The sequence below is a fragment of the Thalassophryne amazonica genome, chromosome 20 (assembly GCF_902500255.1).
Source record: "Thalassophryne amazonica chromosome 20, fThaAma1.1, whole genome shotgun sequence".
Taxonomy (NCBI): Eukaryota; Metazoa; Chordata; class Actinopteri; order Batrachoidiformes; family Batrachoididae; genus Thalassophryne; species Thalassophryne amazonica.
The window spans coordinates 43200302-43461977 of record NC_047122.1 but is presented as its reverse complement, the minus strand read 5'-3'; the positions used below and the strand labels follow the sequence as shown (position 1 = coordinate 43461977).

The window sequence follows — 261676 nt, the reverse complement described above, 5'->3', positions numbered from 1 at the left end:
AGAACAAGCGCAATCTGCATCACTCTCATGGATAAGCGCTATGTAAATGCAGTCCATTTAGGGAATAACTGTTTTGTCCGATGATTTGCAACTGTAAATTCCAGCATTAACATCCGCAAATCATCAGACACAAGGGGGTTATTCTCATTCTAATCCAATTCCATCGTTTGCATGGTTTATTTTTCTGTAAGTAATTCGGTCGGCGAAGCTTACCATTACAACAGCGTCTTCATGTCAAACTGGAAATTCTGTGAGCAGATCCACAGAATTCTCCATCTCGTCAACTGCATTGAGTAATTCCATATCAGAATCCAGATCAATACTTTCGTATGGTAGTTTAAATCCACTTATTTCGGCATCATCGTCGCTCCACCAGTCTCTTTCGCTCTCAGCTGACAGCTCCATTATTGATACCTGTGCAGCAACGTGGTCAGGGCGAGGAGTAATACATCAAATGTAAAACGGTCGAATATTTTGCCACCGTCTACACGATATTTTACCATTTCAATGTTCTGCAATGTTGAAACCAACTAAACTCATTTGTTTACCCCTTTTACCGCATTGCTAATTTATTTATTGGGCTCTATGGTGAATGTGAACCTCTGTGCTGCCTCTGAAACGGCATACAGCTGTTAGGCCGTTTTAACTGAAGAAAAGCTGCTGAAAATAAGTTTCAAGAACCAACTATTTTAACTTTTTTTTTAGCATTATTTAGAATCTTTTCATTTTGATGGGATATTCACTATCCACCTCTCTATTCTTTTCAAAGCTGACATGTGCAAGTCTGATGCATTTACATCCACAGATGGACTTTACATACATGTCAACCCCTTTAAGGGTCCACCTGTATAACCAAGTGAGAAAATCCATAAAATCAACACAAAATCCTTATAACCTCCAAATCGCACCAAAATCAGTTTTATTACAGTACACACAACCTCATAGCGGTATCACATAACTGGGGTTTTGTACACATATTAATAACTAACACCAGGGATCTCATGGGCTCTTTTATGGTGGAAGTCCTCCACAGTTAAATCCTCTTGCTCCACAGTAAAATTGCTTGCTTTCAATAAAATCAATGTCTACAAGTACACTGTAGGTATTTTGTACAAACTCAATATATTTCCCGTGAATAGTGTCACACAGCTGTTCTATTTTTACAGAAACAAGAACTCACAGAGTAACAGATCACTGCTCCTAACAATCTTTGGCCCTACCATGTCAGACTGCGCTCCCCTACGATTGGATATTGGAAAACCATGTGACATGAACCAATTCAGATTGGACACTCACATTGCACACATCACAAAGGTTCTATGAGGAGTACAAAGATGGTGGATGGCTGGCAGAAAGTCCGCGGAGTTAACTTTTCAACAAAAAAAAGTAATCTCTCTCATATCATTAAAATTTTTTTATAATTTAGTATACGACGGCGTCGGGCCCAGAGCATTAAGAAAAACAACAGTAAAATAAATTTACAACAGAAAACCCTGAATATCCGTAAGACTTTATTTGTATGTCCGTATGACTCTGAAAAATCCGTATAATTTACGGACAATCCGTATAGGTTGACATGTATGACTTTAAAGCATTTGATTGTTGTAACTCAGTGAATGCTAAGCTTATACGGCGCACTGCACTGGTTAGTGACTCCAAGTCAAAGCTGTCCAAGGACATTCTAACCCTAAATTGTCCATTTAAGGTAAGAAAATATACTTTTTTTTTTTTTTTTCTTTTTTTTTTTAAATCAAATGCACTGTTACCAATGGTAGCACTGCTATTTCTTTTCATAATTTCACCGGGATATATTTATGTACTGCTTTGTTGTCAAGTGACTGCTTTTACATTGTTTGCAAGCACTTCTAGCCCCATTTGGTGATGGTGGACGGCTCCCTGTGGTGACACACTAGTGATAAATGCGCAGTATGTGTAGTGTGCCTTCTTGTTCTTATATCTGTCTCTATGGGGGAGACTCATACACACACAGCAAAGTGCTCAGAATCAGAGCTTCCATAACATCATGACTTAATAGGTTCAGAGCTGCGGTCTCACCTCTTCTTTGCAGGACTGTCCTCACAGTACTCACTGCTCCCATGCAGGCTCTGAGAGCGCAAGGAACCATCTTCTTTATGGCTGCCCTTTGACCCAGAGCCGTTCAGCTGCCTATTGGATAGAGAACCTGAAAAAGAAACCACCACGAGTTAGAGACAGTCCTGGAGTTAGTTCCACCTCCAGTCATTTTTGTGTGAAGAACTTCTACCTACACGCTACCTGTTGGGTAAAACAGCACAATCGATGCTACAACCAATTCCAAAAGAAAAACGCCACTATGAAGCAAATGTTCCTGAATGGAAAAGTCATCCTTCGGATGAAGTGCTGCTACATGTACGAGGTCTATTAGAAAAGTATCCGACCTTATTATTTTTTTAAAAAACCATATGGATTTGAATCATGTGTGATTACATCAGCCAAGCTTGAACCCTTGTGGGCATGCGAGAGTTTTTTCACGCCTGTCGGTGACGTCATTCGCCTGTGAGCACGCCTTGTGAGAGGAGTGGTCCAGCCCCCTCGTCGGAATTCCTTTGTCTGAGAAGTTGCTGAGAGACTGGCGCTGTGCTTCATCAAAATTTTTTCCAAAACTGTGAGGCACATCCGAGTGGATACCATTCGGCAAATTAAGCTGGTTTTCGGTGAAAATTTTAACGGCTGATGAGAGATTTTGGATTGTTTCTATCGCTGTAAGGACTTGCCACGGAGCAGGACGTCGCGCAGCACTCCGAGGCAACGTCGTCATCCTGTTTCAAGCTGAAAACCTCCAAATTTAAGCCTCTGTTGACCAAGGACGTCGTGAGAGAACACAGAACTTTCAGAAGAAGTCGGGATCAGCAGTTTATCCGGACATCCCACTGTTAAAGGAGATTTTTTAATGAAAGACGTGCGGACGGATTGGCGCGTCGGCTCGCAGCCGGTGCAGCGCGCCCGCCACAGGAAAAACACCTCCGTTGGAAGCCTTAAGGACAAGTTGGAACATGCCCTGCTGTTAAACAATTTCTCAGATACTCACTCAACTGAAAGCCACCAAAAGCCGCCTGGATTTTACAAATGGTTATCAATACGGAGGTGTATTTCCTGTGGCGGGCACGCTGCGCCGGCTGCGAGCCGACGCGCCAATCCGTCCGCACGTCTCATTAAAAAAATCTCCTTTAACAGTGGAATGTCCGGATAAACTGCTGATCCCGACTTCTTCTGAAAGTTCTCTGTTCTCTCACGACGTCCTGGGTCAACAGAGGCTTAAATTTGGAGGTTTTCAGCTTGAAACAGGATGACGACATCGCCTGGGAGCGCTGCACGACGTCCCGCTCCGTGGGAAGTCCTTACAGCGATAGAAACAATCCAAAATCTCTCATCAGCCGTTAAAATTTTCACCGAAAACCAGCTTAATTTGTCGAATGGTATCCACTCGGATGTGCCTCACAGTTTTGGAAAAAATTATGATGAAGCACAGCGCCAGTCTCTCAGCAACTTCTAAGACAAAGGAATTCCGACAAGGGGGCTGGACCACTCCTCCCACAAGGCGTGCTAACAGGTGAATGATGTCACCGACAGGCGTGGAAAAACTCACGCATGCGCACGAAGGTTCAAGCTTGGCTGATGTAATCACACGTGATTCAAATCCATATAGTTTTTAAAAAAAATAAAAAGGTAGGATACTTTTCTAATAGACCTCGTATATTTAAAATTTTAACATTTAACCAGGTCAGTCCTATTGAGATCGAGACCTCTTTTGCAAGGGAGACCTGGACAATTATAAAGTTTCCAGTTCACCTAACCTGCTTGTCTTATAAATATTGGGAGGAAATCGGAACGACCGGCGGAAACCCGCACAAACACGGGGAAAACATGCAAACTCCACACAGAAAGGCCACAGGCAGGAATCAAACCTATGACGTTCTTGCTGTGAGGCAACAGTGCTAACCACTAAACCATTGTGCTGCTATATTGAAGCTTCCAAGGAGCTACATGTTCCTTTCTCTGCACACATATTCAGTATCCAAGTGTAATTTTGTCCTTTGTAGATGACAGTGATATGCTGTCTTTGACAAAAAACAAGCCCAAGGCAGGGAAACAAAGCGTACAGTTATTGCTGGACTTGACATTTGTAGTGAGCCCAGTTGACTGAGCCCTAATTAAATATTTAGTGAGCAACTTAGACAAACAAAAAAGGCCCCCAGACAGATTTTTAAAATCAAAAGTGGCAAGAAGCACTGAGAATTCAAATTAGGTCAAACAGAAGAGTGGAAGTCAATAGTAATTAAGGAGGACAACAAAATTAAATTGATGTCACAAGACTTGACTGCCTCTTGGGTGGTAGCTCTTACAGTTCTTGGAAAGTCTGATCCATGACTGTCTGATTAAACTCCTGGGTATCTGGGCACCTCTGAACACACACTGCAGCAGGGTGCAGAACAACTAACTGTCCAAATGAATTCAAATGAAGCCGCTGGGCACAATAAAAACAATTTTAAGAAGTGTTTTCCTCAGACTGTGCAAGTCTATCTCACTCTATATACAGGGTGGTCTTCTGACTGGAAGGTCATAGGTTCAATACACGGGCAAGACATGAAAACATTGGTGGAAAAGATGAATGATAGTATGTGTCTCATTTTATTTATCATCATTGACTCCCTTAAGCAAGGTGAAGTGTGTGAACGTATTGAATGATGTGGCAACCACATAGTTGCCAATTTCATCTTCATTTGTAGACTGGTGAGTATATTCACAAAATGGATCCCCAGACTGCGATTTGAGCTTGTCATTTCACTATATTTAGTTTTAGCTCAATGATTTGATCCACAATGAACGTAACCCTGCAGAATAAACTGGTACAAGTGATCTCAACTGTAATAAATCCTGCGGCCTGGTGTTGAGCCAGACTGGGTTATGAACCAGCACCTCATAGCACCTCTCCAGGACATTGAGTGGAGTTACGGACAGCTAGCCACAATGCATCATCATTAGTATTAAAAACGAAAGGTGGCCAAAGAAAAAGTCAGAGTGGTGATAGATATGACAACTTTAAACTGTGTCTCATTTAAGTGTTGTTTGGTATAGAGGTCATGACTCCCAGGCTTCACTAAAAGCTTCATTACTTGAAGTGTCATACTAATGCTGTGTTCAAGACAACTTCAAAAACCCAAGACATAAAATTCTGAATTCAGAAAATTGTGCTTTCACTCGAACTATGAAAATATGAATGCAGAGAGTGACATATTAGAGCTTTGTTGTAGTCTTTACAAGGAACACATAAATGAGTTCTTACAACTGCTTACTGTGGATGAACAATACGGAAAATGTATCAGGAAAGCATATTTCTATTTGTAGTCTGCACTCTGTGACATCAATTGTAATATCAAGTGTAAAAGACATGTTTTGGAATGAATAATGAATATGACTTTTTAAATTTTTATTAATTCTATTTATTTATTGGTCGCTTAGTGGCTTTTCTGCCATGATTGTTTATTACATAAAACCACTAATGATAATCAATTTGAACTCTTCTTCACCCACCCACCGTCCTTTTTGTTGGATCTCTGAATAGGCTCTAAGGATGGTGGGTGTCACATCTAGAAGTACGTGGAGATCCGATAAGTGACAGCAGCTACCACCATACAGAACTGTCCTGGGTCTTGACTAGCGACCACCGACCCATTTTAATCCCATGACAGTGACACGTGGGGGCCTCCTTGGGCTTTTAAAAGTGCTGGGGTCTTCAGCGCTGAGGCATTTGAATGCTGGATCACTACAGCAGTGATGTAGGTGATGTTCCCTCAAAATGGAAGAAGTGCACTGTATCGACAGTCATTCCAATGGAATCCAAGGATTTATTATTAGTTTATTCATTTATCTTTTGAGAGACCAGATACCAAACATTCAATTGTTGCCTAAGCCTCAACATGATACAGTAAGCCTGGAAGCACTAGGATCCTGAAGACGTGGACCTTTATTTCAAGTGACCTCATGGACCATGTGGGGTGGGGCAACAGAATGCATATGAGAACCACTGGATAAAACAGAGCAATGTTTTGCAAACGAGAGCAAATGATCAAATGAGAGCCTTGGGAAAAAACAAGAAGAAAAAAACCCAACATGTGGGTGCCAAGGGGATTCTATCTAGGGATAGTTAAATATTTAAATCTACAGTCCTCACAACTAAAGAAATAATCAGTTTTACAAAAATAAAAGCTGCAATCTTAGTGCAGTAATTGAGGGAGGACTGAGGAATTCATAACATTTGTCCATTTAACCAATTCTTTAGTTCAGCAACGCATTTCAACTGGAATGTACAGTCTTTAATGCCGCCCAACACACCCAGTACAAATTCCATTTAACCGATACTTCAGAGAGATGTGTCACTAACCCTGCCGTGTAAACACCTAGTCATGGATGTGAAAAGGAAATATATTACGATAATGACAGCAGAGCATGAACGAGGATAAGTGGCAACTTGAATGACATTTAACAAGAATGCTACTGTTGAGCAAGTCTAGGCACTGTGTCATCTGGCAAAGATGGAATGGTAGTAAGATCAAACAACGGAAACAACCATGAAGAAGAGCAACTGCGAAGCAGATAAATGTAGCTTTCCAACGTGTGATTTCAGGGAGAAATGTACTCGCGGATGAATAAGCATGTGAACACTTTCTCACAGATCAGTTGATCTTTTCCTCATACCCACAGAGTAGAGCAGGTCAGTACCTGAAAGTAGAGGTAGAGTCATCAAACGCAAGACGTTGCGGTCAAAAAGTTAACAAGCGCTGGCGTGATGAGTAAGATCATTGCACTGTGTACAATGTTTTATGTTGCTGTTGAGGAGTCTTAGTCTACTGGTCAGGAGTGAAACGCAATCTTACAACGTCTCACTTGGCAGGAAAGGCTGAATATCACTCAACAGTTTCACTTAATCTCCTTTGAAGTTTCGAGTAAAAATGCAATTTCATTTAATGAACGTATCACCAAATAAATGCGGTAATCTATAACTCTGAAAGACGCCAGGCACAGTTAACTTTAAATTTTTTATTTATTTATTTTTGTGGTTATGGCTACATTCTTTTTTTTAAAAAAACTTCGATTACGGCAATTTGTGAAACGATGAAAAATGTATTTTGTGGAGTAAAACGATTCAATGACAGCAAACAAATAGAAAAATGTACAAAGACACTTTTTCACTTGCACTGCCGTAAAAAAAGAAAAAAGAAAAAACAACAACAACAACAAAAAGCACTGGTGCAAAAACGAACAAGCTCATTAACTTTAATTGTGCTCTGAAAATGAGTGACGCACAATATCCCCACAGAACTAGAACAAACAGCCAGAAGCCCATTTAACACTCCCTCATCTCCACTCCCTCCCCCACATCTCCCTTTCCCTCCAAAGGGTTGTTTGACATATGCTGGTTGCACATGAGTGCCCATCTGAGAGGTAGAACGGGGAAGCTTGGGAAAGCAGAATGCTGGGAATTAAGTAGTCTGGCAGACAGAAGGGGGCCAGGGGCCAGCGCCTAAACTCGAGCTCTTTGTGGTGTTGGAGGAGAGATGAAGTTAAAGTAGAGGGGATTGGTGGGGGGGTGTGTGGCACTGGAAGACTATGATTGTGTGCCATCCCAATATTTGCTCCTATGGGGGCTTTCTAATCATAGTTATGTGTGCTTAACTAAGCCCATCGCCTTGCTGTGTTCACCTCACAGTCTCTAGAGAGTAAGCAGAGGTATACAGCATAGCACGGCACGTCACAGAGCTCAGAGGAGCATGTCCGTGTGAGGGGCAATAACAACTGAAGAGTCACAGTGTGGCCTTAGGGAAGAGAATAGGATTGCAAGTATTTTACTGGATTTTCAATCTCAGCTTGATGAGAAACTGATCACAACGCCGTACCTAATCATCAAGGAATGCAAAGTCGATAAGGGTGGTGAATGTAAAAAAAAAAAAAGTAAAGCTCATCTCTGTTGCTCCAGGCAGTAAAGCTCAATGTGTAAAGCAACTTTCACACCTGGCTGAGTTTTGCGCTGTTTTGTTCCATAATGGGCAGATTTATAACTTTGCACTCATGGGCAGATTTCCCCAAGCTGATCTCCCATGGTCATTTTCAGCATGGATTCCTCCAAAGCAGGTGCAAAAGTCATTTTTACTTTATGCAGCACAGCTCGAGGTGGCCGGCATGGTTGGGAGTCCTCCTGAGCTCCTGAAAATATTAAAGCATATTAAAAATCGGCATGTTCAACACTCCTTTCATGACGTGCTCATCTGTAGCATGCCAGCCTCCACGGAGACAGACACGACTCTTGTCGAAGCAGTGCTTGGGAGAACATGGCACTGGATTCAGCCAGGTGTGAGAGCTGCTTACGCACATTTTATTGGGAAGCAATTTCAAGACCTGGCATGTTGGCAGCAAATTCTATCACATGTGTGACAAGCACCCAGCCAATTTCCACAATCTGGTTAATATTTCATTAAGATGAATAATGTCTTATCCTCTGAATGTAGAACATTTAGCTACTTCGGTGCTACGGAGTTAACAGTACTAAAATTAAACGCCATGCCCTTTTCCCTCATATTCCACAATGTCTGTTTGCAATTTAAACTGTGGGACTTAAAAAACAACAAAAAAAAAAAAACATGAGAAATTTTATTTTAGGGAAAGTCCCAATACTATCCATTCCCAGGGATATTTGAGAGCATGCTCCAACATAATTTACTGCCTTTTATATGGATTCACAACAGCTCCAAACATATTACTGTTTCTCACTAAAATGACCCCCCACCCACACACACAAAAACTACTCCACAAGTACCACAAAAAAAAAAACAAAAAAAAAACACTCCTACCAAAGGCTGTAAAATTAAAGCATGAAGGAGAAACAATGATTTTCAAAACTGCTCAGGTTGTTTTGATGGAGCGCTTATGAAATAAAATTGCACTTACATTTGCATACTCAAATTCCACTACTACTGGTGACTTAACAGAACATAGCTGATCTGTGATCTATACGGCGCGCCGACCCTACGGTTTGGCACACTTATGAACCACTGATTTAATGCAGAGTTTAATATAAAAGCACATAATATTGATTTATTTGTCAGTGAGTTGTTTTTAAAGTAATAAATGTGTAAATCACAATGCACAGTTGCACAGAAATCAAAGCAGCTGTGTGTTCACTTGGATGGAGTGTGTTAAAAGCAGACAGCCTCTGTCACCTTGGGCTCCGCTGAGGACACCCTGGTGCAAACTCTGCGCACTTTGGGATCCAAACATGGAAAGAATCACTGCTACATATCAGGAGTTGAGGACACAGCGTATGAGGGGCACCTTCCCCATGCAGCGAGGAGAAGGGCACTTGGGAGGACTCTACACGGCCTGGCTGCAAAAATCAGATGAAGTGCGTAGAGTTGTGCCTGGTTCTTCAGTATTTAGCAAGAAATTCTTCTATTCATTCATTTTCTTTACCCCCTTATTCCAACTAAGGGTCACTGTGCACAACACAGTGTAAACCCCTGACAGGCTGCCAGTCTATTACAGAACACAGGATGTTCCATTTTACTTTAAAATATTATTTAAACATTGGACACCTTGTTTTAATTCAGGACAATGGGCAAGAGGTCCTTGTTGTCATTGTTCTCTAATAAATTTAATTTTATATATTATAATAGCCAAGTGGCTTCTGTGTGTTTGGCTTCGATCGCGCAGAAACTGGGGAGAGCTGACATTTGCCGTTTGGTATGCTTTTGTATTTTGAGTCAAGGATGAATGCTGCAAAACTGGAAAGTTGATAGGATGAATATTTTTGGATAAATTAGCGATTTTAGCCAACCAGTAAATACTGGACATTGTACTACAATGGAGTTTGGGGTTTGGAGATTAAAATATTGTTATTGTGGTTCGTGTTAAGCCTGGTTCACACAGCAAGATAATTAGGCCGATATCGGACCCGATCTTCCCCTTCCGACAACCTTAAGGACGCTCTGACAATCGTGATGACGCTAAAGATAATTTTTATCAGACATTCCTGTCATGTGTGGTGTGTTAAGAGCGCTCTGATCTACTTGGAAGGACGTCAGGGGCTCTGATCGCAAATCGGGGGTATTCAACATGTTGGATTGTCTTGGCCCGATATCGCAGCGTGTGTGGTGTCCTCCAACCACAAATGAGCACGCAGCCTGCTGAATGTGACGTGCAGCCAATCAGAAAGCAAGGTGACGGATGCACAGAGCAGAAAATAAAATCAAAACAGCTGTTCTGACTTACCAGAAAGTCCAGTGGTTGCACTGTCCCCACTCCTTTAAAGAACACCTTTTCTTTTTGTATCGTTTTTTTTTTCCCCCTCTGTTTTAAATAGTCCACAAACTATTTCCGTTTGTTTACTCTGAAGTCACATTTAATCTCGAGAGATTTTGCGAGATTTCCTGTCTGACGTGGGAATGTTCATGTGTGAAATCTGTTTGTGTGTGGTGTGTTGACGTCACCGTGTGCCTGAACACCACGCACTGTACGACCAAACCTGTTAGATCTATGTTTTGTTTTTTTTGTTTTTATCTTACGTGTGTGGTGTCTCAGGTTTTGGAAGCCTAAAGACAATTTTAAAATCCTGTCGTGTGAACCAGGCATTAGTTTAATAGTGTTGTTAGTGTTATTGATTTTTTTTGGTAGTTCAATTGGTTTAGTCAGTTGAGTTAAGTATCATGTTGCTGGTACCATAAGTAAGAAGACACACATACACAGAGACAGCCTGCCTTTTTGCTGCTGATCCCAACCCCCCCCCCCAAAAAAAAGTGATCCAACCTGAGCCACTAGTTTCGTTATCCCCTGCACCCTTAGCTGTTGTACCGCTTTTGTCCATCTGCATCCATATTCCTTTTATGCCAGGTTCTACACACTGGTATGCCTTCCTTGGCAAAATGATGCCACTGCCACAGAGGAACTGGAGTGCCTGCATGGTGTTTGAACTGCCACAGCTGTGACTACGGCCACGCTCGAGGCTGGCAGCAGGGGAAATACCCACAGACAGCAAAGCGACAGCAGAGTGAGGGCTGACGGAAAGAAGATGACATGCATATAAAAAAAGAAGAGTAGAGGCAGGTCCCGAGCTGGTGGATAGCATGAAAAAGAGGGGACAGTCAGAGTGTTCTCTTCAGTGCCTCCTACTTTTTGGCCAGCATCCAGCTCCTCCATCAATTGCACTCAGAGAAATAGTGGGGGGGGGGGGGGGGGGGGGTACAGAAAGGATGGAGAGTGGACACAGATGGGGAAAAGAGATAAAGACAAACCGAGAGAGACAGGGAAGCAAGGAGGTATGAAGAAAAAAAATGCCTGAAAAATACAGATGTAACATCAATATGCCGAGTGACGGAGGAAGGGTGGGAAAGAGAACGGACGATAGAGTGGGAAGGATGGGTTTGGGTGACGGATATTGCACATAGCTAATGGTGACGGGGCAGAGGACGGAGGACAAAGCAAAAAAGAAAGATGAGCGAGAGCAGAGAAAGACAAAGGGAGCAAGATGGATGGATGGAGGGGGAAAAAGGTTACAGTAGGGGGTGGAGGTATACGGATATAAAATTGAGGCATTTGAATGAGAGGGGTGCGTGCGGAGAAGGCAGTAACCAGAGTCCTATTGATGTGTAATGAAACCCAGCATTGGGGGAGAGACAACCGGAAGGACAGATGGATGGAGGGAGAGAAAGGAGGAGTGTGGCAGAGAGAGAGTGAGTGTAGCAGCGGAAGCAGGGACGGAGAAGGGCATAATGTCATTAGTGAAATAATGCAGGGAGCAAGCAAGGGTGCAAGAAGCAGGAACCGATGGACATGATGAGACAGAGAAGAGAGAGAGTGAAAGATGGACGGCTGCCAACAGTGAGAGGTAAAGTGGCAGGGGAGATGGCATGATTGCTGGTTACTGGCCAAGAGAAGGCTGAGTGGGTGGGAAAGAAGACTGACACACATACATGGACACACGTACAACTGACAGAGTGCCACGCCCCCCTCTAAATGAGACGGCCACTGACACCACTCAGTGATGAAGTGGGGGGAGGTGGGGGCTGCTTTTGGGATTATATTACTCCAACATCCTCCAGTCACATGGCACTTCCTCCCAAAATGGTGGATACCGACGCTGTGGTAGACGAGACCCACAGCTGGTTTAAAGGTGTAGTGCAGTTTCATTTGGACACACTTTCCCATTCAGCTGAATGACAGTCACAAAATTACAGCCAGTTTTAATGCTGGTAAAGTAAGCAAATATTGCAACTATGCTCTGGGAGATCTTGTGGACACCATGAAGACGGAAGTGCACGTGTGCATCTGCACAAGCTCAAATGTTTGTGCTGCATTCAAAGTTAAGTCTGGGAGAAAGCGCTGGTGGTGCGCTTTGCCACATCCACAACACCACAGAACTGCCCTCGGTCCTGGATGGCAACCACCCAGCCAAACATGTCGTCATCATTCAAAAGGAAACTCAGAATTTCTGACTAAGAAAAACGCACATATGCAGCTAAAAACGTTTGTGTGAAATACGTCCAAATGGTATGCTGAACTGTTCCCAACAGATCTCCTTTCACTTGTGTTTGCTAGCAGCTTCTCTCACTTTCTTTAGCCTTTAATTAACACCATTTATTGGCAGGTTCAGTCACAAGTGAAGGTCTATCACATTTTTTGACCAATGTTGCCAAATCTCATAAGATAAATAAGCAACCGCAGCTTGAACAAGCCAACACTCGGCTGAGGTCCCCCACCTATTTTGCTAATACTGCATGGTAAGAAATCGAAAAATAAGCACAGACGCATGGAGTCCATTTTAATGGTCCCCCTTGACATGGTGGGTGACAGTGAAAAATGAGTGGGAAAAGGCCAAATAAAACAGGAAACAGTAGTTTGCCATTAATTGTCATGCACAACCTTGACCTTAAGGCCAAAGGTTAAGTGTAGTTGGCTCAGGGAGCTGGGAATAAATGATTCGCTATAGGCGTTCAATACAAACGGCAGATCTAGAATTGATATTTGGAGAGAAAAAGTGGTACTCTGGGGTGAGACGGTGGGTGTCTTTGTAGCCATTACCTTAGATGACCTTGGAAATCTGGGTCACGGTCATATGCGTAGACGTCGCCTTTGTGTCCATGTACAATATGATACAGGTAAGTAATGCCTGAGAAAGGGGCAACAGGGAAATCTGGGGCTCTCAAAATGTGACCACACACACACCACACACACACACACACACACACACACACACACACACACACACACACACACACACACACACACACACACACACACACACACACACACACACACACACACACACACACACACACACACACACACACACACACAGAGAGAGAGAAAAAGATGCATGCATGGACACACAGAGTCCATTTAAGTGCGCTCCCTTATTTCATGGCAGGGGACAAAAATAAACCCAAAACAACCTCAATATTATTATAGGCTGTTATACTGTAGACTTACCATTACGCAAAAACCCTCAAACTGACACTTTTTTCAAGCTACTTAAAAAGAAGCCTAGAGATGTAAATTATAAGCAAACATGGCAACTCTGACTATGATCACACATGCTATCCAAGGGTCAGACCACACCCCCACCCCCCACCCCCAGTGCCCCTTTAATCTGTAACATCACCACAAAAAGTATGTTGTGGCGTCTTGTCACTGTAGTTTAACTGTTTCCACACAAGGTGAAGTCTTTGCTTTGGCAAAATAAGACTGCAAATGATTTAGCTGAATATAAAGGAACAAAACTATAGTGGTGGAAAAGAAAATCTTTTTTTAAATGATTTAAATAGTTAAACAAAAGGGACAACGCCTTTAAACACAAAGCAACTTATCTCCATCTATGACCTTTCTATGATCCAGTACATGCATCATCAGACGCTCCAAAATGGCTGACAATTTCAAAACAAAGCCTGTCTGAACCCTGTGGCACATGTCTAGCTGCAATATAAGCCCAGGCTCTCTAACCCACAGTCATCTAAACAGCAGGGGCTACCATTCAGGATGTAAAGCACGCTGAGTGTGAGCCTCCAAAATGGCTGACAGTTTCACCACAACATCCACGTGAGATGAGAAACTGTGCCGCTCGTACGGCCTCCAAAGCCACGCTAACCCACAGTGCTCTAAAACAGCAGGGCCCGCCTATTCATTCTGGCTGCCTTTTGTGTCAGTGCAGGCTGCCGACGTTACCCCCAGTGCGACGGGCCGCCGAAGCTTTTTAATGAGTAATTTTTATTCAGGCGATAAGGTCAGCTACCCGCAGCGGCTTTAAAAGGCCCCGAGGAGCTGTGGAGTGGCAGCTATGAGATGGCAGACAGGCACAGATATGCTCACGTTAAGAAGAGCAGAAACAGGGCAAGGACTGAAGGTGTTCAAAAAAAAAAAAACATTAAATAAATAAATAAATCAAGACAGGAGGATAAAAAAAAAATTAGGTGTTGCAGATAAGCTGGATTTCAGAAGATGCTCCCCTCCTGTCTGCAGTTCTGCCTCGCTGGACGGATTTTGTGGCTAGGCACGAACTTTGACAAGTACTTTTTTCTCTGTTCCTTTCTTTCTATGTCTGGGTTGTGTTAATGTCAGCTGAGAATAGCTTCTGAAGCACTTCTGAAGTTCAAATCTCTGATGGTTGGTTGGCTGAGGGGTTTTGGGTAGGGGGTGGGGGGCACCAGTGTCAAACAAAGATGTGGCAGGTTGGTTCAAAACAAGCTGTGCTCTCACTCATATGTTGAGTCAAATGTATGTACAGGCACACACACAGCAGAACCCTACAGATTTCACCTGGATTTTGCATAACCTGGTATGAATTCATGTTGTCTAAAAAAAACAAAAACAAACTCATTTGCCTCGTGAGCTCTCAGGCTGGGTTTGTTGGGGTTGTAGCCCACTTAACTATAAAAATTGATATTTGCATTCAACAGCCTTTGTCTTTAGTCTCGGTTTCCCCATTCAGCCTGATCTGGTCTTATAATGCCCCCAGTTTCCATAGCACCCATTTTTCCACTCATGCCACTCAAATAATACAATCGGCATGTATTTGTCCTCATCTTTCATTTTGTTTGTAACGCTAGTGTAGTAATTATAAATGGATTGTTTCCTTGTCTAAAAGCTCCTCTAGGAACCCATTCATGGTGAAAATAAGAAATGGGTGTAAGACAGGCCCTCAGTGTGAGAGAGTACAGAATAGTCTCACCTACACAGCCCCAATCCAGACTCTGCCAGTAAACAAAAAAAGAAAAACACACAACTTTCGCTGATCACTCTACTCAGCTTTGACAACTCTACTGTACTTTTCCACAAATGGTCTAACAGGAAATACATGGGTGGCGATAAGACAACAGCAAGAGTGCTGCAAATACACCGAAAGCACATTTTTTCCAAATTTTAAAAATTGTGTAGTGTGATTATTACAGGTCCTTCACATCGAGGGACATAACACCAAGTCTGAGACAAAACTGGAGCTATTTACAAGCTCTCAATTTGAGAAATGACAGACCTCTGATGAGTCTAGTTCTAATCCCATTCTTATAAGAGGTCTTTTGAGCTCTAAATATGGTTTCTTGGGGGAGGAATTTCACAAAACTTGCTACTCTCTGCTATGCACTGTGCAATGTGGGCCGTCAATACCGCAGTCTTCATAAAGGTCGAGAGGGCAAACAGTTTCAGACGGTGGGAATCATATGCACCAAATGTGCATGCTATGACAACAAGAAACAGAAAAACTCAGATTACACAGAGGGAGTGTTACATCATTCTGTGCAGAGGATGCCATTACACCATGACATCTTTGTGTAGAAAATAGATGTTACCGCTATATTAATGTTTAAAATTTCATGTACAAGAACATCAACATATTTTTGCATTTCATGATTAGTTGCAACATATTTCTGGTGACAATATTAAATTAATTTATGCATTATTTACTATGTGCTAGATCTGGGCTAAATAAACTGACTGGTGCTAGTGTCTCACACTGGCTCACCAGATCTCAGAAACTAAACAGAGAGGGTCCCAGGTTAGTACCTGGATGGGAGCTGCAACAGTGCACGGTGACATCAATTGCTAACAAAAAATTAAAGAGACAAAAAAATAAAAGGAAAAACTCTATTGGATACAGTGATATTATTTATATGAAGTACAAATCAAATCCAAAACAGTTCATCAGAAAAACTTTTCTAAAATGTATTCTATTGATTTGAAGTTGAATTACCCCAATACAACAACCCTACATGAGAACATCTTGTGTAGTAATACATTCTCCTGGGATGGAGTGCAACAAGGACAAGAACTCACCATTGGGGTTTGTGGTTCCATCCCCATCCAGCTGCCGTTTCTGTGCACTCTTAAACTCTTTGAGGGAGAGATAAAGCACCTTTCGCACCACCCTCCTCTGACCATGGGATCCCATCACTGTCATCCTGTGAAAAACAAGACAGTCGATATGAATATTATTATGGAAATAATGCTGGTTGTGGTCCCTGTGTGCATGTCAGCAAGGCATCTCAAGATGGCACAAATGGTTAATAATCTTTAAAAAAAAATGGATAGCCTCTGGATTATTAATTCATTAATTCATTATCTTTAATGTGAATCTTGAAATGTTATGCCATTCTCACAACTATTGGATTCTTGTATACGTTACAAACAACAGTATCGCAAGCAAGCAAACAAACAAATCAGTCACTTGTGTCAAAATAAGTCAAATTAAATCACAAGCTACTGTCAGTACAATCTGACCTTCTTTAATGAACACTGCTTGTTTACGGCACATACAGTGTATCTGGAAAGTACCCACAGTGCTTCACTTTTTCCACATTTTGTATGCTACAGCCTTTTTCCAAAATGAAGTAAATTAATTTTTTCCCCTCAAAATTCTACAAAAAATATATCCAAACTAGAATAATTTAATTATGCTCCACTTAAATTATAGAAGATATTAACAGATGGATCTTAATGCCTTATCTAAATATCAATTCTCATATAGATTCTGTAAAAACACTTACCTAGACTTATAGTTATTCCACACTGTACCAAATGCAAAACCAGAACAATATTTTAGGGAGTGGGAGCCAAGAATTAAATAAAACATACAAAAAGGAGAAAGGTGGATTAGACATTCCCTGTTTAGGGATTATTATAGAGCGGCCCAAATCCAGCCATTAGTTGGGTGGTGTACAGCAAATTATAGATCCAAATGGAAAGAGATAGAAATGGCAATGGGAAAAGGACTATCTGAGAATATTTTACTTGGTGACCCATCAATGAAAAAAAATACCTCTCAGGCCAAAACAATGCTTGGTTAATTGGCTCCCTAAAAACCATGGACTGAAATAACTGAAAGGCATCATTTAAAGAAAATAACTCAAATATTTAAAAGGTTTGTTTACTGATTCAAACTTTATGGTGTTAAATTTGTCTCATTATTACCTCCAAATGCACAGAGGATGATCTAAAATATACCTTGATTTGCACTTGTGTTTTGCGATTCACAAACAATTTCGATTTGTAACTTATGTGTTGGTTTTTACAATAAGGGATATTTGTAAATATATCATTTTTTTTCTGAAAATTCTTTTTTTTCTGAAAACTGAAAATTCTGTTTGTGAAGTGTGATTCAGCATTTGTGGATCACCACACATTTGCTGAGTTACATTATTTTGAGACATCAGTACCACAAATCCGCGGTATCCGCACAGATCCACAAACAAATAGCTCACGAGACACACAAAGTAACACTGTCATCCAGTAGATGACATTGTTTGTTCCATGAACTGACGTGGCTTGGTTTTCACTCTACTTAACTTGGATTTTTGCTTTCCTGGTGAAACAAAGGCCAAAGTAGGGTTCTTTTTTGTTTGTTTTGAGAAGAAAAATGAATAAAAAAAAGTACAAAAAACAAAATTCTAAACACCATTCCTCATAATGACAACATTAAAATTATTGATAATTTATTAACAACATAAAACAAAGAATCACATACGTGTACATAAGTAGTCACAGCCTTTGCTCAATACTGCTTCATCAGGTTGGATGGGGGCCGTTGGAATGCTGGAGCACTGACAGAATGACCATCGGGTTCTTGGTCACCTCCCTGACTAAGGCCCTTCTCCCCAATCGCTCAGTTTAGACTGGCAGCCAGCTTTAGGAAGAGTGCTGGTGCATCCAAACTTCTTCCATTTCCGGATGATGGAGGCCACTGTGCTCATCGGGACCTTCAAAGCAGCAGAAATGTTTCTGTACCCTTCCCCAGATTTGTGCCTCAAGACAATCCTGTCTTGGAGGTGTACAGACAATTCCTTTGATTTCGGGCTTGGTTTGTGTTCTGACATGCGGCCAACTGTGAGACCTTATATGTAGACAGGTGTGTGCCTTTCTAAATCATGTCCAATCAACTGAGTTTATCCCAGGTGGACTTCAATTAAGCTGTAGAAACATCTCAAGGATGATCAGTGGTAACACAATGCACCTGCACTCAGTTCTGAACTTCAAGGCAAAGGCTGTGAATACTTATGTACGTGCGAATTTTTGTTTGTTTATTGGTTTTAATAAATTTGCAAAAATTTCAATTTAGCTTTTCACATTGTCATTATGGGGTATTGTGTGTAGAATTTAGAACAAAAAATAAATAAATTTCATCCATTTTGGAATAAGGCTCTAACATAAAATGTGGAAAAGTGAAGCGCTGTGAATATTTTCCAGATGCATTGTATGAAATGAACAAGCTAAGAAAATACCTACTCTTAATATTATGGTTGCAACCTGGTAGCATTTTAGCAGCTAGTTTAATACTTTGCATCTTTCAATATAAATAAGTAAAAACTCCATAAACACTGCAACGCCATTGTTGAAATAGAGTCAGGACAAGTCCAGTAAAGAGAAACTGCCAAATAAGTTTTAGTATAATGAAGAATCCTTACATCATTGTTCCAAAACTCCTTCTCGCTAGTTTCATCATGACATTGGTATGACATGGCATTAGCATAACACAGCATTAGCTAGACATAGGGCCAAACATTAGCATAACAATGCACAAAAGACCCCATCTCCACACAATACCATGATAGAGGGCGCTGCAGTGATGAATAGGTAGGAAGCAAATGAAAAAAGCATCATGGGAATGAGAGATCACGTGTTGCTAATCTCTGCCAGCAAGGCTGAAATTTAAGATGTTATTGTCAAAGAGGTCACCAAGAGTCACACGCTTGCACGTATACACACAGCACCATCATTTTCCCCTCCAACACATTTATCAAGCCCATTTCAATAAACGAGACCGGAGAAACAAACAAGACGTCGGCCTACACAGCTAAGAAAGAGGCAGAACCTCAAAGCCAAGCTTGACTCAAAATGCTCTATTACCAAACAGTGTGTAATGGCTCAATATGAAAAAGAACAAAAAAAAAAAAAATCTGTGCAACAAACACTGTTAAATAGGCCTTTAGTGAATGTCCAACAGCAATAACCATATTCCCTCCCACCCGTCACTCCCCTACACTCACAGCTGTGGTTATGTTTGATGTTGAACAACGCTAATGACTAAAGGAAGTGACATTAGACATGACAAACAACAAAGAGGTATTTATAAATAACAGAAAGCGGAAACAGATTTTTCTCTCATTATGGGGCTGGTGGATTTCAGCAGTAAGACTTAAGAAAACTCTTTGGGATTTATAATGGTCAATATTTATTAGCTTTGTCAGTTTCCAATTTATTTAATCTTTTGGCACTTTCAGTCACATTTGAAAGGTCTGCTGCATTTCATGATACCAACACCAGCGTATGTATTGTGGCAGTGGCCTTTGAATCTCGCGTTGCACAGTGTGTCACGGCACCTTACTGTAGTTTTACCTATGTGGTTTGAAATCCTTTGCACAGTGAGTAGTTCAAATCCCACAAATATGTGAATACTTTATGCTTTGTGCAAATAAAACATACAAAAAATTATCAAGGAATTAAATGAAAAAATTGAATGACCTAATTCACTCACCGAATTCATTTGCAAACTGTTCATGTTTTGTGACAGTACTGACAAAACAAGCTTTTGCTCATTTACCGCGCTTTTGTGTCTCTCCAGCGGATAAAAATAAGCTACTGCAGAATTTCATTTTGATTTCCCAGGTCGGCTGTGGGACCTTGGGGAAGAGACCTCAGCAGAGCTATGGTGGCAGGGAGAGAACAAGATTAAAAGTAGGATGTCGGCAGATGATGGAGCTGATGGGTGACAGCCGCGTCTCTATGCATACAGAACGCACGCTGGCACGTGTGTGCACACATGTACAAACGAGCAGGGTGGTGAGTACGCCGGCGCTTTGCAGCCCTCTGACAGTGGTTGATAGGGTATGTTTTGTGTGGCTCATGCAGTCCCTCATTACACTGTCACATATGAACACGTTAGTGTGTGTGTGTGTATATATATATATATATATATAATATATATATACACACACACACACACACACACACACACACACACACGAGACAGGTAGTGTAAGTATTCAATTATGCCATTTTCTGTCATAGTTAATGCCACCCAATTCATTCCGTGCATGTACATGCATGCGCTCATGCAAGCCAAGTAAGCACCAATTATCTCGGCAGCTCACTGGCACCATTTCTCACGGTGTGGCACAAGGCCAAACACACACACACACACGCATACGTGGTTTGCTCACACACGTGGATTCTGCGGTGAAACTCCACACAGCTGTATGGAGATCCAACAACATTGTGATTTTTTTTTTCCCCTGAAAAGCTCAGCCATGAAGTTTTTCTCTTTTCTCTCACTTTCTCTCTGATTTCCTCACAGTTTTTGGCAGTGTGCCAGTGATATTTCCTGCTCTGTGAACACACAGCAACAAGGTCTGAAGGAAGGGAAAAAAAACTAACAAACCGCTGACTGACTTTATCAGCTGGGGGGGTGAGATTTTAAGCAGTTTTATTACAGTAGCTCTACCCTGCATCCTCTCCATCCAATCCTAATAACACCCCTACATCATTTTTTCAGGTTTTCACAACTGATGCTGAAGTGTAAGTTACATCTGTCTGACTCATGAGGTGCTTTGGCTAAAGGGTTTTCTGTCAGTCAGAAAAGCCAGTTATGGAGGTGTAAAATATCTGAAATAGTAGCACAAAAATAAATAAACAAATGTGTATACAAATAAATAAATGAATAAATTCCCTCTGAATTATTCACACCGGTCCTTTCCCTTTCACAGGATAAATCGCAGCATGGCAGTGAGATGGAACCAGCCATTTAATAAGCAAAAAAAAACAAAAAAAACAGAAAAACCTAATTCTGTTGCACTCAGATTTCTCAGTCAGACACAGATCTGCATGTGTGAGTTTTTCTGAGGGACTGCTGGCACTGACACACACATGCCATCGGGAATAGCTCCCACCAGGTTAGTGGAATCCTACTAATGAGCACAGGGACCCTCTCTGTGCATCTCTCTCTCTGTGCATCTCTCTCTCTGTGCATCTCTCTCTCTGTGCATCTCTCAAGCCTTTTTAAACTAGATATGTAGCAAATCAGTGTGACACCTGTCACGCTGGGCTCCTTCAACCACTTTAGTCCCATAAGACTTGTAGGAGAGATTCAATTCGGGGAGGGGGGGCTAGTGGAGTCCACTCATCCCACACAATTAGCAACCCAGACTTTTCAGAATAGTTTTTCCCATGACTTCCGTAAGGCAACACCAGATTTATATTATTTCAAATATGTTCAAGAACATCATTTGTATGCATCTTCCAAGTATGTTTTAATACGGGTTTTACTATACATTTGATGTGTAAAACCAAAACCAGATGATTTTTACTCTCGGCTCAAAGAGGAAACAGTTATATTTATTACCCACAGACTGCTTTTTGTGTCTGTGGTTTTCCTTGTGGATTCTTTGCTGTGTTTATGTCCGCACTATGGGGAATTCCATTCTTCCTGCGTCTTTGGATGCACAAGGTCACGCAATTAAGAAATGGGCAAAACTGCTCAAAGATAGGTGCGCCAAGCTTGCGGCATCAGATGCAAGAAGACTTGAGGCTGTAATTGCTGCCAAAGGTGTATCAACAAAAGTATTGTGCAAAGGGTGTGAATACTTATGCACAAGTAGTTAATTTTTTAATTTTTAATAAATTTGCAAAAATTTCATGGACATTTTTTCATGTTTTCATTATGGGGTGCTGTGAGTAGAATTTTCAGGAGGAAAAAATTAACTCCATTTTGGAATAAGGCTGCAACATAAAATGTGGAAAAAGTGAAGCGCTGTGAATACTTTCTGGACGCACCGATTGCATGGAACTGATGTTTTCTTTCTCTTTTAGCAAAGATATTTTTTAGTTTGGTGTTTTTTTTTTAAACCTCTGACGATATAGTACAGTTTTTTTGACAGTCAAATGCAACACAAAGAAATGATGCACTTCAACCTTTCATATAAAAGTCCTGAGCATACACTGCTGCTGACCAGTGAAAACTTGCATCAACTCAGAGCATTCTGCCAAGAGGCACCTCAGTGACATTTGTGAAAGCTTGATGTTAAGTTGACATTGGAGATGGGAATCCAGAAATGGTTCCAGTTGACAACCAGTTACAAATTTTGCAATCCAACGGCATCACGTATGCTTCAGACACGATCAATTCCTTTCATCCATGCAGGCATTGCAACAGTTCTACACTGCAAAAACTCCTGCATCATGATGCAAACCCCTGTGTTTGTGAAGGACTACATTTGCCGCCGCCACCCCCCCCCAAAACACACACACACACACAGAAAACTAATCAGGAATTGATAAGGAAAACAGATAAATAATCGGACTGATAGGCAGAATAGATAATGGCACTGAAATTGATAAGTTATCAAGTCCCCTCCATAGCTGATTTGCAGAGCCAACATGCCACGCAACAGCTCCGATCACAGTGTATCCAAGAAGGCTTAAATCAGAGTAAATTATGTTGTCAGACTTCTGCAGGAGCTTATCCGCAGAAAATGAGAACAGTCAGAGTTTGGCTTACTTGACATTGCACATGTTGCGGTGTGACAGCTGTGCATGCGCACCTCATGAAAATGATGCTCAAAAAACATGCAACCTTAAATATCTGCATCACTATCCCATCTCAACAACAACAAAAAAAACAAACAATACTAGTTACTGTATTTATGTAGCATTTTAACACCATCCAAACAAAGTACTTCACAGAATAAAACAGTACATGCAATACTAAATGTTACAAGCACTTAACTAAAAAAAAATAAAAATAACATAAAAACAGAAATAAAACACAAACCACTTTTATAAAAAGCATAAAACGTTTAATGCAAATGACAGCAACAGTTTTTCAAGATTAATTTTGAAATGCAAACATCCCTTTAAATGGGTAATTATAAATGACTGAAATGGCACTGATGTTTAAAATAGAGAAGTGTGCTCATTAGAAGACCTCAGCGCTGTTATACTATTTACCCTTTTTTTGTTGACTATCTATTACAGAACTGATATGCAACTGGCACCTCGCCACACATTTTACTACAAACACTGGACTGTGACAAGAGGGAAAACAAGAAGGAACAAAGAGCATGTACACCAAGCAAGTGCCGGGAAACATTGAAAACCACCTTTACTGTGGATGAAGTTAAAGAAGGCTAGGTAGTGTGTAATGTATGTGGGTAAGCCTGAAGGTTTTGAGTGTGTAACATGGTACACAGAACTGTAAACCAGTTGGTACAACAGCTTCTTAACCTTAAGGAATTCATCAGAACTGGGCCACTCCGCTGACAACATCCCATGTTGAACAACAGCATCAGCACCAGCCTTTTCTTGTGACTGTGTGTGTGTGTGTGTGTGTGTGTGTGTGTGTGTGTGTGTGTGTGTGTGTGTGTGTGTGTGTGTGTGTGTGTGTGGTGGGGGAGGTGGGTGTCAACTAATCACACGACTATGTGCCACCATGGAGGCAGTGCCACCATCACCGAATGGTTCAACTTGCCGCGAGTCAACAGAACAAGCGCAATCTGCATCACTCTCATGGATAAGCGCTATGTAAATGCAGTCCATTTAGGGAATAACTGTTTTGTCCGATGATTTGCAACTGTAAATTCCAGCATTAACATCCGCAAATCATCAGACACAAGGGGGTTATTCTCATTCTAATCCAATTCCATCGTTTGCATGGTTTATTTTTCTGTAAGTAATTCGGTCGGCGAAGCTTACCATTACAACAGCGTCTTCATGTCAAACTGGAAATTCTGTGAGAGATCCACAGAATTCTCCATCTCGTCAACTGCATTGAGTTCCATATCAGAATCCAGATCAATACTTTCGTATGGTAGTTTAAATCCACTTATTTCGGCATCATCGTCGCTCCACCAGTCTCTTTCGCTCTCAGCTGACAGCCCATTATTGATACCTGTGCAGCAACGTGGTCAGGGCGAGGAGTAATACATCAAATGTAAAACGGTCGAATATTTTGCCACCGTCTACACGATATTTTACCATTTCAATGTTCTGCAATGTTGAAACCAACTAAACTCATTTGTTTACCCCTTTTACCGCATTGCTAATTTATTTATTGGGCTCTATGGTGAATGTGAACCTCTGTGCTGCCTCTGAAACGGCATACAGCTGTTAGGCCGTTTTAACTGAAGAAAAGCTGCTGAAAATAAGTTTCAAGAACCAACTATTTTAACTTTTTTTTTAGCATTATTTAGAATCTTTTCATTTTGATGGGATATTCACTATCCACCTCTCTATTCTTTTCAAAGCTGACATGTGCAAGTCTGATGCATTTACATCCACAGATGGACTTTACATACATGTCAACCCCTTTAAGGGTCCACCTGTATAACCAAGTGAGAAAATCCATAAATCAACACAAAATCCTTATAACCTCCAAATCGCACCAAAATCAGTTTTATTACAGTACACACCTCATAGCGGTATCACATAACTGGGGTTTTGTACACATATTAATAACTAACACCAGGGATCTCATGGGCTCTTTTATGGTGGAAGTCCTCCACAGTTAAATCCTCTTGCTCCACAGTAAAATTGCTTGCTTTCAATAAAATCAATGTCTACAAGTACACTGTAGGTATTTTGTACAAACTCAATATATTTCCCGTGAATAGTGTCACACAGCTGTTCTATTTTTACAGAAACAAGAACTCACAGAGTAACAGATCACTGCTCCTAACAATCTTGGCCCTACCATGTCAGACTGCGCTCCCCTACGATTGGATATTGGAAAACCATGTGACATGAACCAATTCAGATTGGACACTCACATTGCACACATCACAAAGGTTCTATGAGGAGTACAAAGATGGTGGATGGCTGGCAGAAAGTCCCGGAGTTAACTTTTCAACAAAAAAAAGTAATCTCTCATATCATTAAAATTTTTTTAAATTTAGTATCACGACGGCGTCGGCCCAAGCATTAAGAAAAACACAGTAAAATAAATTTACAACAGAAACCCTGAATATCCGTAAGACTTTATTTGTATGTCCGTATGACTCTGAAAAATCCGTATAATTTACGGACAATCCGTATAGGTTGACATGTATGACTTTAAAGCATTTGATTGTTGTAACTCGTGAATGCTAAGCTTATAACGGCGCACTGCACTGGTAGTGACCCAAGTCAAAGCTGTCCAAGGACATTCTAACCCTAAATTGTCATTTAAGGTAAGAAATATACTTTTTTTTTTTTTTTTTTTTTTTTTTTTTTTTTTCAAATCAATGCACTGTTACCAATGGTAGCCTGCTATTTCTTTTCATAATTTCACCGGGATATATTATGTACTGCTTTGTTGTCAAGTGACTGCTTTTACATTGTTTGCAAGCACTTCTAGCCCCATTTGGTGATGGTGGACGGCTCCCTGTGGTGACACACTAGTGATAAATGCGCAGTATGTGTAGTGTCCTTCTGTTCTTATACTGTCTCTATGGGGGACTCATACACACACAGCAAAGTGCTCAGAATCAGAGCTTCCATAACATCATGACTTAATAGGTTCAGAGCTGCGGTCTCACCTCTTCTTTGCAGGACTGTCCTCACAGTACTCACTGCTCCCATGCAGGCTCTGAGAGCGCAAGGAACCATCTTCTTTATGGCTGCCCTTTGACCCAGAGCCGTTCAGCTGCCTATTGGATAGAGAACCTGAAAAGAAACCACCACGAGTTAGAGACAGTCCTGGAGTTAGTTCCACCTCCAGTCATTTTGTGTGAAGAACTTCTACCTACACGCTACCTGTTGGGTAAAACACAATCGATGCTACAACCAATTCCAAAAGAAAACGCCACTATGAAGCAAATGTTCCTGAATGGAAAAGTCATCCTTCGGATGAAGTGCTGCTACATGTACGAGGTCTATTAGAAAAGTATCCGACCTTATTTTTTTTAAAAAACCATATGGATTTGAATCATGTGTGATTACATCAGCCAAGCTTGAACCCTTGTGGCATGCGAGAGTTTTTTCACGCCTGTCGGTGACGTCATTCGCCTGTGAGCACGCCTTGTGAGAGGAGTGGTCCAGCCCCCTCGTCGGAATTCCTTTGTCTGAGAAGTTGCTGAGAGACTGGCGTGTGTTCATCAAAATTTTTTCCAAAACTGTGAGGCACATCCGAGTGGATACCATTCGGCAAATTAAGCTGGTTTTCGGTGAAAATTTTAACGGCTGATGAGAGATTTTGGATTGTTTCTATCGCTGTAAGGACTTGCCACGGAGCAGGACGTCGCGCAGCACTCCGAGGCAACGTCGTCATCCTGTTTCAGCTGAAACCCCAAATTTAAGCCTCTGTTGACCAAGGACGTCGTGAGAGAACAGAACTTTCAGAAGAAGTCGGATCAGCAGTTTATCCGGACATCCCACTGTTAAAGGAGATTTTTAATTAAAGACGTGCGGACGGATTGGCGCGTCTCGCAGCCGTGCAGCGCGCCCGCCACAGGAAAAACCCTCCGTTGGAAGCCTTAAGGACAGTTGGAACATGCCCTGCTGTTAAACAATTTCTCAGATACTCACTCAACTGAAAGCCACCAAAAGCCGCCTGGATTTACAAATGGTTTCAATACGGAGTGGTATTTCCTGTGGCGGGCACGCTGCGCCGGCTGCGAGCCGACGCGCCAATCCGTCCGCACGTCTCATTAAAAAATCTCCTTTAACAGTGGAATGTCCGGATAAACTGCTGATCCCGACTTCTTCTGAAGTTCTCTGTTCTCTCACGACGTCCTGGGTCAACAGAGCTTAAATTTGGAGGTTTTCAGCTTGAAACAGATGACGACATCGCCTGGGAGCGCTGCACGACGTCCCGCTCCGTGGGAAGTCCTTACAGCGATAGAACAATCCAAAATCTCTCATCAGCCGTTAAAATTTTCACCGAAAACCACTTAATTTGTCGAATGGTATCCACTCGGATGTGCCTCACAGTTTTGGAAAAAATTATGATGAAGCACAGCGCCAGTCTCTCAGCAACTTCTAAGACAAAGGAATTCCGACAAGGGGGCTGGACCACTCCTCCCACCAAGGCGTGCTAACAGGTGAATGTCACCGACAGGCGTGGAAAACTCACGCATGCGCACGAAGGTTCAAGCTTGGCTGATGTAATCACACGTGATTCAAATCCATTAGTTTTTAAAAAAATAAAGGTAGGATACTTTTCTAATAGACCTCGTATATTTAAAATTTTAACATTTAACCAGGTCAGTCCTATTGAGATCGAGACCTCTTTTGCAAGGGAGACCTGGACAATTAAAAGTTTCCAGTTCACCTAACCTGCTTGTCTTATAATATTGGGAGGAAATCGACGACCGGCGGAAACCCGCACAAACACGGGGAAAACATGCAAACTCCACACAGAAAGGCCACAGGCAGAATCAAACCTATGACGTTCTTGCTGTGGGCAACAGTGCTAACCACTAAACCATGTGCTGCTATATTGAAGCTTCCAAGGAGCTACATGTTCCTTTCTCTGCACCATATTCAGTATCCAGTGTAATTTTGTTCCTTTGTAGATGACAGTGATATGCTGTCTTTGACAAAAACAAGCCCAAGGCAGGGAAACAAAGCGTACAGTTTCTGGACTTGACATTTGTAGTGAGCCCGTTGACTGAGCCCTAATTAAATATTTAGTGAGCAACTTAGACAAACAAAAAGGCCCCCAGACAGATTTTAAATCAAAAGTGGCAAGAAGCAGAATTCAAATTAGGTCAAACAGAAGAGTGGAAGTCAATAGTATTAAGGGACCAACAATTAAATTGATGTCACAAGACTTGACTGCCTCTTGGGTGGTAGCTCTTACAGTTCTTGGAAAGTCTGATCCATGACTGTCTGATTAAACTCCTGGGTATCTGGGCACCTCTGAACACACACTGCAGCAGGGTGCAGAACAACTACTGTCCAAATGAATTCAAATGAAGCCGCTGGGCACAATAAAAACAATTTTAAGAAGTGTTTTCCTCAGACTGTGCAAGTCTATCTCACTCTATATACAGGGTGGTCTTCTGACTGGAAGGTCATAGGTTCAATACACGGGCAAGACATGAAAACATTGGTGGAAAAGATGAATAGTATGTGTCTCATTTTATTTATCATCATTGACTCCCTTAACAAGGTGAAGTGTGTGAACGTATTGAATGATGTGGCAACCACATAGTTGCCAATTTCATCTTCATTTGTAGACTGGTGAGTATATTCACAAAATGGATCCCCAGACTGCGAATTTGAGCTTGTCATTCACTATATTTAGTTTTAGCTCAATGATTTGATCCACAATGAACGGAACCCTGCAGAATAAACTGGTACAAGTTGATCTCAACTGTAATAAATCCTGCGGCCTGGTGGTTGGAGCCAGACTGGGTTATGAACCAGCACCTCATAGCACCTCCTCCAGGACATTGAGTGGAGTTACGGACAGCTAGCCACAATGCATCATCATTAGTATTAAAACGAAAGGTGGCCAAAGAAAAAGTCAGAGTGGTGATAGATATGACAACTTTAAACTGTGTCTCATTAAGTGTTGTTTGGTATAGAGGTCATGACTCCCAGGCTTCACTAAAAGCTTCATTACTTGAAGTGTCATACTAATGCTGTGTTCAAGACAACTTCAAAAACCCAAGACATAAATTCTGAATTCAGAAAATTGTGCTTTCACTCGAACTATGAAAATATGAATGCAGAGTGACATATTAGAGCTTTGTTGTAGTCTTTACAAGGAACAACTAAATGAGTTCTTACAACTGCTTACTGTGGATGAACAATACGGAAAATGTATCAGGAAAGCATATTTCTATTTGTAGTCTGCACTCTGTGACATCAATTGTAATATCAAGTGTAAAAGACATGTTTTGGAATGAATAATGAATATGACTTTTAAATTTTTATTAATTCTATTTATTTATTGGTCGCTTAGTGGCTTTTCTGCCATGATTGTTTATTACATAAAACCACTAATGATAATCAATTTGAACTCTTCTTCACCCACCCACCGTCCTTTTTGTTGGATCTCTGAATAGGCTCTAAGGATGGTGGGTGTCACATCTAGAAGTACGTGGAGATCCGATAAGTGACAGCAGCTACCACCATACAGAACTGTCCTGGGTCTTGACTAGCGACCACCGACCCATTTTAATCCCATGACAGTGACACGTGGGGGCCTCCTTGGGCTTTTAAAAGTGCTGGGGTCTTCAGCGCTGAGGCATTTGAATGCTGGATCACTACAGCAGTGATGTAGGTGATGTTCCCTCAAAATGGAAGAAGTGCACTGTATCGACAGTCATTCCAATGGAATCCAAGGATTTATTATTAGTTTATTCATTTATCTTTTGAGAGACCAGATACCAAACATTCAATTGTTGCCTAAGCCTCAACATGATACAGTAAGCCTGGAAGCACTAGGATCCTGAAGACTGTGGACCTTTATTTCAAGTGACCTCATGGACCATGTGGGGTGGGGCAACAGAATGCATATGAGAACCACTGGATAAAACAGAGCAATGTTTTGCAAACGAGAGCAAATGATCAAATGAGAGCCTTGGGAAAAAACAAGAAGAAAAAAACCCAACATGTGGGTGCCAAGGGGATTCTATCTAGGGATAGTTAAATATTTAAATCTACAGTCCTCACAACTAAAGAAATAATCAGTTTTACAAAAATAAAAGCTGCAATCTTAGTGCAGTAATTGAGGGAGGACTGAGGAATTCATAACATTTGTCCATTTAACCAATTCTTTAGTTCAGCAACGCATTTCAACTGGAATGTACAGTCTTTAATGCCGCCCCAACACACCCAGTACAAATTCCATTTAACCGATACTTCAGAGAGATGTGTCACTAACCCTGCCGTGTAAACACCTAGTCATGGATGTGAAAAGGAAATATATTACGATAATGACAGCAGAGCATGAACGAGGATAAGTGGCAACTTGAATGACATTTAACAAGAATGCTACTGTTGAGCAAGTCTAGGCACTGTGTCATCTGGCAAAGATGGAATGGTAGTAAGATCAAACAACGGAAACAACCATGAAGAAGAGCAACTGCGAAGCAGATAATGTAGCTTTCCAACGTGTGATTCAGGGAGAAATGTACTCGCGGATGAATAAGCATGTGAACACTTTCTCACAGATCAGTTGATCTTTTCCTCATACCCACAGAGTAGAGCAGGTCAGTACCTGAAAGTAGAGGTAGAGTCATCAAACGCAAGACGTTGCGGTCAAAAAGTTAACAAGCGCTGGCGTGATGAGTAAGATCATTGCACTGTGTACAATGTTTTATGTTGCTGTTGAGGAGTCTTAGTCTACTGGTCAGGAGTGAAACGCAATCTTACAACGTCTCACTTGGCAGGAAAGGCTGAATATCACTCAACAGTTTCACTTAATCTCCTTTGAAGTTTCGAGTAAAAATGCAATTTCATTTAATGAACGTATCACCAAATAAATGCGGTAATCTATAACTCTGAAAGACGCCAGGCACAGTTAACTTTAAATTTTTTATTTATTTATTTTTGTGGTTATGGCTACATTCTTTTTTTTAAAAAAAACTTCGATTACGGCAATTTGTGAAACGATGAAAAATGTATTTTGTGGAGTAAAACGATTCAATGACAGCAAACAAATAGAAAAATGTACAAAGACACTTTTTCACTTGCACTGCCGTAAAAAAAGAAAAAAGAAAAAACAACAACAACAACAAAAAAGCACTGGTGCAAAAACGAACAAGCTCATTAACTTTAATTGTGCTCTGAAAATGAGTGACGCACAATATCCCCACAGAACTAGAACAAACAGCCAGAAGCCCATTTAACACTCCCTCATCTCCACTCCCTCCCCCACATCTCCCTTTCCCTCCAAAGGGTTGTTTGACATATGCTGGTTGCACATGAGTGCCCATCTGAGAGGTAGAACGGGGAAGCTTGGGAAAGCAGAATGCTGGGAATTAAGTAGTCTGGCAGACAGAAGGGGGCCAGGGGCCAGCGCCTAAACTCGAGCTCTTTGTGGTGTTGGAGGAGAGATGAAGTTAAAGTAGAGGGGATTGGTGGGGGGGTGTGTGGCACTGGAAGACTATGATTGTGTGCCATCCCAATATTTGCTCCTATGGGGGCTTTCTAATCATAGTTATGTGTGCTTAACTAAGCCCATCGCCTTGCTGTGTTCACCTCACAGTCTCTAGAGAGTAAGCAGAGGTATACAGCATAGCACGGCACGTCACAGAGCTCAGAGGAGCATGTCCGTGTGAGGGGCAATAACAACTGAAGAGTCACAGTGTGGCCTTAGGGAAGAGAATAGGATTGCAAGTATTTTACTGGATTTTCAATCTCAGCTTGATGAGAAACTGATCACAACGCCGTACCTAATCATCAAGGAATGCAAAGTCGATAAGGGTGGTGAATGTAAAAAAAAAAAAAGTAAAGCTCATCTCTGTTGCTCCAGGCAGTAAAGCTCAATGTGTAAAGCAACTTTCACACCTGGCTGAGTTTTGCGCTGTTTTGTTCCATAATGGGCAGATTTATAACTTTGCACTCATGGGCAGATTTCCCCAAGCTGATCTCCCATGGTCATTTTCAGCATGGATTCCTCCAAAGCAGGTGCAAAAGTCATTTTTACTTTATGCAGCACAGCTCGAGGTGGCCGGCATGGTTGGGAGTCCTCCTGAGCTCCTGAAAATATTAAAGCATATTAAAAATCGGCATGTTCAACACTCCTTTCATGACGTGCTCATCTGTAGCATGCCAGCCTCCACGGAGACAGACACGACTCTTGTCGAAGCAGTGCTTGGGAGAACATGGCACTGGATTCAGCCAGGTGTGAGAGCTGCTTACGCACATTTTATTGGGAAGCAATTTCAAGACCTGGCATGTTGGCAGCAAATTCTATCACATGTGTGACAAGCACCCAGCCAATTTCCACAATCTGGTTAATATTTCATTAAGATGAATAATGTCTTATCCTCTGAATGTAGAACATTTAGCTACTTCGGTGCTACGGAGTTAACAGTACTAAAATTAAACGCCATGCCCTTTTCCCTCATATTCCACAATGTCTGTTTGCAATTTAAACTGTGGGACTTAAAAAACAACAAAAAAAAAAAAACATGAGAAATTTTATTTTAGGGAAAGTCCCAATACTATCCATTCCCAGGGATATTTGAGAGCATGCTCCAACATAATTTACTGCCTTTTATATGGATTCACAACAGCTCCAAACATATTACTGTTTCTCACTAAAATGACCCCCCACCCACACACACAAAAACTACTCCACAAGTACCACAAAAAAAAAAAAACAAAAAAAAAAACACTCCTACCAAAGGCTGTAAAATTAAAGCATGAAGGAGAAACAATGATTTTCAAAACTGCTCAGGTTGTTTTGATGGAGCGCTTATGAAATAAAATTGCACTTACATTTGCATACTCAAATTCCACTACTACTGGTGACTTAACAGAACATAGCTGATCTGTGATCTATACGGCGCGCCGACCCTACGGTTTGGCACACTTATGAACCACTGATTTAATGCAGAGTTTAATATAAAAGCACATAATATTGATTTATTTGTCAGTGAGTTGTTTTTAAAGTAATAAATGTGTAAATCACAATGCACAGTTGCACAGAAATCAAAGCAGCTGTGTGTTCACTTGGATGGAGTGTGTTAAAAGCAGACAGCCTCTGTCACCTTGGGCTCCGCTGAGGACACCCTGGTGCAAACTCTGCGCACTTTGGGATCCAAACATGGAAAGAATCACTGCTACATATCAGGAGTTGAGGACACAGCGTATGAGGGGCACCTTCCCCATGCAGCGAGGAGAAGGGCACTTGGGAGGACTCTACACGGCCTGGCTGCAAAAATCAGATGAAGTGCGTAGAGTTGTGCCTGGTTCTTCAGTATTTAGCAAGAAATTCTTCTATTCATTCATTTTCTTTACCCCCTTATTCCAACTAAGGGTCACTGTGCACAACACAGTGTAAACCCCTGACAGGCTGCCAGTCTATTACAGAACACAGGATGTTCCATTTTACTTTAAAATATTATTTAAACATTGGACACCTTGTTTTAATTCAGGACAATGGGCAAGAGGTCCTTGTTGTCATTGTTCTCTAATAAATTTAATTTTATATATTATAATAGCCAAGTGGCTTCTGTGTGTTTGGCTTCGATCGCGCAGAAACTGGGGAGAGCTGACATTTGCCGTTTGGTATGCTTTTGTATTGTGAGTCAAGGATGAATGCTGCAAAACTGGAAAGTTGATAGGATGAATATTTTTGGATAAATTAGCGATTTTAGCCAACCAGTAAATACTGGACATTGTACTACAATGGAGTTTGGGGTTTGGAGATTAAAATATTGTTATTGTGGTTCGTGTTAAGCCTGGTTCACACAGCAAGATAATTAGGCCGATATCGGACCCGATCTTCCCCTTCCGACAACCTTAAGGACGCTCTGACAATCGTGATGACGCTAAAGATAATTTTTATCAGACATTCCTGTCATGTGTGGTGTGTTAAGAGCGCTCTGATCTACTTGGAAGGACGTCAGGGGGCTCTGATCGCAAATCGGGGGTATTCAACATGTTGGATTGTCTTGGCCCGATATCGCAGCGTGTGTGGTGTCCTCCAACCACAAATGAGCACGCAGCCTGCTGAATGTGACGTGCAGCCAATCAGAAAGCAAGGTGACGGATGCACAGAGCAGAAAATAAAATCAAAACAGCTGTTCTGACTTACCAGAAAGTCCAGTGGTCGCACTGTCCCCACTCCTTTAAAGAACACCTTTTCTTTTTGTATCGTTTTTTTTTTCCCCCTCTGTTTTAAATAGTCCACAAACTATTTCCGTTTGTTTACTCTGAAGTCACATTTAATCTCGAGAGATTTTGCGAGATTTCCTGTCTGACGTGGGAATGTTCATGTGTGAAATCTGTTTGTGTGTGGTGTGTTGACGTCACCGTGTGCCTGAACACCACGCACTGTACGACCAAACCTGTTAGATCTATGTTTTGTTTTTTTTGTTTTTATCTTACGTGTGTGGTGTCTCAGGTTTTGGAAGCCTAAAGACAATTTTAAAATCCTGTCGTGTGAACCAGGCATTAGTTTAATAGTGTTGTTAGTGTTATTGATTTTTTTTGGTAGTTCAATTGGTTTAGTCAGTTGAGTTAAGTATCATGTTGCTGGTACCATAAGTAAGAAGACACACATACACAGAGACAGCCTGCCTTTTTGCTGCTGATCCCAACCCCCCCCCCCCCAAAAAAAGTGATCCAACCTGAGCCACTAGTTTCGTTATCCCCTGCACCCTTAGCTGTTGTACCGCTTTTGTCCATCTGCATCCATATTCCTTTTATGCCAGGTTCTACACACTGGTATGCCTTCCTTGGCAAAATGATGCCACTGCCACAGAGGAACTGGAGTGCCTGCATGGTGTTTGAACTGCCACAGCTGTGACTACGGCCACGCTCGAGGCTGGCAGCAGGGGAAATACCCACAGACAGCAAAGCGACAGCAGAGTGAGGGCTGACGGAAAGAAGATGACATGCATATAAAAAAAGAAGAGTAAGAGGCAGGTCCCGAGCTGGTGGATAGCATGAAAAAGAGGGGACAGTCAGAGTGTTCTCTTCAGTGCCTCCTACTTTTTGGCCAGCATCCAGCTCCTCCATCAATTGCACTCAGAGAAATAGTGGGGGGGGGGGGGGGGGGGTACAGAAAGGATGGAGAGTGGACACAGATGGGGAAAAGAGATAAAGACAAACCGAGAGAGACAGGGAAGCAAGGAGGTATGAAGAAAAAAATGCCTGAAAAATACAGATGTAACATCAATATGCCGAGTGACGGAGGAAGGGTGGGAAAGAGAACGGACGATAGAGTGGGAAGGATGGGTTTGGGTGACGGATATTGCACATAGCTAATGGTGACGGGGCAGAGGACGGAGGACAAAGCAAAAAAGAAAGATGAGCGAGAGCAGAGAAAGACAAAGGGAGCAAGATGGATGGATGGAGGGGGAAAAAGGTTACAGTAGGGGGTGGAGGTATACGGATATAAAATTGAGGCATTTGAATGAGAGGGGTGCGTGCGGAGAAGGCAGTAACCAGAGTCCTATTGATGTGTAATGAAACCCAGCATTGGGGGAGAGACAACCGGAAGGACAGATGGATGGAGGGAGAGAAAGGAGGAGTGTGGCAGAGAGAGAGTGAGTGTAGCAGCGGAAGCAGGGACGGAGAAGGGCATAATGTCATTAGTGAAATAATGCAGGGAGCAAGCAAGGGTGCAAGAAGCAGGAACCGATGGACATGATGAGACAGAGAAGAGAGAGAGTGAAAGATGGACGGCTGCCAACAGTGAGAGGTAAAGTGGCAGGGGAGATGGCATGATTGCTGGTTACTGGCCAAGAGAAGGCTGAGTGGGTGGGAAAGAAGACTGACACACATACATGGACACACGTACAACTGACAGAGTGCCACGCCCCCCTCTAAATGAGACGGCCACTGACACCACTCAGTGATGAAGTGGGGGGAGGTGGGGGCTGCTTTTGGGATTATATTACTCCAACATCCTCCAGTCACATGGCACTTCCTCCCCAAAATGGTGGATACCGACGCTGTGGTAGACGAGACCCACAGCTGGTTTAAAGGTGTAGTGCAGTTTCATTTGGACACACTTTCCCATTCAGCTGAATGACAGTCACAAAATTACAGCCAGTTTTAATGCTGGTAAAGTAAGCAAATATTGCAACTATGCTCTGGGAGATCTTGTGGACACCATGAAGACGGAAGTGCACGTGTGCATCTGCACAAGCTCAAATGTTTGTGCTGCATTCAAAGTTAAGTCTGGGAGAAAGCGCTGGTGGTGCGCTTTGCCACATCCACAACACCACAGAACTGCCCTCGGTCCTGGATGGCAACCACCCAGCCAAACATGTCGTCATCATTCAAAAGGAAACTCAGAATTTCTGACTAAGAAAAACGCACATATGCAGCTAAAAACGTTTGTGTGAAATACGTCCAAATGGTATGCTGAACTGTTCCCAACAAGATCTCCTTTCACTTGTGTTTGCTAGCAGCTTCTCTCACTTTCTTTAGCCTTTAATTAACACCATTTATTGGCAGGTTCAGTCACAAGTGAAGGTCTATCACATTTTTTGACCAATGTTGCCAAATCTCATAAGATAAATAAGCAACCGCAGCTTGAACAAGCCAACACTCGGCTGAGGTCCCCCACCTATTTTGCTAATACTGCATGGTAAGAAATCGAAAAAATAAGCACAGACGCATGGAGTCCATTTTAATGGTCCCCCTTTGACATGGTGGGTGACAGTGAAAAATGAGTGGGAAAAGGCCAAATAAAACAGGAAACAGTAGTTTGCCATTAATTGTCATGCACAACCTTGACCTTAAGGCCAAAGGTTAAGTGTAGTTGGCTCAGGGAGCTGGGATAAATGATTCGCTATAGGCGTTCAATACAAACGGCAGATCTAGAATTGATATTTGGAGAGAAAAAGTGGTACTCTGGGGTGAGACGGTGGGTGTCTTTGTAGCCATTACCTTAGATGACCTTGGAAATCTGGGTCACGGTCATATGCGTAGACGTCGCCTTTGTGTCCATGTACAATATGATACAGGTAAGTAATGCCTGAGAAAGGGGCAACAGGGAAATCTGGGGCTCTCAAAATGTGACACACACACACACACACACACACACACACACACACACACACACACACACACACACACACACACACACACACACACACACACACACACACACACACACACACACACACACACACACACACACACACACACACACACAGAGAGAGAGAAAAAGATGCATGCATGGACACACAGAGTCCATTTAAGTGCGCTCCCTTATTTCATGGCAGGGGACAAAAATAAACCCAAAACAACCTCAATATTATTATAGGCTGTTATACTGTAGACTTACCATTACGCAAAAACCCTCAAACTGACACTTTTTTCAAGCTACTTAAAAAAGAAGCCTAGAGATGTAAATTATAAGCAAACATGGCAACTCTGACTATGATCACACATGCTATCCAAGGGTCAGACCACACCCCACCCCCCACCCCCAGTGCCCCTTTAATCTGTAACATCACCACAAAAAGTATGTTGTGGCGTCTTGTCACTGTAGTTTAACTGTTTCCACACAAGGTGAAGTCTTTGCTTTGGCAAAATAAGACTGCAAATGATTTAGCTGAATATAAAGGAACAAAACTATAGTGGTGGAAAAGAAAATCTTTTTTTAAATGATTTAAATAGTTAAACAAAAGGGACAACGCCTTTAAACACAAAGCAACTTATCTCCATCTATGACCTTTCTATGATCCAGTACATGCATCATCAGACGCTCCAAAATGGCTGACAATTTCAAAACAAAGCCTGTCTGAACCCTGTGGCACATGTCTAGCTGCAATATAAGCCCAGGCTCTCTAACCCACAGTCATCTAAACAGCAGGGGCTACCCATTCAGGATGTAAAGCACGCTGAGTGTGATCCTCCAAAATGGCTGACAGTTTCACCACAACATCCACGTGAGATGAGAAACTGTGCCGCTCGTACGGCCTCCAAAGCCACGCTAACCCACAGTGCTCTAAAACAGCAGGGCCCGCCTATTCATTCTGGCTGCCTTTTGTGTCAGTGCAGGCTGCCGACGTTACCCCCAGTGCGACGGGCCGCCGAAGCTTTTTAATGAGTAATTTTTATTCAGGCGATAAGGTCAGCTACCCGCAGCGGCTTAAAAGGCCCCGAGGAGCTGTGGAGTGGCAGCTATGAGATGGCAGACAGGCACAGATATGCTCACGTTAAGAAGAGCAGAAACAGGGCAAGGACTGAAGGTGTTCAAAAAAAAAAAAAAACATTAAATAAATAAATAAATCAAGACAGGAGGATAAAAAAAAAATTAGGTGTTGCAGATAAGCTGGATTTCAGAAGATGCTCCCCTCCTGTCTGCAGTTCTGCCTCGCTGGACGGATTTTGTGGCTAGGCACGAACTTTGACAAGTACTTTTTTCTCTGTTTCCTTTCTTTCTATGTCTGGGTTGTGTTAATGTCAGCTGAGAATAGCTTCTGAAGCACTTCTGAAGTTCAAATCTCTGATGTTGGTTGGCTGAGGGGTTTTGGGTAGGGGGTGGGGGGCACCAGTGTCAAACAAAGATGTGGCAGGTTGGTTCAAAACAAGCTGTGCTCTCACTCATATGTTGAGTCAAATGTATGTACAGGCACACACACAGCAGAACCCTACAGATTTCACCTGGATTTTGCATAACCTGGTATGAATTCATGTTGTCTAAAAAAAACAAAAACAAACTCATTTGCCTCGTGAGCTCTCAGGCTGGGTTTGTTGGGGTTGTAGCCCCACTTAACTATAAAAATTGATATTTGCATTCAACAGCCTTTGTCTTTAGTCTCGGTTTCCCCATTCAGCCTGATCTGGTCTTATAATGCCCCCAGTTTCCATAGCACCCATTTTTCCACTCATGCCACTCAAATAATACAATCGGCATGTATTTGTCCTCATCTTTCATTTTGTTTGTAACGCTAGTGTAGTAATTATAAATGGATTGTTTCCTTGTCTAAAAGCTCCTCTAGGAACCCATTCATGGTGAAAATAAGAAATGGGTGTAAGACAGGCCCTCAGTGTGAGAGAGTACAGAATAGTCTCACCTACACAGCCCCAATCCAGACTCTGCCAGTAAACAAAAAAAGAAAAACACACAACTTTCGCTGATCGCTCTACTCAGCTTTGACAACTCTACTGTACTTTTCCACAAATGGTCTAACAGGAAATACATGGGTGGCGATAAGACAACAGCAAGAGTGCTGCAAATACACCGAAAGCACATTTTTTCCAAATTTTAAAAATTGTGTAGTGTGATTATTACAGGTCCTTCACATCGAGGAGACATAACACCAAGTCTGAGACAAACTGGAGCTATTTACAAGCTCTCAATTTGAGAAATGACAGACCTCTGATGAGTCTAGTTCTAATCCCATTCTTATAAGAGGTCTTTTGAGCTCTAAATATGGTTTCTTGGGGGGAGGAATTTCACAAAACTTGCTACTCTCTGCTATGCACTGTGCAATGTGGGCCGTCAATACCACAGTCTTCATAAAGGTCGAGAGGGCAAACAGTTTCAGACGGTGGGAATCATATGCACCAAATGTGCATGCTATGACAACAAGAAACAGAAAAACTCAGATTACACAGAGGGAGTGTTACATCATTCTGTGCAGAGGATGCCATTACACCATGACATCTTTGTGTAGAAAATAGATGTTTACCGCTATATTAATGTTTAAAATTTCATGTACAAGAACATCAACATATTTTTGCATTTCATGATTAGTTGCAACATATTTCTGGTGACAATATTAAATTAATTTATACATTATTTACTATGTGCTAGATCTGGGCTAAATAAACTGACTGGTGCTAGTGTCTCACACTGGCTCACCAGATCTCAGAAACTAAACAGAGAGGGTCCCAGGTTAGTACCTGGATGGGAGCTGCAACAGTGCACGGTGACATCAATTGCTAACAAAAAATTAAAGAGACAAAAAAATAAAAGGAAAAACTCTATTGGATACAGTGATATTATTTATATGAAGTACAAATCAAATCCAAAACAGTTCATCAGAAAAACTTTTCTAAAATTTATTCTATTGATTTGAAGTTGAATTACCCCAATACAACAACCCTACATGAGAACATCTTGTGTAGTAATACATTCTCCTGGGATGGAGTGCAACAAGGACAAGAACTCACCATTGGGGTTTGTGGTTCCATCCCCATCCAGCTGCCGTTTCTGTGCACTCTTAAACTCTTTGAGGGAGAGATAAAGCACCTTTCGCACCACCCTCTCCTCTGACCATGGGATCCCATCACTGTCATCCTGTGAAAAACAAGACAGTCGATATGAAATATTATTATGGAAATAAATGCTGGTTGTGGTCCCTGTGTGCATGTCAGCAAGGCATCTCAAGATGGCACAAATGGTTAATAATCTTTAAAAAAAAAATGGATAGCCTCTGGATTATTAATTCATTAATTCATTATCTTTAATGTGAATCTTGAACTATTTATGCCATTCTCACAACTATTGGATTCTTGTATACGTTACAAACAACAGTATCGCAAGCAAGCAAACAAACAAATCAGTCACTTGTGTCAAAATAAGTCAAATTAAATCACAAGCTACTGTCAGTACAATCTGACCTTCTTTAATGAACACTGCTTGTTTACGGCACATACAGTGTATCTGGAAAGTACCCACAGTGCTTCACTTTTTCCACATTTTGTTATGCTACAGCCTTTTTCCAAAATGAAGTAAATTAATTTTTTCCCCTCAAAATTCTACAAAAAATATATCCAAACTAGAATAATTTAATTATGCTCCACTTAAATTATAGAAGATATTAACAGATGGATCTTAATGCCTTATCTAAATATCAATTCTCATATAGATTCTGTAAAAACACTTTACCTAGACTTTAGTTATTCCACACTGTACCAAATGCAAAACCAGAACAATATTTTAGGGAGTGGGAGCCAAGAATTAAATAAAACCATTACAAAAAGGAGAAAGGTGGATTAGACATTCCCTGTTTTAGGGATTATTATAGAGTGGCCCAAATCCAGCCATTAGTTGGGTGGTGTACAGCAAATTATAGATCCAAATGGAAAGAGATAGAAATGGCAATGGGAAAAGGACTATCTGAGAATATTTTACTTGGTGACCCATCAATGAAAAAAATACCTCTCAGGCCAAAACAATGCTTGGTTAATTGGCTCCCTAAAAACATGGACTGAAATAACTGAAAGGCATCATTTAAAGAAAATAACTCAAATATTTAAAAGGTTTGTTTACGATTCAAACTTTTATGGTGTTAAATTTGTCTCATTATTACCTCCAAATGCACAGAGGATGATCTAAAAATATACCTTGATTTGCACTTGTGTTTTGCGATTCACAAACAAATTTCCGATTTGTAACTTATGTGTTGGTTTTTACAAATAAGGGTATATTTGTAAATATATCATTTTTTTCTGAAAATTCTTTTTTTTCTGAAAACTGAAAATTCTGTTTGTGAAGTGTGATTCAGCATTTGTGGATCACCACACATTTGCTGAGTTACATTATTTTGAGACATCAGTACCACAAATCCGCGGTATCCGCACAGATCCACAAACAAATAGCTCACGAGACACACAAAGTAACACTGTCATCCAGTAGATGACATTGTTGTTCCATGAACTGACGTGGCTATGGTTTTCACTCTACTTAACTTGGATTTTTGCTTTCATGGTGAAACAAAGGCCAAAGTAGGGTTCTTTTTTGTTTGTTTTGAGAAGAAAAATGAATAAAAAAAAGTACAAAAAACAAAATTCTAAACACCATTCCTCATAATGACAACATTAAAATTATTGATAATTTATTAACAACAATAAAACAAAGAATCACATACGTGTACATAAGTAGTCACAGCCTTTGCTCAATACTGCTTCATCAGGTTGGATGGGGGCCGTTGGAATGCTGGAGCACTGACAGAATGACCATCGGGTTCTTGGTCACCTCCCTGACTAAGGCCCTTCTCCCCAATCGCTCAGTTTAGACTGGCAGCCAGCTTTAGGAAGAGTGCTGGTGCATCCAAACTTCTTCCATTTCCGGATGATGGAGGCCACTGTGCTCATCGGGACCTTCAAAGCAGCAGAAATGTTTCTGTACCCTTCCCCAGATTTGTGCCTCAAGACAATCCTGTCTTGGAGGTGTACAGACAATTCCTTTGATTTCGGGCTTGGTTTGTGTTCTGACATGTGCGGCCAACTGTGAGACCTTATATGTAGACAGGTGTGTGCCTTTCTAAATCATGTCCAATCAACTGAGTTTATCCCAGGTGGACTTCAATTAAGCTGTAGAAACATCTCAAGGATGATCAGTGGTAACACAATGCACCTGCACTCAGTTCTGAACTTCAAGGCAAAGGCTGTGAATACTTATGTACGTGCGAATTTTTGTTTGTTTATTGGTTTTAATAAATTTGCAAAAATTTCAATTTAGCTTTTCACATTGTCATTATGGGGTATTGTGTGTAGAATTTAGAACAAAAAATAAATAAATTTCATCCATTTTGGAATAAGGCTCTAACATAAAATGTGGAAAAGTGAAGCGCTGTGAATATTTTCCAGATGCATTGTATGAAATGAACAAGCTAAGAAAATACCTACTCTTAATATTATGGTTGCAACCTGGTAGCATTTTAGCAGCTAGTTTAATACTTTGCATCTTTCAATATAAATAAGTAAAAACTCCATAAACACTGCAACGCCATTGTTGAAATAGAGTCAGGACAAGTCCAGTAAAGAGAAACTGCCAAATAAGTTTTAGTATAATGAAGAATCCTTACATCATTGTTCCAAAACATCCTTCTCGCTAGTTTCATCATGACATTGGTATGACATGGCATTAGCATAACACAGCATTAGCTAGACATAGGGCCAAACATTAGCATAACAATGCACAAAAGACCCCATCTCCACACAATACCATGATAGAGGGCGCTGCAGTGATGAATAGGTAGGAAGCAAATGAAAAAAGCATCATGGGAATGAGAGATCACGTGTTGCTAATCTCTGCCAGCAAGGCTGAAATTTAAGATGTTATTGTCAAAGAGGTCACCAAGAGTCACACGCTTGCACGTATACACACAGCACCATCATTTTCCCCTCCAACACATTTATCAAGCCCATTTCAATAAACGAGACCGGAGAAACAAACAAGACGTCGGCCTACACAGCTAAGAAAGAGGCAGAACCTCAAAGCCAAGCTTGACTCAAAATGCTCTATTACCAAACAGTGTGTAATGGCTCAATATGAAAAAGAACAAAAAAAAAAAAAAATCTGTGCAACAAACACTGTTAAATAGGCCTTTAGTGAATGTCCAACAGCAATAACCATATTCCCTCCCACCCGTCACTCCCCTACACTCACAGCTGTGGTTATGTTTGATGTTGAACAACGCTAATGACTAAAGGAAGTGACATTAGACATGACAAACAACAAAGAGGTATTTATAAATAACAGAAAGCGGAAACAGATTTTTCTCTCAATTATGGGGCTGGTGGATTTCAGCAGTAAGACTTAAGAAAACTCTTTGGGATTTATAATGGTCAATATTTATTAGCTTTGTCAGTTTCCAATTTATTTAATCTTTTGGCACTTTCAGTCACATTTGAAAGGTCTGCTGCATTTCATGATACCAACACCAGCGTATGTATTGTGGCAGTGGCCTTTGAATCTCGCGTTGCACAGTGTGTCACGGCACCTTACTGTAGTTTTACCTATGTGGTTTGAAATCCTTTGCACAGTGAGTAGTTCAAATCCCACAAATATGTGAATACTTTATGCTTTGTGCAAATAAAACATACAAAAAATTATCAAGGAATTAAATGAAAAAAATTGAATGACCTAATTCACTCACCGAATTCATTTGCAAACTGTTCATGTTTTGTGACAGTACTGACAAAACAAGCTTTTGCTCATTTACCGCGCTTTTGTGTCTCTCCAGCGGATAAAAATAAGCTACTGCAGAATTTCATTTTGATTTCCCAGGTCGGCTGTGGGACCTTGGGGAAGAGACCTCAGCAGAGCTATGGTGGCAGGGAGAGAACAAGATTAAAAGTAGGATGTCGGCAGATGATGGAGCTGATGGGTGACAGCCGCGTCTCTATGCATACAGAACGCACGCTGGCACGTGTGTGCACACATGTACAAACGAGCAGGGTGGTGAGTACGCCGGCGCTTTGCAGCCCTCTGACAGTGGTTGATAGGGTATGTTTTGTGTGGCTCATGCAGTCCCTCATTACACTGTCACATATGAACACGTTAGTGTGTGTGTGTGTATATATATATATATATATATATATATATATATATATACACACACACACACACACACACACACACACACACACACACGAGACAGGTAGTGTAAGTATTCAATTATGCCATTTTCTGTCATAGTTAATGCCACCCAATTCATTCCGTGCATGTACATGCATGCGCTCATGCAAGCCAAGTAAGCACCAATTATCTCGGCAGCTCACTGGCACCATTTCTCACGGTGTGGCACAAGGCCAAACACACACACACACACGCATACGTGGTTTGCTCACACACGTGGATTCTGCGGTGAAACTCCACACAGCTGTATGGAGATCCAACAACATTGTGATTTTTTTTTTCCCCTGAAAAGCTCAGCCATGAAGTTTTTCTCTTTTCTCTCACTTTCTCTCTGATTTCCTCACAGTTTTTGGCAGTGTGCCAGTGATATTTCCTGCTCTGTGAACACACAGCAACAAGGTCTGAAGGAAGGGAAAAAAAACTAACAAACCGCTGACTGACTTTATCAGCTGGGGGGGTGAGATTTTAAGCAGTTTTATTACAGTAGCTCTACCCTGCATCCTCTCCATCCAATCCTAATAACACCCCTACATCATTTTTTCAGGTTTTCACAACTGATGCTGAAGTGTAAGTTACATCTGTCTGACTCATGAGGTGCTTTGGCTAAAGGGTTTTCTGTCAGTCAGAAAAGCCAGTTATGGAGGTGTAAAATATCTGAAATAGTAGCACAAAAATAAATAAACAAATGTGTATACAAATAAATAAATGAATAAATTCCCTCTGAATTATTCACACCGGTCCTTTCCCTTTCACAGGATAAATCGCAGCATGGCAGTGAGATGGAACCAGCCATTTAAATAAGCAAAAAAAAACAAAAAAAACAGAAAAACCTAATTCTGTTGCACTCAGATTTCTCAGTCAGACACAGATCTGCATGTGTGAGTTTTTCTGAGGGACTGCTGGCACTGACACACACATGCACATCGGGAATAGCTCCCACCAGGTTAGTGGAATCCTACTAATGAGCACAGGGACCCTCTCTGTGCATCTCTCTCTCTGTGCATCTCTCTCTCTGTGCATCTCTCTCTCTGTGCATCTCTCAAGCCTTTTTAAACTAGATATGTAGCAAACATCAGTGTGACACCTGTCACGCTGGGCTCCTTCAACCACTTTAGTCCCATAAGACTTGTAGGAGAGATTCAATTCGGGGAGGGGGGGCTAGTGGAGTCCACTCATCCCACACAATTAGCAACCCAGACTTTTTCAGAATAGTTTTTCCCATGACTTCCGTAAGGCAACACCAGATTTATATTATTTCAAATATGTTCAAGAACATCATTTGTATGCATCTTCCAAGTATGTTTTAATACGGGTTTTACTATACATTTGATGTGTAAAACCAAAACCAGATGATTTTTACTCTCGGCTCAAAGAGGAAAACAGTTATATTTATTACCCACAGACTGCTTTTTTGTGTCTGTGGTTTTCCTTGTGGATTCTTTGCTGTGTGTTATGTCCGCACTATGGGGAATTCCATTCTTCCTGCGTCTTTGGATGCACAAGGTCACGCAATTAAAAAGTAAGCAATGTTCCACGTCAGCTTCAATATGGAGCATCAGTTGTCTGATGCAGTTTGTGCATAAAAAAGTTTCTTCCACTGTGCTGGACTGCAATAGGATTTGGACCAGACTAGAAAAAAAAAAAAAATAAAATATCACTAGAAAAAGACCAAGTAGCTACATTTCAAAATGGATTAGGTTAACAGGAAGAGGTGGCTCATTAATATCAAGACCACACTATTCTACAACAACAGGCAGGATGAATACAGGAACAAGACTATGATGTACATGTTGTGGCAAATACACTGTGGGCAACAGCAAACTGCAGGCCTGTCATGATAAATTTTGTTGGACAATACATTGCCTCAGAAATGATCACGATAAGCAATAATATATTATCAATGTTGTTTTAAGACCATTTTATGCCACAGAAATAAAATGCAAGTACATCCTTTCAAAGAGCAATTTAGTTTGAATATTCAACATTGGAATTGTAATGTGAAAGAAAATAAAATATCCAAAAATCAGTGATTCATATTTCAAAAGGGTGGTAGGGGCTAATTCACTCAAATCTCGTTGCAATGCAAATTCCAATGACAATAAAGGCGATTCTGATTCTAATGCTCCTCATTGCCTGAAGCAATGGGCCATTTTCTCCATATCATGGGCCCTTCTCAGACATCAACAGGCCCATGCAAACTGGAATAAAATAAATACTTCAAGATTCGTCATGCTTTTTTAATCTATTGTTAAAGCCACAAATTAAGACAATTTAAGTTCAGGTTAAATATGGTGCAAATGTCATTATTTTGTGCTTTTTGAATTGGATTACCTCTGCTGTCATTTGCATTGGATGAATTTACAATTAAGCATTAAGTGCTTTTTTTTGGACGCGTCACATGATGTGTCAGGCCACCTTCAATATTTTGTCAAATTTAAGTTTGGTTCATTTTGTGCAAATGACGACATTTCATAAAACAATACTCTGATTTAAAATAATCATAGGCAGCATCATTATTCGCCACCCATTAAATCGTTACATAAATTGTCAACTTTTGTAATAGGTTAGTGGAGCTGCCTGCCTAAATTTCAATGCTAATCTCATACAAGGATAGTGATTCCATACAAATGTGGATCAGTATGCTTTGGTTTTTAGGCTCATATTTTGGTATAAAAAGGCAAGTTAACCAATTCCATTTGTTCGTCTAAAGTTACTGGATGGATAACTGGCTGGTTCGATGTTATTGCATGCTGTTCACACTGAGCACTTCCCACACAAAGAGCAGGGCTGACCACACCTCGTGTAGAAAGTAGGAAGTGCTCCCATCCCACCTGCAAGATCTTGTTCAACAACTCCAATGTAAATTGCACAGAGAAAACCAGGAACTGGTGTCTGTGGCAGAAGCATTAGATTGTGCAGATATTACATGAGTTTCAGTTGAAAATAAGTATGTTTTCAATCACAAAAGTGAGAAAATGCCCAATAAATAAACACAACCAAACAATCTTGAATTAAGAAGATGTGAACAGTCAATATGACACAAGGAACGTAGCAGGGGTGCACATAACTGGTACTCATCATGCTCATGTGTGCTAAAAATTACTGATGCACAGCAATCGTTGCTGTCATTGCTTTCCTCCTAGGAAGTGCTTCCCTTGTGTTTTCTGCTGCACATCATTTATTTTTAGCACGCACAAGCACCATGAGTACCAGTTATGTGAATGCCTGAAAATAGCCAGATATTTGCATATGTTTCCAGGAGTCAACAAAATTTTTACTTCTTGGCAGCCCACTGCTAGCTAAAGAGGTTGAACAGGATTAATCCATCACTGAATCTGTATCTACTCCTGTCTGATGAAACGTGGGAGTGGTATCACTTTATAAACAAAGCATTAATCACAAAGCCTCTGGAAAGCAGGAAAACACACTAATTCTAGAAGTTGATGGAAAAATAAGTGGAAATATTGGCCATTTGGAACACAGAGAAAAAAAAAAAACAACACAAAACTTGAATGTATGTTGAATGCAAAAGTATTGTACTATAGATGGTTTAAACTGAAATATTTTTTGCAAAAAAAAAAAAAACCCATCAAGATCATATCTGACCATCTGGTCCAACATTTGGACTGATGCACACAAGGAAATGTCAGCGCAAATGATCGGAGGAAATAACACATTTCCTCTGAGACTGTGTTTGACTCCATGCTAGAATAGGAAGCCACCACAATGGATACATTTCAATGAAGAAAAAAAATGTACAGCACAATAGCACAGCCAGGAATTCTGTTTGCACGAGTAAGAAATCTCAAACATACTCCTACACCGCGCCGAAAGAAATGTGCTTGAAATTGCTCATTAATAGCACTCAGTTAATTACGGCTGTGTCTTTAAGAATGTGACAGGGTCGACAGGCCTACAACTGATTCTTTGTGATGTGTTCAGGCTCTGTAGGTGTGATAAAATCATAGCCTTGAAAACCTAAGCTCTGCACATTAGCATACTTGGCATTGTTTAAACCTTTGGCTTAAAAAAAAGAAAGTTTAATATGTGGCTGCATTTATTTCATGGTTTCAGCAAATTGCCTTTCCAACACTATGCTTAAGAAACAAGTGCAGATTTTCTTTCCTTCTGTAAGCAAAAACTGTTTTACATCGTGTATGTGTCACAGTTGGCAATCTGCATACATGCATGTTGTGCGTCTGTACATACACGCTCACACTCGCTGTTCTAAAAATATTCCACCGCTGCGCTACTGCCGAGTGTGCGGATGTCATGGCTGAGGAATGTGGGCCGTAAGCCAGCCGCAATATGCTTTACAAAACCGACCCAAAATCTGTTATTCTAACACATTTCCCTATAGAGGGAGGAAGGAGAGATGGATGGATGCATGTGTGCAGGAGAAATGTTATTTTTGCAAAGCTCGAGGTGTTGTATTCAGTAGTCGGGATAGTCTTTACCCTACTACCCTCTTTCTTCCTCTCGCCTCCTCCTTCCTTTTAACAACACGCGGGTCCCAGATGACTTACTGCAAAGATGTGACAACCAAAGGTTCACAAGTGGTGGAGATGACAGTGATAATTATCAAATCCCTGAACAGAGTTGTAGACATAAATTTACATGCACGTGGCTACAAACATACAAACTCAATTTTCCCAAAAAACAGTTTCCATTTTAAACAAACGTGTTCCGTCAATTACAATGCTTGCATTATTTCAATTTAAATTTATTGAAAAATAAATAACGTCAATGTTAATTCACTGTGTCAGAGTTTCACTGGATCAGTGGTTTACATACACCCCGTGAATGCTTGTTTATACAGCATTGAAGATTCCAAACAACTACAAACGATGTCATCGCATTTAAAAGCTTCTAAATGACTAATGGGCTAACTGGGGACCCTTGGGCCTACAAGTAGAATTGTCACCTTACTGTGTTTAAGAACACAGGGTGAACAATAACCTAAAGAATTAAGCCAAGGTTTCCAGAGCAAAGTTTTGGATCTCCACAAATCAAGGTCTTCCTTCGGAGCAATCTAGATTCATGGTACCATATCTATTTGTGATCCAAAAACAGGTTGGGATCATACAGACCTTACATCATTGAGATGGAGGCCCAAATTTACACCAAAGAATTCATAACATTTTGCTGAAATGGTCCAGCAGAACCCTGGGATTAAAGAACTGATGGAACTGGAAGCATTAGATAGAAATATGATCATACTAAACTTTAATAATAATAATAATAATTTAAAAAACAAACAACACCACAAAAGTCAGTTGATGACCAGGACAAAGGCCGAGGTTTTTTTGGTTTGTTTTAATGATAATTCTAGATTAATAGCTTCCTCCTATACTAGGCCAACAAACTTTGAGGTCATGGTGATGGAGTGTTCACTTAAAGGCATTTGATGTCACTTGTATCTGATGCCTCAAATTTAATTAAAAAAAAAAAGAAAAAAAAAAAAAAAGACTAAAAACAGCCTCACAGCCAGCCTCTACATTGCTACAGAAATGCCAGACATGATATGTGGTCTCTTTGAAAGGAAGCATGATTCTTTTTGTACTAAAATATAAACAACATCCATTTGAAAAGAATTGACTCACTGCGTGAGACATAAAACCTTTGAAACTCCAACTAGGAACAATCTGACATAGTTCTGGTGTAAACATGTCCGACAAGCTGTATGACATTATGTTACAGGATAAAGACGCATTTGCATCATACCATGTGTGGGACTAGCACTAACAAGACAACATACCAGAGATATTTTTTCGTCACTAACCTTGAGTGATAATTTTCATGGGCTGAGTGTAAAAAGCTGGAAAAAGGACAGTTTTACATGCCTCCATAAAACCTTGGGTAGGTCCAGCGAGTGGCCCTGGATGGCACAGGCCACTTCTGTATCAGATCCCCCCCCCCCCAGGTGTCACCCCGTTATCAAACTGTGATTAATTAATGATGTCTACTCTTCCCACTGCTAATACCTGACACCAGATTGTATACATTCTTGGCTCAATGAGTCAGATACCCTATCTGGGCCTGAAAAGTGGCATAATCTGTGGTAAATTCCCTTTCGGGTAGTACCAGTAATAAAGTGGAAGTTAAAAGTTGTGCTTTTGGAGTCAACTGGCTGGCGATAGCTGAATGTAGGATAATAAAAAGGAAGGATAGGTGGATGAATGATCCTGCATCTTTCCCATCAATGAAAAGGCAACAAATCAAGAGCGCAGAAAGGAACAAAACCAAAACCAACGAAAGAAAAATGAAGTAAACGCTGACCTCTCAGCTTTAAATAAAATCAAAAGGAAACATTGGCAGTGGGTATGAGACTGAGCGCAGCCAGCCTCTTCCTCATACCCGCAGCACCTGCAGGTGTAGGGTTTGGTTGTCTTGACAACAGGTGAGAGATATTATTTGTCTTCACAACAACAGCATGTGTGCACACGCAGGCCAGCCACAAACGGTTGGAACGTGCGTAAGTAGTTAAAGTACGAGGTCTGTCAATAAAGTATAGGTCCTTTTTTATTTTTTTCAAAAACTATATGGATTTCATTCATATGTTTTTTGAATATCCGGATAAAATGCTGAAACCGACTTCTTCTGAAACTTCTGTTCTCTCACGACGTCCTGGATCAATAGAGCCTGAAATGTGGAGGTTTTCAGCTTGAAACAGGCTGACGACGGCACCTGAGAGCGCTGCGCGACGTCTCGCACCGTGGGAAGTCCTTAAAGCGACAGTATCACCTCTAAATCTCTCATCAGCCGTTAAAATTTTCACCGAAAACCAGCTTAATTTTTCGAACCGTGTCCACTTCGATGTGCCTTACAGGTTTAGAAAAAATTTTGATCAAACAAAGCGCCAGTCGCTCAGCAACTTCTCAGACAAAGGAATTCCGATGAGGGGCTGGAGGACTCCTCCCACAAGGAGTGCTCACAGGCGAATGACGTCACCGACAGGCGTGGAAAAACTCACGCATGCGCACGAGGGTTCAAGCATGTCTGACGTAAAAATATATGAATGAAATCCATATAGTTTTTGAAAAAAATAAAAAGGACCTATACTTTGACAGCCCTCGTAGTTGATAAAACGTTCTTACCGCTATTGCTTCTGTATGACGTTGCTTTTTGTCCCACCCTGACGAGTCATCAGCAATACAAGGATGTTACATTCAGCTCGTCGGATCTTTAGTTATTGATCCGTTCAGATATCGTCAATGTTTGTGCAAGGCATCAGACTTGGGAGGTTGAACGAAGTTGGACGGCAGTCAAAGAGAACACTGACGTAACGGAAAATACGCAAACAATAAGGAACCGTCAAGACAGAAAGCAAAACGAAATCCGGACAAAGGACAGAGCTTCTAAATACATCCCCTGACCGGGTTTGACAGAGGAATAGATGTCACAACACTCTGAAGGTCCCGTGTGTGAGCAGAAGCAGCACAGCTGGCTGTAGTGGAAGGTTTAAACTGACCGCAGGCAACAGGCGCACTGACAAACCTCATAACCTCTTCAAAAAGCACAACCTGCTTATTTGATCCTATACCAACAAAACTGTTTAAGGACTTGTGGCCCACTCTTGGGCCAACAGCGCAGGAAATTATTAATCTGTCATTAACTTCTGGATCTGTTCCTAAATGTTTTAAATCTGCAGTGATTAACCCATTACTTAAGAAACCTAATCTTGACCCTAGCATATTGAAAAACTATAGGCCAATATCAAATCTATCATTGTGTTGCAAAATTTTGGGAAAAGTGGTTTCACAGCAGCTCGTGGACCACCTCACTGAGAATAATCTTTTTGAACCATTGCATATCGCTCCACAGAGACAGTACTCACTAAAGTAGTGAATGACCTTCTGCAAGCAATGGACTCAGACACTACCACAGTTTTGGTGCTGTTAGATCTTAGTGCTGCGTTTGATACCATGGATCATCATATTTTCCTTGATAGGCTGGAAAATCTTTTTGGGATTACTGGAAGTGCCCTTGTGTGGTTGACGTCATACCTGTCCAGTCATTCTCAATGCGTTTGTATAATAACACTACCTCTAACCTTAGTGACATGAGATTCGGGGTTCCACAGGGTTCCCTTTTAGGCCCCCTGCTTTTCTCCCTTTATGTAGCACCCCTTGGATGTATACTGCAGAGTTTTGGGATTGCTTTTCATTGTTATGCTGATGATACTCAGTTGTACATGTCGATAACTGCAGGAAATCTCATTCCCATAAAATCTCTGGAGGACTGTCTTGTATCAGTGAGAAGCTGCATGTATAGCAACTTCCTACTTTTAAACTCTGACAAAACTGAAATGATGGTTCTTGGTCCAGTGAGACATCAGCATCAATTTGATCAGCTGGTGCTCTGCCTGGGTTTGTGTGTCATACATCATACGGACAACGTGAGGAATGTTGGGGTAATTTTTGATCCCACGCTTTGACCTCAATATTGGGGATATTACCAGGACTGCTTTTTTCCCATCAGCGAAATATAGCGAGGATCCGCCCCATCCTGTCTATGGCTGATGCTTAGACCCTGATTCGGGCTTTTGTTTTTTTCTAGATTGGATCATTATAATGTCCTATTTTCAGGGTTACTGCAGTCCAGCATTAGGGGTCATCAGTTGGTTCAGAACGCTGCTGGCAGACTTTTGACATGAAGCAGAAGGTTTGAAAATAGTACACCCATTCTGGCATCTTTGCACTGGCTTTCTGTCTCTGTAAGAGCAGATTTTAAGGTCTTGTTATTAATCTATAAAGTTGTTCATGGACTGGCGCCTTCTTATCTGACCAATTTGGTGAAACCGTATGTGCCGGCCTGGGTTTTGCGGTCGCAGGATGTGGGACTATTGTGTGTACCCAGGGTGAAGAAGAAGTCAGCGGGTCAAAGAGCTTTTTCTTATTGTGCACCCGCTCTACGGAACAGTCTCCCTGTGACTGTGAGGAAGTCAGAGTCCGAAAAACATTTTTAAGTCAAGACTTAATAATGTATTTTTATTCTTTATGAATAGCTTTTATTTTTTTGTGTTTTATTCTTTTACTTGTGTATTTGAATGTTTTTATTTACTTACTTATTTTAAATTTAATTTTAACTGTTCTGTGTGAGGCACCTTGAGGGAACTTTTGCTGTGATTTGACGCGTTTTAAGCTGATTAAATTGATACTGAATTGACAAAGTTGGCCACCCATTGTGACTATGTGGTCAACTGATCCCTGTTCTGACCCTTAACCTCAAATCCTAAACGCACATAAAGCTCACACTGAATAATTCTCCTCGTCGTCGAACGTCAGTTCACATAATTTGACATTCGTCAAAAAAGCATCTTGTCATTTCCTTCCAACCGCAATATAATTACGCAACACCAAAAGGCCAAAACCATGAAGGCTCAAAGCAACTATTTCCTCTTCACTCAGTGTCAAACCATGAAACACGAGCAGAATTGTTGTTGAGGGAATTTTAACAGTGTATCAAAGTGAAACATTATGGTAAAGCTGGGATATCACTTTGGCGGGGACATTTTTACCCCATTTCATAACTGTGCTGCAATATATTTTAGAGGGCAGCTGAGGAAAATTCTTCATAATCTGATCAACATTTATGACCGGGGGGTGGAGAAACACAGAGAATGGGCTCTCCCACCACCATGCTGTATCATATTGTGAAAATTTACACGACCTCATATTCATGTTGAGTAGTAATGGCCCCACCTGGCACCATTTAGCTGTAATAGCTGATCACAGATTACTTAACCCTGATTGTGACCTTCATGGCTACTCAATGTCAAATGCAATGCTGTATTTTGAAAGCCCAAGTGACTATGTTCATGTTCAACACTAAGAATAGATTTATTTAGCAACGCAAAGCCACTTTAAATGGCAAAACTCAAAGTAAAATTTAACAGCACATTTTGAAAGGAAAATATGACTGTCTGATAATGAGTATTGCCTCAAGAGTAAACAGTTTCTGAAAAATGTTCCCATATTTGCACTGAACCAATATTATCATCCACTTTCACCATGACATTTGACTCCTAAAGCTCAAAGATTAATGGGATCATCTTTGAGAGGAATGCAATCCATGTGCAAAATTTGACTGTAATATGTCCAAAAACGCTATAATCAAGGGTGCACATAACTGGTACTAATGGTGCTTGTGTGAGGCAAAAATAAATGATGCATCGCAGAAGACAAGGGAAGTGCTTCATAAGAGGAAAGCAATGACAGATTCTAGGAAGAGTGTTTCCCTCTGCTGTGCATCAATGATGTTTAGCACACACAAGCACAATGAGTACCAGTTATGTGCACCTCTGGCTAAATTCTATTCTACCAGACAAACAAATCTCAACAGCATAATATTAATAAATAAGACTTCCAAAGCCCAAATAGCAGAATGCATATGTATACGTGCCATTTTGTTCAATTAAAGTAAATAATCACTTTTCCAATCAGTTTTCTTTAGAGAAGTCAGGGGATGGTTACATTAACATTCCCAAGTTTCTGAACGTGAAGAGATATGAAGGACTTTCTGAAAAAGACAGCATGCACGTTTAACTTGAATTTGTCAGAAAGCATAAGGGCGTCCTCAGCAAAGATTTTATCCAATTTGCTGCAACAAGGTACTTCCAGTTTCCACTCCACCAAGACGCTGTGACTGATGATCCAGCTACAAAAGCTGCACTCTGCACAGTCTCTCCAGTCACAACCCCAGAAGCCTGCAACTCTTTTGGAGTTGCCATGGGTGTCTTAATGGTTTCCCTCACTCGTCTCATGCACAGTTACTCAGTTTTTGAGAACTACTTACTCTAAACAGATTTAACATGGTTTGTATTTTTAAAAGATTGACATAAATGAAGTCCCAGACATAGAAATATTCAGAAAATATTCACAGCACTTGACTTTTTCCACATTTTGTTATGTTACAGCCTTATTCCAAAATGGCGTAAATTCATTTTTTCCCCCCTCAAAATTCACCTCACAACACCCCATAATGACAACATAAAAAAGCCTGAAATTTTTGCAAACTTTTTAAAAATAAAGAACTAAGAAATCACGTATTCAAACACTTTGTACAATACTTTGTTGCACCTTTGGCAGCAATTACGGCCTCAATTTTGTTTCTCAGAGAGTCCTTCAAGTGCCTTTTGGCAAACTCCAGGCGGGCTGCCATGTGCCTTTTACTATCAATCAATCAATCAACTTTTTTCTTATATAGCGCCAAATCACAACAAACAGTTGCCCCAAGGCGCTCCACACTGCAAGGCAAGGCCATACAATAATTATGAAAAACCCCAACGGTCAAAACGACCCCCTATGAGCAAGCACTTGGCAACAGTGGGAAGGAAAAACTCCCTTTTAACAGGAAGAAACCTCCAGCAGAACCAGGCACAGGGAGGGGCAGTCTTCTGCTGTGACTGGTTGGGGCTGAGGGAAAAAAACAGGAAAAAGACATGCCGTGAAGGGGGGCAGAGATCGATCACTAATGATTAAATGCAGAGTGATGCATACGGAGCAAAAAGAGAAAGAAACAGTGCATCATGGGAACCCCCCCACAATCTACGTCTAAAGCAGCATAACCAAGGGATGGTCCAGGGTCACCCGATCCAGCCCTAACTATAAGCCTTAGCGAAAAGGAAAGTTTTAAGCCTAATCTTAAAAGTAGAGAGGGTATCTGTCTCCCTGATCTGAATTGGGAGCTGGTTCCACAGGAGAGGAACCTGAAAGCTGAAGGCTCTGCCTCCCATTCTACTCTTACAAACCCTAGGAACTACAAGTAAGCCCGCAGTCTGAGAGCGAAGCGCTCTAATGGGGTAATATGGTACTACGAGGTCCCTAAGATAAGATGGGACCTGATTATTCAAAACCTTATAAGTAAGAAGAAGAATTTTAAATTCTATTCTAGAATTAACAGGAAGCCAATGAAGAGAGGCCAACACGGGTGAGATATGCTCTCTCCTGCTAGTCCCCGTCAGTACTCTAGCTGCAGCATTCTGAACCAACTGAAGGCTTTTTAGGGAACTTTTAGGACAACCTGATAATAATGAATTACAATAGTCCAGCCTAGAGGAAATAAATGCATGAATTAGTTTTTCAGCATCACTCTGAGACAAGACCTTTCTGATTTTAGAGATATTGCGTAAATGCAAAAAGGCAGTCCTACATATTTGTTTAATATGCGCTTTGAATGACATATCCTGATCAAAAATGACTCCAAGATTTCTCACAGTATTACTAGAGATCAGGGAAATGCCATCCAGAGTAACGATCTGGTTAGACACCATGCTTCTAAGATTTGTGGGGCCAAGTACAATAACTTCAGTTTTATCTGAGTTTAAAAGCAGGAAATTAGAGGTCATCCATGTCTTTATGTCTGTAAGACAATCCAGCAGTTTAGCTAATTGGTGTGTATCCTCTGGCTTCATGGATAGATAAAGCTGGGTATCATCTGCGTAACAATGAAAATTTAAGCAATACCGTCTAATAATACTGCCTAAGGGAAGCATGTATAAAGTGAATAAAATTGGTCCTAGCACAGAACCTTGTGGAACTCCATAATTAACTTTAGTCTGTGAAGAAGATTCCCCATTTACATGAACAAACTGTAATCTATTAGACAAATATGATTCAAACCACCGCAGCGCAGTGCCTTTAATACCTATGACATGCTCTAATCTCTGTAATAAAATTTTATGGTCAACAGTATCAAAAGCAGCACTGAGGTCCAACAGAACAAGCACAGAGATAAGTCCACTGTCCGAAGCCATAAGAAGATCATTTGTAACCTTCACTAATGCTGTTTCTGTACTATGATGAATTCTAAAACCTGACTGAAACTCTTCAAATAGACCATTCCTCTGCAGGTGATCAGTTAGCTGTTTCACAACTACCCTCTCAAGAATCTTTGAGAGAAAAGGAAGGTTGGAAATTGGCCTATAATTAGCTAAGATAGCTGGGTCAAGTGATGGCTTTTTAAGTAATGGTTTAATTACTGCCACCTTAAAGGCCTGTGGTACATAACCAACTAACAAAGATAGATTGATCATATTTAAGATTGAAGCATTAAATAATGGTAGGACTTCCTTGAGCAGCCTGGCAGGAATGGGGTCCAATAAACATGCCGATGGTTTGGACGAAGCAACCAATGAAAATAACTCAGACAGAACAACCGGAGAGAAAGAGTCTAACCAAATACCGGCATCACTGAAAGCAGCCAAAGATAACGATACATCTTTGGGATGGTTATGAGTAATTTTTTCTCTAATAGTCAAAATTTTGTTAGCAAAGAAAGTCATGAAGTCATTACTAGTTAAAGTTAATGGAATACTCAGCTCAATAGAGCTCTGACTCTGTCAGCCTAGCTACAGTGCTGAAAAGAAACCTGAGGTTATTCTTATTTTCTTCAATTAGTGATGAGTAGAAAGATGTCCTAGCTTTACGGAGGGCTTTTTTATAGAGCAACAAACTCTTTTTCCAGGCTAAGTGAAGATCTTCTAAATTAGTGAGACGCCATTTCCTCTCCAACTTACGGGTTATCTGCTTTAAGCTACGAGTTTGTGAGTTATACCACGGAGTCAGACACTTCTGATTTAAAGCTCTCTTTTTCAGAGGAGCTACAGCATCCAAAGTTGTCTTCAAAGAGGATGTAAAACTATTGACGAGATACTCTAACTCCCTTACAGAGTTTAGGTAGCTACTCTGCTCTGTGTTGGTATATGACATTAGAGAACATAACGAAGGAATCATATCCTTAAACCTAGTTACAGCGCTTTCTGAAAGACTTCTAGTGTAATGAAACTTATTCCCCACTGCAGGGTAGTCCATCAGGGTAAATGTAAATGTTATTAAAAAATGATCAGACAGAAGGGAGTTTTCAGGGAATACTGTTAAGTCTTCTATTTCCATACCATAAGTCAGAACAAGATCTAAGATATGATTAAAGTGGTGGGTGGACTCATTTACTTTTTGAGCAAAGCCGATAGAGTCTAATAATAGATTAAATGCAGTGTTGAGGCTGTCATTCTCAGCATCTGTGTGGATATTAAAATCGCCCACTATAATTATCTTATCTGAGCTAAGCACTAAGTCAGACAAAAGGTCAGAAAATTCACAGAGAAACTCACAGTAAGGACCAGGTGGACGATAGATAATAACAAATAAAACTGGTTTTTGGGACTTCCAATTTGGATGGACAAGACTAAGAGACAAGCTTTCAAATGAATTAAAGCTCTGTCTAGGTTTTTGATTAATTAATAAGCTGGAATGGAAGATTGCTGCTAATCCTCCGCCACGGCCCGTGCTACGAGCATTCTGACAGTTAGTGAGACTCGGGGGTGTTGACTCATTTAAACTAACATATTCATCCTGCTGTAACCAGGTTTCTGTTAGGCAGAATAAATCAATACATTGATCAATTATTATATCATTTACCAACAGGGACTTAGAAGAGAGAGACCTAATGTTTAATAGACCACATTTAACTGTTTTAGTCTGTGGTGCAATTGAAGGTGCTATATTATTTTTTCTTTTTGAATTTTTATGCTTAAATAGATTTTTGCTGGTTATTGGTGGTGTGGGAGCAGGCACCGTCTCTACGGGGATGGGGCAACGAGGGGATGGCAGGGGGAGAGAAGCTGCAGAGAGGTGTATAAGACCACAGCTCTGCCTCCTGGTCCCAACGCTGGACATAATATACTAAGGAGTGACTTCCATCTGGCCACTTTACCATATAGGCCTGATTGGTGAACTGCTACGGAGATGGTTGTCCTCTCTCCATAGAGGAATGCTGGAGCCATCGGGTTCTTGGTCACCTCCCTGACTAAGGCCCTCCTCCCCCGATTGCTCAGTTTAGACAGGTGGCCAGCTCTAGGAAGAGTCCTGGTTGAGCCGAAATTCTTCCATTTAGGGATGATGGGGGCCACTGTGTTCATTGGGTCCTTCAAAGCAGCAGAAATGTTTCTGTACCCTTCCCCAGATTTCTGCCTTGAGACAATCCTGTCTCAGAGGCCTACAGACAATTCCTTTGACTTCATGCTTGGTTTGTGCTCCGACATGCATTGTCAATTGTGGGACCTTATATGAATACAGCAAATTCCTAGATGAAGCCGCAAAATCTCATTTGCAAACATGCTGCCAAAATCTCATGCTTATGCACCGCCACAGAACGACATAAAATCCAAACTGGAACACAATCATGTTTTGTTGCACATGTACACAGACCGCTTTACTTCAGAGTGCAAATCATTCAATCAGGGTACTAACCTAACATTAGCAAGCTTATGTTATATAGCTAATATTTGCAAAGTGTAAACTAAAGACAGTGTAGAGGATTTAGGAATGTTTATTAGCATGAATTTGAAAAACACATTCACAACCATCTGCTCATGAAATTAGAAATACCTCCAACAATGAATTGAAGCTTTTCACAAACCTAGACTGAGCACTTCATACCTACATTGGAGCGGGCACTCTCATAGGGGCTGCCATGTTAATACAGCAGCCAAAAAGGGACATACAAGTACTTACTTAATGTTTTGCATTTTTCAGCCAGACTATTAAAGAAAAAAACAGAAACAACAATGCGTTATCTATGACTGTTCCCCATACACTGTCTACTGGTTGCCAATTTAGGCTAAGTGTGGCAACCTTTATTTTTGTGAAATGGAAGATCATACATATTGCTTATAATAAGAGAACTCAAGGGAGCATGAACCCCATTGGATAAAGAAGTGAAACCATGAGGGGAAACAAAATCATGACCGGCAACGGCACAGGGCAGTCTGCTTTCTGACCACTAGATGACACCAAATCCTATGAAGTGAGTCTTTAAGCAAATGGTACAAAGTTGCTAATGATAGCATTCATCTGTAGACACTTGACAACTAAATTGAGAACTTCTGAAGGTAATAATGTGTATTAAAAAAAATACAAGATAGCTACTCACGGTCCATTTTCAATATTAACTACACAAACAACAATTTGTTTCACTGAAACATTAAGCACAGCATTTATACCAAAACAGAAAACTCTAGCTCTCATGGAAGCTCAAAGATCCTATGTGTTTAAATCCAGGAAAATCTGCAGTTAAATCTGTTTGTTGCTGTTAGTACAAAGCTAGCCATACTGTCACAGGTCGCCCCCCCCCCCCCCCAAAAAAAACGTGCGCACCGGAGGGGACGTGCCTCTGAGCGTGCGTAATGAATTGGGTGCGCTCCTGGAAAGCTTGTGTATTTAGGCAACACCGCTGTAAGAGACTGACTGAGTAAGAGTAATGGGCCTTTCACACTGAATACATCAGATGCGTCAAAAATCGGTCTAAAAAGCATTATTTTCAATGAGATGCATTGCTTTTTAGATGCGTCGCGTCAAAAGCCGAGCTAAACAGACGCTTCTGACGGGAGCGCGCATTGCCGCTTGTCGCAGGCTGACGCAGTCAAAGTTCAATTCAATCCAACTTTCGATGCTCTGAGCTGTGACGTACCTTTGCGTTGTCCAATAGGAATGACGCGTCGGGCCAAAACACGGAAAACTAGTGGCAGAAACCACTGATCTCTACAAAATCGATCGGTGTAGAAACAAACCACTGATCTCTAAACAAACGTGTCACAGGACTGCTCATTTATGGAGCGGTTTCTGAAGAAAAATCCTTGGAAATGCTTTTTTGTTGTTTGTTACCTCAGAATTTCTGATTACTGTTAAAAAATTTTTGAACACTTGTAATTAAAATAGCTAAATAAATGAAGTGGTTCTTTAGAAACCTTTCATCTGTAAATGAAAACCACCTGTGATTTCAGATTAGATAATTTCTTGTTTAACATAAGGAACCACAGACATTTATTTTTAGACAAAATAACATGGAAATTTGTACATTTTTCAAGTCTGGTAGATTATTTATATCTCATTTCAACCAGAAAAACAGACACTGTAAATAAATACAAATGTTTATTATGAATGCAACAGGAAATAATTTAACAATGACTGCAGTGTGATTGTAAAGTAGGATTTCTGTGACATAAACCTCATGATGAATTTTTCTTAATGGTCATTTCAACTTGTAATTTTGCCAAAATATGTAATTGCCTTTAATGTTGTTATCAGGACAGTCAGTTCTAAAATATGAATTTGAGCGCAATAAGTGGCGAGCTTCTACCTGTGCAAATGTCTTTTGACTTTGATTTCGTGGACATTTTTAATGATCCGTTCATTTACTGTTAAAATATAAAATGAAACAGCTTTTTTAAAAATAATAAAATACAACCCCTGGCAAAAATTATGGAATCACCGGCCTCGGAGGATGTTCATTCAGTTGTTTAATTTTGTAGAAAAAAAAAGCAGATCACAGACATGACACAAAACTAAAGTCATTTCAAATGGCAACTTTCTGGCTTTAAGAAACACTATAAGAAATCAAGAAAAAAAGATTGTGGCAGTCAGTAACGGTTACTTTTTTAGACCAAGCAGAGGAAAAAAATATGGAATCACTCAATTCTGAGGAAAAAATTATGGAATCACCCTGTAAATTTTCATCCCCAAAACTAACACCTGCATCATATCAGATCTGCTCGTTAGTCTGCATCTAAAAAGGAGTGATCACACCTTGGAGAGCTGTTGCACCAAGTGGACTGACATGAATCATGGCTCCAACATGAGAGATGTCAATTGAAACAAAGGAGAGGATTATCAAACTCTTAAAAGAGAGTAAATCATCACGCAATGTTGCAAAAGATGTTGGTTGTTCACAGTCAGCTGTGTCTAAACTCTGGACCAAATACAAACAACATGGGAAGGTTGTTAAAGGCAAACATACTGGTAGACCAAGGAAGACATCAAAGCGTCAAGACAGAAAACTTAAAGCAATATGTCTCAAAAATCAAAAAATGTACAACAAAACAAATGAGGAACGAATGGGAGGAAACTGGAGTCAACGTCTGTGACCGAACTGTAAGAAACCGCCTAAAGGAAATGGGATTTACATACAGAAAAGCTAAACGAAAGGCATCATTAACACCTAAACAGAAAAAAACAAGGTTACAATGGGCTAAGGAAAAGCAATTGTGGACTGTGGATGACTGGATGAAAGTCATATTCAGTGATGAATCTCGAATCTGCATTGGGCAAGGTGATGATGCTGGAACTTTTGTTTGGTGCCTTTCCAATGAGATTTATAAAGATGACTGCCTGAAGAGAACATGTAAATTTCCACAGTCATTGATGATATGGGGCTGCATGTCAGGTAAAGGCACTGGGGAGATGGCTGTTATTACATCATCAATAAATGCACAAATTTATGTTGATATTGTGGACAATTGAAAGGATGTTTGGGGATGATGAAATCATTTTTCAAGATAATGCATCTTGCCATAGAGCAAAAACTTCAAAAACATTCCTTGCAAAAAGACACATAGGGTCAATGCCATGGCATAGGGTCAATGTCAATGAGCAGATCTGATTTGATGCAGGTGTTAATTTGGGGGATGAAAATTTACAGGGTGATTCCATCATTTTTTCCTCAGAATTGAGTGATTCCATATTTTTTTCCTCTGCTTGGTCTAAAAAAGTAACCATTACTGACTGCCACAATCTTTTTTTCTTGATTTATTATAGTGTTTTTTAAAGCCAGAAAGTTGCCATTTGAAATGACTTTAGTTTTGTGTCATGTGTGTGATCTGCTTTTTTTCTACAAAATTAAACAACTGAATGAACATCCTCTGAGGCCGGTGATTCCATAATTTTTGCCAGGGGTTGTAGTTGCTGTTGAAAGAGCCTTTTATTTAGAAGCAGGTGATGTGATGCTGGATTCTCAGGACCAGATGAAGGTCTCTTCTGCAGCTTTGAACTCTGGTGGTGTTGCTGAAGACACTTTTGTCCTATTTTGAAGAGCAGAGATGCTTTCTTTCGAATGGACTTTGTGGTGTTCAGCTCATAAATGGAAGTTTGGTTGTCTGCACAGCAAATGTTCCTGATTGGGACAAATAAAAATACTTCTTTAAATATAAAGAAACACTAATCAGTATATATATATATAAAAAAGAAAAAACAGGAAAAAAAATGATGGAAAAAAAACGCCCGAAAAAATGTTAAAGTTGAGCTTTTGTGGTGTCTGAAAAAAGCTGTAGCTTTATTTGGTAAAAATAAAAAAGACTGAACCATTTAGAAATTACAGCGTTCACTCAGATCAACTGTGCTAAAAGGCTAACCTAACGTTAGCCGATCATTAAACCTTCACAGCAGTTCAGTAAACGTCACGTTTTATTTTTACATTATTCTCACCTCAAAGCTGCAGAACTAAACTCCGTTGGGCAAACTGGGACTTCGTATATATCCAAAAAGTGGGAGATTTTGGACTGAGTGGGTTTGCGCCATCACCCCGGCTGCCTGCCTCGCTCTGCCCAGTGATGATGCCTGAAGACCGGCTTCTCCGTGCGGGTCGGCCCGCTGTCACGGTTTGATCGATATCTTACCAAGTCGTCAGTCCTCCCTCGGACGGCGTCACTCCGAAAAGTAGCTGAAAAAAAGCTTCTCCCAGCAGGGTGATGGGAGAATTGTTCTACTGCTGTTTTTTTAAAGCTTTTTTGTGGTTCATGTGACACAAATTCAAGATGGCGATCGCTGAACTTTTTTCAGGTTGTGGAAACGGCCAGGGTGTGACGTGGCAATCTCCACCCCCTTGCCGCTTCTGAAGCGACGCATCTGACGTCATGCGTCGGATGCATCGACAGATTGGGACACATTGACGGATTGGCCTGAAGTATTCAGTGTGAAAGGCCCTTCAACCTATCAAATCACTTGAACACAGACACACGCCATAGCCATTTGTTTTAAAATTAATTACTTTAGTTAATTAATTTGGTTTATTTGTTAAATACGTAATATTATTGAATAACTAATATTTTGCTATATTTTCCAGTATTTCGTTTTCTTTTTTCTTTTTTGATAACTCACATCTGAGGGGGCAGGGTTGATGACGTGAGGGGGCGTTGTCCCCAAATGCCCCCTCGTGGCGCCGGGTCCGATCTGGTGGACCTTTCAGCCAAGCTGCTGAAACTCATCCTGACTTCCCACATCTGTGATAGAATCAGTATAAACCCACAAAAATCTATATGCTTGAACAGTTTTTTAAAAATAAAAGCCCCATCACCCTAATTGCATGACTTGGGCTGATGACAGCAACAACAGAAAAGCTTGTTCAGACCATGTAAGGTCAAGTTTGTGCCGACAATCACTCCAACAACCACAGCACCATACACAGAGCGTTTTAAACCAGTATATTCATACATCTATACACAACACAGGCTACAAAGGGCTTAAAACCTCACACTACATAAGCACTCGTCAAGATAGAATTGTTTTGGACTGTGTACTGCAACATGCACAGACAGTCAGGACCAAGAGGTGCACATCCATCCTTTTGCAGCTACGTCCAACAAGCAAGTCCCCCCATGTGCATGCAAATGTGGTATTGTGCAAACATGAAACACACTAGTGTTTCTTTCCAAACATGCAGGGACCTTGCTTTAGTTTTTTTTTTCATTTGCGTATCAGCAAGAAGCCATTTTTTAAAATAAAAAAGTGGCTAACAAAGAATTTAAAGTATTTCATTTTTTTGTAGCTCAGCCTGCATGCCCATGTATTATTTAAAAAGTCAAGAATAACATAAATAATGAACTAAATTCAATTTTAAGATGGAATATTCAGTCAGTGTAGTTTTTATTGTAGAGGCTCATTGTAGAAACCTGACATTAATTTTACAGCATCTCTTTTTTTTTTAAACCATGCCTCTTTTGGGGGGGACACTGTGCTGGGGGTATGATAAAATTTTAAATGTTAAATAAATAGATGTTTAAAAATAGATCAAAGTCAAGCAATTTTGGGTAATAAGATTAAAAAAATAGAATCACTGAAAAAGAAGACATGTTTCTATATTGTGGAAAAAAGATGCAAAATGAACAGATGAACATTTCCAAGTCACTGAATACATCTTCTACTTCACTTAAATGGATAATTAATAAATACAAAAAATATGGTAGTGCACTGTAAATATGTCTAGAAAAGCCAGTTCTCAAAAACTGAGTGACCATGCAAGAAGTAGACAAAGGGAAGCCACCAATAAATACATCATGGCAACTCTGAGGAGCAGCTAATACATTTTCATGACATGCATTAATAAAATTACAATCTTTCACCCAACTTGCCAGACAAATGAGGTTATTCCGACAAAACAATAATTAGACAACACAACCATTATTCCATACAAAACACAGTAATTTCCATCTCCTATTGCGTAAATGGGGGAAAAAAATAAATCAGACTGTTGTGAACAACCCACAAATATCACTTGGGTGACAAGTTAATTACCCAATTTAACAAAGCAAATAATTACCCTCTGGCTGCGGGTCTACTGAATGATTTTCTTCATGGAAATGAGACTCCATGTGCAGACCAAAGCTTGAGCTGCACGGTGCAGCACTGAGGTCAGCACAGTTATTCAGAAAAGAGCTATGTGGAAGCTCTGAGGTGGGTCAACAGTTAAGGCCTGTTATTACGTAGCTGCCTCTGCTGGTCACTGAGGTAATTCAAAATCAATGGCTGGAGAGGGGTGCTACATGCATGCTGCGTAATACCCGTTTGTTTCATTTGGCTTGGGCGTTGAGGAATGTTAGGTAAACAAAACGATTCCTCTGAGTTTATGCCATCTACCTTGAAGGATCACATGCATTAAATAGTGTGGGTGTGCACACTCGCACATACATGGTAACGTCTGCCATTACCGACCCAATCCCATATGGGTGGACATTAACAGAGAACAACAAAACAAACATGTCAGACATGAGACTTTTCTGAGCACAGACTTCAAGATTTCACCACAAAAGCATTTTAAACAGGCGTAGGAGCACATGTTTGTAACAAAATGCCTATTTTATGCTCTCATAACTAATCAAAAACCAAAGTTTAGTTTTTCTTTTTGGAAATTGGTAACTAAGAGTGACTCATACCCTTTTTGACAAAAGCTTTATGGAAAAGGCAGCCCGGGGGGATTAAAAGGCAATAAATCTATAATAAGTTGAATATGAAGAGGCAATTTCCTGGCATACAGACACACACACACCTGAAAAACCTTGAATTACTGCACTGTTCAGAAACGCTAAACCAGGCCACAAGCAAACTGCTAGACAAGCATTTTGTAATAAACATATAACTGTTCACACTGGAATGGGGGAACAAACACCTTTACTGCCCAGCCTCTTATTCACACAGCATCTCACTGTTTGACTCTCTTTATTGCAGCCCAGATGCATTCTGTTTATCCTGACATCATGGCCCAATTTAGCCTGAATGAAGGAAATTAAATCAGGCCTTGTAGAATCACTACATTTCCAAGCTCTCGTTTCGTCCATTAAATTGTCATTGCTGGCCCGCCGTTTACCAAATGCAGCAAAACAAATGTAATGCTCAAGGAGCAGAGCAGAAAGCCAAAGGACACAGCGGAAATCACAGCCCGGTTTGTGGGTGTGAGGTCGGCTACCTGGGTTAAATCAAGACCTATTCGCTGGAGGCTTCAGTGCAACTTGATCAGTTTTAGTAGAAAACTATAGCAAATACACACACACACACACACACACACACACACACACACATATATATGCATGCATTCTGATTTGGGACAAGGTTCATACCGGATGCTCTTCCTGACGCAACTCCACATTACATGGAGAAATGTGGCAGGGGTGGGGTTTGAACCAGGAACCTTCTACACAGAACAGCTTACTGGGAAAGTGTTCACTTCATTTCTTATCAAAGACCATATGTGGTTTGAGCTCAGCAGTTGCCTGATGTCCAGGGTTTTTCAACAGAAACATCCAGCTAAAAGGTCAAGGGTTGAGGTCAAGCAGGTGGCCAGAAGGGTTCACAGTTGACCTCCCAGCTGACACATCAGTGGGCGGGTCTAAGCTACTCTGCTCAAAGGACCCGTCAATCACGGTCACTTATTTACCATGTGTCAATCTGTTTTGGCCCCAGGGACTCTGCTAGCTATTTCTCTATGACCCCCCCCCCCCCCCCAAAAAAAACCCCACAGCCAGATAAGGGCCTCTTTACATGACAAAGTGCTATGGAAGACTGGGGCAAAGGAAAGAAAGAGGTTCCTTTCAGTTGCCGATGAGGAGCAAATCCTCTACCCGCTAGAGGTTATGGTCACATGGTTCTAATTTAAAACTGAAAGGTGAAATAGGACATTTAGGTTCCCTGAACCACCACCACCAGATGTGCAAACTATTTCACACCATCAGCCTGATATGGTCAGGTTGGCCTGGATCACTGCCCCCCCTTTAAAAAAAAAAAAAAAAAAAACACGTTTGGAAATGCTTTTTTAGGAGGTGTTATTTTTATTACAATAGTTTCAACAATGACAACTTTCTAGTCCTTCCCTGAGCCCAATTAGATGTGTTGACTCTGAACACTACAAGTCAAAACTTCTCCAAAGCACATGTTACACTTCAGCTTCCAGCTCCAAGCTCATTCACCTTGTTTTGAGCTGCATCCTTACTAATGATGTGCTACGTGCTAAAGTTGTGACACCTTAAACAAAAAACCCAAATTAGGAGCAAAACACTTATTTCATCTTCAAATGATTCATAGACATGTTACAGCATGCAAAATGCATGTTTTTTTAAAGAGGAAAAAGAAAATGTGAAAAAGGGGAAGCCTGGTTTTCCTTACATAGAATAGCTTGCAGACAAATAAGGCATCAGAGTAGAAAAAATAAGCACAGGGATGCTGGCGTATTTGTGGTTTTTATGTTTTTATTGTGAGCAGGAGGAATTCCTGAGTGTGCCATCTGCCCATGTGAAAGCAATCAAAAATCAGTTTACGGCGGGATGAGAAAAAAAAAAAAAGAGAGTAAGAAGGGGTGTCACAGGGGAGTTGGTAGAAAGAAGAGAGGGAGGAGGACAGGTAGGTATTGTGTTTTTGGTTCTCCTTTCTATTCATTCACCCTGCTTCCTTTTTGGCCTCTTGGGGGGGATGGTAACTGAAGAAGGTGCTAGAAATGTCTCGCTGTGCTCAGGCTGTCATCTGTGGAAAGACAGGAGGTTTGTATGCACTGCTCCGTAAAGGCAGAAGGAGTTCAATCAACTGATGTCTGTCGAGGACAACAATCCACTGAAGATCAATAGTTTTAGAAGTTTAAAAGAGCGTGACACACATTTGCAGTTGAATGCATGTTGTCACAGGCTACAAAACAATGTGGGCCCATTTACAATACTCTGACATGCTGGTGGGACATGTGTTGCAAAGGTTGTACGGTATAACTAGGTTAAGTAAGCCCAACCTGGTGGAAAATCCATCAGAATTCAGCCCTCTGATTCAAGGTGGACTTGTTCTGCGTTATCCATATACATCAGTTGCATAAAAGCCCCGAGGCCCATTAGGCTAGGGCTCATCCACGTGTACCACAGTATGAAGCAGATGAGACTCCGTGTCTCCTGTGAATAAAGGCTATGCACGTGACGTAGAAAGAAAAAAAAGTTTAATCAAACGGCTTTAATACTGTTTTAAGTCTGTCAGAGCTCGGGTTTGATTAACGACTCGAATCAGCAGCGTCAGACCTCACAATGTGTACAACGGGACAATCCACATGCAAAAACAGGAATCAAACAGTTTTAGACTTTAGATTGATGACGCAGGACGTCACTCCATCAGAGGTTACCGTTTTTTTCTGGAGCATGTGTTTTTTGTTTTGTTTTTGTTGTTTTTGTAGTTTGTAGCTTGTGATGCGGCAAGCTTTCGAACGCATCAGTCACAAAAACACGTTCTAAGGAGAATCTTTCAGTGCAGCAACATACAATCTGGTATGTACAGTGGGGGGAAAAAAAAAAAAAAAAAAAAAAATATATATATATATATATATATATATGTATCGCACATATGTTATTCATAACAACAACAACTTATATCTGGTTGTTAAGCTCTGATGTAACGCATCACATGATAAATCTGTTTCCGCGTCCAAAGACCTGCAAGTTTACAATTAAAGTTATGTCAGTATGATCCTTTTAAAGATCTACAGTTTAAGTTTAGTTTGTGTTTACAGTGTGCGCAAACCTCCGCCCCTGCCTTCTCCACCTCAACCTCCGTTAACCACATTCATCTGTTTCTAAGGTAAGAACACTTAAACTTTTTTCTTTTAATTTATATATTTTATTATGCACAGGTAAAATACGAGTTCTGTTAGAAAAGTATCGGACCTTTTAATTTTTTTCAAAAACCTGATGGATTTGAATCACGTGTGCCTGCATGAGCAAACCTTGAACCTTCGTGCGCATGCGTGAACTTTTTCACGACTGTCGATTGCATCATTTCCTGGTAAGCAGCCTTTGTGTGAGGTGTGTGTCGTGCACTCAGCGTTTTTTCATTCCAAGGAAAAAGACGGAACGACTGGAGCAGCGCCGCACCAAATTTTGCCAGAAACTGGGCAACAGCCAGGTGGAAAACATTTGGATTATTCAGACGGCTTTCGATGATGATCCTATGGGCATCACACAGATTAAGGAGTCGTACAACCAGTTTAAAGACTTTCTTTGGTCCGATACTTTTCTAACAGACCTCGTATACATGTCTGTCTGTTAATAAAAAAAAAATATTACAATAAGCAGGATGTTAAAGTGCAAACCTCACTTTCCCCCCGAACAACAGGAAACAACTGCAGCTCACACCAACTCCCATTGAAAATAACTGAGCAATGACCTGAGCTTCTGGCATTTTTACATAAAACAAACGCAATAACATCTAAAAACCCAGTTAAAATATCCAGGAGAGTTTTAGGCACAATATACAAAGAGTTTTATGTTGCAATGTTAATGCCGTTGTCCGTGTGCAACGGTTTTAAATGCAGCCTGATCAGAGCGTTTCAGTGCAGTTCTCAATGTTACTGACAGCGCTCCTTTTTTGTTTGGAGACAGAAGTTGAAAATCACATGATGCGTTACATCACACTTAACCGGTTAGGGCTTTCACAGGACTCAAAGCTCTGAACAAAATAAACTCCAATAAAAATCCAAATAAAGATTAAATGCCAATAAGAAGTACACTACAACAAGAACAGTACAATGTAAAAAAAATCCCAAATTAAAGCGCGAACAACACAGAAAAAAGGTGCAACTTATACACAACAAAAAAATAAACGCAACACTTTTGGTTTTGCTCCCATTTTGTATGAGATGAACTCAAAGATCTAAAATTTTTTCCAGATACACAATATCACCATTTCCCTCAAATATTGTTCACAAACCAGTCCAAATCTGTGATAGTGAGCACTTCTCCTTTGCTGAGATAATCCATCCCACCTCACAGGTGTGCCATATCAAGATGCTGATTAGACACCATGATTAGTGCACAGGTGTGCCTTAGACTGTCCACAATAAAAGGCCACTCTGAAAGGCGCAGTTTTGTTTTATTGGGGGGGGATACCAGTCAGTATCTGGTGTGACCACCATTTGCCTCATGCAGTGCAACACATCTCCTTCGCATAGAGTTGATCAGGTTGTCAATTGTGGCCTGTGGAATGTTGGTCCACTCCTCTTCAATGGCTGTGCGAAGTTGCTGGATATTGGCAGGAACTGGTACACGCTGTCGTATACACCGGTGCAGAGCATCCCAAACATGCTCAATGGGTGACATGTCCGGTGAGTATGCCGGCCATGCAAGAACTGGGACATTTTCAGCTTCCAAGAATTGTGTACAGATCCTTGCAACATGGGGCCGTGCATTATCCTGCTGCAACATGAGGTGAGGTTCTTGGATGTATGGCACAACAATGGGCCTCAGGATCTCGTCACGGTATCTCTGTGCATTCAAAATGCCATCAATAAAATGCACCTGTGTTCTTCGTCCATAACAGACGCCTGCCCATACCATAACCCCACCGCCACCATGGGCCACTCAATCCACAACACTGACATCAGAAAACCGCTCACCCACACGACGCCACACACGCTGTCTGCCATCTGCCCTGGACAGTGTGAACCGGGATTTATCCGTGAAGAGAACACCTCTCCAACGTGCCAAATGCCAGCGAATGTGAGCATTTGCCAACTCAAGTCGGTTACAACGACAAACTGGAGTCAGGTCGAGACCCCGATGAGGACGACGAGCATGCAGATGAGCTTCCCTGAGACGGTTTCTGATAGTTTGTGCAGAAATTCTTTGGTTATGCAAACCGATTGTTTCAGCAGCTGTCCGAGTGGCTGGTCTCAGACGATCTTGGAGGTGAACATGCTGGATGTGGAGGTCCTGGGCTGGTGTGGTTACACGTGGTCTGCGGTTGTGAGGCTGGTCGGATGTACTGCCAAATTCTCTGAAACGCCTTTGGAGACGGCTTATGGTAGAGAAATGAACATTCAATACACGAGCAACAGCTCTGGTTGACATTCCTGCTGTCAGCATGCCAATTGCAGGCTCCCTCAAATCTTGCGACATCTGTGGCATTGTGCTGTGTGATAAAACAACAACAAGGCTCTTCGTAGTGCCATGACTGTTTGTCTGTCGGCAGCCATATCTTCAAAGGGCAATTATGATCAAACTTCGTGGATAAACTTAGTGGAATGTCCTCTTGTAACTCACACTTGCAAGGTCATATCAAGGTCATAGGTCTAAGGCCGACAGAAGTCACTGTCTAAAACACAAACAGGTGTTAAGAACTAGATGACATACTAAGACTGCTCTACTTCTGCTTTCCTGAGGCTAACAAGTGTATCAGACCTCTGACATCAAGTAAAGTCTCAAGATATGGTGTCATTATCCTGCCAAATAATCACTACACAATGTGGTTTGACAATACATGGGAAGATATTTTGCTGGAAGTACATGGACACACGCCATGAACGCTGTATCTGCCTGCAGTCTACATAGACGTGTCCATGGTAAATAGTGTGCCCGGCTTGTTTGTCTGCAGTGTAGTGTAAGTGCATATAATTTCACTTTAATTTAAATTGTGCTCTTTCTGGGTCAAGATCAGCACACTTAAACAGAGACTCAGTACTTTCAGACGAAGGCCAAATAATAACGCACCTCATCTTTTCCCATCATGTCAATAATCCTACATAACAGATGCACAAAATGCCCCAAGCACATTTAAAGACAGTGGTTATCTAAAATTCTATATGAAAAACTGATAACACACTCAAGCTCTGCCAGAAAGACCAAATAAACCACATGAAAATTCAAAATACTGAGAATAAAAGCAAAATCATTTCTACACAATCACCCGGTTTCTCTGACACAAAGGCAATTTACACAAAGAGAAAATTAACTACCTAGGATCCTTCAGAATTATTGAATTTGTGATTATAGAGTGACTACAGCACTACAGAGGTGAATTTAATTTGAGATGATATAAAGGTACAGTCATCCCACAGGCTCCTCACCTCCCAGTCTGCACTCCATTTCACACAACTTTTTCAAATGTGTGGAAGGAGAAATAAATAATCATGCCAGAGATCAATCACTGCCTGATTAATAATGCACAGCACCAAGCTTGTGATGCGGCAAGGTTTCGAACACGTCAGTCACAAAAACACGTTCTATGGAGAACCTTTCAGTGCAGCAACATATGATCTGATATGTACAGTGAATAACTATAAACACAATCTGGACGGCAAGTCTGTGTGACATTTCTAATCTGAGCTACCATGTAGACTGAATCTATTCCCAGAAGCAGTGAAAATGTCATCTCATTCTCAGAAAATGGTGACCGGAGTGGATAAGTACATAAGTAGGTAAAGTTTATTTGTATAGCACCTTTCAAGATAAAATCACAAAAGTACTTTACAGGGAAAAAATAAAATGGAAACACAGAAATTAACTAGTTGAATGCAAGCCTGTACAAGTGGGTCTTGAGCTTCTCTTTAAATGTTCCAACAGAATCCACAAAACGTAGATGCAGTTGCAGAGAATGCCACAGTTTGAGAGCCACTCCCTTTGTCTCCTTTGGTCTTCAGCTTTGACCTTGGTAGAACCAACAGGCTCTGGTCCGAGGACCTCGGAGACCTGCTTGTCACATAAGAGTGCAAGAGTTCACTGATGTAAAGTGGCATTTAACCGTGCAGAGCTCTAAAAGTCAACACCAATATTTTAGGTTGCAGTCTGAACTGAATGGGGAGCCAATTGGGAGGACAGAATGGGTGTTACTGGAGACCTCTTAGATGACCTTGTAAGGAGCCTTGCAGTCACATTCTGGCCCATTTGTAAGTGATCTAGAGAAGATTTACTGAGGCTAGGGAACAGAGAATTACAGTAGTCAAGACGTGATGAAAAAAAAAAGCATGAATGATCTTTTCCAGCTCAGCTTGAGACATAATGATTCAAAGGTGGAAAATGTTCTATACACAGAAGACGCAAGACTGCACAAGACGGGTAACGTGTGTCAAAATTGAGAGCCTGGTCAAATATAACACAAATTTTTGACTGCTGAGTGAAGAGAAGAGGAGATAGAGCCAAGGTTCTTAATCACCGAGGGAACAAAGTCCTCAGGGGCACAAACAAGACCTTCACTTCTTGCTGTATTAAATGACAGTCAGCAGCCATTCAGTTTTTTTAATCACATGAACACAGTTTTGAAGGACAGATACCTTAGTAACATTTTGTGGCGCAAAGGAGATAAGCCAAACTTATACAGCGATGCAAGATCTCTTTCACGTTAGGCGGCATGCTTAAATTTAAAACCCATGGTCGTATTTGATTCCAACAATACGTTTGGCTTGAACCCAGTTCCATCATTTCTAAACCCAACAGAGAACATTTATATACAAGTGTGAATGCTTTTAACTAGGCATTCATTGGATAAGTAAAGGTGAAATGGAAACAACAGCAAACAAGGCCAAAGAGGTTTTCATCAGGCCCCCTTAATATCGGTGTTGCCAGCAGTGATCCTGTCTTTACTCTGAACCTCAGATCTGTGCTCTCCATCACCATGTCTGCTTTAGAACCAAAGTCTACGCGCAGTCATCACCTGGCCTTTCGTCCTCTCATCTAACACTTCATAAAGACCATTCATCCCACCATCGTTTCATCCCACTATACCAGGGGCCTCGTTAATCCTCCTCTCTATCCTGACCCTGCACTACTCCACTGGACTGGGACAAACTTCAAAGACAGAGAGGGGCAGATTGGGTGGGTGGGCAGCTGTGTTGTGCTTGGCCTACATCACAAAGCTCTTGGAGGACAAGGGCCCACACACACACACACACACACACACACACACACACACACATCTAGTCTCTACTGCCTTCAATGGAAAACCTTTATAAAGCAAAATAAGCTGCTGAGACATATTGATGGGACAGATTTCAGATTTATTTTTGTTTATGTTCAAAATCCCCAAGAACGTTTCAGGTGTGTAATCTGAAAAACATGCATATAATGTATATGTCATGACTGACATTGTACGATATATGTACATGACCCCGATCATTTTTAATAATGCTAATTGCGTTTACGCAGTTATGTAGCACGTTCAAGCAGGAGACAACTGAGGATAAATCATTCACAAGAGTACATATATATACTGCCCTAATGTTTTTGTGTTTAAGACTTTGTAGGCCACTAAACTTCACATTTTAGAAATCAGAATCAGTGAGTGCTTAAAGGATAAGAAATGGTAATTATTTTATTCATATAGCACAAGAATCAGGTGGCAAAGTGCTGTGTACACAATATAAAACAGCAAATCCCCAAAACTAAAATAACCAAAACACATTTTGCAACATATTTATTTAGGGGTGTGGGACTTTCTACCATAGGACAATTCTTAAGGTCAGTACAATACTCAAAAGCATGATGGCTAACAATTTTCTAAGACAACTGAAACCATAAAAAAATAAATAGTTATTCACTTTCCAGTTCCACAATGTATCAACAACCTGTGATCATCCAAAATGTTCAAGTCCAGGCTTCGGCAGTCCCAGTGGTTCATTTGCCCCAGGCAAGTACTGTCTCTTCTGTCAGACAAAGACACACTCTTAATTTTTTTTCTATTTTTAGACTGACGTCAGTCTTTAGAAAATGTCTGGTCCTGGTAGAATTTTGCTGTTTTGAAGCCAATTTACAAAACACATTTTCTAGAAACTCCACAGTGATTACATGCATAATGCAACCTTTGTCTGTTGCACAGCGATGTGGAATTTGAGCTCCAGTTTGCTGGAAGTGGAACCTAGATTTTATCTGTTTTCTTGTAACACCATTCTTCTATATTTCGCTCCACCATGAAGTTGTGTGATGTGATCGAATCAACAAAAGTCGCACGATGTACAACCTCTCCAATCACAGACACAGAAACATGTTACACCTTCAAAGTTGTCTGGGCTTCTTGGTGGCTTCCCTCACTTGCCTCCTCTTTGTACAGTAAGGCTGGGCATACACTGTACGATATTTTCAATCGTTGTACTTGGCTCCAGCTCAAACCCTGCAACAAAACCGCAGGGTTTAAAATTTCAGAGCGCACGATTCATGTTCTCACACTGTACGGCCCGATGTTCTGATGCGAGCTGACTGCTCACATTGTACGTTCAAAAAACACGTCAGGCTCGTGTTTCCAGAAACAAAATGTAACAGAAGCTTTTTTTTTTTTCTTTTTTTTTAAATGTATATGCCTATCAGCGCACACAGTGAGTGAAATCAGGTGGGGGGAGACTGAACGCATATGCGCGCGCACACAGAGCAGACAACAACATGATTCATGAGAGGACGGTAAAAAAGAAAACAAACATTCATAACAGGTGTTGCTACTTACACTGTTGTATAAACAAACTAGATTTCATACGGAGTCTTACGGCTGTGCAAGGTGTAGCAACTTATTCCCTTATCTGTCGTAAATCCTGTTGTGTGCGCGCATATACGTTCAGTCTCGCCCCACCTGATTCCACTCACTGTGTGCGCTGATAGGCATGAACTTTAATATGATATTAGGTTATTGCGAGGGAATGCAAAAAAACAAACAAACAAAAAAAAAAAAAACACAAGACTACATGAGATCACTGCTTGCTCTCTCCGGTGTTTGCTCATGGACAAGATTTGGTAAGATTGTAATTCACGTCGGCAGTAATGACACTCAGTTACGCCAATCGGAGGTCACTAAAATTAACATTGAATCGGTGTGTAACTTTGCAAAAACAATGTCGGACTCTGTTGTTTTCTCTGGGCCCCTCCCCAATCAGACCGGGAGTGACATGTTTAGCCGCATGTTCTCCTTGAATTGCTGGCTGTCTGAGTGGTGTCCAAAAAATGAGGTGGGCTTCATTGATAATTGGCAAAGCTTCTGGGGAAAACCTGGTCTTGTTAGGAGAGACGGCATCCATCCCACTTTAGAGGGAGCAGCTCTCATTTCTAGAAATCTGGCCAATTTTTTGGGATCCTCCAAACTGTGACTGTCTAGCGTTGGGACCAGGAGGCAGAGCTGTGGTCTTATACACCTCTCTGCAGCTTCTCTCCCCCTGCCATCCCCCTATTACCCCATCCCCGTAGAGACGGTGCCTGCTCCCAGACCACCAATAACTAGCAAAAATCTATTTAAGCATAAAAATTCAAAAAGAAAAAATAATATAGCACCTTCAATTGCACCACAGACTAAAACAGTTAAATGTGGTCTATTAAACATTAGGTCTCTTTCTTCTAAGTCCCTGTTGGTAAATGATATAATTGATCAACGTATTGATTTATTCTGCCTAACAGAAACTTGGTTACAGCAGGATGAATATGTTAGTTTAAATGAGTCAACACCCCCGAGTCACACTAACTGTCAGAATGCTCGTAGCACGGGCCGGGGCGGAGGATTAGCAGCAATCTTCCATTCCAGCTTATTAATTAATCAAAAACCTAGACAGAGCTTTAATTCATTTGAAAGCTTGTCTCTTAGTCTTGTCCATTCAAATTGGAAGTCCCAAAAACCAGTTTTATTTGTTATTATCTATCGTCCACCTGGTCGTTACTGTGAGTTTCTCTGTGAATTTTCAGACCTTTTGTCTGACTTAGTGCCTAGCTCAGATAAGATAATTATAGTGGGCGATTTTAACATCCACACAGATGCTGAGAATGACAGCCTCAACACTGCATTTAATCTATTATTAGACTCTATTGGCTTTGCTCAAAAAGTAAATGAGTCCACCCACCACTTTAATCATATTTTAGATCTTGTTCTGACTTATGGTATGGAAATAGAAGACTTAACAGTATTCCCTGAAAACTCCCTTTTGTCTGATCATTTTTTAATAACATTTACATTTACCCTGATGGACTACCCTGCAGTGGGGAATAAGTTTCATTACACTAGAAGTCTTTCAGAAAGCGCTGTAACTAGGTTTAAGGATATGATTCCTTCTTTATGTTCTCTAATGTCATATACCAACACAGAGCAGAGTAGCTACCTAAACTCTGTAAGGGAGTTAGAGTATCTTGTCAATAGTTTTACATCCTCATTGAAGACAACTTTGGATGCTGTAGCTCCTCTGAAAAAGAGAGCTTTAAATCAGAAGTGTCTGACTCCGTGGTATAACTCACAAACTCGTAGCTTAAAGCTGATAACCCGTAAGTTGGAGAGGAAATGGCGTCTCACTAATTTAGAAGATCTTCACTTAGCCTGGAAAAAGAGTTTGTTGCTCTATAAGAAAGCCCTTCGTGAAGCTAGGACATCTTTCTACTCATCACTAATTGAAGAAAATAAGAACAACCCCAGGTTTCTTTTCAGCACTGTAGCCAGGCTGACAAAGAGTCAGAGCTCTATTGAGCTGAGTATTCCATTAACTTTAACTAGTAATGACTTCATGACTTTTTTTTGCTAACAAAATTTTGACTATTAGAGAAAAAATTACTCATAACCATCCCAAAGATGTATCGTTATCTTTGGCTGCTTTCAGTGATGCCGGTATTTGGTTAGACTCTTTCTCTCCGATTGTTCTGAGTTATTTTCATTAGTTACTTCATCCAAACCATCAACATGCTTATTAGACCCCATTCCTGCCAGGCTGCTCAAGGAAGTCCTACCATTATTTAATGCTTCAATCTTAAATATGATCAATCTATCTTTGTTAGTTGGTTATGTACCACAGGCCTTTAAGGTGGCAGTAATTAAACCATTACTTAAAAAGCCATCACTTGACCCAGCTATCTTAGCTAATTATAGGCCAATCTCCAACCTTCCTTTTCTCTCAAAGATTCTTGAGAGGGTAGTTGTAAAACAGCTAACTGATCACCTGCAGAGGAATGGTCTATTTGAAGAGTTTCAGTCAGGTTTTAGAATTCATCATAGTACAGAAACAGCATTAGTGAAGGTTACAAATGATCTTCTTATGGCTTCGGACAGTGGACTTATCTCTGTGCTTGTTCTGTTGGACCTCAGTGCTGCTTTTGATACTGTTGACCATAAAATTTTATTACAGAGATTAGAGCATGTCATAGGTATTAAAGGCATTGCGCTGCGGTGGTTTGAATCATATTTGTCTAATAGATTACAGTTTGTTCATGTAAATGGGGAATCTTCTTCACAGACTAAAGTTAATTATGGAGTTCCACAAGGTTCTGTGCTAGGACCAATTTTATTCACTTTATACATGCTTCCCTTGGGCAGTATTATTAGACGGTATTGCTTAAATTTTCATTGTTACGCAGATGATACGATGATAGATGATAACTGAAGTTATTGTACTTGGCCCCACAAATCTTAGAAGCATGGTGTCTAACCAGATCGTTACTCTGGATGGCATTTCCCTGATCTCTAGTAATACTGTGAGAAATCTTGGAGTTATTTTTGATCAGGATATGTCATTCAAAGCGCATATTAAACAAATATGTAGGACTGCCTTTTTGCATTTACGCAATATCTCTAAAATCAGAAAGGTCTTGTCTCAGAGTGATGCTGAAAAACTAATTCATGCATTTATTTCCTCTAGGCTGGACTATTGTAATTCATTATTATCAGGTTGTCCTAAAAGTTCCCTAAAAAGCCTTCAGTTGGTTCAGAATGCTGCAGCTAGAGTACTGACGGGGACTAGCAGGAGAGAGCATATCTCACCCGTGTTGGCCTCCCTTCATTGGCTTCCTGTTAATGCTAGAATAGAATTTAAAATTCTTCTTCTTACTTATAAGGTTTTGAATAATCAGGTCCCATCTTATCTTAGGGACCTCGTAGTACCATATTACCCCATTAGAGCGCTTCGCTCTCAGACTGCGGGCTTACTTGTAGTTCCTAGGGTTTGTAAGAGTAGAATGGGAGGCAGAGCCTTCAGCTTTCAGGCTCCTCTCCTGTGGAACCAGCTCCCAATTCAGATCAGGGAAACAGATACCCTCTCTACTTTTAAGATTAGGCTTAAAACTTTCCTTTTCGCTAAGGCTTATAGTTAGGGCTGGATCGGGTGACCCTGGACCATCCCTTGGTTATGTTGCTTTAGACGTAGACTGTGTTTCATAATTATTGTATGGCCTTGCCTTGCAATGTGGAGCGCCTTGGGGCAACTGTTTGTTGTGATTTGGCGCTATACAAGAAAAAAGTTGATTGATTGATTGATTGATGGACAGTGCACGAGGTAATCAGCGCGTATAGACGCTTGTAGCGCTGTTTCAACAGCGCGGAACCCTCACGAGTCATGACGGCCGACCAAAATATCAAACAGGTTTGATTTTCATCCGACCATACGATTCCCGATCAGCAGGTGGTCGTGAGATGTTAAACGCAGCTCCTTACTCCAGGACGCACGATTAAGCTGAAACTCGGCGCAATCCAAAAAAATTCTCGCACGAGTGAAAAATTGGCTGAAAAAGGGCCAAAACCCACACAGTGTAAGCCCAGCTTAACTCAGTTTTTGAGCACTACCTCTACGAGACAGATAGCTATGTAAATAAAATAAAATTAAACCAAATCAAATTATTTCCTACTACGTTTTACTTGAGGGTTCTTCCTCAAAGGGGAGTTTTTTTTTTCCTTACCACTGTCACCTGTGTGCTTGCTCTGGGGGTTGGTAAGGTTAAACCTTACTTATGCATTGCACCTGAAGCAGCTTTGTGGCGATTTGGTGCAATGGAAATGAAATAATATTCAATTAAATGAAATGAAATTATTTCCTACTATTTTTTACTCTTTATTTTACTTTGTCTTTTATCTGTTTTGTTGCCCGTTGTAATTTTATTGTTATTTTTAATTCATTTCTTTACAATTGGGGTAACTTGGTGCCCATTTTTTAAATTATGCACAGCACTTTGGTTGACTGCTGTTGTTTTAAACGTGTTTAAGGGCCCCTTCACACATAGTGCGAATTTGGTCAATTTGTGTACAACTCCAGGGCAACACACGGCGGTAGAGTCGTATGAGCGCACCATGAAACATCGCGCCAACGGGCAAGCTTGCACGACCCCGTCACGACAGTTCGTGCATGTGACGGTGTCTGTCGAGCAGAAACCCAGTGTGAGCTGCTGCAGCTGCTCACACTGTGTTCCATGGGACAAGCTGCACCACATCGCACTGCTGATGTGGAGGAAAATTAAATAAAAACCAGCTGTATAATTAGAGAATATCACTGGGTTGATATAAATAATACATAAAAGGGGGGTCAATACAGAACCCCACGGTTAAATAACCCTGGTTAACAAAAAAGCAAAACAAAAAACACCACTCACGTGATTTGAACCCGCACGTCCTGATTACCAGACAGAAACTTTATCACTACACTACAATCACTGTCTCGTAACAGGAACTACACGCATGCGCGTGTTAGGGGGGAGCGGGGGAAGCACGAGAAACACGCACACGTGTTGTGGGGAGAGCCGACGGCACGCCACATCACGGCAACTCCACAGTTGTGTGGAACTTAGACAAATTTTACTGCCAGCATGACAACGGTTGTCTGCAGACTGTTGTCGTGCCAAGAGTGCGACTGGCCACACATTTTCTAAGTGCCAAATGAGAGGTGTTAGATGTTCGTGCGTGTCAGCTGGAATTTGGCTGACACCTCCCATTTAATTCTCATAATTCCCATGAAAAGGTTACAATTTGGAATATTTCCAAAACTCCCTGGCTTAACTTCCCATGGAAAGTTAATGGAAACTCTCCAGAAATTTTCCACCCCCTTTGCAACCCTAACAGCACCACAATGTTTATTTTTCCTATTGATTGATATCCAAGACCTTGATTTGGAAATGTTCATGTGTCCATTCTGTGATTTATCTAAAGAAAACCATCTGTAAAAGTGATTATTTCTGTTAACAATAATCCTAACATTTAGTTTGTCCAATTACTTATGTAAAGCAAGTACACCAGGGGGATAAGGAGTCAGGCTCCTAATATGTACACTTGGGTTCAGTTCCTGGTTAAACTACTTGTCTGTGTCCTTGCACTGTCCCAGTCCACCCACCTGTAAAGGGGCACCGGTCTTGGCTGGGGGAAGTAAACGGAGTCAGACTGGCATCCCCACTGGGGGTAGTTATAAACTCTTATCTGTGTCATGATACGGGATGTGGGATTAAGCGATGGGTCAGCCAGTGGGCCTCAAGGTCTTTATAGGACCAACTTTGTACATTCAAATATTTATGGAGGGAAGGTGTATAAAATGGTTCCAATTCCTAAATGATTAATATGAAAAATGTCTGGAATTAAAACTAAAAGTCTTCACTACAAGAACATCTTGACTGTTATTTCGACTCCACTATGGTGGAATACAAAGATAATGTTACAACAACTATATTTCTATCCAACTACTTGTGAATCTGACTGCAAGCATAAATACTGACAAACTGTTGCAGTTTTGTCCTTCCACACAGCAAGGCCACAGATTTGCATTTGTAATGTAGGAGCACGGTAGACATCCATACAATTACAGTACAACTTGCCACAGAGTGGCCAACGTGCTATATTAGGCCAGCTGCTCTGTGGGTTTTAGGTTGAGTTTATTTCAACATACATTACAAACACACGTAAACATTTAGAACATATAAATGTATATTCAGTCTGATGGCATTCAATGTAGAGCTATCAAATAAATTACAATAATGCATTACGGGCTATCACAGACCGGAGTCGAGATGAATGGATTTAGAAAGTGCTGCCTGTTATCTCTAATGAACAGACATTAACTGCACTAGTACAGCGTGCCAAGATGATGCCTGACCTCATCTCAGCGCCACTGTAGCCTACAGAGGCCACTAACGGAACAAAGACTGGCAGGAAAACCTCTGCTAAAAGTGACAGCCTGAGCTGGAAATAGACTCACACATGCATCACATAACACACACGCACGCACGCACGCACGCACGCACACACACACACACACACACACACACACGGATGATGACAGCTCAGGTAGTGTGACATGCCTTCCACTGCCACTGGCAGCTGTATGTTTATTTTATTAACCTGCCACAGACTGGGGGACAGAAAAGGCTAAATACATGGGTGTGTCTATGCTCAGACTGACATGCAGAGACTGGAATGGGGTCTGAACAATGGTTTACTTATTTATTTATTTATTTTGATTGACCTGTATTGGTTTTATGAAACCTCAGTCTCACCCATTACACACAACAGATCTGTATGCGGTCTGATTCTTAAGTGTAATCTGTAAATACTGCTGCCTGGAAGTTCGCAAATTGCTGTCGACATTCCCAATTAGCTTCAGGCTCTCCAGTGGCTTCAAGCCATCCACTATGATGGTACTTTTCCCAAATAGCTTCAATCTTTGTGGTTTCTGTCCTCGTACAACAGATTTTTGTTTGTACCATCCAAATCTTGTCTTCTACTACCTTCACGTCCGTCTTAGCGGAGATTTAACTAAGGTCACTGACACCTAGCGATCAGACATAAAACACCATAATCATCACATCCCCTTTGTCTGAAGAGGTGCTACTACAATACTGTACAAAATTAAAGAGGTTAAAACTGTAAGGAAATGTGTTATTTTTTCCTTTTTTCTTTACACTATTTTGTTAAAAACAAACTAACAAGCATCAAAGAGATGACATATCGCCCCCGGTCCCCACAAATAGGTATTAAAGTACAGGGGATCACTAAAGTACACTGTTATGCTAAATATGAATAAAACTGTTCAATAAAACTGTTCAACTTGTTCTTGAGATATTGCACTAACAAAGGTGGGAATGACAATATCTTGAATATTTTGCTGTGACCTTGAAATTGACCGCAAGGTCACCGAAATCGACTGACATGCCTGCCGGCAACTTTTTTTGTAATGCACCACAGAGCTTTTCACTGTTCACGACTATACACTTAATTGACTTTACAAGGGTACTTCAAAAAGTTCTCATCCTCACTTGGAAGATGTCACAGGAGAAAGATTGTTCTTGTGTTATTTTTCAACAAAATCTCCCTTTATTCAATGCACTTGGTCCACTGATGTTCAAGCTTTGCTGCCCCTTAAATCTTGGTCAATCTCAGATATTTTTGTTTCCTGGTGAGGCCAAGTATTTTTTTGTGAAGTACACTCACATTGAAAAGAAAAGAAATGGGACCCTTGATCTGGAGATAGCTAGTTTTCTCACTTAAAGTTGTTCGGGAAACATTTCAATTTTGTGATCTACCATGTCCAGACTGGGGAGGTGGTTGCCTGGAGGTTACAGCAGGGGGCTTGTGACAGACAATTAGTCTGACAAGCACCACACTAAATTGCCCTTCAGTACGGTGATTACTGTCCATTTGCTATCAGCGTGCAGTTGAGTAACTTCATGGATGCTTGCTGACATCAGTGTATAATTAGGTGAATGTAAGGCATCATTGTAAAGCGCTTTGAACATCTGAAATCAATGGAAAAGTGCTACATACATAAATGCAGTCCATTTACAAATCCCAAAAACTCAGGTTATAACCAGCCACTTCCTGTTGTCCACCGAGAAGACAATAACTACTAAGACACAACATCACATGAATACAATTCATTTTACCAACATTACTAATTTACTAATGTATTTTTAAAAGTTACAATTAAACTTTTTTCCTCCACCAATGAACTTGGAGGAGGTTATGCTTTTGTTTGTGAACAGTCTGGAACCCAAAATATTTCATATGTCATTATGACATATTTACAGAGGATTCATATCCTGATTAGGAATGGGTATTGAGAACCAGCTCCTTTCGGGTATCATTAAGAAATGATTCGTTCCACTGACATCAATAACCTGTTTGCTTAATGATTCCTTATCGGTTCTTCAGAGTGGCCGTTGTTTTTGGGGGCATTTGTCAGGAAAATGATCATTTCTCTACACTGATTACAGACCCTGCAGCGGGTCTGTAATCAACTTTTCTGCAGTGCGGCTTTGCGTTGAACCTTGAACCAATCGAAGTAGTGATTCGCAGATCGAAGCAGTGCTTTGATTTGCTGCTTCATTGATTCATTGTTTTATTTTGCTTTTTCTTAATTTTTCCCCGCTAAAATCCTAAAGAGCATATGTCTGTGAGTATAATTTACCTTTTTTATGTTAATCCAACCTGTTATGGTCTTCTGAAACAGTTGATAGATGTATTTTAGAACTTAAAAATGGGACCGATGCTAACATGTTAGCATATCTATGGCGTTTTCAATGTTAAAGTTAGCATTAAGCTGTTCGCATCTCAGCATGTTTGTGTGCATTTGTTTTCTGCATAATTAATGGCTCAGCATTCGTTGTCGTTAAAGAGTAAAATTGTATTTTTTTATTCATATATTATTAATAATAATAGCAACAACAATAATTGTAAAAATAATTCATAATAACTAATAATGCTACAATACATTTTTAGAGAAAGAAAAAAAACCTGATGAAACAAAACAACAGAAAAGACAAAACCAACTAACAATGAAAATAAATAAATAAATACATCCATCCATCCATCCATCTTCTTCCACTTTATCCGGAGTCGGGTAGCGGGGCAGCAGCTCAAGAAATAACTATTTTCTGTGAACACCTAGCGACTCTTACACCTCCACTTCATTCCTGTTTTATTTAAGTTTAATGACAAGTTGTTTTGGTCAAACCATATTTTCAATTTGTTAATTTCTTCAGTGATTTCCTCCAGAACTATCTGCGAAACTAGAAAACCGCTGCATCCTAGTAAGAGCAGAATACTACTGGAATGAATCTGAATAAGTTTTTTTTTTCCCCCTCACTAAAATGGATGCTGCACTCACTGCAGTTTATTGTCTGGAATAGTCCCAGATTGCATTTCAGAGCTTCTGAAATGCATTTTTGTGCGGGTGGTGTTGGGAGTAATTTTGGGTTACAGCTCCCCCCTCCCACCACTTTCATCCATGAATATGTCTATTGTGAGTCACTTTTGTGCGGATTAAAGTCACTAACTGGGACTCCTGTCTTCTTGTTGCGAGAAAGAAACGAGAATCGTTCTCCGTTCTGTTCACACAGCTCCAAACGCTGCGCGGCTCTCTGCCGAGTCAAGTTAGAACGATAGAGTCCAGTCAGAATTAATAAATTCAAAGCAAAACGCCATTTAAATCAAATTACACCTCTTTCCAAATGTTGTAATACAAACAAACTGCAAATCGATTAAAATGTTTTTTTCCTCCCAAAATGAGACGTCCTGCACTGACGTGCAGCAGCCGGCTGAGTTCAGCTCAGGGGTATGCAGAGACATTCATGCCAAAATGTCTGAAAGGAAATGCTTTTGACAAAAATTACAGATTTTATGTCGAGAGATCAAGGATCCAGTGACCAAATTTAAAATGTTGTTGACATAGAAAACCTGTAAAGCCTACTTTTAGTACACAGAAAATTCCCATGAGGTATCGATAAGGGAATCGATAAGGAATCTGATCGATAACGGCATCAATAGAAAAAAATCTTAATACCTATCCCTAATCCTGATAGACAAGAACTAATTCCATTTTCAAGGACAAAGTAAGAAAAAAATCCCCATCTTTTAACACTGAACAAATTTTCAAAAATTCTTAATCTGTCCCCAAAAAAATTCTTTCATATTTGAAAGCATTATGGTGGTATGATGGTATCCTTTATCGACTGACTAAATTTGATCTAGATCTGATCCAGATTACAGATTTTGTGGCCACTCAAATTTAACATTGAAAACCCCATTTAATGTATATTTTACATGATATCTTAATCAAACATACCCCATTCACTCTCATATTTGAAAGTGAGGTGCAGACTGACACTGCACCTCACAACCTCACACCTTTGTCTGGGCACTGACCAGACAAAGTTTGATCCAGGTCTGATCTGGATTGTTGATTTTGTGGACCTTTGAATTTAATATTGAAAAGCCCATTTGTTATATAGTTTGTATTGTATGTCAATCAAAAGTACCTCAATCACTCATTTGTGACAATGAGGTGCAAACTGGTGCTCTGAATGAATAGACAAAGTTTGATCTGCATCTGATCTGTATTGTGGATTTCAAGTTTAACATTGAAAAGCCCTTTTGATCAAGATTTAGTATTAAACATTAGTTTAATTAAAAGCACTTCTAACAGGACTTTGATCTTGAAATTTTTTTTTTTAAGGTAAAATTTTGTGAAATTAGGAAATTAGTGTTAGCTGACGTTTACGTTCTACCAGTCTGTCACAGGTTACTTCCCCAGTCGAGGCCGGTACTAATTTACAGCCGTGTGGACTGAGACAATGCAGATGAAGTGTCTTGTCCGAGAACACAGACAGGTAGTATGGGGGGGGGATTGCATCCCAATTCGCAGGCCGGCTCCTTGCTTCAGGATGCTAACTGCTCTATATAGTTTAATTTAAAAAAAACAAAAAACAAACAAAACACTGACTTTCTTACAAGATATCAGCCTCTGTGGTCAAATGAGACACTCCAGCATCACCTGCTCATCTGTCAAACTTCATTTACGGTCAGACACACACAGTATCGACTGTAACTGCCTCACTTATCCCTGGACAGGGTAGTAACTGACACCCAGTCTCCATACGGGCCAGCAGCACTCTGCTTAATATTGACATGTGACTCAGTTCCTGGCATGAGTGCCGAGTGTGCACAGATTGTGGATCTTAACTGATTCATGTGCTTTAATAAAAAGCTGAAATTATACCCTGCCTGGAGGAATGAAGCCGCACCTGTTGTATGAAATCAGCAGACGAGCAGAAAGAACAAAGTAGTGTTTTAAAAGCAACAGAGCTACAGCTCCTAAAAATGCACACGTGTAGTACACAAATGGCAAAAATAATGAGAAACTGCTGCCTGTGAAAAGTGTCAGCAGATAACCGAGCGCCTCTTGAGCTGTGTGTTCTGTGAGAAGTGTGTGCGGGTCAGCTGCTGGTCTTGGCCTGCTTTACCCACACAGCCTGGGGGCTTCATGGCACAGTGGCACTCTGTCCTCGTGTTCCCATTTGTCTCTCACAAAAAGTACCCAGTGATATAATAGTCCTTTCACCATGACAACAACAGAAACCCTCTCACTTAATGAGGAACCAGGCCTCTTTTAGCAATGTGCTGAGTCAAAAGTCCTCCATGTCTGGCTGAGCGGCTGAGACCATTTACAGCATTTTCCATCTGTTAGCACGTCTACATGAGAAATAAGGTGGCATCAGTTTAGGTCGCATTAATTGCACCCAGAATACCATTTAAACCAAAGCCTGTGTTTATTCATGTATTAGCCCGGGCTGCACAATTTGCAGACTTCTCATAAAATGTACAATTTATTTTAAGCCAGTGTTGTGTTAGCAAACACTCACAATCGTTTTACTGTATTAGCTCAGTGAGAAGCACTCAATGCTTTCATTTCTACCATTTACAAGAGGGTGGTGGAAAAAGCGAATGAGGGGAGCACAGGAGAGAAACGGCGAAACACACGAGTAATTGCACATTTGCAACCAACCTGAATTAGTATGCATAAGAGACGGTCTAGAGGATAAAGCAGCGGGATCGAGACCTGAGGATCCTTGAGTTGATGCTCCTTACCCTTGGACAAGGTCATTAAACCTCAAGTTGGTGCCAGTGTGCAGCTGAGCAGTTTGCATGGCAGCACCCCCAAATCAGTGTGTGTGTGCGTGTGTGTGCATGCAAGTGAGAGAATGGGTGAATGTAAAGCATCGATGTAAAGCACTTTGAACATTCCATTTACCATTTAAGTGCATCTGACAGGTATTACAAGTGCCACTGATAGCACACCAAGTGTCTTGAAATGGGTAGTGTTTGTGTATCATACCTTCTGAATAATTATTCATCACAAGCACCACAGACAGATCTGCTCATTTTAATCCCCTCCATCTGGCTGCTTTGGTGGCCAGTGTACAAAAATTGTGGTTTCAAGATCTAAATTTCACATGACACTGAAAACATACAGCAAAAAAGTGCAACCTCTGATCATTCAAAACACATTACAACCACTATTTGACTGTGGCCCAATTAGCAGAGTGTTAAAAAACTACAACACGAGGGGCGTTTTCCGAGCTCAGGCATGGCAGCCAGAGACGTGTTTGCCAAATAACAAATGCTTGTTCAATTACTCTCACCTGCCAAAAAACGCTCGTAAATACTGCTGCAGGCAAGCAAGGTAAGCAGAGAACAGCCTGAAGGTCTGTGGCCAAATAGGCTGCTGGACTCAGTCTGGTTGTTCCTCCTGACCCTTTAGGAACCCTAAACCCTTCTCACCAGATTCTATTCAACTTCACCTCTCTCCATTATACCCCCCGGCAGAAAACAATAATGCACATTTTACATTAAGTGGCATCAGAGTAGATAAAAATGATAACGACAGGTGAAATGACACAAAATAAATAAAGAAAAACATGCCAAGATATTTCCATCACCTTTCCCACGTGGATTCAGGAGAGACAGGGGAATTCTGTTCCTCGCAATTTCCAAATAAACTGTCCAAATTTATTTTTGAGAAAATGGATCACTGTCACATATACGCAGACACACTCGGCGCCTGCTGCCAGAGCTACGATCAAGAAGAAGAGAAAGGGAGGAGGAAAGAGGATCCAGAAAGCGCCGCCACAATTGCTCCTAAATGAGGTCATCTTTTTCCCCTGGTCGTCATTTTAATGCCTCACCTTATTCCCCACTCAGCCACATCAAGATAATAGCAGCTAAATATAAGCTAAGGTGATTCCTGATAAGGCTTTTCATAAAATGAAACCTTCTCTCAAGCTGAAAATACGACTTCCACAAGCTGTGGGGGGGCCTTGGCTGCTTAATGAGATTTGGGAATGCTGGAGGGGATGAATGAGCTGTGAAGCCGATGCAACCAACCATTTTAGTTTCAATAAACGTCTTTCGCCTTTGAAAATTTTAGCCGTGGGTTTCTGACAAATGAAGTGCCGGGCCACTGCTGGTGGCATTTCCTGCATGGTGGGAAAATAAATATTCAGCATATTCAAAATTAACCTCCATCATGGGATTTTTAAAAGGTCAAATTGATAGAGCAAATAATGTAGGCAAGAACTCTGCACACCTTTGCAGTATCAGCATACTTAAAAAACAACGCAATGCTAAAATACCCTCAGCCGTATGAACATAACACTAAGAAACACAATGCAACCTTTTGACCTCTTGAAATAAGTCAAGGTTAGCCATCTTTGAACTTTTCCAAGGTCTATGTCCCGAGAATGTTCCCTATGAATTTGAAGACCCTGGCAGGAATAGGACTTGACCTTTGCTGAGTATAGACAGACGGACAGACGCAAGGACTTTGCGATACACGATCACCATATTTTGGTCTTGGGTACAAAAATAGTAAAACTATGGCCACAGTAAGATGTGTTATTTGAGCGTTCTAGTCACACAGTCCGTCCCCCAAACAACGTCCAACAGTGGTTTTAATGGCCAATAGGATCCTGTAATTATCAATAATTCTTTATAAACTTCATGCAAACAAAAGACCTACTTTATCGTCTGCCTGAAAAAACAACAACAACGAAAAAAGGTCATGTTTCACTGTGTTAACAACCTCACAAAACGATACCTCCCACTCTGCTGTGTCTGGTGCAGTAGCATATGGAGTTAATGGAGAGTGTTGTCACTTGGAGCTGCACAAACACCTATTGAGCTACATGATACAGATAATCAGAAGGAGCAAAATGGCCATAAAATAGGAATAATGCCCAAGTGGTGGTACAGGTCAAAGGCTGGCACATTAATTTGTCTAGATTAGAAAAATACAAGTTTATGGTGCTTGTGTTGCAGTGACAATTCATCAAAATGCTACTATGACATCCTGACACCGCCAATGTGCAATGTTTAGCACATCCCAACAGCTGCCAGCCCCCTGGTGGCTGGAGCAGAAACTACTAAAATTCATGAATGTGCACACAGCCAGATGGATTACATATCTGTGTGATAAAATACCTCAATTAACAAATGGGTCAGCTTATGTACTGAAGAGCCCAAAAGGTCTGTTTATACATACAATTAATAACTACAGTTACTAAAAATAAAATCATCTCCTCTTGCAAGCATCAGTCCAGAATGATTTTCCTTCACGCACATCTTATTATGGGTCTGCTGCCATGATTTGACATTTCACTGAAGCGCAAACAATTTAGGGGGATTAATATTTTATGATGCATCAATCAGACACAAAAAGTCTAAATATCTCCCATTCAAGATGGCAGAATGGAATTATTTTTCTACATGCACATCTTCATATTGTGTCCACACATTTTGGTTAGCTGGGATAGGCTTGGTGTATAATAAGTACAAAAATAAATACATAAAAACAAGTTTGCTAAAAGAGGAGGTTCACTGGTCCTTTCCTGTGTATCAGACGCCAGAATGTCAATGCTGAACATGCAGTTTTTATGGCGTGACTGATGGAAATTTTGCAGACCCACTCACTCACTGACTGTTTTGCCTGTACCTGCCCTGCCAACTGCAGGGGAGCAAATTGTGTGTGATTTTTGTGCTTCTAATCCCCTCTGTGTGAACTTTACAGGCCATTGCACGACTGATTACGTCACCATAAAAAGAAAAGGAGCCGTGGCTCTGTGTTTATGCGGGCTCGATCAGCACTTCCTCTGTTATTACATCAACATGTTGCCAGCACTGTAGAGTTAATATCAGCAAAACACACCACACTCGCCCAGCAGTATCCACAGATTTTAACAGGTTGCCCTTTGCAGTTATTTTTCCACTGATGAATGAAGTCCAGTCACTGCCAATGTTGCCACCGTTTCAGAGGTTTCATGTTGGGCGCCACACAAAACTGACAAAAGTCAACTTACGGCTGCTTTGTGCCTCATATTGGAGTGGGATGAAAAGAAGCCAGTTCTAAAACACTGTACTGCACACAGTGTTCAAGGACACGTTCACCAGCCTGCCGTTTCCTCGTTTTGTCTTGTGGCTTTTGAAGTATGACGCTTTTGTTCAGCCTATTGTTGTGCTGCAACAGTCTGGTAGTAAAGAGGAGAAAACATACAAGAGACAGGAGGAGCGGCAGAAAGAAAGAGGAGCAGGCACACGTCTAATCACATTAACGCAAAGTGGAGGAAGGATGGAGCAGGGACAGAATGCTGCACATTAAATCCATACTGGAAATCAAGTCTCATTCTGCAAGCTAGAAGGTAGAAGGTCAGGATGATCACTACGTGCATGTGTGCATATCTCTGTGCTTAAGGGTTTGAGGCCACCGGAGAGCCCAAAGCTTGCAAAGAGGAACAGGTTGACAGTGTTTTACTGAGGGAGTGCTGCTATGTATGCACAAGGTCTTGTCTATTTGGGCTCTGCAGCAGCAGTAGAGACAGTACTGTCAACACTCACCTGTATCAGAGTGTGTATATTCACACAAATATGTGTAGGCATGGATTTGACAAAGTAGGCAGCATCCACAAAGGCTCAGTGATATTTATGTCTCTGCACTAAAAATCACCCACACTGCTTCAGCTGAAATAAACCTTTATGGGACAGGCACACAGTCTCGTAGCTTTAGTGCATTCATCATTGCTTCGGCTCACATTACATCATAAGGTGGAGTCTGAGAACGGTCTGGGAATTTTTCCTTTTTTTTTTAAAAAACATTTGTGTCCAGGCAGAGTCAAACCTTAAATTTGCATCATCCCATTTGAGTATCAACAGCTAACCACAGGGGTTAAGCGCGCATCAGTCTGATGCACGGAGTTCAGAATGTTGAGTTACAGTCTGCAAAAGGGACACGTGGAAAAAATAAGCAAGCAAGGGAATGGTGAGAAAGAAGACCTGAAGATGTGTGGGAGTGTAGTCAAACTGACTGGCAGTCCTGCTGAGGGCTAGCAGGAGGACACACACACACACACACACACACACACACACACACACACACACACACACACACACACACACACACACACACACACACACACACACACACAGAGTGCAGGCCAAGGCATCTGTGCTGGGGGACTTACTGTATGTAAGTCAGGCTGACGTGATGACGAACAGACAGAAACTAAAGGATCGTGATCGGGCTCGAGCGCGAGAGAAGTGATCTTGATGTGCAGCCAGTAAATTCCACTCCCGCAAAACACTGCTCAGCAAACACACGACTCGTCAGACAGCAACCGGTCGATGAACACACAGACACTTCAATAAGGGTGAATGCAAGCTGATCTTTCAATCTTCTGAGATTACTTTTAGCACATCTATGCCACACCTGGGACATCAAACTTCTTACTTTGCACTTGCACAAACAGACAAAAGAGGTAGTACAACATGAAACTTTTTACATTTTAACGATCTAATTCTACTACTTGAGACACTAGGTTTAACTGATGTACTCTCCTACTGTATATACACACAAATCCTCAAGCGTAAATTCTGTGAGAAGTGTGTTGGTTTTGGATGTCTCCATATTGGCAATGCCAACTCTATGTAATTTGTAGCCAACCCATAAATGGTGCAAAGGGGTGATGTGGCAAGATCTGTGCAGGAGGAATGAAGCCTGTACAAACCCACCTATCTCAAAGTTACCAAGCTAACTAAGGCTAATAATCTTTGAACTCTGCTCAGTTGATTATGTATAGTTTTTGCAGATTAATTAGATTTAATAACAGGAGTCTTTTAAAAACCAAATAAATAAAATCAATAAGTAAATAGCAAATAAATAACCCAGATAACGTGGCATTTATCAGCGTAGCTTAGCTAACATTGGGGAGGTGATGTATAAAGGTTAAAGCAGTGGACTTACCACCAGACAACACACTGTTCAATTTTCCATCAGACCAGAAAAATCACTAAAGACCCTTGGGCAAAGTCCTTAATCCCCAATTTGCTGCCGGTGTGCAGTTCAGCAGCAGTTGGTATTTGTGTGTGAGTATGAGGCATCACTGTAAAGCTCTTTGAGCTTCTGCTTCAGATGGAAAAACACTGTAGAAATGCAGTCTTCGTACACAACCATAAATAACTGCCTGCCAACATACAAATGACGTAAATACTAATATTTCACACACCGAAAATACTGAAGCTAAAGTGTTCTTAGATGGTTCGATAATACAACTAACCACACAGCAAGCCATATAATCTCATTTGTTAAAATATTCAGAAAGGTGTTACCAGCCTGTTAGGTAGTGGCAGCAATGGGTCATTATTCCAAAGGACCGTTGGTCCAAAGGTCCCAAAAGAAGGCCGGTCAGCTAGTTCGCTACCAGGCTAACAGAATGTAGCAACAGCAGTGTTACCAAAATAAATAAATAAATAAAATGTTCAAAACTGCAACAACAAGTCACCTCATTGAATGGTATGTTCCCCCTTTCACCTCATGAAATATTTGTACCATTGAACTCATAAAATTTATTATGCTATATTTCATTTCTGCTCATAAAAACACCTAAATCCTACACACTGTAGCTTTAAAACAGCCTAAACTGACAAGTTATATGAAAATTCACTGACCGCACAGTTGTCAGTGGCAAAACTAGCTAGACACCAAATCTCCATGACTTTGGGGGGGGGGGGGGGGGGACCATGCTGTCAGCATATCTTTTTCCTATGTAAAGTGCACATTTCAACACTGAGTTCTATGTGGATTGACACCATTCCAGAGCCAGCCTCAAGTGGCTACTTGAGGAACTGCAGGTTTTGGCACTTCTGCACTGGCTTCAATCTTCGGCACCAAAGATTGCTGTACATTAAACGCATGCTCCAGCACACAAGTCACACATATCTGCTTCGTTGTCCTGTTGGACAATTTGTACCATTTAATACGCTGGCTAACAAACAAACTACCTTCCAGTTCCACCTTTTAGCAGTCTTTGGAGGACATCCCAAACCTCCCTGCAACATGGCGTGAGGGTGTTCTAAACATTTTACATTCCAAAGCCAACAAAACGCTTTGCAGTAATCCTCTCTTATTGCACTCAAAGCTCCCCTGCCTGCTATAAATCCATATAAGAGCATCAGCGTTTCCGTATCGTAGTGTAAACTGTGTTCCAATGCAGCTCTTAAGAGCATCCCCACGATAAAAATGTGAATAAGACAATCTGGCTCCAACTGTGATCATCCATCTCAAATCACTTCACCAGATTGGAATTTGTGTCTCCATTTTTCCCCTCCTGTTACCACGGTGTATTAAGATGGTCTTGAGCATTCATCAGCTGTCTGCAAATCTCTTGTCACCGCCCGTCTGTTCTGCTGAAAGCGATTTCTAAAAGCTATTAGAAAACATCAAATCCTGGACCATAAACATACTCCTGCATACGTAGACAACTTCCTCGACACAAAGCTGTGACCCTTTGTTTAATGACTGACTGTGTGTGTGTGTGTGTGGGGGGGGGGGGGGGGGGGGGGGTAATTCTGCAGGATCAAAGAAAACTCAAGGATGGACACAAATTTCCAGATGAATACCATCGGGAGGGCAAAGAGGAAGCAAAGGAAATAGAAAAGCAGAGTGAGCCGGCACAGCAGTTTAAATAAGTGCTGTCTGCGTATCGTCATAAAAACACTTCATGGGGCGTCCCAACCATATAAACCCCCCCGGTTTATAGGCCAGCCTCTTTATTGGGTCTCCAAAATGACTCAAGCTAAATGGGCTCTTAATGAAACACGGGCGCCCTTAAGAGAAACCATACCACTGCACGCAATGTCACTCATGAGTAAGGCGAAGCAGAGCTTTGATATGCTTGAAAGAAACACCATCCGGGAGGTCAGCTCAGTGTCAACAGGCGAACGAGCTGTCTGGTTCAAGGTCTACAAATACTTGGTTCGATATGTCAGATCAGACCACAGTCAGCGAGACCCCGTTTTAATCACAGTTAGCCGTTTTGGAAGGACACAAGAGTTACTAAAACGATTCCTGCAATGTAGAACTAATCAAGGCAGGAATAATTCATGGTCAACATCACCTTGTTCTTTAAATCTTCCACAAAGAGCCTCAAACAAGCTACAAAAGACAGACACACACTGAACCACAAATTAGATTTTGATGTTCACCACAGACCAATCTGTAACATTCTGTTCAATATCACCAACATCCTTGACTGCCTATAATTCTGTCTGAATTAACAGAACTTTACACACATAATCACTGTGGGGAAATTCAACTCGGAATCTTTGTGCTCAGACGTAGGAGTCAAACCACAATAGCAAGCTGCATTTTATAAATATTGATGAAACTTTAACCAAAGGTTTCATGTTATCTCCAAGGAACTTTCTGTCCTTTGTGTCTGGGGAAACACCTCCAGGGGTTTCCTCGTTTCTCTCTCAGGAAAATGACGCAACGAACAGTGGACGACAACAACCACAACAAAGCGTGTTGTATTCATTGCCAACATGCAACGCAGGGAGCCGTGGCTCACACTCAGGAAATCATTTAGCTGACTCAAATCTGTGTCAGTGATATGGTGCAGTGACCCGCTCCAGTAAAACAGAAAACGATTCATGGTGATGTAAGACAGGGGGAAGGGAACAAGCAGGAGAGGTGAAGCCAGATCTGACTCAGAACCTCCTGAATCACGCTTTGATGTCAACATCACTTCATAAAAACCAGAGATCGTTTGTCACGAGGAATTGTTTACATGGAATCAATAAAATAACCGGTGAAAACAGTGACGTCAGTGTGTACGTTTCCTTTAAATCGGCACATTTTCCACTTTTCCTGCATAAATAACATTGGAATTTCCATAAACCTTTCAAAGCTGTTCTTGCTGTTTTGATGTTCAATGCAGGAAAAAACTTAAGTTATGACATTATTCTAACAAATTCTATCGCAGGTATCACACCAATGCACATGGACCCCCAGAAGATATCTACAGAGATCTGTGAGCAAGCTGACAAAATGACCCACCAGTCTCCCCCCGCCACATACAAGGTGGTTATATGTATTGTTTATCAGTGGTAACAAATCTTTTGTGATAACACCAGAATTAAACTGGTCCACCTCTGTACTGAAGAGCCCAACATGTTCATTCATACAGTACATGTATCAGGTAAATACAGTATAAGAAAGAAAAGTGCAATAATTTCCCCTTGAAGATACAGGAGCAGAATTATTTACCTTCCTATACATATTCATAGTGTGTGCTATCATTATGTGAAGTCACATTTAAATCCACCAACTGGTTTTTCAGATGTTGCCAGTGTGCGTGCCTTGGAACAACTTGTGTTGTGATTTGGTGCTCTCTTGCTTGCCTCTACTAGTGGTTGGCTCTCACTGCGGTATTGTATCACTTCCTGTTCCGGAGCACAGAGGTGTTTTGCTGTATCTGTTAGCTGTTTAATCTGCGCAGTTAGATTGATCTAGATAACTAGATAACGATTTGTTTCACAGTGTAATCTTCACGTGCCTTAACTAAAGCAATCCCTCTGCTGAATTACCTCTAAATTATTTACACATTATTCACTGTGTGTTTTTAGGAATCCGCTAGCTTAGCGCAGCTACTAGCTCTTAGCCGATTTAGCATGGTGGCTTCTCCTGTCTCTCCCACACTTTCCTGCTCTGGGTGTGAAATGTTTAGTTATTCCTCGGCCTCCTTTAGCAGTACTGGTACTTGTAATAAGTGTAGCTTATTCCGAGCTTTGGAGGCCAGGCTGGGAAAATTGGAGAATCGGCTCCGCACCGTGGAAAGTTCTACAGCTAGCCAGGCCCCTGTAGTCGGTGCGGACAAAGGTAGCTTAGCCTTCGTTAGTTCCCTTCCAGCAGATCCCGAGCAGCCGGGAAAGCAGGCCGACTGGGTGACTGTGAGGAGGAAGCGTAGTTCTAAACAGAAGCCCCATGTACACCGCCAACCCATTCACATTCCTAACCGTGTTTCCCCACTCTGCGACACACCCACCGAGGATCAAACACTGGTTATTGGCAACTCTGTTTTGAGAAATGTGAAGTTAGCGACACCAACAAACATAGTCAATTGTCTTCCGGGGACCAGAGCAGGCGACATTGAAGGAAATTTGAAACTGCTGGCTAAGGCTAAGCGTAAATTTGGTAAGATTGTAATTCACGTCGGCAGTAATGACACCCGGTTACGCCAATCGGAGGTCACTAAAATTAACACTGAATCGGTGTGTAACTTTGCAAAAACAATGTCGGACTCTGTAGTTTTCTCTGGGCCCCTCCCCAATCGGACCGGGAGTGACATGTTTAGCCGCATGTTCTCCTTGAATTGCTGGCTGTTTGAGTGGTGTCCAAAAAATGAGGTGGGCTTCATAGATAATTGGCAAAGCTTCTGAGGAAAACCTGGTCTTGTTAGGAGAGACGGCATCCATCCCACTTTGGATGGAGCAGCTCTCATTTCTAGAAATCTGGCCAATTTTCTTAAATCCTCCAAACCGTGACTATCCAGGGTTGGGACCAGGAACCAGAGTTGTAGTCCTACACACCTCTCTGCAGCTTCTCTCCCCCTGCCATCCCCTCATTACCCCATCCCCGTAGAGACGGTGCCTGCTCCCAGACCACCAATAACCAGTAAAAATCTATTTAAGCATAAAAATTCAAAAAGAAAAAAATATAGCACCTTCAACTGCACCACAGACTAAAACAGTTAAATGTGGTCTATTAAACATTAGGTCTCTCTCTTCTAAGTCCCTTCTAAGTCCCTTAAGTCTAAGTCCCCTTCTAAGTCAACACCCCCGAGTCACACTAACTGCCAGAACGCTGGTAGCACGGACCGAGGTGGAGGATTAGCAGCAATCTTCCATTCCAGCTTATTAATTAATCCAAAACCCAGACAGAGCTTTAATTCATTTGAAAGCTTGACTCTTAGTCTTGTCCATCCAAATTGGAAGTCCCAAAAACCAGTTTTATTTGTTATTATCTATCGTCCACCTGGTCGTTACTGTGAGTTTCTCTGTGAATTTTCAGACCTTTTGTGTGACTTAGTGCTTAGCTCAGATAAGATAATTATAGTGGGCGATTTTAACATCCACACAGATGCTGAGAATGACAGCCTCAACACTGCATTTAATCTACTGTTAGACTCAATTGGCTTTGCTCAAAATGTAAATGAGTCCACCCACCACTTTAATCATATCTTAGATCTTGTTCTGACTTATGGTATGGAAATTGAAGACTTAACAGTATTCCCTGAAAACTCCCTTCTGTCTGATCATTTCTTAATAACATTTACATTTACTCTGATGGACTACCCAGCAGTGGGGAATAAGGTTCATTACACTAGAAGTCTTTCAGAAAGCGCTGTAACTAGGTTTAAGGATATGATTCCTTCTTTATGTTCTCTAATGCCATATACCAACACAGTGCAGAGTAGCTACCTAAACTCTGTGAGTGAGATAGAGTATCTCGTCAGCAGTTTTACATCCTCATTGAAGACAACTTTGGATGCTGTAGCTCCTCTGAAAAAGAGAGCCTTAAATCAGAAGTGCCTGACTCCGTGGTATAACTCACAAACTCGCAGCTTAAAGCAGATAACCCGTAAGTTGGAGAGGAAATGGCGTCTCACTAATTTAGAAGATCTTCACTTAGCCTGGAAAAAGAGTCTGTTGCTCTATAAAAAAGCCCTCCGTAAAGCTAGGACATCTTACTACTCATCACTAATTGAAGAAAATAAGAACCCCAGGTTTCTTTTCAGCACTGTAGCCAGGCTGACAAAGAGTCAGAGCTCTATTGAGCCGAGTATTCCTTTAACTTTAACTAGTAATGACTTCATGACTTTCTTTGCTAATAAAATTTTAACTATTAGAGAAAAAATTACTCATAACCATCCCAAAGACATATCGTTATCTTTGGCTGCTTTCAGTGAAGCCGGTATTTGGTTAGACTCTCTCCGATTGTTCTGTCTGAGTTATTTTCATTAGTTACTTCCTCCAAACCATCAACATGTCTATTAGACCCCATTCCTACCAGGCTGCTCAAGGAAGCCCTACCATTAATTAATGCTTCCATCTTAAATATGATCAATCTATCTTTATTAGTTGGCTATGTACCACAGGCTTTTAAGGTGGCAGTAATTAAACCATTACTTAAAAAGCCATCACTTGACCCAGCTATCTTAGCTAATTATAGGCCAATCTCCAACCTTCCTTTTCTCTCAAAAATTCTTGAAAGGGTAGTTGTAAAACAGCTGACTGATCATCTGCAGAGGAATGGTCTATTTGAAGAGTTTCAGTCAGGTTTTAGAATTCATCATAGTATAGAAACAGCATTAGTGAAGGTTACAAATGATCATCTTATGGCCTCAGACAGTGGACTCATCTCTGTGCTTGTTTTGTTAGACCTCAGTGCTGCTTTTGATACTGTTGACCATAAAATTTTATTACAGAGATTAGAGCATGCCATAGGTATTAAAGGCACTGCGTTGCGGTGGTTCGAATCATATTTATCTAATAGATTACAATTTGTTCATGTAAATGGGGAATCTTCTTCACAGACTAAGGTTAATTATGGAGTTCCACAAGGTTCTGTGCTAGGACCAATTTTATTCACTTTATACATGTTTCCCTTAGGCAGTATTATTAGACGGCATTGCTTAAATTTTCATTGTTACGCAGATGATACCCAGCTTTATCTATCCATGAAGCCAGAGGACACACACCAATTAGCTAAACTGCAGGATTGTCTTACAGACATAAAGACATGGATGACCTCTAATTTCCTGCTTTTAAACTCAGATAAAACTGAAGTTATTGTACTTGGCCCCACAAATCTTAGAAACATGGTGTCTAACCAGATCCTTACTCTGGATGGCATTACCCTGACCTCTAGTAATACTGTGAGAAATCTTGGAGTCATTTTTGATCAGGATATGTCATTCAATGCGCATATTAAACAAATATGTAGGATTGCTTTTTTGCATTTGCGCAATATCTCTAAAATTAGAAAGGTCTTGTCTCAGAGTGATGCTGAAAAACTAATTCATGCATTTATTTCCTCTAGGCTGGACTACTGTAATTCATTATTATCAGGTTGTCCTAAAAGTTCCCTGAAAAGCCTTCAGTTAATTCAAAATGCTGCAGCTAGAGTGCTAACGGGGACTAGAAGGAGAGAGCATATCTCACCCATATTGGCCTCTCTTCATTGGCTTCCTGTTAATTCTAGAATAGAATTTAAAATTCTTTTTCTTACTTATAAGGTTTTGAATAATCAGGTCCCATCTTATCTTAGGGACCTTGTAGTACCATATCACCCCAATAGAGCGCTTCGCTCTCAGACTGCAGGCTTACTTGTAGTTCCTAGGGTTTGTAAGAGTAGAGTGGGAGGCAGAGCCTTCAGCTTTCAGGCTCCTCTCCTGTGGAACCAGCTCCCAATTCAGATCAGGGAGACAGACACCCTCTCTACTTTTAAGATTAGGCTTAAAACTTTCGTTTTTACTAAAGCATATAGTTAGGGCTGGATCAGGTGACCCTGAACCATCCCTTAGTTATGCTGCTATAGACTTAGACTGCTGGGGGGTTCCCATGATGCACTGAGTGTTTCTTTCTCTTTTTGCTCTGTATGCACCACTCCGCATTTAATCATTAGTGATTGATCTCTGCTCCCCTCCACAGCATGTCTTTTTCCTGGTTCTCTCCCTCAGCCCCAACCAATCCCAGCAGAAGACTGCCCCTCTCTGAGCCTGGTTCTGCTGGAGGTTTCTTCCTGTTAAAAGGGAGTTTTTCCTTCCCACTGCCGCCAAGTGCTTGCTCACAGGGGGTCGTTTTGACCGTTGGGGTTTTTCCGTAATTATTGTATGGCCTTGCCTTACAATATAAAGCGCCTTGGGGCAACTGTTTGTGATTTGGCGCTATATAAATAAAATTGATTTGATTTAGAAATACAACCCCAATTCTACTGCAGTTGGGACATTGTGTAAAATGTAAACAATTTGAAATGTGGACTCATTAGACCACAGCACACTTTTCCACTTTGCGTCTGTGCATTTCAAATGAGCTCGGGCCCAGAGAAGGTGGCGGCATTTCTGGATGTTGTTGATGTATGGCTTTCGCTTTACATGGTAGAGTTTTAACTTGCACTTGTAGATCTAGCAACGAACTGTGTTAACTGACAATGGTTTTCTGAAGTGTTCCTGAGCCCACACGGTAAGATCCTATACACAATGATGTTGGTTTTTAATGCAGTGCTGCCTGGGGGATCGAACGTCACAGGCATTCAATGTTGGTTTTCGGCCTTGCTGCTTAACGTGTAGAAAGTTCTCCAGATTCTCTGAATCTTCTGATTATATTATGGACTGCAGATGATGGAATCCCTAAATTCCTTGCAACTGAATGTTGAGAAACATTGTTCTTAAACTGTTGGGACTATTTTTTCACACAGTTCTTCACAAAGTGGTGATCCTCGCCCCATCTTTACTTGTTAACGGCTGAGCCTTTTGGGGATGCTCCTTTTATACCCAATCATGACACTCACCTGTTTTGAATTAGGTGTTCTTTGAGCATTCATAAACTTTCCCAGTCTTTTGTTGCCCCGTCCCAGCTTTTTTGAAATGTGTTGCAGGCATCCATTTCAAAATGAGCAAATATTTGCACAAAAACAAAGTTAATCAGTTTGAACATTAAATATCTTGTCTTTGTGGTGCATTCAACTGAATATATACTCAACAAAAATATAAACGCAACACTTTTGGTTTTGCTCCCATTTTGTATGAGATGAACTCAAAGATCTAAAACTTTTTCCACATACACAATATCACCATTTCCCTCAAATATTGTTCACAAACCAGTCTAAATCTGTGATAGTGAGCACTTCTCCTTTGCTGAGATAATCCATCCCACCTCACAGGTGTGCCATATCAAGATGCTGATTAGACACCATGATTAGTGCACAGGTGTGCCTTAGACTGCCCACAATAAAAGGCCACTCTGAAAGGTGCAGTTTTGTTTTATTGGGGGGGGGGATACCAGTCAGTATCTGGTGTGACCACCATTTGCCTCATGCAGTGCAACACATCTCCTTTGCATCATCTGTGAAGAGAACACCTCTCCAACGTGCCAAACACCAGCGAATGTGAGCATTTGCCCACTCAAGTCGGTTATGACGTCTCAGGTCGAGACTCCGATGAGGACGACGAGCATGCAGATGAGCTTTCCTGAGACGGTTTCTGATAGTTTGTGCAAAATGTCTTTGGTTATGCAAACCAATTGTTCCAGCAGCTGTCCGAGTGGCTGGTCTCAGACGATCTTGGAGGTGAACATGCTGGATGTGGAGGTCCTGGGCTGGTGTGGTTACACGTGGTCTGCGGTTGTGAGGCTGGTTGGATGTACTGCCAAATTCTCTGAAACGACTTTGGAGACGGCTTATGGTAGAGACATGAACATTCAATACACGAGCAACAGCTCTGGTTGACATTCCTGCTGTCAGCATGCCAATTGCATGCTCCCTCAAATCTTGCGACATCTGTGGCATTGTGCTGTGTGATAAAACTGCACCTTTCAGAGTGGCCTTTTATTGTGGGCAGTCTAAGGCACACCTGTGCACTAATCATGGTGTCTAATCAGCATCTTAATATGGCACACCTGTGAGGCGGGATGGATTATCTCAGCAAAGGAGAAGTGCTCACTATCACAGATTTCAACTGGTTTGTGAACAATATTTGAGGGAAATGGTGATATTGTGTATGTGGAAAAAGTTTTAGATCTTTGAGTTCATCTCATACAAAATGGGAGCAAAACCAAAAGTGTTGCGTTTCTTTTTTGTTGAGTATAGGTTGAAGAGGATTTGCAAATCATTGTATTCTGTTTTTATTTACATTTTTCACAACATCCCAACTTCATTGGAATTGGGGTTGTAAGATGAACTGGCTAAGAAGAGAGTCGCTCATCGGAGGCATTTCATATGACGCCTCAATTACACACAAAATGTCCAAAGACACCTTGAATTACATCCATTCATGCACATCTTCATTTGGTGTGTACCTGAAATCCACCAAGTGGTTTTGGAGGAATTCTGCATCACTGACAGATGGCTAGTGAGGTTGATTGTTACGTATCCCCCATGCATTCTAAATACACTTTGGAATGGAAAATTACAGAATGGAGACCCGGACCCCGGAACCCAGCAATGGCATGACTTCCTCACGACTGCAGTCTGTCTTATCAAAGGCGATAAACTCTTGTCCCTCAGACCTCATATCTTTTTCCATGTTAAAAATCAAGGCTCCTTTTCTTCCTCCCGTCTTCCGTCTCTCTTTCCAAAAGAGACACACACGCACACACACACACACACACACACACACACACACACACACACACACACACACACACACACACACACACACACACACACAGCAGTTGGACAAGCGCCAACCTCTGAGAGCCAAGGAGCACATTTTAGCAGGGTAGAGCATGTTTAGAGCTTCAAACGACAACTTAAATGGATCTTCCACTCAAATGTCACTTTGCATTGACCTCCACATTCAAACTGTCGCTCATAGATTTCAACAGAACCAAAAGCACATCAAGACAATCAAATACGTGTCTGTGTGAATTTCACCGTGTGTCTGCTTATCTCGCCTTAGCAGGAGGAATGTGTTCAAAATGATTTGAGATACATTTATCTTCTTCTAAAAAGCTCAACGCCCATGTGCACGCACTCTTTTGCCCCAGACAAAAGGGGTCAATGAAAGTAATCAATCATGCTGTAAAAAAAAAAAAAAGAAGTTTGCATTGGTCTTTGAAGGGAAAAAAACAACAACAAAAAAACCCATGAATGATTAATCTTAATCTATTGCATTCCGTTTGTTTCACATTGACATAAGAAAACAAAAATCAATAAGGCAAGAAACGTACTTTGGCGACAATGACGTGGCATTAGAGGTGTGTGTGTGTGTTTACAAAAAGGTGTTGAGGCAGGCAGACATTGCTGGGATTCCTGAGGCTGTTTGGTTTGACTTGAGAAACCTGACTGTGGCATGCAAGAAATGGAGATATGCGTACCTCACAACATGAAATCAGAAGAGAATTACAGGTTAGCTCACTCCATAGGGAAAGACATGAATGCCCTTCCTGACAACTCCCAAAAAACAGAGAACTGGCAGGGGCGGTCTTAAACCGGGAACCTTCTGCTCTGGAAACAAAGCGCACTAAAACCACTTGGCCACCACGCCATAATCATGAGGGCAACGTAGCCAAAGTTCAAGTGAGTTGTTGCACGTATGACCGGTTGGTGATGATGGCACTCTAGGTCTTCTAGTTTTCTCTATGGCTTACTCACACTTCAGTGTGCATATTGATAAGACCACTGAAGTTGCTCTGACTATGAACTCTTGATGCCCTTGGTGTTGGGGGATACAGAACCACAACTCTCAGGAGGTCCTGGGGATTTATTTACCACAGGGGTAGTCTGGAGTTAGTGTAGCACCTAACCTGCATAAATGGGAAGTCGAATTAGTACAGGAAGGCCACAGGGGAGAGGAGTGTGCATGTGAATTGTTCCTGTGAACTGGAGACAGGTTAACTGCTGGTGTTGGCACACAGCAGAGAACAGGCCAGGGAGCTGCCGCCCCAAACATCCGTTATTTACGGAGCAGCCATTGATCTCCTTCCCTCCCTCCTATTATCCCCCCTCCTCTCTCTACATCTGTTCCCTCTGTCCTCTTCCCTCACACCTGCTCCCATTTTCACCTCCTCCGCTCTACTTTTTCTCTCCCCTCTCTGCTCATCTTAATTTTATCTCCTCCCAGTCTCCTTGCTTAGCTACATCAGTTCAGTAAACTCTCTCTACTTTGCCTCCTCGTCATGGTTTATGTGGCGAGGAAGCAGATTTGACTTGGAAAAGCACCGACAGTGTGTTTAGCAAGTAGCCATGCAAACCTCAAGCACAACATGAAAAGGGCCCTTGGATATCTCCCCCTCCCTCGGTCTTCCCCTTCCAAAATTGTTTTCCCACACAGTTGGTCCGGTTGCACTTCTCCAGAATGTGAAGCACAAGAAGCTGATGTGTTTTCAACATACAAGAGCAAAGTGGGAGACTCAGAAATTCACCTGATTGTTCGGGTTTCCCTTCCTTGGCGATCACTCAGTGTTTGGGTTTCTTTCCCACTAAGGATTCAGAGGGCGGGGGGGGGGGGGGGGGGGGGATGGCATCCTGTCAGAACAATCCAGGAATTCTGTGTGTGTGAGCGCATAGTACAGTGAGAAATCATTGGAGAGAGGAAGACGGCACACTGCAGCCGTTGTAAGCCAGCCAACCACCCACACGTAATGCTAGACCAGCAAATACAGCACACGAACGTATGGAGGAGACAAGAGCCGGGTACCAATCCACACAAATACAAATATTATCCATTTAAAGTGGCTCAAAACCATGAAATTAAAACGCAGTATCTGATTATACGATTCAGCACCGGATGTCAAAGTGTTATTTTAATACAGAATATCTAAGACACTCATTTCACACAAATATATGCACTAAACAACCCCAAAAACATACTCAGCTCCAATATCAAGTGTCTACTATGTAGTATTTCTGAGTTACAATGTACACAATGCAAATTATGCAACCTTCATTAACACAAAGATATGTGCACCAAACAATACTAAAATGTACTCAGCTCATCTACTCCCAGATACCAAATGCACAAGTATCAGGTTTCACCAAGTATTATTCTTGAGTTATAATATTCTCCACACAAATAACTTCATCCTTGTCAATATACAAATATATGCACAATTACCCCTCAATTAAAATAGGCTCCTCTATTCTAAGGGGGATACAATAAGTATTATTCTTGAGTTCTCATGATTACATGCCTAGAGTGCAAATATAAAGTTCTTATGTATAGTTTTCACAAGACAAAAAAAAAAAAAACGTGCACCTTAATTCTCATTGTAGGTATCTACGTATACCAAGCAAACTGACAAATTACATCATAAAATCTACTCCAACAGGGTACGTAGAGCATAATTGTCAAGTATCTACTGTGTGTTATTATTATCATCTACGACTAATCACTTCATCATCATTAACAGGCTGAAATATGCACCAAACAACCTTAAAAATGTAGTCAACACTTATTAGGGTACCGAGGGTGTAAGCATCAAGTTTTTAACTCATGTATTGTTGTTCAGTTATGAAATTCACTAGACTGATACCTTCATTGTCATTAATATACAAATACATGCACTAAACAACCCTACAAAGGAGTCAATTCATCTACTCCCCAGGAGTCCTCCTTGGGCGAGGTGATGGTCTAGTGGTTAAGTGTTGGGCTTGAGACCAGAGGATCCTCAGTTCAAATCCTAGCAAATCACTAAGGGCCCTTGGGCAAGGTCCTTAATCTCCTAGTTACTCCCAGTGTGTAGTGAGCACCTTGCATGGCAGCATCTTGACATTGAAGTGAATGTGAGGCATTATTGTAAAGAGCTTTGAGTGTCTGCAGATGGAAAAGTGCTATAAAAAATGCAGTCCATTTGTGTTAAGTGGCTATCAGTATCAAGTGGCCTACACACAGATCTGCATGACAACATATGTGCCACATACCATGTTTGTAGTGGGATAACATAAAATTGAAAAGTGCCTCATTAACTGCCAGACATTTTATAATAGTAGCTTTTCCCAACGCTTCAATTTTGCATTTATTTGCTGAAAGGTTTTCACTCTCCCTACCGTTTGAAATGTTTTTCTCCATCTGTGAATATCTCCAAAGCAGACTTGAGACAAATATACGACGTCTTTCAGTACACATACTGAAAACTAGTGCGGAATTAACATGGATTATGAAACCGGTACACAGATAAGCACCAACTAGAACATGTGGCAAAGCTTTAAATGTGAGAGAACAGACTTCAAACACTTCAAAGCAATCGAACGGAGATGTCACGCTGCCAGGTGTAGGAGTCGGACGGCGTCTATTGGCTGTGCCGACAAGCACATTACCACATTTGCACCTACACTTTGCACGCTCGCCACTTTAGCAGTGCAAGTCATCACAACGGAGGAGTATGTGTGAGCGTTTCGCTTTGCATGACTGCAACCACTGCTCATCACAATGGAAGCGTATGACTCAGTGCGTGCGCACCAACTACACTGCGTCGTGCTCCTACACCTTTTGTTTATCATCCACAACGTGTCTGTCACATTCACAGTACAGTGAACGTATCTTACGAAGATTGAAGACCTCACAGACCTCTGTGCGCCTGCTCGAACCCACCTATGTACAGTCACTCATTTTGTCTCCTCTGAAATTATTATCAGCACAATGTAACTATGCAACTGACTGAGACTTGTGCAAGAACCACTCGTACGCAGACTGGAGCAGGAGACGTTGCATGCCCCGAGAGTGGAAGGGGACTGGCCAGAGTATGATCAGTCCCAGGTTCAGAAGGAGGGTGCCAACCCGGAAATGAATATGAACAGTTCAAAACCATTTAGATACCTGTTCATACCTGTTCCATTGACCCTCTCGCTCTCTCTTTGTGTCAAATGAACAGTTAGGGAGCTTCATTTGAGGAGTATCACTTGCATTGTGAGGGAAGGTCAGGTATGAAATGTGGTGCATTCTTCAGCATGCACATGACACCAGACACTGGAGACGGCCAAGGGGACGTCCTGGCTCTGGTGGGTAGGTGTTTACTTTTGAGAAACACAGACAGACTGGTTGTCTGGTTGCCACTCATGTTCTGTGGTGAATGCAGCAACAGTGCGTACAATTAGACGAGGTCTGTCAATAAAGTAACGGACCTTTTAATTTTTTTTTTTTTTTTTTTAAACTATATGGATTTGATTCATATGTTTTTACGTCAGACAAGCTTGAACCCTCGTGCGCATGCGTGAGTTTTTCCACGCCTGTCGGTGACGTCATTCACCTGTGAGCACGCCTTGTGGAAGGAGTGGTCCCGCCCCCTCGACGAGGCAGAAAACGCCAGATCATTTCTAAGCTGATGTCTCTGTGGATATGAGACAGTCGTGTACACTTTCTCTGGTTATCACAAGAGCTGGACATCAGCGATTTTCTGGCAGATTTCACTTTTAACAAGAGATTTTGTCATGGAAAGCCGCGCGGAGGCTTCGTGCTTAACGACCGATTCGCTGTTTGAGCGAGACAAAGAACACCTCCGTTTCGGCGTGTCAGAGGACAAGTTAGGACAAGCCCAGCTCTCCACAATTTCTCTGATACTTACTGGACTGGTAAGCATTGAAAGCCGAGATAGGCATGTCCCAACTTGTCCCATGACACGCCAAAACGGAGGTGTTCTTTGTCTCGCTCAAACAGTGAATCGGTCAAGCGCACCAAGCGTCCTTAAAGCTGTAGTAACACTCCTTATTCTCTGTTAAGCCCGTAAAATTTTCACCGAAAGCCAGATAAATTTTTCAAATGGTTTCCAGGTGCCAGTCTCTAACAGCTTCTGAAAAAATTCTGATGGAAAAAAAAAGTCCAAATCATTCCGCCATTTCCAGACAATGAAAATCCGACGAGGGGGCGGGACCACTCCTTCCACAAGGCGTGCTCACAGGCGAATGACGTCACCGACAGGCATGGAAAAACTCACGCATGCGCACGAGGGTTCAAGCTTGTCTGACGTAAAAACATATGAATCAAATCCATATAGTTTAAAAAAAAAAATAAAAAAGGTCTGTTACTTTATTGACAGACCTCGTAGGTCATGTGATGCACAAGAAGTCACATGACATTCTAAAATACATGGCGCCGTACGTGTGGACAGAGGAAGAGACAAGAGCTTGTTAAACCTTACGAGATTGTGTTACGGCAATACTAGATTAGAAACAACAACCACAACAGAATGCCAATATTTAGCAGGTTGTGCACATCTGTTGCCATGACAGTTATCCCAAGAGGACAAAACCCAGTAGTTGCATAACGTCGCTCACTGGAAATGCTGTCATTTTGCAATTCTATTTTGTCAATATCTGTAATGGAAACCAGGCTACACTCGCAGAAGTTCATCATACTAAAAAAAGGCAGGTTGTTCTTGCATGTAAAACTCGTGTCGACGCCTCAGACGATTTTCCCTCTCTAAGCTGTTGATGTCAGCTGGTGATGAAGCCAGTTGTCTCAAAATGAAACTCCTCAGAAATCATGTAGTCTTCTTGTCAGTACTGCTGAGGTGGCGTTGCGGGGAATATAACGTTGCAATGACAAGAGTAAAAATGTAACTAAAAATCAATATTATGTCACGATGGAGGACCTGGATTTTTTTTTTTTTTTTTTTTTTTTTTAAGTAACTTTACCCCTATTTGTTCTCATCTTCTTATAAAGACAGGACGGCAGTCTGATGCAAGTTACTTGCCAACTCTCTACAGTTTGGTCATGTCCAAAGATACAGACCAGGTCTACATATCAGCAGTCCAGCTCCTTATCCTGCAGTAGAGCAGTTACATATTTCTACTCTCTTAGAATGCAAGAATAACATGAAAAAGACTGATTAAAAAATAAAAAATAAAAATTACAGTAACGTTGCAAAACTAGCACTTTGCATTACAAACCATAGAAGGCTGCAAACATGGCCCATGCACTCTCCCAATGAAAACCCTGTGCACGTTTGCATGGCAGGCATCTCACCCGCTGGTCTGAATAATTAACTTGGGGCCCGTTTATCCTCTGGACTCATTCAGAGTTGCTGGACCATTGACTTACCCTTTTCAATTCCTTAAAGTTTTGGTTAAAACGGGAGGTTTTGGCTGGCTCCTCTGGGACAGAGCATTTTAAAAACCCCACACAGACACACACTTTCTCCTCTTCCGAGTGTGAAAGTTTGCGGTTTGTGGCGGCCCAGTCATTTCAGAAAGAAAACAAAAATAGCAGAGACTCGCTTACAAGAGATGATGATGCACGGCTTCTGTGATTCGTTCCCACTTACCCAAAACACGGGGATTTCTGCAATGTGTCTATGGGTATGTACATCCAAGTCAACAGTGCAAGTACAAAAATATGATCAATAGTTATGACGGTAATGGACCAAAAAAAAAAAAAGTTCTTATGAGTCACAATGTAAAGGAAAGCGATGTTACTCCTCATGTCATAGCTTTTACCAACAATTACCACTCATCACAGTAACTTTAATAAATGCAATGTAGAAAACACAATATGACTGACGCACGAAATTTCCCTGATCTAAAAATCAAGGGGTGGGTGGGAGGAAGGTGATAAAGAGTCTCAGCAAAACGCCAGTGTTTCCAAATCAATGTTTTATTGATGTAACTGGTAGCAAGCGGCAGTTTTTATTGCATTTGGCAAGCAATTGATTTGAACATGTGCTGCTCTCTCAGTTAATCTATATTCATTTGGATGCTTAAGGCATCTTAAAGACACAACAAAGGGCTATTCTTGGCATTAAAAAAAAGCTCCACATACGAACACCATGTTAAGATGTAGTTTATTCTGACTTCAACCAAAGCAAACGGGCTCCTAAATTTGAGCTGTGTGGTATGATCTAAAGTTTATATGATGGCATCATTTTGAAGCATGAATGTGTGTGTACACACACGAGGGCTGTCAAAGTATAGGTCCTTTTTATTTTTTTCAAAAACTATATGGATTTCATTCATATGTTTTTACATCAGACATGCTTGAACCCTCGTGCGCATGCGTGAGTTTTTCCACGCCTGTCAGTGATGTCATTCGCCTGTGAGCACTCCTTGTGGGAGGAGTCGTCCAGCCCCTCGTCGGAATTCCTTTGTCTGAGAAGTTGCTGAGAGACTGGCGCTTTGTTTGATCAAAATTTTTTCTAAACCTGTAAGGCACATCGAAGTGGACACGGTTCGAAAAATTAAGCTGGTTTTCGGTGAAAATTTTACCGGCTGATGAGAGATTTTGAGGTGATACTGTCGCTTTAAGGACTTCCCACGGAGCGAGACGTCGTGCAGCACTCCCAGGCGCCGTCGTCAGCCTGTTTCAAGCTGTAAACCTCCACATTTCAGGCTCTATTGATCCAGGACGTCATGAGAGAACAGAGAAGTTTCAGAAGAAGTCGGTTTCAGCATTTTATCCAGATATTCCACTGTTAAAGGAGATTTTTTTCAATGAAAGACGTGCGGACGGGTCCGCGCGTCGGGACGCAGCCGGCGCGGTGCGGCGGCACAGGAAAAACACCTCCGTGTTGATAACCATTTGTAAAATCCAGGCGGCTTTTGATGGCTTTCAGTGGAGTGAGTATATGAGAAATTGTTTAACAGCTGGACATGTTCCAACTTGTCCTTAAGGCTTCCAACAGAGGTGTTTTTCCTGTGGCGGAGCATCGCAGCGGCTGCGAGCCGACGCTGCAATCCATCCGCACGTCTTTCATTAAAAAAAAAAATCTCCTTTAACAGTGGAATATCCGGATAAAATGCTGAAACCGACTTCTTCTGAAACTTCTGTTCTCTCACGACGTCCTCGACCAATAAAGCCTGAAATGTGGAGGTTTTCAGCTTGAAACAGGCTGACGCCGCCGCCTGAGAGCGCTGCGCGACGTCTCGCACCGTGGGAAGTCCTTAAAGCGACAGTATCACCTCAAAATCTCTCATCAGCCGTTAAAATTTTCACCGAAAACCATCTTATTTTTTTTTCGAACCGTGTCCACTTCGATGTGCCTCACAGGTTTAGAAAAAATTTTGATCAAACAAAGCGCCAGTCTCTCAGCAACTTCTCAGACAAAGGAATTACGACGAGGGGCTGGACGACTCCTCCCACAAGGAGTGCTCACAGGCGAATGACGTCACCGACAGGCGTGGAAAAACTCACGCATGCGCACGAGGGTTCAAGCATGTCTGACGTAAAAACATATGAATGAAATCCATATAGTTTTTGAAAAAAATAAAAAGGACCTATACTTTATTGACAGACCTTGTATATACATACATATACACACACACACACACAACTGTATATTTGCATTTTCTTAAAATTTCAATATAAATGCTTCTGAAAGGATAAAGCTCATAACGTGTATTTTAGAACATTTATTGTGCAAAACTCCAACAAACAGAAAATGTTTTCCCATATAATAGGGACAATGCAACACGTGTTTCATTTTAAAGTACTTATGCCTTTTTGAAGCCAAAAGCCAACAAACAAACTTTCATTATGTGTATGCATAATAACAAAGAATTCTTGAATCATTTTGTTTGGTGTTTTATTGTACCATCTTTGTGTGGCACTTTCTATGTATGATAGGAAAGTATTATACATTATTAATGCTATTAAAAAATAGCTGATCTTCTGTTAGTATTGCAAGTCATGTGGGTGACCGTTTTGCTAAACCCACACACACACACACACACACACACACACACAAGGAAGCAGGAAGAATCGTGTTGCTGTATGGCTGTCTTATTCTGTGCTTTAGCACATAACTTCAGTGAAACAATCACAAAATGAACATTTTAGTTTAGTTTTAAGAGGTTCGCGCTCTCCATTCACCCTGCAGGTCTAGCGACAGCAGTGGCAATCTCTCGTGCTCACTCACTCTCGAATTGTTCTCCCTATTCAACTCAATTCTATAGCGCCAAACACAACGTAAGTCACCCCAAGGTGCTTCATAAGGGCAAAGTCTAACCTTACCGACCTCCCTGAGCAAGCACAAAAGCAACAGTGGTAATAAAAAAGTCCCTCTGGCATTTTTTGAGGAAGAAACCTCAAGCAGACCAGACCAAAACAGAGTGGATTTAGGCCAGCATTAAAATTTGCTCCTGTGGTGGAGGTCTCAGAGTGGAATAGAGTCTAAAGGAGAAGTCTAAAAGCACTGCTCTCACTTTATCCAGATGATTCACCGATAGGGGTTGATGATGACAAGTTCTGCTCTACTGGTCAGCATAATATAAATCAAAACCCACACATCTCACAATTTAATAAAGTGTACTTTATATACAGTTCACCCCCCCCCAAACACACACACCCCGATTACATGGCATGCTTCTTGCTGTAACTTTAAACTACTGCATATTTATCAATATATACCCAGAACACTCAGATTTTTCTCAGCTCAACATAATGCACAATCCACCTTTTGTATAGTGTAAAACACTGGCAGCAACATCACACAGAAGCCATTACAGAGCAATCTTCAGCTCTGATTTCGCTTCCCATTAGCCATTCAGAGTCATAACAATACCCAGCAGGGAGACTGTACAGACACCGCCATCACGCCAGTCAGTACTCTTCCACCCCAATAACTCCTGTCCTGTGCTTTGAATGGTGACATTCTTTGTTCAATACGATGATTAAATGTTATAAATTCCCATATCAGGGAAAATTATGTGTTTTGACCACATGTTGCATATGTGATGAGTAGTAAACATCAGTTTACAAAGGGCACACAGGTCACTTTTTGGCACTGCAGGATGTCATACTGTGCAGCCAGCACTACACAAGCTGAATATATTTTACAGAGCAAGGCCAAATATTACTTGCACATATCTAAATATATCATTATGGATGAGTAAGTCACAAAATAAGAATGTCAATAATAAAAGCAATCTCTTAAAATACTATTTGGAAAGTCAATACCCAACATGTAAAACTGCAAATGTTTAATAAAGTCAAAGCACACACACACTAATCTTCACCCTATGTGCTGACAATTTGACCAAGTCAACCTGGCGTTACTGCTTTCCCTACTTCTCTACCCCCCCAGCTCTGGTCCCAGATTACCCATCAATCCCATTTTATTCCACTGGCTGAGACAATCCACCAATAAGATGGCAGGACGAGGAAAAATTTGAAAGTGGATTGGCTCATGGGGGGGAAGGGGTGGAGCAGCTCAGCCATCTCCTAACAACAGCAGTGTGCTGCGAGCTGGTGAGAAAGAATTCACTCTTTCCATTTGGCCCGATATTTAGTTCCTTCTCTTCCACTATATTTTTTTTGTGCTGCTCATGTCAGTGCCCTTCTCCTATTTCCAGATCCTTCATGCACACTTGTTCTGGTCGCAAAATAAAAAAAATAATGCTGAACACTATCCCTGCCTAGTGTTGATTCCCCCTCGGCTGTCAGTCTGCATACGCCTGCTGACTTTGTTGCTTGCAGCGATGTTGAACAGAGCGCTGCCTGCGCTGCAGCAGTCACGTGCACACACCAAAATACACATTTGCCTGATGCTGTGGAAACAGGCGGAGGTCAGGCTGGTTCCTGGTGGAAGTACACGCATTACACATAACTGCAAATGTGCAGACACAAACATTAGCGCTGGATGAACGTAGTCTCGGTGCTGACCTACTTCTCACTGTCAATCAAAGGGAAACACTGGGCACATGCACAGTCAAAATAAACTCTAAAATAAAGCCTGCCGTTCAGAGGATGTCAGAGTTTAGCATCAGGAGAGGGCTCCAAAACCTTCCAGCTAACACCATTTTCTCCCACATGTTGACGAGACAGCAAAGGCCCCTTTCCCACATGAGACTACTTACAGAGTCCAATCATCCCAGCAATGGGAGTGATTTGACAGTACAACCAGAGTTCTTGTCACATGATTATGGAGTAGGAATCCGATCTAAACTTGCCATGTTAAAAATCCACAAGAAATGATAACTGGACCCAATCTATAACGCATACTTGCTAAAAACACATCTGTCTTGTTAACTTCTTCTGCATGCTGTATCCAGCGCCAACCAAACAGCTCCCCACCCCCACCCCCCCACACACACACACACACCCAAATAGGGGTGCCGGAAAAAAAACAAAACAAAAACACAATCGGTTCACATCCGAATCGCGATTCTTATTTATTATGATTCTGAATCGATCCAAAATGTCCAAGAATCGATTTTTAAAAAGCATTTTTTTTTTTTTTTTTTTACATTTTCTTACTTAGTCGCTGCGTGTACCATTTGTCAGGCACCAGCCTCCGTACCACAGCGTCCCGGCGAGGGGAGGGTCCGGCGTGCTTCAAACATTTGTGAGCTGCAGCTTAGCATGGTGGATGAAGAGCTAATTCAGCCAGCACCGTCTTTGCTGAAGGCAAATGTTTGAGTGCCTTTTGGATTTTATTATTTGCTGTGTAAGAAGGAGACTGACGTATGCATTGTGCAAAATCTGCAAAATGAAAGTCAAGTACTTCGGAAACACTTTAAATCCGCAAGCCCACATGCTACGCCATCACCCAGAGCTAAAAGAAGTGGAGCAGCGGTATCTGCCAAGTACTAACCAGCGCTTCGGTAAACTGCCAGCCAACTCTGAACGAGCAAAGCAGATAAGTAAATTTACATCTAGAATCACTTGATTAACCTTATAAAGCTGCATTTTCTTAAACATAAACATTTTTTTAAGTAATATAACTATTTCTCAGAGCTCCTTCAATCGAAAATCGATTCTGCATCAAATCGTCACCCCAAGAATCGGAATCAAATTGAATCTTGAGTTGTTGTACGATTCACATCCCTACCTCCAAACAAACAATAATTAAAACTACGGGATGCCAGACATTTATAAAGTTGATCCCTGTGCTCAGTTTTTCTAAATGGTTCATTTAAACAAGAGACAAGGCAGTTTTCCTGTTTCAAAATTTTGTCACTCTCTCCAAAAGCAAGGCACTTATGCCATATATACACACACTGATATGAAACTGTTTTTCCAGCAATAAAGTTAGCTGTAATTTTGTGATACGCCACAGAAATAAGATGCATTAGATTTCAACATGATTTATTTGTTTTTATTAACAAAATCAAACTGGTTTACACCTTTAAGTCACTCATCACAGTCAAAACTATTTTGCTGTAATAATCAAATCACACTGTTGCAAGACTTTCATGTTAATACTATGAAAAGAGTGGTCTGAGGATATAGTAAATTTTCCATCTTTTCTTCCTGTGAAACACCAGAACAGAGTATTGCAAATAGCTAAAGAGTTGTTAAAACGTAAGCTACCGTGTAAAGCAACCATCGTGGCTGATTGTGACCATGAGAGAATTAGATCACTGAATATGAGGAAAATGGCTGTGGGCAGCTTGCAGCATTACTACTCTCACACTTTTGTACAAATACTTAAATAAAGGAAGGTGTAGAAAGTCCTTGATTTACTTAAAGCAGTTCCTTCACAAGAGAAAAGGTTTCCTGACAGACAGCTGTGCCACTGCTGGCATCTCTTCTGCTCCTCTTCAAATTATAAGATTCTTAAAGTCCTTCATGCATTAACAACATTGTTTCAAAATCTGTCAGGATATTTGTCATTTTGGCTGGCAGGTGAAAACCAACACCTGATAAGAGAAAATTGGCCGTGGGTGCTGCCAGATTGCTTCGAGTGCACCGTGAGGATGAACAGATGCAGTGTAGATGCTGAAGGCCAACAAGCAGCAGCTGCTTTCGTTATGCTAAAAGTGCAGACTGCAGACAAAGGGAAAGTTCACTTTTTTACAGTCTCACCACAAACACCCTAACACCAAGTTACGCTTCCTTTTCTTATGCGAGACATGGACGGGTATGCAAATTATATGTTGTGTGCGACTGTACAAATGTACTGTGCATGCGCTTTTCATTAGAAAATGGTTAGCCGGAGACTTTCAGGTGGTTTCCAGGTAGGAGCTATTACATTACATTTATGGCTGAATCATATTAGAGTACTACTGTATTACTACGCAGCTGCAATTAAGGTTTGGTGTCAAGTTCGGCAACGGTGAGTTCATGGACATATAGGTGACTGATCCACAACAGGTGCATTAAAATGGATGAATGAATGAAATGCTCCCTGAAAACACACAAAGGCCCCATCGCAGTCCTGCAACCATGTCGCCCACGACACAGGAAGCCCACAGAGAGAAAAGCATGTGCCAATTGTCGGGGGGGGTCTCATGAGCCCCCCTGCACTTTCAGCTCTGACAATGGTTGCATTGAGAACACCTACCAACATGAAGCATTCAGGAGAAGCAGAAGTAATGAAGAAGGAAAAAAAAAAAAGCTTATCAACAGATATCCACCCATATTTTTCTTTGCAGAACATTTTAGTTCACATCTCTGTCCCTCATGAGATATTTTAAATTACAGTATGGGGATTGTTTTACAGTAACGGGATTTTACAGTACACGGGATTGCATGCGGCAAAGCAGGAGATATAAAGTGATAACTCTGCACCGTTATTAGTTATCCACTTATTTAATCATGCAGTGAGCTGCTGATCCTTCAGGTCGGACACACTCAAGACGGCTGCCATCATAAATGAGGCATCTGACAAGTTATTCATACAACGACACCCTTGTTTATGGAAGTCATGTGCAAACTTACTGTCGAGCATTGAACTAATCACATTCACACAGCAGTGGCAAGTTCACATTACTGAAAGAAAAATAATTTTTACATCAAGCCGAGTGAATATTACGGTGCATTAGTTTGGAAATACAATGCAAACAAAACCGGTTAAATATGTACAATTTCAAGATGACTCTACTACAATCAGTAGAAGAGATGAATTGATCTAAATGCTTTGTCATTCACTTAAAAACGCCTTTGCACCCATGACAACCACTTGTTTTAGGCCTTTACCAATGTAAAGCTGTGAACCATGACCAAAAAAGCTCCCCCCACACCAAGGTGCTACATGCAATCTCATATAAAAGGAGGTTAATAAAACATTTAGAAGCCTGATGTTTGAGCATTAGTGTAAGTATCATTAGAGCCAGACACAGGCGTTTTATAAACTAGTGGCTTGTTGTGCCACACGTGGACTTGACCTTGACACTTGTGTTTATACGGGGGGGGGGGGGGGGGGGTGTCGAAACATTTTGCTGTCGTTTGCGGAAGCGCAACTTCCGTCCTCTCATCTGCTTTTGGTGCTGGAGAAGAGCCCTCACTCAGGAAGTTCCTCCACCCACACGTCCACACACGGACAGTGAGCCAGGTAGTAAAGATGACATGCTATACTCAACAGCTGGTGGTATAGCCATACTTTTAGTTTCAAAATTGATCTTCTACATTTTTTTTTTTTTTACTTCTGTGCTAGAGCAACACGTTAATGCTGCCTCTGCTCACCTTTTGTTCACCACTAGGGGCTGCGCCACATAATAGGAGAAAGCAAAGTGCAGAAGAAGCCAGCTGTTTTAAGTAGCTATCAAATTTCCAGGCAGAGGTTGCGGTCAAGCGGTGAAGTGCGCTTGTTTCTAGAGCAGAAGGTTCTCAGTTCAAACCCACTCTTGCCCATTCTCCATGTAATATGGAGTTCCGTCAGGAAGGGCATCCGGCATAAAACTTGTGCCGACCCGACATGAAGATCCACCTCGGCTCTGCTGTGGTGGCCCAGAATAAAAACAAAGGAGCAGCCAAAGGGACTTACTTCAGCATTACATAAAATTTCCATGTGCAAGAAATTATTTGCATTTTTTTTTTGGGGGGGCAACAACAAACTCCTCGATTTTCATCAGAAACGATGCACTGCTATGAAGCAGTAGTTCATTAGTCAGAAGCGACACAGACATGAAACAGCACAGAAATAAAACAGGCCTTTAACAAGCAATTAAATGGATTTTTTTCCATTCTGAAACAGTATTATGATCTTAAATTGTGAACTGGGTGTGCAGCTAAACCGCTATACTAGTCAAGGTCCATGTTATTGCTGGATGCCCTTTCTGATGCAACTTCAAACATATGGAGACTGACACGGTGGCTTCATACCAAGGACCTGCTTATTGTGAGGAAAGAGCACTACCACTGTGCACCCCCTCCCCCCCTTGAATGTGGCAAAATTTAAACAAGGTAGAACTTTTTTTTTTCTTTTTATATATACCAGCACTTGCAATGGTACTCTTTGGAGGTTACACTGCTTTTTTCAATCCTGAGTCTGACCAAGCACACTCTGGTGTGCCCCTTAAGAGTATATTTTCCAGTGATCATTTTGGATGATGTACAAAAAAATGCTTGTGACTTCTTGTATTGGTCTAGTGGTTAAGCGTTGGGCTTGAGACCAGAGGATCCTTGATTCAAATCCCAGTTTGACCGAAAAAATCACTAAGGGCACTTGGGCAAGGCCCTTAATCCCCTAGTTGCTGCCAGTGTGTAGCGAGTGTTTTTTATGGCAGCACCCTGACATCGGGGTGAATGTGAGGCATTATTGTAAAGCGCTTTGAGTGTCTGATGCAGATGGAAAAAGCGCTATATAAATGCAGTCCCTTTAGGGAATAGTCCTGTTGTGTCTGACGATTTGCGGACGTTCATACTGGTTATTTATTTATTTTTCAGTTTTGCAATTGTATAACAGCATGAATGTCTGCAAATCAGACACAAGGGGGTATTTTCCCCATTCTAATTCAATTCCATCGTTTGCACTGTTTATTTTTCTGTAGGTAATTCGGTCGGCGAGGCTTACTTCAACTCGAGCCGAGGCAGCGTCAATCCAACAGCAGTCAGGGCGCGGCATAATCCATCAAATGTGAAAATCCATCAAATGGGAAATGGAAATTCTGTATCAGAATCCACATCAATACTTTCGTATGGTAGCTTAAATTCACCCATTTAGGCGGCGGCATCGGTGCGTGACTTTCTTTCGCTCTCAGCTAACAGTGCTAACAGTGCTAACAGCTAACAGTGCATGCAGCCGGTGTTCTGTCGACTTGTGCGTCTCGTTGCATAAATCAACAGTTCCACATCCTGACAATATTGCACATGTGCAGAGGACAGGAATGACATCTCGTCAGAACACCGGTCAGGGCCCGGAGTAATACATCCAAATGTGAAACGGTAAAATACTTTGCCACCGTTACCCTGATTATTATACGGTCTGAAATCTCACAAGCTTAACCAATCAGAGTCATGGGAAAACTGTAATTGGATTAGAATTGCGATTACCATTTTGTATTATATTGTGTTAATTCAATGTAATGATGTACCAAACAATTCTCTTGCTCCTGCTTCAGCAACACCAATCAGGAAAATGTCACAAAAGAAAAGTTGACATACAGTTTGAAAATTCAATATAGACCAAGTCACTCGATATCACAAACACCACACCACTGCCACGCTAATAAAATCCAACAAGCATGACATCTGGGGTGTATTAAATGCGTTTATATAATGGCTGAGTGGATCCTTGTCATTTGACTGGTGCTTTGTATGTCACATGACATGGATTAATTCATCCCATTTGTGTTGCATTGCATTTAGAGTGCGGCTTGGTTCCATTTAGAACCAAGTCACCAAATTTGCCGCCAACCAACCAAATTTGGTTCCATACGTTTGGTACCACTGCATTCTACACACGCATGCGCGTACGAATACATACAAAAAAGAGAAACACCGGCTAAACCTGACATGCTAACAACTGTTGTTGGTTATTTTAAGACCATTTTATGGCACAAAATTTACTGCTAATTTTTAAATATGGTCAGATATTTGTGTGTGTGTGTGGGGGGGGGGGCAATAATGGAGCCCCCCTCCCTCCGATACTCACCCAACCAAATAAAACCCACACAGCTAAAACAAATAAAATGAGCCTCAATTTCATACACAGTCGACCGAGTCAGTTGCATGTGTGTGCACGCGCGGGCAGGGGACAATGACACGATGATTTGACTGAGCTAATTGACGCTGCCCCACACACACACACACACACACACACACACACACACACACACACACACACACACACACACACACACACACACACACACAAAATCCACTCCACTGTAAGCTGTCTGGATGCATGAAGACCTGTTCACATGAAACGCTGATGCGATTTTTGGCTGGACTGAGGAACTACAGAAAGTCTTTTTACTTTTTAATGGAAGTCCGAAGTCAGTGCACAGCATTGCCAGACTACACGTTACAATTTGGACTTTAGCAGCAGTGGAACACCAAATGTAAGTCCTTTTTCTGTTGTTTATAAATTAATAAAATATCAAATAACAAGGATCTGTTTTAGCCGTTATATAAAACAAATAATGAATGTCTTTACATTCTTTCAATGGACCGAATATTTAATTTGGCGAAAGCTGGAACATACCATTCAATGAGGCAAATGAAATATTCGTACCATTGAACTCATAAACATTCATTATTTGTACAATATAACATGTCACGTCTCTGCTGTTTTGCAGCAGAGATATCCATCGACAGTGGTAAATACAGTGTAGAAGGAGCCACCAGTACTTGCAGAAGCCACAACAGATTTGCTCCCCATAAAAATGAGCAGTGGATAGATTTCAGCATGCAGCTTGCCAGAACCATGGGAGGGAGACGAAATGATTATGTTACAGCAACATTGCAGCGCTCAGAAAACAACAATCACGTCCTAGGTAGGATATGGTGGGTGAGAAAAATTAAAGGGGGGCAAGCGGGAGAGCGATTTTATGGAAATCTACAGCCGCCAGAACATTCAGCTGCACGTATCTCCAGAACAAGTAGAGGGGAGCAAGCACCCGGTCCCAAAATCCTCTTCATCACAAGTTGACACAAAGAGAAGGCATGAGAGATATAATCTCTGTTTCTGTCCATGCAGCAATAACAGACTGATAATGTGTAGAAAAAGACATTTCTCTGAAACTATATAGCTTTCTCAGAAGCACAGTTCAAATCCCAAAAAAAAGTACAAAATAAAACTGCTTCTGGTGGCCTGGAGTGGGATGTGCTTAATGCAGATTGTCAGGGAGATATTATTACTCAATGTGGTGGTCAACAGAAGCCACCGCAGCTCTCCAATGACAGTTAACAGTGGAAAGCAGAACACCACCTGACCGCAGTCAGAAAAAAAATACCAAACCTGACTGGGTTTTGATGAACAGGAGTTTTGATAAGAGGAATCTAATATTAATGATGGTTTAAAAGCTTTCTTATAGCTGTGTCAGCATGTGGCAGACTCCAGCAGACGTGAAGCCTGGACAACAATCTAATGAGGCAAAACATGCTCCCTGGGTCATAACCCAACTTCCTAGGATGAGTTATTTTGGCTTCTCCTTTTTTCACTTGGAGTCACCACAGCAAGTCTGATATGGATCTACATGTTGATCTTGCACAAGTTTTACACCGGACAGCCCTTCTGACGCAAATCCACCTTACATGGGCAATGGGTACGGGAGGTCTTAATCCAGGAAACTTCTATTTTGGAAGCAAGGGCAGTGACCATCCAACCTCCTATAGGAAATATAAAAATAGTTGAGGTTGAATTTATAGAAGGCTTTAGGTTTTACTTGTCCTCTGTTCCGACCATGGCTGCAGGATTAATTGCGATCAAAATAAAGAGGCAACTGTGGCATTTGAGGATTGCATGCTTGGTCATGACTTAGGCAATTCATGAAACAAGAGTGTTGTTGAAGTGCAAATGCATCTCAACCAACAACTGGTCAAACTAAGAGGAAGAAGGTGCAAAATCTAATTATTTTCAGGATTCAATAGCAAATTTGTCCAAGAGACCGGAAAACAAAAAGGAGAAAAGGTCTCAACACCTACAAGAGATTCTTCTTCCATTTCTAGGCGAGTGTATCCTACAGTGACATTGCTGAGGTGCAGTATTCCGGGGAGACAAAAAAAAAAAAAAAAAGTCATGCATGTACATACTTCAGAGACAAGTAAGCCAGTGGTGGGAGACAACTATGATTTTAACCAAGTTTTCAACCTTTCATCTTTCAAACATGGTTACACATAAAAAGAAGGAAAAAAGAGAAGCACCAGCTAAACCTGACATGCTAACAACTGTTGTTGGTTATTTTAAGACCATTTTATGGCACAAAATTTACTGCTAATTTTTAAATATGGTCAGATATTTGTGTGTGTGTGGGGGGGGGGGGGGGGGGCAATAATGGAGCCCCCCTCCCTCCGATACTCACCCAACCAAATAAAACAAAACCCACACAGCTAAAACAAATAAAATGAACCTCAATTTCTCTGTGTTTTGAAACTGCACTTAAATAAACAGACTGTTTAAACAAACTCTTCATACTAGCTCATTCAATGTCACTGTAATTTGCCTGTCCCATTCAGCTTAAAGCCAAATTGTTACAACACAGGAGTTGTTGAGTACACCTTTTAAACAATTTCATTTGGACTTAGTCTTCAAGCATTTCTGGCTGGAATGAAATCAGGGAAAACAACTATTAGCCCAACACATTATCCTTCACTTCACCTGGTTCACTGTTGCTCTGTGTGTTTCATCGGGGATTAAATAAAAATCTGGCAAAGAGAGCAGGGCAACATCTGTCATGCACCATGTATCTAAAATGCTAGCGGTATTCTTAAGTAAACAAACATGCGTACAAACACAATAGATAATAGCGTTCAGCATAATTCAATATCATATTTATCATGACCGGCTGAGCATTAGTACATTCTTTGATTGGATATCTTAGGGGGCGGCGACAAGAAGCTATTCACCTTATTCAGCCCCGCCCACTTTTACAACAGATGCATTTCCGTTTTGTTTTAGGACTTCCGGTGAGCGGTGTTTTCAATATAAAACAGAAGAAGATATTACATGGGTAGAAACAAAAACCTTTTTGAAAAGCTCAAAGGGATCGACTCTGGCTCACCCACGGGTCATAAGAGAGCAGGAAGATGACATGAAAAAGTGGCCATCGATTATTTTTAACCACTTTGTGTTGTCACTCAACGTGGACAGTTTGGCTATGAGGAACTACGAGCTCCGCGCCGCACAGCGCCGCTGAAGCTCGTATAAAAGCACAATCAAGTTAATACTACCCGACAAGTAGTGCCTCCGGAATGCCAAGATTACATAACGGTAATAAACGTATGGTGTTATTTCATGCAGTGTTTGGTTGTATCAAACGCCAGAAAATGAGTAAATTAGATAGCAGCTAACGCTACAAACACAGCTTACCCGTTTGTCTCTCTAGCATCCACCATGGCTTCTTCAACGAAGTGTTATAGTCCAACCATTTCTCTGGGTAAAGTGTGGGTTTTTTCTCCATAAAATGAAAAGAACAGACAGGGACGTTTGGGTGGATTTTTCAAATTCAGCGCCTTTAGCCAGCACCGGCGATCCTCATCTTTCAGTGGAGGAGGGAACAAGTTAAATGCTCGTCCACAACACTCAGATCTCGTTCTGAAAGCGATAGTTTCCTCTTCTTCCAGTTGTTGTGGCACTCACGAACTGAACAATTAATGCTGCTCACGTTTGGACACTTGTAGCGTACCGTATTCCCACGTAGCTAATCATTGACACTGTGGCAAACCGGAAGATGTTTGACAAAATGGAGCCGCCCACCCTGACTTCCTGAATAAGGTGAATAGCGTGGCCCAAACCACCAACTGAAAGTCAATCCGTCCCCTTATGCCAAAATGTGAAAATAAAAGCAAAAGAAAAGGACAACTGGAGCAGACGCAAATGTTACAGATTATACTGATTAGCAGCTAAAGCAATATTGAATATGTACAAATTTCCACTCAGTTTACAATACAGCATAACTGCTCATTTACAACTCACCTCGACACAGTGCGACTCTAAAGACTTGCTTCTTTGTGTGCCGCTGTGTCCCACATCGTAAGCCTTTTTAAAGCCGCTGTATGTGTGTTACTGTATGACTACACCTCACGCTGTAGCAGAGAATGTGAGAAAACAAAGCCAGAGCTTAGGCTGGGGAGTTGTTCTGCTTAGGGACTCGAAGTACTGACCCAGGAGTCCATTCCCTGGCACAACCACTGGCACAAAAGAGAGGCAATTAAGAAATGATTTTCACCTCACAGCTTGGGACAATACCCACTCCCCCTTCACATACTATACAAAGCCAATATCACTGAGGCCTATGAGGTCCAGGGGATGGGGGGAGAATGACAGATCATGGGGTAAAAGAGAACAAGAAAAGGTGAGCCTGAACAGAAAGACCTACAGTATGCCTTGAGAAGGCAGAGCAAGGTTGTGTGCAAAAGCTGTAGAAGGCAGCTAGTGCAGACAGAGGTGGAGTAGAAAGCAAACGAGTGCGAGAAACGGATGAATAATGGCGTTGGTACAGTGAGGAGGAAGAATGAAGGTGATGCATGAGGGGCGATTAGATGGCGTCAGTGTAGCTACCAGCCCAGAGGAGAGAGAGGACGAAGAGCGAGTGAGGCATCACACCCACTCTACACCATCGCTGGTAATTGACCTCAAAGGGAGGCTGGATGGGATGTGAAATGAGTTTACACATCACCACCAACACGCATAAAACAAAGCAGCTAAAAATCAAGTGGATACAAGGTCAAACTGCAAAGGTTAAGCCAGTACAGAACTGTTAGGTCCACATTTGGTGGTAATTGACAAAGATTTGTTATTTTAGCCATTTAATAGCACGGTGAAGAAAGGGCTGAGCCAGAAGGTGAGACTCTCAATTTACCAGTCAATTTGCACTCCTATCTTCACCTGCGGTGATGACCGAAAGAATATGGGCAGATACAAGCAGTGGAAATGTGATTCCTCCTTTAGGTATCTAGGCTTATACTCTGGGACAGGATCAGATGCTCAACTATCTGGGAGGGATTCTGAGGAAACCCGCTGCTTCTTCACAGCAAAAGGTGGTCCAGGTAGCTGGTGAGGATGTCTCCTGGTCATTTCTCTCAGGAGGTCTTTCAGGCACATCCAACTGGGAGGAGGCATTGGGGAAGACGCAGGATATGATGGCGGGATTATATTTCCCAACTGTCTTGGCAACATGTCAGGATCCCACAGGAGGAGTTAGAGGACTTGGCTGAGGATAGGGAAGTGTGGGATGAACTTACTGATCTACTGCTACCACGACCCAGTCAAATGGCAGAAACTGAATTCATGAATTTGACAGCATGAAACAGCTAAAAGCAAGCAACAGCTATGAGGGCACTGTGTTGATTGTTGTCTTTAATTTGAAGGTACCTGGAACCCAATTATGTAAAATGTGTAAGAATTAAAGCTGTGTGCTGTCACCCATTTTTAAGGACAGGGCTATGAGACATACCCATACAGTGGCTCTCTGATACTATGAGAGGCTACAGCAGAACCCAGTAGTACTAACAATGTAGTGCAGTACTACTACTAACCCAGGAATAGCATATGGTGATTAAGGTATCCATATCTTATACTAATTTTTACATATGGTGGCTTTGACAGGAGACCCCGTGAGGTTTACACAATGTCATGCATGACTTCCGCCAAAAGTCAAAATGGTAGCAAGTTCCACAAAAACAAAGAATTTTACATTGTTGGAGATTATTTTACAAAACCTCTCATAAAGTAGACCAACTGCAATACAGTATTAAAGCTAGGGTAGGTAACTCCGTTCACAAACACTTTTTGTTATATTGGGTGAAATGGTCCATCTATCCTAACAGTCGTCAATACATTATGTATTCAGAAAAAGGAACAGGGAAAAAAAAAAAAAAGACGTCTGTAGCAGCTGTAGGATCGATAAAACTCCGAGCAGTATAAACCCCGCGGTCGGGGTCTCAAAAAACCAATCAGATGCCTTCATGTCTAGTTCTTCCTGCTCACATCACCAGGCTCAACGCCCCCCTCCGCGCGTGCACACTCATCTCGTTTCACTGAAGAAATTCACTCACAGTTTTATTACAGAGATTAGAGCATGCCATAGGTATTAAAGGCACTGCGCTGCGGTGGTTTGAATCATATTTATCTAATAGATTACAATTTGTTCATGTAAATGGGGAATCTTCTTCACAGACTAAGGTTAATTATGGAGTTCCACAAGGTTCTGTGCTAGGACCAATTTTATTCACTTTATACATGTTTCCCTTGGGCAGTATTATTAGACGGCATTGCTTAAATTTTCATTGTTACGCAGATGATACCCAGCTTTATCTATTCATGAAGCCAGAGGACACACACCAATTAGCTAAACTTCAGGATTGTCTTACAGACAAAGACATGGATGACCTCTAATTTCCTGCTTTTAAACTCAGATAAAACTGAAGTTATTGTACTTGGCCCCACAAATCTTAGAAACATGGTGTCTAACCACATCTTTACTCTGGATGGCATTACCCTGACCTCTAGTAATACTGTGAGAAATCTTGGAGTCATTTTTGATCAGGATATGTCATTCAATGCGCGTATTAAACAAATATGTAGGACTGCTTTTTTGCATTTGCGCAATATCTCTAAAATTAGAAAGGTCTTGTCTCAGAGTGATGCTGAAAAACTAATTCATGCATTTATTTCCTCTAGGCTGGACTACTGTAATTCATTATTATCAGGTTGTCCTAAAAGTTCCCTGAAAAGCCTTCAGTTAATTCAAAATGCTGCAGCTAGAGTGCTAACGGGGACTAGAAGGAGAGAGCATATCTCACCCATATTGGCCTCTTCATTAGCTTCCTGTTAATTCTAGAATAGAATTTAAAATTCTTCTTCTTACTTATAAGGTTTTGAATAATCAGGTCCCATCTTATCTTAGGGACCTCATAATACCATATCACCCCAATAGAGCGCTTCGCTCTCAGACTGCAGGCTTACTTGTAGTTCCTAGGGTTTGTAAGAGTAGAATGGGAGGCAGAGCCTTCAGCTTTCAGGCTCCTCTCCTGTGGAACCAGCTCCCAATTCGGATCAGGGAGACAGACACCCTCTCTACTTTTAAGATTAGGCTTAAAACTTTCCTTTTTGCTAAAGCTTATAGTTAGGGCTGGATCAGGTGACCCTGAACCATCCCTTAGTTATGCTGCTATAGACTTAGACTGCTGGGGGGTTCCCATGATGCACTGAGTGTTTCTTTCTCTTTTTGCTCTGTATGCACCACTCCGCATTTAATCATTAGTGATTGATCTCTGCTCCCCTCCACAGCATGTCTTTTTCCTGGTTCTCTCCCTCAGCCCCAACCAGTCCCAGCAGAAGACTGCCCCTCCCTGAGCCTGGTTCTGCTGGAGGTTTCTTCCTGTTAAAAGGGAGTTTTTCCTTCCCACTGTTGCCAAGTGCTTGCTCACAGGGGGTCGTTTTGACCGTTGGGGTTTTTCCGTAATTATTGTATGGCCTTGCCTTACAATATAAGGCGCCTTGGGGCAACTGTTTGTTGTGATTTGGCGCTATATAAATAAAATTGATTTGATTTGAGTACAATGGCAGAGGGAATACAGCCGAAACTACCACTTCCACTGGATTGTGCCATGCTGGATTAATCATTTTCTCTGCAAATTGGCCATTGAAAGCAGGTGTAATTGCTTCCTGAATCACACAGGACCACTCCAGCTTGAGCCATTCGCGCGTGCACGCCTAACAACCTGCAGAAAGCATTTTGAGCTGTCTAAAAAGGTAATTGTCATGTTTACATAGTCATGGCTTGGTGAAACAGCTGGTGTGTGTTCTTTCCTTCTTGTCTGCAGCTGTTAAAGTATGTTTATAACAGATTTAACTTCTTGTTATAATCCTGCAGACGAGCTGCGCTCTGATGCAATCTGCTGGCGTCACCACTCACTCTGTTCACTTCTTTACCCCACTTGTTGGGCTGAAATGTTAAAAAAAAAAAAAAATTATTTCACGCATAAATGTTGTGCTACGTAGTGCGATCTTCTAATCACCAACATGATGTGCAGCCCGCATTGCACCAGGCCTGCTTCCAGTTGCTTTATATGGCGTCATGACGACGCAGGAATGTCCGCGTCAGGTGCGCGCAGCAGGGGGGCAGAGAGGAGGATCTGCAGGCAGTTTGGCTGCAGCCACACCGTGCACTCTGAGTTCTCTTCTATTTTATATTTGTTCTTGTGCAGGTCTGCGTTCTGAATTCTGTTATAGTTTATCTTTCTTCCTTTGACCGCAAGCTGCGTTCGTGGTCCGTAAGTAAATGTGGGGATGTCTGGAGTTGTACTTGATGTGGACATGTCTTGTCTCTTGCAATCAGCCTGTGAGCAGGACTTATGTCCTTTTTTGTCCTTTATTCAACACAAAGATGAGAAAGTTTGAGGGGAGAGTGAGGCGCTGCCTGCAGCCAGATAGTTTTTTTTCTTTTTTCTTTTAATTGTTCACATGTGCGCATGCGAATGAATCGTCCATGAGTGGACTGGAGATGTCCGGACTTTTTACTGTATGTGGACATGTCCTGTCTCTGGCAATCAGTCTGTGAGCAGGACTTTTATGGACTTTATTTAAACACAGTTGTGAGAGAATTTAAGAGCGAGTAGCTGCAGCTGCTGCCAGGATAGTCCCACAGTCAGATGCGCGTTCAAGTTTGTGGGGCCATGGCTTTGGACGGAGCACTGACGGGGTAGGGGTGGAACCTAGGGGTGGTGCTATTTTCAAATCTTGTTAGTTCTCTTGCTAGCTCTCCAGGACTACCAAATCCAGCTTTAATCACCACATGGCACCATTTTTTTTTTTGTAGCTGCACAAGGTTAAGCACATGCCCATGTTTCACCTGGCTGTGGTAGATTGGCTGGACTGGCTGTCCGCCTGGGTAGCTTCCATCCAGTATTCACGGTGCTTCTGTGGGGTTATGGATGCAGTGATGGGTGACACCAGTGCATGCTCCCCAACTTGATTTGGCTCAGACTGTCAGAGAGCCAATGCACAGAAATCTCTTATACCTATACCTACATTCATTTTTTTTCTATATTTAGGATCATTATACAGTTTCCGACGGTACATGAACACAGCGGCAGTAACAGCGCTCATAAACTGGCCTCTGCACTGTATGAAAGCATTCAGCTGGTCGAACGAAGTCAAACTAAACGCTAACATTACAAAAACTAAGCAAACGATAGAAAACTGTCAAGAACTGCAGCAAAAAGAAATACAAACGAATTGAGGTTTTCGGCAGCATTCGATCAAATTTTTTGACAGTTTAAAACTCCAGACGAAGCGCCAGCTGCTGAATGAAGCTGCGCGAAGGTTAAATGATGCCAACGAAAGTCAACGAACATCCAGATTTCTTGTTTTGGTGTAAAAGTTCAGAGCGGACGATTTATGTTCTCACACCATACAGCCCGATACTCTGATGCGATCTGACTACTCACATTGTACGTTCAAAAACCACACGTCGGACTCGTGTTTCCTAAGGCAAAAACGTAAACAGAAGCATTTACAAAAACGTGATGGCAGACAGCAAAATTTTTAACAAAAAAAAAACAAGACTTTACATGAGTTGAAGAATTGGGGGGGGGGGGGGGGGCAGAAGCCGCTCTCCCTAAGAGATTATCACTGTTTATGCTCTCTCCGGTGTTTGCACATGCACAGTGCAAGAGGTAATCAGCGCGTAGACGCTTGTAGTGCTGCTTCAGCAGCGCAATACCCTCACGACGGCCGACCAGAATATCCAACAGGTTTGATTTTCATCCGACCACACGACTGCTGATCGGGAGAGGTTAAATGCAGCTCGTTACTCCATGTATACTACACGATGCAGGACGCATGATTAAGCTGAAACTCGGTGCGATCCAAAAAATTCTCGCACAAGTGAAAAATCGGCTGAAAAAGGGCCAAAACTCGCATAGTGTAAGCCCAGTTTAAGGCAAGTCTGCCCTCTTCCTTTTTTGTCATTTGAAGAATTTGAAATTTTATCCTAGGTTTTCTCCCATACAGTGTGGCTGCAGCCCAACTGTGCACTTTGACTTCTCTGTGTAGAGAATCTGCAGGCTGCGTTCTCACCTCCTTTCTGCCCCCCTGCTGCAGACATTCCTGCATCGTCATGACACCACAGGAAGCAACTCGAAGCAGGTCCGGTGTGGTTATGACAGAGTTTAAGGAAAGAGCAGCAGCGTCAGACATTTTTGTTTTGTTTTGTTTTTCGCGCGCACACGAATCGTCACAGCAACTCGCTCGTGTGAGTCATAAAACGCAGGGAAGACGAAGACAACACACTGGAAATTGTTTTTTTCCTTATTCATTCCTTTATTGGTTCATTCTACTGATGCTTATAGTTGATAAAACTTGGATAAAGTTACTTGCACCAGTGCTAGTGGAGTATAAAATTACGTGCACCGCTCGAATAATACGTGCACAAACTAGCACATGCACGTACTATTTTGAGCCCTGTAATTCAATAATGTCATCAACATGTAAACAAGCAGAGATCGTTTTATATCTCATCACCTAGCACAGCGTCAAAGTTGTTGATCAAGAAGTACTTGTAAACTTCAAAGTTATCAGATACGCAATCAATCATGACAGTGGCTGAAGGTAAAGTTTGGGCTTTTAATATGTCCATAACTAAACAACCTCAATTTTTGCAATCAGTTTGAACTTTAGGGGTAAATATGGACTGGAAAGACAAACCATTTGTGCCAACATGCAACCATAAGTTGAATGGCAATAAAATGTTTACATTGTGAGTTTAGCTGTTCTGTTCATGAGATTAAGAGAATCCCTAATAATTTTCTAATGTCTAGTTTAATCTAGCCTTAAAAATACTGCCACAATGTATCAGCAGATTTTAAATAGGAGCTTTTGAAATTTCTGGTGACATGGGGGCGAGGATAATCAATGGATATGAATGAAGTTCTGTTTGTGCTGCTCAAAGCACGATTCAACCGCAATGATCATTTCCAAACATACCGTACACTGTGGATCATCTATAATCTGTTTGTGGACATTTTCTTTTGAAGTATTTCTTTTAAGCCTCAGCAGACAACATGTGCATTTCCATAAAAAGGATCACTTTATTACTGGGAGTTCTATGCTTTGTGTGTGTGCGCGCGCGCGTCAGACGAACTTGTACAAGACGGCCTGACTAAAGTCTGTACCACACAAAGATAAAAGCCACAGCTGCTATTTTAAAAGAACTGCCGCACACACACAGCTAACAGAAACCTCAATGAACAGTGAATAGGATTTCCACACTGCGTAATTAAGCAGAAATATCGCAACGTGCTGCAGCTCAGTTCTATGGCCAGATTTGTCAAGCAGTTAGAATAAGAAAAGAAAAGAAAAAAAAAAAAATCAAATGACTGAATGGTCTGAGTAATATGGAATTCTACATTTGATTTTAGGTAGTGAGTGGTGGTAAAGTTTGTTCAGAATGAAACTGGACAGCCACAGTGGTCTGGAAACAAGCTCACATCATAGATGTGATGAGGCGTTCAAGAGTTTATACTGTCTAATGAAACGCAATACCCCCCACCCCCCCAAAAAATAAAGTATACATACACAATGCAACTGACTAAATGTAACACAACACTAATCATGCAGAGGCAGCCAAACCGTGCAAGCAGTTAGCAAAAGGGGGTGATCCCCAGCTTAAGGCTGGACGTGTTCACTTGGAGTTGCGTCAGGAAGGGCATCCAATGTAAAACTTAACCCCAACTAAATACTAGAGAAACCAAAAGAAAGCAAAGCATTGTAAATCTGCAGTAATGAAAATCAGTATTAATTATTTTTTGCAAAAGTTTAAACCTTAGATGGAAGAAGTGTCTTAAATATCTTTCAAAAAGTTTGAGAGCAAAGAAAAACTAGAAAACTATAATTATTTTCTAACTGCTCGATATATGAAAAACTGTGTTACAGGCTGTTCACAAAACACAAAAACATAACCTCCACCCAACTTCATTGGCAGAAGTAATTATTTAAAAAAGGTAAGTTTTGTTTACAGCTGTGGAACAAACAGATGTATTTCTTCTATGGAAACTTGGAGGTGGGTGGTGTTTGTTTTTTTTTTTTTTTTTTGCTTGTTTTTTTTTTTAAATATGTACCCACCCCCTCACAAATGCATACAACACGCACACAAAGATTCTGAATTTTTTTTTTTCCCCAGGGGGAGTAAACTTTCTTGCACCTTGACAGTTTCCTGTTAGTTCAGTAATTGTTTGCACAGTAGAGGGAAGAGCTTCATTATTCATTTTAAATGTCAGTAGTTGAAGAACTGAGCGATTTTTGTTTTTTGTTTTTTTTTGGGGGGGGGGGGGGGGAGTGTCAGACAGAGTTTCTATACAAACTCTAAAAACAAAACCTGAAAACTGTTGCATATATCAGGCTGCCAGTCTTTCATACTGACCACGAGCACCTTTCAGACACCATTAGGCCACATCAAAAGAAATGTCACGCTTTTACTGCAGCCATTACGGATCCAAGTTGTGACGGTGCCTAATTTCATTATTACTCTCCGATTGCTCTCCTTGATAATCACTATGGTTCCTCAGGCACCCCCCCCCCCCCAAAAAAAACAGAGCCTTGTCATGTTTGATCTACAGCCAGGAGGAGTTTAGCCAGACATTCAAACCAGATTCTAGTGCCCTTCCTTCCATGCATGGTGCACCGTGGCTCCCTGCTGTAATGCCTGCAGCCAGGAGAATTGTAAAAGCACTCATCTATTGAGTAGAGGATAAAAACAGAGGAAACAACACCTTTGACTCTCACTCTGACTTCCTCCATGTACACACTTAAAAAGCATGTATTACTTGGGTATTTAAAAAAAAAAATAGAAACAGAGTAAAAATAAGTATTAAGGACGTACATAGAAGCAATTCAGAAAAGCATATAATCATGGAAAAGTAGAGAATTTAAGACGTAAAAATAAAGTAAGCATTAACATCATGAAAAGAAGAAGAAGAAAAAAATCAACAGCTCTTAAATGTGACTTCATATTGCCCATAGACTTCAGACAAAAGACTAGATTGTGCAAAAACACAACCAGCGATGGATTACGTCTGCACACATTAATGCACGACGGTCTGTGTAACCAGCGAGGGCTGTGAGGGTTAATTCACACAGCTGTGTGAGATCAAACTGTAGAGGTTTGCAAAGTTGCCTTTGGCAGAGCAAATCAAAACAACAGGTGGAAGAATGTGAGACCGAGTGAGAGCACAACAAACTGCCAACAACCTAATCATGCCGTTTAGCAGTCTGATCTTTCAAGCAATTTACACACACACACAGAGTAAAATAAATAAATAAATAAATAAATAGAGTGTGAAGATAACTCTGCCGGTCATGCATCAGCTCTTCTTCTGCAACCGCAACGCAATTTCACAGCAGGGCGAATAACATTCCTCCTGACTGGTCAGCAGTGCTATCCCACAGAAAGCTTTTAAACACCTTCTCTCCTCTCTTTATCGCCACACCCAGCAACAGAACAAATAAAAGTGAGAGAAACCAAACAGGAAAAAAATGCATGTGGCACTCTACCACAACATAAAAGACAGATAAAACATGTTTCTCATGGTTACTGACAATAAACAAACAGACCATGTACATAATCAGCCTGCAAATCCAATTAACAATTTCTTCTGTTTCCTACAGTCTTTAATTACCCACAACTAAGTGGGGCTGCATGAACTAGGAATATTTTTCCTATACAGTGATATAAATTTAAATAAATAAAATAATTAAAAAACAAATATATTTGAGGAATAGCTCAATTTAGAAAAAAATATATGTCATTCCAGAATTATTGTTCTACAAATTATTTTGTAGGGGAGGGCAGTCCCCCCCTTCCCCGAATCTGAACAAAGTGCCTGTTTTACTTCAATATCCTTTCTGTACTTGAAATAATTCCATAAAACTGATATTTATTCTGTTTTTGCGACAACTACTTCCTTTTGCCTCTACCAAGAAGGTAATGCTTGAGGTAGCATTTGTCTGTTTGTTAGCATTATAACTAAAAAAGGAATGAAAGGGTTTCTGTTCTGGAAAATAAGTGATTCAGTTGTGGAGGTGACCCAGAATGTGGAACTGAGACCCAGAAGAATGTTTGGAACACAACAACATTTAACTTGAAAATTTGTGATAGGATAATGATGAAATCTGGTGAGCAGATTGAGAATGGTCACGAAAATTAAGGATTTTATTTTGAATTTTATCAAAAACATATTTTGGATCCAGAAGGAGTCTTAAGCCATATGTGGCCTTGGCAGAGGTACGCACTCTGAGTGCCTTCTATGCTCCTCGTTCGTTTTCTGGACAGCTGTAGAGATGAATTGATGAATCGAACATGCCGTTAACGCTACCTAAACCACATCATCTTTTGTTCTACCTTGAACCAACCAATTTTGTTTGAATTTTTATAAAGCTATACTTTTTCCCTCCCCTGCACTTTTCCATTCAATATGAGCTGCAAAGTACAGAGCGAAGTCACCCCTTGCATCCTTCCACGGACACACAATCCCATTGTTGGGGGATGAGGGCACCACCATTCTGAATTAAGGCCTCACTCTGCACGGGGCCAAACGCCTGGTGTACAGAGTTGCATTCAAAGGCTCTTCAAAATTAAAGAGGTCATCATTTTGTAACCGGCCTTATATGCTGGAGAGCCACAAACGCCTGCCGTCTACAGAGGGATAATGACAGTTTCATATATATATATATATATAAAAATGTTATCACCGGAAAATATTCTCATGTGATTAAATGAGAGCAATTCAGCTGCCAAATCTACACTGTGCCAATGCGGATGTGAATTGATTGGCCGGTGGCTTTCTGGCAGGAAGAAATGAACTGCTCAGTCATAAAAAGAATGATTCATAGATTACTGTACTTTGTAGAAGCTTTTTGCGAGTCCATAATGCTTAACAAGAACAGTTATGAATGTGCACCATGTGGTAAAAACAAATATGATTCTGGTGACAACACGCCAGCTTCATTGGAAAATATAAATCTCAGCGTACCAAGACACCAAATGTAGAAAGCTTTCCAAAACACATTATGATTACCTACAGAGTCTTACCAGTACACATTTGACAGGGAAACTGTGGTATTCCGGGCAGTAAGAGAAGGAGTAATGGGGATCAATACCAACTGAGCCTCTGCTCTGTTGCTTCATCCCTCGAGGCTTAATTCACTGGATGTGTAAAGACGACGGTGTCACAATAGGGGATCAGATGGGATTGACCACAGGATGAAAATGTAAGGAGTGTTTATTAAACTGATTTTGCAGAGATGAAGGGCAGGGATAGGGTGTGCAGAAATCGGTCAAGAGACTGTCAGAGATGCACATAAAGGCCATTAAGAGCTAATGCCAGGCAAAGCTAGAACACAGGATGAAAAACATTCTGATGCCTCCAATTTCACCTCTGTACAGCTTAAGCAGAAACCTAAGGCTCCGTTAGACACCTGAGGACCTGGAAGAATATTTAGCCCAAGCTGTTAAAAATGTATATTTCACAGTGTAAGCCAGGACACGACACAGGAAATATAAATCTTTGTCACTTAATTCTTTGTTTTGGACTCCAGCAGCATTAAATGTCCTTGATGGGCCCCCATAAAACCTGCAAGGCCAAACCAAAGACAAAACTAAAAAGTGTTGATTCAGCTTCATAGGGATCATGAACGGATAAGCTGTGGCAACCACGCACTCATTTACACACACACACACACACACACACACACACACACACACACACACGAGTGAGCATGTGTGTTCTCACACACAAAGATGCAGCCTCTCAGGGCCTGACCAGCTGTCTCACTCCCCCATTGCCATCCAAACCCACAGGAGCAGGATATAAATCACTCGCCAGAATGAAGACGTGCACAGAGCCAACGCACTCACACGTCCCGGCGTGCCCTGGCTGTCCACAACTGCACCGTGTCCAGATTTGACAGCATATGCTGTAAAACACCTATGTGCACGTTGACAAAGACAGGCACACCCAGTTTTATGTCATTACTCTTTCCAAAAAGAAAAAAAAATCCTACGCTCAGATATCCGAAAGACACTTCACGAGGTTGGCCATGAAACCGGTTTATCTCACCTGATGACTGCAGGTGTATGCTCAAGACTTTTGCCTGCGTGTTAGTTAAAAATAAATAAATAACTATATAAAAAAGGGGGATGTACTCCATGCAAACAGCTGATAAGAGAAAATATCATTGCATACAGTAATACATATGTGTCATGTGCAACATAAAGCTGTAAAATAAACACAGAAGCAGAGTAAGATCGCAGAGTAGGAGACAAACAGGAAACTGAAAAATCTCTAGTTAAGACTTTTTTTTCAAGGAAGAAGTCTAAGAAGAAGCAGCTGATGCGTTTGGCAAAGTCCACTGCTGTCCAAATTGAAACCAGTAGCTCAGAGAAGGCCCGTAATGATGCAGTAAACTGTCTGCTGGCAAAGCAAGGCTTTATTTAAAGAAACTCTCCTCATTTCAGTACAGACTTAATACATTCACAAATAAATAAGGATGAATTAAAGAGGCTGGGTGTGCCAACTTTACTACCAGGGTTTTGTTTTTTTTTTTTGTTGTTTTTCTGGCAACATCTGTGGAGTCAGTAGGCCCTGCGAAAGCAGAGGCGAAGCCAAAGGGATGCGAAGCTGGGCCTGCAGCGTGGGAAGCACCGCTTCCTCACGGCTTCAACACACATCTGTTGAGGGGGACACATCAACTGAGGTCTGGCAACAGCCATTTTACTGACACGTGATAAGGTTTACAAAAGAAAGACTGTAGAACTTTGCTGAATAGTCATCTGAATATAGCAAATGTGGTAAGAGAGTTGGTACTTATTTCTCAGAAAATCTGAGCAAAACAATAAAGGTCAATACTGGGCTACGCAAGTCAAACTACATAGTGATTTTGTGTAGCGAGTCCTTCAACATGTATTCAAACTCTTCATAGCTTTTTGTGTCAAGAAGTTGATTCCTCTACTACAGGTTTTAACTTTTGAGTATAAGGCTGCTACTAATGATTATTTTCATAAATCGATTAATTAAACAATTATTGGTTAGGTCCAGGCAGCACAGTGGATTACTGGTTAGCACTGTTGCCTCACAGCAAGAAGGTCGTGGGTTTGATTCTCACATGTGCCTTTCTGTGTGGAGTTTGAATGTTCTCCCTGTGTTTGCATGGGTTTTCTCCGGCTTCATCCCACATCCAAAGACATGGAGGTCAGGTGGATTGGAAACTTTAAATTGTCCGTAGGTGTGCATGCAGGTGTGAATGTGTTTGTTTGTCTATATGTGGCCCTGCAACAAACTGGCGTCCTGTCCTGGGTGTACCCCATCTCGTGCTCTATGACTACTGGGATAGGCTCCCGCCCCCCGCGGCCCTTAACCTCTTAAACTCTAGAGTCCCCAAATTTGGGGACTTGCCCTGTTTTGGAACATTTGAACACTCATAACTAACCAATGCTGACACCAACATACACTTATTATAATACATCAAAATGTCAAGTGAAGTCTCTTCTACAAAAGTATCCACTTCAATCACATATCAACTAACCACAGCTGAAACGGCAAGCAAATAAAGACATAAATCAAAATTCATTTTTGGGGGGAAAAAAGTAATTTACTCCTACCAAGTATTATTTACTTTCAATTTTTTTTTTTTTTTTTTTTTTTTTTTTTTTTTTTTACATCCACAACATCCCCTAGGACCTGTCTTTTAGCTGATCCAAACTTTTGTATTTTTGACCTTGTACAAGCTGAGAAATAAATCAATGTATGGGTATGTGATTTTGGTGAAACAGGCTCTAGGGCTTAAGGGGTTCATTGGACTAAGCGGTTGAAGATGAGTGAGTAAGTGGTTAGGGCCATAAAATAGTACAAAATGTTCAATGTTATCCAGAACCCCAGATAATGCCTTCAAATGTCTTGTTTTCTCCATGGCCATATATGAGTGAAGCATCTAGCAAATACACAAGAAAATATTAAGAAGCTGAAATGAGAAAAAAAAAAAGGATTTTTTTTTAATTGCTCAGAAATTACTGATCAATTATCAAAATAGCTAATTAATTATTGTTTTCAAATCCCCGCCTGACTGCAAAAATCACTAAGGGCCCTTGGGCAAGGCCTTTAATCCCCTATTGCTCCTGGTGTGTAGTGAGCACCTTATATGGTAGCACCCTGACATCGGGGGTGAATGTGAGGCATAATTGTAAAGCGCTTTGAGCATCTCATGCAGATGGAAAAACGCTATATAAATGCAGTCCATTTACCATTTATTGCAGCTCTAATTGAGTAATATGGTGTGACATTCCCAAGAATTAAATTCTCAGTTAATGTAAGGAAGGAAACTTAGCTGTCTATCAGTCTGTCTTGACTCTTCGACAGTTTGCTCAGCAGAGCGGGTATGGACCCGCATGTTGATGTGGCACAAGTCTTGTGTTGGATGCCCTTCTTGACATACAATACCATCTCGGCAGCTTCTACTATAACAGCAAGTGTGCTATATGCTATTAGGCCAGCAAATATTAGTTTCCAATGAACTCTTACATGAGGTATCGAGGAGAGCTTTTGTTGAAAATGGCATGAGAGTTCAGCTGAAGTGTCAAAGCTTCATATCATCCCAAGTCTGCGTTGTTCAGTATTATGCAATATTCAACCAAAATGGCACATTTAAAGAGATGCTACAAGGTTACATTTCATCAGCAGTTTTGCAACATGTGATGCTATGCATCTCTACTTCGGCTCCTGGAGGAGAGCTCTGAAGAAAGCCAAAACCAAGATTGCCTTCTTCCATAACTATAAACAAAGATGCACAATGGGGTCATCTATATAGTTAGATTTGTATTAAGAATGCAAAGCAATTAAAGAATGCAACCACTTTACAAATTTGGACTTGTCCAAGTCTGTTAACATACGAGTGTACTCCAGTTGTCCATACAGCTTAAAAACAAACAAACAAACAAACAAAAAACACACTTGTCCCAGACAACTGAAGAAGCATTCAACAGCCATACATTCAAAATCTGATTAATAAATATCCAGAGTAAGCCCATTTACACCAAACTGAGACCGCTATATAAGACCGACAAGATCATGACATTTTGTCAGCTCTCTCAAGTCTTAGCTGGTCTCCGTTGTGATTTGTTTGTGTTCACACCAAGCTTGCATTATGACTGAATTATGCGAGTGAAAAATATGTTAATATCCACAATCACTGATGCAACCCCATACAGAGTCAATTGAGAGTTAAATCGAGACTGAAAACCCATCTGTTTTCCTTGTTTTATTGTGTTATGTGTTTTTATTCTTGTGCTCTTTTATGTTTTGTCTTTTTAACTTTTTATTCAAATTGTTTCTGTTTTTGGTATTGCGTTGTGTAAAGCGCCTTGAGGCGAGCTCATCGTGAGTTGGCGCTATAGAAATTATTAAAATCTGAGAGTCTATTACAACCCACAGGATCGAGTTGAGACATTTGAGAGTTTATCAAGACCAATTATGACACCCATGTATCTGTTAACTGGTCACACAACTTGTGAAAGTGTTTTAAACAGTTCAGTACACTCACGCGCCTGTTGGAGACCAATGGGGAGTGATGGCGACCAAGACGGATCGGTTTTTTCAACCATGGAGACCCCACCGTGACCAGCCTACAACTCCAGTGGGAGCCGGTGAGAGTGATGGCAAGTAGAGGCCGTTTTTCCGATCACAACTCTGACGTGGACCCGGTGTAAACGGGGTGTTACGGTTCACATTAAATATGATTTAATTTATAGTGAGGTTAAGGCCAAATGAAAGAGAAATCATAATTGCTATGCTCACTTGTGGAATGTCACAGCAGTAGATAGCATGAGTACCCAATATCAATGCATTCTTATATCAAGGTTGTGGGGTTGAGATAACCGCACAGCCAGCATAGGTGGCCATCCATACGCAACTACACTTCAACAACATGGCCATGTCTGCCTCCAGTACCTAGATCATCATTTATGTCATGCTACTGTGACTGTTGCACAAACCACAGGACACCATGACTGCATCAGTCTGTGGGAAGCTCGTTTGTGAAGCTGACAGATCCAGTTAAAGTTTGCAAGTGTTGAAAACTGACTGTGTAACAATGATGATTCATTTGAAAAGGATTGTGTTTAGAATGAACTGTCCCAAGTTATACGAAATATGTAACCACATCATTAAGATCACATCAGTGTTGCATTGCTCACTATACACATGTAATGCCTGCAAAGTGGGTGGCATTCAAAACAGTTATTCCAGTTACTTCCCCATTGAGTGAAGACTGTTAGCAATGAAGGCCTTTTGCATTCCTGGCAGATGATAATATATACCCTGTTGATACAGTTTGGCAAAGTAATCAAAGTAGCCCAGCTTTGATTTTATTACCCGCCCCACAATAGTTGAGCACATATGTACATCTGGGTTTGAATCCCTCTCATGCTACCGGACTGTGCCCTTAGACAAGACACTTAATCTACATTGTCTCAGTCCACCGAGCTGTAAATGGGTACAGGCCTTAGCTAGGGAAGTAACCTGCCTAGACTAGTGTCCTGTCAAGGGAGAGGTCACAGACTCAACTGTGTCACGCTTTGGAATCCGGAGATAAACACAGACACCATCGGGCCTCAGGGCCTATATAGGACCATAACAGTTGGGAGGTGGGGGAGACCCATCAGTAGAATTAATTTTAAATAAACAGACATCTCCTCTGTTGCTTGATTTTCAAAACTAACCATTTCATGTTGCTGGTTCCAAGTGTTAGCATTTGTGGCTATGCCTTAAGTCTGATTTATACTTCTACAACTAAATAACTTTGTGGCTATGTAATGACGTTGACATGGGTGTGACCCTTTCTAAGTTCTCCACGGCATTGGCAGGTGTCATTTTGCAATTGGAGTAGCAGGGAACGCAACGTGAAGAACAAGGCAGGGACTTTTCCCCACCTGCGCCGCCACTGTTCTTTGATGTTTTTTTTTCCCTGAACTAATTTGTCCCTCAACGACCTCCCCTTCTTTATACTATCATCAACCTCCAAACCAACATTACGTGCAGTTTCCCCTCCATGAATTGCGGGTCATTTGAGCGTCTTTGTAGTTTTTCGACTCAGTCCTGTGAAGTTGGTCATATCTGCTGACTTTTCTGCCAAACGTTCTTCTATTTGATCAATGATTGAAGTGTAATCGGCGTGCATGCTGCAAAATTTTTTAAATATGATGGGAGAGGAAGGAGTGAAATCAGAAAAGTGACCAATCACAGCCCTTGCAGTCTCAGTTGATTCGACATGTAGTTTTTTTGGGGAGGTCAACATGAGGCTACGGAGAGGGGCTTGGACAGGGTACGCAGCGATGCAGGGGGCTCTACAGAGACGGAGAAGCATAAATCAGACTTGACACTCTGTACGGGCATACAGTTTTGTGGTGATGGAGCGGGGATATTAAGATTTGTCTTCCAGAGCAACTCAAATGACATGGGTAAAATTAAAAAGACCCTATAGAAAACACTTAGCATTTACTGCTATGCTTTTTGGTGCCACGTGGATTGTAGCTGTAGCAAACCCAGTCAAGCCAACAGGCTGTAAAACGTTGCTTTTGCACAATACATTTTGGTTTGCCCTGGTAGCCATAGTGACAGAGAGGTTGCAAAGTGAACCCTGCCATGTTGCACACGTGAGGAGAAGTGAGTTTATGAAAGAAGAATTTGCATTAAAACATAAGGTTAAATGAAGCGCACTGAGGCTCAGGCACGGTGAAAAAACAACCCTGTGACCCCGTCTTCATGGACCTACACGAGGCCCACATTTCATTTGGACAGGCCAAGAACGAGAGAGGGAGACAGCGACACAGAGAGAGAGAGACGGGGAGATAAAGAGCACAGGAGGGGGAGAGTCTGAGCCTTTGCAGCCCCCATTCTGCCCCTACTCTCTATTTTTGTTTCCCCCGTTTTGTGCGCGTTCGACGCACTCACACACACACACACTCGGTGCAATGGATTTTCAACTTGGTCCTCATCAGTTGTGCGCCTGATGAAACAAACACTGACAGCCTCTTTACATTTGTAAAGGCGCCTGCAGCAGCTGTGCTTGTCCCATGCACACCATGCGTGCACACAAACCCACATGCATAACCTTTGCATCAGAGGCCTGGCCCCAGCTGGGGCCTACAGGAAGAGCCGACTCTGCACAAAATGGCCCTGGCTGCACCGAGCTGTGTACCCTGACATGTGCTCCTGCTATTCTCACTTTCACGCACTCCCTCACGTACACACACACAGCACGTGTCATGTTTCGTTAGACAGAACAACACAGCCACATATTAGTGTTGGTCTCAGTCACTGCTTGGCACCTACCTTTCAACAAATTTAGAAAAGAACCTATACGGGGAAAAAAAAAAAAAAAAATTACATTCATACAGAAGCACAAAAAGAAAATACAGATGAAGAAAAAATAAATAAATAGAAGAAGAAAGAAGGCCCTTCCTTTGCCTCATTCATACTGACATCAATCCTGGTGGAAAACGGAAATTGCCGTGCCTTGTTTGCTTTGATTAAGGACTCATCCCTCCTGTTTCCATTCTTTTTATGACTGGCGAATTTTAATAAACGCAGATCGTGTGGGTTTGCTGGGTGCAGGCAGTGTGGCGGAGGGGTAACAACTCGCACTCGTGTTTCACGGGAAATGGTTAAGCCAAGCATGTATAATTGTCTTACGCTAATTAAGGGGGGAGGAATCACTAGGGGCCAAGAGTCCTGTCTCAAAGCCCAAAGGGGGGTCCTGCGGATCTGGACTTCTGTGGGTTGTTCTACAAATGTATGTATGTGAGCCTTATTTGGTCTGTGCCAGACTTCGTATATCAACTGCAGCTGCAGTAAAACCATGACAGATGTGACACACACAGGACAGCAACATACACATACATCCTGCAGTCGGACACGCAGACACGTCATTTCCTCGGCCATTGCGTTCTGGCTCCAGTTCTAATTATACAGCTCAATGATGAATAGAAAAGCCCATCCAATTCTACTGTTGGCCATCTTATTCTGACTGCAGTGGGTATTTTTTTTCCCCTTCTCTCTTCAGAAAGTTTCAATTTAGACACAACTTTCAAAGATCAAAGAAAATTTTTGTTGCATTAGCAAAGTTGTCTTTGAGATGACGAATATTATTATTTTAACAAATATCCCCAACAACACAGCACTCATACCATCTGTGGTAAAAGAAAAACCTCAATGATATTCTATTCTGGCATTAATATATCCAAACCGCAATACTTATCATACTGCATTTTCACCAGATCAAAACCATTTTTTTATTATGTCAAAAACAGATGTGTACTTCAATAAACTGGGGGAGAAAATGCTATTCAGAAGAAATCAATCACGAAAACAGTGTAAAAATTAAACAAACCGAAATCCCAATGGAATTAACGAAAGGTTTGGCAATGCATGTAGAAAAATAAAACCAACTCCATTTACTCCATTTGTGGGCTTGTCCTGCAAACTTGTTGCCCTGTTTGGCATTTTATTTTCAACATCACCTCACAGTACGCAATAAAATCAGTTATTTGGTAAGAAAAATGATTTGATGAAAGAACCACACTTTTGAATTTCTCCACATGCTTGGTGTTTTTTTGGAGAGGTTGGGAGGTTTCAGCTGGGCAGATTCCACAGAAAAACACGAAATACATCATGCATTTAAATCCAACAATGTGCCCGTTATGTGCATGATATTAATGATTTAGAAATGCATCAAAGAAGTGCAGCAAACTTTAAAACCGCAGAGACACGGGGCTCCTGTCTGTAGTCGTGCAGCCGGAGCGGTTCACACTTGACAGGACTAAAAACGCTGTTTTATGCACGCATTAAGTAAATAGACCTTAAAACTTAAACTGTAATCTAGGCCTCCAACTATGCACAGCCCCTTCCCCATAAACTCACTAGTGTTACTTGCAGAAAGAAAATGGTTGCTTCTTGTGCATGGCTTCACACATGAGCCTCTGCAATGCGACTGCACACACGACCTCTTATTGTGATTCTTTGCTAATAATTCAAATATATGCAATCTCAAATGAGCTGGTAAACCCGGTGGTTGCGTTCGAGACCTGAACGCTTTAGAGCTAAACCCCCTGTAGCGTCGTAAAAAAATGGACTTAACCCTCTCAGCGGTATCTGTCTTTTTCCTTCAAAGGTCACACGGAGAAAAGGACAAAATGAACAGATCTGACACCTGGCAGCACAATTAAAAGCAAGCACAGTGGCAAAATCAACGAAAAAGTCCAGTTTCAGGTGGTGGAAAAGGAGCGAAATGCGCTGAATTAACATGACCCGCTTTTCTCCTGCGCCCTCTCACTCTTCTGGAGAATTAAAGAGCCACAACACAACACACAGACAGACACCAGGTCAAATATGATGCCAATGCCACATAATCTGGACGACAGTGTTTGTAAATTGATCATCTGGGGGGGGAATCGCTCGGTTTAAAAGCGAGATTAAAAGACACTCGGCACGGGACGAAATGGAAGCCGAGCCATGGCCGACAGGCTCGTCTGCACGGCTCCGATCAGGAGTGAACAAAAGCCTTTCTGGAAACATTTTTTTTGCGCATTCCTTTTAAACTTCAAAACGTCTGGTGCCTTTAATCTCACAGCCAAATGCGTCCGCGATCGTGCGCTAAATGCGCAAAACAGCAGCGCACAACAGCGGTTAAAAAAAAAAAAAAAGAACAACCCCATGTCTGATGTCGAAGAAACGCCGCAACACCAAGCCACAGAATAAACACTGCTGTCTCTTTAAATAATGTAATTGATAACACGTTGCGTTAACTCGCAGCTTTGAAACGATATAGTCAAACGAAGCAACAACAAACAACCAACCAAAAGCAACGCTCGCCTGCGCGCAGATGATGAAAGTTTATGCATTTTCAAGTTGAATAGAATATGCGCAATTTTCATGCAAAATATGCGCCGTTTACTTACGTATTTCTTTTGAATGATATTCCTCTTGGGTCTTTCCTTGCTCATTATGCAATCCCAAAAAACAAAAATGTTTTGGCTATAGAGAGAATGGCCACATGAATTTCTTTCTTTGCCTCCTCTCGTCTCTCCAACAGCAGCAGCACAAAATGACGATTTAAATCCCCGGCTCGGCAGGAAAACGCTTCCTGGCTTCTCACAAATCCTCTCCTTCGACTGTTCGGATAAGAACAAAAATTCCCCCCCCCCAACCCTGAAAAAAATTAAGGGTCGACGACGAGTAGAGATGGACCGAACCCAAAGTCACTTGGGCAGAACATAGTCACAACAAATTGACGACAATAAGTTCCATTCGCCACAGTTCGGCTTCTCGTCGGTGCGCATTCCCTCCCGGCTCTTTTCAAATACATGAATTCTACTGGAGGTGACAAAGTCACATCGTGTTCGAGGTGAAGACGCGGCGAGAAGCAAATAAATTACATTAAATTAAAACGTCTAGGAGTCACGACTCTTGTTCTGGAGAGGTTCTTTTGCTCAGAGCCTGCGGTAGACAAGAGAGCTCTCCAGCTGCACTGCTCGACTGACGGAGAGCGGCTCCTTTCTTCCTCAGCATCAGCCAATCACAAACCGCGACGCACAGCAGCGCCTTTAAAACCCACCAGCAAATATCCGCTACCATGAAGCCGTCTACGCACAGGTCATGTAAGTTTCACCCAAGCCTAAATGTTTGGTTTCGTGCGTTTTATTGTTAAATTCAACATTAAGCAGCAATTTTAAACGATGTCTTGCTACGTGGGCATACTTAAATATCAGAAATGTTAGCAGTAGCCATTTTTGTGTTGACATGTACATTTGAGGTTATCCTTCTCTTGCCAGTAGTGTTTAAAGGGGTCATAATTCCCTAGATACACGGCAAAAAAAAACAAACAAACAAAAAAAAAAGTCAAACGAATTGTAACAAAAACGGTGAGGTTGGAAAGAGCTTAAAGACACCTTCAAAATGGTTTTCAAATATTTGTTCTATGTCAAATATGAAGAAAGTTAGCATCTGTCGCTTTAAATTCTGTTACAAAATTAAGAAACTGGCGTGTGTTTCAAGATACATGTAACTTCAACTGCACCTGCTCCTAATTTCCACCATGATCATTTCCTGGAGTAAGCCCTGGGATGACCAGCAGGGGGCAGACACTTCTATGGTGTAGCTCCATCCAGAGATGGGAGTTACATTTGTGCTGAAGACCCTCCTGTTCTGTGCAACAACAGCATGTCTTGTATATTCGTCCATGAATTGTTCTGTGAATTGTTCTGTAATTTGTGTCTGTAGCATGGCCCAAGCAGAGTCTGAGTCTGGTCTGCTTGAGGTTTCTTCCTCAGAGGGAGTTTTTCCTTACCACTGTTGCTCTGGGGGTTAGTAAGGTTAGACCTTACCTGTGTGAAGCGCCTTGAGGCAACTCTGTTGTCATTTGGCGCTATATAAATGAAAATAAATTGAAATTGAAAGTTATGAGCATTTGAAGCTCGGGAGCTCATTCTTAAAGGAAAAACAGCAGAAAGCTGTGACCAGTTTCTCATCATTTAAATTTCAAAATGATGATACTCTGTCAAACCTAATTATTCTCATTAAATGTGTCATTTGCAACAATCCGCCACTTAAATACTGTTTCTGACAGAATTCCAAGCAAAAACAAACAAACAAAAAAAAGGCAATTTCACCATTTGGTACTTGAATGTTTCCCATAATCCCCCTGTGCTTCCCAGAATGGACCGTGGCACTAGCAGAGTTCCGGCGTCTCACAGCACATGTAAACAATGGCTAGCTAGGATGTGAATGGTGCTGATTCAGTGAGTTCACCAGCGATTATAATGATGACACGTTCTCTCAAGTTGAGAGGGTTATCTAGAGGAAGTGTAGCACCAATGATGAACTTCTGCTGTGCCCCGATGTGGTCTTGTTGTCCATACTTCATGAGGTGTGTTTACATTGCGCTCTAAACCGATGTCACAGACCAAACAGTCCCCCCCTAAAAATTGGTCCGCCCTGCCTTCACTGCGCATGCGTCATTTGGGACCACAGCAGCTCGTCTGAGATGGACTCGCTTCACCCAAAGTGATCAAAGGGAACAATGGGATTATTAACCATCAGATGACAAGGTAAAACCTCTTAAATCATTCTTAAGTTAGTTTTTAGCAGAAGCGAGGCTGTTTTATGCAGAAACGAGGCGATAATCGGTGATTCACTTCGCCACTGATGCTTTAAAATGACGGCGGCGCAGTGAACACTGCAGCTAGCAGCTTGTGCTGCTGCGGTGCTCTGATCGCTTCCTCTGCCTATTATTATGAAATAATGCTGAATTTATGTGGAAATGATTGTTGTACAAAAGCTTCAGATATCTGTCGCTGAGATAGATGATGACTGGAGTGCAAATTTAAGCAGAAATGAGGTGATAATCGCGAAAACGATGGTGACGCTTAGAAACGACGCATGTGCAGTGAAAGTAGGGAGGACCGATTTTTAGGGGGGCCATTCAGTCTGCGACACCAGAACTCTACTGAAACCGACCTCTTGCGTGAGACGGAGTGAGATTCACAACTGTGAATCAGCGAATGGCCGCCTTCTTGCTGACTCGACATTGGTGTTGCAGGATCATAAAAATAGGCATGCGAAGGCTTCGATCACCGCCAAACGTTGCAGAAAGGTACATAATGACATGAATTAAATGTTCTATATGATTTGAAAACCGATCTTACTCACCTTCAAGGCAAATTTCTTCGACATTTTCAATGCAAAATTTCAATCACAGAATTTCCTAACTTCTACTGGTCACAGGAATGTCGTTCAAAAACGGGGTTGTTGGGGGGGATTTCAACTACGTCATCAAATAGGGAGATTCCCGAACACTAAAATTTTTCAATGTTTGTTTAAAAAAAAGAAGTTATTTTTTTAGGATCTTTTCACCCAAGAGAAAATTTATTTTAATCAGTGCAATAATCATTTAGAACACAAACACCATCATGGACTAAATGGCTACATAACATAACTGTTCAGGGCAACCTAAAAACACTCGCCATAATCCACTTCCTGGTGCTGCAGAAGAGGCAAAAATTTCATTAGAAGTGTCTGGTTACATAGAGAGGATCCCTACATAAGTAAACATGTGCATGTTTGCATCACTAAATGTAAAGAAACTTTTTTAAACAATAGATATTATTATACAGTTAGCTGCTTGCCTTAGCCTCCTGGCCATCCGGCGAGTTGAATGTAATTCGATTTGTTGTAATGACTCAGGAGACAGCAGCACCACCGGATCATTACGAGGCTCAGGTAAATGGCAAACGGTATAATCAGTTAATTTTAAATGTTTCTTAACATTTAGTGAGTTAAATATGCACATTTTCCTCCGTAGGGATGCTTGTCATGCTACTAGACACTTCTAATGATGTTTCTGGCTATTCAGTGGAAACCAGAAGCTGGTTATTTTGAGTGTTTTTAGCTAGCCCTGGAAAAAATTAGCTGGCTAGGTTGAGACAGTTTACATTATAAATCAATATTGCACCAATTCAATATATACTTCCTTTTTTTTGTCCTGAGTGAAAAGATGAACCACAAAACATCTAAAAATAGAGGCCAGGTTGAAAAATATCAGACTTCCTGTTTAAGCGAACTTGCGCTCTTATTTTGAGCTTTTTCACGGGTATGAACAAAATATACAAGTAATTCATACCTATAGTATAAGTCTACTGACATCCAAAGCTATGTTTTCAAAAAATTACTGAATATTTCATAATTCTGATGCAGTATTGCTTGAAAAGCCCCCATAAGGGACCCTTCATCATTACTTCTAATTTATCTTGTTCAGCTCCACAATGTGAATTTTTATTCATGAAACTGAATGATACCAATAACTTGTGATATGAAAAAAAATATTTTATTAGCCCTACAATGGGGAAATATGCAAATATCATGAAGCTTACTCTAGGCGTTCTGCATGGCTAAGCTCCTCCACCATGAAAGAGGAGCACCAGTGCAGGAGAACTTAAACTTTGGAGTGGAAGCTGTGGTTTAACTTGCTTCTCTGTGCAGCACAGTCCAGTCTGATCCTATCTGGAGCAGAACGGTCCTAATTGGGCATTCTGGGCAATGCCCCTCCATCCCTACAGGACCAGATATTAATATGAACATCTCACACTGCAAAACCAAAACCAGTTATGACATATTAGTTTGTTCATCTCATTTACAGAGACTTACGTTTGATCCCTTCCTGTGCCAGTCCTCGAACACTTTGCTGTGGCAAGATGTTCTTTTACATCAACCAATACTAACCCACTCAGCTGAAACAGCGACACTGTTTTTTTTCACCATTCACTGACTGTTACGGTGCACAGAATAGCGGTTAGGAATGTACATAGGAGATACAGTCCAAATGAAGCGCTGGACTCCTGCTTGCTTCTTGAGACACACCCACAGAGTCCTGTTTCAGGCCAGTTTTGCTAAAAGTCAGTTAACTTTGACTTGAAGGATCTCAGAGTTTTCAGCTTCACAAAGCAGGTTCAGCTGAATTCTGTCAGTCAGCTACTACAGACACACACACACACACACACACACACACACACACACACACACACACACACACACACACACACACACACACACACACACACACACAAGCTGACTTTCTGTTCCTCCTTAGCTGAAGTCTGCAGAATGAAGGAAGTGTCAGATACGGGGCATCCTTTTTTGAAGAGTCAAGTGGTGATGAAGCACAAATACTCTACAGAATTTCCTGTAGTAAGAGGGTGGTTGGAATGTTTTCATTCCCAGATGATTGTCTGTTTTGAGCGTGTCCCACTTTTCTGCAGAATTGATGGTTTATCGAAACAATATTCTCTGCCCTCATATTGTTCATACATGATACATTGTGGACTTGCTGTCAGAATGGAACACATTTGTGTTTTTTGCCAATGGGAATTTTCTATATAACATCAGTGATGCTGAGCAGATTTCCATGGCAACCAAATCTCTGGCTTGCAAAAAATGTTATTCCTGTATTGAATTTTTGTCTCTTTCTTTCTTTCTTTTTTTTTTTTTTTTGTGGTGTTCACAAGTCACAGACATACAAGACTCAAAGAAGTGCGGGTATCAGTCAAAGTAATAATGAATTTTATATGAAGCTTTGTGACTTAAAGCAATAATCAGTTAATCTGATATCTTACATATATTATCAGTATCTGTGCCAGCCCTGTATGCTGACCCTTTATCCTGATTCTGAGCCGCATTATAACGGCTCACTGCTAGAGATGAGCCAGGTTCAAGCTACCTATTGGGATGCTCAAGATTTTTTTTGCAGTGCGTTTGTAGAATCAGGGCCACCCCAGAAAAAACATGTGACATTATTAAGCCTGTTGATAGAAGTCGAAGGGCTTATACTGTGTTCATCTGCTTGTCGGTCTGTTGAGCTTCTCACAAAATATGTCAAGAAACAGTAGATGGATTTCAACAAAATTTGGCACATTGGTTGCCTTCCATCGAAGGATGAGCCCATTAATGATTGAAATTTAGAGGTCAAAGGTCAATGTCACAGTCCAAGATCAAAATTTTGGCCCAATGCAAATAGGTAGGGGACATTTTTCAAAGGCTTCGAACTCCTGAAACAGAAGTGATAGACCTACAGTTACTAAAAGATATGAACAGGAAGTCATAGGATTTTTTTTTTATTTAAATATATCATCATATTTTACCTTAAGTGACCTTGAAGGTGGATTTCAGGGTCAGTCAAAATTTGATCATTTGCAGTGGCTTAACAATGTTAGTTAGACCCATAGTAACAATCAGATGGGAAGTGAAAGTCCTATATGAGTTTTCAAAATATGGTATTGGATTTGACCTTGAGTGACCTTACAGGTTAAAATCAAGGTCACTCAAACTTTGCTCACTTCTAGTGATTTTAATGGTGCAAAAAAACAACTATAATTACTATTGAACATCAACACAAAGACACCTGAGCTTTCAAAATATAGCATTGCTTAAGACCTTGAGTAGTCTTGAATGTCACAGTCAAGGTTACGATCTTTCTTATCCCCTGCCAGCATCACATGGGGGATATAGAATCTCACTTTTTGTGTGTGTGTGTTTGTGTGTGTGTGTGTGTGTGTGTGTGTGTGTGTGTGTGTGTGTGTGTGTGCGCGCATGCATGCTTTTCCTACAGTGGCCATAATACACCATCATATTAATATGACACAGCGTTGCAGGTGACTGATGATGATGTGTGCAGGCAAGCGGAATGTATATACGTTGTAAACCAGCTGTAAGGTGCGTCTGACTGTTGCACTCTTCATATAGTACTAGGCAACACTGAGCTTTAGACAGTCTTTTTGGTGTGTTAAAGTTAAAATGATTTTTAGGGATGGACAATATTGTGCTTGCTGTGCTTCCGGCCGCACCTAATTTTTAGACCATCACCATCATCGCAAGTGATAATACGATTTAGAGCACGCATGAACATGGTGACAAAATGACAGCTGTGCTACATGGAAACTAGCAATGACACTTGCGCTGCTTCACACTGGGTATAAGATGGCGCCTTTTATGTTTTGCAATGGCAAATGCAGTGCATTACATAATGTATTCTATTTCTGAAATAAGTAAGTTTTCCACCTGTGGAACCCTCATCAAACCTATAACTGATATTCCAGTAGACGTATTAATTCTATTTTTGTCTTTTGCATCTGCAGCCTCATGATGTCCTTTTCTAAATGAGATTTTTCCATTTATTTCTCAAAGAACATCTTTTGCAACTGTTTCACAGGGAGACATAATACACACGCATACACAAAAGAGTGACATTAAATTTCACAATGCCAGGTATGTTTATTTTCTTTGAGTCACGGACCGATGCTGAACAACATCTTACTGAGGCCACTTGTGCTGTTGAGGTGGATGGACCCTCTTCTGCACTGTAATTTCCTCTGCTGCTATGTTTGGGGAAAAAAAGTGTGCAAGTTCTATTATGGTGTTATTATACTGTTTTGTTTTTTAAGTGAAAACCTCGATAGGCTTCTCTGTTTGTTCTATCTCAGTGGCAGCTGAATAGGTGTCTTCATCACCCTACTGTAATAAAATTAATAGTATTTGTGTTCTAACCTGTTAGGCAAAATGTGTCTAGTAATAAACCTACTTACAAAGGAATTTTGTTTTTTGCAACAATGTGCAATCCACATTGCAGTTTTCTCAAATGTATAACTCTGTGATTTAAAAAGATGTCTGAAAATGTAGTAGTAGTCAGTTTAAAAGAATTCTACCGCTCCATAAAAATCAGTGTGCCAAGATGGGTCTAAGATGAATGGGTGTGTGTCACTGAGCCAGCACTGGCAAGAGGATGAAAGTAGAAATATCATTCATTTGAAATAGTAACCAGACAAGAAACACATCAAAATCTAAACCTAGACTCAAAACTCTCTCATGCACCCATATATATATATATATATATATATATATATATATATATATATATATATATATATATATATATATATATATATATATATATATATATATATATCTAACAAAATTCCTTTGTAAGTAGGTTTCTTACTAGACCTTGATATACTAGACCTTGAGATATATATATATATATGTACCACGTTGAATAGTATGTTCTGTCTTTCAACTCATGCAAATATTCTTACCATTGCATTTATAAATATTTATGATTTGTGTAATGTATCTTAATAATAATAAAAAAATTCTATTGTGCATATTAGAGAAAACGTGTTTGTATATAGTCATAATTTTGTGTAATCTGGGCCCTGATTGTTATCTCACTGGGTGTCTACATCCCCCTCAGTGGGAGTGGGCATGCTGTGTCATTGTTGTGATGTCGAGAGTGGGATGGTTGCTCAGTATAAACCCTGGAGGTGTGTGTGTGTGTGTGTGTGTGTGTGTGTGTGTGTGTGTGTGTTACAAAATCCCTTTGACTCAGACACAATGGCTTTGCCTCCAGGCCTATAGTCTGTATTTAAAGATTAATGTTTTCGACAGATAAACTCAATTAAATCTTTGAATGACTTGCAGGAGCTATTTGATGTTTTTAACTGAAGTGTTAGTGTTTTTTTTTTATGTGGTAGATAGATGCAGCATCTATGATTTGTGGCACTGATGCAACATCATCAGACATGATAGGACATTATTGTTGCCAGACCACAATGACCAAGAGTGTATATGGAGAAAATGGTAAAATATCTTTAATTATTCATAGAAATGTTGCTCACATATTTCCAAACCTTGATCCTGCTCCTCAGTGTCTTACATGGGCATAGTTGAGCCCGTTTTATATATCAAACTGCCTTTGAAATATTGGATTGCACAAACATTTGATGTGCCGATATCTACTTCCAGACTGAGTTAGTATGGTGGAAAATTCAATAATTTTTCATGCTCTCTTGTTTGAGTAAATCCTGCACAATTTGAGTTATTTTTCAAGCTGAGGAAATGATGAAAGTTTGCTGGCTGCATTCTGATGTTAAATCTTTAAATAAGAACCTACAATGTATTTCATAGGTTGACGCCTGTGGAACAGAGTATTTTTTCAAGGTAAACTTACACGGGCTTGATCCCAATTTTTAGCCATGAATAGTGAATAGAACCCCTCAGACTCAGAGTGTCCATAATGATGTAGTCAGGAACGGGCTTTCCGTGCAAATCTGCAGTAATGTTATACTTCTTATATTACTTATCCTGGTGTTTTGGTTAACATTGAGGTTAATATGTTGATTAAGTTTAGGATTAGGGTAAAGGCTAAGGGTCCACACTGTTTTTGGTTGTGTTTGTTCCAGACTTGATCAAGAACAGGTGTAATTGCTTGACTTGTATTTCAGACTATTTCAAAGATGATCTTTCGCAAAGGTTTTATATGAAGGTGCTTCTTTATTATTCTGACATTGCTTAGGATACAGGATTATAAACACATTTACATTAAGACTGACACCTGCAAGCAATCACCATCTGACCCGCATGATTTTGGACCCTGGTGGAGCTCAGAGTGGAGGTATGTTTACAGAGAGCAAGTTCAGCATCTCCATGAACACCCAGAAAGCTGGACTACAATCAATCACCAGCATCCATGCAATCATGCTGATTTCATTATCATTCATGTAACGAGGAAGAGTTATTGATTCCTCTTCTGTTTTTGATGTAGAGTTAGCATAACGTGTCAAATGATCAAAGAACTTATCTGAGACATGAATGCATGAACAAAGACGCCAAGTCGATAGCTGGCAAGTCAATAATTCTAAGCAAGGCTCGTGGATGACTTGACATTTGTGTAGCTCCCCCATCAAGTTATGGTATAAACAGAATAGTAAAGAAATATCAAAGAATCTGTTCAACTGGAGAAATTATTCGGTAGATATTAAATGTTTGCGTACACTTATGAATTTACTATTCCTCTCACCTCGGATCAATAGTACCTTTGCCTGTGATGCTGGAGACAGACGGGCTACTTTGAGTTAAGGCTGTAGAACAAAGTGCCTTTGGCCCCCCATCACCTGCACTCTGAGGGTTTACCAGTGTCTTGCTTCCTGCTGTGGTTGACATTTAGGCCTACGTGAATCAATGAGACAAGCTGTCGAGTGATTCCTGAATTTCACAGCGGCCCTCCACGCTTAACCTGGAGTCTTGGAGACTTTTTTTGGTCTGATTCCCCCTTGTATAGATCTGCAAAACCTGGCTAACCAGTGACTGAACAGATTCTGTTCCATCTACTGACAACTGTCTTGCTAACATAGTCACTATACAATGTTCTGGCACCAAATTTGCAGTAACTCTGTTTACACTTTATGTGTACAGCAGTGATGTGGTAGTATAGAATGAGTCTCCTGTGAGTCAAGTATGTGCGTGATGTCCTACTCTGACCCTGTGAGAAGTCAGAAACCAGATCTGTTTTTATTCATAATTTATGAATGAAAGGCACAAACAACTTTAGTGTTTTTTCCAAGGGTGTCCTGAAGGGACAGGAGGTTTCAAAAGTGCAGTTTGGGATGCTGTGCGCTTGTATAAGTGGACGTTTATACTACTGTGTGTGTTTGTTTGTGTGTACATGTATAGCATGTGATGGCAAAGGCTCTGATTGATTAGCGCTTTCACTGTGTGTGGTTAATTGCCCAGTGAGGCTTAGCAGACGGTGATGGCTAGATTGATGTCCGATAGCCAAGTACAGGGGGAGTTGGGTGTGTTTGTGATTGAGGGAGGCCGGTGGGGGTTGATTGACTAGGCAGCATGGACAGGGTGGGTTTGTTAGGGGGTGGAATCAGCAAATCCCAAATTGATGCTGAAAGATTGAATGTTTAAATACTTCACACTGTAAATGGATTCAAAGGAGATTTATTCAAAAGAAAGGAATATTTGGTGGTTATAATGGAGTCTGATGAAAATTTATGTAATTAATACATTTGGACATTTTTGTACTTAGTACTGTCCACTAATCTTTAAAGACACCATCTTTTGTTTTCTTTTCATTTACATTTTTTTAAATCTTGAAAGTCATTGGTTTAACTCTGGTGTAGGAGCGTGGTGGCTGCCATCAAGTCTTGGCTAGGACAAGAACCTGATGTCCTCACAACCGGTAGTAAGAGGTCCCTGACTGATTTTCAGTTGGTGGGGTATAAGGCGGCTAGGAAAGGAACTGCCCAGCCTACCTCAGTCTCTCCACATTGTTTGTTTTTGTTAACGCCTTTTATTCCACACTATATTTTAAGTGATGTGAATTTAGTAGGGATAGTCCAATCTGGATTATTGGCCGATAATCTATATCGGCCAATAATCCCTCTGGGTGCTCTGTAGGGATACACCAATAATTGCTTGGGCCAATAATTGCCATTGGATGATAATCCCTCTGGGTACTCTGTAGGGATAGACCGAATCAGCCAGGGCTGATTATCAGCCGATGCCAATAACTGGCCTGGCTGATAATCGGCCGAGCCGATCTATCCCTAACTTTTACACTGTACATTCAGATAGTTTTCAATTTTCTAATAAAAAAATATTGATCTTTATTGAAATTGTTGATCTGATTATTGGCTGATCAAACTGTCACTCAACAGTACACCCCTTGTAGAATTTCTTATATTAATTTATAAATACATATAAACTTACCTTATCCTTTGATTATTTTTATAATCCATATCCCATGAGTCCCATAGCTCTGTGTAGGTTTAGTTGCAGCATTCAGACAGCTGTCATGTCATGTGACTGTTTCCATATGTGTGACTTTCATTACTATACCTACCGATATGGATTATGGCAGATGAGGACTGCAACATGGACACACTGATCAGGTCTGGTCACTTCCTACATATAACATGGACAGTCAGTCGTCAAGTCCAGATTTGATTCAGACATGTAATCAATTCAACTTGAACTGGCAGTCTGAACAAAGTTAAACTGGTGCATCCACAAAAGTTCAGGAATGAATATGGAACTTAGCTTAGTAATATTATTTGCACATTTAAATTAAACATTTATAAACCTTGCTTTCAAACCTTTAAATGTTGTTCTAACTATAAACTGTCAAAATGATGATGAATGACACCGTCTGATTGCATTTACAGGAAAAACACTGCTAAAACACCAGTGCTCTTTTTCCTCATCTGCCAAGTTGACAAAATTCTTATTGTTCCATAAGCAAAGTTGAGAGCTACATGGATTGGTGGGGGGGGGGGGATTGACTTTAAAGGATTGGCAACAAGTGAGCCACAATGCTAGCAGGGGGTTGGGTGGATAACAAAATCAAGGCTTTTACAATTATCTGCGCTTCCTGCAGGCTTGTGTATGTGTGTGTTTTTTTTTTGTTGTTTTTTTTTAAAGAACCATTTAGGTTTTTACAACTGTGAGCAGCACAAGCACCATGGGTGCTGGGGGAGGAACAAAATAAAAAAATTGAAATTATTGAATATTTACAATTTAATACGTGAGTCTAGGGCTGATGATGCGTGTAACAATTGGCCTTTTTTATATTTTGGCATGGATATGCATCTTCAAGGTCTACATCAAGACTGTTACTGCAAGCCACATCTATTGTAATTTAAAACATACATAAGTTTGACAAAGTGAAAACTAAGTCTGACATTTCTGTATTTTCTATGCCTGTTATGTGATTTCAGTTGAAAAATGTCAGTCTTTCTCCATCTTTGTTATGTAAACAGTGTTTTTGTGTTGTTGACACATTTATCAGTAGTCTGTACATCTGTTTCAGTGTTAATGGATCCCAAAACATGTTTTGAACCTCAGTAGTGTTCTGTATACTCACAAATGTATCACGAGCAGCTTTATAGTAATGTATCGTTCATATTATTGCGATTGAAGTGTTGAATATTTTATAGGTTTTAGCTGCCTGTCCATGCAGCCACTAAGTCTGGGTGCTGTTCAGATGCACTGGCTGTTACATGTTATCTAGAAGTTTACTTTTCAAGCAGCTGGACTCTTGTTTATCTTCAAAATATTTGCACCACTCATCTAAATGACTAGATTATGTTTTTAAAAATGTTTTAAAATGGAAGAAGTCACTTTGTGTTTCTCCAACCTGGAGGACCTTCATCCACAACGGTTATGAACTAGTGCTCTGAATATACTGTGACTCAAAAGGCAGCCCATAACCTTAATTGAACCCGTATCCTACAAGCCTATGACTACTGGAGGCCCCTTCAGTAGTCATACGAGTTTGCAAGGATGTTTCTGCAGTTATTTTCTGGAGATAAGTGATAGGCCTCGGGGCCCACTGAACATAGGACTTATTGTACAAGTTTAAAAACCATAAGATCATTGATTAATGTTGAAATCTGGCCACTGGATTCAGTCCAGAGCACTAAGTTTTAAGTAGGAGGAAATATGAGGCAGGACATGTGCATGTGTCCTTTTGGCCAGCCTCCAGGCTGGGAGAGGTAGTTTTTGGCATATTTTATAGTTGGTAAATATTTGTGAAAGCTTCAAAAATTGTGTGAAGTCCTTTCTGCTTGGCCCACTGACAGATCTTCAGGTTGATAGGCTGAAACAACACTAGAATACGGAGTATTTTTGCTACTGTGTTCTTTTATTTTGATAATGGTGCAACAGTGCCAGTCATTCAGAGAGACTCGAAGCCAGGGTCATTTGAATTGCTCCGCTGAAATTTGAATCTTATAAGTGCTCTCATCAAAGTGAGGTTACCTTCTTCACAGGCGCCCCCACCTCACCCCAACCTCTCTGCCTCTCCATGGTGCACAGAGTCATTGAGATCACAAACACAATTTATTTTTCCACCCCACCACCACACTGAGACACACACACACACACACACACACAAATATATGCGTCTCCCCCTTCTGAAGGGACTCAGAATCCCCACTCTTCTACCATGGCTAATTGGACACCTGAGCATGAGAAATCCCCCTACAGAAAATAAATAAATAAACCCCAATCAGGCATGAACAGTGTAGCCTTATCAGCTTTAATACAAGCACAACATTGAGGATGAGAGACTTAAATGAGCCTTAACTACCAGATAGATTTGAAAGATTGGCAAACCCCCTTTGGCAATCACCCTTTTTGGTTCAATTCGTACAGTGGTCGTCTTTAGCTGCAGTTACTATGGTGTGATGGCGGCGAGATCAGCAGGAGGACTATCCAATCCCTCAGGCTCCAGGTTGTTTAGTTGTCCTCAGGGCATGTCACTAGGATCCCCACGCTCTTCACTGTGCCCTCCGTTGACCCATCTGGAAACTACATGCAAAACTGTCTGAAGATCAGAGTCAAGGGATGTCTTCCTCTTAGTTCTGCCCTCAAGGCTGTTGTTGTTTCACTAATGAGGCAGGTCCCCCCCCCCCCCCGGCCCCGATCACCTGGCAACCTCAATCCTAACAAGGTCCTCTTGGTAAACTATGAACTTAAAAAATAAAAATTCTCAGATAATTCATGTGCTCTTATTGTGTGTTTAAACACTGATTACTAATTTTTGAATTGGAGGCCCTTCACATTTTGAGTTTTCTTTACTGCCACTTGTTCAGTCTAAGAAGTGAAATGCTATATTTGCTTAACCTAGTTACGTATGTCACCATACCACAAAAGTGTTGAAATTGAAAAAGCAAATGTTACAATTAACTGCATATTACTGGATGTTTCTCATTTAAACAAAAGTGTGTGGGACTGATTGATATAAATAAGTCAGTATAACTATTAATTCTTTTTTTTTTTTTTTTTTTTTTTTTTTTTTTTTTGAGCGCATTTCTCATTCCAGCTGTCTCATGCTCCGTCACCTTTGGAGGTAATGTTTGTTTTGTTTATTGAATTGTCATCAAGATTATTTAAAAATGAACAATCGCCACCAAACTCAGTAAGAAGTTGGATCTGATGCAGAATAGAAACCCTTTGGTTTGGGGGGTGGGACATTATACGAGTTCTCACAACCAACTCATCACATTTTGATGCTTGCTCAGTACCCCTTTGCATCACAGTGTGTCAAGCTAGGTTGCCCCTTCATGTCATTTAGTGACACTCGAGGAAACATGTTTTTGACATCAGCGTCATTTCTCTCTGACAGTGCACCGAACTGTCTGCTTCACTTCCACATCATCAAGGAACATTGATCTATGTTTGGGTTGTAGTCAAGGTTGCTTGACACTTGCACAAATTTGATTCCTGTACTGGCACGCAATCTGGCGTGCTAGTGACTAAACTCATTGCAAACTGTGCATGAGCTGTGTGCAACTGCATGCAAGTGCGCAAAGATTTTGAGATGTTTAAAACTTCTGACATGCATTAATTTTGTGAACTAAATGTGAACATTACGCAACCTATTCAAAAACACTGTCACTGAGATGAGATGTGCTGCAGCAATGAGTCGATGCGTCTCATTGCGCAGCACATCTGAATGAGATGTTACATCCATAATAAACATAAATTTACAGATACATATCTAACTCATAAGAAGGAATGACAGTGCAACTATTTTACCAATCCATTACAATCTAAATATTCAAAATAATTACCTTTTGAGATGATTCCAAATGCGTTCTCCACCACACAACGTGTACAAGAGAAGCTGCAGATAATTTCTCTGTGATTCTGGGAGTGATGAGAGAATGTTTTCATCAACCAAGTTCTGAGAGCAAAATGTGATGAGTTGGATGTGAGAATGTGTTGTATCCAATCAGTGAAGAGAGAAGACCTGCCCCAGTCAGGACTTGAACAAGGGCATGCTGCAAACCGCATTCCACAGCATGCGACACGCACCTCTGCCGTGAGCGTCACCACATGTCCTTAAAATGAGGAGAATGAGGACATTGTTTTAGAAATTAATATTTTAATTGCCAGCAATGAAACCAGGCAGAGCAAGTTTTTTTTTTTTTTTTTTTTTTTTTTTTTCAACAAAAAAATTTATAGCTGTAAAATTAAAAAGTTAATATTTCTGCTATGATTGTTCATCTATTCAGGGTTTGGAAATATAATAAGTTCACCATATGTGGCCATCATTCATGATCTCTTTGCCATCTGTATTTGCTCTTTTATTCCTCTGAGTCCAGTTTCACATCATTCAACAGCCTTGTTCCCCTTTCTCACATCAAACCAGTCTGGACTGGAGTACGATGTGGATGAGTACCTAAGTGTGAATCACTCATGAGGAACGAGCTGCATTTTAACATTGCCAGGTCGTGGGTGCGTGTGTGTATAGCCACACAGAGAGTAATGGTTCTCAGTCACAAAGGTTCTACAGCTCAGGAGTGACTGGCTGACTCATGTGGGTCAAGACCTGCCACAGGTGGGGGATCCAAGGCTGAATAACCTCCCCCTCCTGACAGAAGGCAGCCGCAGCCTCTGCACCCCTTTTCTCCCACCCGGGACACCTGCACTGGATACAAAAGCCATCTCTCTCTGTTTCTTTGTGGGGCACGATGGGGGGAAAAAGAGGAGAAGGACACGGGGAAGAACGGGGCAAATGAGAAAGAATTGGGGTTGGATGGGTTTGAGAGGGGGCCTGCCTCAGTCTTAGTGGTGCGGAAACAAAGTAACACCAAACTCAAGCCACAGCAGGGGAACAGCTGGAGTGACTGTCTGGGTGGTCTGCGCGAGAAGGAGAGGGTGCGAGTTTGCAGGAGAAATGAGGGAGACTGAAGACAAAGAGGGTTTGGGTGAGACAGAAACCATTGGAGTGAGGCAGTTCAGGAAAAGATGGGGAGAGGTAAAAGCAGCAGAAGTAAAAAGCTGCTGCCCCACCGTGTTAAATGTCGTCAGTGGCTTTCCCGTTCATCCTGCAATGTACGTAATCAATGCACATTGATATCTAATTACTCAGAGAAAGGCTTGCACCAATTATTATTATTAGTCAAAGTGCAGGAGAAGTCAAATTTCAGCAGGCAGAAATTCTTTTTTCCAATTAGTAATATGTGAATTGAAAAGGCATTAATATGACGGAATTATTTATTTGCTTGGTAGCTGCAGAATAGTTGGCTTATTGATCAAAAATGTGTGTAATCAAATACTATTTTGTGCAAATGACTATTTTAAGAGAGCTTTAATGCAGTTGCTGTTATCAGAACAGTTTTGTTAATTTTTCACCATTTCCAAATTCAACGGTCATTATTAGGGCAGCGCTTGAAAAGTTCCCACTTGTGCACGCAGAGCTGATATCACTCTGCTTTTTTCACATGAGGCTTATCAGACCAACATGGTTTGCAGGATTAAAAAAAGGTGGAGGTAAGTCAAGCAGGAGGTCCTGTGCATTTGCATATCCCCCTGGGTTGCACAGTGTAATTTAGCTACATATGTCCCTCCTCTAATAGGCTGGAGTTTTACCGTGAAGCTTGTGGTTTGGAAGCAACCCTGCTTGATGTCTGTTCAGATTCACAGCGCAGTCTGATTTGCAATTGAAAGGGTTGTAATTGTAATTCAACTAACTGACTAACTATAGGTCTTATTAAAGTAAGTGCAATGAGGCAGAAAGGTGTTTGTTTGTGTGTCACTCTGCTCAGCGTGCCGGTCTCGTTGGAGCAAAACACGCAGAATGTGTCTCTTCAGCCCCCTGTCACAGTGGCGTATTCGTAGAGCTGCTCCTTACAGCGTATCATCTACGCTGTAATGAGCAGCTCTCCGCCCACTTCACGAGGAGTTTTTTTTCTCAATATGCAGCAGTATGTTGAGGGCTACGCGGTAGGACGGAAGAAATTAAACCTGTTTAATTTTCTTCAGGGGCTTTCACAGTGGCGTATTCGTAGAGCTGCTCATTGCAGCGGTGTTCAATTAAATACGCCCAAATAAGCGCGTAGTCAGCCTTAACAGCGTTTGTTCATACTTGCAGCTGCGTGTGTTTGCGTTTTAATGTGTGCACACAGTCGCGTGTTCCATGCCGCACCAGTTTCAGTGCTATTTTCGCTATTGTTCACTACTGCATGGTGTGGTGCGGCTCAAAAACAGTCATTTAACATTATTTTTTTTTTTTTTATGCAGCGAGTGCGAGTTTATTTTAAAGAGTCACAGCTCTGATGTGTGTGAGAGAGAGAGATGAAGTGGTGCACAGTACCGTGTTGAAGCGTGGGCGGGCTCACAGTAGCGGACAGTAGCACGGCGCTGCGTGTTCTCGCGTGAAGGCTCCATGCTGTGCTGTACGCCGAAGAAAATTAAACGGGTTTAATTTCTTCCATCCTATGCACGTAGCCCTCAACATACTGCTATGTATTGAGAAAAAACTCCACATGAAGTGGGCAGAGAGCTGCTCATTACAGCATAGACAATACACTGTAATGAGCAGCTCTACGAATATGCCACTGTGAAAGCCCCTTTCGGCGTACAGCACAGCATGGAGCCTTCACATGAGAACACGCAGTGCCGTGCTACTGTCTGCTATTATGAGCCCACTCACACTTCAACACGGTACTGTGCGCCACTTCACATCTCCCTGTTGTTCTTCTGGAACTATAAATACTGCAAGATCGTTGCTTCACTTTATCATACTGGACGCATTATATGAAGACTGTTTCACTGTCGCATCGTTTCATAAAATCTCTCTCTCTCTGTGTGTGTGTCTAATCAGAGCTGCATTAACCCGCGGTGGCAGTACTGTATATAAACTGTTTGAATATAAGGTAATCAAAATTGACACATGGATTCCTAAATCACAGCTTTAAAACTTAGGCCACGTCGTCCAGCCCTCGTAAGATTGATTGCTTATATGTGCTAACTCATCCAATTCAAATCATATTAGAGTCTTCTGAATTCATAATGTTGCTAATCTGTCCCTGTGTTTCCCATGGCAATGCATAATACATCTGACTCAAACAAATGGAAATATATTCATGATATGCACTCGCTTATTGTGCACCAAGTTTGACATTCTCCGTTCAATCCACAGAGGCTCAAACAGCATTAGTCAGGTTGATACATCTCCAACTAGACACCACCATGAACTGAGGGCCTACATTGTGTCATAGCCCACTGCTTATCTCCTATATTAGACGAGCAGAATTTTCCACTTAAATGCTGAGGCTTCCTGCACTATGTTTGTAAATGCACATTCCACTGATGCAAGGAGTCTCATGTGTGATAATCTCAACTTGTTATCCATGACATCAAACCCAATTTATCCAGATTTAACATCAATTCTCAGTTCAACAGAGTGGAAAAGCACCAGAACATGAATTAATGTTGTTATTTTTTTAAGCTTTATTAATACCTCCAGACAGCATTTTCTCTCTGGCATTGAACAAGATTAGGATAGCTAAAAGGTTAATGAGATTTCTTTCTTTTGAACAAACTCTTATTTCTGCCTTTCACCAGAAATCATAAACAACTTCTCTGTAATAATAATAAATGGTGATTATGCCGATGATATTAATTATCATTACTTTCAATTATTACACCCAGCCAGACCTTGTCGGTTATGAGGGCAGCTCCCTGTGGAGGAGCCACCATCCGCCACCATACATTCATTAGCTGAGCCAAGTGATTGGGACTCTTTCTTCTCTTTCTTCCTCCACTGTTTCTTCAAGGGGTGTGTATCTCTCTCTTAGAAAATGATGCGATATCTATATAGATGGGCTACATACGATTTAAGAATGATGCTTCTTGCAATACAATTGTTTGATTTATGAGGCATTCATTTTCCATGTTGAATAGTTTACATTCAAATACATATTTCATGAAAAACCATGGACGTTCTTTGGCTTTTTGTTACTGTGCTGCAGCCATTAGTCACCACTGGGGCGTACCACATACAGTAGCAGGAACGTAAACGTAGAAGAAGCCAGCTGTTGCTAGTATAGCATAACCTCCCGTTCTGGACTGGTATAACAGTATGAAAAACTTTGTAAACTAAATGGAAAGTTCAGAGAGGTACATTTAGCCGTTATCCTGCCTACCAGTATTGTATCAGACATGTTAATTTTTGTTTTTAAGCTCATAAATTTGAATGTTCCTCTGAACAGTCTCATGAGAGTCTCACGCTGATCCTTAAACTTTTACAAGCATTTGAAGATGTGGAAGTAGGCGCGAAACAAGATTAACTTAACCATTTCGTAAGATTAAAATCAGGGTCTATGTATCGATTTAGTCATATCTATTACTTTAAAATGGATTTTTTAATTGTATTGGTAATTTGTATACCCCTAGTTTCTTCTGATTTCCTAAGAGTCTAAGATAAGTTATGAGGCAATCCCATTTAAAATTTTTATAGATTCTTCAGGTCTAAGGCAGGTCTGTGTCTAATGTATTTTCACCTGTGCTCTTTCTTTTATCTCATTTCTTAGCTTTTCGTCTTGTCCCTAGTCCTCCCTGTTCCTGACACGAAAATCCATTTCCGCCCCATGAAATATGGAGAGGGTCTTCATGAATTGTTTACAGGTTAACAGCATGCATGCCAATGGAAGAAAAAAGGGGCCAGCTCAGGTTTTCAGTAGGCAAAGGGCAATGATGGGGAGGACTGCAGTGCTATACATCCTCTTTGATTCTAAACCTATAGGTCAAAGCTTTCTCACTGTTTTTCATGTGGTTTTGTAAATATGTTGTAATTCATTATCCTTGTATTTTCGTTCTTTTGGCTTCTCCTATTTTTTTTATTACCACACCCACAGCAGATCTGCTTTAGTTTGTCTTTTACACCAATGTCCTTATGACACAACTCCTGATGTACAAGAACAATGGGGCATAGGTGGGTTTTGAAACAGAGCCCCTCTTGTTGCAAGGCAAGCATGCTAACCACGTGCATCACAGGCTTTGTATCTTATCTCTACAGTGGGGTTGTTGAATTATTCTATATGCTTCTCTAAGCCAGTCAGCAGCACCCAAAAGGGAAGCTTTGAAAAAGATGTGAATAATTGTCAGGACTCAGGAGTCTCATCTCGTATGTTTCTTCCAGATTTACTCTTAGGGGTATAGACTATATACTGGTGTTTCCAATCATGCGCCTCAGGGCCCCTAAAGCCCCGTTTACACATAGACGGTTTTGTTGGCGGGTAGTACATAGACCAAAGTTCACGTAGTTCCGGCTGTTTTCGCGGTGGAAAGGGGGGGACCATTTCACCGGCGTTTTGACCGCCGTACTAGCCGCAAATACGCGGATAAACGCCGCTAAATTCGCCGAATAAAGTGGCGTTTGACGCCATAGCATCCGGCACACGTCAGGCAACGGGGGTTAATACCCAGTTCTATCCTTTACAATCGCAGGTTAAGACGCGCGTGAGAACGGTGGTGTTCTGCTGCCACCAATAATGCCCTGTGTACCGCTGGATTTATCCAGGCAAATCCTGCGTTACTCCAGGAACTTTTGCATATAGGCACCGCCCCCAGAGTATAATAGGCTGAAGCAGCAGGAATACATGCCTCTGTCACTGCAGGAGGAGGGAGATCATACTCAGCCTTTTCTTCTCCTTCCTTTTCCCCTCCTCAATGTGTTGCTCCGTCTCCACCACAGGGCTACCCTCTGCTTCTGAACCAGACCTCTTGGTAAGTCCTTGCCGCTGCCAATTTTCTTTTAGGAGGCATACTGGAGCTTTTCTGCAAAAATATCTGGAGCTGGCCGCGAGTGAGAGGTCTGCATGCACCGCGCTATCGTTTTTATATTGACCACCGCCTATCGGCCGTTTGGAACGCCGTTACCGGGAGGGTGGCGTTTAGAACGGCGTACTGTCCGCTAGTGCCACCGTTTTGTCTGCCTCTGTCGTCGGTTAAAATGCCCTTGAGGACGACGATGTGGGCTCTATCGCCGTTTTACACACCGTTGATAGGGATACAACGCCGGCCGCCAATTACAGCGGTGTAAACTGCGGCACTACAGGAAGGGGCAGGTGGCAGTTAAAAGTATCAAACGCCGTTGTTCGCGTTGTCTCCGTCGTCATGCGAATTCTCCGGGAGCGCTCCCGGAATTATTCGACATGTTGAATAATTTTTTCGACGATTCCCGGTAAAGCCGGAACTAAGCCACGCCCCCTAGTGCTGGCGTTGATCCTTAAGATGCCGTGTGATCCTTAAGACGGCCAAAAACTCTTCTGGGACGCTTCCGGGAGCTCTTACCGTCTATGTGTAAATGGGGCTTTAACTGCACATCTTTTCCTCCTCTACCCATATGTGATTGGTTCAGTCAGGTGTTGGTCACCTCTTGATTCGCATAGAACACATGAAGGAGCTAATCAGTTTTTGGCAGAGCAGGAAGAGACAAAAAACATCAGTTAGAGGTCCCTGAGGATTAGGATTGGGAACCATTGCTATATACAGCTGTATCTATTAGCAAGAATACATAAGACCTATGCATGCTGTGAGTTCCTGTACTTATCCCTGAATATCATAGCATGAAACGGATTAGAGTCTCTGACTTTCCCAGACAACACACCACTCCATCGCAAACATCTTTCCAACCAAAGCCACTTTTATGTACTTGCTTTTAACATAGTATGAGACTTCACTCTGTTGTAGTTGTTTTATTTGTTCATTGGTGTTTTTATTATTGTTGGGTTGCTTTGTTGTTTTTTTATGACACCCATGTACAGCACTTTGTTTCAGGAAGTCATGGTGGGCAGCTCCATTTTGTCAAGCAACTTCCGGTTTGCCACTGCGTCTGATGATTAGCTATGGGGAACACAGTTTACTACAAGTGTCCGAACATGAGCAGCATTAATTGTTCAGTTCGCGAGTGCCACAGCAACTGGAAGAAGAGGAAACTATCGCTTTCAGAACAATGTTTTGAACACGACCTCTGCTGTGAGGGGGCCGGGACATGTATAAATCCCAGCCCAGTCTGAACTAAATCAGATCGTTCTTTCATTGTCATAGCGTCCACGTTGTCTCCAGCAAGTTCTACAAGATTTGCAAGCAAGTTCTGGTTGTTAAAGTAAGCAAGTTTTCAAGTGCGCAAGTGGCCATCAAGTCTGATCGCGGGAAGGATCTAAAGAGGAAGGTCACATCCAGATCCAGAAACGTAAACCTTCAAATCGTCCACACTGATAAAGCCCTCATTGCTGAAGTGCAACAGCCCGAGGAGGAAGATGAAGATCCCGAACCCACTCCAGATGAAGAAATGATCACCATCCAGGAAGGTATCATGCTTCAAATGGTTGAAACTATCATAAGCAAGGTAAGCTAATTTATCTTTTTTTGGTCATCTTCATTGACTTGCACTTTCAGCTAAGTCGCAGGTTGATTTTGTGGACCCCAACTTGCGTGAGATAATGGGGCTTACCTGTATTCTTAGTACAACTCGGGTCGGCAAAAAAAGGCAAAATGATGCCTAACTCCTCCAACACTAAATGTTCACCTTACTTTTGTCCTTGATAGATCCAGATGAGAGAAGGGAGAGGAAGTGGGTTGGGTCAGATGACTTGGGATATTTATGCTGTTGGTCTCACTGGATGAAACATGACCTGTTGAGTTGGTTAATTTCCTTCTGATGGGCTTGTAGATCACGTCAGTGCTGCACCACAGGGACATGAAGGATGGATTTGGAAGCATCAATTAAGCTGTACTTTGACGATGTTTTATCGGTGGTGGCTTTTTTTTTTTTCTTTTGGCCCTAATAGCTTGGGATTGATGGTGAAGAACTTGTTCTGGAAGAGTGTGCATTTCAGACAGACACATGGAGCATTTTGAGGGCTTGCTGACTAAAGTGCTTTACTGCAGCACTTGTGGTTCTAATGGAGTACTCCGGTGCCACACCACTTGAGAGACTGTGTGGATATATTATTAATCTGGACCCTGTGCCATTGCTGTATAGCGCTGAATGGTGGGCCTGGCAGGAAATATACAGCTGTGGCGCCGTCGTCCCTTGTCTCTTTCTCTCTGTCTCCTTTCATGCCATCCCCTCTCCTGTTTTTGTCAGTCAGATTATTTCTTCAAGGACTGTCTGAGAGAAGCAGCTAAAGCCGTAGGAGAAGAGGAAGAAATGATCAGATCAATATTCCTCTCAGGAAATAAGCTTCCTCTTCTCATACTGTCTGACGCCCTGCCTCTGTCCTTCTGGCTTCACTATAGCCAGCTCATCTGACCGCATCATGGGAACATTCTGACCAATTTCACAAGCAAGGTAGATAAGCAGTAGTACTCAGCGTGTCAGACAGTGTCTGAAAAACCGCCTGCACCTTCTATTTAATGGGTGAGGGAATTAAGTAATAGAGATAATAAAAGAACACAGCTTCTCTTGGAGAAGAAAGAGGAAAAACTGGATGACTGCCTTTGGCAAAGTCATAGTGAAGTCTTATAACATCACACTTGTTGTTATGGTTTTATTATAGAGTCAGTGATGCTATAGTTTATATATATATAAGGATTAAACAACGAGAAGCCATGCATTATACGGTTTGAATGCACTACGCAGAATCTAAAACGACACGAAGCGGAGTGGTGTTACTCTGCGAAGTGCATTCAAACCATATAATGCACGGCTTCTCGTTGTTTAATCCGCTTATACCATGGTCCCACACAGTGAGCTAATGCACAAATATTTATTTAAGTTAACAGAATTTGATAAAAATACGTAAATATTTGGGACTATTTTATGCCAGTCTCAAGATATTTTGCCTCCGATGCACTTACCGAGTATGCGGGCTCGCGCCGCAGTGGACCACTCACACCGCCCCCTCTCTGCTGTGTGGAGCTCTGGCAACAGGTCCAGAGACTACACTCGCTGTTTTTATGCAGAGCACTCCGGCAGCCCGCAAGGATAGACTTCTTGCGGAAAAATCCACAGCACCGCAGGGTCTCGGTATACCGCAGCCGCAGAGCTCCGTGGCCACTGAGAGAGGTTCTCTTCTTCTTTCCTGTCTTCAGTCTTGTTCAGTTTATCCGATGATCTTTACGCCGTTGCTCTTGCTGTTCTTCTCATTTGTTCTCCTCCTCTTTCCATTCTTCAAACATTTTATTTTGGCCAAAAATATTAAAATTCACTTGGAAATCCATGTTTTATTGCATTTCTGTCATTCACCTGTCAAACACAGCTGATCTGCGCCAACTGATTTGTGCGTTGCTATGGTGACGACCAGAGCGGAGTGATTATAACAGTGACTTGACTCGCCGAACTACGTGTGCATATACACAAAAATAATGCACGCCAGTTAGACATGGAATTCTCACTGACCATGGTATAAATATAATGTAAACCCACCCAGGCAGACCACCAGTCCATCTCCACTCTATTTGCCACTGCCAGGTGATACAGTTCATGGGTATCCCCTTGTTTTTTTCCAGTTGCTGGCATCCTCAGCTCTAAGCGGTGTTGCCACAGTTACTTTATTATTTACTTTTTACAGTTATATTTTACAGTTACTTCAGTAGCAGCTGCAGACAACTTGTCGGCAGTTGCTGAATGTACACTCAACAAAAATATAAACGCAACACTTTTGGTTTTGCTCCCATTTTGTATGAGATGAATTCAAAGATCTAAAACTTTTTCCACATACACAATATCACCATTTCCCTCAAATATTGTTCACAAACCAGTCTAAATCTGTGATAGTGAGCACTTCTCCTTTGCTGAGATAATCCATCCCACCTCACAGGTGTGCCATATCAAGATGCTGATTAGACACCATGATTAGTGCACAGGTGTGCCTTAGACTGTCCACAATAAAAGGCCACTCTGAAAGGTGCAGTTTTATCACACAGCACAATGCCACAGATGTCGCAAGATTTGAGGGAGCGTGCAATTGGCATGCTGACAGCAGGAATGTCAACCAGAGCTGTTGCTCATGTATTGAATGTTCATTTCTCTACCATACGCCGTCTCCAAAGGTGTTTCAGAGAATTTGGCAGTACATCCAACCAGCCTCACAACCGCAGACCACGTGTAACCACACCAGCCCAGGACCTCCACATCCAGCATGTTCACCTCCAAGATCGTCTGAGACCAGCCACTCGGACAGCTGCTGAAACAATCGGTTTGCATAACCAAAGAATTTCTGCACAAACTGTCAAACTGTCTCAGGGAAGCTCATCTGCATGCTCGTCGTCCACATCGGGGTCTCGACCTGACTCCAGTTCGTCGTCGTAACCGACTTCAGTGGGCAAATGCTCACATTTGCTGGCATTTGGCACGTTGGAGAGGTGTTCTCTTCACGGATGAATCCCGGTTCACACTGTCCAGGGCAGATGGCAGACAGCGTGTGTGGCGTCATGTGGGTGAGCGGTTTTCTGATGTCAGTGTTGTGGATCGAGTGGCCCATGGTGGCGGTGGGGTTATGGTATGGGCAGGCATCTGTTATGGACGAAGAACACAGGTGCATTTTATTGATGGCATTTTGAATGCACAGAGATACCGTGATGAGATCCTGAGGCCCATTGTTGTGCCATACATCCAAGAACATCACCTCATGTTGCAGCAGGATAATGCACGGCCCTGTGTTGCAAGGATCTGTACACAATTCTTGGAAGCTGAAAATGTCCCAGTTCTTGCATGGCCAGCATACTCACCGGACATGTCACCCATTGAGCATATTTGGGATGCTCTGGACCGGCGTATACGACAGCATGTACCAGTTCCTGCCAATATCCAGCAACTTCGCACAGCCATTGAAGAGGAGTGGACCAACATTCCACAGGCCACAATTGACAACCTGATCAACTCTATGCGAAGGAGATGTGTTGCACTGCATGAGGCAAATGGTGGTCACACCAGATACTGACTGGTATCCCCCCAATAAAACAAAACTGCACCTTTCAGAGTGGCCTTTTATTGTGGACAGTCTAAGGCACATCTGTGCACTAATCAGCATCTTGGTATGGCACACCTGTGAGGTGGGATGGATTATCTCAGAAAAGGAGAAGTGCTCACTATCACAGATTTAGACTGGTTTGTGAACAATATTTGAGGGAAATGGTGATATTGTGTATGTGGAAAAAGTGTTAGATCTTTTCATCTCATACAAAATGGGAGCAAAACCAAAAGTGTTGCATTTATATTTTTGTTGAGTGTAACTAATAAAGTAAAGGCCCCCTGACATGAGCATGTCTTTGATTCATGCACTACCACGACCTGTGTCATGCTGGAGTGTAAACTTGTCTTTAACGGGTGCGCACAGAGAATTTTGAAATGTTCAAAAAAATTTTCACGCATAAATGTCATGCTACGTGGCGCGATCTAATCTCTGACATGATGTGGAGTAAAGAAGAGTGAACAAAGCGAGTGGTGACGTCAGCGGATCGCAGCAGAACACAGCTCGTCTGAAGGATTATAACAAGAAGTTAAATCTGTTATAAACATACTTTAACAGCTGTACACAAGAAGGAAAGAACACGCAACTGTTTTATTGTATTTGTAATGTAAACATGACTAATAATTACCTTTTTAGACGGCTCAAAATGCTTTCTGCAGCTTGTTAGGCGCGTGCACACGCGAACGGCTGAAGCGGTCCTCTGTGATTCAGGAAGAGATTACAGGCATTTTCAACAGCCAATTTGAAGAGGAAATGATTAATCCAACATAAAAGAATTATCTTATACACAGCGTCCAGCACAGAGCACATGGCAGCCGGTAGAACAAAGAACAGCGTCCAGCTGGGATAACAACGGGTGAGATCATCACGACGACGGGCGTGCAAGTGCGTGAATCAAAGTCATGCTCGTGTCAGGGGCCTTAACTCATAATCTAAACGTGCCTTGACACTTGCACACACATTTTCGTGACGATACCACTCGCTGCGTTCCCAGCTGGATGCCGTGCTTTGTTCCACTGGCTGCCACACGCTCTGTGCTGGACGCTGTGTATATAAAATAATTATTTTGTAGCAGATTAATCATTTTCTGTCTGAGTTGGCTGTTGAAAATGGCTGTAATCACTTCCGGAATCACAAAGAAGCGCTCCAACTGCTGCTTTTCTCACGCGTGTGTGCTTAATGAAGTGGAGAACATATTTGGAACCGTCTCAAAAGGTAATTATTTGTCATCTTTATATTGTAATGGCTTGGTAAAACAGCTGCATGTTCATTCCTTCTTGTGCGCAGCTGTAAAAGTATGTTTATGATAGATTTAACATCTGTTTATAATCGGTCAGATGAGCTGCGTTGTGATGCGGTGCGCTGACGCAATCACTCGTACTCAGACGCAGTGTTTTTGACTTGTTTGCTTAATGTTCACGTAATTAATGCGTGATGGAGATTTTGAACACTTCAAAATTTCTTGCGTACTTGCACAAAGCTGCGCGCAGTTTACAATGGATTTGAGACACGTTTACTCTCGTGCGTGAAGTGCGTGAATCAAAGTCGTGCAAGTGTCAGGGGGCCTTAACTTGGTTATTTTGAAGATTGAGTACTCAGAAAAGTACTATTAATTACTTTGCTCATTAGTTACTCTGCTGATTTCTCAATCTTAAGAGTAACCAAGTTAGATTACTAGTTACCTGATTAGTTACAAGTTATCGGCAGCTGCTAATAAAGTAACTGCATAAAGCTGCTAATGAAGTAACTGTATAAAGTAACTAACTTTTTAAAGTAACTGTGGCAACACTGGCGCTAAGGCACCATCATACTGGATAATGTTCTTGGAACTGTGTCCCATAGTGTCCTAATCGATGTTCCCTCATAATGCTTCATCTGGGACTCCTGAGGAAACACTCATTTGACATGTAGCATCCAGACATCATACCAAAGACATCCAGCCATTGTCTTAGGTCACTGGTTAGAATCAAAGTCTCACAACAAGTAAGACCAGTAGTAAGACAGGATGTAACAAAATTGCTAAGACATAACCCCCCCCCCCCCCCCAGCAAACATATCAGCATCACCACACACCTCTGTCCATCATAATCATGGTTCTGTAAGATCTTTCCACATGTCACTCCAGAGATAAGTGAATGTCTCTACAAGTTCAACAGTTTAACCATGTGCAGATACACCGCTGTTGGCTGAATCCAGGAACTCGCTGGAAGCTTGGATCTTTATCCAGGAGAGTCCAGACACACTGACTTCTCCCTCAGTTGCTGAAACCGGTACTTCCTATGATTGATGACAGCAATGGCTTCAAAGGCAAAGTTAGTGAATTTTTCTTACCAACAATGCAGCAAAGTCACTGAACTCCAAAAGCTTACGGCAAAAACAACTGAGTTGAGTTTTGGATAGTATTCATGATGATTTCAATAATCCACTTGAGGTTAATTTAGTAAATTGACTGTAATTTGAAAGGTTTATAAACTACGTGTCAGATGTCCAACACATGTTGGCTTTATTTTAAGAAACAGACTGTCAAAAAAAAGTTACAGCTGTAGAGAGAAGTTTAGAAACAGCTGGAAATCACTGAGGTGTTGAAGAAAAATGCATGAAAGAAAACAGACGTGGAGAAATACGCTGAAAATCAGAACTGAAAGAAAGCAGGAGTGTAGAGATGATGTACTTTTAGGCTTTTTTTCTTTTTGCCAGATTGGTACTTAATCTTAAACACAGCTCACTGGCCGTGACCGTCATTTGATTACAATCACTTGTTCCTTGTCTGTCAATATGGCTGATGTCACGGGGTGCTGTGACGTCTCCTTCTGTTCTGAATCTTTCACTTCTCACTGGTTGCACTGCCGTTTCCACATTCCAAGGTAAGTAATAATTTACTGTCAAAACCCGTTCTGTGTTTTGACTGTTGAGGCGACGAAGCTGTAACCACAAATTGTGTGTCAGCTGGAATGCCATGCCGACGTCAGGGCCGGTAATGGCTTGTAAACTGCTTTCATGTTATATCATGGAGGCAAGTCATTTGTCAGATATTTGCGGCGTAAGGTCATTGGGAAATTACCAAAATGATCACAGGCATTTTATGTTACAGATGATTTCCCACATGGGGTTGCTTCACCACCGCCGTGTGGGCGCGTGTATGCGTAATTGGGGAGTGTGAGAGAAGAGGAAGAGATTGCATTTGATGACAGGAAAGGTGGGTGGTGTTGGTGTTTGGGAAGTGGGGGGGGGTGGCGTTACCCGTGAGCTGCAGATGTTTTTGTGAGCATTGGCAAATTGGTCAACAGCTGTGTCCTATTCCATCTCTGTACTTCACACACAGTCCTGTATACTACATACCTGCTACCGAGAGATGATCTTCCCAATGGAGGGGTGTGGCTGGGCCGTTGACCACTATCCAATCAGGCGTGACCTAACGATGATAACAAGCCAACCGGCGTGCCTGGTCCCACATGATGGGACCAACTGTCACCACACATGGTTTCTCTCTCTCGTGCGCGCTCTTGCAAATCTGTCCATTTGTGTCGGAGAAACAATCCATCCATTTATCCTTGTTATTTGGGGGAAAGGGAGGAGGAAAAAAAAATCATTGCTGCAATGGATTTTATTCAAATGTGTCTCCCACTCAGGCAGCAGGCTTTAATAGAAACCAAATTATCCTCTCCTTTTATATACGTACCTTTTGTGTGTTCACACAATGTTAAGAATGGAGGCTGCATTGTGCTCATATAGTTAAGTGGTTCAATCTGCTGCTTGCGGAGCTGCACGGACTCTCCTGATGGCACAGAGTCTTGCCAAACCTCTTCTTCTGCTTTTCAAGAAGCTTAAAAGAGAAAAGAACCAAGATTAAAGTGAAATGATTTTTTTTGTTCTTTTTTTTGGGGGGGGGGGTCAATAAATTAAGAACACGTGTCTCTCAAAATACTTTTTTTCTCACATGTGTGCAAACATGATCACGTTCTTTTGTTTTGTAGTCTGCATTGTCCCTGTTGGCGTTTTGGTTGCTGTATCCTCAGCACCTGTCCATTTTCAGCTTCATTTGAAGCTTTGCATAAAGAAGAAGACAGTGGCTTCAGTTGGTTGTGTTCAAAATGTCTCCACTCTGCAAACCTTCAACACTTTGTTCCAAATAGCAGATCCAGCTGTTTGCAACAATGAGGACCTCTGTGGTTTCTTCACCATAACCTCTTATGATCTTTGTTTGCTGGACTTGCCCAGAAACATTTTTCTTCACCGGGGATTATGTTTTTTCTTCATGCATCCTGTGCGTCTTGTGTGCACACACAAAATGAGCCAGAGAATGGGTGATGTTGAAAGCACAAGTTGTACAGAATGGCACCGTCCTTTCTTTTCTCCTCATGAGCCCTTTTCAGATGTGCAAACTGTAATATTGCACTCTTCATCCTGTTGTTACACCAACTTCATTTCATTGTGTAAATGTGCATCTCCTTTACAGAAAATGCTGTTCAAACATGACTGGAACTCTTATTAGGAAAGCAAAAAAGCAGAAACTTGGGTATTACCGACGACACTACACAAAAGAATGGCTTCTATTCAGGTGCCTCATTATCGCTTCTCAAACAAAGATGAATAACAGATCCTTAACTTCAACTTTAGAACATTTCACACTGAGAGGCTGTGAAGTTTTTTTTTTTTTTTTAAAGACCACAGTTTCTCATAAAATTAAATGACTTACCCACTGTGGATATATGACCCCTACTGTACTTTCCTTTTTAAAAAATATATATAACTCAATGCTAAAATACCCTCAGCTGTATGAGACTTGTGTTCTTTATAATTTGTAGTTGTTTAATTAATTATTAAGATCCTACCATGTGGACAATTTGTACATGTTCAATAAAGCCCCTCTATCGATCAAGCAAGCAAGCAAGCAAAAACAATATTTACGTTTTAACAGTGTCTGCAGGAGGCTTTGACGAGCGGAAGTTATGCAAATCAAGGAATATTTTTAGATCGCCCTCTGTGCATTTGCAGGTATTAATGAGACATTTAACTCCATAGGAAGTTAACTTTGTCTTAGTGGAAGTTAGCGTGCATGCCAACATCCACAAAATGTCTTGTAAATGACTCCAGAGGTGTTATCAGGTCACAAAAACAGCATTTTTGGTTTTAGAAGTGTTTATTTCTTGCTAGTGTTTACATAATATATGACAAAGAGGTTAACCTGTGATGTCACAAATGCTAATGCTGCGAAATAATAAATTCAGAAGTGTTATTAGGTTCCAAAAACATTGTTTTCAGTTTTAGAAGTATTTATTTCTTGCTAGTGTTTACATAATATATGACAAAGAGGTTATATTTACACACAAATGAAACAGTTTTGCAGCTAGCTACCAGCCTGTGATGTCACAAATGCTAATGTCCATGAAATAATAAGTTCAGGAGTGTTATTTGGTTCCAAAAACAGAGTTTTCAGTTTTAAAAGTGTCTATTTCTCAGAGCTTTTACATAATATATGAGAAACGTATTCTCAAGATCGATATCCAGGCAGAGTTAACCTTGAAGGGTGGGTTTTCTCTGTGAAAACATCGCCAAACTCAATACAAATACATGTAATGTGGTCACTTTTCGAAGGGGTCAGCCTCATCAATAAAGTTAATTTAATGTACGAGGTCTGTCCAAAAAGTATCATACCTTTTTATTTTTTGCAAAAACCATATGGATTTGAATCATGTTGTGAAAGTGTAGTGACACGGACCCACAACAGGGGGCGTAAATGAACGGACAATAGGAGTCAAATTTGAACACTTTACTGTTGTGAATGCCACAACCAAACACAGCAGATTATAGAAGGATACAAAGTCAATGGATAAAGGTGTCGTGTGGGCAGGCTCGACGATAGGAGACGTCCGTCTAGAGAAGAACCGGAACCACACGATTTCCTCCGCCACCGAACCCGAAGGATACTGGAGCCGCCAGGTCCCGAGTCCCCCAGGTGGTCACCGTCTCCGCGTGTCGGATCTGGTACTGCTGGCGAAGAGCAAAGACAGTCAAGTGTGGGTGTGTGTACACCCAGTAACAACAACGGTGGGAATTACACCTCCACCTCAAATCACACACTCGTGCAGCTCCTGTTTAAGCACTTATCTGGAAAGAGTGAGAGGCGAAGACGTCGGCACTCTCACAAACCACCAATCAGCTGAGAAGGCTCCACAGGACAATGGCTGCTAACAGAGCACACGTAAGTTATAATACCTTTATTACGGCAGAGAATATTACCTCCTTAGAAGAACGATATCTCGGCGACGTGGTGGAGGTGTCATCCTGCTTTTATCCGGGATGAAGTGCAGATGATCGGTGACAGCTGTCACAGTTGATGAGTGACAGCTGTCACCTCGGCTGTTCCTGTGAGGCGGCAGCGCCCTCTAGTGCCTGAAGCCCGCACTTCAGGCAGGGCGCCCTCTGGTGGTGGGCCAGCAGTACCTCCTCTTCTGGCGGCCCACACAACAGAATCACGTGTGATTGCATCAGCCAAGCTTGAACCTTCGTGCGCATGCGTGAGTTTTTTTTCACGCCTGTCGGTTGCGTCATTCGTCTGTGAGCAGGCTTTGAGTGAGCAGTGGTCCACCTCTCTCGTCAGATTTTTATTGCAAATAAATGTCTGAACGATTTGGAGCTTTGCTGCTTCAAATTTTTCCAGAAACTGTGAGAGACCTCCAGATGGACACCATTCGGAAAATTTAGATGGCTTTCAGCAACGATTTTATGGGGATTACACAGATTAAGGAGTGCTTCAGCCGGTGTAAAGACCGCCCACAGCGTCTGAGAGCGCGGCGCGCTCCGAGCGCCGATCGACAGACTCAAACCCCACTCAAACAACCAGATCATTTCCAACGTGAAGGCTTTGTTGATCCGGGACGTCGTCTAACTTTCACAAAAAAGGCAGAAGGCGTGGACATTTTTCGGCACATTCTACTGTGAGAGGAATTTTTTTCATGGTTAGAGAAGCGGAGGATTGCGCCACCATGCCGCTCGTGGCGCGGGACAAAACCACCTCCGTGTTGGTCTCACAGGACGGCTTTCAGGTGGCTCAGACGGCTTCTGGTTGCTTTCAGTCGTGTGAGTATCCGAGAAATTGTGCATGAGCTGGACATGCCCCAACATGTCCTGTGAGGCTTCATCACGGCGTTGCTTTGCGCCATGCGGCTCCGCCGCGACGCGCGGAGTTCCTCCGCTCCTCTTTCCATGACAAAAACTCCTGTAACAGTGGAATGTTGCGTTCATTTCTAAACTGGACGCTGTCTTGATCCGGTATGTCGTCTGACTAGCACAGGAATTGCGGAAGACGTGGACATCAGCACTTTTTCTGCACATTGAGACAGACGTGCGGAGGAACTCAGCAGCATGGCGCAAAGCACCACCGTGATGAAGCCTCACAGGACATGTTGGGGCATGTCCAGCTCATGCCCAATTTCTCGGATACTCACACGACTGAAAAGCAACCGGCAGCCGTCTGAAAGCCACCTGAAAGCCGTCCTGTGAGACCAACACGGAGGTAGTTTTGTCCCGCGCCATTAGCGGCATGGTGGCGCAATCCTCCGCTTCTCTTTCCATGAAAAAAAACTCCTGTAACAGTAGAATGTGCTGAAAAAGTGCTGATGTCCATGCCTTCTGCCTTTTTTGTGAAAGTTAGACGACGTCCCGGATCAACAAAGCCTTCATGTTGGAAATGATCTGGTTGTTTGAGCGGGGTTTGAGCTTGTCGATCGGCACTCGGAGCACGCCACGCTCTCAGACGCTGTGGGCAGTCTTTAAACCGGCTGGATCACTCCTTAATCTGTGTAATCCCCATAAAATCGTCGCTGAAAGCCATCTAAATTTTCCGAATGGTGTCCAGCTGGAGATCTCTCACAGTTTCTGGAAAAATTTGATGCAGCAAAGCTCCAAATCGTTCAGACATTTATTCGCAATAAAAATCCGACGAGAGGGGTGGACCACTGCTCACACAAAGCCTGCTCACAGGCGAATGATGCAACCGACAGGCGTGAAAAAACTCACGCATGCGCATGAAGGTTCAAGCTTGGCTGATGCAATCGCACGTGATTCAAATCCATATGGTTTTTGCAAAAAATAAAAAGGTCCGATACTTTTTGGACAGACCTCGTACAATGGTTCATTTCAGGTCATTGTAGTGTATATAAATCTCACCAATCGAGGCAATGAGAGCTGTCAGCTGGCCATTAGAGGCAAGTTAGAGACAATAAAAAACGGCTGATTTCAATAAAATAGCATACAGCCCGAGCGTGTTGTCACGGAAGCATGAATTACTGCCTTTGGATTGGCCACTTTGTATGTAGCGCTAACCTTGAGAATACTGTATAAACGCACAAAACAAAGCAGTTTTGGAGAGAGCAGCCACTGATGTCACGGTGCAGCTCTACTCTGATTAGCTGTCACCCGTGCCACTCAAAAACAAACCGAACAGATTGAAACAGAATGTGACTATTTAACCTCCTAAAATAGGTTAAGGTTAGCATCTTTGAACTTGTTCAAGGTCTGTGTCCCAAGAATGATCCCTGTGAATTTGAAGACTCTAGCAGTAATAGGATTGGACTTATGCTGAGCACGGATAAACGGACAGACGGAGGGACAGATGCAAAGACTTCGCAATACCCGATGGCCAAATTTGATGGGCTCTGGTAAAAATTCAATCCAACCACCAAATGGGATAAATGAAGCCGTAGCATCCCACCAGTGTTCGAATTCCAAAATAAGCTAAGGCTGACAGGGCCACTTTAGTTGGAGTGTTGGATTAAGGCATATTTTTGTGGGATGGGCAGTTGTTTTCATAACAAGTGGCTTGGGGCGGGTATGACTGGCATGTTACCTAAGTAAAAGTTGCACCACCAGTAGACCTAATCTCACCTAGCTACCAATACCTCCTAACATACAATAAATAATACTAAAATATTACTCAATGCAAATACTAGAGCACAGACTTCTTAAATGGATTGTTGGTACAACTGATTACACAGCAAGACATAATATCTCAGATATTTGTCCTAAAATCCTCAGAAAGGACATATGCTTGGTCTGTAGCAGTTAGCAACTGCTCCTAGCAGGACCTTGGCCACAACTCGCTGACACACACTAGCTGTCATTCAAAATGGCCATGCCACTAATTATTCATAACTTCATGGCTTCAGGTAGCTTAAATTGATGTTTCAAAAATAAATAAATGAATTCCCCCCCGGATAGTTGTCAGAATGATTGAAGCTGGTTATGGACACTAAAGCAGTGTGTGTGTGTATATAAAAGTCTTTCTCCTCTAAAGAGTTGGGGTTTAACATGAGGGTCTATGATGAGTGACTCACTTTTGAAGCCAGCCTCAAGCAGCCATTTAAGAAACTGCACAATTTTTTTCCCCCCCATTTTTGCATTGACTTCATTTATGAGTACCAGAGAATGGGGCTTGGAGATTATGAGCTGTGGAGTAGTAACATAAGCGATTCCACATGCAAGTATTTTTGAGATATTGGTCTTGAAAGTTCAGGGGGAAAACAAAGTTAATTTTACAGGCATTGACAAATGAAAACAAAATGTGAACCATAGCAAATTGTATGCCACTTATCAAATTATAATATTGACAAAATTTAAATACCACAAGTGTCAAATTTATTTATTTATATGTTGTGGGATGGTACACTTTACTTCTCAGTGTCTCATATGGATGCGTATTAAATGGAAACTCGCTCAGAATACTGTAGATCAGATATAAATTCCAAAGTGCCTGAATATGTTAAGAGCTACGTTTTCCAGCTCATGCAGGAAGATGCCTGTCGTGCTGATGGAAAAACTCTGCGTTTGCTTTCCAATGTCTACAGCCATAGCACTGAGTATGTTGAAGTTGTTTTTTCCTGTAAGTGGTCAAAACCAAATTTTTTTACAAATATACTGGGTTAAGATTTTGCAATAAATTGAAAGTAAAGTGGTTTTTTGTTGTTGTTTTTTTTTAGTTTGGGAGCTTCCCAATTCAATTAACTCTGCTCCTGTTTGGATATCAGTGAGTGAGTCTTGCTCATGAGCATCTCAGTCGTGGTAATGCGAGTCGGGAGAATGATCTGCTCTTTCACACCCCCTACTCAAATTCTCCCCGTTGAACCAGTGTCGCAGACTGAACAGTCCCCTCTACAAAATTGGTCCCCTTGTCTTCATTGTCGCATGCGTCATTTTGGCGCGTCATTTCACCAATTATTGCCACATTTCTGCTTAAAACTGACTTTAGAATGATTTAAGAGGTTTTACTTTGTCATCTGATTGTTAATAATCACATTATTCCCTGTGATCGGTTTGGGTGTAGAGAGTCAGATTCAGAAAGTCAGTCTCGGACGATCTGCTGTGGCGCTCTGATCGGCCCCCGTCTTTTATTACGTAATAATGCTGAATATATGTGGAAATGATTGTTGTATGAAAGCTACAGAGATTTGTCGCAGAGATAGATGATGACTGGAGTGCAGTTTTAAGCAGAAACAAGGCGATAATCGGTGAATCACTGCTGGCACTCCGAAATGACATGCACAGTGAAGACAGGGCGGACAGATTTTTAGGGGGACCATTCAGTCTCTGACACCAGCAACTCTTCTTTTTTGCCCTCTTGGCCCATCAAAGTACTTTTTGTTTTGTTTGTTTGTTTGTTTTTGTTGTTGTTTTTTTTAAATGACATGGCAAATTTGCTGTTGTGACTTTTATAAAAAGTTTATGTGGGGACTTGTAAAGCACGACACCGTGGAGTTAAACTGGCTACAAATTGATGGTGCAGTTTATACTGAAATCAAACCTGCAGTTATATTTGTCTTAAGACACCTTAATGAAAACTCTGCACACATTTGATTATGAATAAGATGTCCCGTACAAACCAATGTTTTAATTAATGGAAATGTGTGTGTGTCTCTCTCTCTCTCTCTTACATGTACTCTGTCTCTTTTGCTCTTGCTTTCTCTTGCTCGCTCTCTCTCTGGAAATGATTAGGGCTGTTGTGGCAGCCTGGAACCATTACTGATGTGCATTGATGAAGTCCCATTTGTTTGAAGTGCAGGCACTTTGTCTGCGCACTTGTGTGTGTGTGTGTGTGTCTGGTATTCTCCTACATGTATCTTTGTGAGGACTGCATTGAATTTCACACCACAGAAGGAACAGTGCTTTTGCAAAGTGAGTCTCTGTTGGAGTTGGGTTATGGTGAGGGTTGACTTTGTGATGGTGTAGTTCAGGTGAGGTTAAGGGATTCTGTACTATGTTATATTAGGAAGTCCTCACAAGGCATACGAGTGAGCCTGCACGCATCTGTCTATTACTGTGTGTGTGTGAAATCTTCTCGTTCCCTTTCTTCCTCAGCCAAGTCATTGTAGAAAAGAAATGGAAATAAACTTGTGAGGAAAACTGATCTTTTTAATGTGTGAAGCTTTTGGTTCAGAACAGTGACGGGCATCAAATATACTGTCATTAAGCCCCTGGTCATTATATTAAAAAGTTTCCTTTGGCAGTCGACGTATTTCACCATTGTAGCATAGCGTCTTTTGACAAGATAACACAACGGCTTTTTCCTGCCGCTGATATTATTTCAGCTGCAGAACGTCAGCATAGAAAACTTTAGTTAATGGTGAAGTGAAGACTGTGCAATGTCTCCACACTTGAAAACCTTTTGGAATCTGGTGCATATTTGTGTGATTAATTGCAAGTGTTCTTTCAAACAAAAAGCCTTATACTTTTGAATCTGTTTTTGTTTTGATGTTGTTGTTGATAGAAACTATATGTATTTGTCCTTAATCAAAAAATGTGTTGGGTGTATGAAAAGTTTTATTTTATAGGGGCACTGGTATTTAAAAATGTAATTCTGCTATTATAAACTAGTTTTGTAGAGATCGCCAAACATTCAAAATCAGATATTTACAACCCCATCTTAAGGTTTTTTGGGGTTTTTTTGCATCTGTGAATTACGGGTTAGCCTAGACATGCTTTACTTTGTTGCAGACTGTTTTCATATAGTGACATGAAATTTATTTCCCCACACATTCACAAATTCTGCTCAGGTATGCAAGGTTCAGGCAATTGAGATTTATGGCAGAATATTCTTATATAATTAATGCTTGCGAAGTCCACAGCTCTGCATGCAGATAAAAAAAAATAACATCCAAAGACAGTGAGACTGTGCAAGAGATGTTCAGACCACCTTCCCTGCTTTGGGCACAAGAAGTGTGCATCGGTGCATACAGTCGAACTAAAATATATAAATTAACTGAACCTGGTAGAAACGTTTCCTGGGCCAAGTGTGAGTACAGCCTAAGACAGAAAGCACCAGGAGCCAAAAGACCTGCACCTGAGTTCTCCTGCAAAGATATTGGCATCCTCACACACCTCTGCCCAGTGAACCCATAACTCGGTGAGCTCTTTGCAAGCATCTCTGTTTCAATGGTGAGGACCCAGAGACATGCCACTGAAGAGATCAGTGAATGTCTCTCTACAAGATCAACACTTTCACTACGTACAGATAAATTCTGATGGCCGAGTTCAGGAATTCAACCCTGGATCGTATTCTTGATCCAGGACAATCACAAACCCAGGCACTTCGATTCTTCACTCAGCTTCTCAAGTGCTTCAAGTAGAATATCCATTGATTCAGCAAAGATTAAAGCATCATCCGCAACGTCAGCACCAAAGTTGTTGGATAAAATGTGAAAATAATAAAAAATAAAATAAAAACCAGAAGCAACTGCCAAGCAGTAAAATTTATATGCAAAAAAGAAACAACAACAAAAAACACTTTATTCACATCACCCCATGTGTTACAGGTCAAAGTTTAATTCTCAGACAACATAAATCATGAAATGTTTTTGGAGTAAAAAAAAATATGTAATGGATTACGTCCAAGTCATAAATAAATTTGTACTTTAAAGCCATAAATATGTTTGTTTTTAATGTTTAGCAGATTGGACATACTTGACACCTTATTGTCAAAAACATAAGTGTCTAATTCTATGTCATGTTTATTTTTGTAAAAATCCAATTTAAAGTTAATGAAACAAACAAAAATGGTGAGATTATGATAAATTTCTCATTATAGTGCTGTCATCGCCTGACAAAGCCAGAAAGTGAGAGAGAGCGAGGAGAAGGCAGAGCAAAGGGTTATTTAGATGAGACCCAGAGATGTCCTCACTAATGGACGATGCACTTTGCTCACCAGTGCACAACACTGTACACATCTATTTAAATTCAAATTACGCCATTGAGCTTCGGTGTGTGTGTGTGTGGGTGTGTGTCAAGGGAAGGCCGCGGAAGTCCCTTTTGTAGTGTTTATTGCCAACAATGATGTTGAACCCCTCTCAAAATGCAGCACAAAGGCAGAGAGGTGCTACAGGGCAGGAAACAGCTCGCCATTTCTTTTTTCATTTCCTTCAGCACTCGCACAAAAACACACTGCCAATTATGTGTATTACCGCCATAGAACACAGAGCTGTAATTGTGGAACCACAACCTATAAATTAATTGACTTATTTTGAAAGGAACACGTCAGTGTCTTTGTGGCTTCTGCGCATTCAAGCACCAAATGATCTGATGCAATCATTTTTCTCCCTGTCTTTTACTTTTCCTTTTTAAAAGTCATCTTTTGAAAGTGCAACACTTTAAAACCTTGTTTGGAAAGGTTCAGATTCCTTTGAAAGGTGCACAGCTCCCACCAAGGATATGCTGCACATGTCTAAAGCACAGAGGGTTTTTTTCTTTTATTAGAAAAAGTGAATGTTGAAAACATCTCGAATGAAAATTAGTAATGGAATCATTTTCTACACAATTTTCTTGAAGATGCTTACGTTTGCTTGTACTCTCACATCTTTTTTTCCATGCCTGAACTATATAAGTAGCGTTGTAACATTAATTTTGATTTCAGGATAAGATGAATACAGTAATTACTGTAAGACCCACATGAAAGCATTTTATTTTGAACAGCCTTCTTAATTTAGATTAAAGAACATATTTAGGATTAATGTGACTTGTAAAATATAAGATTCTTAAGTCACAAAAACTGCTGGCACACACACACGTGCGCGCGTATACAGGGGAGCATGTAATTCTAGAAATGCAGAAATCATATCCTGATACTTCAGTGAGGATGGGGGGGGAAATGTAGGTTATTAAAAATGCACTGAAATGTTATTGAATTAATCTTAAAGTTACAGTCTGTAGGATCTTGGGGTGTTTATTAGCATAAATGGGATATATTATTCATAACCATTTGTTTATTGGTGTATAAATTACCTGCACCAGTGAATCACCCTAGACAGGCCGCCAGTCTATTGCGACATACGAGGGCTGTCCATAAAGTATAGGTCCTTTTTATTTTTTTCAAAAACTATGTGGATTTCATTCATATGTTTTTACGTCAGACATGCTTGAACCCTCGTGCGCATGCGTGAGTTTTTCCACGCCTGTCGGTGACGTCATTCACCTGTGAGCACTCCTTGTGGGAGGAGTCGTCCAGCCCCTCATCGGAATTCCTTTGTCTGAGAAGTTGCTGAGACTGGCGCTTTGTTTGATCAAAATTTTTTCTAAACCTGTGAGACACATCGAAGTGGACACGGTTCGAAAAATTAAGCTGGTTTTCGGTGAAAATTTTAACGGCTGATGAGAGATTTTGAGGTGATACTGTCGCTTTAAGGACTTCCCACGGTGCGGGACGTCGCGCAGCGGTCCCAGGCGCCGTTGTCAGCCTGTTTCAAGCTGAAAACCTCCACATTTCAGGCTCTATTGATCCAGGACGTCGTGAGAGAACAGAGAAGTTTCAGAAGAAGTCGGTTTCAGCATTTTATCCGGATATTCCACGGTTAAAGGAGATTTTTTTTTAATGAAAGACGTGTGGGGGGATTGCAGCGTCGGCTCGCAGCCGTCGCAACGCTCCGCCACAGGAAAAACACCTCTGTTGGAAGCCTTAAGGACAAGTTGGAACATGTCCAGCTGTTAAACAATTTCTCATATACTCACTCCACTGAAAGCCATCAAAAGCTACCTGGATTTTACAAATGGTTATCAACACGGAGGTGTTTTTCCTGTGCCGCCGCACCACGCTGGACCCGTCCGCACGTCTTTCATTAAAAAATCTCCTTTAACAGTGGAATATCCGGATAAAATGCTGAAACCGACTTCTTCTGAAACTTCTCTGTTCTTTTTGTGTGGACTTTGGGTAAGCTTAGGCATCTACCCTATAAGATGCAGTGAAATGATACATGGAAAAAGAGAACATTGCTTCTTGTTGTTAACCCAATAACTCGGAAAGATTAAATGCAATCATGTTGGAAGTGACCAAGTTAAAAGAACATATTATGTATATAAATACACGTAGTAAAATCACATACTGAGAAGAAGCAAGTCCTTTTTCTTTTTTAATTTTATTTAGTTACTTTTAATGTGCTCATACCAGTAAAGTTATATGAAATTTGGGGAAATAACAATAATGATAATAACAAGAGCAATCAGAGATTTTTTACGTCCACCAATCCAGATCGGGATCACCTCCAAAATTTAATGGAGTCTTCCATGCCCTAATATCTATCTGTGGTGCAAATTTGGTGAGAATCTGTGAAGTAGTTTTGACATAATCCTTCAAAGCCTATAAAAGTGAAATCTTGATCTAGAATCTGAATCTGGATCCAGATCACCTCCAAAATTTAATGGAATCTTCCATGCCCTAATATCTGTCTGTGGTTAAAATCTTGTCAAAATCTGTGCAGTAGTTTTGACATAATCCTGCTAACGGTAATCCTTCAAAGCCTACTGTAAAGTTAAAATTGGTCCAGAATCTGGATCCAGATCACCTCCAAAATTTAATGGAGTCTTCAATGGCCTAATATCTATCGGTGGTGAAAATCCGTACAGTAGTTTTGACAAAATCCTGCTAACAGACAGACAGACAAACACTGATGATTTTATTATATCCTTGGTGGAGGTAATAACATATAAATATACATATTTCCTGAGGATCATTGGTGCCAGTGGTTATCCCCACATTCCATTGCATGAGGGGATGAGAGCCTATGACTCCCAGACACAGGTTACTAACCCAGTCAAGGCTGGTACCAATTTACAGCTGGGTGGATTGGGACAATGTACACTGTAAAACCCAATGAGTTAGTTGAACTCAAACCATTTGAGGAAACTGATTGCCTTCAGCCATTTGAGTTTGCCAACTTAAATTAAATAATTTTCAAAAATTTATTTAAGGTTTTAGTACCTTAACAATTTACAGTTAATTAAACGTATGTAAATGTAGTTTATGTTTTTCAATTAAAAGTGACATTTTTGGATGCATTCTTTGGTTTACTTGGTGACAGTAATCTGCTTTCAAATATATGTGTGTGTGTGTGTGTGTGTGAACACCTCCGAAACGGAGGTGTTCCTTTGTCTCGCTTCATCAGCGAATCGGTCGTGACGTGCGAAGCCTCCGCGCGGCTTTCCATGACAAAATCTCTTGTTAAAAGTGAAATCTGCCGGAAAATGGCTGATGTCCAGCTCTTGTAATAACCAGAGAAATTGCACACGACGGTCCCGGCTCCACACAGCCATCCGTTTAGAAATGATGTGGTGGTTTCTGCCTCTCGATGGCGGCTCAGAGCACGGCGCGCCGTGCGCCATTGTGAGCAGTTCTTAAAGCTGTAGTAACACTCCTTATTCTCTGTGAAGCCCGTAAAATTTTCACCGAAAGCCAGATACATTTTTCGAATGGTTTCCAGCTGCCTGTCTCTAACAGTTTCTGAAAAAATTCTGATGGAAAAAAAGCCCAAATCATTCCGCCATTTCCTCGCAATGAAACGACGACGAGAGGGGTGGAGCAGTGCTCACTCAAAGCCTGCCCACAGGCGAATGACGCAACCGACAGGCGTGGAAAAACTCACGCATGCGCACGAAGGTTCAAGCTTGGCTGACGTAAAAACATATGAATCAAATCCATATAGTTTTTGAAAAAAATAAAAAGGTCCATTACTTTTCTAACTGACCTCGTATATATGTATGTGTGTGTGTGTATATATGTGTATATGTATATATGTGTTCTCCACTCAGATTGCAATAGCCAATCACAGATTAGCCTTTCTGTCCATCATTTACCTGTATTTTGGCATGCTTGGCGCCAGAAAGTTATGTTCGATCCAAAAAGGCTAGGACCAAAAGTTATATTGGATCGGTTCCCACTAACCAATAGCGTTAGAGCTTACTGCCAACAGCTAGCCAATCAGAGCGCGGTATACGAAGGTCAGGAACTAGCTAACAGACGCTGGTTGAAAAAATGGCAACAAACATGTCAACAACAGCAGAAAATGGTCTGCCAGCGAGGTTTGCTGAGTTCACAGAGGAGGAACTGGTGGAAATATTGAACTCCAAGGATGCCAAAAACACTAAGAAGGTAGACAAGCACACTACTGATGTTTTAGAAGCATTCATCACATCAGAATCAATCATATGCTGTTCACAACAAAATAAATTGATCTAATTTACTTGACTCTTTGTTGTTTGCTTAATTTGGGAGGGGGGGTGGAGAATATAAAAATTGATGGATGGCAAGTCGTCCAACATAGAGAAATATTGGATGAAGAAAAAGTTATACTGGACGAGGTGTAGCTGAGTCCAATATAACTTTTCTTCAGCCAATATTTCTCTGTTGGTGTTGTGAAAGTGTGAGAGCACGGACCCACAACAGGGGGCGCAAATGAACGGACAATGGATAAAGCCAAATACAACACTTTACTGTTGTGAAAGTGCACAACAACAACAGATTACAATATTAGATAAGCTCAAATACAAAATGTCATGTGGGCAGGCTCGAAGATAGGAGACGTCAGTCCGAAGTCGAACCGGAACCACACGATTTCCTCCGCCACCGAACCCCGGGAATACTGGAGCCACCAAGTCCCGAACTCCCAGATGGCCACTGCCTCCGCGTGTCGGATCTGGTACTGCTGGCGATGAGCAAACACAGTTAGAAGTGGGTGCGTGTGCACCCAGCAACACGTATGGTGGGAAACCACCTCCACCTCTCGTCGAAAAAAAGAACAGAATAAATACTGTCCAATTCACACAAGCAACAGTTATTCAAAAACACAGTCAGCTGAGAAGTTACCTCTTTGGTAGAGCGATATCTCGGCAATGAGGTGGAGATGCCGTCTTGCTGATATACCACTGTCGATCCGATGATTGATGACAGCTGTCGCCGGTGATAAGTGACAGCTGTCACCCCGGCTGCTCCTGTGAGGCGGCAGCGCCCTCTGGTGCCTGGAGCCCGCACTCCAGGCAGGGCGCCCTCTGGTGTTGGTGGGCCAGCAGTACCTCCTCTTCAGCGGCCCACACAACAGTTGGACTCCTTACCATCCATTGGGTAGGATTACTTTAAAAGAATACATGTGGATTACATGTATGTATGTATGTATGTACATACATTTGGATTACTTGTAATCTGATTACTTTTGAATTACATTTCAAAGTAATCCTACCCAACCTTGTGTGTGTGTGTGTGTGTGTGTGTATATATATATATATATATATATATATATATATATATATATAAGGACTACAACAGAATGAAAAATGCTAAATGGCAGCCCATGAACAGAACTTGCACTTTTTCATAATGGTATAAACTCAGTTAAAATGAGTGATTGGAATCCACTGGAAATACATCACTTTTAAATGCACTAAAAGGAACTGATTTGTTATGGCAGAATTTCATTTTTGAGTTAGTTCAATTAATGGAGATGAGTGACTAACTTTTTTCAAAGTTTGAGTTACATTAACTTAATTATTGTATTAAAATGGAGTGTTCGGTTTAACAGTGCAGGTGATGTATCTTGTACAAGAACATAAATGGTTAGTGTGACCAGGAATCAAATCCGGGTCTATGTATTGGTAGTCCAAGTTCTTATCCCACTGAGCTACCTGCTCAAACCCTTTCACATGTTGAACTTTTATGCACCAGATCAATTCAAAATGCGAATTTATATTTTGCTTTGATGCTGGATTGATGATGGATTAGGAGCAGGTGTGGTTGTTTGTGAGACGGACAAAGAGAAGACAAATATATGAAATGAGCAAACATTGTAATTATTTCACAGCACTTAGATTGTAAAACTCAAATAACAGTCATACGTCCCCACAAATGCTGCAGAAAGTCTTTTGTATGAATTTAGCTGAAGCAGGCTTCTCTCTGTCTCTCAATATGTGTGGTTTTGAAATTACATGGATCTTGTTTGTCAGTTTCTTTCATTTCCAAAGCCTGCATCTCATGGCTTCCAAGGCCACTGCTGCATGTTTTATAATTAATAGGTCATTTTGTCAAAGCTTTATACTGTGTTTTTATGTGGCAGTAGCTTTATTTTTTCCATTTCTGCATACATTATCTGAATTATTGTTTTCATGACTTGCATTACTTGCATTAGTTAGCGTAACTTTTTTTCTCACTGTCACTGATTATCATTCATGCAATAAAACTTGCAACATACATTTGTTTAAGGCTCGAGGTTATCGCTAGTATACGTGTAGTATGACAAATGAGCTGCTAAAAACGAATTAGTGATCAAATAATAACAGAAAACTAAAACCACATATAAAATTACCATTTAAAAACCCACAAAGAATTAAACGCTGAGCACGGACAGCCCTGGTGTGAGTCAGGCTGTGACACGATGATGGATTCTGCCATTCTGATTGAGGACATCAGTAAACTTTGCGTGTCTAAGCTGCACTCCTGCAGCAGACTCCACTAGACTGACAGCATATAGCAGTGGTGAGTCTGGTGATTCCCTAATGATAGCTTTGCACTTTACCACAGACTAAATCTAGGCTTGCTGGTTAAACCGACCCATTGCAACCACTTAACCCTCATCTGCCACTTGCCCCCCCCCAGCCCTAAAAATTATATATATTTAAATGCAAATATAAGGGGACCACCTGAGCACAACATTGCCAGGCGCTCTTCAGGTCAGCCGTTTGAGCTGATGTTCATGAATAAGCAGGGCAAATAAGAAACTTCATTCAGGGTTCCATTTTTCTGTGCCAAAAATAGCCTTGTGTCAAAGTAACAACTTGCATTAATATATCAGAGTTTTGAAATTAGTTTCTGTTTGCGGTACTTTCTGTATTTCTTTCTCTTAACTGTCTCTATAACTTGTTTCTTTCTCTCCTGATGGCTCTTTCAGTCTATGACCACTTCTTTTTTTTTTTGGTGTTTGTACTTCTTGTTGCACCTATAAGGGCCCCTTCACACATAGTGCGAATTTGGTCGAAGTACACATGAACCAGGAATCGTATGCAATTCGTAGCTGCCTCGAGCGCCTCGTACACCTGTTGCTACAACTATTTGCACACACCAGCGGCTGAAAGACAGAGTGCGGCAGGTGTGGGCTAAATTCCAGCTGATGCACTCGAACATCTAACACCGCTCACTTGGCACTTTGAAAATGTGCGTCCATTCATACTATCATCATGAAAACAGTCAGCAGACAATCACTGTTGAGCTGGATGTGAAATTTGTCTAAGTGCCCCATGACTGTGGAGTAGCCAAGTGCACATGTGATGTGCCAGAGTGTCAGCTCCCCCCACATCACGTGTGAGTGTGTCATGTGCTCTCCCCCCAACACGTGCATGCGTATGTTCTGCACGCCCACCCGCAGACGTGGTGCCTCACATCTGATTACAGAGTGACACCTTGGTCTGTGCGCTGAATGGACAGGGGCGTGGCAGCTGTTGACATCTCTGGTCCTGGACATTAGCATTGTAGAACACTAGTGTTTTGACGGACACACATGTGTGTGCTTGCTGTCCTCACATCAAAATACATAAAAACATATATCGCTTCTGCGACAGGCTGGAGAGGGCACATTGACAGGCTGTTCCAGCTGGACCGGCCCGCCAGTTCATGTAGACATGCAGCAGGTGATCTGAACATCACATCTGTCTGACAGGACAGTGAGTGGCATGCCGCAGAACCATATGACAGGCCAACAGTATGACAAATACACCACTTTCAGTCACATATCAGCAGAAATATGCCGTAGCAAATGCCGTTTGGTCAGTTAACACAGTGCTTTTTTTTCTTTTTTTAGAAAATACATTTATCTGCTTGTTGATTTTAATCATTTCACGCTCCTGTTATGAGACAGTGATTGTGGCACAGTGGTAAAGTTTCTGTCTGGTAATCAGAGCATGTGGGTTCAAATCCCATAGGTTACATTTTTTTTAACCAGGGTTATTTAACTGTGGGGTTCTGTATTGCGTCCCCTTTTATGTATTATTTATATCAACCCAGTGATATTCACTAATTATACAGCTGGTTTTTAATTTATTTTCCTCCACATCAGCAGCGCGATGTGGTGCAGCTTGTCCCACAGTGTGAGCAGTTGCAGCAGCTCGCACTGTGTTCCTACTCGAAAAACACAGTCACGTGCACGAACCGTCACACCAGGATCGTGCACGCCTACCCATCCACACAATGTTTTGTGGTGCTCTAATTTGAATTGTTTTGCACTGTTTCTCCATAATTCAACCAAATTTGCACTATGTGTGAAGGGGCCCTAAAGCTGAACAGCTCACATGTTGAGGTTTTGACTTCCATTAGTCCTTTGTCATTCCAGCAAGCTCCAATGTAAGACGACAAGAGTTCCCAAAAAATCTTGTCTAGATCCTGTCTAGATCATCCACATTGTGTTTAGGAACCTCCACCTAATATATCCAGAGGGGAGAAAAAACTCATTGGTTTCGGTTTGAGTTCATAATGTGCAAATGTCAGTACTTCAGTCCTGTAAAAGAGACGCCAGAGAACTTTGGCCCTTAACTGTGCAGGTTTCAGAGATGCACGTGTTATTACGTACATCTGTCCACACTGGGCACCTTGGGGCTCCAGGTATGTTTAGCTGTCATTCATTCAGGATTTCCAGAGATAAAGTTACACTTCAGTCTGTTGCTGTTTCTCAGCAATTCACACAAATGAATGTAAAACAATATGGCAAGTTACATTTATTATATATAGACAGGATTCACACTGTAGATATCTGAAATGCATTTAGGACTATTCAGAATTGGTTTTATATGTGTGAGTATGAGAATGTCCCATTGATTTGTTTGAGGAACCAAGTTAGATATACCAAGTTTTATGACTTTCCAAAATATGAATTCCAGATTTAATTATATCTTCTTCAAATTACAGGTAATCAAAATTCTTCAGAAATATCTTTAATCCACCACAACTTAAGATGTCTCAAATATATTATTTGGACATCTGAAAGGAAGATACTGCGTGTAATGTAATTACATGCCACCCAAACTGGAGTTGTGACTAGTAAAAAATAAACCGAAGTTGAAGTGTAGTTTACTTTGGCAATATCTTCAGTTGTCATTCTCGCTTGTATGAAAATATGTATCAAGTTATTATTCCAAACAGGCAAAATGCAGCATAAGATATCACGCTGCTAGTAAGTCTGACGCTAAATGCTATTAGCCTGTTGCTGAGTTCTTTGTGTGTGTTGGAACATATAAAAGATTTTTTTGCCTGTTTTGTTTTTTCTTTTGTGCAGCGACTCTTGCGGTCACCTTATTATCTTATTCATAATTTAATTACATGGTCTGGTTCATTTAAGCAGTATTTGTCTTTAAAAAAAATCCATGCCAACATGAATGGCTAAGCTACGATGACATGTTAGCCATTGCTAATTCCAGCAGATCTGCGCACTTGCACACACTCTGCCGTGCACGAGAGTGAGCTCGTGTCAAACCCGTTGTAAACCGTTTAAATGTTCAAAATCTCGATCACGCATTAATGATGTGAACATTGCACAAACAATTAAAAAACACTTCATGTGAGTGTGATTGCATCAGCTAACTGCATCAGAGAGCAGCTCGTCTTAACGATTGTAACGAGATGTTACATCTATCATAAACATACTTTTACAGCTGCACACAAGGAGGGATGAACATGCAATTGTTTTACCAAGCTATTACAATATAAACATGACAAATAATTACCTTTTTAGATTGTTCCAAATGCTTTCTCCACCTCGTTCAGCGTGCGCAAGAAGAGCGGCTGCTGGAGTAGTCCTCTGTGATTCCGGAAGCGGTTACAGCCGTTTTCAACAGTCAACTCAGACAGAAAATGATTCATCCGCTACAAAATAATTATTTTATATACACAGCATCCAGTGCACAGCATGTGGCAGCCAGTGGAACAAAGCGCGGTGTCCGGCTGGGAACACAGCGGGTGGGATCGTCACAACGCTATGTGTGCAAGTGCGCGGATCAAAGTCGTGCAAGTGTCAGGGCACCTTCAGCCGCCCAGCATTATCCGTCTAATGACTGTTTCACATCAATGGCTAAATTTGATTAGCTGTCTCCTCTAATGCATGAGAGTTTTCGCGGGTGTACTGGCGTCCAGTACACCCGCAAATTTCTTCTCCATCTCCAAAACTCGGGCGCTGGATCTATTAATCCATCAGTGGTTTTCCCGAATGAAATGCTTCGATCCAGGGTAGAAGTTAGAGAAGCTTCTGGGCAGCATAAAACGCTTCTTCTAAAGAAAAGGGGAAGACGTGGTGGAGTTCGCCAACGGCTAAAAAGAGAGGGGATGCGTCGAATTCCCCTTCCTACGATAATGCTATCTAATTCCCAGTCCTTACAGAGTAAAATCTATGAGCTACGAGCCAATGTGCACTTTTTGGAGGAATATAAAAACTCTTGCCTCATCGGAGCTGGACTTAGCTGAGTTTGGACAGCCACTCAGACTCGATCGAGACTCCCAAGTGACCGGTAAGTCACTCGGGGGTGGAGTATGCCTGTACCTGAATCAAAATTGGTGCAAGACCGGAATTGTGAGGGAGTCTGTGTGCACGGAGGACATTGAACTCCTGTCAGTGTCTTTGTGCCCGTTCCACCTCCCGAGGGAATTCCCTCAGCTGTTTGTGACTGTTGTTTACATTCATCCAAAGGCGAATGCTGACGTAGCTGCGCGGAGGAGGGGATATGTCTATGTATCACATATTGCAGAAAGAGTTCAAAAGAAATATTAAAAGAGCTAGAAATAACCATAAGAACAAAGTGCAAAGCCTTTTTACCTCAGGAAATCTTTGTTCATCTTGGAAGGGAATGAAATCTATGTTAGGTATGGAATCAAAATCAAGCTCTGGTGTTCTGAGCACTAACCTGTTTCCTTCAGATGTGGTCTTTGCAAATGAATTGAATACTTTTTATAATCGATTTAATGTCCTGAATTTTAATCACAATTTGTGTGTCCTTCAGAATGATGAGCCCAGCAACATTAACTTACCCATTGATAGAGGTGTGGTCCTTAAGCACCTTAAAAGTGTTAAGGAAAGGACAAGTTCAGGGCCTGATGGTATTGGGGGAAGGGTACTAAAAAACTGTGCAGAGCAATTGGCTGATATATTCTGCCACATCTTTTCTTGTTCAGTGGAACTCCGCACAGTACCCTCCCTTTGGAAATCCTCAACAATTGTTCCAATACTAAAAAATAAGTCACCTAAAGAACTGAACAACTACAGGCCTATAGCATTAACATCTCTTGTTATGAAGACTTTTGAGAAAATTTGTTAAAGAGGAGCTTTTAAGACAAACACAGGGAGTGTTAGACCCACTCCAGTTCGCATACAGATCTGGAAGGGGCGTGGATGATGCGATCTCCACTTTACTCAATCTGGCTTTGCAGCATCTTGAAGGTACAAATACCTTTATTCGGATGTTGTTTATTCATTTCTCCTCTGCTTTTAACTGCATACAACCATATGTATTGGCAGAGCGATTAAGAGACATGAATATTGATGTTGGCCTAATCTTATGGATTATTGACTTTTTAACAAACAGATCGCAGAGAGTCAGAGTTTATGAAACTCTCTCCGATGCTGTTGTATCATCCACTGGAGTCCCTCAGGGCTGCATTTTATCCCCTTTGTTGTTTGTTTTTTATACTAATCTCTGTCAAAGCCAACATGATAATCATCACATCATAAAATATGCAGATGGTTCAGTTATACTGTCCCTTTTGCACGACGATGACTCCACAGACCACAGTTTGGTCTTGCTGGACTTTTTAGAGTGGTGCCATTCACCACGCACTGCGCTGCGGTGGTTTGAATCATATTTGTCTAATAGATTACAATTTGTTCATGTAAATGGGGAATCTTCTTCACAGACTAAAGTTAATTATGGAGTTCCACAAGGTTCTGTGCTAGGACCAATTTTATTCACTTTATATATGCTTCCCTTAGGCAGTATTATTAGACGGTATTGCTTAAATTTTCATTGTTACGCAGATGATACCCAGCTTTATCTATCCATGAAGCCAGAGGACACACACCAATTAGCTAAACTGCAGGATTGTCTTACAGACATAAAGACATGGATGACCTCTAATTTCCTGCTTTTAAACTCAGATAAAACTGAAGTTATTGTACTTGGCCCCACAAATCTTAGAAACATGGTGTCTAACCAGATCCTTACTCTGGATGGCATTACCCTGACCTCTAGTAATACTGTGAGAAATCTTGGAGTCATTTTTGATCAGGATATGTCATTCAAAGCGCATATTAAACAAATATGTAGGACTGCTTTTTTGCATTTACGCAATATCTCTAAAATTAGAAAGGTCTTGTCTCAGAGTGATGCTGAAAAACTAATTCATGCATTTATTTCCTCTAGGCTGGACTATTGTAATTCATTATTATCAGGTTGTCCTAAAAGTTCCCTAAAAAGCCTTCAGTTAATTCAAAATGCTGCAGCTAGAGTACTGACGGGGACTGGAAGGAGAGAGCATATCTCACCCATATTGGCCTCTCTTCATTGGCTTCCTGTTAATTCTAGAATAGAATTTAAAATTCTTCTTCTTACTTATAAGGTTTTGAATAATCAGGTCCCATCTTATCTTAGGGACCTCGTAGTACCATATCACCCCAATAGAGCGCTTCGCTCTCAGACTGCAGGCTTACTTGTAGTTCCTAGGGTTTGTAAGAGTAGAATGGGAGGCAGAGCCTGCAGCTTTCAGGCTCCTCTCCTGTGGAACCAGCTCCCAATTCAGATCAGGGAGACAGACACCCTCTCTACTTTTAAGGTTAGGCTTAAAACTTTCCTTTTTGCTAAAGCTTATAGTTAGGGCTGGATCAGGTGACCCTGAACCATCCCTTAGTTATGCTGCTATAGACGTAGACTGCTGGGGGGTTCCCATGATGCACTGTTTCTTTCTCTTTTTGCTCTGTATGCACCACTCTGCATTTAATCATTAGTGATCGATCTCTGCTCCCCTCCACAGCATGTCTTTTTCCTGGTTCTCTCCCTCAGCCCCAACCAGTCCCAGCAGAAGACTGCCCCTCCCTGAGCCTGGTTCTGCTGGAGGTTTCTTCCTGTTAAAAGGGAGTTTTTCCTTCCCACTGTAGCCAAGTGCTTGCTCACAGGGGGTCGTTTTGACCGTTGGGGTTTTACATAATTATTGTATGGCCTTGCCTTACAATATAAAGCGCCTTGGGGCAACTGTTTGTTGTGATTTGGCGATATATAAAAAAAAATTAATTGATTGATTGATTGATCTTTTCTACATATAAATGTGGATAAAACCAAAGAAATGAAAATTGATTTCAGGAAAACACCACCTGTTCTGAATCATATGTCCATTGATGGGAAGCCCATAGATATTGTTGAGAATTATAAGTATCTGGGCACCCAAATTGACAATAAATTATCCGTTGAATTGCAGGTTAATGCAGTGTGCAGTAAGGCTCATCAGAGAATGCACTTTCTGCAAAAACTTAGGAATTATAATGTAGATGGTGTCTTCATGAAAATGTTCTACAGTTGCTTTGTGGAGTCTGTGTTAACCTTTTCCTTCCTGTGTTGGCTTAACCTATTGAACCTTAAGAATCGCAATTGTCAAGGAATGTGGTAAAATTATGGGAACTCAGTGCACGGACATTATGGACCTCTTTAAAACAAGGGTTGTGTCAAAAGCCAGGAAAATTATGGCCGATTCTGCACACCCTCTGCACCCACAATTTAAGTTTCTGCCCTCGGGCAGATGCCTGGTAATGCCCAGATGCAGAACCAACAGACTAAAAAACTCTTTTATTCCCACAGCCGTTGCTCTCCTAAATAACACCTAAGGACTCACTGTTGCACTTAAGTCTACACTGACTCGCACCTTATTTCTGGGCTCTTGTTTTGTATATTTATTCTGCTGTGTTTTTATGTTTTTTATGTTTTTATGAATTTGTATGATGTGGTTTTATGAATGTAATTTTTACTGCTGACTGCACCTGAATTGCCCCCATGGGGACTAAATAAATGATCAAATCAAATCAAATGAACTATCCAGCCTTTGATTTGTTATCTGGCTTTATTAACATTTATGGACACATACAAGCTACAGAACGACGTGCTTAGCTCTTAGCCTAGCAGTTCTTCTTCATCTACACTTCCATCAAGTCTTTTTGTGCACACAACGTTGTCCAGCGTTAACAGCGATGCTTAGTGGCTAATGTGAGAACTGTCACAAATGCATCATGACAGTCGTTGTCTGCTGCAACCATGGCCAAAAGTGGAGGAAGCTCTCCTTTTGGAGGAATACGAGTGACGTAGGGGTGCTCTTGAGCGTTCCAGCAAGTGGTGCAACATGATAGCTGCCTTTTTTTTTTCTTTTTTTTTTGAGGTAAGACACTTACGTTTTGTTGACTAAAATAAGATTAACCTCTTCTGTACCAGGATAAAAACCTTAGTTGGGTAACGTGAAACTTTAGCCGACTAAGCGCTTTGTGCAACATGTTGCGTCAAAAGTCTGACATTAGTCTGACATGTCTAACAATTCAGAATTCCAATGCAAATCTCAAAATGTGGTTTTGACTAGTCAGTGATGTAAAATGATGCCTCAATATAGGTGAGAAATCATATAGTACTTATCAGACATTGCTTACAGATTTCTTACTCTGAAGCATCAGATTTTAATTCTGTCAAATGAAAATGTATGTGTAAATATCTAAAATGGAGTTTTATAGTCATTTAATATGTTCAGACGGTCTCCCAAATAAACAAACGCACATCCACATAGCAGCCCATAGAATCATGCAGGAAATCTGTGATCCATGAAATGGGGAGTAAAGGCTTGAGGCCACTTTGAAAGCTGTACTGCAGGAGGGAGTGACTTGATTGATGGTTTGGATCAGGACGCTGTGCAGGTACTGTTACAGGTAGCCGCAGGACGAGGTGAAATATGTAGGCAAAGAAATTGGTGTACTTCTGAAAAGGATTCCCTGAGATAAAAAAAAAAGGAGAGCAAGCAAAAAACAAGTGTAAAAAAAAAATCTCATGCTTCTTTTAGAAGGGCCAACAGAAACTGAACAAGCATGACTGGATCTATACCAACTGTGGCCGCTCCACGAGGAGAGGATGTGAAATATGATGTTTGTGTTGAGTTTGAATCATGTTCCACTGACAAATGGAGAGTTTGCATCAAAGTTTAATCCTTTTGCACCTTCCCTGAGTATCGATCATGTCTGTGTATTCAGTTTTTTCCTTCTGTTGAGTTTTTGTGAAAAAATTAGGATTTGTGCAAAGTTACTGTTGCAAATGCACAAATCAAAGTTGTTCCCAAACAGCGACGTTGAAATAAGCTTCACCACAACTTGTATTGCACTTTGACGGAGTACAATCAAAAGGCAGAAGGTAAAATCAAAGAATATCAGGAGTGAGCGACCTAACAAACGGAGCACTGTGGGTGGGGGAGGAGCCACGTGCAAATGTGACCAAAGTATAAACATTACATTTTCCAAGACCACAATTTCCTGTTTTCCCAGGCGATGACAGTGAAATGTAAGCCTGAAAAAGTCAGGGCACGGTCATGCTTCCTCCTGCACTTTAAAGAGAGCCGAAGAAGGTTGGACTGCTTTGAGCAAGCGCGCTGTTACTTTCCGCCGCGCACATTGTGAGCACATTGTTTCACTTACCTCCCCCACAGATGACTGAGCGAAAGTGTTTGTGATGTTATCAAGCAAACCTCTGAGTCCAGCCTGCTCCTGTGTCACAAAATTTCATGTGTTTCTCATGCATAGATTTAGGAAACAAATCATGCATGCAACACACCTGCTAACTATAAGTACAGCAGGTTTGGGTCGAAGCAGGTTTAGGGATTCTGTTTGAGGGACTGCTCACTGATGGAGCTTCACCGAGAACTACAGATCCCCAAGAGCCTTTTTTTTTTCTGTTTGAATTAAGTGATTGGAAACTTTAAATTGTCTGTAGGTGTGAGTGTGTGTGTTTGTGTATCTATATGCCTCATGCCCTATGACTGCTGGGATGGGCTCTAGCTCTCTGTGACCCTTAATTGGAGTAAGCTGTTGAAGATAAGTGAGTGAGATTAGACTCTGTATTTCTTTAATTTTCTGTATTTTTGTCAGGTTTTGGCCTCAAGGTGGGATCGCTTCTCTTATTTCCCCTTTCCACAGTATGATTTTCTAGGCATTTATTTTTGTTCTGAGTTAATCATTTATTTTCTGTTCTGTATTCTGTAGTCTGTGGTTTTGTTTTATGTTTATTTTGTATTTTAGTCATGTGGTTTATTCAGTTGTGGTTTCTGTCCAGTTACTGTTATTTCCATTGTGTTATGCTTTTGTTTCTGGTTTTCTCTGCTGCTTCTTATAATGTAGTCTTTAGGTGTTTCAGTCCTCTTTTGGTCTTCACTTAATATGGTTATCTTGTGTTTTGTTTTCTGTTCTACAGTTAAGCTGTTTATCTATTGATTACTTTATGTTTATTATCTTTAAGACTTTTTGCCATGTGTAGTGTTTAGCGTGTTATCTTTATAGTCATTGCTTTTGGTCACCGTTTGTATTTCTTTCACGTACACTCTCGGACTTGTCTGTGTCTTCTTTGTCTCTGTTTCCCTCATATGTTTAATTACACTCTTGCACTTGCCTGTTTCATCTTTGTCACAGTCTGCCTGGATCACTCCCTCACTCTGTTGCATCTTTTCCCTCCTCTCAGATTCATCTGACCATGCCTCCCTTCTAGCACATTCTTCCACACATGCACCTTGTTAACCTAATTACCCCACCTGTGTATTTAAGCCCTTCACTTTCTCCACTCCTTGCCAGTTCGTCGCGATCCTTGTATCAATGTTCAAGCCTTTTGCTTTTGTCTTGTTTTTGCCTCATTGTGTTACGACCTTGCTTTGTTGACTGGACCTTGTTTTTGCCTCAGCCTATGATACAGTATCTCTCCGTGCCTTTGAACCCAGCCTGTCTCTTGACCACATTTTTTGCCTGGCACTTATCTGTACCTCTGTTTTGCTGCGTGCCTTCCTGTGTAGCCGTACCCCTGCTTGTGAAAATTATATATATTTTTTTTTTTTTTTTTTATACTTATAACACCTTGTCCTCATGTCTGCATTTTGTGGCCTCCAACATTTTGTGCCATGCCTCCTCGAGTCCTAACAGTTTTTAACCTTATTAGCTTTTTAATATACTGGTGTGCACTGGCAGGGCACTGGGGAATGCTTCCTGACATTTCAATTAAAAAAAAAAAATGCTGTATGTGGCTTTTGTGACTATAACAGCAACACACACCTAGCAACACACTTACGATGCGTGCAGTGGAAAAAAAAGCACACACACAACAACATTTAGAGTTAGTCCAATCTGCTCTCAGGTGGTGGTGAGGGGTGAAGAACAAGATGGAGATGGTCAAAACAAGCTTATCTTCTCTTCTTTTTTTCTCGATCCATCTGATTGCTTGCCTGAAAAATGAGGTGTAGTCACAACAACAGCAACTTTCTGAGTACTTCAGAGATCTTCAACTGAAATCCATTGGAGCAGCTACACAAAAAGGGTGCAACACTCTGAAAAAAGACACTTGGTGCAGTGCTTCATCCTCTATTTTTCTACCCTTGACCAAGGTAGCAGCTCTACATGTGGAGCTGGTCCCATAGTGCCGGACTGTGTGGCTGCCCAATGCCTTGTGGTTTTATTGTGTCCAACTGTAATTATAATGGGTTAAATGCAGACAACAAATTTCATTGTCTGTACAGTAACAATAAAGGCCCCTCTTCTTTTTAAAAGATGCTTGTCCTCAAGGGGGGAAAAAAAAATCCTCATCTGCCTTAAAGAGTTGTCCTTTTTTTTTCCTTTCTTTTTTAACTTAATGGGAGGTTTAGATTAAAAAGAGTTGTAAATGCACAGTAGCTTGTGCTTTCAGTCTGTTGATGCAAGCAACATTTTAGCCTCGGGTCTAAAACTCAAACTCCCCATCCTCACCCGCACCACACCACCCCTCCATCAAATGCATTCGCTTGAAGTTGTCATGGTGATGTAACCTTTGCAAAACTCAGTGTAAGCCCTTTGGAAGTAACATCATCATCCATATGCATTATTGAAAATTGCATCCGTACCACTAAAATTATTAATTTGTTATTCAAATTAAAGTGTTTTTCCCACCCTCCTTTGTTAGTGACACTTGTGAGAATTGGCGGTTATGAAAATGTTTAAGTTTTAATTAATTTGGATGTTTTATTTAGTGAAAAAACATAAGTTTTATAACAGGAGACATATTCAAAAAATTGTCAAACTCATAGTTTATTAAAAAGTGGTTGAACAACGTGTTATTTACAATCTCATGTTCTTAAAAATGTGTGTGAATTAACAGCTGTCTGCCATAACATATAGAATTAATAGAACATTTAATTATTAGGTGTGTGCTGATCTAACATTTTGATTCTTATTTGTCGGATATAGGCCAAAATTACTGGCTTGCCTATCAGAGGACAAATGTGTTATTAGCTAGTTCTTTTAAAAGAGGTCTGAATGGTACTTGTATCAGTATTATAAGGTATTTGTATCATGATTGGTGGATACTGAAGGTTACAGTATCTGTATCAGACGTACAAAAAAAAGTGGTGTCTCGCCATCCCCATTAATTATAGCTTCTGTGGTTTCAGAAGTTACATCCTTTTGTGGACGTTATTTGTGTCAGCAATTACCCTGAAACATCCTTATAATAAAAGAAAGAAAATATGCCATACAATAACAGTAAAAGATAAAATATTTGAGTTTGAATCTGGCATAATGTCCTGTAATAATAAATAATGCACCCCTATTATTCTCCATTCAAAGTGAGCCAAATGTCTTTTACATGTTCAGGCACCATCTGGCATCCAACTCGTACACACCTGATACTGTGGAATAACCTGACTGGTAAAACAGCCTACATGATGAGTCAGTAAGCCCTGACTAAGTGTGTGGTTTTTACCCAGCAAATGTGTCACTCGTCTTCCTTTGAGGCTTTTCAACAGCTAGAATACACTGTCAGAACAGCCACAATGAGATGTCAGAAGAGGAAACTTTAGTCACTCTGTGTCAGAGACGAGCGCCTTTCACAAGCTTCTTCTGATCCAATTTACTGTAATAACTCAGTACTTTGTAAAGGCAGTAAATGATGGTGCACTATCGCCGTCTGGATTTTAATATCAGCACTTCTCACCAAGATAAAAGGACATTTGGAGGTCCTCTGAGACACTGTTATCTGATCTCTGCCTTTATAGGAGTTTCTCCGTTGCCTCTCTCTTGTTTCTCCCTCTTAATCATCCTCATTTTGTCCCTCTTCGCTCTCTATCTTTGTCTCTTCTACAGGTCTTTCTTTAGTGCTGAAAATATCTCCTTTACTTTATTATTTTGTGTTTTCCCACTCTTTCTTTCATTGATTGTGTCATTTGTCAGTGTATCATATTGTAATTTTGGATTAAATAATGTGCGAACAGCTGGCATCGAGTTCGACATTGGTCAGGTTGGGCATTGGAATTCACACGGTTGTCAAATTGCAACACAACTGACATCTTTAGTCATGGAAGTAGCGTGTCCAAAATGGCAGCAACTAATTAGCTAGCCATGTCAAATGACCTAATTTTTAGGAAATCCTACTCTACTTTAGTATTAGCTGTTCTGGTGTAAAAATCTACAGATATCCTATAGAGTCCAATAGAGTCACGCTGTCCCATTGGGCTGGTGCTTATTCCTGGATACCGTAGCATGAAATTGATGAGAGTCTATCTCTCCCTAGATGGGATGTCTGTCCATCACAGGTTACTTTCCCAGGCAAGGGACAATGCAAATGATGCACCTTGTCCTAGGACACAGACCTTGAACCCAAATCTAAATAATTTTACTCCAACTCTTATCCCATCTGAGATCACTATATAATAAATTAATAATTGGGAAATACAAAATTGTTTCATTTGTGTGAACATCTATGCTGATTTCAGCTAACCTTTGACCAGAAGTATCCATATACCAAACCTGTGCATAAACCTTTTGATTTTTTTATGTTTTAATATGATTTCAAACAGAGTAAGATCTGTTATTTTTATAAAATTCTCACTCCGCAAAAAATACTCACAAATTTATCGTCATTGTACATACATACATTCAATGCAATTTGTATCTGTATTTAATCCATCCTGATGTTACAGTTAGACACAATCCAACCACTAGGAGCAGTGGGCAGCCACAGTCTGGCACCCGGGGACCAACTACCGATGTAGAGATGCTGCCTTGGTCAGGGACAGAGAAAGGAGCAGACCCTAAATAAACATTTTTTTGATTGTGGGAGGAAACCGGAGTACCTGGAGGAAACCCACACAGACACGGGGAGAACATGCAAACTCCACACAGAAAGGACAAAGCGGGAAGCGATCCCAAGATCTTCTCACTGTGAGCCAACGGTGCTAACCACTATGCCACCAACATGGAATTAATTAAGGAGATAAACTTATAAATAAACCACATTTAAGTGTGATTTTAAAAATGACATTCAGTGAGAGAAGATGTTTTGTTTATTATGTGCCCTTCTTTAAAAAAAAACCCCCAGATGACTCAAACAATATGGCCGCCAGTCAGTGCAGTAAATGTGAAGGGGCATGAGTTAGCATGTAGCTGGTTCAAATAAGTCTCTTGAGCTCATTTGTGAGCAAAGGATGTAGTATACAGCATAGTGATTTGGCAATTTAAAGGTGCTATACAATTTGTGATTTTGCTCAATATTTAACACTGTAGTTATGTTTGGTCCCATTTGGTAAGTGCATTTGGTACTATGCATCAGTATGGGACACAAGACCTACCTCAAGGATCGCTCAACAGGCCTTTCTGGGCCAATAGAGCAGCATCAGAACCAAGAAGCCCTGATTTCTCAGAGGGCTGTAACAGACGCAGTGCATAATTTTGTGTTTTTACAATTCAGCACTTTTACCTTGATTTTTTTCAGAGGACGCTTGTTCATCGAATCAGATCTGGACAATGTTCAAAGTTGCCCTTTCACACTTATAGCACACAACAGGAGACTGTTCGTGTCAAACATGCAGTTTTTAGATTAGATTAGGTTCAACTTTGTCATTGTGCAGCATACTGGTACAGAGCCAATGAAATGCTGTTGACATCTAAACAGAAGTGCAAAAAAAAAAAAAAAACCCCAAAAAGCATTAAATACCAAGTACAAATCAACTCACCCCCTGCAAATATTGCATTCAGTTTAGCCATGGGGTGGTACCAGGTTATAGCTTACAGGAGGCAGAAAATGACACAAAATATACACTGTCACTCAGCAATGTTTGTATTTTTCTGGTTTCACACCACGTGGATAATGGAGACAACATTGACCTGCCCACTTACTCACTGTGAATCCTCCAGACCATTGTCTGGAGGATTCACACATCTGTCTGGTGTCCAACCCTCCTGATAATTACATTTGCGTTTTCACATACAGCCCCTTTGGGAAATGTTGAGACAATTTCAGAATTGCAATAGACGTGTGAAAGAGGCTTACATTAGTGACAATCCAACTCTGCCCATGCCACTAGACAACACAGATATAATATACTAAGAAAACCTAATGTAACCCCTGCATATGTTATTGGTCCTCCTACCCCTGAGGACCATAATGCTGCCATATTTGCGGAATGAATGGATACCCTGATGGCAACACTTAAGAAGATGAGAAGAATCTGAGTGTCTGGGTTTGTGATTGTCCTGAATCAAGATGAAGATACGGGTTTTCAATGACTTCCTGGACTCACCCATCAGATGTGTATCTGTATGTGATGAAAGTGCTGAACTTACAGAGACCTTCACTATTTCAGCGGTGACATTCATTCAATGTCTTTGTGGGTCTGAGTCTTTAGCATTCTGTTGCTTCTTGTCTTGCTGTATAATTGTGAGACTTGGATGCTAACAAGTGACATAATGAGATGACTACATAACTTTGTTAATTAGTCTCTTCAGAGGATCCTTGGATACTGTTGGAGTGACTGAGTCAAATGAGCTGTTACTTATGGAGACTAAGATGAGGAGCATCACTTTCATTGTGATGGAATGTCAGCTACAACATTTTTGGCCATGTTGCATGTTTCTCTGGACATGCTCCAACATGTAGGTACGTGCCTCAGTGTTAAGGCCCACAGGATCTGGAGAAGGCCATGCGGATGCCAACGTGTCAACCGGTTGTGGCAGATAGTTGGTTACCTTTGAGTTGTGGAGATGGACCGGTTGTCTGCCTGGGTGGTTGCCATTCAGGACCCAAGGTGGTTCTGTAGTGTGATGGATGTGACACCATGTACAGTAGAACCAGCACATGCTCCTAGGCCTAGCCTGACCCCTGAAGATCACAGAACTTGATATAACTTGTAAACCTTAATAAATAATGAGAGAAGAAAAAGGAACAGAAAGTTAAACATTTGCTCTATAGAAATGTGCCATCCTCCCCATTCACCTCAGTCCTCCCTCCCTCCCTTCTTGCCTCCCTGATGGTTATTGTCATTGGTGTGAGTTTGTGTGCTTGTGTATGTGCACAAGTGTCTTTGTGCATATCTGTGCGCAAGGATCGAAAACTCCAAGAGTCGGCCGCATCGCGAGTGACCCCCTTCATCTCCCCACCTCCTTGTAGGAGAACCCTTCGAGAATAAAATCAGACAGCACTGCACAAAAAAAAGATAAAGGAAAGGAAACAAGGAGCAGAGCGCAGAAGAGGGAGTAAAAGCAGGGAAGGAGGGCAATCCCAGCTGTAAGCAGCACAATGCGAATGAGAGGCTTGGCAGAGGCTCAAAGCTGCTCAGAAAGAGTGCCTCTAACTAACACCACCCCCCCCCCCCAACTCCTCCACCCTTCCTTGACAAATTAAAAGCATTTGGTGCTGTAAAGCAAGGGGGGAAGAGGAGGGAGGGAAAGGTGGGTGAACAGGGGACAAGATGAGGTAGGGAGAGGGGATACGAGAAGGATTAGGAATTAATGCGTTTCTGCAACCTACTTAATCCTAATAGTTATACCAAAATAAATACATTTCTGATGAAGTTGTATTTATATATAATATATATATATATATATATATATATACACTGTATACTAAGACTCAGTTCTTTTCTTGTTGAAAGGTAAAGTAATAATCATGAAGAAATGTAAGAGTATGATGCCTGTGAGCATTAGGTAGGATGGGAACAGGGTGGGAATGTGGAGGTGCAGAAGGTTCAACACAGTTTGAATACTTCACTCGCGCACGCAATTACAAGAGTCACGCCAAGCTCCTCACACAAGAGGAAGCCTGGGCTTAAATGAACCACAGACAGGTCCAACTGCAATCTGGATCTCAAACCTAGAAGCTTCAAGCCCATAACCATAAAACACAAAACCCTGCCATATTCTGAAAGGAAGGCATTGATCTTATTAATGACTTATCCTTTGCTATCAGTACTCACACACATACTCACGCACACACACAACCCTTCAAAACACATGTGGACTCACATCTGTGGAGATTCTTTTGGAAGTCTTTAGCCACACTTTCACTGTCAGGTAACAGCTGTGAAAACAGGAGATGTGTGTGTGTGTAATGCCAGTTGTACATACGTAGCAGTGAGTGTTGGGTTTTAGTTGCACATTATATATATTTTTCATCATTGTTATTTGAGGAACACAACAAGCTCGCTCGTTTTGTTAAATATGTATGGAATTGCAGGAAAAACTTGCAATTGCATTTGGCATCATTGTTGTTCTTGTGTTTGTAGAAAATGGACACCATGTCTTCTGTCTTCAACTTCACCTTTTCTCCCCAATACTTCACTTCTCTTTGTTCCAATTAGATATCCATTTTTTGATGAAAATTTTATGAACGGGAAATTGTTTCATGCCATTTCTCAACAAATGCTGACACGGCCACCGCCCCACCAGTCGAGTCCTTTGCAAGCTTGCTGTCATACTGGAGTAAAGGAATGTAAAATTGTAAGCTCTCCCAAAAGTGATGTCATCAGGAATTTAGGATTTGTTCTAGAGAAGACAAACTTTGTCAATATCCACATATTGCTTTAATAATAATAATAATAATAATAATGACTTGGATTTATAGAGCGCTTTTCAAGACACCCAAATGCATTAATCATGCACTTGCACATTCACACATTGGTGGTGGTAAGCTACAAGTGTAGCCACAGCTGCCCTGGGGCAAACTGACAGAAGTGTGGCTACCATTCTGTGCCTACGGCCCCTCTGACCACCACCTCATTTATACACAGGCAAGGTGAGTTAAGTGTCTTTCCCAAGGATACAACGGCAACATACAGATTTTTGACTACGTAGTTGGCAGCTGGATTCGAACCGCTGACCCTTCGGTCACAAAATGGCTCACTTTACCAACTGTTATGTTGTTTATGTTGAGAAATGGAAAGTATGAAATTTTAAAACACAATTCATTGGGTGCTAGGCCTGCCCCTAGGCCAAATTGGGCTGAGGCGATTATATTTGTTTAATTTTAACTACTAAAGTTCAGTGAGTCGAGCAAGTAGCTTAGTGGATTTGGAGCCAATACATCATCCTAGGTTCAGATCTTGCTCAAGCTACTTGTCTGAGTCTATGTTGTGTTTGCCAAGACTGGTACCCATTCAGAGCTGGAGACTGTCGGCCTAGCGTCCTAGATGAATATCTGCTTCATTCTACTTAATCCGGAGATGAGCATAAACAGGCCTCAGTTCCTGTATAACACACAGCGTCCACGACACATGCGATTGAAAATGGCCTCTGCTCGCCGTCACTCTCACTGGCTGGTTATAGGCTGGTCACAGTGGGGTCTCCATGGTTGGACTAAGATCTGTCCTGGTTGCCATCACTCTCCATTGGTCTCCAACAGGTGTGCGAGTGTACTGAAATGGTAAATGGACTGCATTTATATAGCGCTTTTCCATCTGCATCAGACGCTCAAAGCGCTTTACAATTATGCCTCACATTCACCCCGATGTCAGGGTGCTGCCATACAAGGTGCTCACTACACACCGGAAGCAATAGGGGATTAAAGGCCTTGCCCAAGGGCCCTTAGTGATTTTCCAGTCAGGCGGGGATTTGAACCCATGATCTTCTGGACTCAAGCCCAACACCTTAACCACTAGACCATCACCTCCCCTGAACTGAACTGTTTTAAACACTCGCAGTAGTTGTGTGACTGGTTAAAAGATGCATGGATCTCATCATCGGTCCTGTTAACTCTCATAGGTCTCAACCCACTCCCAACCTGATCTTATTGGTTGTAATAGACTCTCAATTGACTCTGCATGGGGTGACATCACTGATCGTGGATAGTAACATATATTTACTCGCATAATTCAATCACAATGCACGCTTGGTGTAAACACAAATAACAGATTAAACTGGAGACCAGCCAAGACTTGTGGGAGTTGACAACATGTCATGGTCTTGTAGGTCTTATGAGTCTCAGTCTGGTGTAAAGGTCTAAACTTCATTGCTGTTTGATGAACAAGAGTGGGCTTATTTTGGTAACACTGCTAGAATAGTTTAAGGTGAACAAGTGCTTTCACCTATGACTGTGTTAGTCATGATGCTGTTCAACCGAATGACCTTGAGCTTGTCTGGAGGGTCCAGGCTGTGGAAATGGGCCACTGGAACATGATGTCTGTCCCTCAAACCCCGAGAAAGAGGCCCGACTTCATCCAATACTTCCCCTTTCTGCCCTGCTTTCCTTTTTACCGGAGTGTGAAAGGGGATACCGTGCCCCAGGGAGACGGCTCCACATTCCTTCATTACAGATGACAAGGTGCCCCCCACCTCCACCGTGCACCTCGACCCCAGGCCTGCCAGCTTTGCAGCCTGCTGTTTCAAGTGCCTAAGGTTTCACCCAGGGAAAATCTGATTCTGTCTCGGCTTTAGCTTCAACCCCCCACCTAAAAAAAAAAATAAAAAATTATACGCATACTCAACTGCACACCTGATTGCCTTGCCAAATTCATTCTCTACCCCTCTTAGCTTGTTGAAAACACTGCAACACCCATCTGAAATGTTGTGATTGATGGCAGCGAGTGTCCAGCTCCAATTGCTCCAATTAGGCCAGTGGTTCCACTGAGGCATAGCAGCTCTCCATTAGTACTGCCCAGTGTTTTTGTCTTTCCAGCCCAGGTGGTAAAGCATATTGGCTTAACCATCTTTCTGTGTTTTGTCTGCTTACCCAGTAACATTATGGTACATTATGGCTTGTTCTAGCAATGGCTGCAGGAACACGCAGTGCTGGCCATGGGGCTAAGGATCTACAGTCCAATCAACTGGCCCTGATGTTTCGTTTCTTCAATTTTTTTCCTGGTAGTATGTTATTTTGCTGACAAGAGCCGCTTTTAGGGTTTGGTTTTATGATCTGGCATTGCAGTAATGCCAGTTTAAGAAGTAATGCCAAGCTCTGATGTAAGTGAATAATAGTTTTTAGCACTATATTTTATTTTTAACCAAATTGTTGTGGTGCTGCCAGGTTTTTATTTTATATATGCGTATGGATGAACGTTGTATTCATTTTAATAAAAAAGAGTAAATGTGTTTGTCATATTTTTTAATTATTATTTTGTTAATGGAGATGACCATTTCAGAGAGGGAAGTGATTGAACATGTACTCCTTTAATGCCATTGTTGTCCTGCTCCCACCGGAACGGCTCTGCATCGAGACTTGTGGTCCAGGCTGAGGAAAGATGCCATCAAAGTGACCAGCGTTCTCCAACCAGTTGTTGCTTGCGTTGTTCCTCTCATTTTGACAGAAATTATGAAGTGCACAGCAGTTTGCTATCACAGCTGGTGTAAAGATGAAGTGAAAATCTCTTTTATTCAGTAGCACCCTCCACCTCAACTTCAAAATCCCTAAAGTGCTTTCTACTGTTACACAGAGTGAGCTGAGGTTCACATGAACAGATTTCTCCTCTGGGGTCAGATGTGTAGAATTTATGCAGCCTTCCAGCAAACAGTCACAGAGTGGATCTGCAGGGTCACCAATGATTTGTAGTTGTATGTCTTCTCCCTCAGTGTTTTTCATACCCTAAAACAGAAAATGGTTATGTATTTTAAAATTCTGATGCTTAATGAGTCATTATATCCTTAAGAAAAAATCAGGCGAAACAAAGCACAGGGTGTAGTGGATATGACTTTTTTCCTCTTAAAAGTTTGAAAGGTACCTTTGGCAGTTGATGAGCTCTCAAAAAGGTCTGAATGGCACAAAACATTGGAATCTTGGGCTTTTCCAGGCATTTTGCAACTGATGTTGCAAAATCTAAAAGCAAACAACTTATTTTAGTTGAGTAAAGTAAGTAGGAAATGTAAAAAGACCTCACACACAAGGTTTGTTTCATTTAATCATAAAAGTGCTTTATTGTCATATTTTGAAAAAGTTCATTGTTTAAAATAAGTTTTGTGAGATTTCATAGTGGGCTCTACCTAAAGGCCACAGAAAAAAGTTAGAAGAAGTCATAGAAGTGGTAGTTGTGACGTTATTGATTGTGGGTCAACGTTCAGAAATAGCCTACCTGCATGTGTCTGTGTGTCCCGTCAGTTATTTGAGGGATATGATGCGTTTCCTCAAAGCTCCGTCTGATCTCCAAGGCTTCATTTTCATTTAGCTCGGAAATCAGCTGTTTATATCCGTCTGTGTTTCATTACGGCTTTACTAACCGTGCTCCGTGCTACATCACGTAAAAACACATTCCGCCGCGCTCGTTTCTTTCTGAACAAGTCCTGAAGAAGAAGCATGTTCCTCTGATGCTGCAGTTTCAAAAGAAACATGCAAAGAATAACAGTAATCTTAATTACTCCAGAAAACAAATCCATTGTTTATACGGGCGGCTTCCGGGTACAATTCATTTGCGTATGTCACAACGCAAAGCATTATGGGATTGCTGTACTGATTGAATCGGATCGTAATCATGGTGCACGTAAACACGCACAGCAAGCGGATCACTTTAGGGTACGTTCATGTAAACAGGACAATCTGATCCACCAATCGGATAGAATTCAATCAGATCAGAAATAAAGTGTCCATGTAACGTAGCTAATGTCGTGTTTAGTCTGTGCTTGTCTTCAACAACAGGGGTCTGTCTATCATTATGGGGAATGCTGCATGCACGTGTGTGCGTTTAGTTTTTGTGGCTCTATACGATCAACAATTGCATCAGTTTAGTGACAGAGACAAAACTGTTTATCTGTGTGTTCAGATTTAATGAATTTACCTAAAAAAGCCATTTTCATGCATGCAACACAACTGGACACTAATAAATAATTGAGCATCTGTTTGTGCACTTAGATTTTGTCTCGGCTTACCCAGTGCCTCAAATCAACTAATTACACAGTAATAATAGTGTAGAAATGTGTAGGTTTTGAAAGAATTATTATGGAAGACTGAATATGCAAACAAGCAAAGCTGTATCCAGAAGGATTAGCTGACATCATGTAATTATCAGTATTTATGTACTTGTCTTAAGCTTGAGTTGCACAAAACTTGGTGAGATGATCAATTTATCAAAAGACATGCAGATTAGGTGGATTGGAAGCTTTATAGTTGTCCAGGTCTCCCTTGTAAAAGAGAGCTTGATTCAGTGGGACTAATCTGGTTGGATCCCCCAAAGTTTTGGCTGGTAGACTGCTTAGGAACAGGGGATGTGTATGTATCTCAAGTAGGACTGGAGTTGCATCAGTAAAACTTGTCAAATCTCAATGTAGACCTATACTGGAATCACTATGGCAGCCCTGAACAAACAAAAGATGAGCAAAAATTCCAGATCCTTTACCAAGGTCAATTTAAAAGAAGTAAAAAGTTCATTGTGTTAAGCCGAAAGGGGATGTAGACTCAACCTGGACAGGGAGTGCAACGTAGGTTAATAGTTCAGCTAAGATTGGTAACCCAGCCCGGTCCTCACTTTTTTTTTTTTTTTTTGTGCCCCATCACGAAAAGTGCCCACTTTTCATGACATGGTTTTTGTGTTTTGCTATTTATAATCTTCCCCTTCTAACTCTAACCATATAACCATAGTGTAAGCGTGTACCCTCCCCTGTCAGTGATTTGGCCGGGACAGGGTGCTGAGCCCTTCTTTTTCCCCATTTTGTGGTTTTCCGTCTGCTTCAGCTTTGATTTATCAATAATTATTTTCATCATGCGGTATTCTGTATGTTTTTCTTATCACTTTGTTACTTTTCATACTTAGCCATTGTTCTGTTCTGGTTTGTTCAGCCGGTTTGTGTTTTCATTGTTTATCATTTAGCTTTCTTCTGTATATGTTGGCTGTTGTTTTCTGTTGTACTTTTATATCGGCTTGATTTCTGTTTATTAGTCTGTTCCTGTTTAATTTTGCTTTTGTATTGATTTCCTGATCAGTTCTAGTTGCTTTTGTTCTCATGATCATGTTTGATTTTGGTTCCTGTTGTTGTTATTGTTGTTGCATTATATTCTGGCCTGATTTCCAATTTAGCTCTGTTCTGTTTTTGCCATTTGTTTCCACTCCGCACCTCCCATCATGTCTTCGTTCCTTGTCTCATGCCCAGTTACTATGTTCACTCATGTCCTGCACCTGCCATTATGTTTTTCCCTCACTTTGATTCAGTCTGTTTTGTTTCCATTCATTCACGCTCTTGCACCAGCTCACGTGTCTTTGTCTATTACATCACTCCACTTTGTGCACTCCCATCCTCACTGTCTTGCCCCATATATACTCTTTGTTCACTAGCCACACCCCAGTTCTAGACTCTTCTCCTCACGTGCACCTTGTTAACACTTGCTTATTTAATCTCCTCCCAGCTACCACCCCTTTGTCAGTTTGTTGTCGCTTTTTACACACATCCCAGCCTTTAGTTCTCAGTCCTGGTTTGCCAAGCCGTGTACGATTGTTGCTCTGTTTTTCATCGACCACGTTTTTTGCCTCATCCTTGATTACTGTGTCATGATCCTGCTGGATCATGACTGCGTATTTGTCTGAACCCAGTTGTACCGCTGCTTCACTGCTTGATCACCTGTGCACCGAACCTAAGCCTGAAATAAAGACCATGTTTTTTCCTACTCCAACAACAAGTCTGGAAGTCTGCATTGTGGGTCCAGCTGCTATGGATGTCGGGCAGTCGCCTGTCCTGACATCCCCAAACGTTAACCATTAACCGTTAACGCTAACCAAAATTCAGTAATGTATGTCTTCTAGAATATATTCCATTTCTAAGGTAGAACTCTACTAGTGTATACTAAGGTATATCTAAAAAAGGAAGAGTAGATAGAGTAAAGTAGAGCCACTTAGGTGCCTGGTCTTGAGAATCAGGGATTAGAACCATGCCCCCCCCCCCCCCCCCCCAGACTCCTGCTCCCCGTCACAAAAAAACGCCTCATATTCCAACCCCTGTCACAAGCCCATAGATGAATGTACTTTTCGTAACCCAGCCCCACGAACTGCCGTGAGACTGGGTTGGGTAACCATTTACAGCTGGACGTTGCAGATGAAGAGTCTTGTCCGAGGACACAGATGGATAGCCTGAAGCACACACCTAGGAAAAAAAAGAACTGAACTCTGGTAGTCCAACTCCTTATCCCACTGAGCTACCTCCTCTGCCAATTTAATTTTGAGATGGGACTTTTTTGTTTTACCTTTAGAAATCAATTTCTCAAAAAGTATGTCAAGGATCTTGTTGAAACCTGTCAGGCATAAATATCCCAAACAATCATCAAGTACAGGGTGTCCCAAAAAAAGTCCCACAAAATCATTTGACTCTATTTCTGCAATGGTTAATCTGAATTGTTTTGTTTTTCCCCCCAGACATCAAGATGTATGTGAGGAATTTCTTCTGATGTAGTTTGAGACTGATCCAATGAGGATGCCACTTATAATCGAGCGAAAAGAGAAACTGGTGGAATTCTACTTTGAGAACAAATCGATCATACAAACCCAACGACGATATCAGTGTTATTTTGCAGTTAGAAAAACTCCAGACCAGAAAGACAATATAGGGGATTGTAAAGAAGTTTCAAACTGATAGAACTGTTCACACTGTTAACAAAGGCAGATCTGGCCGAACCAGAGTAGCGGTGCACATATTGAGCACATCTTGTGAAACTGAGGGGAAATTAGAAATGAACACCAGAGATAAAATTCCCTGAGATATGCTTCAAAATGACATATGACAGATATCAGTATCCAAAAGTGTATAGATTTTATATGGCTTATGTTTGTGGCACTTTTTTGGGACACCCTGTAAAATGACAGTGTATTCTGAGGGGCGATGTTAGCAAAGTTGTTGCATTGGAGTCCTGGCCAAAATGTAAATATGATCCGAACTCCAGATGGTGAGCCCTTCTCCTGCTCTGTTTTCTTTTTTCATACAGTGGCAATATACACAGCTTCCATTAATATTACACCGTTGCAGGAGACTGGTAACGATATGTGCAAGCAAGAAGAATGCTTGTGTTGCGAGGGGGCATCTGTTGCGCTCTTTGTGCTGTGCTGGAGTTTAGACCAGGTTTTCGGTGGTCTATGCCACAAACTGTTTCTAACAATGGGCAGTATCAGTGTGCCAGCTCCTTGCCCAACCACATCTCACTTTAGACCAGCACACCGACATAAGCGTACGTAAGTCATATTATTATGTAGCGGATGTGGACACTGGGTGTGAACAGGAGACCTGCCTCAATGGAATCTAGAAATGACACTTTACGCTTGGCTTTGTGTTGCTTTGCATTGGGTGTAAAGGCTCCTGACACTTGCACAACTTGGCATGCATGCACGTCGTTGTGACTATCCCACCCGCTGTGTTCCCAGCTGGACACCATGCTTTGTTCCACTGGCTGCCATGCGCTGTGTATGGTACTTATATAAAATAATTATTTTCTAACGGATGAATTATTTTCTCTGAGTTGTCTGTTGAAAAGGGCTCTAATTGCTTCCTGGATCACAGAGGATCGTGCCAGCCAAACGAGCTGGAGAAAGCATTTGGCGCCATCTAAAAAGGTAATTATTTGTCATGTTTACATTGTCATGGCTTGGTAAAACAGTTGCATGTTCTTTCCTTTGTTGTGTGCAGCTGTAAAAGTATGTTTGTGACAGATTTATCTTCTCGTTATTATCATTCAGACGAGCTGCCCTCTGGTGTGTTGCGCTGACAGAATCACTCACACTGTTCATTTCTTCTTTACTCGACTCGACAAGCTGCACGTAGTGTTGGTGAGTAGATCACGCAACATTGCACGATTTATGCGTGAAAGATTTTTTGAACATTTTGAGTTCAGTCTACACCCGTTAAAGACAAGTTTACTCTCCTGCATGACACAGGGCATGCATCAAAGTTCTGCAAGTGTCAGGGGACCTTAAGACAAGGCCTGAGGCTTCTATCCAGTGACTGTAGGTGATAACTATATGTCTTTGAGATCAGGTTTCTTTGGAAAATCCATGGATATCACTGGATAAGCTTTGTGTGTCATGAATGGTTAGTAAGGGACAAGCTGGTGAGATGTGCTCCTTGCATTGTGAGGGAACATTGGGTGTGACACAGCCATGTGAAGTACCTCCCTGAGCATGACCCAGCGTGCAGATGTCTGAGTGCTGAAGGTTAAAATTCAAGGGGATGATCATGATCATGCTCACATATCACCTGGCTGCAGGAAATAGATGGCTTCTTTTTGGGAGGTGTGGATGGTGCAGTGGCTGCCAAATAACATCCAGGGTAGTTCCTTAATGTGGTGGATGCACCAAAGCGCAGCACCAAGGGGACATGACCTGATTGTAAAAAAAAAAAAAAAAAAAAAATGCATTAATGTTGTGAATTTAAACTTTCTGACTGCTTGAATCACTTTGCTAAAGATAGTCAATAAAGCATCTGTCACTCATCGTATACCTGTTTGTTTTCTCACAAAAATAATGACATTCCAAGCTGTCGTTAGTGCACTGTGAGCAAAACATTTTTTTTTTTGTTCTGTGGATTTAAATCTGAATCTCAACCTTGACCACATGTCATTGTCTCCCATCTTCCCCGCCTCTTTCTCCACTGTATACAATGTAATAAGTAAAAAATGCCATAAAATTCCTCATCCATCTTGCACGAGGAGTTGAATTTGCAGGTCGCCGGAGGACACATCCATTCATTAAGCCCCTACACCCCAGAGGAGGAATTGGACTACAGAATCCCAAGTGCATCACCATGTCACCTTGAACAAATCCAGATGATTAAGTGACAAGCACTCCCGCGTGAGGATGCATTATTTCCCATGAAACCTTGATGCTGCTCCTCCTGTCCAATTTTGAGGATGCAAATCATGAAATCCAGTTCTCTCTCTCGCTCTCTCTCTCTTCCTTGCCCTGCAATGGAAGCAGGGGTAATTGCATTTTATAATGAGCTTGGTGACAATAATTGTTGAAGTGATAAAGCCGTGTGTGTCCCTCATTCCTCCTCGCATGTTTAAATGTGGGTTGTCAATGAAATTCCACATGTTAAGGATCATTTGTACATGCACATTTCTTGGCGGGTTTTGTTATTGTTTGCCGGCTTTTTTTGTGTTTGAAGATGGGGGGGAGCTTTACATTATTGGATGCTTCCCACCATTGGAGCCTCTGCAACCTCACATACAGAAGTTGGCATGTAAATTCGGGGGAAAGGCAAGACAAGGAAGAGTTTTAATTAGCCTGGTTAAGTAGGCGATCGTGAAGCCGCCGGGGCTCGCCAAGGGGATTACGACAGATTTATTTAGCCAAGGCTGCAGGAGACTCTGAGATATGATATATTCCAGCAACAACAATAGCTCTGTAATCACGCTCCAACCCCAGAATGCTGGCTAATCTATTCCCATGTCTCCCAATATGCACTCATTTTATTCCCTCTCAATAAGAAGTCAAGAGATATTTTTTTTTTCTGTATTTTGTTGCCCCCGCCTTCTCACGAGTACAACCCTTGTGGGCAATTTAGTGAAGCACTCACACATGCTAACACAATCAACAATCAGGTCGTTTGCTCTCTCTAATAGGCACTCTGGTTTTCAGTCAAAGAAGCTGTATTGTTTATTTGATTGTGTTCGCCGGGGGAGAGTCCGCTGGGGAAGGATTTGTTACACGTGGAAGGAGGAGGTGGGATTGTACTAGTGAAGCATTGTTGCCTTTGTTTTAGAGGGACCACTACAGGAAGTTTCAAGTTTGGGACACTGTGCAAAACTCTTTAAAACATGGTGTAATGTGCAATCGTAAATGTGTTAAGAGATCACTCACAAACACTTTTTAGACATTTTAAGGTGCTTGGTGCATTATCTGTTTATCTATCTTTTATAATCTATGTAAATTTAACTGTTTTCATCCAAAAACACAAACAGGAGTTGCCTGAGATCAATCTATAGACCAGGAATTGCCAGCCTTGCTCTCTGAGAGCTCCTGTTCTCCCTTCTCCACCTACAGGTAATTAACTCAGTCAGCCGTGCTCAGCCAATCAAAAGCTGGGAAACACCCGGCGTTAATTAATCGGGTGAGTAGATATGTAGACAAAAACATGCAAGGCAGGAGGTCTCCAGGAGTGAGGTTTGAGACCCCTACTGTAGGCACTTTAAGATGAACAACCAAAGCTGTTTACTCATGAACCTCAGACATTGTCCTGAGAAGTCCATTCACATATGTAGCAAACAGGAGGAGATTATCTGTGGCAGAAGTCTTCTTGTTAACTGGTAATAATACAAGTGGTTGAGCAAAAATATGTTGTTGAACTTGGTCTTACCATTAGTTGAGTTTGATGATCTTTGACATTGACCTTCTTACTGCTTGATTGGTGTCGGTAAAGTAAGGGAAGTGCCTTTTATTGTTATTGTACATACACGTATACAACAAAATTTGTCCTGTGCTTTTAACCCATCCTAATTGCAGTTAGACACAATCCAACCACTAGGAGCAGTGGGAAACCACAGTCTGGTGTCCGGTGACCAACTCCAGATGGAGAGACGCTGTCTTGGTCAGGGGCAGAGAAAGGATCAGACCCAAAATAAGCATATTTTTGATTGTGGGAGGAAACCCATGCAGACACAGGGAGAACATGCAAACTCCACACAGAAAAGGCGGGAAGCGATCCACGACCTTCTTGCTGTCAGGCACCAGTGCTAACCACTGAGCCACTGTGTCGCCGTAAAAAACATGCCAAACGCAAAAACAAACCCAATGTGTTTTGAAATTCCCAAACCTCATTGTCTGTCTATATGGATTTTTTTCAAGTTATGATCGCAGCTGACGTTGGGATCTGATAGGTAAACCTTGTCAAAGCCACCTCTAATTTCTATTCTTATATTTTATCCCATCATCCACATAAGAGCAGTTGTTTAATATAGGCTAAAACCCCACATCAACTCCTATGATTGCATCGTATCAATATTGACTCGGGTATCACACACAAGCACACTAGTTGTGTTGTTATGTGTTGATTTCATGCAGACAAAAGGTCTTTGGTATAAATGTTAACCCTGGTGCACTCTGCTTTAAAAATGTACTGGTGAGCTTCTCTCAACTCTTGTGAAACATGACCTCATCGAGTCAGACTGATGCCATAAAGTTGTTGTCTGCACTTAAACAACACAAGGTTTTTCATTCAACCATTTTATTGTAGATGTGAGCACCTCCACCTGTGAGAAGAATTTCAAGCTTTTATTTAATACAAAGTTCCTGAAATATTTTTTTCTATAATAATAGCTACATCCTTGTAGCCTTGATCAAACGCACGGTATGTTTTGATGCACTGAATAAAAATGTCACTTGTATCAAGGCTGCGAGCCTGCAGTGGCAGCATCTTCACAGCTTTACTCTACTGAGCTCCATGAAGAAAGAAATCTCATTAACAGTCAGAATAAAAAAAAATTGTTTCTCTGGGTTAAGAGAGGTGCAATGGCTGAAAAGTTAAATATACAAAAAAAAAAAAAAAAAATGGTAGTGGCATGACACCTGTACAAATTCTGACAAAACCATATGGGTCCTTTAAAATCACACACACAAAATCATGAGAGGAAAACTGTAGATACAGTAATTTCCATTTTGGTCCAAAAGAATAAGAAAATAAGAAGTGCCCCCATGCCACCATTTTTAACACACATAGTTGGTAAAATACTTTATGAAAACCAAAAAAAAAATGCTTTTATTTGACAGTAATGCCAAGGAAATACATTGAAAAAGAGAGAGAAAATACAGGGTAAATTGCATATAGCTGTAGTAAAATAGTTGTGCAATAAGCAGTGCAAACTGCTCCGGCTCGCCTCATTAGTTCATATCAATCACTCTGTCAATTCTCCACAGGCAGAACTTAATAAACTTGCAACATACATTGTTTAAGGCTCGAGGTTATCGCTAGTATACGTGTAGTATGACAAATGAGCTGCTAAAACGAATTAGTGATCAAATAATAACAGAAAACTAAAACCACATATAAAATTACCATTTAAAAACCCACAAAGAATTAAACGCTGAGCACGGACAGCCCTGGTGTGAGTCAGGCTGTGACACGATGATGGATTCTGCCATTCTGATTGAGGACATCAGTAAACTTTGCGTGTCTAAGCTGCACTCCTGCAGCAGACTCCACTAGACTGACAGCATATAGCAGTGGTGAGTCTGGTGATTCCCTAATGATAGCTTTGCACTTTACCACAGACTAAATCTAGGCTTGCTGGTTAAACCGACCCATTGCAACCACTTAACCCTCATCTGCCACTTGCCCCCCCCCAGCCCTAAAAATTATATATATTTAAATGCAAATATAAGGGGACCACCTGAGCACAACATTGCCAGGCGCTCTTCAGGTCAGCCGTTTGAGATGATGTTCATGAATAAGCAGGGCAAATAAGAAACTTCATTCAGGGTTCCATTTTTCTGTGCCAAAAATAGCCTTGTGTCAAAGTAACAACTTGCATTAATATATCAGAGTTTTGAAATTAGTTTCTGTTTGCGGTACTTTCTGTATTTCTTTCTCTTAACTGTCTCTATAACTTGTTTCTTTCTCCCTGATGGCTCTTTCAGTCTATGACCACTTCTTTTTTTTTTTGGTGTTTGTACTTCTTGTTGCACCTATAAGGGCCCCTTCACACATAGTGCGAATTTGGTCGAAGTACACATGAACCAGGAATCGTATGCAATTCGTAGCTGCCTCGAGCGCCTCGTACACCTGTTGCTACAACTATTTGCACACACCAGCGGCTGAAAGACAGAGTGCGGCAGGTGTGGGCTAAATTCCAGCTGATGCACTCGAACATCTAACACCGCTCACTTGGCACTTTGAAAATGTGCGTCCATTCATACTATCATCATGAAAACAGTCAGCAGACAATCACTGTTGAGCTGGATGTGAAATTTGTCTAAGTGCCCCATGACTGTGGAGTAGCCAAGTGCACATGTGATGTGCCAGAGTGTCAGCTCCCCCCACTCACGTGTGAGTGTGTCATGTGCTCTCCCCCCAACACGTGCATGCGTATGTTCTGCACGCCCACCCGCAGACGTGGTGCCTCACATCTGATTACAGAGTGACACCTTGGTCTGTGCGCTGAATGGACAGGGGCGTGGCAGCTGTTGACATCTCTGGTCCTGGACATTAGCATTGTAGAACACTAGTGTTTTGACGGACACACATGTGTGTGCTTGCTGTCCTCACATCAAAATACATAAAAACATATATCGCTTCTGTGACAGGCTGGAGAGGGCACATTGACAGGCTGTTCCAGCTGGACCGGCCCGCCAGTTCATGTAGACATGCAGCAGGTGATCTGAACATCACATCTGTCTGACAGGACAGTGAGTGGCATGCCGCAGAACCATATGACAGGCCAACAGTATGACAAATACACCACTTTCAGTCACATATCAGCAGAAATATGCCGTAGCAAATGCCGTTTGGTCAGTTAACACAGTGCTTTTTTTTCTTTTTTTAGAAAACATTTATCTGCTTGTTGATTTTAATCATTTCACGCTCCTGTTATGAGACAGTGATTGTGGCACAGTGGTAAAGTTTCTGTCTGGTAATCAGAGCATGTGGGTTCAAATCCCATAGGTTACATTTTTTTTAACCAGGGTTATTTAACTGTGGGGTTCTGTATTGCGTCCCCTTTTATTATATTTTATCAACCCAGTGATATTCACTAATTATACAGCTGGTTTTTAATTTATTTCCTCCACATCAGCAGCGCGATGTGGTGCAGCTTGTCCCACAGTGTGAGCAGTTGCAGCAGCTCGCACTGTGTTCCTACTCGAAAAACACAGTCACGTGCACGAACCGTCACACCAGGATCGTGCACGCCTACCCATCCACACAATGTTTTGTGGTGCTCTAATTTGAATTGTTTTGCACTGTTTCTCCATAATTCAACCAAATTTGCACTATGTGAAGGGGCCCTAAAGCTGAACAGCTCACATGTTGAGGTTTTGACTTCCATTAGTCCTTTGTCATTCCAGCAAGCTCCAATGTAAGACGACAAGAGTTCCCAAAAAATCTTGTCTAGATCCTGTCTAGATCATCCACATTGTGTTTAGGAACCTCCACCTAATATCCAGAGGGGAGAAAAAACTCATTGGTTTCGGTTTGAGTTCATAATGTGCAAATGTCAGTACTTCAGTCCTGTAAAAGAGACGCCAGAGAACTTTGGCCCTTAACTGTGCAGGTTTCAGAGATGCACGTGTTATTACGTACATCTGTCCACACTGGGCACCTTGGGGCTCCAGGTATGTTTAGCTGTCATTCATTCAGGATTTCCAGAGATAAAGTTACACTTCAGTCTGTTGCTGTTTCTCAGCAATTCACACAAATGAATGTAAAACAATATGGCAAGTTACATTTATTATATATAGACAGGATTCACACTGTAGATATCTGAAATGCATTTAGGACTATTCAGAATTGGTTTTATATGTGTGAGTATGAGAATGTCCCATTGATTTGTTTGAGGAACCAAGTTAGATATACCAAGTTTTATGACTTTCCAAAATATGAATTCCAGATTTAATTATATCTTCTTCAAATTACAGGTAATCAAAATTCTTCAGAAATATCTTTAATCCACCACAACTTAAGATGTCCAAATAATATATTTGAGACATCTGAAAGGAAGATACTGCGTGTAATGTAATTACATGCCACCCAAACTGGAGTTGTGACTAGTAAAAAATAAACCGAAGTTGAAGTGTAGTTTACTTTGGCAATATCTTCAGTTGTCATTCTCGCTTGTATGAAAATATGTATCAAGTTATTATTCCAAACAGGCAAAATGCAGCATAAGATATCACGCTGCTAGTAAGTCTGACGCTAAATGCTATTAGCCTGTTGCTGAGTTCTTTGTGTGTGTTGGAACATATAAAAGATTTTTTTGCCTGTTTTGTTTTTTCTTTTGTGCAGCGACTCTTGCGGTCACCTTATTATCTTATTCATAATTTAATTACATGGTCTGGTTCATTTAAGCAGTATTTGTCTTTAAAAAAAATCCATGCCAACATGAATGGCTAAGCTACGATGACATGTTAGCCATTGCTAATTCCAGCAGATCTGCGCACTTGCACACACTCTGCCGTGCACGAGAGTGAGCTCGTGTCAAACCCGTTGTAAACCGTTTAAATGTTCAAAATCTCGATCACGCATTAATGATGTGAACATTGCACAAACAATTAAAAAACACTTCATGTGAGTGTGATTGCATCAGCTAACTGCATCAGAGAGCAGCTCGTCTTAACGATTGTAACGAGATGTTACATCTATCATAAACATACTTTTACAGCTGCACACAAGGAGGGATGAACATGCAATTGTTTTACCAAGCTATTACAATATAAACATGACAAATAATTACCTTTTTATTGTTCCAAATGCTTTCTCCACCTCGTTCAGCGTGCGCAAGAAGAGCGGCTGCTGGAGTAGTCCTCTGTGATTCCGGAAGCGGTTACAGCCGTTTTCAACAGTCAACTCAGACAGAAAATGATTCATCCGCTACAAAATAATTATTTTATATACACAGCATCCAGTGCACAGCATGTGGCAGCCAGTGGAACAAAGCACGGTGTCCGGCTGGGAACACAGCGGGTGGGATCGTCACAACGCTATGTGTGCAAGTGCGCGGATCAAAGTCGTGCAAGTGTCAGGGCACCTTCAGCCGCCCAGCATTATCCGTCTAATGACTGTTTCACATCAATGGCTAAATTTGATTAGCTGTCTCCTCTAATGCATGAGAGTTTTCGCGGGTGTACTGGCGTCCAGTACACCCGCAAATTTCTTCTCCATCTCCAAAACTCGGGCGCTGGATCTATTAATCCATCAGTGGTTTTCCCGAATGAAATGCTTCGATCCAGGGTAGAAGTTAGAGAAGCTTCTGGGCAGCATAAAACGCTTCTTCTAAAGAAAAGGGGAAGACGTGGTGGAGTTCGCCAACGGCTAAAAAGAGAGGGGATGCGTCGAATTCCCCTTCCTACGATAATGCTATCTAATTCCCAGTCCTTACAGAGTAAAATCTATGAGCTACGAGCCAATGTGCACTTTTTGGAGGAATATAAAAACTCTTGCCTCATCGGAGCTGGACTTAGCTGAGTTTGGACAGCCACTCAGACTCGATCGAGACTCCCAAGTGACCGGTAAGTCACTCGGGGTGGAGTATGCCTGTACCTGAATCAAAATTGGTGCAAGACCGGAATTGTGAGGGAGTCTGTGTGCACGGAGGACATTGAACTCCTGTCAGTGTCTTTGTGCCCGTTCCACCTCCCGAGGGAATTCCCTCAGCTGTTTGTGACTGTTGTTTACATTCATCCAAAGGCGAATGCTGACGTAGCTGCGCGGAGGAGGGGATATGTCTATGTATCACATATTGCAGAAAGAGTTCAAAAGAAATATTAAAAGAGCTAGAAATAACCATAAGAACAAAGTGCAAAGCCTTTTTACCTCAGGAAATCTTTGTTCATCTTGGAAGGGAATGAAATCTATGTTAGGTATGGAATCAAAATCAAGCTCTGGTGTTCTGAGCACTAACCTGTTTCCTTCAGATGTGGTCTTTGCAAATGAATTGAATACTTTTTATAATCGATTTAATGTCCTGAATTTTAATCACAATTTGTGTGTCCTTCAGAATGATGAGCCCAGCAACATTAACTTACCCATTGATAGAGGTGTGGTCCTTAAGCACCTTAAAAGTGTTAAGGAAAGGACAAGTTCAGGGCCTGATGGTATTGGGGGAAGGGTACTAAAAAACTGTGCAGAGCAATTGGCTGATATATTCTGCCACATCTTTTCTTGTTCAGTGGAACTCCGCACAGTACCCTCCCTTTGGAAATCCTCAACAATTGTTCCAATACTAAAAAAAGTCACCTAAAGAACTGAACAACTACAGGCCTATAGCATTAACATCTCTTGTTATGAAGACTTTTGAGAAAATTTGTTAAAGAGGAGCTTTTAAGACAAACACAGGGAGTGTTAGACCCACTCCAGTTCGCATACAGATCTGGAAGGGGCGTGGATGATGCGATCTCCACTTTACTCAATCTGGCTTTGCAGCATCTTGAAGGTACAAATACCTTTATTCGGATGTTGTTTATTCATTTCTCCTCTGCTTTTAACTGCATACAACCATATGTATTGGCAGAGCGATTAAGAGACATGAATATTGATGTTGGCCTAATCTTATGGATTATTGACTTTTTAACAAACAGATCGCAGAGAGTCAGAGTTTATGAAACTCTCTCCGATGCTGTTGTATCATCCACTGGAGTCCCTCAGGGCTGCATTTTATCCCCTTTGTTGTGTTTTTTTATACTAATCTCTGTCAAAGCCAACATGATAATCATCACATCATAAAATATGCAGATGGTTCAGTTATACTGTCCCTTTTGCACGACGATGACTCCACAGACCACAGTTTGGTCTTGCTGGACTTTTTAGAGTGGTGCCATTCACCACGCACTGCGCTGCGGTGGTTTGAATCATATTGTCTAATAGATTACAATTTGTTCATGTAAATGGGGAATCTTCTTCACAGACTAAAGTTAATTATGGAGTTCCACAAGGTTCTGTGCTAGGACCAATTTTATTCACTTTATATATGCTTCCCTTAGGCAGTATTATTAGACGGTATTGCTTAAATTTTCATTGTTACGCAGATGATACCCAGCTTTATCTATCCATGAAGCCAGAGGACACACACCAATTAGCTAAACTGCAGGATTGTCTTACAGACATAAAGACATGGATGACCTCTAATTTCCTGCTTTTAAACTCAGATAAAACTGAAGTTATTGTACTTGGCCCCACAAATCTTAGAAACATGGTGTCTAACCAGATCCTTACTCTGGATGGCATTACCCTGACCTCTAGTAATACTGTGAGAAATCTTGGAGTCATTTTTGATCAGGATATGTCATTCAAAGCGCATATTAAACAAATATGTAGGACTGCTTTTTTGCATTTACGCAATATCTCTAAAATTAGAAAGGTCTTGTCTCAGAGTGATGCTGAAAAACTAATTCATGCATTTATTTCCTCTAGGCTGGACTATTGTAATTCATTATTATCAGGTTGTCCTAAAAGTTCCCTAAAAAGCCTTCAGTTAATTCAAAATGCTGCAGCTAGAGTACTGACGGGGACTGGAAGGAGAGAGCATATCTCACCCATATTGGCCTCTCTTCATTGGCTTCCTGTTAATTCTAGAATAGAATTTAAAATTCTTCTTCTTACTTATAAGGTTTTGAATAATCAGGTCCCATCTTATCTTAGGGACCTCGTAGTACCATATCACCCCAATAGAGCGCTTCGCTCTCAGACTGCAGGCTTACTTGTAGTTCCTAGGGTTTGTAAGAGTAGAATGGGAGGCAGAGCCTGCAGCTTTCAGGCTCCTCTCCTGTGGAACCAGCTCCCAATTCAGATCAGGGAGACAGACACCCTCTCTACTTTTAAGGTTAGGCTTAAAACTTTCTTTTTGCTAAAGCTTATAGTTAGGGCTGGATCAGGTGACCCTGAACCATCCCTTAGTTATGCTGCTATAGACGTAGACTGCTGGGGGGTTCCCATGATGCACTGTTTCTTTCTCTTTTTGCTCTGTATGCACCACTCTGCATTTAATCATTAGTGATCGATCTCTGCTCCCCTCCACAGCATGTCTTTTTCCTGGTTCTCTCCCTCAGCCCCAACCAGTCCCAGCAGAAGACTGCCCCTCCCTGAGCCTGGTTCTGCTGGAGGTTTCTTCCTGTTAAAAGGGAGTTTTTCCTTCCCACTGTAGCCAAGTGCTTGCTCACAGGGGGTCGTTTTGACCGTTGGGGTTTTACATAATTATTGTATGGCCTTGCCTTACAATATAAAGCGCCTTGGGGCAACTGTTTGTTGTGATTTGGCGATATATAAAAAAAATTAATTGATTGATTGATTGATCTTTTCTACATATAAATGTGGATAAAACCAAAGAAATGAAAATTGATTTCAGGAAAACACCACCTGTTCTGAATCATATGTCCATTGATGGGAAGCCCATAGATATTGTTGAGAATTATAAGTATCTGGGCACCCAAATTGACAATAAATTATCCGTTGAATTGCAGGTTAATGCAGTGTGCAGTAAGGCTCATCAGAGAATGCACTTTCTGCAAAAACTTAGGAATTATAATGTAGATGGTGTCTTCATGAAAATGTTCTACAGTTGCTTTGTGGAGTCTGTGTTAACCTTTTCCTTCCTGTGTTGGCTTAACCTATTGAACCTTAAGAATCGCAATTGTCAAGGAATGTGGTAAAATTATGGGAACTCAGTGCACGGACATTATGGACCTCTTTAAAACAAGGGTTGTGTCAAAAGCCAGGAAAATTATGGCCGATTCTGCACACCCTCTGCACCCACAATTTAAGTTTCTGCCCTCGGGCAGATGCCTGGTAATGCCCAGATGCAGAACCAACAGACTAAAAAACTCTTTTATTCCCACAGCCGTTGCTCTCCTAAATCACCTAAGGACTCACTGTTGCACTTAAGTCTACACTGACTCGCACCTTATTTCTGGGCTCTTGTTTTGTATATTTATTCTGCTGTGTTTTTATGTTTTTTATGTTTTATGAATTTGATGTGGTTTTATGAATGTAATTTTTACTGCTGACTGCACCTGAATTGCCCCCATGGGGACTAAATAAATGATCAAATCAAATCAAATGAACTATCCAGCCTTTGATTTGTTATCTGGCTTTATTAACATTTATGGACACATACAAGCTACAGAACGACGTGCTTAGCTCTTAGCCTAGCAGTTCTTCTTCATCTACACTTCCATCAAGTCTTTTTGTGCACACAACGTTGTCCAGCGTTAACAGCGATGCTTAGTGGCTAATGTGAGAACTGTCACAAATGCATCATGACAGTCGTTGTCTGCTGCAACCATGGCCAAAAGTGGAGGAAGCTCTCCTTTTGGAGGAATACGAGTGACGTAGGGGTGCTCTTGAGCGTTCCAGCAAGTGGTATGATAGCTGCCTTTTTTTTTTCTTTTTTTTTTGAGGTAAGACACTTACGTTTTGTTGACTAAAATAAGATTAACCTCTTCTGTACCAGGATAAAAACCTTAGTTGGGTAACGTGAAACTTTAGCCGACTAAGCGCTTTGTGCAACATGTTGCGTCAAAAGTCTGACATTAGTCTGACATGTCTAACAATTCAGAATTCCAATGCAAATCTCAAAATGTGGTTTTGACTAGTCAGTGATGTAAAATGATGCCTCAATATAGGTGAGAAATCATATAGTACTTATCAGACATTGCTTACAGATTTCTTACTCTGAAGCATCAGATTTTAATTCTGTCAAATGAAAATGTATGTGTAAATATCTAAAATGGAGTTTTATAGTCATTTAATATGTTCAGACGGTCTCCCAAATAAACAAACGCACATCCACATAGCAGCCCATAGAATCATGCAGGAAATCTGTGATCCATGAAATGGGGAGTAAAGGCTTGAGGCCACTTTGAAAGCTGTACTGCAGGAGGGAGTGACTTGATTGATGGTTTGGATCAGGACGCTGTGCAGGTACTGTTACAGGTAGCCGCAGGACGAGGTGAAATATGTAGGCAAAGAAATTGGTGTACTTCTGAAAAGGATTCCCTGAGATAAAAAAAAAAGGAGAGCAAGCAAAAAACAAGTGTAAAAAAAAAATCTCATGCTTCTTTTAGAAGGGCCAACAGAAACTGAACAAGCATGACTGGATCTATACCAACTGTGGCCGCTCCACGAGAGGGATGTGAAATATGATGTTTGTGTTGAGTTTGAATCATGTTCCACTGACAAATGGAGAGTTTGCATCAAAGTTTAATCCTTTTGCACCTTCCCTGAGTATCGATCATGTCTGTGTATTCAGTTTTTTCCTTCTGTTGAGTTTTTGTGAAAAAATTAGGATTTGTGCAAAGTTACTGTTGCAAATGCACAAATCAAAGTTGTTCCCAAACAGCGACGTTGAAATAAGCTTCACCACAACTTGTATTGCACTTTGACGGAGTACAATCAAAAGGCAGAAGGTAAAATCAAAGAATATCAGGATGAGCGACCTAACAAACGGAGCACTGTGGGTGGGGGAGGAGCCACGTGCAAATGTGACCAAAGTATAAACATTACATTTTCCAAGACCACAATTTCCTGTTTTCCCAGGCGATGACAGTGAAATGTAAGCCTGAAAAAGTCAGGGCACGGTCATGCTTCCTCCTGCACTTTAAAGAGAGCCGAAGAAGGTTGGACTGCTTTGAGCAAGCGCGCTGTTACTTTCCGCCGCGCACATTGTGAGCACATTGTTTCACTTACCTCCCCCACAGATGACTGAGCGAAAGTGTTTGTGATGTTATCAAGCAAACCTCTGAGTCCAGCCTGCTCCTGTGTCACAAAATTTCATGTGTTTCTCATGCATAGATTTAGGAAACAAATCATGCATGCAACACACCTGCTAACTATAAGTACAGCAGGTTTGGGTCGAAGCAGGTTTAGGGATTCTGTTTGAGGGACTGCTCACTGATGGAGCTTCACCGAGAACTACAGATCCCCAAGAGCCTTTTTTTTTCTGTTTGAATTAAGTGATTGGAAACTTTAAATTGTCTGTAGGTGTGAGTGTGTGTGTTTGTGTATCTATATGCCTCATGCCCTATGACTGCTGGGATGGGCTCTAGCTCTCTGTGACCCTTAATTGGAGTAAGCTGTTGAAGATAAGTGAGTGAGATTAGACTCTGTATTTCTTTAATTTTCTGTATTTTTGTCAGGTTTTGGCCTCAAGGTGGGATCGCTTCTCTTATTTCCCCTTTCCACAGTATGATTTTCTAGGCATTTATTTTTGTTCTGAGTTAATCATTTATTTTCTGTTCTGTATTCTGTAGTCTGTGGTTTTGTTTTATGTTTATTTTGTATTTTAGTCATGTGGTTTATTCAGTTGTGGTTTCTGTCCAGTTACTGTTATTTCCATTGTGTTATGCTTTTGTTTCTGGTTTTCTCTGCTGCTTCTTATAATGTAGTCTTTAGGTGTTTCAGTCCTCTTTTGGTCTTCACTTAATATGGTTATCTTGTGTTTTGTTTTCTGTTCTACAGTTAAGCTGTTTATCTATTGATTACTTTATGTTTATTATCTTTAAGACTTTTTGCCATGTGTAGTGTTTAGCGTGTTATCTTTATAGTCATTGCTTTTGGTCACCGTTTGTATTTCTTTCACGTACACTCTCGGACTTGTCTGTGTCTTCTTTGTCTCTGTTTCCCTCATATGTTTAATTACACTCTTGCACTTGCCTGTTTCATCTTTGTCACAGTCTGCCTGGATCACTCCCTCACTCTGTTGCATCTTTTCCCTCCTCTCAGATTCATCTGACCATGCCTCCCTTCTAGCACATTCTTCCACACATGCACCTTGTTAACCTAATTACCCCACCTGTGTATTTAAGCCCTTCACTTTCTCCACTCCTTGCCAGTTCGTCGCGATCCTTGTATCAATGTTCAAGCCTTTTGCTTTTGTCTTGTTTTTGCCTCATTGTGTTACGACCTTGCTTTGTTGACTGGACCTTGTTTTTGCCTCAGCCTATGATACAGTATCTCTCCGTGCCTTTGAACCCAGCCTGTCTCTTGACCACATTTTTTGCCTGGCACTTATCTGTACCTCTGTTTTGCTGCGTGCCTTCCTGTGTAGCCGTACCCCTGCTTGTGAAAATTATATATATTTTTTTTTTTTTTTTATACTTATAACACCTTGTCCTCATGTCTGCATTTTGTGGCCTCCAACATTTTGTGCCATGCCTCCTCGAGTCCTAACAGTTTTTAACCTTATTAGCTTTTTAATATACTGGTGTGCACTGGCAGGGCACTGGGGAATGCTTCCTGACATTTCAATTAAAAAAAAAAAAATGCTGTATGTGGCTTTTGTGACTATAACAGCAACACACACCTAGCACACACTTACGATGCGTGCAGTGGAAAAAAAAGCACACACACAACAACATTTAGAGTTAGTCCAATCTGCTCTCAGGTGGTGGTGAGGGGTGAAGAACAAGATGGAGATGGTCAAAACAAGCTTATCTTCTCTTCTTTTTTTCTCGATCCATCTGATTGCTTGCCTGAAAAATGAGGTGTAGTCACAACAACAGCAACTTTCTGAGTACTTCAGAGATCTTCAACTGAAATCCATTGGAGCAGCTACACAAAAAGGGTGCAACACTCTGAAAAAAGACACTTGGTGCAGTGCTTCATCCTCTATTTTTCTACCCTTGACCAAGGTAGCAGCTCTACATGTGGAGCTGGTCCCATAGTGCCGGACTGTGTGGCTGCCCAATGCCTTGTGGTTTTATTGTGTCCAACTGTAATTATAATGGGTTAAATGCAGACAACAAATTTCATTGTCTGTACAGTAACAATAAAGGCCCCTCTTCTTTTTAAAAGATGCTTGTCCTCAAGGGGGGAAAAAAAAATCCTCATCTGCCTTAAAGAGTTGTCCTTTTTTTTTCCTTTCTTTTTTAACTTAATGGGAGGTTTAGATTAAAAAGAGTTGTAAATGCACAGTAGCTTGTGCTTTCAGTCTGTTGATGCAAGCAACATTTTAGCCTCGGGTCTAAAACTCAAACTCCCCATCCTCACCCGCACCACACCACCCCTCCATCAAATGCATTCGCTTGAAGTTGTCATGGTGATGTAACCTTTGCAAAACAGTGTAAGCCCTTTGGAAGTAACATCATCATCCATATGCATTATTGAAAATTGCATCCGTACCACTAAAATTATTAATTTGTTATTCAAATTAAAGTGTTTTTCCCACCCTCCTTTGTTAGTGACACTTGTGAGAATTGGCGGTTATGAAAATGTTTAAGTTTTAATTAATTTGGATGTTTTATTTAGTGAAAAAACATAAGTTTTATAACAGGAGACATATTCAAAAAATTGTCAAACTCATAGTTTATAAAAAGTGGTTGAACAACGTGTTATTTACAATCTCATGTTCTTAAAAATGTGTGTGAATTAACAGCTGTCTGCCATAACATATAGAATTAATAGAACATTTAATTATTAGGTGTGTGCTGATCTAACATTTTGATTCTTATTTGTCGGATATAGGCCAAAATTACTGGCTTGCCTATCAGAGGACAAATGTGTTATTAGCTAGTTCTTTTAAAAGAGGTCTGAATGGTACTTGTATCAGTATTATAAGGTATTTGTATCATGATTGGTGGATACTGAAGGTTACAGTATCTGTATCAGACGTACAAAAAAAAGTGGTGTCTCGCCATCCCCATTAATTATAGCTTCTGTGGTTTCAGAAGTTACATCCTTTTGTGGACGTTATTTGTGTCAGCAATTACCCTGAAACATCCTTATAATAAAAAAAGAAATATGCCATACAATAACAGTAAAAGATAAATATTTGAGTTTGAATCTGGCATAATGTCCTGTAATAATAAATAATGCACCCCTATTATTCTCCATTCAAAGTGAGCCAAATGTCTTTTACATGTTCAGGCACCATCTGGCATCCAACTCGTACACACCTGATACTGTGGAATAACCTGACTGGTAAAACAGCCTACATGATGAGTCAGTAAGCCCTGACTAAGTGTGTGGTTTTTACCCAGCAAATGTGTCACTCGTCTTTCCTTTGAGGCTTTTCAACAGCTAGAATACACTGTCAGAACAGCCACAATGAGATGTCAGAAGAGGAAACTTTAGTCACTCTGTGTCAGAGACGAGCGCCTTTCACAAGCTTCTTCTGATCCAATTTACTGTAATAACTCAGTACTTTGTAAAGGCAGTAAATGATGGTGCACTATCGCCGTCTGGATTTTAATATCAGCACTTCTCACCAAGATAAAAGGACATTTGGAGGTCCTCTGAGACACTGTTATCTGATCTCTGCCTTTATAGGAGTTTCTCCGTTGCCTCTCTCTTGTTTCTCCTCTCTTAATCATCCTCATTTTGTCCCTCTTCGCTCTCTATCTTTGTCTCTTCTACAGGTCTTTCTTTAGTGCTGAAAATATCTCCTTTACTTTATTATTTTGTGTTTTCCCACTCTTTCTTTCATTGATTGTGTCATTTGTCAGTGTATCATATTGTAATTTTGGATTAAATAATGTGCGAACAGCTGGCATCGAGTTCGACATTGGTCAGGTTGGGCATTGGAATTCACACGGTTGTCAAATTGCAACACAACTGACATCTTTAATCATGGAAGTAGCGTGTCCAAAATGGCAGCAACTAATTAGCTAGCCATGTCAAATGACCTAATTTTTAGGAAATCCTACTCTACTTTAGTATTAGCTGTTCTGGTGTAAAAATCTACAGATATCCTATAGAGTCCAATAGAGTCACGCTGTCCCATTGGGCTGGTGCTTATTCCTGGATACCGTAGCATGAAATTGATGAGAGTCTATCTCTCCCTAGATGGGATGTCTGTCCATCACAGGTTACTTTCCCAGGCAAGGGACAATGCAAATGATGCACCTTGTCCTAGGACACAGACCTTGAACCCAAATCTAAATAATTTTACTCCAACTCTTATCCCATCTGAGATCACTATATAATAAATTAATAATTGGGAAATACAAAATTGTTTCATTTGTGTGAACATCTATGCTGATTTCAGCTAACCTTTGACCAGAAGTATCCATATACCAAACCTGTGCATAAACCTTTTGATTTTTTTATGTTTTAATATGATTTCAAACAGAGTAAGATCTGTTTTTTTATAAAATTCTCACTCCGCAAAAAATACTCACAAATTTATCGTCATTGTACATACATACATTCAATGCAATTTGTATCTGTATTTAATCCATCCTGATGTTACAGTTAGACACAATCCAACCACTAGGAGCAGTGGGCAGCCACAGTCTGGCACCCGGGGACCAACTACCGATGTAGAGATGCTGCCTTGGTCAGGGACAGAGAAAGGAGCAGACCCTAAATAAACATTTTTTTGATTGTGGGAGGAAACCGGAGTACCTGGAGGAAACCCACACAGACACGGGGAGAACATGCAAACTCCACACAGAAAGGACAAAGCGGGAAGCGATCCCAAGATCTTCTCACTGTGAGCCAACGGTGCTAACCACTATGCCACCAACATGGAATTAATTAAGGAGATAAACTTATAAATAAACCACATTTAAGTGTGATTTTAAAAATGACATTCAGTGAGAGAAGATGTTTTGTTTATTATGTGCCCTTCTTTAAAAAAAAACCCCCAGATGACTCAAACAATATGGCCGCCAGTCAGTGCAGTAAATGTGAAGGGGCATGAGTTAGCATGTAGCTGGTTCAAAATAAGTCTCTTGAGCTCATTTGTGAGCAAAGGATGTAGTATACAGCATAGTGATTTGGCAATTTAAAGGTGCTATACAATTTGTGATTTTGCTCAATATTTAACACTGTAGTTATGTTTGGTCCCATTTGGTAAGTGCATTTGGTACTATGCATCAGTATGGGACACAAGACCTACCTCAAGGATCGCTCAACAGGCCTTTCTGGGCCAATAGAGCAGCATCAGAACCAAGAAGCCCTGATTTCTCAGAGGGCTGTAACAGACGCAGTGCATAATTTTGTGTTTTTACAATTCAGCACTTTTACCTTGATTTTTTTCAGAGGACGCTTGTTCATCGAATCAGATCTGGACAATGTTCAAAGTTGCCCTTTCACACTTATAGCACACAACAGGAGACTGTTCGTGTCAAACATGCAGTTTTTAGATTAGATTAGGTTCAACTTTGTCATTGTGCAGCATACTGGTACAGAGCCAATGAAATGCTGTTGACATCTAAACAGAAGTGCAAAAAAAAAAAAAAACCCCAAAAAGCATTAAATACCAAGTACAAATCAACTCACCCCCTGCAAATATTGCATTCAGTTTAGCCATGGGGTGGTACCAGGTTATAGCTTACAGGAGGCAGAAAATGACACAAAATATACACTGTCACTCAGCAATGTTTGTATTTTTCTGGTTTCACACCACGTGGATAATGGAGACAACATTGACCTGCCCACTTACTCACTGTGAATCCTCCAGACCATTGTCTGGAGGATTCACACATCTGTCTGGTGTCCAACCCTCCTGATAATTACATTTGCGTTTTCACATACAGCCCCTTTGGGAAATGTTGAGACAATTTCAGAATTGCAATAGACGTGTGAAAGAGGCTTACATTAGTGACAATCCAACTCTGCCCATGCCACTAGACACACAGATATAATATACTAAGAAAACCTAATGTAACCCCTGCATATGTTATTGGTCCTCCTACCCCTGAGGACCATAATGCTGCCATATTTGCGGAATGAATGGATACCCTGATGGCAACACTTAAGAAGATGAGAAGAATCTGAGTGTCTGGGTTTGTGATTGTCCTGAATCAAGATGAAGATACGGGTTTTCAATGACTTCCTGGACTCACCCATCAGATGTGTATCTGTATGTGATGAAAGTGCTGAACTTACAGAGACCTTCACTATTTCAGCGGTGACATTCATTCAATGTCTTTGTGGGTCTGAGTCTTTAGCATTCTGTTGCTTCTTGTCTTGCTGTATAATTGTGAGACTTGGATGCTAACAAGTGACATAATGAGATGACTACATAACTTTGTTAATTAGTCTCTTCAGAGGATCCTTGGATACTGTTGGAGTGACTGAGTCAAATGAGCTGTTACTTATGGAGACTAAGATGAGGAGCATCACTTTCATTGTGATGGAATGTCAGCTACAACATTTTTGGCCATGTTGCATGTTTCTCTGGACATGCTCCAACATGTAGGTACGTGCCTCAGTGTTAAGGCCCACAGGATCTGGAGAAGGCCATGCGGATGCCAACGTGTCAACCGGTTGTGGCAGATAGTTGGTTACCTTTTGAGTTGTGGAGATGGACCGGTTGTCTGCCTGGGTGGTTGCCATTCAGGACCCAAGGTGGTTCTGTAGTGTGATGGATGTGACACCATGTACAGTAGAACCAGCACATGCTCCTAGGCCTAGCCTGACCCCTGAAGATCACAGAACTTGATATAACTTTGTAAACCTTAATAAATAATGAGAGAAGAAAAAGGAACAGAAAGTTAAACATTTGCTCTATAGAAATGTGCCATCCTCCCCATTCACCTCAGTCCTCCCTCCCTCCCTTCTTGCCTCCCTGATGGTTATTGTCATTGGTGTGAGTTTGTGTGCTTGTGTATGTGCACAAGTGTCTTTGTGCATATCTGTGCGCAAGGATCGAAAACTCCAAGAGTCGGCCGCATCGCGAGTGACCCCCTTCATCTCCCCACCTCCTTGTAGGAGAACCCTTCAAGAATAAAATCAGACAGCACTGCACAAAAAAAAGATAAAGGAAAGGAAACAAGGAGCAGAGCGCAGAAGAGGGAGTAAAAGCAGGGAAGGAGGGCAATCCCAGCTGTAAGCAGCACAATGCGAATGAGAGGCTTGGCAGAGGCTCAAAGCTGCTCAGAAAGAGTGCCTCTAACTAACACCACCCCCCCCCCCCAACTCCTCCACCCTTCCTTGACAAATTAAAAGCATTTGGTGCTGTAAAGCAAGGGGGGAAGAGGAGGGAGGGAAAGGTGGGTGAACAGGGGACAAGATGAGGTAGGGAGAGGGGATACGAGAAGGATTAGGAATTAATGCGTTTCTGCAACCTACTTAATCCTAATAGTTATACCAAAATAAATACATTTCTGATGAAGTTGTATTTATATATATATATATATATATATATATATATATATATACACTGTATACTAAGACTCAGTCTTTTCTTGTTGAAAGGTAAAGTAATAATCATGAAGAAATGTAAGAGTATGATGCCTGTGAGCATTAGGTAGGATGGGAACAGGGTGGGAATGTGGAGGTGCAGAAGGTTCAACACAGTTTGAATACTTCACTCGCGCACGCAATTACAAGAGTCACGCCAAGCTCCTCACACAAGAGGAAGCCTGGGCTTAAATGAACCACAGACAGGTCCAACTGCAATCTGGATCTCAAACCTAGAAGCTTCAAGCCCATAACCATAAAACACAAAACCCTGCCATATTCTGAAAGGAAGGCATTGATCTTATTAATGACTTATCCTTTGCTGTCAGTACTCACACACATACTCACGCACACACACACCCTTCAAAAACACATGTGGACTCACATCTGTGGAGATTCTTTTGGAAGTCTTTAGCCACACTTTCACTGTCAGGTAACAGCTGTGAAAACAGGAGATGTGTGTGTGTGTAATGCCAGTTGTACATACGTAGCAGTGAGTGTTGGGTTTTAGTTGCACATTATATATATTTTTCATCATTGTTATTTGAGGAACACAACAAGCTCGCTCGTTTTGTTAAATATGTATGGAATTGCAGGAAAAACTTGCAATTGCATTTGGCATCATTGTTGTTCTTGTGTTTGTAGAAAATGGACACCATGTCTTCTGTCTTCAACTTCACCTTTTCTCCCCAATACTTCACTTCTCTTTGTTCCAATTAGATATCCATTTTTTGATGAAAATTTTATGAACGGGAAATTGTTTCATGCCATTTCTCAACAAATGCTGACACGGCCACCGCCCCACCAGTCGAGTCCTTTGCAAGCTTGCTGTCATACTGGAGTAAAGGAATGTAAAATTGTAAGCTCTCCCAAAAGTGATGTCATCAGGAATTTAGGATTTGTTCTAGAGAAGACAAACTTTGTCAATATCCACATATTGCTTTAATAATAATAATAATAATGACTTGGATTTATAGAGCGCTTTTCAAGACACCCAAATGCATTAATCATGCACTTGCACATTCACACATTGGTGGTGGTAAGCTACAAGTGTAGCCACAGCTGCCCTGGGGCAAACTGACAGAAGTGTGGCTACCATTCTGTGCCTACGGCCCCTCTGACCACCACCTCATTTATACACAGGCAAGGTGAGTTAAGTGTCTTTCCCAAGGATACAACGGCAACATACAGATTTTTGACTACGTAGTTGGCAGCTGGATTCGAACCGCTGACCCTTCGGTCACAAAATGGCTCACTTTACCAACTGTTATGTTGTTTATGTTGAGAAATGGAAAGTATGAAATTTTAAAACACAATTCATTGGGTGCTAGGCCTGCCCCTAGGCCAAATTGGGCTGAGGCGATTATATTTGTTTAATTAATTTTAACTACTAAAGTTCAGTGAGTCGAGCAAGTAGCTTAGTGGATTTGGAGCCAATACATCATCCTAGGTTCAGATCTTGCTCAAGCTACTTGTCTGAGTCTATGTTGTGTTTGCCAAGACTGGTACCCATTCAGAGCTGGAGACTGTCGGCCTAGCGTCCTAGATGAATATCTGCTTCATTCTACTTAATCCGGAGATGAGCATAAACAGGCCTCAGTTCCTGTATAACACACAGCGTCCACGACACATGCGATTGAAAAATGGCCTCTGCTCGCCGTCACTCTCACTGGCTGGTTATAGGCTGGTCACAGTGGGGTCTCCATGGTTGGACTAAGATCTGTCCTGGTTGCCATCACTCTCCATTGGTCTCCAACAGGTGTGCGAGTGTACTGAAATGGTAAATGGACTGCATTTATATAGCGCTTTTCCATCTGCATCAGACGCTCAAAGCGCTTTACAATTATGCCTCACATTCACCCCGATGTCAGGGTGCTGCCATACAAGGTGCTCACTACACACCGGAAGCAATAGGGGATTAAAGGCCTTGCCCAAGGGCCCTTAGTGATTTTCCAGTCAGGCGGGATTTGACCCATGATCTTCTGGACTCAAGCCAACACCTTAACCACTAGACCATCACCTCCCCTGAACTGAACTGTTTTAAACACTCGCAGTAGTTGTGTGACTGGTTAAAAGATGCATGGATCTCATCATCGGTCCTGTTAACTCTCATAGGTCTCAACCCACTCCCAACCTGATCTTATTGGTTGTAATAGACTCTCAATTGACTCTGCATGGGGTGACATCACTGATCGTGGATAGTAACATATATTTTACTCGCATAATTCAATCACAATGCACGCTTGGTGTAACACAAATAACAGATTAAAACTGGAGACCAGCCAAGACTTGTGGGAGTTGACAACATGTCATGGTCTTGTAGGTCTTATGAGTCTCAGTCTGGTGTAAAGGTCTAAACTTCATTGCTGTTTGATGAACAAGAGTGGGCTTATTTTGGTAACACTGCTAGAATAGTTTAAGGTGAACAAGTGCTTTCACCTATGACTGTGTTAGTCATGATGCTGTTCAACCGAATGACCTTGAGCTTGTCTGGAGGGTCCAGGCTGTGGAAATGGGCCACTGGAACATGATGTCTGTCCCTCAAACCCCGAGAAAGAGGCCCGACTTCATCCAATACTTCCCCTTTCTGCCCTGCTTTCCTTTTTACCGGAGTGTGAAAGGGGATACCGTGCCCCAGGGAGACGGCTCCACATTCCTTCATTACAGAGACAAGGTGCCCCCACCTCCACCGTGCACCTCGACCCAGCCTGCCAGCTTTGCAGCCTGCTGTTTCAAGTGCCTAAGGTTTCACCAGGGAAAATCTGATTCTGTCTCGGCTTTAGCTTCAACCCCCACCTAAAAAAAAAATAAAAAATTATACGCATACTCAACTGCACACCTGATTGCCTTGCCAAATTCATTCTCTACCCCTCTTAGCTTGTTGAAAACACTGCAACACCCATCTGAAATGTTGTGATTGATGGCAGCGAGTGTCCAGCTCCAATTGCTCCAATTAGGCCAGTGGTTCCACTGAGGCATAGCAGCTCTCCATTAGTACTGCCCAGTGTTTTTGTCTTTCCAGCCCAGGTGGTAAAGCATATTGGCTTAACCATCTTTCTGTGTTTTGTCTGCTTACCCAGTAACATTATGGTACATTATGGCTTGTTCTAGCAATGGCTGCAGGAACACGCAGTGCTGGCCATGGGGCTAAGGATCTACAGTCCAATCAACTGGCCCTGATTGTTTCGTTTCTTCATTTTTTTCCTGGTAGTAGTTATTTTGCTGACAAAGAGCCGCTTTTAGGGTTTGGTTTTATGATCTGGCATTGCAGTAATGCCAGTTTAAGAAGTAATGCCAAGCTCTGATGTAAGTGAATAATAGTTTTTAGCACTATATTTTATTTTTAACCAAATTGTTGTGGTGCTGCCAGGTTTTATTTTATATATGCGTATGATGAACGTTGTATTCATTTTAATAAAAAGAGTAAATGTGTTTGTCATATTTTTTAATTATTATTTTGTTAATGGAGATGACCATTTCAGAGAGGGAAGTGATTGAACATGTACTCCTTTAATGCCATTGTTGTCCTGCTCCCACCGGAACGGCTCTGCATCGAGACTTGTGGTCCAGGCTGAGGAAAGATGCCATCAAAGTGACCAGCGTTCTCCAACCAGTTGTTGCTTGCGTTGTTCCTCTCATTTTGACAGAAATTATGAAGTGCACAGCAGTTTGCTATCACAGCTGGTGTAAAGATGAAGTGAAAATCTCTTTTATTCAGTAGCACCCTCCACCTCAACTTCAAAATCCCTAAAGTGCTTTCTACTGTTACACAGAGTGAGCTGAGGTTCACATGAACAGATTTCTCCTCTGGGGTCAGATGTGTAGAATTTATGCAGCCTTCCAGCAAACAGTCACAGAGTGGATCTGCAGGGTCACCAATGATTTGTAGTTGTATGTCTTCTCCCTCAGTGTTTTTCATACCCTAAAACAGAAAATGGTTATGTATTTTAAAATTCTGATGCTTAATGAGTCATTATATCCTTAAGAAAAATCAGGCGAACAAAGCACAGGGTGTAGTGGATATGACTTTTTTCCTCTTAAAAGTTTGAAAGGTACCTTTGGCAGTTGATGAGCTCTCAAAAAGGTCTGAATGGCACAAAACATTGGAATCTTGGGCTTTTCCAGGCATTTTGCAACTGATGTTGCAAAATCTAAAAGCAAACAACTTATTTTAGTTGAGTAAAGTAAGTAGGAAATGTAAAAAGACCTCACACACAAGGTTTGTTTCATTTAATCATAAAAGTGCTTTATTGTCATATTTTGAAAAAGTTCATTGTTTAAAATAAGTTTTGTGAGATTTCATAGTGGGCTCTACCTAAAGGCCACAGAAAAAAGTTAGCAGAAGTCATAGAAGTGGTAGTTGTGACGTTATTGATTGTGGGTCAACGTTCAGAATAGCCTACCTGCATGTGTCTGTGTGTCCCGTCAGTTATTTGAGGGATATGATGCGTTTCCTCAAAGCTCCGTCTGATCTCCAAGGCTTCATTTTCATTTAGCTCGGAAATCAGCTGTTTAATCCGTCTGTGTTTTCATTACGGCTTTACTAACCGTGCTCCGTGCTACATCACGTAAAAACACATTCCGCCGCGCTCGTTTCTTTCTGAACAAGTCCTGAAGAAGAAGCATGTTCCTCTGATGCTGCAGTTTCAAAAGAAACATGCAAAGAATAACAGTAATCTTAATTACTCCAGAAAACAAATCCATTGTTTATACGGGCGGCTTCCGGGTACAATTCATTTGCGTATGTCACAACGCAAAGCATTATGGGATTGCTGTACTGATTGAATCGGATCGTAATCATGGTGCACGTAAACACGCACAGCAAGCGGATCACTTTAGGGTACGTTCATGTAAACAGGACAATCTGATCCACCAATCGGATAGAATTCAATCAGATCAGAAATAAAGTGTCCATGTAAACGTAGCTAATGTCGTGTTTAGTCTGTGCTTGTCTTCAACAACAGGGGTCTGTCTATCATTATGGGGAATGCTGCATGCACGTGTGTGCGTTTAGTTTTTGTGGCTCTTATACGATCAACAATTGCATCAGTTTAGTGACAGAGACAAAACTGTTTATCTGTGTGTTCAGATTTAATGACATTTACCTAAAAAAGCCATTTTCATGCATGCAACACAACTGGACACTAATAAATAATTGAGCATCTGTTTGTGCACTTAGATTTTGTCTCGGCTTACCCAGTGCCTCAAATCAACTAATTACACAGTAATAATAGTGTAGAAATGTGTAGGTTTTGAAAGAATTATTATGGAAGACTGAATATGCAAACAAAGCAAAGCTGTATCCAGAAGGATTAGCTGACATCATGTAATTATCAGTATTTATGTACTTGTCTTAAGCTTGAGTTGCACAAAACTTGGTGAGATGATCAATTTATCAAAAGACATGCAGATTAGGTGGATTGGAAGCTTTATAGTTGTCCAGGTCTCCCTTGTAAAAGAGAGCTTGATTTCAGTGGGACTAATCTGGTTGGATCCCCCAAAGTTTTGGCTGGTAGACTGCTTAGGAACAGGGGATGTGTATGTATCTCCAAGTAGGACTGGAGTTGCATCAGTAAAACTTGTCAAATCTCAATGTAGACCTATACTGGAATCACTATGGCAGCCCTGAACAAACAAAAGATGAGCAAAAATTCCAGATCCTTTACCAAGGTCAATTTAAAAGAAGTAAAAAGTTCATTGTGTTAAGCCGAAAGGGGATGTAGACTCAACCTGGACAGGGAGTGCAACGTAGGTTAATAGTTCAGCTAAGATTGGTAACCCAGCCCGGTCTCACTTTTTTTTTTTTTTTTGTGCCCCATCACGAAAAGTGCCCACTTTTCATGACATGGTTTTTTGTGTTTTGCTATTTATAATCTTCCCCTTCTAACTCTAACCATATAACCATAGTGTAAGCGTGTACCCTCCCCTGTCAGTGATTTGGCCGGGACAGGGTGCTGAGCCCTTCTTTTTCCCCATTTTGTGGTTTTCCGTCTGCTTCAGCTTTGATTTATCAATAATTATTTTCATCATGCGGTATTCTGTAATGTTTTTCTTATCACTTTGTTACTTTTCATACTTTAGCCATTGTTCTGTTCTGGTTTGTTCAGCCGGTTTGTGTTTTCATTGTTTATCATTTAGCTTTCTTCTGTATATGTTGGCTGTTGTTTTCTGTTGTACTTTTATATCGGCTTTGATTTCTGTTTATTAGTCTGTTCCTGTTTAATTTTGCTTTTGTATTGATTTCCTGATCAGTTCTAGTTGCTTTTGTTCTCATGATCATGTTTGATTTTGGTTCCTGTTGTTGTTATTGTTGTTGCATTATATTCTGGCCATGATTTCCAATTTAGCTCTGTTCTGTTTTTGCCATTTGTTTCCACTCCGCACCTCCCATCATGTCTTCGTTCCTTGTCTCATGCCCAGTTACTATGTTCACTCCATGTCCTGCACCTGCCATTATGTTTTTCCCTCACTTTGATTCAGTCTGTTTTGTTTCCATTCATTCACGCTCTTGCACCAGCTCACGTGTCTTTGTCTATTACATCACTCCACTTTGTGCACTCCCATCCTCACTGTCTTGCCCCATATATACTCTTTGTTCACTAGCCACACCCCAGTTCTAGACTCTTCTCCTCACGTGCACCTTGTTAACACTTGCTTATTTAATCTCCTCCCAGCTACCACCCCTTTGTCAGTTTGTTGTCGCTTTTTACACACATCCCAGCCTTTAGTTCTCAGTCCTGTTTTGCCAAGCCGTGTATCGATTGTTGCTCTGTTTTTCATCGACCACGTTTTTTGCCTCATCCTTGATTACTGTGTCATGATCCTGCTGGATCATGACTGCGTATTTGTCTGAACCCAGTTGTACCTCTGCTTCACTGCTTGATCACCTGTGCACCGAACCTAAGCCTGAAATAAAGACCATGTTTTTTCCTACTCCAACAACAAGTCTGGAAGTCTGCATTGCGGGTCCAGCTGCTATGGATGTCGGGCAGTCGCCTGTCCTGACATCCCCAAACGTTAACCATTAACCGTTAACGCTAACCAAAATTCAGTAATGTATGTCTTCTAGAATATATTCCATTTCTAAGGTAGAACTCTACTAGTGTATACTAAGGTATATCTAAAAAAGGAAGAGTAGAATAGAGTAAAGTAGAGCCACTTAGGTGCCTGGTCTTGAGAATCAGGGATTAGAACCATGACCCCCCCCCCCCCCCCCCCCAGACTCCTGCTCCCCGTCACAAAAAAACGCCTCATATTCCAACCCCTGTCACAAGCCCATAGATGAATGTACTTTTCGTAACCCAGCCCCACGAACTGCCGTGAGACTGGGTTGGGTAACCATTTACAGCTGGACGTTGCAGATGAAGAGTCTTGTCCGAGGACACAGATGGATAGCCTGAAGCACACACCTAGGAAAAAAAAGAACTGAACTCTGGTAGTCCAACTCCTTATCCCACTGAGCTACCTCCTCTGCCAATTTAATTTTGAGATGGGACTTTTTTGTTTTACCTTTATAAATCAATTTCTCAAAAAGTATGTCAAGGATCTTGTTGAAACCTGTCAGGCATAAATATCCCAAACAATCATCAAGTACAGGGTGTCCCAAAAAAAGTCCCACAAAATCATTTGACTCTATTTCTGCAATGGTTAATCTGAATTGTTTTGTTTTTTCCCCCCAGACATCAAGATGTATGTGAGGAATTTCTTCTGATGTAGTTTGAGACTGATCCAATGAGGATGCCACTTATAATCGAGCGAAAAGAGAAACTGGTGGAATTCTACTTTGAGAACAAATCGATCATACAAACCCAACGACGATATCAGTGTTATTTTGCAGTTAGAAAAACTCCAGACCAGAAAGACAATATAGGGGATTGTAAAGAAGTTTCAAACTGATAGAACTGTTCACACTGTTAACAAAGGCAGATCTGGCCGAACCAGAGTAGCGGTGCACATATTGAGCACATCTTGTGAAACTGAGGGGAAATTAGAAATGAACACCAGAGATAAAATTCCCTGAGATATGCTTCAAAATGACATATGACAGATATCAGTATCCAAAAGTGTATAGATTTTATATGGCTTTATGTTTGTGGCACTTTTTTGGGACACCCTGTAAAATGACAGTGTATTCTGAGGGGCGATGTTAGCAAAGTTGTTGCATTGGAGTCCTGGCCAAAATGTTAAATATGATCCGAACTCCAGATGGTGAGCCCTTCTCCTGCTCTGTTTTCTTTTTTCATACAGTGGCAATAATACACAGCTCCATTAATATTACACCGTTGCAGGAGACTGGTAACGATATGTGCAAGCAAGAAGAATGCTTGTGTTGCGAGGGGGCATCTGTTGCGCTCTTTGTGCTGTGCTGGAGTTTAGACCAGGTTTTCGGTGGTCTATGCCACAAACTGTTTCTAACAATGGGCAGTATCAGTGTGCCAGCTCCTTGCCCAACCACATCTCACTTTTAGACCAGCACACCGACATAAGCGTACGTAAGTCATATTATTATGTAGCGGATGTGGACACTGGGTGTGAACAGGAGACCTGCCTCAATTGGAATCTAGAAATGACACTTTACGCTTGGCTTTGTGTTGCTTTGCATTGGGTGTAAAGGCTCCTGACACTTGCACAACTTGGCATGCATGCACGTCGTTGTGACTATCCCACCCGCTGTGTTCCCAGCTGGACACCATGCTTTGTTCCACTGGCTGCCATGCGCTGTGTATGGTACTTATATAAAATAATTATTTTCTAACGGATGAATTATTTTCTCTGAGTTGTCTGTTGAAAAGGGCTCTAATTGCTTCCTGGATCACAGAGGATCGTGCCAGCCAAACGAGCTGGAGAAAGCATTTGGCGCCATCTAAAAAGGTAATTATTTGTCATGTTTACATTGTCATGGCTTGGTAAAACAGTTGCATGTTCTTTCCTTTGTTGTGTGCAGCTGTAAAAGTATGTTTGTGACAGATTTATCTTCTCGTTATTATCATTCAGACGAGCTGCCCTCTGGTGTGTTGCGCTGACAGAATCACTCACACTGTTCATTTCTTCTTTACTCGACTCGACAAGCTGCACGTAGTGTTGGTGAGTAGATCACGCAACATTGCACGATTTATGCGTGAAAGATTTTTTGAACATTTTGAGTTCAGTCTACACCCGTTAAAGACAAGTTTACTCTCCTGCATGACACAGGGCATGCATCAAAGTTCTGCAAGTGTCAGGGGACCTTAAGACAAGGCCTGAGGCTTCTATCCAGTGACTGTAGGTGATAACTATATGTCTTTGAGATCAGGTTTCTTTGGAAAATCCATGGATATCACTGGATAAGCTTTGTGTGTCATGAATGGTTAGTAAGGGACAAGCTGGTGAGATGTGCTCCTTGCATTGTGAGGGAACATTGGGTGTGACACAGCCATGTGAAGTACCTCCCTGAGCATGACCCAGCGTGCAGATGTCTGAGTGCTGAAGGTTAAAATTCAAGGGGATGATCATGATCATGCTCACATATCACCTGGCTGCAGGAAATAGATGGCTTCTTTTTGGGAGGTGTGGATGGTGCAGTGGCTGCCAAATAACATCCAGGGTAGTTCCTTAATGTGGTGGATGCACCAAAGCGCAGCACCAAGGGGACATGACCTGATTGTAAAAAAAAAAAAAAAAAAAAATGCATTAATGTTGTGAATTTAAACTTTCTGACTGCTTGAATCACTTTGCTAAAGATAGTCAATAAAGCATCTGTCACTCATCGTATACCTGTTTGTTTTCTCACAAAATAATGACATTCCAAGCTGTCGTTAGTGCACTGTGAGCAAAACATTTTTTTTTTTGTTCTGTGGATTTAAATCTGAATCTCAACCTTGACCACATGTCATTGTCTCCCATCTTCCCCGCCTCTTTCTCCACTGTATACAATGTAATAAGTAAAAAATGCCATAAAATTCCTCATCCATCTTGCACGAGGAGTTGAATTTGCAGGTCGCCGGAGGACACATCCATTCATTAAGCCCCTACACCCCAGAGGAGGAATTGGACTACAGAATCCCAAGTGCATCACCATGTCACCTTGAACAAATCCAGATGATTAAGTGACAAGCACTCCCGCGTGAGGATGCATTATTTCCCATGAAACCTTGATGCTGCTCCTCCTGTCCAATTTTGAGGATGCAAATCATGAAATCCAGTTCTCTCTCTCGCTCTCTCTCTCTCTTCCTTGCCCTGCAATGGAAGCAGGGGTAATTGCATTTTATAATGAGCTTGGTGACAATAATTGTTGAAGTGATAAAGCCGTGTGTGTCTCCTCATTCCTCCTCGCATGTTTAAATGTGGGTTGTCAATGAAATTCCACATGTTAAGGATCATTTGTACATGCACATTTCTTGGCGGGTTTTGTTATTGTTTGCCGGCTTTTTTTGTGTTTGAAGATGGGGGGGTGAGCTTTACATTATTGGATGCTTCCCACCATTGGAGCCTCTGCAACCTCACATACAGAAGTTGGCATGTAAATTCGGGGGAAAGGCAAGACAAGGAAGAGTTTTAATTAGCCTGGTTAAGTAGGCGATCGTGAAGCCGCCGGGGCTCGCCAAGGGGATTACGACAGATTTATTTAGCCAAGGCTGCAGGAGACTCTGAGATATGATATATTCCAGCAACAACAATAGCTCTGTAATCACGCTCCAACCCCAGAATGCTGGCTAATCTATTCCCATGTCTCCCAATATGCACTCATTTTATTCCCTCTCAATAAGAAGTCAAGAGATATTTTTTTTTCTGTATTTTGTTGCCCCCGCCTTCTCACGAGTACAACCCTTGTGGGCAATTTAGTGAAGCACTCACACATGCTAACACAATCAACAATCAGGTCGTTTGCTCTCTCTAATAGGCACTCTGGTTTTCAGTCAAAGAAGCTGTATTGTTTATTTGATTGTGTTCGCCGGGGGAGAGTCCGCTGGGGAAGGATTTGTTACACGTGGAAGGAGGAGGTGGGATTGTACTAGTGAAGCATTGTTGCCTTTGTTTTAGAGGGACCACTACAGGAAGTTTCAAGTTTGGGACACTGTGCAAAACTCTTTAAAACATGGTGTAATGTGCAATCGTAAATGTGTTAAGAGATCACTCACAAACACTTTTTAGACATTTTAAGGTGCTTGGTGCATTATCTGTTTATCTATCTTTTATAATCTATGTAAATTTAACTGTTTTCATCCAAAAACACAAACAGGAGTTGCCTGAGATCAATCTATAGACCAGGAATTGCCAGCCTTGCTCTCTGAGAGCTCCTGTTCTCCCTTCTCCACCTACAGGTAATTAACTCAGTCAGCCGTGCTCAGCCAATCAAAAGCTGGGAAACACACCGGCGTTAATTAATCGGGTGTGAGTAGATATGTAGACAAAAACATGCAAGGCAGGAGGTCTCCAGGAGTGAGGTTTGAGACCCCTACTGTAGGCACTTTAAGATGAACAACCAAAGCTGTTTACTCATGAACCTCAGACATTGTCCTGAGAAGTCCATTCACATATGTAGCAAACAGGAGGAGATTATCTGTGGCAGAAGTCTTCTTGTTAACTGGTAATAATACAAGTGGTTGAGCAAAAATATGTTGTTGAACTTGGTCTTACCATTAGTTGAGTTTGATGATCTTTGACATTGACCTTCTTACTGCTTGATTGGTGTCGGTAAAGTAAGGGAAGTGCCTTTTATTGTTATTGTACATACACGTATACAACAAAATTTGTCCTGTGCTTTTAACCCATCCTAATTGCAGTTAGACACAATCCAACCACTAGGAGCAGTGGGAAACCACAGTCTGGTGTCCGGTGACCAACTCCAGATGGAGAGACGCTGTCTTGGTCAGGGGCAGAGAAAGGATCAGACCCAAAATAAGCATATTTTTGATTGTGGGAGGAAACCCATGCAGACACAGGGAGAACATGCAAACTCCACACAGAAAAGGCGGGAAGCGATCCACGACCTTCTTGCTGTCAGGCACCAGTGCTAACCACTGAGCCACTGTGTCGCCGTAAAAAACATGCCAAACGCAAAAACAAACCCAATGTGTTTTGAAATTCCCAAACCTCATTGTCTGTCTATATGGATTTTTTTCAAGTTATGATCGCAGCTGACGTTGGGATCTGATAGGTAAACCTTGTCAAAGCCACCTCTAATTTCTATTCTTATATTTTATCCCATCATCCACATAAGAGCAGTTGTTTAATATAGGCTAAAACCCCACATCAACTCCTATGATTGCATCGTATCAATATTGACTCGGGTATCACACACAAGCACACTAGTTGTGTTGTTATGTGTTGATTTCATGCAGACAAAAGGTCTTTGGTATAAATGTTAACCCTGGTGCACTCTGCTTTAAAAATGTACTGGTGAGCTTCTCTCAACTCTTGTGAAACATGACCTCATCGAGTCAGACTGATGCCATAAAGTTGTTGTCTGCACTTAAACAACACAAGGTTTTTCATTCAACCATTTTATTGTAGATGTGAGCACCTCCACCTGTGAGAAGAATTTCAAGCTTTTATTTAATACAAAGTTCCTGAAATATTTTTTTCTAAATAATAATAGCTACATCCTTGTAGCCTTGATCAAACGCACGGTATGTTTTGATGCACTGAATAAAAATGTCACTTGTATCAAGGCTGCGAGCCTGCAGTGGCAGCATCTTCACAGCTTTACTCTACTGAGCTCCATGAAGAAAGAAATCTCATTAACAGTCAGAATAAAAAAAAATTGTTTCTCTGGGTTAAGAGAGGTGCAATGGCTGAAAAGTTAAATATACAAAAAAAAAAAAAAAAATGGTAGTGGCATGACACCTGTACAAATTCTGACAAAACCATATGGGTCCTTTAAAATCACACACACAAAATCATGAGAGGAAAACTGTAGATACAGTAATTTCCATTTTGGTCCAAAAGAATAAGAAAATAAGAAGTGCCCCCATGCCACCATTTTTAACACACATAGTTGGTAAAATACTTTATGAAAACCAAAAAAAAAATGCTTTTATTTGACAGTAATGCCAAGGAAATACATTGAAAAAGAGAGAGAAAATACAGGGTAAATTGCATATAGCTGTAGTAAAATAGTTGTGCAATAAGCAGTGCAAACTGCTCCGGCTCGCCTCATCAGTTCATATCAATCACTCTGTCAATTCTCCACAGGCAGAACTTCTGTGCATCCAGGACTTTTCAGACTGGTAAATCCCCAAAGGCTAGAGAGGAAACAAGAGTTTTTAACATCTTTAACTGTTTTGATGTCCAGAAACAAAAAGAATTACCGGAATTCATATAATAGGGTCCTCCACTGGGCACCAAGACTCTGAGTAGTTGTTGAGCAACGTGCATGAACTCTGCAGCAGGAGCATCTGCAGTCTGTTCTGAGGATGATAAAGGCGCAAGTGAACAGGACATGACGTGGGGTGATTCTGCTGCTCTCTTTTTTAGGAAAAGCCCACAGTTGATGTAGTTTGCGCAGCAAAAATAATGATCCATTGTTGAAATGGAATTGTGGTGGGGTGAACAGGAGATGCTATGTACCAGTAACAACCCCTCAGGGCCCTTGAGGAAGTGATGCAGGAACAGGAGTATAAAGGCTCCGAGAAGAACTGTATATAATTGTAATTTATTCTGTTATTTGTGATCATAGAATGTGAACACAGACCTGGTAGTTTTCTGTGTCATTATGACATTAGTTAATTCTGTGCAGACATACTTAGAAGTAAAACATTTCAGCTTAAAACCCAGAAAAATCATTTGAGGTATTGTTTATACCTACCGCAAGCCAGTATGTTCTTACACACACACACACACACACACACACACACACACACACACTGGCACACACATAAACATACATCCGTGGATGACAGACCACAACACAGATGTGCTCCTGGGAGAACAGTGAATTGAAGCCTTGAAGACCGACCTCACTCCTTTCAAACAGGCCGCAAAAGCAAAACATGGAGTTTAAAGGTAAACAGGAGGCAGGCAGTGGGAGGGTTTACAATGTGACCACACTCAAACGAAACGGGAATGCTGTCTGAGTGTGTTTGTACATCCATGTATTCAATCCAGTGACTTAAGGAGAAAGAGGCAAAGAGGGATGATCAAACTTGGATAAGCCTCTTTCATTGCTGACATCCAGAAAGTGTTTTTTTTTTATTTTTTTTATGAATTTAAGCCTTCACCGGGGGTTGTCATTTGAACACAAAATGTAAAAGGCTTTTCCAGCGGTGCATTATCTGTTGTAATATTCTCCAAAGCAGCAGGTGGCAGTAGGGATACAAGCCAGATAGCGCTTGACAAATAGGAACGAGACATAACAGTGCAGCCACTGGTCTGACGGCACTGTCGGTCAGCAATCAGTCATGTGACATTTCACTTGAGTGAGTAAGATTACTTCAGTTGTAGTTGCCCGATGTAGCTACATTATGCATACAGACCCCAAGAAGTCTATTATTTTGGGGGTGAAAAAGTAAAAGTCTCTGGAGTGTACTTTTAAAAACCTTGTGAGAGCAATAATTTATTTTTTGACTGCCTAATTGTTATCAGATGTGGTATGTGTGTTAGGTATATTGACCCCAAGGAGACTATTGTCTTGTGAATCAAAGGTTAAAGTCACCAGAACATATTTTGCCAAATTATTGTGACTGCAGTAACTTCTTCCCTAATTGCCTGATTGTCACCAAACTTATTATGTGTGTTAGGCATGAAAACCACAAGAAGCCTATTGATGTGGGGGTCAAAGGTCAAAATCGCTGAACTGCATTTTCTAAAAGCCTTGTATAGAAAAGCGTCAACTTATTAAAATTTTCCCAAGGCAGTGTGGGTAAATGTGTGTGTGTGTGTGTGTTTTATTTATTAATTCTTTTTTAATGGCATAAAGAAAGTAACTTGTGTAAAAACCCAGGGCTCTATACACATTCTAAATCCACTGTACAGGATACAGGACGTGACATTATAATTACCATGGCTGTCTACACAGCTAATGGTAGTCACCCTTACATTGCCATTTTTTAAGCTTCCGATGTTTTCTACATTAAGTAATTTGTGTAAATCAAAAGTAAGTGTTATTAACAACTGTTAGTTCTGAGCATTTAGAGATTTAAAAACTAAAACAGTTAAATGTGGTCTATTAAACATTAGGTCTCTCTCTTCTAAGTCCCTGTTGGTAAATGATATAATAATTGATCAACATATTGATTTATTCTGCCTAACAGAAACCTGGTTACAGCAGGATGAATATGTTAGTTTAAATGAGTCAACACCCCCGAGTCACACTAACTGTCAGAATGCTCGTAGCACGGGCCGGGGCGGTGGATTAGCAGCAATCTTCCATTCCAGCTTATTAATTAATCAAAAACCCAGACAGAGCTTTAATTCATTTGAAAGCTTGTCTCTTAGTCTTGTCCATCCAAATTGGAAGTCCCAAAAACCAGTTTTATTTGTTATTATCTATCGTCCACCTGGTCGTTACTGTGAGTTTCTCTGTGAATTTTCAGACCTTTTGTCTGACTTAGTGCTTAGCTCAGATAAGATAATTATAGTGGGCGATTTTAACATCCACACAGATGCTGAGAATGACAGCCTCAACACTGCATTTAATCTATTATTAGACTCTATTGGCTTTGCTCAAAAAGTAAATGAGTCCACCCACCACTTTAATCATATCTTAGATCTTGTTCTGACTTATGGTATGGAAATAGAAGACTTAACAGTATTCCCTGAAAACTCCCTTCTGTCTGATCATTTTTTAATAACATTTACATTTACTCTGATGGACTACCCAGCAGTAGGGAATAAGTTTCATTACACTAGAAGTCTTTCAGAAAGCGCTGTAACTAGGTTTAAGGATATGATTCCTTCTTTATGTTCTCTAATGCCATATAACAACACAGTGCAGAGTAGCTACCTAAACTCTGTAAGGGAGATAGAGTATCTCGTCAATAGTTTTACATCCTCATTGAAGACAACTTTGAATGCTGTAGCTCCTCTGAAAAAGAGAGCTTTAAATCAGAAGTGTCTGACTCCATGGTATAACTCTCAAACTCGTAGCTTAAAGCAGATAACCCGTAAGTTGGAGAGGAAATGGCGTCTCACTAATTTAGAAGATCTTCACTTAGCCTGGAAAAAGAGTCTGTTGCTCTATAAAAAAGCCCTCCGTAAAGCTAGGACATCTTTCTACTCATCACTAATTGAAGAAAATAAGAACAACCCCAGGTTTCTTTTCAGCACTGTAGCCAGGCTGACAAAGAGTCAGAGCTCTATTGAGCTGAGTATTCCATTATCTTTAACTAGTAATGAGTTCATGACTTTCTTTGCTAACAAAATTTTAACTATTAGAGAAAAAATTACTCAGAACCATCCCAAAGACGTATCGTTATCTTTGGCTGCTTTCAGTGATGCCGGTATTTGGTTAGACTCTTTCTCTCCGATTGTTCTGTCTGAGTTATTTTCATTAGTTACTTCATCCAAACCATCAACATGTTTATTAGACCCCATTCCTACCAGGCTGCTCAAGGAAGCCCTACCATTATTTAATGCTTCGATCTTAAATATGATCAATCTATCTTTGTTAGTTGGCTATGTACCACAGGCTTTTAAGGTGGCAGTAATTAAACCATTACTTAAAAAGCCATCACTTGACCCAGCTATCTTAGCTAATTATAGGCCAATCTCCAACCTTCCTTTTCTCTCAAAAATTCTTGAAAGGGTAGTTGTAAAACAGCTAACTGATCATCTGCAGAGGAATGGTCTATTTGAAGAGTTTCAGTCAGGTTTTAGAATTCATCATAGTACAGAAACAGCATTAGTGAAGGTTACAAATGATCTTCTTATGGCCTCAGACAGTGGACTCATCTCTGTGCTTGTTCTGTTAGACCTCAGTGCTGCTTTTGATACTGTTGACCATAAAATTTTATTACAGAGATTAGAGCATGCCATAGGTATTAAAGGCACTGCGCTGCGGTGGTTTGAATCATATTTGTCTAATAGATTACAATTTGTTCATGTAAATGGGGAATCTTCTTCACAGACTAAAGTTAATTATGGAGTTCCACAAGGTTCTGTGCTAGGACCAATTTTATTCACTTTATATATGCTTCCCTTAGGCAGTATTATTAGACGGTATTGCTTAAATTTTCATTGTTACGCAGATGATACCCAGCTTTATCTATCCATGAAGCCAGAGGACACACACCAATTAGCTAAACTGCAGGATTGTCTTACAGACATAAAGACATGGATGACCTCTAATTTCCTGCTTTTAAACTCAGATAAAACTGAAGTTATTGTACTTGGCCCCACAAATCTTAGAAACATGGTGTCTAACCAGATCCTTACTCTGGATGGCATTACCCTGACCTCTAGTAATACTGTGAGAAATCTTGGAGTCATTTTTGATCAGGATATGTCATTCAAAGCGCATATTAAACAAATATGTAGGACTGCTTTTTTGCATTTACGCAATATCTCTAAAATCAGAACGGTCTTGTCTCAGAGTGATGCTGAAAAACTAATTCATGCATTTATTTCCTCTAGGCTGGACTATTGTAATTCATTATTATCAGGTTGTCCTAAAAGTTCCCTAAAAAGCCTTCAGTTAATTCAAAATGCTGCAGCTAGAGTGCTGACGGGGACTAGAAGGAGAGAGCATATCTCACCCATATTGGCCTCTCTTCATTGGCTTCCTGTTAATTCTAGAATAGAATTTAAAATTCTTCTTCTTACTTATAAGGTTTTGAATAATCAGGTCCCATCTTATCTTAGGGACCTCGTAGTACCATATCACCCCAATAGAGCGCTTCGCTCTCAGACTGCAGGCTTACTTGTAGTTCCTAGGGTTTGTAAGAGTAGAATGGGAGGCAGAGCCTTCAGCTTTCAGGCTCCTCTCCTGTGGAACCAGCTCCCAATTCAGATCAGGGAGACAGACACCCTCTCTACTTTTAAGATTAGGCTTAAAACTTTCCTTTTTGCTAAAGCTTATAGTTAGGGCTGGATCAGGTGACCCTGAACCATCCCTTAGTTATGCTGCTATAGACGTAGACTGCTGGGGGGTTCCCATGATGCACTGTTTCTTTCTCTTTTTGCTCTGTATGCACCACTCTGCATTTAATCATTAGTGATCGATCTCTGCTCCCCTCCACAGCATATCTTTTTCCTGGTTCTCTCCCTCAGCCCCAACCAGTCCCAGCAGAAGACTGCCCCTCCCTGAGCCTGGTTCTGCTGGAGGTTTCTTCCTGTTAAAAGGGAGTTTTTCCTTCCCACTGTAGCCAAGTGCTTGCTCACAGGGGGTCGTTTTGACCGTTGGGGTTTTACATCATTATTGTATGGCCTTGCCTTACAATATAAAGCGCCTTGGGGCAACTGTTTGTTGTGATTTGGCGCTATATAAAAAAAAAATTGATTGATTGATTGATTTAGCTAGCTAGCTAGCAAAATTTTAAAAAAATGGCATCCAGTGGTTTTACATTTAGGGAATAACCTGGTTGTGTCTGATGATTTGCAGACGATAATGTTGGATTTTATGATCGCAAATTTGTGACCATGTAATCCAGCATTAATGCCCGCAAATCATTAGACACAAGGGGTTATTCCCATTCTAATCCAATTCCATTGTTTGCATGGTTTATTATTCTGTAAGTAATTCAGTCGGCAAATCTTAACGGCATCTTTGTCGCTGCACTAGTTTCTCTTGCTCTCAGCTGACAGCGCCATTATTAACATCTCCATAGGAAGCGGTCAGGGCGCAGAATAATATATCAAATGTAAAATGATAATTCGACCTGAATTTGTGTTTTCAGTGAAAGACCACTTCACTACTGAAGGCTACATCTTAATCAGCATAATAATCTAGTGCCATTATTGACATCTGTGTAGTAATGTGGTTAGGGTGCAGAGTAATGTGAAACGGTTGAATATTTTGCCGTCGTCAACGCGATATTTGATGGTCTGAAATCTCACATGATTAAGCAGTCACATGGAACAAATGTAATTGGATTAGAATTCAAAATATCTCAAACTCTTGAGATGCACGATTTTGTCAGATCCGCGAGGGAGCATTTCCGGTGTCGCTGACCAAACGGTCCCACTAAAAATTGGTCCCCCCGATGATGCAGTTCACAGATTATCACCTCGTTTCTGCTTCAAACTGCACTCTAGTCGTCATCCATCTCCACGACAGATATCTGAAGCTTTTGTACAACAATCATTTCCACATAAATTCAGCATTATTTCATCATAAAAGATGGAGGAAGCGATCAGGGCGCCATGGCTAAACGAGCTGCTAGCTGATGTGATCACTGCGCGTCGGACGTTTCGATGCGTCACAGAATTTCCCCGAGTTTCTGATTAAAATGGCCCCATTTCTGCTTAAAACTGACTTTAGAATGATTTAAGAGGTATAACCTTTATCATCTGATTAATAATCCCATTAATCCATTTTATTGCTTTGGGTGAAGAGACTCCATCTCAGACGTGCTGCTGTCGTCCGAAATGACGCATGCGCAGATGCAAAAGGCTGACTGATTTTTAGGGGCGGACCGTTCGGTCTGCGACACCGGCTTGCTGGGAAAATTGTTGTAATCTTTGTGGTTCTTTGTGTAGGAATCTGTAGTATGACCTTTTGACCTTTTTCTTCACAGAGGAGGTGCTGCACAATGGAGCATCACAAAAACTACCTGTATGAATCATTTTCCTTCTTGTAGACCAGTTAATTTGGGTCAATCGCTCAAAAAACGGTCACCTTCTGTGCCTGCCATTGCTCTTTACTGTAAACTCTTGTGCGCCAAATCGTTGTGCATTATGGAAAAATTACAGTACATTTATGGAAACGCAAAGCCACTGGTTGGCTACACGCATGCATGTTTTAACACTTCATTAAGCTGAATGAGGTTATATGTGTTGTGTGTTGGGGGGGTGTGGCTGGACATTTTGGTGTTCTTTCTTTTCTTTGCTCTCCAGGTGGTATGCAAACTGATTTATTGTCTGTGGAGAAGGTGCTGGCAGAAGAGTCCTTCACCCTCATCAACGTGATGTGCAGCACCTGTGGATGGTGCTCACGTGCAACCTTAAAGACTTTCAGCTGAAGCAGATAATGAGATGGCGTTCTGCATTTAAGCTATGTGTGATTCAAGCAGAATTGCCGGGAACTCGACCTTGTGATGTTCGTTTGTGAGACGCTGAGGACCGCGCCTGGGTTTGACACATCGTGCCTGTGAAGGAGGACGGGTGAGGGACACATGCTGTCAGCACACATCAGAGGTGATTTGATTGTCTGAATAATTGTTAACAGTAATTTGGTATTTTGTTACGCAGTATATGTGAATATTGATGAGAGTTGTGCAGCTTGCTTCTCACGCCCGTGGCGTGCGGACTGATGATCCTCCACCTGTTGTGAGAGGCTGCTCATTTACATAAAGCTTAAATTCAGACCTGAATGTGTTGCTGATAGTGTGTGCCTTTGAAGTATATTAGTTGTAGCTGCTGACTTACCTCACCTTTTCTATCCTTCGCAGAGTCGGTTTGTCGTGTCCACCTGGGGGGTGTTTGGCGGTGAACGTGGGTCCAGAAGCGCCGGGCTTCGATCCTTTTGGGCGCTGGAGAGCGCGCCGTCCTTCACTCCGCCAGACAGACGCATGTTTCGTTTGTACACTTTGTTATGCACCAAAGGGGGAAAATAAATTGTTTTGTTATTGGAACCGCTTTCTGGTTGTTTTGGTGCTGGGTTCCGTCAGACGCAGGTCCGCTCCTCAACCCGCGTCGACACATAACAATATGTGACATAAATCTGACTTACAACTGCCACGTTTCACCTATATATATGTATATAATTATTATCATTGGGTTTTTACAGAAGCTCAGTCACACCAAATGGCAGGATCAGTATCTTGAGTGCTGGGTGCAGTATGGCCATATGCACATCCACTTTCTTAAATCTAACCAATTCAGTTTTGTCTCGGTCGATTATGCTCACACTGCAAATACAGAGTGAAATTGTCTTAAAAAATAATGCACTGAGGTGATTGATCAATGTGTTGAAGGTCGATGGAAAAACAGCTGTCGTGCTTTGAGAAATCCTTCCAAGACTGTATAATTTAAAAAGGTTAAAAGCACTGTGGCTTATTAGTGTTACACCTTTTGAATGTCACAGACCAGGGTTCTAAAGGTTTTGTGGAGCAGCAGGGTGAGCAAGAAATGAAAAAGAAAATGCATTTTTGAAACTGCAGAATATATAAATAAATAAAATAAAAATGGAGATGGGAGCGACCGTGTGTAATCTGAGGGGAAACTGTACAAATTAGTCTCCGTGGAGGATTCTGACGCGCTTTCTCAAAATGAAAGGTTACACAACAATTAGCATGAAGCTCCTGTCCTGGCGCCGCCATCTGCCAAACCCAGCTGATTTTGAGGGGAGCTTCTTCTAAGTGTTTTAACATTTTCCGTTTTCTTTTTAATTACCACCTCAGCGACTGAGGGTGTTTAAGTTTCCTCACTGGGAGCGTGCTGTCGCCTGCTTTTTCTCCTGGAACACCGTCACACCTGTTCAGTCGGCAGGTGTTCCAGTCATCTCTGCTGCCTGGAAAAATGAAAGAGGGAGAGAAGAAATTCAAGAAATAGGAGGCGCTGAGACTGCAGGTATTTAATCAGGAACTGTAGGAAGGCATTAAATGAAAATGTGTTGTTGAAATGCCGTTTAATTTACCAATTTTTAAACCATACGAACAAACTTTGCCCCAAATCCTGACTTTCTCCGAGTATTTGTGAGCTTTTTCTCTGTCTAAAGTAGGCAACAAAACAAGTCAACATCATTGTCAGGCACATTAGATATTCAGTTATTCTCTTTTTTCTTTCTTGCTGAATGCTTGACTGTCTGCATTTGAATATCGACCAGGACTGTCACACAGCTTTCAGGTGAGCGCGCAGGCAGAAATTTACAACCCAATAACAGTCCCTGGCAGCCGCTGTATTTTTCTTTTGTTTACCAACCGAAATATGAAAACACATTTCCCAGTGTCAACTGTCAGACACGGCGTCATTTCACGTCACAGGAAATGTATTGAGCTCGTTAATCTACGGTGTTTGACACTTATTTGTTCCCATTTTGATTTGCGATTGTTAGTTTTGATCGCGGCCATATTGGGAATGATCAGAAAGCTTTACGGCCTCGCTGGGATCCATGATGAATTTATGGCGCCTTTGTGGCAGCGGACTGGATTTGTGGGTTTTAATATTCTGAATACAGTTATATGCTGGAGAGAAGAGTTACGCTCTGTCTGTCTACAGTTAGGCCCATAAGTATTTGGACAATGATACCATTTTATTTTATTTTACTATGACTTATGGGTTTTTGTAGCTGTCATAAGAGAAACTGAACTATGTATGTGTCAGTCACAGTGTTATGGTAGAGTAGAACAGAAATGTTTTTTCAAAATTAAAATAAAATTTAAGCTTGACTCTCCCATGTGCCTTCTAACAAATTGTTGCTGCAATTTTACATATTTTTAAGAAAATCCTCCTCTGTGCAGCTACACCATGAAGCTGTGTGGTTTAAAGCTGTTAGAAAACTGACAATGGAAATCTTTAAAACAATGTCTGTTTTAAAGCCTTGTCTTAGACCATGAGTTTTATTGCGCTAAAGCTTGCATTGTTATTTAAAATAATTATTGTGTCCATCAGTTAGCTCCTTGTACTTGTATTTTATAGCGGATGTGTTGTTTTTATCATTGCTTTGCCTGTTGGTGTGTGCTGTTGCCTTCTTGGCCAGATCCCCCCTGCAAAAGAGGTCTTGATCTCAGTGGGTTTTCTTGTCTGGTTAAATAAAGGTTAAACAAAATGAAATGAAAGAAAACTGGCTGGAAAAATGGTGTTTTTTTTTTGTTTTGTTTTTTTTGTATTTAAAATGGCT

General features: G+C 41.3%; 2 protein-coding genes and 1 long non-coding RNA gene across 4 annotated transcripts in view; all 3 read right to left on the bottom strand.

The window, feature by feature from the left end:
• jarid2b (jumonji, AT rich interactive domain 2b) overlaps window positions 1–16453 on the bottom strand; it is a 114845-nt gene extending 98392 nt beyond the window's left edge. For both annotated transcript variants that reach the window (XM_034161360.1, XM_034161361.1), the window contains exons 1-2: window positions 16351–16453; window positions 2056–2182 (exon numbers count right to left, since the gene is read on the bottom strand). The gene's annotated coding sequence lies outside the window, so the exon portion shown is untranslated. The remainder of the gene's footprint in view (window positions 1–2055; window positions 2183–16350) is intronic.
• A 9583-nt stretch (window positions 16454–26036) lies between these two features.
• On the bottom strand, window positions 26037–146680 carry LOC117502317 (protein Jumonji-like). Its single transcript, XM_034161362.1, has 3 exons — window positions 146114–146680; window positions 40306–40432; window positions 26037–26202 (listed from the first exon to the last, which is right to left on the bottom strand). The coding sequence occupies exons 1-3, from the start codon at window positions 146156–146158 to the stop codon at window positions 26072–26074; spliced, it is 303 nt and encodes a 100-aa protein (XP_034017253.1). The 5' UTR covers window positions 146159–146680; the 3' UTR covers window positions 26037–26071.
• Window positions 118657–132362, bottom strand: LOC117502318. The gene is made up of 3 exons (XR_004558268.1): window positions 132352–132362; window positions 129624–129629; window positions 118657–118988 (listed from the first exon to the last, which is right to left on the bottom strand). It is a non-coding gene; the product is annotated as an uncharacterized LOC117502318 (long non-coding RNA).
• Window positions 146681–261676: the final 114996 nt, after the last annotated feature.

Coding starts and splice junctions, on each gene's coding strand:
- LOC117502317 (XM_034161362.1), bottom strand. CDS start 146,158: ATGAGCAAGGAAAGACCCAAGAGGAATATCATTCAAAAGAAATAC. Junction 40,433..146,113: donor ATATCATTCAAAAGAAATAC/GTAAGTAAACGG, acceptor TGTTTTTCACAG/GATGACAGTGATGGGATCCC. Junction 26,203..40,305: donor TGGAACCACAAACCCCAATG/GTGAGTTCTTGT, acceptor GTTTCTTTTCAG/GTTCTCTATCCAATAGGCAG.